This window comes from Megalobrama amblycephala, linkage group LG15 (assembly GCF_018812025.1).
Source record: "Megalobrama amblycephala isolate DHTTF-2021 linkage group LG15, ASM1881202v1, whole genome shotgun sequence".
Taxonomy (NCBI): Eukaryota; Metazoa; Chordata; class Actinopteri; order Cypriniformes; family Xenocyprididae; genus Megalobrama; species Megalobrama amblycephala.
The window spans coordinates 3,342,506-3,590,977 of record NC_063058.1 but is presented as its reverse complement, the minus strand read 5'-3'; the positions used below and the strand labels follow the sequence as shown (position 1 = coordinate 3,590,977).

The 248,472-nt window shown below is 38.0% G+C and overlaps 15 protein-coding genes, 3 long non-coding RNA genes and 1 pseudogene across 20 annotated transcripts; 11 read left to right on the top strand and 8 right to left on the bottom strand.

Annotated features, from left to right (window-relative positions):
* Positions 1 to 15,236: 15,236 nt before the first annotated feature.
* LOC125246687 lies at positions 15,237 to 17,604 on the bottom strand. The gene is made up of 2 exons (XR_007179942.1): positions 16,352 to 17,604; positions 15,237 to 15,945 (listed from the first exon to the last, which is right to left on the bottom strand). It is a non-coding gene; the product is annotated as an uncharacterized LOC125246687 (long non-coding RNA).
* A 1,344-nt stretch (positions 17,605 to 18,948) lies between these two features.
* Positions 18,949 to 20,562, bottom strand: LOC125246671. Its single transcript, XR_007179916.1, has 2 exons — positions 20,159 to 20,562; positions 18,949 to 19,130 (listed from the first exon to the last, which is right to left on the bottom strand). It is a non-coding gene; the product is annotated as an uncharacterized LOC125246671 (long non-coding RNA).
* A 4,100-nt stretch (positions 20,563 to 24,662) lies between these two features.
* LOC125247981 (piggyBac transposable element-derived protein 4-like) lies at positions 24,663 to 27,479 on the top strand. The gene is made up of 2 exons (XM_048159534.1): positions 24,663 to 24,808; positions 25,904 to 27,479. Exons 1-2 carry the CDS (start codon positions 24,663 to 24,665, stop codon positions 27,477 to 27,479), a joined length of 1,722 nt encoding a protein of 573 aa, XP_048015491.1.
* Positions 27,480 to 30,948: 3,469 nt separating this feature from the next.
* Positions 30,949 to 31,755, top strand: LOC125246585 (histone H1-like). Its single transcript, XM_048157559.1, has one exon. The coding sequence runs from the start codon at positions 31,064 to 31,066 to the stop codon at positions 31,715 to 31,717; it is 654 nt and encodes a 217-aa protein (XP_048013516.1). The 5' UTR covers positions 30,949 to 31,063; the 3' UTR covers positions 31,718 to 31,755.
* A 501-nt stretch (positions 31,756 to 32,256) lies between these two features.
* Positions 32,257 to 32,733, top strand: LOC125246611 (histone H2A-like). The gene has a single exon (XM_048157588.1). It carries the CDS (start codon positions 32,296 to 32,298, stop codon positions 32,680 to 32,682), a length of 387 nt encoding a protein of 128 aa, XP_048013545.1. The 5' UTR covers positions 32,257 to 32,295; the 3' UTR covers positions 32,683 to 32,733.
* Positions 32,734 to 33,450: 717 nt separating this feature from the next.
* On the top strand, positions 33,451 to 33,996 carry LOC125246598 (histone H3). The gene has a single exon (XM_048157575.1). The coding sequence runs from the start codon at positions 33,492 to 33,494 to the stop codon at positions 33,900 to 33,902; it is 411 nt and encodes a 136-aa protein (XP_048013532.1). The 5' UTR covers positions 33,451 to 33,491; the 3' UTR covers positions 33,903 to 33,996.
* A 3,961-nt stretch (positions 33,997 to 37,957) lies between these two features.
* LOC125246660 lies at positions 37,958 to 71,336 on the top strand. Its single transcript, XM_048157636.1, has 4 exons — positions 37,958 to 38,284; positions 53,706 to 53,732; positions 60,387 to 60,732; positions 70,954 to 71,336. Exons 1-4 carry the CDS (start codon positions 37,999 to 38,001, stop codon positions 71,276 to 71,278), a joined length of 984 nt encoding a protein of 327 aa, XP_048013593.1. The 5' UTR covers positions 37,958 to 37,998; the 3' UTR covers positions 71,279 to 71,336.
* LOC125246632 (histone H2B-like) lies at positions 39,063 to 40,171 on the top strand. Its single transcript, XM_048157611.1, is given in 2 exon segments — positions 39,063 to 39,424; positions 39,426 to 40,171. Coding segments are annotated over 2 exon segments (375 nt in total). The 5' UTR covers positions 39,063 to 39,127; the 3' UTR covers positions 39,504 to 40,171.
* LOC125246580 (catechol O-methyltransferase-like) lies at positions 44,015 to 45,812 on the bottom strand. Its single transcript, XM_048157552.1, has 3 exons — positions 45,366 to 45,812; positions 45,078 to 45,274; positions 44,015 to 44,634 (listed from the first exon to the last, which is right to left on the bottom strand). The coding sequence occupies exons 1-3, from the start codon at positions 45,619 to 45,621 to the stop codon at positions 44,323 to 44,325; spliced, it is 765 nt and encodes a 254-aa protein (XP_048013509.1). The 5' UTR covers positions 45,622 to 45,812; the 3' UTR covers positions 44,015 to 44,322.
* LOC125246651 (histone H1-like) lies at positions 49,771 to 50,472 on the top strand. Its single transcript, XM_048157629.1, has one exon. It carries the CDS (start codon positions 49,788 to 49,790, stop codon positions 50,406 to 50,408), a length of 621 nt encoding a protein of 206 aa, XP_048013586.1. The 5' UTR covers positions 49,771 to 49,787; the 3' UTR covers positions 50,409 to 50,472.
* Positions 59,157 to 59,656, top strand: LOC125246618 (histone H2A-like). Its single transcript, XM_048157596.1, has one exon. It carries the CDS (start codon positions 59,208 to 59,210, stop codon positions 59,592 to 59,594), a length of 387 nt encoding a protein of 128 aa, XP_048013553.1. The 5' UTR covers positions 59,157 to 59,207; the 3' UTR covers positions 59,595 to 59,656.
* LOC125246676 lies at positions 61,163 to 65,073 on the top strand. The gene is made up of 5 exons (XR_007179928.1): positions 61,163 to 61,970; positions 62,631 to 62,663; positions 62,750 to 62,787; positions 63,387 to 63,489; positions 64,247 to 65,073. It is a non-coding gene; the product is annotated as an uncharacterized LOC125246676 (long non-coding RNA).
* Positions 71,337 to 72,056: 720 nt separating the features above from the next.
* Positions 72,057 to 72,621, top strand: LOC125246629 (histone H2B). Its single transcript, XM_048157607.1, has one exon. It carries the CDS (start codon positions 72,098 to 72,100, stop codon positions 72,470 to 72,472), a length of 375 nt encoding a protein of 124 aa, XP_048013564.1. The 5' UTR covers positions 72,057 to 72,097; the 3' UTR covers positions 72,473 to 72,621.
* A 12,030-nt stretch (positions 72,622 to 84,651) lies between these two features.
* LOC125246622 (histone H2B) lies at positions 84,652 to 85,135 on the bottom strand. The gene has a single exon (XM_048157599.1). The coding sequence runs from the start codon at positions 85,091 to 85,093 to the stop codon at positions 84,719 to 84,721; it is 375 nt and encodes a 124-aa protein (XP_048013556.1). The 5' UTR covers positions 85,094 to 85,135; the 3' UTR covers positions 84,652 to 84,718.
* Positions 85,136 to 85,823: 688 nt separating this feature from the next.
* On the bottom strand, positions 85,824 to 100,245 carry LOC125246658 (annotated as a pseudogene).
* LOC125246608 (histone H2A-like) lies at positions 88,967 to 89,441 on the bottom strand. Its single transcript, XM_048157584.1, has one exon. The coding sequence runs from the start codon at positions 89,401 to 89,403 to the stop codon at positions 89,017 to 89,019; it is 387 nt and encodes a 128-aa protein (XP_048013541.1). The 5' UTR covers positions 89,404 to 89,441; the 3' UTR covers positions 88,967 to 89,016.
* Positions 90,059 to 91,362, bottom strand: LOC125246592 (histone H1-like). Its single transcript, XM_048157568.1, has one exon. It carries the CDS (start codon positions 91,321 to 91,323, stop codon positions 90,703 to 90,705), a length of 621 nt encoding a protein of 206 aa, XP_048013525.1. The 5' UTR covers positions 91,324 to 91,362; the 3' UTR covers positions 90,059 to 90,702.
* On the bottom strand, positions 97,968 to 98,470 carry LOC125246626 (histone H2B). Its single transcript, XM_048157604.1, has one exon. The coding sequence runs from the start codon at positions 98,419 to 98,421 to the stop codon at positions 98,047 to 98,049; it is 375 nt and encodes a 124-aa protein (XP_048013561.1). The 5' UTR covers positions 98,422 to 98,470; the 3' UTR covers positions 97,968 to 98,046.
* A 13,051-nt stretch (positions 100,246 to 113,296) lies between the features above and the next one.
* On the top strand, positions 113,297 to 163,750 carry ankrd27 (ankyrin repeat domain 27 (VPS9 domain)). 3 transcript variants are annotated; one of them, XM_048158075.1, is made up of 30 exons: positions 113,316 to 113,450; positions 120,126 to 120,215; positions 121,778 to 121,900; positions 131,543 to 131,653; positions 131,784 to 131,940; positions 132,480 to 132,634; positions 132,936 to 132,995; positions 133,072 to 133,125; positions 133,221 to 133,286; positions 133,487 to 133,563; positions 133,779 to 133,906; positions 139,005 to 139,086; positions 139,212 to 139,344; positions 140,230 to 140,310; positions 140,649 to 140,773; positions 144,680 to 144,762; positions 144,925 to 145,040; positions 145,234 to 145,326; positions 145,498 to 145,695; positions 147,655 to 147,714; positions 148,503 to 148,622; positions 152,205 to 152,249; positions 152,359 to 152,478; positions 155,221 to 155,418; positions 155,835 to 155,954; positions 156,378 to 156,551; positions 158,779 to 158,875; positions 159,392 to 159,470; positions 160,556 to 160,607; positions 162,067 to 163,750. In XM_048158075.1, exons 3-30 carry the CDS (start codon positions 121,799 to 121,801, stop codon positions 162,373 to 162,375), a joined length of 3,195 nt encoding a protein of 1,064 aa, XP_048014032.1. In that variant the 5' UTR covers positions 113,316 to 113,450; positions 120,126 to 120,215; positions 121,778 to 121,798; the 3' UTR covers positions 162,376 to 163,750. The 3 variants fall into 3 exon arrangements, 2 of the variants coding, with proteins under 2 accessions (XP_048014031.1, XP_048014032.1); XR_007179996.1 differs by lacking the exon at positions 120,126 to 120,215 and having other exon boundaries at positions 113,297 to 113,450; positions 160,526 to 160,607; positions 162,067 to 162,104; XM_048158074.1 differs by lacking the exon at positions 120,126 to 120,215 and having other exon boundaries at positions 113,297 to 113,450.
* The last annotated feature ends 84,722 nt before the right edge of the window (positions 163,751 to 248,472 follow it).

Genomic DNA, 248,472 nt, shown 5'->3' with positions numbered 1-248,472 from the left:
AATGGAGTCCTGACTGTAAACATGGGAAATCTCACAAAATCTCTCACATCAAATGTGACTTTAGACTAAACAAATATGGTGGACAACCGGCAACAAGAAATGCCAATACTAGTTGGTACTGCTTTTTATGGAAAATTTGCAGAAAAAAGGGGATAATGTTTGGATGAAGCTGTGGAGATGGTGTGAACATGTATTTCAGATGTTACAGATGGAGGTGGGTCTTCCGTTAACTCTCTTTTATCGTTTTATTTCACGTGATAATCTACAGACCGTGTGCGCATTTGTTCTCGGTTCTCCCACACAACATGATTTCTGATCGTACATTTTCAAAATGTTAAATATTTACGATTCACAATCAGGGCGGCTCTGACAATCTTACGAACAGATTCAGTCACTCTTAACACATCTCAGGAAAATCTGAAAAAGTAATCTGTAGAAACATCAAGACAATCAGGACTTTACTTAGGATTGTCATCTATATTTACATATTTATTTTTCTGTCAGCAAGACAGTCAGCATCATCATTCTGTAAGTCTAGTGTATATTAGTTTGTCTGTTGTAAATCCTGCCCACTTGTTTGCATTGTGACACATGCTTCAGTGCTCTGAGAGTGTTTATAGTGCTGTGAGTTTAACACTTCATGACTGAGAGCAGAACAGAACACAATCTTCATCATCACACAAGACAAAAGAACAACAATGAACACAATCACCTTCTTCATCTGGACTCTGATCTGTATATCAGGTATACAGTGAAACTCTGACTTCCTTATAACTAAACAAATAAAGTTTGTTTATGTTATGAATATTACATCTATTTATAATATGACACATCATGTTTCTATTGCCTTGTTATACTTTACATTTGAATCCTATTCATTTCTCTTCAGGCTCCTCCTGTAGTTCATACAGTCACACCAGGAGAAACTGTTGTGATGAGATGCACCGCCAGCACTCCTTTAACAGGCTGTAGCACACCCTGTCTGTCCTGGTACTTACAGAAACCTGGAGAAACTCCTAAACTCCTCATATATAAGCACTCGCCAGTCAGGAACTCCATCTAGATTCAGTGGCAGTGGATCTGGCAGTGATTTCACTCTGACCATCAGTGGAGTCCAGACTGAAGATACAGGAGATTATTACTGTCAGAGTTACCACTGGATCAACAGTAAAGCAGTGTTCACACAGTGATAAAGAGTGGTACAAAAACCTCGGTCAGTCAGACGTCACAGTGATGCACTGATACAGCTGAGAGATACTGCAGCTGCTGGTGGAGGATCACAAACAACACAATGACAATGTTTAGCAAAGTTTCTTTAAAAAACATAATTATTAATATAGTTAATATAACTTTATATATAGTCATTTATTTTTGTATTAAATAACCGTTAGTACTGATGATAATTATGGCAGCACTGGGATGTTTTATTGTTTGTGTTTCAGATCACAGTATGAGAGCGATGTGGAGTGAAGCAGAAATAGCAGTTGTTTTTAATGTGTTTTCTCTCACTCCAGGATTGAAAGAAGTGGTTTCTTTCACCAGTAGTCATGGAAAAAAATGCATACTAACTAATCAGATTTAGTCTGAAAGGTAAGTTAGAAAGTTCTTGCTTGTAGAAGTGTTATATAAAAGTAATGTGACATTCACAGTCGTGCTGCTCTTCATGTCTATGGTAGAATCACAGCTGTGCTTGATATTCAGTATAACTGCACTCTTGATCATGTGAAACAGATTTAATGTGGCAAGATGAAAGAACAGCACAACACCTTAAATTTTTTAAACACAACTTCAGCAAGGGCGTGTAACACTAATAAAAATATGGCAGTGTCTATTTGTGTCGCAACGCTGTGTTGTTAACACACATGAGCATGAAGAGAAACAGGCAGTTTTTAATAAATCCATAGGAATATCATCAACCAGAGAACAGCAATCCAACAAAACCGAACCCTAGACAAGACCCAACATCAATGAACAGAAACAAAGGAACTAAAGTACACCGGCAAACGAGGATAATTAACGACATACATGAACTGAATGATGAATCAAATTAACAATCATGACAACAAACTCAACAGGTGGAAATTGGAAACTGAAACAAAGTCCCAACTAAGTGAGTTTGTGACAGTACGCCCCCTCCTGGACAGGTGCGACCTCGCGCCAACATATGGACAGAGGAGTCTTCAATGGAGGATGGAGATCCGGGAGAGGGATGAACAAACAGAAAGTCCAGGGTGGTGGAGGTGGTGGAACTGACCAGGGGATGGCCTTGAACAAGAACAGGCAGATGGTGACCCAGACCACAACCAGGACATTTCAGATGGAGCCCAACCCACCTCGTAGCCAAATTTTGACAATACCAAGAATATCAAAGTCTAATAATGAAGGATAACTTATATTGTAATCATTATAATCACAAGTTGCAATTGCTGCCGAATCACAAACATGTTTGTTGTGTTTCCTCAACTGAGTACATGACATTAACTAACCTCATATATTATATATGAGGTATATACAGCTATAATATATATATATATATATATATATATATATATATATATATATATATATATATATATATATATATATATATATATATATATATATATATTATAGCTGTATATCACTGTCATATGGACATTACTTTGACACACTCATCTCTGACTGACAGGGGCGTAGTTTGCGGGGGGGATGGGGGGGAGGTAACCCCCCCAATATTCAAATCCATCAGTTACAACCCCCCCAATATTTCAACATGAAAATCACAGTAGATCTATACTAACATATGTATAATTCATTTATTTTGTAACAATAATATTGTTTCTAATCGAATATGAGTTTGTCATAATAAATTAGTCAAAAAAGTACCCCCCTTCCATTGAACCGATTGGTAACGCCCAACCAATGCGCATCGCACTTTTACCAAAACAACGCGAGTGGTGCTCTACTATTTGAATAGAGAGCACGGGTAGCACCAAAAAATTAAGAGAACCGCTGCCCAGCCGACTATATTAAACTTCTGTTCAAAGAGGGACGTTAAAAAGAATAAAGCATGTACTGAGAAGGAGGTATGAAAACATTGTAATAGCTAAGTAAGTACACTCCACATATATTTTAGCTAGCTAATCGGTTCCATTGCAATTTAGCCACAACTATCAGTGTAACTGTAACCAGTTACCAAAACAGCCGTCTGTTTTGAACGAATTGGCTTGAATGAACGATTTAAGTAGCTCACTCATTAAAACGTCGAATCGCTGCCACCTACTGGCGGTTTCAATATTTAACAATTTCTTTCTTTTTAGAATCACTCTGTTATGTTAGAATTTGATGAATGCTTATAGATAAATTCCATAGAGTTATGATAGATAGATAGATAGATAGATAGATAGATAGATAGATAGATAGATAGATAGATAGATAGATAGATAGATAGATAGATAGAGAAGAAATAAATTATCCAATAACGCTACACATAAAACAGATTTTTTTTTTTTTTTTTTTTTTTAATTAAAAAAAAATAATAACAGGCAGCATACCAACGCTCAACCCCCCCAATGTTGAAACCAAATCTACGCCCTTGCTGACTGATAACTGAATATTGCCGAAATTTAAACATTGGAATGTTGTGATTGAAACACTCGTGATGTTGTTTTATCTTGCTGCTATGACAGCGATTAGTTGCATGGGCGCGGGAACTTGAGCGGGCCCAGTGCTTACAAACACATTGTCTCCAGCACCCAGAACTGAACGGGGTGTTAGGCTGTTGAACTGAACTGTTAGATGGTCCATTACTGTCAATGCAGTTCCTCACAGTAGAAGAGCACAGTGTGTTTTAATGCTGCTGGAGCTCATGGATGTTGTTCATTACCAGAGAACTGAGAAATCTTCTACCCTGAACACTGATATTGTGTCATTCAGAAACACAATGAAACCAAAGAGCTGCTGCTGTTTATTACATGAACTAATAATGAGCCCAGAACAGTGTAGAATGAATGATAGAAAGTGTTCAGTGACCTTACAAAATATTAATAATGACCAAATCAATAACATACATGATTCTGTCAATAAATGTGTTTGACATGTTTCACAGCATGAGGAAGTTGTTGGAAAATGTGTTTGTGACTGATCTAGAGTCTTCAGGATAATGATCTAAATAGAGAGAGTGACTTTGCATTGTGACACATGCTTCAGTGCTCTGAGAGTGTTTATAGTGCTGTGAGTTTAACACTTCATGACTGAGAGCAGAACAGAACACAATCTTCATCATCACACAAGACAAAAGAACAACAATGAACACAATCACCTTCTTCATCTGGACTCTGACTGTCTGTATTCAAGGTAAATATCTTCTATAAATATCTTGCAAAATAAACAACAACATCTCATTTACAGTCCAATAACCATTAATGAGTAAAATATGTTAATTTCAGAGAGCTGGGGACAAGTGACAGTGACTCAAGATCCTGCAATAAAATCGATCAAACAAGGAGAAACTGTTACAATCAGCTGTAAAACCAGTCAGCCAATTTCTGGCTGTAGTAACTGTGTGTCTTGGTATCAGCAGAAACTTGGAGAAGCTCCTAAACTCCTGATTTATTACATAAGAAGCCTTCAGTCAGGAACTCCATCTAGATTCAGTGGCAGTGGATCTGGCAGTGATTTCACTCTGACCATCAGTGGAGTCCAGACTGGAGATACAGGAGATTATTACTGTCAGAGTTTACACAGCATCAACAGTAAATGGGTGTTCACACAGTGATAAAGAGTGGTACAAAAACCTCGGTCAGTCAGACGTCACAGTGATGCACTGATACAGCTGAGAGATACTGCAGCTGCTGATGGAGGATCACAAACAACACAATGCTGTATCAAACCTTTCAGAGACTTTATTTATTATGATGTGTTTAGTAAATATGTAACATACATTCCTATATCCCTTAGTAAACTGGACTAAAATGTGGTGAAAATATGAATGATGCTTGTCCCTGCAAAACCTTCCCCTACAATATTATCTGTATTATTTACTGAAAAAGTCAATCCCTTTAATTGCACTTCCATACTTCACCACTAGAGGGTCACACATCTTTTACATAACTGAGATCTACACACGTTTCCTTTAAGACTGCAGTCACATGTGACTGCATCCGAAATCACATTCTTCCCTACTATATAGTAGGTCAAAAACAGTATGAGACAAAAGAAGTGTTTCTGAATTCACAGTATTAATAACTGGATCACAGTAAAATAACAGGATAAAAGTACCGGATGATCTACTACTTCCGGTGAGATTCTGAACGTGTGAATCTCATGGGCCGTTTCTCAATATGCGTACTTGTCTGTACTTGTGCTCTCGTGGACTTGTGAAACGTCATCAGTCGCTGTCCAAGTACTGTTCCAATTCAAAGTTCACATCTAGCCAAGTTCAGTTCAAATTCCCGGATGTGTTCTTGATCCGCCCCTTTTATCGAGGATGCATCGAGAGGTAACTTGTGCAGACTTGAGACAGCCAGGTATCCCAGAATGCATCTCGCACTAACCAGCAAGCGTCAATAGTAAAGGAGAAACCCCGCATAATTTAAACATATTACTGTTTTTATGTCATGATATGTAGTTTTAAGAGTTTTTCAGGCGAGAATGTGTTGGTTTAAAGCTCAAATTTGTGTTTTATTGATACAGATTGCGCCTTTCTGACAATTTGATCTGACGTTGTCGGAGTTGTGAGATCCAGGCGATCACCGGACGCTCAGCGCTCATGTACCCAGCCGAGAGCAGCCTTATCTCGGCTTGTCCTTCTGACGTTTGCCGCTGGCTCCGTTTTGGCTGAGGGCAACGTGACGTTTGTTCATAACTTTATATATGGCTATTTAACTTTTGTATCCTACTAAAGCGCTGATTTTGTACGCTTGACTGAATTGTTTGCTTTATTTCTTATTGTATATTCTTACCTTTTATATTGATCATTAAAACTGACATAAAACAAAGAGACATGGTTTTGTTTTATGTTATAGCCTATTTCATTTTATTACAGTGAAGTTAATCAGAGTAAGCACAGATAGTACATTTAATATTTTTGAAATATATACGAAAAGAGGCAGGGTTGTTTAATATTTCGTTTTGTTATAAATATATGCACATTGCAGATAATCAATCACTGGTTGTCTGAGACTATTAATATGTTTTTGTTTGTTTTTTTTTAAATAAAACGAAAAGAGGCAGAGTGGTGTTTTATAACAAATTTCGTTTTATTGTTGGCTAAAATATACATAAAGAGATAACCGGAGAAGCCAGAGCGAGCTGAGTGACGTTATCAAGAACGCTGCTGTTCCATTTGCAGAATCACCGGACTTGTGTTCTCCCGTCCACGGGAGTTCGTTCTCCTGAGTCGAACTTGCCAAGTCCTAACTACCAAGGATGCGAGTCCGAAGTTTGCAAACTTGGTTTTGAGAAACGGCCATGGACACTTTACTATCCCATGAGGCCACAGGAGAGGATTTGTGAAAGTGAAGCGACACAACTGAAGATCACATGATAATGACATCATGATAAATGTAGTATGTCCAGATTACATTCATACACACACTCACACACACATACTATACAGAAGATACTTTTTTAGCGGTCGTGAAGTAATTACTTGTTCAAAATAATTACCTACTGAAGAGAGTATGTGATTTCAGACGCAGTGCATGTGTTTGATACTCCATTCACTTTATTGATATATTAATGTCTAACTGTTAATCTGTTACCAGATCAAGATTACTTTGTCACACATGATATTTGTGGAAGTGTCAGTGCATTTCACATGATGGCTGATCGTTTATTATTCATTTGTTTATGATGGGAAAGGTTTAATATCTGTAACAGTTTAACAGAAGGATTGTTCATATTTGTGTCTAATTTTCATAATTTGTCTTTGTTTCAGACCACACTCACCCTCATACATTCACACAAACACAACTGCTCACAGACGTGACCTGTTTTCTGAATCCAGCGGATCATTAATAGTTTTGTGGATTGAACTCTTGGAGCTCTTACTCTCTAACCGAGTCAAGGACGATCTCAGCAGTCCAGAGGCTTCAGACACTGACAGTGTTTCATTATAAACTGATGAACATGAACAAACCTCATCTCTCCATTAGTCCAACTCTTCTGACTCATTTCAGAGAATAAAGTGTGGACAGTGAAACTCATGTTTGATCATCAGGTGATTCTGTTCCTCTCAGAATAGAGCAGCTCCATCAGCAGATGTTCAGCGTCCTCACAGGAGCTTCATGTGACTGCAATCCACTGCTTCTCGTTTCTGGTTACAAACTATAAGGCCCGGTTTCACAGACAGGGCTTTGCTTAAACAGGAATAGGCCTTAGTTCAGTACTTTTATATTAACTAGGAAAAAAAAATAATAATAAAAAATACTGGTGTACATCTTGAGACAAAACAACAGCACTGGCAAATTTTAAGATATGTCAGTCAGTACAAGTTACTTTCAGTTAAAACAGCTCAAAAAATGCATTTTAGTCTAGGACTAGCTTAAGCCTTGTCTGTGAAACTGGGGGTAAAAGTCTAATGTTTCTGTCATGGAAATTACATTTTTAGTATTTTTGGAATAAAATTCCTCCTCCTCGGTTCTGCCAAGGCTAATTTCTCCTAATATTTTAAACACACAAATTATATGTTTATACTTTTTTTTCCACACAGCTTAATTGTAAATGCTGCATAAATATTCTGATAATTATTTACTTTGACTTTCCTTTATTTCCTTCACTCATCAGATTTGATCTCGAGCATCTTCACTGTTGTCTTCTTGTAATTGTTCGGTGTGATGGAAATATTATATACTTTAATATCCTAAAGTCTCTTTCATTGGACAAGGACAAAATTATTAAATCTCTGCATAAAAAAGCATTTAAAAAGTTCAAATGGGACCTTGTTGTTACTAAAAGGGGAAAAATGATGTTGAAGAAACAGCCGTGTATGACACATAATTACTCACGATCAGAATAATCACTGAAGATCAGGTTATAAATGGAGGTGAAGCAGTCGCAGGTCTAGAGTTTGTTAACAGCGGGGTTTGTCGCCCTCTGCTGGTTTGCCCTTAAAGAGCCTCTTGAGGAAGCAGAGCTGCAGGTATCCAGCGGTGATGATGAAGAGACTCTGAACAGCAGTCCAGATGTTCACATAAGTGGAGTTGGACTGAAGCAGGTAGAAATCAGAAATCAGCTCCTCGTCTCATTCGCTCGTAGTTGTAGTGACGCCACATGAGGAAGACAAACTTCTGCAGTCTGATGCTGCTCTGCTGTGTGCAGGTCAAGTTTATTCAGTTGAGTAGTGGGGGGAAAAAATATATGTGAAATACAAGAAGTCTCTTTTTTTTCTGTCAAAAAGAACAAAATATAGGCAATGATGTTATAATAATTAAGAGCAAATCACGTCACAGTAAGGATGTGTTTGTTGTTTATTACCTCAATCTTCATCTGTTTCATGTCCTCTTCTTTCTTTTCTTTTCTTCTTCCTTTTGTTTCTCGATGTTCTCTTGTCCCTCGTAATACACACCAAAGTTCAGGTCAGGAAAACCTGCATGATCCCAAAGCGACTGTGGAAATTACTGAAACACATCTGATGAAAACCTGCTGAGATACAGAAGATTATTGATTGATTTTTTTTTTTTTTTTTTTTTTTTTTTTATTATTATTTGTTACTTTTGCAGTATACACGTTTTACTGTAGTACTTTGATGTTTATTAATTGAGTATATAATTAATAATTTTAATAATTAGTTAATATTAATAATATTAATGATTTATATTTATAATTATAATTTAACACACAATTGGAACAACATGAATTTTTAAATCCTGTGTCTGGAGTTCACTGAATGGTCCGCATGATGTACTGAAACACGCATCAAGGTGTTGTACTGATGAGTGTCACTAGGGGTCACTAATGCTTTAGTAATGCAAGTGCAGCTGTTCAAGTGAATAAAGGCAGGAACTGTGAACTATTGGTGACGAAAGCAGACTGCGGGGTTGGCTCATGTCGGCAGCGTCTGGGTCCAAAGCCAGCCTGCGTCACACAGGTCTGAGCAGCACGGAAAATGATGTTCAAATTCATGTAGATTGGGGTCGTGAGCCAGATATCTGTGTCAAAACAAGTGGGTTGAGTTTGCAGACGCAACAGCAAGTGACAACATATTACATATTACATGAAGTCATTTGTAAACTCTACTCATGGAGATGAGAAGCTATCAAGCCCATATCAGCATTTAGGAGATGAGTTTCTTTGAAGGAGCGCCTAAAAGGAAGTAGGATTACGGTCACTTTAGTTGGTGACAATGAACCTAAATTCAGTGGGTTGACATTCAAAGAGTTTTCAAAGCAATATGGATTCGGGCACATAACATCAAGTCCATATTACCCAGAGTCATTATGGGTTAGCCGAAAAAGCAGTGCAGATTATGAAAAGTCTGCTGAAGAAAGCAGCTGAAGCTGGGGATGATCCTCATCTTGAGATCCTGAACTACAGGTTCACCTTTAGAAGGTGGGAAATCTCCAGCAGAACTTCTGATGGGTAGGAAGTTGAGGACAAAGCTACCCTCAGCTGAACATTTGCTACAAAGCAAAGACCAATTTGAACCAAGGAAATGCAGCTCTAATGTTACAACAGAAATGCAAAAGCTTTACGCCCTCTGGAATGTAAAGATTTGGTGCAAGTAAGATGTGATGGTAAACGGGGACCAAAAGCAAAGGTTCTGAAAGAGATCATGCCCAGATCTTATGAAATACTCACAAGTATGGTAATACTCTTCGCAGAAACAGGAGGTATTTGTTGGAGGCATTCAGTGAGGATGTTGAGATCAGTTGTAATTTGGATCCAAAAGAACACCGCAATGAGAGTGATGTTGGGCAAAAGAGTTTTAATTTGCATTTTAGACTCATTTATTTGTTCATATCTGAGTGTACCTTCACCACTTGATAAGACCTGTGTGGAAATTGCTGCGTTGTGGCTGGGGACATTTAAATTGTCCAAAACAATCCGCACCCGGTTGAAGCCCTGTTATAAAACACATAAACGTATTTAATTTAACATGAATAATTAGTATGTTACTACCTTGAAAGTCGAAACAAATAACTATGTTTCTTTTGATAATTGATGATAATGGCGCTCTAAATGCAGAACTGCAGAACCATACGTCATGACAGTCTGAGGACGACAGCGCCAGACTAACAGCCTGAGGGCGGAAGTGGGCGGAGCAAATTTATCTTCGTAGGCACTGCTCCATTTGGAGCTTTTTAAAGTTTAAAACCACGTTAATGTCAAATATTGTATTAAAACGATCGAACTGAAACGATGGACAGATATATAGATACAGTAGGTGGCCATCCAAAACGGTGTTTCTACCGTCGCGCGTGCCGCCGCGTCGCAAAGTGCATTTGCAGACCTACGAATTTATTATCGAACTATTTTTTTTCTTTTTAGGTACAATTATTCGCTGAGTTTAAGTTCATTTTTGAGACGTTTCTCGCAGAGAGACAGCTAAAAGCTCACCCTGTTTTTTATTTATTTTATTTTACTAAAGCACAAGGTTTTGTTGTTATTGTGAGCGTACACAAATAAAAGTAGACCATTTGTAGTCTTTCATCAATCTGTAGGCTATCGCCAAAATGACGGAAGGCCTGTTTAGCTGTCATGAGGAGAAAATCCATCAGAACGCGCCGGCGCTGGCCAGAGGGATACAAAAGTAATCAATTTAGTTTCATATTTATATTTAAATATTGGGCTATAACCTAATATTTTTTTTTTTTAAGATGTCACCAATGTTGATTATGAAAAGTGAATAGCATGACGGATGCGCAATGTCGGGAGACATGCAGCGGGTCAGACATAAGTTTGGCCACTTCATTAAGTTTTGTTTTATAGTAGCCTAAGTCTTTCTTTAAAGTGAATTTCGTTTTGTAGAAATTGTATCTTAATTTCAATCAATGTTTCATCAACCAATTGCCTATATTTAATAAATAGGAATAAAACCATGAACGTCGGGTGTGGAATGAAGTGTGTAACAAACGAACTCATGTTTCCGCGGCCTTTGAATAAGGCTGAAGCAATAGACGTCTTTCTGTTTTTATTAAATTTATTAAATACATGTCTTTATTACTTAATTAATTGATAAGATGTTTTGTTCTAACAATATATTTTAGCAGGTCTAAATTCGAAGTTAGACACAAATTTGCCTATAGGCTAGGCTATTTAAGGTTCCCTTGACAAGCGTAAATTGCTGTTTCGGCCGCAAATTTTCAGTAATTTCGATCGGTGCATCAAATGATATAGGCCTAAACTAAATTCATGTATTTACAGTAAAAGAATAAAGAAATAGCCTAACTCTAGACTTATTGGCTATGATATTTACGTTTGGACAATATAATAATAATAATAATAATCTCAGCAAAGAATTAACATATTTATTTGTCTCGGCACACGACCGCTAACAGTAACACAGTAACATAGCGCATCAAAGCTTGCTGTTCTCTTGGCTACCTTACAAACGGCGATGGAAACAACAGTGAATTGTTCCCCCTTTTGTGGTAATTTAGCACTATTTTCTATGGTATTCTGCTTGCATTTTTGGGCTTTAGTTTGATGCTTTATTTTTATCTTTATAGTCAATTGAGTTTAGTTCAAAAAAAGCAAAAGCTAGTAAATGGGGCTGAGGGGGTGTCCCGAACGCGCCCATGATGTAATGGTAACACATTGCTTACAAAGGGTTCATGTTAACTACTGTATGATTATCAGACGATTTTAATGTGTTAATGTTTCAACCATATCGTGCAATTATAGCTATGCAACAATCTGATAAACTGCAATTGTGCAGTTTGTATCCATTAACACGTTCATAAACATTACAAAAAGAAATGTCATGCCATAAGCTACACAATTACGAAAAAAAAAAAAAAAATTGATATCCTAATAATCAACATTTTGTTATTCAAGAAGTGCTAGGCTAAGATAAAAAGTTTCTGCTATAGATAGTTTCGCGCGTGCCGCCGCTGCATCGCAAAGTGCATTTGCAGCTTTTGAGCGCTGAGTGGCGCTTTAACCACAAGTTATCCAACAAATCCATCAAAGCACATTTATCTTTATGCAAAATGTCAATTTTCTCACATATTAGGCCTATATTTATCACAAATAAATGTTTTATTTATAATTTAAACTCCTTTAATAAAACAGCATGGATTTTTGACACGCACATTCTTTGTTATTCGTTACCTGTCCTTTATTTGACAGATAACTACTTAGGAAAAATATAGCCTATCTGTTTGGACACTGATTAAGAAATTGTTGCGTGTTTCATGAATTATATCCTTTATTTTAGTAAAACGTGAGTCACCGAATAATTTCGCTCCCATTATTAAGGCACGATTTAGCTAAATAATTGAAACTAAAAAGAATATCCGTGATTAATAAAACGTTGTAAAAACAACTGCAACTCCTGCAGCCGCATTTGAATGCAGGAGTGTATTCTATTCCTTAAAATGTCAAATATCAAATTCTGAAACAACACATTCCAGCGGATAGATCGCCTCTTATTTAACACAGACCTACGAATTTATTATCGAACTATTTTTTTCTTTTTAGGTACAATTATTCGCTGAGTTTAAGTTCATTTTTGAGACGTTTCTCGCAGAGAGACAGCTAAAAGCTCACCCTGTTTTTTATTTATTTTATTTTACTAAAGCACAAGGTTTTGTTGTTATTGTGAGCGTACACAAATAAAAGTAGACCATTTGTAGTCTTGCATCAATCTGTAGGCTATCGCCAAAAATGACGGAAGGCCTGTTTAGCTGTCATGAGGAGAAAATCCATCAGAACGCGCCAGCGCTTTCGTCGGCCAGAGGGATAAAAATGTAATCAATTTAGTTTCATATTTATATTTAAATATTGGGCTATAACCTAATATATATATATATATATATATATATATATATATATATATATATATATATATATATATATATATATATATATTTTTTTTTTTTTTTAAGATGTCACCAATGTTGATTATGAAAAGTGAATAGCATGACGGATGCGCAATGTCGGGAGACATGCAGCTGGTCAGACATAAGTTTGGCCACTTCATTAAGTTTTGTTTTATAGTAGCCTAAGTCTTTCTTTAAAGTGAATTTCGTTTTGTAGAAATTGTATCTTAATTTCAATCAATGTTTCATCAACCAATTGCCTATATTTAATAAATAGGAATAAAACCATGAACGTCGGGTGTGGAATGAAGTGTGTAACAAATGAACTCATGTTTCCGCGGCCTTTGAATAAGGCTGAAGCAATAGACGTCTTTCTGTTTTTATTAAATTTATTAAATACATGTCTTTATTACTTAATTAATTGATAAGATGTTTTGGTCTAACAATATATTTTAGCAGGTCTAAATTCGAAGTTAGACACAAATTTGCCTATAGGCTAGGCTATTTAAGGTTCCCTTGACAAGCGTAAATTGCTGTTTCGGCCACAAATTTTCAGTAATTTCGATCGGTGCATCAAATGATATAGGCCTAAACTAAATTCATGTATTTACAGTAAAAGAATAAAGAAATAGCCTAACTCTAGACTTATTGGCTATGATGGACAATATAATAATAATAATAATAATAATAATAATATCTCAGCAAAGAATTAACATATTTATTTGTCTCAGCACACGACCGCTAACAGTAACACAGTAACATAGCGCATCAAAGCTTGCTGTTGTCTTGGCTACCTTACAAACGGCGATGGAAACAACAGTGAAATTTTCCCCCTTTTGTGGTAATTTAGCACTATTTTCTATGGTATTCTGCTTGCATTTTTGGGCTTCAGTTTGATGCTTTATTTTTATCTTTATAGTCAATTGAGTTTAGTTCAAAAAAAGCAAAAGCTAGTAAATAATCTGCGACGGGGCCCATCATAGGGTGGGGGCTGAGGGGGTGTCCCGAACGCGCCCATGATGTAATGGTAACACATCGCTTTCAAAGGGTTCATGTTAACTACTGTATGATTATCAGACGATTGAATGTGTCAATGTTTCAACCATATCGTGCAATTATAGCTATGCAACAATCTGATAAACTGCAATTGTGCAGTTTGTATCCATTAACACGCTCATAAACATTACAAAAAGAAATGTCATGCCATAAGCTACACAATTACGAGAAAAAAAAAAAAAAAAAAAATGTTGATATCCCAATAATCAACATTTTGTTATTCAAGAAGTGCTAGGCTAAGATAAAAAGTTTCTGCTATAGATAGTTTGCGCCTAATCTGACTCTCCACAATGGGCTACTCAATGCATATGAATATTTTATAGGCCTATTTGTATTTTGACTGCAGTTAGAGCAAAATGACGAGAACATGTTTAACATTGGAAGTTTAAGATTCTTTATTAAATATTCTAACTTTATGCAAAACATATGGCATATGTACATTGTACCTCTATAACATCATAACATAAATTATTAAATTATAGTTCAAATGAACCGTACAAACCCAATCTTGGTTTTTGCTATTATTTAGGCCTATTTATTTATATCAGCAGATCTGTGTTGATTCAGTTCATTTCAATAATGTTGCAAACTGTGGTTAAGCTGTAAAGCAGCTCGAAAGAATTGACCAAGATATGTAACATTATGGCTCCGTATTATTAGAACAATAACTTTACATAATCTTTACTGCCATCCAATGTTCCTTAAAGACAAAGAAATAAAATAAAAATGTTAAAGAAAAACAAACAAAAACAACAAACCGATTGTGTTCCATTTATATATCAATGTATAATATTTACATTATCTTGTGTGTATAAAAAGCACTCACCCAACCTAACAGTGCTTGCTCTGCAACACTTGACAAGTTCGAGATAGGGGGAAGGGCGCTTTGTTTAAAATGTTTGTCACCAAAGCATGACAGACCTTTTTGCAATCTTGGTGCTTTTTGTTAATTTTAACATCCTGATCTGAAATACACAATTATTAGTGTAACGCGGTCCTACTAGTGTGTAGCACTCCTCTGACTAACTCTAGGTCACTGCATAAAACACTTGTGGAACACGTTAACCGCTGGGGATTCCTTTGGACCAGAATCAGAAGATAAGGATCGTCTCACAGGAGCAAAGGTAAGTAATAAGTATAATAGTATAATCTAGTAATAGTCTGTAATCAATTAATCACACAGAATAAAGTAGAATAAAGAATAAAGTCAATCAATATGGAAGAGAATGTAGTATATTGTTTTGATTGATTATTTTTTGTCTTCAATCCTTCTCTTTAAATTGCAATGAAATAACAAGTGAATTGAATAATAAAACCCAAAATAACAAAAGGGTATACAAATTCAAAAACCCAAATCAAGGTTCAGATTCAGAATAAAAATAAACAAAACAGTAAAATAATAAATTTCACACACAATTTCAAAATCAGTGTCTCAGTTTTGAGACGTTCAGATTTGAAATATTTTTGAAATCTGTTTCACAATGAGCTTCAGTTTTTGCATTCAACTCAGTCTAAATGTCCAGTTGAGTTTAAGTTCAGTGTCTCAATTTCAAATTCAAGAGTATAAAGCAATGTTCATCAAAAAGTGGAAGAAAAAATGTAATCCAGGAGAGAGAAAAAACAATGTTTCTATCCACCGAAGATCCAGATAGAAAAAACTCGGGAGAAATAACAGAAAAATCAAAGCAAAAATAGTTTGATCCTACCAGTTCGGCAGGCTTCACGCTCTTTTGTTTGATCCTACCAGTTCGGCAGACTTCGCGCTCTTTTGTTTGATCCTACCAGTTCGGCAGACTTCACGCTCTTTTCTCTGTTTCCAGGTACGAGAGGATGGAATGGCTCGCCAGTCCCGACCGGAATGCGAATATTCAGCAAGGACAGGATTCAGGAACACAATTCTCACAAAGAAAAAAAAAAAACCAGCCTTGTAACAACAAAGCCAAAATGAAACATTAATGTCATTGTCCAAATAAATCATTTCAAATTAAATCAAACTCTCTGTATAAATCATTTGCACATACATGAGAACATACATGCTAATTCACCATGTGCTCAATCCAACACTAGGGCCTATGCACAGTGTTAGCAACCTAGCACCGCATGGCGCGCATTTCACGTTAAGAAATTCCTTCCGTCTAACACGTAAAACATCTTATAAACCTTTAAACACGACTATATACAATCATATATCATATTGACACACTTTTAAAGCATTTTTGAAAACTTTTACATCACTTTTTACCCGTTATAATTCCTTTTTCACATTACAATTCACAGTACTCACAATCAAAATAACTAAATACACTTTTTATAACGAAGTTTGTACTCACCAAGGAGAAGTATAAATCAGAAAACAAAAATAAAGTTGTTTCTCCCCGGAAAAGATGTATATTATATCTTATTGCGTCAGTCTCATCATGTCCGGTTCAAACGTCGTCACACAATACTATTCTCAAACAGTCGAGTTTCTAAAAGTTATATAATCACAGATATAAATTCAACTTGTTAATAATCTATCGCTGGATTATTAAACAAAGGATTTTAATCACAATTTGTGCAACTGCGTCTTCTCTCGTTCAAGTTCACTCTCGTTCTGCCTGCTTGTCCGCTAACTTTCGGCAAGGGGCGGGACTAACTTTTCACCTCACCAATGAGCAATCGGCTCAAGAGCATTTCTAAATTTAATTTATAAAGCAATTTTACTGCATTTTTCTTCTTTCTTTTTTTATATATTTATATATTTTATGACAATAATAGTTATATAAAATTGCAAATAAATGCTAGTGACCTAGGTTAATGACCTGGGTTACATTAGACTCTGTTATGAGTATTTGCAGTAAGTTTCTTTATTTGTTTGTGTTATGGGGATTTGCAGAAGTTCCGAATGGGATCAACCCTCCCCCCGCGTGTTTGCCAGCGTCTGCTGCTGCCGAGCAGAGTATGTGCGAAGTTTTGACTGGAGCAAGGAAGGATTTTTAAAAGTCGGCGTCGTGTTTTTTTTTTTTTTTTTTTTTTTTTTTTTTAATCTGCAAGAAATGTTATGAGTTTGGCATGTGGTAGGAAAAAAAAAAAACGTTTGCACAATAAGCCACTACACAAATTTGTGTCTAACTAGACCAGCTAAAATATATTGTTCGACCAAAAACATCTTATCAATTATTTAAGTAATAAAGACAAAGTAATACATTTAATTAAAACAGAAAGACATATATTGATTCAGCCTTATTTAAAGGCCACGGAAACATGAGTTCGTTTGTTACGCAATCCATACCACACCCGACGTTCATGGTTTTCTTCCTAATTATTAAATATAGGCAATTGGTTGATGAAACATTGATTGAAATTAAGATACAATTTCTACAAAACGAAATTCACTTTAAAGAAAGACTTACTATAAAACTAAACTTAATGAAGTGGTCGAACTCATGTCTGACCCGCTGCATGTCTCCCAACATTGCGCATCATGCTATTCCTAATGAACATAGGTGAAATTTAAAATAATAATAATAATAATAATAATAATAATAATAATAGGCAATAGCCCAATATTTAAATATAAATATGAAACTAAATTGGCTACATTTTTATCCCTCTGGCCGCCGAAAGCGCCGGCGCGTTCTGATGGATTTTCTCCTCATGACAGCTGAAACAACTTAAAACAGGCCTTCCGTCATTTTTGGCGATAGCCTACAGATTAGTGCAAGACTACAAATGGTCTACTTTTATTTGTGTAAGCTCACAATAACAACACAACCTTGTACTTTTGAAAAATAAAAATACAATAAAATAAAATAAAATAAAAATAAAAACAGGGTGAGCTTTCAGCTGTCTCTCTGCGAGAATCTGAAACGTCTCAAAAATGAATTTAAACTCAGTGAATAATTGTACCTAAAAAGAAAGAAATATCTCAATTCGATAAGATATAGGTCTGTGTTAAATAAGAGGCGATCTATCCGCCTAGTATTGGCTGTTTAATGACAATAGCATGCAGTAAGACTTTGTGTAAAGGTCTTTCTTTTAATTTTGATGCATAGACTGTAGCCTAAGACTATCCCACGTTTTGAAATTAACTCTCACTTTAAATTTTCTAATGGTTTTTAAGGATGTTAAAATGTTATATTATAACGTTATTGTTGTTTTACTTCGTCCTTTCATCTCCGTTTACAAACCGACATTTTATTATTACAGTCACTTTCCAATCCGTCCCTTTGCGCCACCTGGCGGTAGTTTTTTACACGCGACTGAATTTCAGTTAACGCAACGGCCCTGCGGCGGCGGTATGCGCGGCGGTAATACCCATTTTGGTTGTCCACCTACTGTATACTCGCATTGTGTTAATAGCTTAATCATATACACACAAACACATAAGTTACGATATAGATAGATAGCCTATGTGTGTGTATTAAAGCCCACTTGTAACCTTTTAAATATTTTAAAAGTTCATCAATTTGTTTTATGTCTTAAATAATTAACTGAATATAATTTGAACATAAAGCTTAAACATTACAAATGATAAAGATTTATTAATTTGTCATAAAATGTATATTTTACACAAGCATTTCAGAATGAACCATTGTTTTTCATAATATATAATACGCATTACACGGTTGTACACTAGATTGCATGAATTAAGCAAATTCAGATCCATCAAACCCAAAAACAAAACACAAAAGTTATTTATTTAATTTTAATAAAATGTACTTTTCCCCCTAAGTAGCAAAAGCATTATATAGCTATAATATATATATATATATAGCTTGAAGCTGTGCTTCAAACCAAAGAGTGTAAATTGAACAGCAGGTACATGATGACAAATTAAATCTTAAAAAAAAAAAAAAAAAAAATCTCCATAAACATGCAATTAATTACAAGACTCTTTTTGTCCAGACACTCATTAAGAAAAATGTCCATATCATCCTTAATTTGTAAGCAAAACACTAAAGGCTCTTTGGCCAGTTGTCTGTCATCATCCATTTCAGCCAGTGAAAGTTGAAGAAGGTCTTTTTCCTGGTCTTCCTCTTTCAATATCAGAAAGCACAGCTCTTCCACTAAACCCTTAAAGACTTTTGGTTGTTGTGCAGGGCAAAGGTCTTCTGTAATCCATGGCTCCTTCAAGAGAGAAGGGTACAAACAAATGGGATGAAATGTTAGAGGTGTATTTAACAATACTTTGTGTTGTAGTCAGGATGCAGCACAGCATGTATAACAAAGTTCTGACATTCTGTTTTTCTCATGTTTATAAACTGAATACATAAATCATACCCTGTTACTATAATGAAATTAATCAATTATGTTCAGTTTAATTTATTTTTATTATTATTTTTTTTTTTTTAAAGGCAAGCAATTCACATGGCTTTACACGCTGCACTTAACCCCGAGTTATCGTCGTCCTAAACACCACTTTTAACCGTGGGTAAAGTAACGCTCCACATATTGCTTGTATATTTACATGCTTTTGACAGTCACAGAAACACTGTGCATTGTATATAAATAGAAAATTCAGCATTGAAAAGAAAAAAAACAAATGCTGACAGAAAATGCAACAATTGCAGTACAGAAAATACTGTTTCATTCTTTTATAATCTGAAATGTCCATTCAGGATAAACTTGATAGTGAAGTTGACTATATGTAATGAGGATGTGCAATGCCTGAGCATTTATGTAAACATATTGTGTGCTTTGTTCATCCAATCGGTGACACTGGCACTGCAAATATGCAAATAAGGATGTTAACCCAGGGTTTAGTAATGTACAGTGTGAAACGCTGCGTATGAATACTCAGAATTAATTGTTAAACTCAGGTAAATGATGATCAGTGTGAAACGTGAATCAAGATGACCCAGGATTCTGTTTACCTGGGGTTTACAAACACCCAGGGTTAACTATTTAAAGTATGAAAAGCCCTCATATTTGTTTTTCATTCTAATGAAAAGAGAAGTTCATACATTTTTAAAGACTTTTAACTTTCTCTTCTTTTTCTTATCATTAACAAGATCCCACAGTCAGTAGAGTCGGTTAACTGTTGTGGAACATTCTAAAACAATACAATATTATCAAGTTATTCCTGAAAAGATTTGACAGATATAACAACACACCATCTGTAGCTTATGTGTTTATGAAAGTCTTATGAAACTAACCTTGTTTTTGATCAGCTTCCCTTGTCCTGGGGTGATTCTGCTTGTCAATTTACTGCATTGCAAAATCAAAACAGAAAAACTTAAATATGTAACCATAACAATTGCATAAAAGATACAAGTTTTGTTGTTCTAAAGTCAAAATTACTACTTACTGCATTGCAAAAACAACATTTTAAATTCAGAATACAAAAGAAACGTTCATACATCCATAGACAACAGCCTTTTTGAAGTGAATTTGAAGGTTGAAACTTGTGAAAGTGAAACATGTGCCGTCTGGTCGGTTTAAAGGGCACCTATTATGCCCCTTTTTACAAGATGTAATATTGGTCTTGGGTGTCCCCAGAATGTATTTGTGAAGTTTCAGCACAAAATACCCCACAGTTAATTTATTATAACCATTTGAAAATGTCATTTTTGGGGCCTGTTTTAAAAAGAGCTGTTTTGGTGTGTACCACCTTAAATATAAATGAGCTGCATATCCCCGCCCTGCCTTTGGATGAGGGCGTAACTTGCATACCTATGGCAATAAACAGTCGGTAGAAACAGAATGGCTGAGAGTGAGAGACCCGCTGTTTTGTATGGCATTCAGCCGTACATGTTTGAACCGGAATCAGACCCAGATGATAAAGAGACTCCGGCAGAAGAAACACAATTGAGAATGGAGCAGGACGTCTCTGAATGGTTATTTGATACATTTATGTACTTATAGAGTTTTAATCGCGTCCCCTTTGCAATTATGGATGTGCAACACACACACACACACACTGTGATAACGTTCGCGCAATTTTTTGAAACTACAAACACAAATACTGTGATAACGTTTGCTAAGTACAAACGAAATTATATTTATGCGAGGGAACGGTTGCGTCATGTTGACATTACTTGTCGTACAGGTGCTTATGTGGCAAATGTGAGAAGATGGCTACAGAACCAGAAAATATATGCTGCAGGGAGATAGAACAGGTATTAATTTATTTACATTTGTAATTGTTGCAAAAAATAATACATGACATAAAACTGTCTGACCCTATTTGTTGTATCAAAGGTTACAAGACGGATGAAACAACTTCAAGTCACTCCATTATGTATGGTAGACCATCCCGGAAAACATACAGTTTTTAATACAATATCTTAAAAAAAAAAAAAAAAAAAATATATATATATATATATATATATATATATATATATATATATATATATATATATATATATATATATATATACGTGTGGATACACACTATACAAACAAGGTTTAAAATATATACACAGACATTCTACTACGACAACAACAACTTTAGACGCATTTGTTATTGAACTGGCTGACATCGACTGAAATGACTATTTGCTCAAAAAACATTAAATACACTTACTTCTTCTGGAGGTGACGTTGGATCGCGAACAGTAGGCAACGATCCACACTTGAGGATTAACTTTGAAGCAAGACCTGCTTTGAATTGACCCTCGTTCTCAAAACAGTCAGTCAAAAAATGATTCGCGCAAAAATCATTCCACAAAGCTTTCCTTCGTAAATAAAATCCATCCACTGCGTTTTCAGTGGCTCTGATGTCGGAAGTGAAAACTACTATGTTCATTATTACATCCCACAACAGAACACTTATGTTTCTTAGGAGACATTACCGGCTGTCGTTGAAACAATGGAGGATGGTTGACAGATCACCGAGGGCGGGTCTATGCCAGGGTCTATGCCAAAACCAGATTGTCAATCAAACCACGTGGGTGGGGCTTAGCGCAATTCTACGTCACAGTGAGAGCAATCTTAGAACAGGGCGTTCTGAGACAGTGCTTATGAATTATTGAGATTGTAAAAAAAAAACACTGGGTGGATTTTTCTCATTCTAGGGTGGTTTTGCTCACACACTGCCAACACACATTTATGGTCAAACACCATGTAAAAGTGAATTTTGCAGAATAGGTGCCCTTTAAGAGCACTGGACAGTGGAAATTGTTGCAGCACGATTTGCATCGCTGTAAATGAAGTAAAGCAGAACATCTCCCAAAACTAATATGCCTCTAAAAATCCACAAAAACATTGGTCAGTATTGTAAAATGTAACCAATTAAATAAAATACAGCACCAACAACAAGGTAAAATCACAAACCATGAATATGTAACCACCCAGGTGAAAAGTGTTTTTGAACCATACTATAGTATTTTTTTTTTTATACTGTATAGTAGTTACAACACTAATGAATGCTACAGAATACTATAGTATTAACTACAGTGAACTGATAAACTGTTATAAATACTGTAGTATACTTTATTTTTTACTACAGTAGTGTATATTATAGTATAATATACCCTAAAATTGTAGAAAACTTAGTACAATATTGGGTAAAGTTTTTTTTTTTTTTTTATATTACTATAGTTACTTAGGTAATTCTATAGTTGCTACTTAATTCAAGTATTTATAGTACTATAGCATGGCTCAAAAACACTATAGCATTTACTACAAATTACCATAGTATTTTTTCACCGGGGCGCAAGCAACGTGAGACGATTTGTAAAATATCAAAAGACGCGATAAAGTGACTTTGAAGCCCATTTATAAAATATTTGAGTCATGTTAAGTCTTAACGATCGAATAAATACACATAAACGTGATCGATTAAAAACACAACACAAAGAAACTTTTTACCGTCTTTTCTTTGAGGTCTTTTCTTTCTTCTTCTTCTTCTTCTTCTTCTTCTTCTTTGGGTTTTTACGGCAGCTGGCATCCAGTTTGTTGCATTACTGCCACCTACTGTACTAAATTCCCTTTATACTATATTATCTTCTCCAATCCAGTTTCTTTTAAAAAATCTAATAAATATTTCCTGCCTTTTTGTTTCTCTGCACACTCTAAAATATCTTTAACACTTGCCTCTACCCTTCCTAAACTCTGTAGCTGGGTCATCATTTCTTGCCTCTCTTGATTAAACCTTCCACAAGATATTAAAACATGCTCAACTGTCTCATACTTCTGACATTGTGTGCACATTCCTGTTGGGTGCTTTCCCATAATATGTAAAGTGCCATTAAGATTGCTATGCCCCATTCTTATTCTACTTAAAATGACTTGTTCTCTCCTACTCGTACCTTTATCTCTTGACACACCCACTCTGTTTCGTATTGAATATAAATGTCTCCTTTTTGTTTCATTCTGCCACTGTTGCTGCCACTTGTCCATTATTTCTTTCCACACTATGCTCTTTCTAACTCTGTTCTCCCAGAGTTAATTGAATGTTCACAATATCAAGTAAGAACATTGCGGATTTTTTGTCAATTTAAAATACTTTATTGGCGTGCTTGTGATCTGCATTGACATCTTTTGTGTGGGAAAGTTAGACAGAAGAGTCACTGGTGGTTCTGGTGATGGGAAGGATTCAAATTTTGACCTTTTCAATTGGCAGATGTGTCTCTATAGCCAGCCAATTTCTGACCAATGAAAACAGGCAATCCAGCCCTCTGAAATTAGCATAAACTGTGCGCGCTTTAAATAGCCACCCATGTTTTTGTAATTTTCTTGAATTGTTATATGCACATCAACACACGCATTCAGAGATTGCATTAATTTAATTACCTTTAGAGCTGAAACATGTTGCGAAATAAATAACCGTTTCTGTAAATACTAAATTTCCATCACTGATAAAAATGTTTTTTATGCCTCCAAAGTTGATGTCCAAGGGTCAAGTTGGTGAAACTTTGTGGGAAACTGCACTTCTTGCCACACCCAAAATGTGGGAAAGTTCAATGAACCTGAAACTTGTAGGGGAGGGGTGATTCAGGGGTGCTTATTTACCAGAGAAACAAGCGCGCCGCCATCTTTAGAATATTGTCTTTGAACTTCCGTTTTTGTGGTAGCTCTGTATATTTCTATGGCATCGCTGTTGAAGAATAATTTGCTGGTGAAGTGGATTTACCTGTTGTAGAGTTAATGAAAGTTATCATGAGCATTGTTATGTTTAAAGCAGATGTCTTAACAAATGTCAGTAGACCGGGAAGATTTTAAAATGAGCAGTTCTTTCATAAATACTGTGGAAATACAAGCCGGAAGTCAAAAGACATCGAGCGCAGCGCTGAAAATGGGCGGGGCTACATAAGGTCTATGGGAGCGCCTTTTCTACCCAATGAAATACCTTCCAAACATTCGTTGCCTGAGCACAGCCAATCAGAGAGAGAACATCCAGCCATGTGAAATTACCATGAGCTTCAAAACATATCCAGTGCAAATCTCTGTTTATGCTGAACACTGACATTCCTGAACCAGTGAAATATGTTCTTAAAGAAGGATCAAGAAAAGTATGGAATCCAGCAAAAACACAAAGTTTAAGGGGTTTTCCTGTTCTAGTTTTTTTTAGCGCTGGTCTGGCCACACCCACCCGCAGAGCGCTTTATTCATATGCTAATCACCTGAAATAAGACAGAGAAATGTGGTAAACGCCCCCTATCGATACGATAAAATTAGCAGCAAACATTAGTTTGGCTTTATTGACCTTTCATCACGATGGCTCGTCACGCACCCCAGGAAGATCTCCTGATGACTGTAGACAGCGAGGAAGAGTTCAGTTCTTCATCAGAAGATGATGAAGACATTGATGATGAAGGCCTGCACTTTGAGGAGGGCTTTGATCCAGACACATTTTCTGATGAGTAAGACATTTATTCTTCATTTAGTTATTAGAGTCGCTTACACATGTAGCGCTTTCAGTCCCATATGGCCAGACAGAAATCTACCAGTTTGTAATATTGTGAATTGTGTTGTCCTGTGGACTTTTCATTACATTTAAATGTCTTACGAAACGAGCATTTTTATTCTCTATAATGTGGCAGGGGAAATGTTTAGACTATATTCTAATGGTCTAGTTTGGGTTTGCTGTAAAATGCTGCTTCATCAACAGAGCTTAAAGGGATACTTCAGTCAAAAATTAAAATGATTACATGATTTATTCCCCCTCAAACCATCCTGTGCATGACAATCTTCTTTCAGACGAACACAATCACAGATATATTTAAAAATGGCCTTAGTCATCCAAGGTTTACAATGGTTGTGAATGGTATAAAAATATTTTTTTTTTTTTTTTTTTTTTTTTTTTTTATGGATGTATGCATTTTTCTGTCTTCAGAATTTGGGGAACCATTCACAACCAATAGCCTATAAACTTTGGAGGACTAAGGATATTTAAATTTATCTCTGATTGTGTTCACCTGAAAGGATATAGTCATTTACACCTATGATGGTTTGAGGGTGATTAAATCATGGACTAATTTTCATTTTTGGCTGAACTATCCCTTTAACTGTGTTCTCCATTGTCTGCTTAGGTGTAAATGTTTTGAACTTGCATGACATAAGGTTGTTGATGCTCCATCAACACATATAAAGCGTGTGACCATATCCATTAATTGTCAATCACTTATGCATGCACTGGTATGCCACCTTGGACAATCTAAGCTGAGAAATGTTTACTAACATTTACCTTTTCTTTTCTTAGGCATGTGATTCCTTCACGTGCACCTCATACAGGAGCGGCACACAAGCATCATTCAGTTTTCAATGCAGTTGAGAATCTTAATGAGTAAGTGCGTTTTTACCCCTCATGTTACAGATGACAGTTTCATTTTGTTTACATACTGTGAAATAATACACACAAAGTATATGTTTGTAATGAGTGGGCAATATATCAGTTTTAGTAATTGATAATGTGATCCTGTTGTCAGCATGCTCACTTTTGTCTTCTCCCCCCACAGATGTGAGAATGACAGCGAACAGATACCTGTTGCAAAGAGAGCCAGAAATTCGTCATGGAAAGCAGAAACTGATGTCGACATTAATCCAGAGACTCTGAGATTTCTGCCTGCGCGGAAACCTGGGCCACAGTTGAGTCTCACTGACTCTCACTCCCCTATGAGTCTTTTCAAACTGTTTTTCTCAGAGAGCGCCGTGTCAAATCTGTGCCACAACACAAACGCTCAGGCTGCCAGGGCACTTGCAAAGGGTCGCAAATACAGTTGGACAGATGTCAGCGTTGGCGAGATGTACCGCTACATTGGACTCGTTTTCTACATGGCCACAGTGAAGATGAGCTCCATCGCTGACTACTGGCGGCAGGACAGTCTTTTCTCTTTGCCACTTCCTGCCACAGTTATGTCAAGGGACAGATACCGCACCATTTCATGGAATTTGCACATGAGTCACCCAGATGCAGACAAGGAAAATGACAAAAAGAGGGGCACAGCTGAACATGACCAACTTTTCAGGATCAGACCCCTCTTGGACACCATCCGTCTTGCGTGCAAAACCTTCTATCATCCTAAAAGAAATTTAGCTGTGAAAGAAAGACTGGTGGCATGCAGAGCAAATGCAGGAATGACACGGTTCACGAAACCAAAGCCAACAAAGCTGGGCTTCAAGTTTTTTGTCCTTGCTGACACATCAAATGAATATACTGTGGACTTCTCTGTGTACACGGGCAAGAACAGCTTTCCTACAGGCCATGGGATTTCATACAATGCTGTGATGTCTCTTCTGGACAAGAAAGTTTTGGGCTCTGGGTACCATGTTTACATGGATTATTTCTTTACAAGTCCAAAGCTCTTAACAGACCTGCTTGCTATGAAGTTTGGTGCTTGTGGGACTTACAGAGACTACAGGAGGGGCTTCCCACAGAGCGCATCTAATTCGCTGACCAAAAAGTCCACCAGGGGATCCATCAGGTGGATTCGGGATGGGCCTCTTGTGTGTGTGAAGTGGATGGACAAAAAAGAGGTGTCTGTTTGTTCCACCATCCATGCTGCCTATACAGGAGACCGTGTGCAAAGAAAAGTGAAAGCACAAGATACATGGAGGACAAAGACTTTTCCGTGTCCCTCACCTGTGACTGCGTACAACCACCACATGGCAGGTGCCGACCTGTCCGATCAGCTGTTGGAGTACTACACTGCGCAGCACAAAACCATGAAATGGTACAGAAAAGTCTTTCTACACTTCTTGGACATTGCTGCCACCAACGCTTTCATATTGCACAAGGAGCTACACGGCAACATGACGCACAAGGAGTTTATGGAGCAGCTTGTTGCAGAGCTCTGTGGTGTGTCTCAGAAAGAAGCACCGAAACAGACCAGTATTGACCACGTGCCGGTTCCAGGAGCTGAGCTGACCTCGGATGTCAGAAAAATTGCCACTTCCGGTCGCCGCATATGTGCGCATTGCAAAGCAGTGTTTGGCAAGAAGCAACAGACACCTTGGAAATGTCAGGCATGTGATGTTCACTTGTGTCTTCAGTTGAACAGGAACTGTTTCCAGGAATGGCACAAAAATGTGTGAGTGAATTCAAAATGTGCCTTTAATCACACACCCCTTTTTATTTGATTTCATTGAGTATATTGTGCACTATGTTTGTAAATAAACTAAAAAAAAAAAAAAAAAAATTCTCATTCATTTTTAATTTTCATATTAATAGACCCATTAGGGAATGAACCAATAGGGAACGGGGTGTTAAAGGCACCATATTTATGACCACTGGCACTGTCTTGCATACTGCCTTTCTAAAACAAGAAAGTCTATGTATCATATAATTGCACTACAATCTGTGCTGAATACAGTGTAGTGAGATGTTTGCCTTACAGTATAAATAGCTGAAATAAGCTCAAATATAGAGAATGTCCAACTTTTCAGGATCCAGATGAACACCTCATGTTGTATGATGGGAGATTTTAGACCTCCATGTACTATTCTGAGAAATTCAGAACAGGCAACATCTACATGTTTTCTCTTAAAGAGTTTTCCCAAAAACGGCCTTTGCTTTTGCCAGCATAATCCACTAAAAATCTTCCCGTCGTTCTCTGTGGCACATTTACTGAATAATTGGTTGTTCTAGGAGGCAATGACATAGAAATTCAAACATTGTGCAGTAAAAAGTACAAGCTAGAACAAGGAGGGAAATAAGAAACAGTGATACAAATAAGTTGTATTTTAAGGAGAATTTTAATAAGGAGAAATAAGACGATTTACAATTTCATTTAGTAATGGTGTACATCAGCTAATGAAAACGTATTTAAGTTAAAACATTTATACTTGCGTGATCAGACTTAGGCTACATATTTAGTAATTTATTATTATTATTATTATTATTATGGAGAGATGATCTGCCAGACAGGACCCAGCAAGCAATTTTATGTCTATTAGACGTCTAATAGCCGTCAAAACATAGCCCGGCCGTCTAGGCTAAAACAAGGCAAAATTTGGGCTGTCAGTGAAAATCTAATAGACGTCTAACCATAACCCAAAAATAGACTAGTCATCAATTAGACGATTATTAGACGACTACATATATATGTCTAATAGACGGTGAATATGGGTCTAGGCTAAAATAAGGCTGAATTTGGGCTGTCAGTGAAAATCTAATAGACGTCTAACCATAACCCAAGAGTAGACTAGTCATCAATTAGACGATTATTAGACAATTACATATTTATGTCTAATAGACGGTTAATACGGGTCTAGGCTAAAATAAGGCTGAATTTGGGCTGTCAGTGAAAATCTAATAGACGTCTAACCATAACCTAAAAATAGACTAGTCATCAATTACACTACTAATGAATGATTACATCTATACATGCAATAGACAACAAAATAATGGCTAAAGGATTCTTTTCACTTAAATATAACAGGTTCTCATAAATTACAATCCGTCCAAACAAATTAAATATAAAAGGTTTTATTTAGAAACAGAACTCAAGATAATACACAATGATAAAAAAATAATAAATTACATTTTACAAATACAATACAAATAAACATTACAAGAAAATTACAAAGTGTAACATAATAAAAATATAAAACATTGACAAAAAAAAAAGTTAAATAAAAAATGTTAACAATATTTTTTTTTATTAATTTTTAGTTCCATAAATTCCATGTCTTATGTAAAGCACTTTGAATTACCTTGAACATTGTTGTTGAAATGTGCTAGCTATACAAAATAAACTTGCCTTGCCAAATCAAAAACTCATATTTTTATGCCATAATGATCAAAAGATTAAAAGATATACAAGGCTTCCATAACAAATAATAGTAGGGTGCACAGGTTTCATGTTTACCCCCTTGTATTTAGATAATTACAGAGTTTTAGGGCACAAGGAAACACTACAGTACATGTGCATGTATGTTAATCTAACCACGTTTTACTGTCTGCACTGTTACCCGCTAAAATGTCACGGTTCCTACACATAATGTACATAAATAATAAACACATGTCAAAATGAAAAACACAGATACTTACATGACCAAAAGCAGTAAAGAATTTGCTTTAACATTTGCTGTTGCTTGCTCTCCGTCTCCAACGGTTGTAAAATGCGGAAATGTTTATCGCGAGATCTGGCAACAGTGATCGAGAGCTAACGTTCAAGTCTCGCGTTGCCAGTGGTCATGTCTCAGTAGAGCCACAGTTGCCATCTAGCGGTTGAAAATTGTAAATTTTTAATTAACTTAAAATTAAATACAGTCATATATGTGTGTGGTATATAATTATAATTAAATTATGGTTTGGCTATACCCTGATATATATATATATATATATATATATATATATATATATATATATATATATATATATATATATATATATATATATATATATATATATATATATATATATATATATAATATGATATCGTAGAATGTAGGATTGTGTGACAGCAAAAATATGCTGTTTCAAATATATACTTGCATATAAATGTATATTATACTTGCATATAAATGTATAAATGCAAGTATATCAAGAATCCCACAAGCTTTGTGGTCGAAAATGACTTAACACTATTTTGGTTACACTCATTGCTGGTCTGAATCAGGGCTATAGCCAAGCCGTAAAAACTAGACTATAAATTGCCTCGATTTCGCCGGGTGGACTAAAAGCAGACTACACATAGCCTATCCAATTCAGAGCTAAATCGTGACTACATATAGACCATGTCATGAAATGCCACTTAAATCTTGTAGAAATCATTGACATTGCGAACACGATGAGATATCAACCATCTCAAGCACTTCCTGTCCAAAAACTACAATAAATCAGGATTGACTATAGGTGGGCTACAAATAGCCGGTCTGACTACGAGCTAAATTGTGGCTACGCACAGCCTACACAATATAACATGTCAAAGATGTGAAACCAAACACCTTGTAATCACTGTTGACTTCACTTACATGATGCAATATCATACAACTCGCAAGTTATTTTGGCAAAAACGACATGTAACCAAATGAAAGATTATTTTGGCTAAAAGTGGGTTACACATAGCCGGACTATATCGGGTCTATAGTTAACCGAGACGGTGAAATGACGGCTATTGCTTGCTGGGGAGAGTCACAAACAGACTCGGATCCTCCAGATGATGTTCGTGTGCTTCAAGCTGCCCAAAACAACAGCTGTATGAAAGCGTCCTCACGCCCCTCACTAATGCTGATTTCATTAAAGTCGCTTTCAGACTGTTTTCTGAACACACAGAGGACGCGTTCAGGCTTTTATCAACTTTTCCATTAAAACTATCCATCAAATTTACACGCAGCTTTTCCCCGTGGCTGATCCTCGACTTGGATTTGATCTGACGGAGGCAAAAGAAACATTTCCTCTCCGCGTATTTTAGTCTCCAGTGAAAGTTCAGAACCTCTGCTCGGTGCTCACTTTGTTTTTACTGCGACAAACTATTTTACCGCTTCAGTTTTACCCCAAATGTAAGAGAAGAAAACACAATCGTGAGGGGCTCGTGGAGGTGCACAGACACCGAGCAGGGCGGGTTGAGTCTATAAGGTTCTCATGTGTTATTTAAGAGCGCAGCGGCGCTCGAGCGCTTCATTACTGAAACCAGACAGCGTTTGAAAGACTATAGATCCGATCCGAGAGAGAGATGGCAGAAACTGCTCCAGCCCCGGCTGCTGCCGCCCCGGCCAAAGCGCCCAAGAAGAAGTCAGCTGCGAAAGCCAAGAAAGCAGGTCCAGGTGTCGGTGAGCTCATCGTCAAAGCTGTGTCCGCATCTAAGGAGAGGAGCGGCGTGTCCCTCGCCGCCCTGAAGAAAGCCATCGCCGCCAGCGGCTACGATGTGGAGAAGAACAACTCTCGCGTCAAGATCGCCATCAAGAGCCTGGTGACTAAAGGCACCCTGGTGCAGGTCAAAGGGACCGGTGCTTCGGGCTCATTCAAGCTCAACAAGCAGAAAGCCGAGACCAAGAAGAAGCCGGCCAAGAAAGCGGCTCCTAAAGCGAAGAAGCCCGCGGCCAAGAAACCCGCTGCTGCCAAGAAGCCCAAGAGCGCAGCGGCAAAGAAGCCCGCCGCGAAGAAATCCCCAAGAAGGCCAAGAAACCCGCCGCCACAGCCGCTAAGAAGGCGACGAAGAGCCCCAAGAAGGCAAAGAAGCCAGCAGCCGCTAAGAAAGCAGCCAAGAGCCCCAAAAAGGCCAAGGCGGCTAAACCTAAGGCGGCAAAGCCTAAAGCCGCCAAGCCTAAAAAGGCAGCGCCCAAAAAGAAATAAAGTCTTTACTGTTTCTCCTCAACGGCTCTTTTAAGAGCCACCCACCAACTCTGAATAAAGAGCAAAACTCGTGTATCTTATAGCGTTTAAAGTAAAAAGTCAAGATATGATCTGTTAGACTGCATTCAGAACAGACAAGCTCTGAAAATAAACTCAATCCATTTTTATAAGATACTGATACAGACCAAATGAGATGTTGTAGAACAAAGTAACTTACAGACAGAATATTTACACACAACACTGCTGGGGAATTGTGTCAATACAAACAACAGTGGAAACACTCCAATATTACAACAAGAACATGATAATGTACAGTGTCAGATTTTGGTTAAAAGAGCGTACGATATCCATTTGTGTAATATTTTCTAATATATATATATATATATATATATATATATGGTTTAATGTTCATGCCTTCTGTCTTAGTCAGAAATATGTGTGCATACATAAAAAGGGGGTTGGGCTTTGGAGCGAAGTTCAATGATTGGTTTACATCTTTACAGACTCTAAACCAATGAGCGACTGACACTCTAGATTAAAGACAGTATGTGGAGCAAAGAAATCTCATTCTGTTCTTTCTGTCTGCGAGAGTTACAGTAACTTGAATTAACAATGAGTGGAAGAGGCAAAACCGGAGGAAAAGCAAGAGCAAAGGCCAAGACTCGCTCATCCAGGGCAGGACTGCAGTTCCCCGTCGGCCGTGTTCACAGGCTTCTCCGCAAAGGAAACTACGCCGAGCGCGTCGGTGCTGGTGCTCCTGTTTATCTGGCGGCTGTGCTCGAGTATCTTACCGCTGAGATCCTGGAGTTGGCTGGAAATGCCGCTCGGGACAACAAGAAGACCCGCATCATCCCCCGTCATCTGCAGCTGGCGGTGCGCAACGACGAAGAGTTGAACAAACTTCTGGGCGGAGTGACCATCGCTCAGGGCGGTGTGCTGCCCAACATCCAGGCTGTGCTGCTGCCCAAGAAGACCGAGAAACCCGCCAAATCTAAGTAAAGCTATTAAAGATTGTTTTACTGACCCAAAGGCTCTTTTAAGAGCCACCCATTTTATCTGATGAAGAGTGCTTTTCTTTGTTAATATTTAAAATAATCATAAACTTTTTAGGTTGAGAAGAGAACAAAATAAAGCCCATCAATCCAATAAAATGTACGAGGTGTGTATCCTTATAAACACATGAAGATCCCCTGATGTGTCTGTAGAGATCGTTCTTTAGGAGGCGTGTAGGATCACTAACTGACCCATCTCCACTATAAAATAGTTATTTGTCTGCTTTGATGATGTATTGAATATTTTGATAGATTATCTGAAATAGAAACCAATACACATATCGGCGTTGGGATAACAGAAATAGGTCACTGTTACTCTGGGTGTTTTGTTTTTTATTACCACGGCCGCACGTTGCTTCATATGTTTTAGACTTTATACTGCTTTTATACAGACTATAATGTGTTTTTGTTCCAATTCTTAATCTGCACAACCACTGGGAATTAAGGAGTAAAGAGTATTTCAGAATAAATAAATATAACAATGTGAGTATGAAGCTCATGGAGGTCTCATCTGAGTCAACCGATCGAAGCACATTGAGCGGGAAACCCTCTGCTTGTTTGAAAAAGAGGAAACGCGCAGTCATTGGCTAGCAGTCATAAGCACACGTCACGGATTAGCCATTCTAGCCAATCACAAGCCTCGGCACCCTCCCGACACTATGAGCTCATGGCCTCGCAATGCCTTAAAAGCAGGCGTGTAACACAGAGCAGCATTTCCAGCTCAAGCAGGATAGAAAATTAAAGTCGACTGCAGCAATGGCAAGAACCAAGCAGACCGCTCGTAAATCCACCGGTGGCAAAGCCCCGAGGAAGCAGCTCGCTACCAAAGCCGCCCGTAAGAGCGCTCCGGCCACCGGCGGCGTCAAGAAGCCCCATCGTTACAGGCCCGGGACCGTGGCTCTCCGAGAGATCCGCCGTTATCAGAAGTCCACCGAGCTGCTGATCCGCAAACTGCCCTTCCAGCGGCTGGTCCGAGAAATCGCTCAGGACTTCAAGACGGATCTGCGCTTCCAGAGCTCCGCTGTCATGGCCCTGCAGGAGGCCAGCGAGGCTTATTTGGTCGGTCTGTTTGAGGACACCAACCTGTGCGCCATCCACGCCAAGAGGGTCACTATCATGCCCAAAGACATTCAGCTGGCCCGCCGTATCCGCGGAGAGCGCGCCTAAACCCGCATCAGCCACATCAAACCCCAAAGGCTCTTTTAAGAGCCACCAAAATTGCACTGAACGAGACCATTTCCAGTTTAATGCTTACTGTCAGTCGAAAGTTGTATTAACACTAGCTGGTACACCTCAAACTACAATTTGTATTTCTCAAAGCCAAAAAAAAAAAAAAAAAAAAAAAAAAATATATATATACTATGTATTTAAAAGAATACATTTTGTACAAATTGTAACTAATAGTGTGAACACATTCTTTAGTCTTTCACAATTGCAAATACATTTCTTGAAACCTTTGTCTATTTTCTCACAGCATTAAACAAAAAAACAAATCTTTATTAACAAAACCCCTGACATTCAGAGCATCTAGTTACAATTTTGAAAAACAAAATATTTATTGTATACAGTAAACAAAATTTGTATTTATGTAAAAGTATATTAACTAGGTTGAATATATTGTACACCATATGCACTTCAAGTTTAGTATTGTATTGAATGTCTGTATATTCAGCACTTGCATACTGTAAAAATACTGCAAAATTCATTCTGCCTCAGCATCACATCTGTGTTGGGTTCAGCCAGAGAACTTTGTCCTGTGCAGATCCAGCCTTGACAACACTCTCCACACCATCCTCTTCCTCCTCTCTATCTTCTTCCTCCTCTCACACATACTCTTCCTCGTCTATATCCTCTTCCTCTCGGATTGTTTCCATCCATTGCTCGTATCATCATTCAATGCACCTGTGCACTCTGAGCTGCTTTATATTTCCCACAGCTGGTTTGATCACATCATTTTTCATCTCTTGTTTGTAAACAATGACGACTGTGTTGTAGTTTTGTTTAATTTTGTCACTTGCGTTTACTGTTGTCCAACACAAGTGCATCACAGTGCAATGTGTGTTTTAAAGTTTTGAAGTAAAAATAGTGTATAGAATTTGCAAACGGTTTGTAACTGCCTAAACTTGTTTAAGGTTTTACAGAAAGACTGATTTATTCAATAAACGGGTCCCGGCCAGTGACCATTTGATTCAGAGAATGAAGTTTAGTGTTTTAGCAGTTGTGAAAAACTCTCATTTTATACAGTTTTTAACCAGTGACCTTTTATCCAGGTGTTTGTCACTTCTTTTTATCTTCAGAAAGTCTGCCAAAAAACATACAGTTGGGTATTTTCCAACTATTTTTTTATTAGGTCATCCACAGATTTATCAGATTTTCTAGCTACTCTCTAATAGCAGCATGGTCTGTTTTGAAACTTTTAGCACATGTTGAAGGCCAGAGAAGAGATTAATGTTTATGCAGGTGCAGATTCAGCTAAGAGACCTACAGTTTATATCCCAGAGGCCTGAAATCATTTATATTCTGCAAATGGGTCATTCTACAGAAACGTCCACTTTTCTGTCCCTAGACTTTACAGAAATATTACACTTGAAAAACACTTTAGGATTACAATTTTTTTTATTTTTTTATATATATATATATATATATATAATATGAAATAATATATTATTTGAACAATTAAACCTTCTTGAGCCATCATTGTGGCAATATTTTTTTTTTTTTTAATTAATAATAAAATTTCCAAACACCACAGAAGTGCTCGTCCCCACAGTCATGTACAGAGGGAAAGTGCTTTATTTTGAGCTCACAAACAGGATTTTCTACCATTTTAAATACAATAATGTATGCATAACTATCAAATATATAATGTAAATGACATAAAAAAAAACAAATGCCAAATAAATATTATAAAATATATAATGAATGTAGTGTCCCCTGGTGTTGTGACACTGGTGTTACCTTTAACAAAAATCTCTTATTTTGAAATAAAAAATCACACTGATGACATCACTTGACTTCCTTCTTCCTATTTCCTGAAGATCCATGAAGAAAGGCCGATGGAAAGTCCACTGTCTCTTTTCAGTTATCAGAAATTTTAATTAGAAAATCATAATTTCATATGAAGCTTTTAGTTGAAGTCATTGGTGTGACTTACTTTACTTTTAGGGAATTATAAAAAAAAACTAGAATACAAACGGATTAAATTACTTGATTTAGTGAATATCCCACGATTGACAACATGTGGATTGATACCTTGCAGCAGCCATTTTGTAAAATGCATTTTTCATGAAAACTGTCACTGGTGTTACCCGTGAAGGAGTGGATTCTGGAATCCACTGCCGCTTCAATATATATCTTTTTTATTTTGTTATTCATCAACATATATCTTTCTGTTAAATTATTTGAATGACTTCTTCAACGTGTGTTAAAGCATTTATTTTCCTTTTTCAAACACTAGAAAATAATTTTGAATATTGTCTGTACCTCTCACTGAGAGAAAAGAAATTGTTATCAGTATGTTTTGGGAAAGTTTCCTGCTCAGAGCAGAGCTCAGATCAACTTCAGCCTTGAAGAAGCTGTGAATCGTGTATGTGTGTATGTGTGCTAAGTTCTGTGCAGGTCCTTTGTTCTGGACAACTGGCATTCTGCTTGAGACCAGCAGACGCCATGTCATGACCCCAAAAGGACATCCGGTACCTAAATCCAGGGTCACCGTGACGAAGGGAGACATGCTTCTGACTATCTGTCCATGTGTGGAAGATTACCAAATTTGTCTATTTTCCTTAGCCAATCAGAATCATCCAACCTGAAGTAATGATATAGTTAGTTGACTCTGTTAGAGTATAATTGTTATGGAAATGTGAATGTACGCAGAGCGGCCTACGAACTCCTTGTGAGACCTGAAGCTGGATTCTGCTGATGAAACTGCAAACTATTCTTCATTCAATTTTTCTTCAATTTATTACATTTTAAAACTTTGACTCCGGGTCTTTATTCAACATATCTGGTCTCAAGGGTCCTAAACTGTTTATCCCTAACACCCGTTTATAGATAAACTTTATTCAAAGCTATTCATTTAGTTATTTTCATAAAATAGCACTAAGATTACATGGTTATAACTTTTCTGTCTCATTGTTAATCCTCCTTTGGGCAGATATGGCTAAATTCAGTGCAGCGACTTCACAGACAGCATATTTTACAGACAGTTTTAAAATGTTGTTTATGATCATTTACTGACTGCTTTCACTAAGTGACAATGATAAGTCTTTGATTGTACACCAAATGTAAAAATTTAGTCGCATCTACTTAATTATAGTTGAAGAATAAGGATCTTTGGTCTTATGTATACGTCACTGGTGATTCATTGTGTCACTGGTGTTACTGTTTTTTGTCTGTCACATTAAATAAAATGTGTCATATGTGACATGATAATAATTTTACATCCATTGAATTCTGCTATACTCAAGAATTAAGATGTAAAGGATTGCATCATTACTTGTTTATAACTGTTTTTCAAATATTTTCATTGTTATAGCAAATACATGGTTGTGCAATGCAATTAACATCATTCAATCACATTTTTAACTAACCTGATTAAAATAAAAAAAACACATAATCTCCTTATTTTTTGCATTATCATTATTATTCTGTAACTCTGACTGCATGTACTGAAAAAAAATTGAGAAATAACATTTCATAAAAACGTTTAAAAATACCAGAGAAGTATGGTAACACCAGTGATAACAAAAAGGTACATGCGATATTTAAATAAATGCACAAAAAAATTAAAAATCATTAAGCTGTCATTTATGTGTATTCATAAAGTCAAAGTGTAATATAATAATGTGGTCTAAGTTTAAATGTTAGAAAAAGAAATACATTTTAAGACATTTTGTCATACCAAAAATGAACGTTTGTAGAATGACCCAAATATATCTGAACTGTCTAATAAATATACTAAACTGTCACATTTCATTGTCATTCACTATCTCTGTATATGATATGACAATGTTATAATATTATCTTTGTCAAATAAATCTTATAAAACTTAATTTTTCATACAAAACAAAGCACAGGCCTCGTTAGATCAGTGTTAGGGTGAAATCACAGTGTTTTGTGCTCGAACTATATTGAGGGGAGGGGCGTGTTGCGCCTTGTGACGCGGTGCTGGTTTCTCTCAGGTCCTGTAAGCAACTGTAAAAGGCCTCCTAGTAACACACTCATCTATCATTCTTTATCATCGTTTGATAGAGTTGTGTTAAACATGTCTGGAAGAGGCAAAGGCGGTAAAGGACTCGGAAAAGGAGGCGCCAAGCGTCACCGTAAAGTTCTGCGCGATAACATCCAGGGAATCACCAAACCCGCCATCCGTCGTCTCGCTCGCCGTGGCGGTGTCAAGCGCATCTCCGGTCTGATCTACGAGGAGACCCGCGGAGTGTTGAAGGTGTTTCTGGAGAACGTCATCCGCGATGCCGTCACCTACACCGAGCACGCCAAGAGAAAGACCGTGACCGCCATGGATGTTGTGTACGCGCTGAAGCGACAGGGACGCACTCTGTACGGCTTCGGAGGATAAACTTCTGAAACCAGGAACAACTACACCAACCCAACGGCTCTTTTAAGAGCCACCCACTCTCTCACACAAAGAGCCATATACAAATGTAGTTGATAAAACGCTTTGATTCAGAATAAATGTTACTAAATATAAACTGTTTCTCAATAAAATATCGGGACTAGCAGTATCTTTTCTTTTAGTTCTCTTTAATGATGATACCCAGAATATGTTTGTTTAAGTGGCGCACAAAAGACCTTTTGTAATATTACACAATGTTTAAAGATATAACTAACTTTAAATTAGATCAGAATGGGACTAGTTTGCAGTTCAAAATACATAAAACATTAACGAAACTGGTATTTGTTTTACACAAATGGGCTTTTTTTTATTCGTGTAGTTTCAACAGTTTCATGAATCAATGAAGTCTCGAGGAAAAACTGTTTTTAAAGGATGTTTGACTTATAATGGTCTCTTTCCTCCAACACTCCCTCAATGGGTCTAAAGGGTTTTTAAAATCACACGATGTTTCACAATATTTGTCTAGAACCGCTTATTTTCTCAAACTAATAATAAAAAGAGCAGGAGATGAAACAAAGGAAACAGTCAGGGTGTAGTTCAAACATTGAGCGGTTGACGGCGGCGCATGTGATTGGCTCTCATTCCGCTCGTGATGCTTTGAGTTGACCAATGAAATACGACTTTATGGGTTTGGTCCATTAAAAGAGGCAATCATAGAGTTCCTGTATCTCTTTGAAAATTAGCATAGGGCGGTGAATAAATATCTCTGTGTCGCTTCTGACCTCACATTGCTTTGTGAAGTTTGTGTTCAAAAAGCATCATGCCTGAACCAGCAAAGTCCGCGCCTAAGAAGGGCTCCAAGAAGGCCGTCACGAAGACCGCCGGTAAGGGAGGAAAGAAGCGCAAGAGGTCCAGGAAGGAGAGCTACGCTATCTACGTCTACAAAGTCCTGAAGCAGGTTCATCCTGACACCGGCATCTCTTCCAAGGCGATGGGCATCATGAACTCTTTCGTCAACGACATCTTCGAGCGCATCGCCGGTGAGTCGTCTCGTCTCGCTCACTACAACAAGCGCTCCACCATCACTTCTAGAGAGATCCAGACCGCCGTGCGTCTGCCTGCTGCCCGGAGAGCTGGCCAAACACGCCGTGTCCGAGGGCACCAAGGCCGTCACCAAGTACACCAGCTCCAAGTAGAGATTCAACCGAGACTCTCAGCGACCCAAAGGCTCTTTTAAGAGCCACCCAACTTCTCCTTAAAGAGCTTCTGTTGTTTGTAAAACTACATATTTTTCGGAAAAAATTACTTTGAAATAAAGTGGATTTTCTAAAGTGTCTAATGAAACTTGATCCGAGTCTAATACAAGGCCATAGTTTTCGTCGTTGTTCAGCGACAATAACTTTTTTTTTTTTTTTTTTTTTTTTTTTTTGTTCTTGGGAAAAAAAGTAAATCCAGGTAAACTAAGGGGTTTGGAATGATGTGGAAAGGTTTTCAGTTTTGGACAAATTATTAATTTAAATACACACAAGTGAAATCTCAACTTTAGCTCTCAAATGTTCTTTTATTGCTGTTAAAACATTTCAAAACTTCCGCATATTAATGGGGATCAAGTTTACTTTATGCATTTACAAAGCATGTGATTATAAGGTTCGTTAGTATAGACAGGAGCATTTGGGCCTAGTTAAGTTGACTGATTCATTTTAATAGTCTACCCTAATAAAACAGTTTAGTATAATTCACTTGCCAGGAGGGTGTTTTTACAATAAAGTCTGATCTTTCAGTCTTTGTATTTCTCATTGTCAGCTTATTATGGACTAATGCCCTGCAGCTGTCTGAAAATGTTTATTAAAAAAGTATCTTTCAAGTGATCTGTCAAATGATGGTGACTGAAGCATATGAGACCGAAGGACAATAATGAGAACTGAATATTACTGGATCAGCTATTATGATGCTTAATGAAAGACATTAAGTTGTCAAATATTTGTGACAATATGGCATATAGAGAGGTTTATGAGCAATTTTATGTAGGCCATTTCTGACCTGCAACACAAGTGTGACTTTGTGCCATTTTGTACCAAATAAAATAATTTCAAAACAAGTTACACATTAAAGCACACTAGTGTGAACAATTGTAAAGAATATATTAAAATGTAATTAAATTTTGCCAAAATTACCCTTAAATGTTTTTTTCTGTCAACAATTGAGGTGCATAAGTTCAGTTCATAAGTTCATAAGTTCCTGTGCTATCGAAAGAAAACAAGCTGACAAAAAAGATTGAATCCAATATTTAGAGATAATAAAGTGAACTGAGAGACATACAAGCAATTTTAAAAGGTCATCATTTTTGACCCGAACACCAAATTAGGCAAAGGGTTTTGATCACCGCACAAGAGTTAAAGAGGTTGATCATGGATGAGATGGAGCAGATAGAGAAAGAAAATCAAGTGTCCAGCACACATGAGAACGGTTTAACCAAACTGAAAGACCGCATGCATGCTGGACACTTGATGATGTTTTTCTTTTACTATCTGCTCCATCTCATCCACAAGAAAATCCATTAAAATTAAAATAAAAAATGTTTGTAAAGAAGTTCAAATGTAGTAATAACTTATGGCAGCAGATGAGGATCGCGGTACAGATCCAGACACACTGGACACATCCCCAGATAAAAAAGGTATTTTTTCCAAACGTTCGGTTTTGGTTGTGGGAACGGTGATTTGAAATGTTCTAAAACGTGGAAATGTCCAGTTTGCTTAACATTTCTGGGACGTTATCTTAAGGTTAGCATAACGTTCCTGCAATGTTTTTTGACCTTAATTTTATTAATAATACAACATTCTATGAATGTTGATTTGTAACGGTCCAAGAACAGTAAAATGTTTTTTTTTTTTTTTCATAAATGTTAACAAAACATTATTTTAAGTTTATTACACGGCTGGAATACTTGATTCTGATTGGTCAATTGCGCCATCCAGAGGTATGTTATTCCCTGATAACAACCACTGAAAACAGATAACACAGGCTCATCCGGGTTACTGAAGTCAGCAGCGCTGGCTGGGAACATTTTTGTTTTTTTTTCCTCGTCAAAGTTTTGTTTGGTGCGGTAATAAAATATTAAAACTCAGTCAAATCAATATTTTGTGTACAGTTATTTAATTGTCATCCAGTATCGCTGACCTGCTTTCTCTTGTTTCATACAAATGCAGCTGCTGCCATTTTGCGACTATTGTTTTGTACAGTTGGATTATAAGATAGCAGGTACAGTTTTAAAAGAGTTTCATCTCATATCAATATCTCTTATCCCCATAATTATTTAAGTGGCAAAATGCCATTTAATAAGTGGTGTGTTGTATCCCTGAAATGTTCGTCTAGTTTGAACTTGGCCGCTAGCAACTGCTCTCTCCGCAGAAGCTTTGCGTTCAAAAAGCTGATAAAATATTTCAACTCGGATCAATATTCCGTGTCTCATTATTTACTTATGTGGCAAGTAGCCGTATAATAAGAGGGATAATGTACATCCAGCTGGTTGTTATCTGTTAATGAACCCCTTCAGGCTGATGGAACCTCCGCTTGGAGTCAGGGTCCTAATCACCCTGTCAGGGTTTATTCTGAGATAACAACACAACATTCAAAGAACGTTTATTTGGAACATTCCAAGAATGTTAAAATGTCCACATTCATTAATGTTAAATGTTATTTTATGGTTAGAATAATGTTCCTGCACTAGGGGTGTAACAAGATTTCTCGTCAAGTTGCTTGAGTTGTAAAACTATTGTAAACATCTGCTCAATATCAAGCACAAGCTGATATCATTTGACTGTGCTATTTTGAGACACCATGAATTTGAACTAAAATGTGCTTTTAACATAATATCTCTGTATTTAAAAAAAAAAAAAAAAAAAATTAGTTACCACTTGTAGTACACTTGAACCCATCTTTCAACCCGTGATAAATATATACAAAATGTATTCGTAATGTTGTAGGCAATAAATTATAAATACATTTTGTATATATTCATTATATATTAATCTTATATTGAAATACATCATAAGTCTATTTTAAAAGTGTTTGAAAGATGGGTTCAAGTGTACTACAAGTGGTAACTAAATACATTTTTTTTTTTCATACAGAGATAGTATGTTAAAAGCACATTTTAGTTCAAATTCATGATGTCTCAAAATAGCACAGTTGAGTACACTTAGATGTTCTTAAGATTATATGAAGAAGTACTAAAGTACAGCTTTTAGTATATTAAGTACAAAACAAGTGCACGGAAATAGAGCACTTTAAGTACATTATGGAAGTGTACTGTGTACTAAAATAAAGTGTATTTTATTGCACTTTTTTTTCACCTGGGTAGACACTTCGACACTTTCCGTTTGCATTAAGATTATTTTTATTGCCACACTGGCAGATATTGATAATTTTACTTAAGTAAAATGCACTTAATTTAGATCCCCTCAGGAAACACTACATATCTTATATAATTTTCTTATATAGAAAATCCATATTGATTTAGGAATTTTTAGATATTTGCACTTGAAATAGGATGAAAAATACTCATTATGAAAAACATTTTTGCAATGTGAATGAATAAGTGAACTGCAGTATTTAAACATCACTTGCACTTTAAAAAGGAGGAGGAGACCGAAGGAAACTCTGGGTTTACCAAAGAAAACCTGCTCCTGACCAGGTTAGGTTCACAGAGTAAGTTACCATGGTAACTGACTCTGAGTATAAGTTACCTCTCTTTCAGAAACAGGCTTGACTTAACCTGCTTTCTCGTGTTTGACAAACCTCCCATTCTGAAACAGAAAACCCAAAGTTTCCCTCATTTCAGGGTTAACATAGTTTTCACTTAACCTCCTTTCTGAAACAGGCCCCAGACGAGTCTGTCAGCAGAAATCTTCAGTATCAGCCCTACAAATAATATAATATAATATAATATAATATAATATAATATAATATAATATAATATAATATAATATAAATATACAGTTAAGAACAACTATTTTTGTTTGGAAAGTTCACTTTATTGAAGCGACATAAGCAGATGCCGAGAGATTCTCCTGCTGATCCCTCATGTACTGTTGTGGGTCAGTTTGACCCGTTTTAATCTTTGATTTGTAGGAAAATGAGCTTTTCCCACTTATTTCAATTCTGAAAAATATTTAGTCGGTGAAAATTAATTATCATTACTTTTTTTCAATTGTACAATCTGAAATACTAACTTATGGAAGAGGATTAGGGCCAAGCAATAATAAAAAATAAAAATAAAACCATCTTGAGATTCATCATTATGATGTGAGATTAAACTCTTCTCAAGAAAAAAGCTGAAATGCAATGTTGAGAATAAACTCATTAAATTTTGAGAGTCATATTTTGAGAAATAAACCCTGTTAAAATTATAGAAAAAAAGTTGAAATGTTGAGTATAAACACATTGGATCAGTGTCCATTGCGTACTGATAAGAGAACATGACAGATCACTTCGTCAAGCTATATTTTACTCTTTCTTTCAATAACAAAGAAATACTATCAGCTTTTGCTAATTATAACTGAATAATAATTAGTATATGAACATTAAATAGAATTTGCGAGCTGCTGGGTCTTTTTAGAAGAAGAAAAAAACCAGTCCAATTTGTGCAATCAATGTTCTCGCTTAATAACAACCAGTGGACAAGAAAAAAGACAGGAAAAAATGGGACTTTCTAAAACACTTTACATGGAAAAGCTCTTAACGTGGCTTAATGTACGAAGACAGTGATATTAAAAGACTAACCTCAGTAAACACCATACTAATAAAGTAAAGACAACTGCAAGATCATATCAGAAGACAAAATTAAACAAGCATATAAAAGTAAATGAGTAGAGTTTTCCTGTTTGACATGTTTAACGTAGATTAAAACCTGAAAATATCTTGAACTTGTGTTAACCACACATTTAACCAAAATGGGATTTAACCAAAAACCCACTGACTTTGTGTCGATGAAACCAGAGGTGCTATAATGCGAACTCAGTTCTGGGGTTTAGGACTCATTCCTGTATGGCAGCGTATCTCCATCAGTCCATGGAGTTGTCTGCCCACGCTGAAGCTCTGCGGTCTGGCTGTCACGTGCTCCAGAAGGTCTCGAGCTCCAGGCGTCAGAGCTCTGTTGATCAACACAACACAGGAGGTAGAGAGCAGATTCCCTCTCTGTAAGGCCAGCAGGTCTTGAAGGTAAAGCTCAGGGTCATGATCCATTAGAACCAGATCCAGACCATCATTCCCAGTGTGAGAGCGTAAAGAAGAGATGGCCTCAGCCGAGGAGCATGTCAGCACCTGAAACTGAGCAAAGACATGATGATTTTAAGATTTTGGGCCTCGTTTACTGAAATCATGTGACTTTGGAAAGTCTAGTTTGAAACACGCTCTGAACCAATGATTCAAAATAAAAGATTTGTAAAAGTTTCGATCACTAGTGTTTGGTGGCTGTTTGAATATTGGACACATCACTGTGAGCGTTGGAATATCTTTTTGGGACAGACTTTTTTATGTGTTCAGAGATATTTGCTTCAGTTGATATTGGAGAGACTATGGGATCAGACTCTGTTCATCCTGCATTTATCGTCGGTGTGTGAAGGGGTTTGGATTATGTGATTGATTGAACACACTAAGTTTGCACATGAAGGTGGTTGAACCGTATTTATTAGTTTTTTGAGTAATCTCAACAATATTGGGAGTCGTTACAAAGCAACTAATGATGAAAATCGAAAGCGATGATGTAATACCTGCTGGTTTTTGAAGCCTGCCACTAGTATGATCTCCTCCCCTCGATCTGCTGTCAGAGGATCCAGCTCTACAGTCAGCAGTTTTCCAGACGGATGGAGCAGACGCAGAATCCTGACTGAAGCGTAGCCACAGTGTGTCCCCAACTCCAAGACCCTCAGCGGAGCTTCACGCGCCACAATCTCATCCAGAAACGCTCCTACAACGACAAGAGGACGTGTTACTACAGAGCAGAAGATTAGAGGAATATTATCTGTTAAATAAAGCATCAACAGACTCCAGTGTCTGACCTTTCTGAGGGCCGATGTTGGAGGAGGCGTGTGTGGTGGAATACAGGTCAAAGGTCAGCAGAACACTCTGAGCCTGTCCGTGGGTGCAGTTGGAGAAGACAAAGGCGTGAGTGGAGCTGACACAGACCTTCCTGTGCGAAAGCTTCAGTATGCCAGTATACACCTGACGGCACAGGGCCGACAGCGGTGAGCGGGAAAGAGCCTTCATCACGGCCACAACCAGGAGCAGAGGCACGGAGAACACCAGCAGAGACATCACTGACCATCAGTGACCTAACAGGAACAGAGGAGCGAAACCTTACAGTCATGATCAGATGGAAGAAGTGACAGAGACAGACACTGCTGCTGCTTCTGATTGATTCAGAGGGAAAATCTGCCCATAACTGCTGGTCTAGGATCAGTTTTCTCTGTAATAATAACATACTGGTGAAACAGATTTGGCAAATGATCCAGTGCATATCTGTGTTTTCTCGCTGGAGAACGTCAAAGGTTTCTATTTACAACGTGTTTTGCAGCATTGAGCAATGTAGCCAATCACAGACATATTTTGATTTCTTCAAAATGTAACAGCCAATCAGAGGTGTTTAAGTTAGGACTGAACAAAAACACTCAAAAATCCTCTCGTTATAACAAACAGTTCTGTAAATAAGAGATTCATTGTGCCGTCAGCTTCATTGATTATAACAGAACTTTGTGAGATCATGATGATGACAGATTTTTATTGATTATAAAGGGAGCGCTCTTTTTTACTGCCGTGCCAAATCCCTCATACAGTAAGCTTGATTTTCTGAAAAAAATTAAGAGTGGTTTGTGAATGTAAATAATTTAATAAGAAATAACTGATCAGGAGTGTTTATGCTGGGATGTGTAGGTTGTCATTTAATTTGAAACTATTTAATAAAAATCTATGTAAATGTGTTTTTAAAGGGGAAACACGTCTCTTACCCTGGAGCTGGTTCACCCTCCGTCTATGATCAGAAAATTCATATTTCATGGTGACTTTAATTGGACTAAATGATTGGAGAAGTCCTGCATACGTCACCAGAGAGAAGTGTGTCAACTCACCAAGATTCAGTTACAGCATTTTAAACCAATATTACGAGGTCAAATTATAATTATTATTTTTTTATTACTGAACAAACACATGCAGAAATTGTTAACAAGCATGTATTTTATTTTAATTGCATATGAATAATTTATTTCATGCTGAATTTAATGTTCTAAAATCAAGATTTAGCACTTCCAGGTTTAGTTAAAGGGACAGTTCACCCAAAATATGTGATTATTTATTTATTTATCGATCTAAACCTTTCTTTTAGCCACAAGACATAAACAATATACATGTCAACATGATTTTAGAGTGAATAAAGCTAGCTAGTAATCGTTTAGTAACCATTTCTCTACAAAGTAATAGTCTTGCAATGACAAACATAAAATCTAATTGTTTTGTATCATAAACGTGTAAAAAATAAAATGGCAAATAGGTGCAGAACTTACCAGTGACATGAACACGAAGCTCTCGCTGTGTGTGTGTGTGTGTGTGTGTGTGTGTGTGTGTGTGTGTGTGTGTGTGTGTGAAGATAAAGAGAGGCTGACACTCACACCTGTTACTATCGGACTCACCTGACACACCAAACAAGAGGATCAGGCCTGTTTATCACGGAAGTGTATGAGCAACCTTAAAGGTACAGGGCACTCATTCAGCAATTCTTATTCACTCAGTAGTTCTCTAAGCCACTCATTTAGTTTTTTTTTTTGTTATATAAATGTTTTGTTTATTAAGTTAAACAAAAGTTTATTCTGAAGCTTAAGTTTTAGTCATCCCACTTGCATCAGCCACTAATTATGAGAATATTTTGTGATTAAAGGTGCCCTAGATTCAAAAATTGAATTTACCTTGGCATAGTTAAATAACAAGAGTTTAGTACATGGAAATGACATACAGTGAGTCTCAAACTCCCTTGTTTCCTGTTTCCTCCTTCTTATGTAAATCTCATTTGTTTAAAAGACCTCAGAAGAACAGGCGACTCTCAACATAACACCGACTGTTACGTAACAGTCGGGATCATTAATATGTACGCCCCCAATATTTGCATATGCCAGCCCATGTTCCCAACATTATGAAAGGCATTAGACAATAGCAGCCAGTATTAAAGTCTGGATGTGCACAGCCGAATCAACAGACTAGGTAAGCAAGCAAGAACAATAGCAAAAAATGGCAGATGGAGCAATAATAACTGACATGATTCATGATAACATGATATTTTTAGTGATATTTGTAAATTGTCTTTGTAAATGTTTCGTTAGCATGTTGCTAATGTACTGTTAAATGTGGTTAAAGTTACCATCGTTTCTTACTGTATTCATGGAGACAAGAGAGCCGTCGCTATTTTCATTATTAAACACTTGCAGTCTGTATAATTCATAAACACAACTTCATTCTTTATAAATCTCTCCAACAGTGTAGCATTAGCCGTTAGCCACGGAGCATAGCCTCAAACTCATTCAGAATCAATGTAAACATCAAACACTGTACTGACGCGATTAGACACGTTGCATGATGAACACTTCATAAAGATCCATTTTGAGGGTTATATTAGCTGTTTGAACTTTTTTTATGTTGTTTAAGGCAAGCGCGAGCTCTTGGGGCGTGGAGCACCAGATTTAAAGGGCCACACACCCTGAATCGGCTCATTTCTAATGATGCCCCAAAATAGGCAGTTAAAAACATTAATTAAAAAAAATATATGGGGTATTTTGAGCTGAAACTTCACAGACACATTCAGGGGACACCTTAGACTTATATTACATCTTTTTAAAAAAAGTTCTAGGGCACCTTTAAAGTGTCTTTTGTTTTTCAAAGTTTTAATAAAGCATGTTTTGAAGTTACACTGCATTGTGTTAAATTTTTAATGTTTCAAAGGCTATATTTGTACATTGTATTAAAACATGGTTTTATAGCAAGACTTCTAAGGGGTAATTCAAAAATGGACATAATAACATATTTGTAGTTTACAGTTAAAAAGGTGCAAGTAAATATTAACTAACTGTTTATGCTTTTTTGACAGTAATTTACTGCTAATGTAGAAAATAACAGCTTACAGTAGCAGCTAACAGCAACACTGCTAATTTAACAGTAACTTGCTAGCAACCATGCTGCCAGTTACTTACTGTTTTTTTTTAACGGGACAACAATCATAAAAGAGTAGGTGAGAAGTTCCCGGATGGCCTGCTTGCTTCCTGCTTGAGTCCACACTTTGCTGACGACATGTAGTGCAGACCTTAGGGACCCTTAACACGAGTCCACAAGGATACACCAGAGTCGTATTTTGGGACAGACTCAAGCGTCACGCCGGAAATAGGAAGTAGATTTAAATAATTTAAAAGAATTAAAAGATTTTTGAATTTCTCATCTTGCCGCACCATATTTGTCACTGACCCATATAATATAAATATATATATAACTACAGTAAGTGATCTGTGCTTTACTGTTTACATTTATTAATTTTATCATGTGATTTTATTGGAATACAATCTTATGGAGGCAATGACATAGAAATGCTAGCATTGCATTACAAAGGTTTAAACATTCTCCAGAAAAGTACAAGCTAGAACAAGGAGGGAAACAAGAAACAGTGATACAAATAAGTTGTATTTTAAGGAGAAGTTTAATAAGGAGAAACAGATATGACGATTTACATTTTTATTTAGTAATATGGTGTACATCAGCTAATGAAAATGTATTTAAGTTAAAACATTAATACTTGCGTGATCAGACTCAGGCTACATATTTAGTTATTATTATTATTATTATTACTATTATTATTATTATTAAATGGAGAGATGATCTGCTGGCCGAAGATGAGGGTCAGACAGGAGAGTCACAAACAGACTCGGATCCTCTGGATGATGTTCGTGTGCTTCAAGCTGCCCAAAACAACAGCTGTATGAAAGCCTCCTCACGCCCCTCACTGCTGGTTTCATTAAAGCTGCATTCACACTGTTTCACACTGAACACACAGAGGACGCGTTCAGGCTTTTATCAACTTTTCCATTAAAACTATTCATCAAATTTACACGCAGCTTTTCCCCGTGTCTGATGCTCGACTTGGATTTTATCTGATGGAGGCAAAAGAAAAATTTCCTCTTCGCGTATTTTAGTCTCCAGTGAAAGTTCAGAACCTCTGCTCGGTGCTCACTTTGTTTTTACTGCGACAAACTATTTTACCGCTTCAGTTTTGCCCCAAATGTAAGAGAAGAAAACACAATCGTGAGGGGCTCGTGGAGGCGCACAGACACCGAGCAGGGCGGGTTGAGTCTATAAGGTTCTCATGTGTTATTTAAGAGCGCAGCGGCGCTCGAGCGCTTCATTACTGAAACCAGACAGCGTTTGAAAGACTGTAGATCCGATCCGAGAGAGAGATGGCAGAAACCGCTCCAGCCCCGGCTGCTGCCGCCCCGGCCAAAGCGCCCAAGAAGAAGTCAGCTGCGAAAGCCAAGAAAGCAGGTCCAGGCGTCGGTGAACTCATCGTCAAAGCTGTGTCCGCATCCAAGGAGAGGAGCGGCGTGTCCCTCGCCGCCCTGAAGAAAGCCATCGCCGCCAGCGGCTACGACGTGGAGAAGAACAACTCCCGCGTCAAGATCGCCATCAAGAGCCTGGTGACTAAAGGCACCCTGGTGCAGGTCAAAGGGACCGGCGCTTCGGGCTCATTCAAGCTCAACAAGCAGAAAGCCGAGACCAAGAAGACGCCGGCCAAGAAAGCGGCTCCTAAAGCGAAGAAGCCCGCGGCCAAGAAACCCGCTGCTGCCAAGAAGCCCAAGAAAGCAGCGGCAAAGAAGCCCGCAGCAAAGAAGTCACCCAAGAAGGCCAAGAAACCCGCCGCCACAGCCGCTAAGAAGGCGACGAAGAGCCCCAAGAAGGCAAAGAAGCCAGCAGCCGCTAAGAAAGCAGCCAAGAGCCCCAAAAAGGCCAAGGCGGCTAAACCTAAGGCGGCAAAGCCTAAAGCCGCCAAGCCTAAAAAGGCAGCGCCCAAAAAGAAATAAAATCTTTACTGTTTCTCCTCAACGGCTCTTTTAAGAGCCATCCACTAACTCTGAATAAAGAGCAAAACTATATTATAGTATATTATAGCGTCTGTATGATTTTAGACCTCTTATTGTAAAGTGTTACCATATATTTTATAACCAATAATCCTAGGTGAAACCTAATACTTCCCAGTTGGTAACCATAATAAAGCATGTAAATGTACCTAAATATATACCTACTTTTTAATGCAAACACTGAAATATATTTTATCACTTAAACTGACTGGGAAATTGCCATCTGTCTGAAACTAGAATTAAATACAAATAAATAAGAATGTAATACATCAGCCTGAATGTTTGACATATCAATCAAATTGTGAATGATTTGTAATTATACAAATAAGTACCTTTAGATAATCTTTTAAAACAAGATGTAGGGCTTCACAAGCCTCTGCAACAATCTTGGATACAGTGCTGGCCCCCATCCTGAACTGGAAACTGAGGGACTTATATGTTTCACCTTTAAAAAGATAACAATAATCCATACAAACATATATTCAAAAAGTTAAATGGTCCTAAAGCAAATCAAACGCATACAAACATATTACTGCCTTATCCAGAGATGGCATCTGCTCGTCGCCCTGTTCTTACCAGTTGCCAAGAAGCGCAGAGTTACAGCAAGCCTATCCTTTACAGTGATTGCTAGCCTTAGTCTGGTGTCCTGACGTTAAATGTGAGGCTCCACTTTTTCCAAGAGTAGATTGAAGTCATTCATTCTCATTCTGAACATATTCCTGAACCCTTCATGGTCCTCCATCTGTTATTAGATAGCATGTGATAATAGTGAGCATGATGATACACTGTTTTTACGTTAATGTTTATTAACTGTTGTACCAGTTGTCATGGATGTTAGTTTAGCGCTGGCTAGTAAGACAGGCAGGGATAGCTGCATACTGTAATGGGCGTGTCGAAAGGTGAAATGCTACAATTGTAAAGACCTTATGTCACGTTCATCATCATAACAATCTGCAGATAACGTTACTTGTCTTTGCTGAAACTAAGTTTGTTGGACATGAAATGGCACTTCTGTGGTAATTTAATAGTTTGTACAGTGCCCTTTCAAGTCGAATAAGCTTCATTGAGGATCCCCGCTTATCGTTGCTTAACAACGGCCGACACCACCGCAGTGCAAGCTCTAAAAATAGATTAATTTAACAAAGTTTACGTTTCTCACCTCAAATTCTCTCTGTAGAGAACAAAGTCCATGTTGCCTCTCCAGCCAGGACCTCACCCATATCCTGCGCATTTTTCCTTTTCATTTTTGTTTTTTTTTTCCCGCACAAATATAGCTGCAGATGAAGAGCGCCAGCTGTTTGTTTACATCCATTTTCAAGATCCCGCGCACAGTGTGTTGCTTAGCAGCGGTCTCAATCGTAAATGTTTGTGTTCTTCTCCGACTGTCAACGATTAAAATCGGCTCCAGTCGAAGGAAACAATCGGTATGTGTGTTCAGTTCAGTCTTAGAATGTTTCAGCTAATCGTTAGGTGTGTCCCCGGCATTAGACGCATTCAGAACAGACAAGCCACACAGTTCTGAAAATAAACACAATTCTTTTAAGCCGGGGACACACCTAACGATTAGCTGAAACATTCTAAGACTGAACAGAACACACATACCGATTGTTTCCTTCAACTGGAGCCGATTTTAATCGTTGACAGTCGGAGAAGAACACAAACGTTTACGATTGAGACCGCTGCTAAGCAACACACTGTGCGCGGGATCTTGAAAATGGATGTAAACAAACAGCTGGCGCTCTTCATCTGCAGCTATATTTGTGCGGAAAATAACAAAAAAAAAAAAAAAGAGGAAAACGCGCACTTTGTTTTCAACAGAGAGAATTTGAGGTGAGTAAACTTTGGTAAATTAATCTATTTTTAGAGCTTGCACTCCGGTGGTGTCGCCGTTGTTAAGCAACGATAAGCTGCGATCCTCAATGAAGCTTGTTCGACTTGAAACGGCACTGTACAGACCATTAAATTACCACAGAAGTAAATTATACTACCACAATGCGACCTCAAAGGACACTTTAACTTTCGCGATCAAAGGGGCAGGGCTCTTTATATTCTCTCTGTATATATTGTATCATTAACTGTTAATTTTGTATCCGTATCTTTCCAGATAAATAATATATATACAAAACATGATAAAAAAAAAAGTCTAACGTTAGTCATTATCTTTATCACTTGTTGCCCCCCTATTGGCTGGTGCCCCAGGACACTCGCCCAATCCCGTCTATGGATAATCCGGTCCTGTACCTGATACGTTCAAAGCTTCCGCAATAGCAGCCCAGCTTCTTTCCTTATCACTTCTATTATGATACGTTATTCCTTCGAAGATATGTTGTATTCGTACTCTTGCCAGAGTTCAACCAGTTTTTCTTCCATACCGGTTGTCCAATGTGTATTTATGTTGCAAACGTTTTTTGACGCCATTTCGCCGCTTGTTTACAATAGCCTGACACAGTCTCCAAGGAAACAGAGACGTCATCGGTCGCAAATATTATGCTGCCTTCACGTGCTCTCAGCGCTATTGTAAAAATGACTTTCCTTTCGAAACTTGAATGCGATTTGCTCGTAATCACTACTTCAGAAGTGGGAATTATCAAATTTGAGAAGAATCTTTGTGAGGAGGACTGGCAATGACTGTTTCTAAAAATTCTAAGACTAGAATCGTTAGACGCAGCACACTGCACGATTTTAAGCACCAACTGTAAACACCGACTGAACGCAACTGGCTCTGACTCGGCGCGATTGGACATGATCAGTCGTAAGTAGTGTTGTCAAAAGTACCGGTACTTCGGTACCAAGTCGGTACTGACATTTTGAAAATGTGACGATACCAGCATTTCTGTAGTACCGGTAGTACCGAGAATCCGGGTATATTCGGTACCCACTGATAGGGCTGTGCCAGTATTTACGTGAATATGACACGAGTGAAGCACAAAGCTTTGTTTACATAAGAAATAATAGGTTAGCAATTAAATGTGACATCGCAGCCATGGAAATATTTTGGTTAATGCCGAATGAGAGAGGTGCGTGAGTCCATACATTTAAGCTTCGTATTCTGTTTTCCGAATCGCGATCTGGTCACCTGATTAGCAGAGAATTTAACAATATTCCATTAGTTATTCCACTGAACATGGAATCTGTTTCTTTTCCCAAATCTTCACTCACGCAGGGGATTATAACGTTTCTTTCGTTCGCATTCGGCTATTCGCATTATTTACTGTGGTAAAGTAGAAAAAAACACCGTAGGACAGAAACCTTTTTGCTTGCACGCCAGTTTCTATTTAACAGAGTTTGTGCTTGTTATTAGACTTTATAAAGCGCGTCAAGTTTATTTGTATAGCGCGTTTCACACACCAGTGATTTTTACTTTCCTTTTCTCTGGCAGCGCTAAATCAAACATAGCCTGAATGTCTTGCCCCTGCGGAGGATAAAACACACTCTTCAGACCTTTTACAACAAGTGTCAGTTGTTTGTAACATCAGGAGATAACGAAGACATTATTAAAGAGAAATGGTCTCATTCCTGCTCGTGTCCCACATCCCTCTCAAAGCGCAAAGCGGCTATATCAAAGTAATAACGGGACTTTGGCTATATGACGCGTCTTTGTGTGGAAATAAAAAACGAATGCTTTTTGAAATAATATTTAACTTTCTTATTATTTAGGTTACCATTATTTACCGATATTTATTTCATAGTTTTACAGGCTGTAGTGTGTTGTTTCTCTGACGGAATAGCTAAAATAAACACGTCTGTTACCCCTGTTGAAAAAACGAGCATATGCTGGTAAAGTAGGTTTTGAAGCTGGTATGCTGGTTTGAGCTGGTTTATGCTGGTCCAGGACCAGCTTAGGACTAGTATGGACCAGCAGGACCAGTTTAGGACCAGCATTTGACCAGCATACAGCTTCAAAACCTACCTTACCTTTTGAGCATTTAATTATTTATTTATTTATTTTTATATTTCAAAATGTATTTCATTGAGGTAGCCTATATATACACACACAAACACACACACTCCAAATCATATTTAATGTTTTTAAAATAGGCTATATAAAATAGTAAAATAGTTCCAATAGATTTTACTGTGGTACCGAAATTGGTACCGAGAACCGTAAAATTGTCATGGTATCGGTACCGACTACTGGAATTTTGGTACCGTGACAACACTAGTCGTAAGTATCAAATTACACTCATAATCGGCCTTACAATCGTTAGGTGTGTCCCCGGCTTTATATATAAGATATTGATTAAAAGCTCACGAGGGTTCAGACAAGTGATCACAGTCCAAATAGGATGTTGTAGAACAAAGTACAGACAGAATATTTACACACAACACTACGCTGGAAAATTGTGACAATACAAACAACTCCAATATTACAACAGGAACATAATACTGTATCAGATTTTGGTTAAAAAAGCGTAAGATATCCATTTGTGTACTCTTTTCTATAACACGCATATATATATGGGTCAGTGACGTGATGCTCATTTTTTTGTGTCCTTATAGTTTTAGTTAAATTTAAAAGGGTAAAAATTGCAAAATAAATTAGCAAATTACTTACATACATTCTCTTTTTTTGAGGACCAAGTCTAAAATTTCTGGTTTTAATAAATTGAGAAAATATTTGGGGATTGATTGCAAAAATTTCAATGTGGTTTAACCGTAAAAACTTAGTACCAGATAATTGATCTTGTTTAAAAAAGGTGAAATTCTCAATAAAACACCATATAAGTTAGTTTGGCATAATCTTACATTAGAACAATTTAATAGTTTTAAAAATAAATTTAAAACCATTGTTCTGAATATTATAAATAATTTGGGGAATCATAGGAGTCAGGTCAAATTCCTGAAGTGTCAAGGTGGTGTAACCACCATTCAAGGAGCCATTTTGTTAATATTGTGCAAGAAAACCATATGACAGGAAATTATATCACAAAGAGGGACCCCTGCTGACACTAAATGCTGCATGCAAATGTTAGTAACTGTCTTTAAAATATGAGATATTTTGACATTTTTAGGGTATAGTTAGGTATTCTTAGGTATACATGTCAAATGGTATGACCCCATGAATACATTGATAATTCATCATTATTATAAAAATGTTCATTAACTTTAAAAACTTTAAAAATTACATTTGAAATATTTCTACCAAGGCCATGTGCTTACATAGGTGTCCATGATAATACCTGTCAAAACCGGTTACACCATTTGACTTCTATTACAAGCCTTTCTGTTAGGGGCAAATTAAGTCAAAATCACTAGTTTATGGTGCTGATTAAAGATATAAAGATGCAATATAAACTAAACTACTATTTGGGACTATTTTCAAATGTGCAATGTTTTATTTTTTTGAGAAAGTGGTGCTTTATCCATAACTTTATTATTAAAGCTCTGTAATTCAGTAAAATAATATATAATTATGTTGCACAACATTAATGTTTAGAACATATAATGCTACTCTGTGCGTTCGCTCGGCAGCTGCTATGAGACTTGTTGCACACTGCAGTCAACTAGATCCATATTAGGCATGGTAAAACATGGTACTCACAGTAAATCAAGAAAACAAGATTTAACCCTTAAATGCATACCTCAGGTCTTTAGTGACCCGGGACATCATTCACTACCCTCCTCCTCATTCATTTTTTAAAGTTAGACTTCAACCTTCTTGGTATTCCTCAATCAATTCATTAGAAAGAATATAACAAGAAAAAAAAATCATAAAACTATAAAAGAATGCCTATTTTTGAATTCATTTTTTCTAAAAATTGTATAGGGTCGCTAATGACCCGAGGTGTGTATCAGTGTACGTATATTTTTTTTCTGCACAACAATAATTGAATTTTAGATGACTGAATAAGTGTAATTCACCTTTCTGATACACAACGATGAAGTGACGATTAATTCAGACAGAAAACAAAAGAATAAGCAAAACATGAAATGGCTCAGCGATTTACTGCAGAGCAAGTACTGAAAGCAATCAAATATGACTGTAACTGTCACTGGATTGATCTGGTGAAGCTGTTAGCGATCAAAATATTGATTTTGAAGATGTTGAAAATTATATCGTTTTGAGAATATGTTTGAGATCGCGAATGGGCTCATATTCGCGACCTCAAACATAAAACTAGCCTATTATTTGCTGAATTTACTGGGAAATGAGCTCTGATGAGGACAGTGGTGATGGCATAAAACATCTGCTCAAACGGAGCCCTTTCAAGCTCCAAAAGGTAACAAAATATAATTTATTTTATTCTTCTGTAATTGTTACTCTAATATCAGAGGAGTTTTATATTATCACGACAGGTAGAGATCCTTCCGTGTTAGATATAGATCCGGGTCGATAAAGACCCGAATATGTAAGAATGATTGGCGAAACAGTCATGCATTTAAGGGTTAAACAATAAGACAAAACGTGTTTAGCTATATAATATGATTAGATTTCTGTCGACGAATGTATCCAAACAGTTGCTCACCTGTCTAATAAAACACATAATATATTAAAGCGTTTTTGGTGTTTCTGTGGTTTCGACAAAATAAAACCGTAAACCGAGGTTAACGTGGGTATGATGTCATTGATAGGCGACGCACGGACACGGCTCGTGTCCTGGTTATTATTTCTCTAGGTTTAAACAGTCTTGGAAACATCTGGCATAATATAAGTACACAAGTCAACAAAATATATAACATTGTTCAAGTGGTTTTTGGATATTTTAATCCAAAAGTCTTACATATTGTGCATTTAACCAAAGACTACAATTTACATCTATAAAATACAATTCATTAAATTTCTAATATTTTATAATTAAAACGACATAACAGAGCCCCTTTTCCCCCAATAGATAAATTGGTATAGTTTCAAGCAAGGAAACAGTGGCTCATCACAGAGCACCAGTGAATTCTGATCCTACTATCAGATATTTTTTTCTTAAGAAATCATCACTTTGGTGATTTCTTGTTATCAGATATTGTTCCTTAAAGGGGTAGTTCACCCAAAATTTAAATTTCTGTCATTTATTACTCAACCTCATGTCGTTCCAAACATGTGAGACCTTCGTTCATCTTCAGAACACAAATTAAGATATTTTTTGATGAAATCTGAGAGCTTTTTTTATATCTCCCATAGAAAGCAACGAAATGACCACATTCAAGGTCCAGAAAGGTTGTAGAGCCATTGTTAAAACAGTCAATGTGACTGCAGTGTTTCAACCTTAATGTTGTGAAGAGATAATACTTTTTGTGTGCAAAAACAAAACACAAATAATTACTTTATTCAACAATCTCTTCTCTTCCCTGTCATTATCCTCACACAGCTGACGCATTAAGCACAGTGAAGGCTTCCTTGTTTATGTCCGAATGCCAGCTCAGTATTGGCCAAAGCTGATCACGTGATCAGCACAGCGCATGCATGTGAGACTTATGCAAGACCCGGCCAATAATGAGCTGGTGTTCTGACATAAAACTTGGAGTTTCTGCACTGTGTTTCCCATGTCAACAGCATAGAAGAATGACAGGGAAGAGACAAAACAGTTTAATAAAGTTGCTATTTTTGTTTTGTTTTTGCACACAAAATGTATTCTGGTCTCTTCATAACATTAAGGTTGAAACACTGCAGTCACATCGACTGTTTTAACGATGTCTTTAGTACCTTTCTGGACCTTGAAAGGGGTAATTTCATGGCTTTCTATGGGAGATAAAATTATCTTAATTTGTGTTCTGAAGATAAACGAAGGTCTTATGGGTGTGGAACGACAAGAGGGTGAGTAATTAATAACAGAAATTTCATTTTTGGGTGAACTAACCCTTTAACTAAAATATATGAGACAAGATTTCACTGTTCATTACTATGATTATTTCTTGTTGCCAAATGTTGTTTTTCATCACTGAAACCACTTAACTTGCTGACTGTCATGCTTGATTTTCAAGTGTCAATTTGTTCAACAAACAATGGCCTTTGGCTGTAGAAGCAACATGGTCAGGTGGTGTAACTGGTTTGTGTCAATTGGCGTAACCAGTATTTTTCGTAAAAAATATAATTACAGATAATTAATATAATACAGAAAAATTAATGTGGAATAAAATGTAATCAACTAGTTTAGTGTAATAACATGATTTTAAACAATTTTAACATAATTTGTCAAAGATTATTTAGAAAACAGATGTGTTTTCAGCATGTGTCCCACCAAATATTGCAAAAACACATTAAAATTTACATGTAGAGATAACTCTAATAAAATTATTTTTCATTTGATATTTTAAATTGAAATATATATTTCTATAATTGAGCTTACATGCCATATAGGTGGATAAAATATTTAATATTTCTCATTATTTGGCGGTTACACCATTTGACATTTTTAGGTACATTTATTCTTAACTTTAGTACAAAATTGTGCAAATGTCATTTTAATCAACATAAAATCAACTTAGACACAGTATATATATATATATATATATATATATATATATATATATATATATATATATATATATATATATATACTGTGTATATATATCAATTGTTAAATGGGTTCATGTCTTCTGTCTTAAATAGTCAGAAATATGTGTGCATACATAACTATTCCGGCAGAAAGGGGGTTGGGCTTTGGAGGGAAGTTTAGTGATTGGTTTGAATCTTTACAGACTCTAAACCAATGAGCGACTGACACTCTAGATTAAAGACAGTATGTGGAGGTCAGAAATCTCATTCTGTTCTTTCTGTCTACGAGAGTTACAGTAACTGAATTAACAATGAGTGGAAGAGGTAAAACCGGAGGAAAAGCAAGAGCGAAGGCTAAGACTCGCTCATCCAGGGCAGGACTGCAGTTCCCCGTCGGCCGTGTTCACAGGCTTCTCCGCAAAGGCAACTACGCTGAGCGCGTCGGTGCTGGTGCTCCTGTTTATCTGGCGGCTGTGCTCGAGTATCTTACCGCTGAGATCCTGGAGTTGGCTGGAAATGCCGCTCGGGACAACAAGAAGACCCGCATCATCCCCCGACATCTACAGCTGGCGGTGCGCAACGACGAAGAGTTGAACAAACTTCTGGGCGGAGTGACCATCGCTCAGGGCGGTGTGCTGCCCAACATCCAGGCTGTGCTGCTGCCCAAGAAGACCGAGAAACCCGCCAAATCCAAATAAGCGGACTTAATCGGTCTCATTGAAACCCAAAGGCTCTTTTAAGAGCCACACATTTTATCTGATTAAGAGCACCTTTCTTAATATTCAAACGCATCATAAACTCTTTCGGTTGAGACGAGGGAAAATAAGATCCATCAATCCAGTCAAATGTTCGAGGTGTGTATTTTTATAAACACATGGAGATCCCCAGATGTGTCTAGAGATGGTTGTTTAGGAAGCGTGTAGGATCGCCAACTAACTCATCTCCCCTAATATTAGCATACATTTGTCTTATTTGATGTATTGAATATTATTTTGATAGATTACCCAAAATAAAAACCAATAGACATATCGGCGTCAGGGTAACAGAAACTAGTCATCAATGTTACTCTGGGAATTTTGTTTTTTATTATCACGGCCGCACGCTGCTTTATATATTTTAGACTCTATATTGCTTGTATACAGACTATAATGTGTTTTTGTTCTAATCCAAAATCTGCACAACCACTGGGAATTAAGGAGTAAAGAGTATTTCAGAATAAATAAATATAACAATGTGAGTATGAAGCTCATGGAGGTGTCAATCATGTACACTGAGTTAACCGAACAAAGCACATTGAGCGGGAAACATTATTTGAAAAAGAGGAAACGCGCAGTCATTGGCTAGCAGTCATTAAGCACACGTCACGGATTAGCCATTCTAGCCAATCACAAGCCTCGGCACCCTCCCGACACTATGAGCTCATGGCCTCGCAATGCCTTAAAAGCAGGCGTGTAACACAGAGCAGCATTTCCAGCGCAAGGAGAAGAGAGAAAAGTCGACTGCAGCAATGGCAAGAACCAAGCAGACCGCTCGTAAATCCACCGGTGGTAAAGCCCCGAGGAAGCAGCTCGCTACCAAAGCCGCCCGTAAGAGCGCTCCGGCCACCGGCGGCGTCAAGAAGCCCCATCGTTACAGGCCCGGGACCGTGGCTCTCCGAGAGATCCGCCGTTATCAGAAGTCCACCGAGCTGCTGATCCGCAAACTGCCCTTCCAGCGGCTGGTCCGAGAAATCGCTCAGGACTTCAAGACGGATCTGCGCTTCCAGAGCTCCGCTGTCATGGCCCTGCAGGAGGCCAGCGAGGCTTATTTGGTCGGTCTGTTTGAGGACACCAATCTGTGCGCCATCCACGCCAAGAGGGTCACTATCATGCCCAAAGACATTCAGTTGGCCCGCCGTATCCGCGGAGAGCGCGCCTAAACCCGCATCAGCCACATCAAACCCCAAAGGCTCTTTTAAGAGCCACCAAAATTACACTGAACGAGACCATTTCCAGTTTAACGCTTAATAGGAGTTAATACATCTTTTGACACTAGCTAGTACACGTCAAAAATGACCAATAATAAAATGTATGCATAAATATTTGTTTTCGAGAAATACAGATTACTATGTATTTAAATAAATATGAATTGTAATATTGTAAACGCACATCCTTTAGTTTTTCACAAGTGCGAAAACATTTCTTGAAACCTTTGCCCATTTTCTCACGGCATTAAACACAAAACCAAATCTTTATTAACAAACCTCTGACATCCAGAGCATGTAGTTACACAATCTTTATTGTATACAGTAAACAAAATTTCCCATCATGCCACAATCAGTTTGTCGAGGCTTTTGGCAATTGTGTCCGTTATTATGGACTGCTTTGAAATTCGTATTGAAAGAGCATCAAATCTCAAAGCTAGAGCACAGACATTTTCCCACTACAAACACCATCACACCTTAAAGTATCTAACTGGCATTACACCACGAGGATCTATATCTTTAATTTCCAAAGGGTGGGGAGGTCGTGTCAGTGACGAGCTTGTGACGGAGAATAGTGGCCTTCTTAATCAACTGTTACCTGGGGACTTGGTGCTGGCAGATCGTGGGTTTGAAGTCAGAGACAGTGTTGGACTCGTGTGCAGAAGTGAAAACACCTGCTTTCTCAAGAGGATGCAGCCGGCTGGATGCAAAAGATGTGGAGGAAACATGCCGGATAGCTCACCTCAGGGTGCATGTGGAGAGGGTGATTGGATGTGTACACTCAAAAAAATGATTCAGGCCCTTCATAGATATGACACATTTAAATTTAATTCAACTTTACTTAAACATATCTAATTAGGAGTAATACGTATTTATATTTAATGAGTCTAACATAAAATATTTAAATAGTTTAATCTATGAAATTTATTTAAATTTGACCAACTAAATTTAATTACATTTGGGAAATGGGAGTGCCTTCTGCGCATGCGCGAGACACGCTCAGACAACGCACTCGTGTGACCGCCGGCGCCATTTTCTCATGCTGGTGAAAGGACCGTCTCGGCTGAGTCTCTGCTTTTGGATACTCGTTGCTTTTGGATATTCGTTGCTGGTAAGTACTAGTTGTTTTGTGGTTAAATAATGATCTCAATGCCAAGGAATGTGTATATCATAATATTGAGTGAAATACAGCGTTAAAATAATTAATCGAGGTGAATTGTTTTAACAACTGGATACAAACGCACCTTCGCTTAAATTCAGACTCACGTAATGTGCAAAATAGCACTGACAGTGAGCAAGACCAGCGTACAGTCCAGAATATGACTATAGCTAACTGGCTTTATTTCATTCATTGAATACGTTGGCTTGCGATCGACTAACGTACGTTACTCAATTCAAATCAAGTTTGCTAGCCCAGGGAACAAAGTGATGCAAATTAATTTATGGCTAGCAATATTTCCAAATATAATTATGCATGCTTCATACTTTTTTCCAGCTTGAACGTCGCGCTCATCAGTCACTGCTGCACACGTTAGTTCTGTGGCATTCCCGCCATTTTATAACATCGCAAACCCAACATATCTAGATTTTTTGTTTTTTGTTAAAATGATGGATCTGTGTCTCTGATGATGAGTCTTGTGTATTTTTTAAATTTTCTGTGTAATGTCAGCATCAGAGTTTGTTGGGACTCTGTATAAAATTGAACCGTGTAATCAAAAGCGTCTGTTTTCATACGTTAACGTTATTCAAATAAAATGTACATCTTTTTCAGTTTGAACATCATTGTGACTACATCCTAGAGATGGTAAGTCATATTTCCTCAAATAATCAGATTTTTACATGTAATTTGTTAAATATGGTGTGTAATAATACTTTTATTCTTATTTTCAGGATTGTGAATGTGGCAGACACACCCCTCCACACAAAAAGTATGTTTTTTTTTCTATTACTAGACTGATTATATATATATATATATATATATATATATATATATATATATATATATATATGTATATGTGTGTGTCAGTCGGAAATATCAGTTCATTCATTTTTCCTTTTAATTGTAGTAATCCAGTTAAATTTTTTGTATGCACAAGGAGTCTGACAACAGCCAGTATGATCTGATCTCACCATCATCGAGTCTGCGATTACATGAAGAAACACAAAAGATCTGAGACAGACTAAATCCAGAGGAACCACAGCAAGGTTTCTGAAAGTGTCTTGGAGGCGTTGCTGCAGTTCTTCTGGATTTAGTCTATCTCAGTTATTTCTGTTTATTCATGTAATCACAGGTGGACTTGATGATGGTGAGATCAGATCATACCGGCTGTTATGCTCCTTGTGCATATAAAAAATCTCAATGGATTATTACAATTAATGGCAAAATTAATATTTGAAAATGTAAATTTCCTACTGACACACAACAGCAAAAGATTGTGAAGGTTGTGAAAATACTTAGACTTTTTCACAGTACTGTATGTATGATATATATAATATATTTATTTTATTTTTTCCCATCTTTCCACAGACTGGCGCAACTGTATTGACACCATTAGCCATCAATTACTTTTATCCACGCTCTCATCGCAGGGCATCATAGGAACTGTACATTGCTGGTGTGAATCTCACAGGTAGGTCTTTCAATCAAGCACTAGTCACAGGAATACCTGAAGGGTCAGTTCTGGGACCCTTCCCTTCTCTATATATTCATATACAATACCGGTCAAAAGTTTAGATGCATTACTATTTTTAATGTTTTTGAAAGAAGAATCTTATGCTGATCAAGGCTACCATTATTTATTATTATAAAAATACAGAAAAAACAGTAATATTGTGAAATATTACAATTTAAAATAACGGTTTTCTATTTTAATATACTTTAGAATATAATTTATTCCTGTGATCAAAGCTGAATTTTCAGCATCACTACTCCAGTCTTCAGTGTCACATGATCCTTCAGAAATCATTCTGATATGATTTATTATCAATATTTGAAATGCTTAATGTCTTTATAACCTATGATAATTTTTGATGAAAAAAAAAACAGCTTTTATTCAAAATAGAAATCTTTTTCTAACAATATAAATCTTTATCACTTTTTATCAATTTAGCACATATTTGCTGAATAAAAGTATTAATTTCTTAAAAAAAAAAAAAAAAAAAGGAAAAAATTACTGACCCCAAACTTTATAAAATATTTATTTTAAATAAATGCTGTTATTTAACTTTTGTTTATCAAAGAATCCTGAAAAAAGTATAACAGGTTATAAAAAAAAATATTAAGCAGCACAGTTGTTTCAAACCGTTGACCAGTACTGTATACTAATGGTACATGGATTCTCCTACCATTGCTATGCTGATGACACACTGCTTTACTTTTCATTTCAGGCTGATGATCTGACAGTAGCTGCACGGATCTTGGACTGCCTGGTGGACATCTCGGCATAGATACAAGAACATCACCTGCAACTCAATCTGGCAAAGACAGAACTTTTCATCTTCCCAGCCACTCTGATGATTCAGCATGATTTCACCATCCAGCTAGGCTCATCAACTGTAATTCCTTGTGGTAATCTGTGATGACCAGCTGACGTTCAGAGACCACATTACAAAGACAACTTGGTCATTTAAGTTTGCACTGCACTATACCAGGAAGATCAGGCCCTTCCTAATGGAGCGTCCAACACAACTTCTCATCCAGGCCCTTGTCATTTCTAGACTGGATTATTGCAATGCTCTTCGAACATCTGCAATCTCTCTAACCCTAACTGGACAGCTGAATCCCTGACAATATTCAAGAAACAACTGAAAACTCATCTCTTCTGTGAACACTTAATGGCATCCTGCTGACTCTTAAAAAACACTATGCTTTCACTATTAAATTCCTCACTGTTCTAGTTTGTACTATTCTGAATAATGTTTGAATCTTTGTATTTTTTAGCACTTCTTGTGTTTATTGCCTCCTTAAGATGAATTGTTCCTTATTTCTAAGTTGCTATGGATAAAAACGTTGGCTAAATGAATGTTTAAATGGTATATATTTTAAAGTTATGAATGTAATAATTCATTACTAAACAGCAAATGTTTATTTTTAATATTGATCACTGACAGCTAGTGCATATTTCCATTGTTTTTAATATTGTGATACTTTAACAGTAAATAACTGTTTTATACCTGCTTTTATGACTTTTAAATAAAAACGAACTAAAACTAAATTTTGTGTCAAACTAAATGATTTATTTTGAGTTGGACAAGCATAAATAAAATTCTTTTTATAAATGAATCAATTTCATTTAAACTGTATTTGATAAAATTAAGTTGGACCAACTCAATTACATTTCATTGGATGAATTTGTCTTTTTTGAGTTGGGGCCACACATATTTATTGGATGGAAAACATGCCATCAATTAAATTGGGTTCATCCAATGAGTTATTTTTTTGAGTGTACGCACAAAGTACACCATACTGAATGAAATCGTTACAATCAACATGACACTCCCATGTAGAGATGAGGACATGACACTCCTGGACAAGATTGTGTCTGTATGCTGTGCTTTGACTAATATGTGCCCCAGCGCTGTTATGAAACCATAAACTAAGAAATTAATGCTGTCAAATCGATTGCTCTCAAGGAATGACATCCAAAAAATCAGAATGCGTTCTTGTCTTAGGACAACTTTAACTTTTTTGATCCACTTCAAAAGGATATATATATACACACACATAGATATTACACTACACATGTCTGTGTACTTATACATACACACGAACATGTTAATGTTAAATGTTATTTTACATATGATTTGAACTTTTGAATGTTTTACACTGACTATTTTAACATGAAATACTGCATTCATTGAAAAGTAATATAAAAATATATATATTTTTTATTTTTCAATGGGCAGAATTTGATTGTAACAATTACATATTAATTAGTGCCTTGAAATTCTCACAATACAAAATAAAAAAGATGTTATTGAACAAAAATATATTCCATTGATTTTACTGGGGCGAAAAAAAAAGTTACATTTTAGGTGCTCGGTCACTTTTGACTGAAGATCACAAGTGTGACTCCCAAATAAAGAGTATCAGAGGCTTAAATGGTCAGTCTATCCTTAACACAACAAGGCAAAGTATCAAAGACAAGCAAGGCAGTAAGTTAAATAAAATAATTTAATTGAAAAGTTCAGTTCTACTGTAGTGCAAATACAACAGGTGTGTAAGATGTAACAGTGCTGTAAACTTCAAGTCCAACTGATAGATAGATAGATAGATAGATAGATAGATAGATAGATAGATAGATAGATAGATAGATAGATAGATAGATAGATAGATAGATAGATAGATAGATAGATAGATAGATAGAACAGGTGTATGGTGTAACAGCAGTGTAAACTTCAAGTATCAAGAACATGGTCAACAATGCAATAAGTAAAAAACAAGTAGTGAATTAATTAACTAAAATACAAAAACACACTTGGGCTCCAATGTTTCTAGATGTACAGGAGGTGCAAAGCCATGGCTCACTTTCTGATGGTGCCTGCTTCAGTCCCACACAACTGAGGTGGAACCACTGAAGGGCACAGCTGTCATTGTCACAAGCCACCATGTCATCCAGGTCTTCAGCGCCTCTACAAAGGCCTTTATGCCTTTTCTTTATGTCTTTCTCTGTTGTCTTGTGCCTGTGTTCCTGCTCTTTTTGTGTGAGATGGCTGCAGCTCTGATGAATTAGGTGTCTTTGTGGAGGCTTGTTGAATGTAGCAACAAGACACAAGCTCAGGTAGTGAAACCTTGTGGAAGAAGTCATGTGCTTTCTTTAGATCTGTTCTCCAGTATTGTGTATCCGGAAAGACCCGAACCACAGCACAGTCTTTCGCTGTCCATAACAAAATCACAAAAGTTTGATCCAGTAACAAAGATCTGTGTTTGAACTTGACTGTAGTACTTGTGTGTGATTTTTAAGTGTAACCTCCAATCAATTACCTGGAGACAGAAAGTGCTGTCATCTGCACAAGCCTGCAGGATGGAGCTGTTGCGGTGCTTAAATGTGCATTTGATTTCTAAACAGCCTTTCCCACAACACGCACAGTTAATGAGGCCGTCAGGTGATGCCCTGACCTCAGGAAACAATAGATTTATAATAAATCCACATTGCTGCACTTTTAGGTTCGTATGCTGGGGTGCTGTCAGTGACACATAGGTCTGCCTTGCTGTTTCTTCATTTTCTATCCCCCGTCTGATGGTATTTGAGGTTGCTGTTTTTTTGGGATAGCACACTCTTGACACGGTTGATATAGCTGGAGTTTGAACACTAGTGGACAGAACTGCATGCATATTAGAAGCTGTTATTCTTCCTGCTCTTGATGTGTACCAGACAGGTGATCGATGCTGCAGTCTTGTCCGAGCTTCCACTGCAGCTGCCGGTGTCTCTGTCACTGCTTCCAGGTGTGAGAGGGTGTTGCAATGCTGGAGCAGGTCATGTGGGTGGCATTCATCCATTCCTGGGTCATAAAGGTGCTGTAGGCATTTTGGCACTACATGTGGCTTCACAGGATTGATATAATGATGGTAGTTCTCCTCCATCTCAGAAAGATAATCAGCCTTGGTTTGAGTAAGCATAATTTGAAGCAACGGTGAGAGGTCTGAAAGGGTGGGTTCATGTGAACAAGAACTCACAGAGACAGAACGAGTACGTATCCCTGACATCCCTCTCTCCCCACTAATGCACTTGTCAAGTTCAACCCTCTTAGCTGCACCAGAGGTGTAGTCAATCTTGTAGCCCACCTCAGCTTGGAGTTTCTCGACATTTGCGGGCATAATCCAGTAGGCTGGAACATCAGTGACAGTCTTGGTCCCCCGTATCCGGACTGCTGCTTCAATTTTAAACAGGACAGCCCCGACGTGTGTGCAAGACTCTGCTATGCCAGCCATGCATGTGCAGTGCGCACACTCCACTTGGCCACTAGCGCTGAGGATCACCCATGGCTTGAGCGGAGGTTCGTTATGGTGTTGAGAGTGCAAAACCTAAGAAATACATAATCAAATAATCAAATAAAGGTATCAAATTAATAATACACTAATGCAGGTATATAGGAAAATATTTCAAGAGATAGATAGATCCGCAACACATATGCAACACAATACATAATCCGTATGCTTGTACGGATCGAGTCCGTTGATTATTTTAAGTTTTTCTAAATACCTCAGCTTTGACACTTCATTATGCTTTTCTCGGTATGGAAGATTTTGCTTTTCCTTGGATCGGTGCATTGTTTTTTCTTTTCAATATAGAGTCCAGGAACGTTTGTAATAATGGCGGATGACTGACGACTGTGACCTAAAATATGGCGGCGACTACCCATAATTCAACACACAGTGACGTAGTTTGCCAAGTTCTATAGTAATTTATAGTAAATACTATAGTGTTTTTGAACCATACTATAGTAAAGTACTTGAATTAATTTGTTGTGGCAATTCTATAGTTGCTGTGGTAATAGAACAACTTTAGTAATATAAACAAGTTACTTTACCCAATACTTTACCAAGTCTTCTACAACTATAGTATATTATACTACAATACTACAGTTTACTGTAGTAAAAACTCAAGGTAAACTTTATTGTCCCACAAGGGGAAATTCATATGGTCATTCATTCATTACGCGCCCTTATCACAACATATTCTTCAAAAACAAAAACAAAAAAACACAACACATAATACACAAACAGTCTATAAAAAGAACAATAAAGACAAAAGGAAGTAATACTACAAAAAATGAAAAATTACAATCCAAAATACAAAATTACAAATACAGAATTACAATCCAACATTTAACATTAAAATATATAATATTAACAGGTAACTAAAACTATAATAACTTACGATGCACTTGATCATTATACAATCTGATCGCTATGGGGACAAATGATTTATTATACCTTTCTGTTCTAATTCTCTGTTGTAAAATTCTACCAGTTGACCTATTACTTCTCATGAATTTATGATATAGAGGGTGAGTAGGGTCATTAAGAATTTGGTCAGTCTTTTTTGAAAACTAAAGTATACTATAGTATTACAGTTTATCAGTTCACTGTAGTTAATACTACAGTATTCTGTAGCATTCATTAACAAAGTGTTGCAAATACTATAATATATACAGTATACTACAATTTACTATAGTATGGTTCAAAAACACTATAGTATTTACTATAAATTACTATAGTATTTTTTCACCTGGCCTACAGTGACCTACAGTTTAAATCCCAGAGGACTGAAATCATTTATAACCCTAACCCTAACATATATCTGAACTGTCTAATAAATATACTAAACTGTCACCTTTCATTGTCATTCAGTATCTCTGTATATGATATGACAATCTTATAATATTCTCTTTATCAAATGATTCAGTAACACTTTAGTAAAGGGAACACAAACTATTAACTATATCTTTTTTCCTCAATAAACTCCTAATTTACTGCTTATTAATAGTTAGTAAGGTAGTTGTTAAGTTTAGGATTAAGAATGTATAATAAATTCATGCAGAATAAGACATTAATATGTGCTTAATAAGTACTAATAAACAGTCAATAGTCTAGTAATATGCATGATAATAAGAAACTAGTTAAAAGACCCTAAAATAAAGTGTTACCAATGAATCTTATAAAACTTGATTTTAATAAACAAAAAAACAAATAAAGGTTGTGTTTTCTTGTTTCTGCTTATTTAATTTCAAATTAGAAAACAAAGTATCAAAATGTACATGGACCATGCTTTAATGTTTAACCCTCTATGGTACTCAATATTATATCAATGAGGAAAAAATTATGTGTGTTGTTTTTTTTTTCTGCTTAAAATTGGACACTTTAACAATATCAATAAACATTTCCATAAATTTTTAATTAATTTATTTTTTATAAATTTGTTGCCTCGAGGCAACATTGTACCAAAATGTAAAATTTTTAAAATTTGGCATTTTCATGTAGAAAAAAGAAATATATTTATTGAAAACATCAATTTCTTTAATTAGACACTTGAACAAACAAATGTATCTATTGAACAAACAAATGTATCTAGTTTTTAATGTATTAAAAGTTTTAAATTTAATAAAAAGTAACATTTTATATCCAGCTGTTGCCCTCAGGCAACATTGTACCATAGTGGAACACAAATATTACCAAATATTTTTATGTTATTATATCAAGTTAGCATATCCATATTCATCCTCATCTCCATCTTCTCTCTCACCCTCACTCTCTCCCTGACAGATTGTCACTATGATTTCATCTTCCTCATCACAGTATGACCCCTGATCATCATCACCCTCATCAACTGCCAGTGCTACTTTTGTTTTATAGCTTTCTGAAGTGCTATAGAAAATGTGCAGATCATAACATATGCAGATATAGTATGTGAATTAGTATTCTTATAAGTGCATTACAAAATCATGTGAAAATGGAAATATATTTAGATAATTCTCACTCTTTTCCTTACAAATGCAATACATTTGCATTCAAACCTATTGTGCCTGTATGGCTTTATGCGATCCCATTATGGTACAATGTTGCCTTGAGGCAACATACAGTTTTTTTTTTTTTTTTTGTTATTTTCTCTAAAACATTTGATGATATATAATGTAAATTACTTAAAAATACTTCTTTACTTGCCAGTGAAGGTGATTCATACTTTTTGTGGGTGATTAAATGGATACAAACAAGTGAAAAAAGCACTTTTCAATGGAGAAAATATGGAGTCATGGACATGCACATGTGCTGAAACAGGACACAAAATGGACCCTGTTGGTCATGTTATGGTCTTTTTTGCACTTTTATTGATTAGTATTTGAGTTATTCTGTCCTGAGATAAACTAAAATAGACCATGTTGCCTGGAGGCAACACCGTACCTTAGATGGTTAAAGCACAGGCCTCGTTAGATCAGTGTTAGGGTGAAATCACAGTGTTTTGTGCTCGAAATATATTGAGGGGAGGGGCGTATTGCGCCTTCTGACGCGATGCTGGTTTCTCTCAGGTCCTGTAAGCAAATGTATAAGGCCTCCTAGTAACACTCGTCTATAATTCTTTATCATCGCTAGATAGAGTTGTGTTAAACATGTCTGGAAGAGGCAAAGGCGGTAAAGGACTCGGAAAAGGAGGCGCCAAGCGTCACCGTAAAGTTCTGCGCGATAACATCCAGGGAATCACCAAACCCGCCATCCGTCGTCTCGCTCGCCGTGGCGGTGTCAAGCGCATCTCCGGTCTGATCTACGAGGAGACCCGCGGAGTGTTGAAGGTGTTTCTGGAGAACGTCATCCGCGATGCCGTCACCTACACCGAGCACGCCAAGAGAAAGACCGTGACCGCCATGGATGTTGTGTACGCGCTGAAGCGACAGGGACGCACTCTGTACGGCTTCGGAGGATAAACTTCTGAAACCAGGAACAACTACACCAACCCAACGGCTCTTTTAAGAGCCACCCACTCTCTCACATTAAGAGCCATATAGAAATGTAGTTGTTGAAACGATTTGTTTTTTTGATTTGGAGAACATGTTATTAGGTTAAACGACGTTTCACAGTAAAGTATCGAGACTAGCAGTATCTTTTCTTTTAGTTCTCTTTAATGATGATATGAATATGTTGGTTTTAGTGGTGCACGAAGACCTTTTGTAGTATATTATACTATTTAAAGATTTAACTTTAAATTAGACCAGAATGGGACCAAAGTTATCAAGAGATGAAAATGCAGAAAACATTAACGAAAGTAGTGTTTGTTTCACACAAATGGGCTTTTATTATTCGTGTAGTTTCAACAGTTTCATGAATCAATGAAGTCTCGAGGAAAAACTGCTTTTAAAGTATGTTTGACTGATAATGGTCTCTTTCCTCCAACACTCCCTCAATGGGTCTAAAGGGTTTTTAAAATCACACGATGTTTCACAATATTTGTCTAGAATCGCCTATTTTCTCAAACTAATAAAAAGAGCGGGAAACGAAACAAAGGAAACAGTCAGGGTGTAGTTCAAACTTTGAGCGGTTGACGGCGGCGCATGTGATTGGCTCTCATTCCGCTCGTGATGCTTAGAGTTGTCCAATGAAATACGAGTTTATGGGTTTGGCCTATTAAAAGAGGCAATCATAGAGTTCCTGTATCTCTTTGAAAATTAGCATAGGGCGGTGAATAAATACCTCTGTGTCGCCTCTGACTTCATATTGCTTTGAGAAGTTTGTGTTCAAAAAGCATCATGCCTGAACCAGCAAAGTCCGCGCCTAAGAAGGGCTCCAAGAAGGCCGTCACGAAGACCGCCGGTAAGGGAGGAAAGAAGCGCAAGAGGTCCAGGAAGGAGAGCTACGCTATCTACGTCTACAAAGTCCTGAAGCAGGTTCATCCTGACACCGGCATCTCTTCCAAGGCGATGGGCATCATGAACTCTTTCGTCAACGACATCTTCGAGCGCATCGCCGGTGAGTCGTCTCGTCTCGCTCACTACAACAAGCGCTCCACCATCACTTCTAGAGAGATCCAGACCGCCGTGCGTCTGCTGCTGCCCGGAGAGCTGGCCAAACACGCCGTGTCCGAGGGCACCAAGGCCGTCACCAAGTACACCAGCTCCAAGTAGAGATTCAACCGAGACTCTCTGCGACCCAAAGGCTCTTTTAAGAGCCACCCAACTTCTCCTTAAAGAGCTTCTGTTTGTAGAACTAAATATCATTTATCGAGAAATTTGCTTTGAAATAAGTGGATTTTCTAAAGTGTTTAATGAAATTTGATCAGAGTCTAATACAAGGCTATAATTTTCATCGTTATTGAGCGACAGCAACTCAGATTTGTTTTTGTTTTTTTTTGTTTTTTTTGTTTTTTTAAATCCAGGTAAACTTTGGGGTTTAAAATGACCTTGAAAGGCTTTTAGTTTTGGACAAATTATTAATTTAAATACACACAGGTATAATCTCAATTTTGGCTCTCAAATGTTTTTAAGTTACGAATCATGTACTTTTATTGCTGTTAAAACACTACAATACTTGAGCTCATTAGTACTGTTGCTCCATGATAAATCTGCATATTAATGGGGATCAAGTTTACTATATGCCTTTACAAAGCATGTGATTATAAGGTTCATTACTGTAGACAGGAACATTTGGGCCTAGTTAAGTTGACTTCTTATTCATTTTAGTCTACGCTAATAAAACAGTTTAGTGAAATTCTCTTGCCAGGAGGGTGTTTTTACACTAGTCTAATATTTCAGTCTTTTGATTTCTCATTGTCAGTTTATTATGGACTAATGCCCTGCAGCTGTCTGAAGATGTTTATTAAAAAAGTATCTTTCAAGTGATCTGTCAAATGATGGTGACTGAAGCATCTGAGACTGAAGGACAATAATGAGAACTCTGAATATTACTGGAGCAGCTATTATGATGCTTAATGAAAGAAATTAAGTTTCTTAATATTGGTGAAAATATGGCATATTGAGAGGTTTATGAGCAATTTTATGTAGGCTGGTCATCTTTGACCAGCAACACCACAAGTGTGATTTTGTGCCATTTTGTACCAAATAAAATAATTTCAAAACAAGTTACACATTAAAGCACACTAGTGTGAACAATTGTAAAGAATATATTAAAATTTAATTCAATTTTGCCAAAATTACCCTTAAATGTTTTTTTTCTGTCAACAATTGAGGTGCAAAAGTTCAGAGTAATGAGGCCTGCAATCAGCCAGATCCAAAAAGAAATACAAAACCTGTGCTATCGAAAGAAAACAAGCTGACAAAAAAAGATTGATTCCAATATTTAGAGATAATAAAGTGAACTGAGAGACATACAAGCAATTTTAAAAGGTCATCATTTTTGACCCGAACACCAAATTAGGCAAAGGGTTTTGATCACCGCACAAGAGTTAAAGAGGTTGTTCATGGATGAGATGCAGCAGATAGAGAAAGAAAATCAAGTGTCCAGCACACATGAGAACGGTTTAACCAAACTGAAAGACCGCATGCATGCTGGACACTTGATGATGTTTTTCTTTTACTATCTGCTCCATCTCATCCACAAGAAAATCCATTAAAAAAAAATAAAAAATGTTTGTAAAGAAGTTCATATGTAGTAATAACTTATGGCAGCAGGTGAGGATCGCGGTACAGATCCAGACACACTGGACACATCCCCAGATAACTAAGTTATGTTTCCAAACGTTCGGTTTTGGTTGTGGGAACGGTGATTTGAAATGTTCTAAAACGTGGACATGTCCAGTTTGCTTAACATTGCTGGAACGTTATCTTAAGGTTAGCATAATGTTCTTACAATGTTCTTTTGACCTTCATTTTATTAATATTACAACATTCTATGAATGTTGATTGGTAACGGTCCAAAAACTGTAAAATGTCCAGTTTTTTTAAATGTTAACAAAGATATTATTTTAAGTTTATTATCTGATTGGTCAATTGCACCATCTAGAGGTATGTTATTCCCCGAAAACAACCACTGAAAACAGATAACACAGGCTCATCCAGGTTACTGAAGTCAGCACCACTTGCTAAGAACTTTTTTTCTTTTTTTTTTCTTTTTTTTGTTGTCGTCAAAGTTTTGTGTTTGGTGAGCTAATAAAATAATAAAACTCAGTCAAATCAATATTTTGTGTACAGTTATTTAATTGTCATCCAGTATCGTTGACCTGCTTTCTCTTGTTTCATACAAATGCAGCTGCTGCCATTTTGCGACTATTGTTTTGTACACTGTTGGATTATAAGATAACAGGTACAGTTTTAATACAATAACATAAAAATATGATGGTTTGGTAATACTTGCGTTCCACTATGGTACAATGTTGCCTGAGGGCAACAGCTGGATATAAAATGTTACTTTTTATTAAATATGAAACTTTTAATACATTAAAAACTAGATAAATATGTTTGTTTAAGTGTCTAATTAAAAGAAATGAATGTTTTCAATAAATATATTTCTTTTTTCTACATGAAAATGCCAAATGTTTAAATTTTTCCATTGTGGTACAATGTTGCCTTGAGGCAACAAACTTATAAAAATTAAATAAATTAAAAAATTATGAAAATGTTTATTGATATTGTTAAAGTGTCCAATTTTAAGCAGGAAAAACAACACAAATATTTTTTTTTTCCTCATTGATATAATATTGCGTACCATAGAGGGTTAAGTTATCATATCCATCTTCATCCTCATCTCCATCTTCTCACTCACCCTCACTCTCTCCCTGATGGATTGTCACTATGATTTCAATTTCCTCATTACAGTATAACCCCTCATTAACTCCTCATCATCACCCTCATCAACCGCCAATGCTACCTGTGTTTTATACCTTTCTGAAGCTATAGAAAATGTGCAGATCATAATATATGCAGATATAGTATGTGAATTAGTATTCTTCTAAGTACATTACGAAATCATGTGAAAATGCCAACATATTTAGATAATTCTAACTCTTTTCCTTACAAATATGATCCATTTGTATTTAAACCTATTACGGCTGTATGGCCTTATGCGATCCCATTATGGTACAATGTTGCCTTGAGGCAACACACAGTTTTTTGATATTTTCTCTAAAACATTTGATGATATATAATGTAAATTACTTAAAAATACTTCTTTACTTGCCAGTGAAGGTGACTCATATTTTTTGTGGGTGTTTAAATGGTTACAAACAAGTGAAAAAAGCACTTTTCAATGGAGAAAATATGGAGCCATGTGATATGTGCACATGTGCTGAAACCGGACACAAAATGGACCCTTTTGGTCATGTTATGGTCTTTTTTGCACTTTTATTGATTAGTATTTGAGTTATTCTGTCCTGAGATATGCTTGATCAATCAATTTGTGCTTTATTTTATTAAAAACAAACTAAAATAGACCATGTTGCCTGGAGGCAACACCGTACCATAGAGGGTTAAAAGAGTTTCTCAGATCAATATCTCTTATTCCCATAATTATTTAAGTGGCGTTTAATAAGTGGTGTGACTGTGGCGTATCCCTGAAATGTCTATCCATCTAGTTTGAACTTGGCCGCTACCAACTGCTCTCTCCGCAGAAGCTTTGCGTTCAAAGAGCTGAAAAAAAAAATATTTCAACTCGGATCAATATTTTGTGTCTAATTATTTACTTATGTGGCAAGTAACTGTGTAATAAGCGGGATAATGTAAATCCAGCCGGTTGTTATCCTAGAATAAACCCCTTCAGGCTGATGGAACCTCCCTTTAAAGGTGATTACCCTTGAACCAAGCAATTACCAAACAGCCCAAATGAATATGTATATGCAAACATACTACAACACATTCGCACTAGACACACACAAACAAACCAACTGGACAGTCTTAAATAACGGAAACATCTGTCAACTAAAATGGTGTGTTTGATCAGGGTTGGAGTTAAACTCTGCAGGACAGTAGCCCTCCAGCCGCAGGGTTGGACACCCCTGTTCTACCATAAAATGAGCTGTGTGAATCTCTGCAAGAAAATATCTAGTTAAAATTGCAAAGATGTTGTCAACTAAACATAATAATATCAGTTTTACAAATAAATATTAACATATTTATTTACTATTGTTATTTATTGTTATATATTATTATTATTTATTATTGAGCACATTTATTTATTAATGACCAGTACAGGGAGCCCAGTTTACATTGAGACACCATTCATTGTCAATACTGTGGATAATCCTTATTTTATACCCATGTCTCAGGAGATACAACTCATAAAATCCAAAGTACATCAAATATTTCAAAAATTCCTTTGGATATGTTTTAAATCCAGAAAATATAAAAATGACAATCATTTTCTTGCATGTTTAAGGGTTAAAGAATGCGGACATTTTACCGTTCTTGGAACATTACAAATCAACATTCCTAGAATGTTGTATTGTTAATAAAATGTAGGTCAAAAGAACATTGTAAGAACGTTATGCTAACCTTAAAAAACATTCCAGCAATGTTAAGCAAACTGGAATTTCCACATTTTTAGAACATTTCAAATCACCGTTCCCACAACCAAAACAGAACGTTTGGAAACATAACTTTGATATCTGGGGATGTGTCCAGTGTGTCTGGGTCTGTACCGCGATCCTCACCTGCTGCCCTGCGGTCATAACTGTCTGCTGTGTCTGCACAGACTCAAGAGCCACTCAGACCACGACCGTTTGAGATGTTCTGAGTGCTGACAGTATTTCAATGTTAAAACAAACAACAAATGAATGGAAGATACCCTGATTCCTGATTCCTTATTTCAAATTCATCCCATGTCCAAAACTCAGGATGTTGTCTAAAACAAAAGTAGGCTAGGGGTAGTTGTGTGCAAAGTAAATTAATTTTTTATGAGAAAGAGATGAAATGTAGTTGCAATAAATGTGTTAAGAATCCGTACAGATGTAGAGCGAGGGACTTTTATTCTGTTGAGATGAACAACTAATGATGACATGGTTTGATGTCTGGTTGACCAATCAGCGGAAAGAGGCGTTTCATTCCTGCCCACATGTAGAGATTGAATATTCAACCTGATTATTCGTTTTCAATCCAAGAATTCAGCTTGATTTTTCTTTTTTGGTTCACGGGTATACCTTCAAATTTAGTTTTCCACATGTGGGCGGTCATGAGACGCCCCTTTCTGCCGATTGGTCAAGCAAATCTGAGCCTGTGACGTCATCAGTCATTGCTCAGGTCTGTTTAACAAAATAATAGTCCTCTAGCTCCGCTGCTATAGCAGTACCGCGTCTTAAACTGTACAGGGCAGGTCCTAGATTGGGCTTTCTTACATGCAACTTAACGTGTTTCACAGAAATTTTTATATCAGAAATATTAAATATTAATCTGCACCCAGCCTCTGTTTTATTTAGCTGTGTGCAGTTAAATCTGTGTGGTGAATCTGCACTAGACAGCGCCAAGCGGGTGAAGCACAGACCAATGGGGCGTCTCATGACTGCCGACATGTGGAAAATGAATTTTGAAGACATTTATCCATTTTTTACCTGTGAACCAAAAAAACAAAAAAAAACAAAAACAAAAATCAAGCCGAAATCTTGTCTTTTTGTTAAAAAACAAAACAAAAACAAAAATGAAAAAATAAATAAAGGTTGTGTTTTCTTGTTTCTGCTTATTTAATTTCAAATTAGAAAACAAAGTATCAAAATGTACATGGACCATGCTTTAATGTTTAACTAGGGTCCGTGTACGTTTTGATAGTTTGTTTTCCAATTTGAAATGAAATACGCAGAAACGAGAAAACGGTCGTTTCATGTTTTTTCGTTTGTTAAAAAAAACGGAAAAACGAGATTTTGACTCGATTTTCGTTTTTTTCGGGTCACGGATAGAAAACGGAAACACGACTTCAAAACTCGTTTTCCACATGTGGGTGGTCATTACACGCCCCTTTCAGCCGATTGGTCAATCAAATCTGAGCCAGTGACGTCATCTTCAGTTCGTTCAACAAAATAATAGTCCTCTGCCGCTACATCAGTAGATGTCATAAATCGGCTTTCTTCTTTGCAACCTAACGCGTATTTCACAGAAATATGTTTGCACAGATAAAAAAAAAAGTAAAAAAAAAAAAAACCTACAGTAAATTTAATTAAGTCTGTTTTTAAGCTGTCATTGTGTTTTTAAAATGTAAAATGTAAATGCCTCTACATGTTACCTAGCGCATGACATCCTTTGGGCTACTACCACCGATCAATAGGCTATACATAATGATAGACTATTCTCTGTTATAGATCAGTGGCTAGTGCACTCATTATTTTTTTTCTTATTTTAATGTTTTGTTTACATTTTATACATTTAAATTCAATCATTTAGCAGACGCATTCCTTGCAGTAGACTATGCAGTCATATTAGAAAATAGGCACTAGGTGGCAACACCTAATAACGGTATCACCATCGGGGGACTTTTTAGTTTTCCTTAGCTTATAAATGGCCATACAGAGTTTATCTCTTAAATTAAACACTTTTATGAACACAGTGAACATTATTATATGTCACAGTTTACTTGCTATCCTCACTTTTTCTGTCTTTCCTTCGCTTTTGAATGAATTAGCTATAAATGGCCCTGAACATTTTACTTTCAATTTCGATTTAACGGCTATTGGCGATTCTGCGTCAATTGCTTTAGTGGACAACAGCAAAACAAAAAAACTCGTATATTAAACATAGAACTTTTATTATCTTTGTAATTATTTTATTATCTTCTATCATCTTTGTAATTATTTTATTTTGTAAATATTCGTGGCTTAAACAGCGGGAAAATTTACTGTATGCAGTTCTGTGGATGTTTTGAAAAACTTAAACTAAACGAAAATTATTGCTGCTTTGTCAAAATAATTTCTGTTTTTTCCCCCTGACTTTCAACTGATGCGATCATCGTTTCATTAACCGACAAGATTATATTAAATTAGAATTAAACGAAATTTGATAAATGTCTGTGAATCATTAAAAAATTCCAGGGGTTTAGTTTTAGCCTATGAACAAATAGCAGAATAAACAACAGAACATAAGGATTCATCATCATCACGCACCTGCAGCGCTTCTGTGAACGGAAGATTCTACAAAGGATTCTATTAGGCCTATATAAAAGGAATAAATAAATAAAAATATTTCACTTAAGTAATTAACATATTACCAAAATGAAAGGGGAAAAAATGCGACAATATGAGTGTCGGTTCATTTTTGAGAAGTTCACAGAAAGGAAACGAGACGGCAGAAAATTTCTTTGTTTATTTTACGAGCAATGTTTTGTTTTTATTGTGAGTGTACAAAAATAATAGGCCTTTTTAACCATTCACAGATTCGAATGGTGTTACATATATTTGACCATAAATGTCTGAGTATTTTAAGTTGTTTCCGCTTTTATGAGAAAATTCAAGTGAACGCGTCGGCGCCTCACGCACACACAACATCAGTTTTAGTAACTTGACATAACAGCCTGTTAACTGTCAAAATAACATACATTCAACCAAATATATAAAAAGTTATACTGCTCATTTTAAGTAGTCTGTGTAGGCTACAATAAAAGCGTTTAAATAATAAATATAGTTTAGCCTCCAAATCGTGAATATTGAAACATTTGGATTTGTGTCAAATTAGAGAGGTAGTTATAACGCCGGTTTCTGTTTCAGTTCAGCTTTAAATTAATTCGTTTTAACATTTATATATTATTTTTGTCATAACTAAAATAGCTATGTAGCTGTAATTTTGATCTTCAATGTTTGATCTTTACATATTCCCTCAATCTTTTAACCAAAGGGTTATTAACATTAGCCTATATTCAGCAGGCAATGTTAGGCTATATAAAATAAATAAATAAAGAGAGATGAGCTATTGTTCGTTTTTCAAAATTGCTTACACTACTTATTTATTGTGATTTATTCTATTTATTCAAAATAGAATAAAAAAAAACCTGTAGTTTTTTTTTTTTTGAGCTTTTCATCCGCTCCTCTGTGTGGGTAGTGCAGTTTCAAATATGCATATTCACTATGCATATTAAACTACAAACAGCATTACAACAGTCTGTGTGCTGATTATCATTTCTGAAATAAATATTTCTGTGAAATACGCGTTAGGTTGCACAGAAGGAAGCCGATTTATGACAGCTACTGATATAGCGGCAGAGGACTGTTATTTTGTTGAACGAACTGAAGATGACGTCACTGGCTCAGATTTGATTGACCAATCGGCTGAAAGGGGCGTGTAATGACCGCCCACATGTGGAAAACGAGTTTTGAAGTCGTTTCCATTTTCTATCCATGACCCGAAAAAACGAAAATCGAGTCAAAATATCGTTTTTCCGGTTTTTTTAACAAACGAAAAAACGGGAAACGACCATTTTCTCGTTTCTGCGTATTTCATTTCAAATTGGAAAACAAACTATCAAAACGTACACGGACCAACTAGGAAACTTGTTTTGAAATGCTTTTATTTTGTACAAAATGAATCAGGGTATCTTCCGTTCATTCATGTTTTGATTTGATATTGAAATCAGAAAAATGAGAAAACCGCACATTTTTTCGTTTTTCATTTTTAAAAAACAAAAAACTGGCTTGATTTTTCTTTTTTGCGTTCTGGGGTTGGAAACAAATAAGCAGTTTGAAAATTCGATCTCTACATGTGGGCGGGAATGAAACGCCTCTTTCCGCTGATTGGTCAAGGAGACGTCAAACCATGTCGTCATCAGTTGTTCATCGGTTCAGCTCAACAGAATAAAAGTCCCTCGCTCTACAGCTGTACGGATTCTTAACGCGTTTATTCTACATTTAATGTCTTTCTCATCAAATAGCCAGACTAGTGAATGGCTTGACACAAATCGTTCGAGTCGGGGCTTAATTCTGTGTAGACATTAATTCATCATGAGAAATATTAGTTTATCTCATAAATATTAATTTACTTTGCAGCCTCACACAACTAGCCTACCCCCAGCCTACATCTTTGAAACATTGAGTGTAAAAATGTCTTTTGTTTTAGACAACATGGGATGGATATGAAATGATAGATAGGCTATGAATATTATGCCAATTCTATTTTGTTTCTATTTTTTTTTTTTTTTTTTTTTTTTCATAGAGAAGTGTAGGACATGTCAAATGTCAAATATTCAGTTATCCTTGTGTATCATATATATATATATATATATATATATATATATATATATATATATATATATATATATATATATATATATATATATATATATATATATATATATATATAGGCAACATGCTATTTTTTTTCCTTTTCTTAAAGTTATAACTTTTGTTTAAGGCAATATTCTGAGTTTATTTCATTATTCATTAATATTGAGTATTAATGAATGTCACACAAACCGGTGTTTTAATTTCTCTGCCGACTAAACTTTAATTCCTACACATATACTGCCCTCTCTGAGCAATCTAACAACTCGTAAATCTAAAAGCAACTTCAGGTGGTGCTTCTTTGACACCTCTGCAAGCCTTTGGTTGATACTGATTTAACTGGTAACAACCTATAGCGTCATATTATTCTAATTTAATTGACTAAATTTAAGAACTTAACATAAAAGAAAGCATACATATTTAATAAGATTAGGAAAAAATCCCAAAATCCCCTGAAAATCAATTAAATCAATTACAGTTAATTTCTGACACAGACAGATGACAATAAATAGGCTATAAAAATACTCTTTATCTCATTACTGTTAGTGTTATTTCAGGGTTTTGATATATAGCCTAATATTGATAAAGTATAATTGATATCTTCTTAAGAGAGCACTATAATGGTTATTTTTTAACACTGTTTTAACATTTTTCCCTTTATTTATTTTACTTTTTTTAAATGTGTGATAGCCTATTTCAAATTGGCATAAACGAGTTCACCTCCGTCATCAAATCATCCAATTCGCATTTTACGCCCATCTCTCTATAGCACCGCTTTGATGAACTAATAGCATGTAATATATTTTCATATCTGTCATATTTCAAATTCATCCCATGTCCAAAACTCAGGGTGTTGTCTAAAACAAAAGTTATGACTGCTGCATATTTTCATCGGCTACTGATTTGCACTTTTTAATTCAATGTATGCCTATACATTCGCTGACCATGCGTTGAGCAGCTTCGCTAGATTTTTATAGTTGGTCACTTCAGTAAAACAGGCAGTGTGCTAACGTTGTAGAATGGGGGTAATTGTGTGCAGCAGCAAAGTAAATTAATATTTCAATAGAACGAGATTAAATGTAGAATAAACGCGTTAAGAATCCGTACAGCTGTAGAGCGAGGGACTTTTATTCTGTTGAGCTGAACCGATGAACAACTGACGAAGACATGGTTTGACGTCTCCGTGACCAATCAGCGGAAAGAGGCGTTTCATTCCCGCCCACATGTAGAGATCGAATTTTAAAACTGCTTATTTGTTTTCAACCCCAGAACGAAAAAAGAAAAATCAAGCCAGTTTTTTGTTTTTTCGTTTTCATTTTAAAAATGAAAAACGAAAAAATGTGCGGTTTTCTCATTTTTCTGATTTCAATATCAAATCAAAACATGAATGAACGGAAGATACCCTGACTAAAATGGCACTAAGTCACACTTGTGGTGTTTGAGGTCAAAAATGACCGGCTTTCTCAAAATGTTTATAAACCTCTCAATATGCTATATTATCACCAACGTTTGTCAACTTGATTTCTTTCATTAAGCATCATAATAGCTGCTCCAATAATATTCAGAGTTCTCATTATTGTCCTTCAGTCTTAAGGCAGGAACACACCAAGCCAACGGTGACGAACTAGTGCCGATGAAAGCAGACTGAGGGGTGGGCTCACGTCAGCAGCGTCTGTGTCCAAAGTTGGCCTGACACACCAAACCAACGCTAGACAGCCGACGGCCAAGTAGCTCGTCCATTCTGCGCCTGCGTAAGATGAAATGCCTTTCCATACCAGCAGGTGGCAGTAGCTGAACAGCCAATCAGAATGATCAGATGGCCCGATGGACCGACGAGCTCCAACGCCGATTCAACATTTCAAATTCGAATCGGCCGAAAAAAAAGCTGACGATGTGGAACACACTGAGAAAACTTAGTCGGTCGCCGAACAAAAACTGCCCGACAGCCGACCGTCGGCTTGGTGTGTTTCTGCCTTTAGATGCTTCAGTCGTCATCATTTGACAGGTTAGTTGGAAGATATTTCATTAAAAAAAAAACATTTTCAGACAGCTGCAGGGCATTAGTCCATAATAAGCTGACAATGAGAAATCCAAAGACTGAAAGATTTATCAGACTTTATTGTAAAAACACCCTCCTGGCGAGAGAATTTCACTAAAATAATAACTATTACTATGAATCAGAATTCAACTTAACTAGGCCCAAATGTTCCTGTCTACAGTAATGAACCTTATAATCACATGCTTCAAAATTCCCTTGCCTCTTCACTATATATATATGTGAATCTGTGTGCTAATATTCTGTGCAGGTCCTGACAATTGGCAGTTCGGCTGGAGACTGAGAGACGCCACCTCATGACCCCAGAAGGAACATTTAGTCCCTAAATCCAGGGTCCCCTCGTCAGCATCCTGATGCATGGATATACGCTTCTGACTATCTGTCCATGTGTAGAAGATTTCTAATCTTGTCTATCTTCTCTTAGCCAATCGGAATCATTTTTACCTTAATAATGACATAGTTAGTAGACACAGTTAGAGTATAATTGTTGTGGAAATGTGAATGTATGCAGAGCGGCCTACAAACTCCTTGTGAGACCTGAAGCTGACTTCTGCTGATGAAACTGCAAACTATTCTTCAGTAAAATTTCTTCAATTGATCGCATCTCTGACTTCCGGTCTTTCATTTGACATATCTGGTCAAGGGTCCTAAACTGTTTATGCCCAACAGCATATAGTAAACTTGATCTCCACTAATATGCAGATTTCTCATGATGGAGCAACAGTTACTAGTGAGCTTAAAATTTTAAGTGTTTTAACAATAAAAAAAGTACATGATTTGTAACAACATTTCAGGGCTAAAATTGAGATTTCAACCTGTGTGTACTTTAATTTGTCCAAAACTGAAAACCTTTTTTCTTCATCCATGTCATTCCAAACCCCATAGTTTACCTAAACGCAATAAATAATAAATTCAACAGGTTTAATATAATTAAAAAATAATAACTATAAAGTTCTTAAAATAGTTATTTTGCCGAACAGGTCTCTGAACAATGACAAAAACTAACTTTGGATTAGACACGGATGAAATTAGTCACGAGAGTTTAGAAAGCCCACTCATTTCAAGTTAAATTTTTCGATACATCTCACATTTAGTCCTACAAACAGAAGCTCTTTAAGGAGAAGTTGGGTGGCTCTTAAAAGAGCCTTTGGGTCGCTGAGAGTCTCGGTTGAATCTCTACTTGGAGCTGGTGTACTTGGTGACGGCCTTGGTGCCCTCGGACACGGCGTGTTTGGCCAGCTCTCCGGGCAGCAGCAGACGCACGGCGGTCTGGATCTCTCTAGAAGTGATGGTGGAGCGCTTGTTGTAGTGAGCGAGACGAGACGACTCACCGGCGATGCGCTCGAAGATGTCGTTGACGAAAGAGTTCATGATGCCCATCGCCTTGGAAGAGATGCCGGTGTCAGGATGAACCTGCTTCAGGACTTTGTAGACGTAGATAGCGTAGCTCTCCTTCCTGGACCTCTTGCGCTTCTTTCCTCCCTTACCGGCGGTCTTCGTGACGGCCTTCTTGGAGCCCTTCTTAGGCGCGGACTTTGCTGGTTCAGGCATGATGCTTTTTGAACACAAACTTCACAAAGCATTGTGAAAACAGAAGCGACACAGAGGTATTTATTCACCGCCCTATGCTAATTTTCAAAGAGATACAGAAATTCTCTGATTGCCTCTTTTAATAGGCCAAACCCATAAACTCGTATTTCATTGGACAACACAAAGCATCACGAGCGGAATGAGAGCCAATCACATGCGCCGCCGCCAACCGCTCAAAGTTTTTTTTTTTATTAGTTTGAAAAAAATAAGCGATTCTTAAATATTGTGAACCATCGTGTGATTTTAAAAGCCCTTTAGACCCATTGAGGGAGTGTTGGAGGAAAGAGACCATTATCAGTCAGACATCCTTTAAAAACATTTTTCCTCGAGACTTCATTGATTCATGAAACTGTTGAACTACACGAATAATAAATATAAGCTCATGTGTAAAACAAACACTAGTTTTGTTAATGTTTTCTGTATTTTGAACTCTGCAAACTTTAGTCCCATTCTGATCTAATTTAAAGTTAGTTATATCTTTATACATTGTGTAATACTACAAAAGGTCTTTATGCGCCACTTAAACGAACATATTCTGGGTATCATCATTAAAGAGAACTAAAAGAAAAAACACTAATAATCCCAATATTTTACTGTGAAACAGTTTATATTTAGTAACATTTTCGCTGAATCCAGGAAATAAAGCGTTTTATCAATTAAATTCCTATATGGCTCTTCATGTGAGAGAGTGTGTGGCTCTTAAAAGAGCCGTTGGGTTGGTGTAGTTGTTTCTGGTTTCAGAAGTTTATCCTCCGAAGCCGTACAGAGTGCGTCCCTGTCGCTTCAGCGCGTACACAACATCCATGGCGGTCACGGTCTTTCTCTTGGCGTGCTCGGTGTAGGTGACGGCATCGCGGATGACGTTCTCCAGAAACACCTTCAACACTCCGCGGGTCTCCTCGTAGATCAGACCGGAGATGCGCTTGACACCGCCACGGCGAGCGAGACGACGGATGGCGGGTTTGGTGATTCCCTGGATGTTATCGCGCAGAACTTTACGGTGACGCTTGGCGCCTCCTTTTCCGAGTCCCTTACCGCCTTTGCCTCTTCCAGACATGTTTAACACAACTCTATCAAACGATGATAAAGAATGATGGACAAGTTTTACTAGGAGGACTTTTACATTTGCTTACAGGACCTGAGAGAAACCAGCACCGCGTCACAAGGCGCAACACGCCCCTCCCCTCAATATAGTTCGAGCACAAAACACTGTGATTTCACCCTAACGCTGATCTAATGAGGCCTGTGCTTTAATATTAAAAATCAAGTTTTATAAGATTCTTTGGTAACACTTTATTTTAGGGTCTTTTAACTAGTTTCTTATTATCACACATATTACTAGACTATTGACTGTTTATTAGTACTTATTAAACACATATTAATGTCTTATTCTGCATGAATTTATTCTACATTCTTAATCCTAAACTTAACAACTACCTTACTAACTATTAATAAGCAGTAAATTGTGAGTTTATTGAGGAAAAAAAGATATAGTTAATAGTTTGTTCCCTTTACTAAAGTGTTACTGAATCATTTGATAAAGAGAATATTATAAGATTGTCATATCATATACAGAGATACTGAATGACAATGAAAGGTGACAGTTTAGTATATTTATTAGACAGTTTAGATATATGTGCAGAATATAAATGATTTCAGTCCTCTGGGATTTAAACTGTAGGTCACTGTAGGCCAGGTGAAAAAATACTATAGTAATTTATAGTAAATACTAGTGTTTTTGAACCATACTATAGTGAATTGTAGTATACAGTATATATTATAGTATTTACAACACTTTGTTAATTAATGCTACAGAATACTGTAGTATTAACTATAGTGAGCTGATAAACTGTAATAAATACTGTAGTATACTTTAGTTTTTACTACAGTAAACTAGTATTGTAGTATAATACACTATAGTTGTAGAAAGCTTAGTACAGTAGGCTATTGGGTAAAGTAATTTATATACTAGTTATATGTTACAACAGCAAATATAGAATTACCACAATAAATTAATTCAAGTACTTTACCATAGTATGGTTTAATAACAGCATTTACTATAAATTACTATAGAGCTTGGCAAACTACGTCACCGCGCGTTGAATTTAAATACATTGTACACTGCATTTCTCTAAAACAAAAAACAAGTAATATTTATGCATAATTTTATTATTATTAAATAGTAATTATAGTTTTTGAGGTGCACCAGCTAGTGTTAATACAACTTTCGATTGATATCAAGTGCTAAACTGGAAGTGGTCTCGTTCAGTGTAATTTTGGTGGCTCTTAAAAGAGCCTTTGGGGTTTGATGTGGCTGATGCGGGTTTAGGCGCGCTCTCCGCGGATACGGCGGGCCAGCTGAATGTCTTTGGGCATGATGGTGACCCTCTTGGCGTGGATGGCGCACAGGTTGGTGTCCTCAAACAGACCGACCAAATAAGCCTCACTGGCCTCCTGCAGGGCCATGACAGCGGAACTCTGGAAGCGCAGATCCGTCTTGAAGTCCTGAGCGATTTCTCGACCAGCCGCTGGAAGGGCAGTTTGCGGATCAGCAGCTCGGTGGACTTCTGATAACGGCGGATCTCTCGGAGAGCCACGGTCCCGGGCCTGTAACGATGGGGCTTCTTGACGCCGCCGGTGGCCGGAGCGCTCTTACGGGCGGCTTTGGTAGCGAGCTGCTTCCTCGGGGCTTTGCCACCGGTGGATTTACGAGCGGTCTGCTTGGTTCTTGCCATTGCTGAAGTGAACTTCTCTGTTCTCCTTGCGCTGGAAATGCTGCTCTGTGTTACACGCCTGCTTTTAAAGCTTTGCCAGGCCATGAGCTCATAGTGTCGGGAGGGTACCGAGGCTTGTGATTGGCTAATGTGTGACGTATGCTTATGACTGCTAGCCAATGACTGCGCGTTTCCTCTTTTTCAAACAAGCAGAGGGTTTCCCGCTCAATGTGCTTTGTTCTTGGTGTAACACAAAAAAAAAAACACAAAAAAAAACATATTCATATTATTTTATAATTTATTCTTTATATATTGTTTTCCATTATATGTTATTAATTTCCTTAATCATTCATATATTTTCTACCATATGCTCTGATATGTTTGAATATTTCCAAATGTAAGATCTTTGGTGTCTCCTCTGTGCTGTAAGATCGAGGATAACGTTCCTTTATAATTAATTATGTAATGTACATTTGTATCAAAATGTGCCTGTTTCCATCTCTGCAGACATGAGATAATGCAAGATCTCCAATTTTCTCTTAAAGGTCTCAAAAAACATCCTTGATGTTTGACCAGTCACTATGACATAATGTATAAGTCTGCTTGACCTTTTCTTATTAGACCAAAACATAAGTTTAAGAGTTTCATGTATATATCGTCACAGCTTTTATTTGATCTTCACTTTATTTCTACCCTTCTACTTTTTGCTACTCATTATGCAAATATCTTTTGATCTTCCTTTCTCTGTACTCTGGTCTTCACTCTTCATTGGTTAATACAATACTCTGGATTTTATTATAAACTATTTACTTAATTTATTTCTATAATTTTTATAATTCTATTATTCTATAATTATTCCTTATTCAAACTTGATCTGACATAATCATTGTTGGACTGCATTGATTGTTTCTGCACTAGCTCTGTTTACGATTTCATCTAACAGTGTAACAGATTATATATATATATATATATATATATATATATATATATATATATTTATTTATTTATTTTTTTTTTTTTTTTTTTTTTAAATGGGTCACTTGCTGATTTTATTTTTAAATCAATCTACTGCAGTAATGTTATTAAACTGTTATAGAAAAGCGCTCTCTATCAGATAAAATGGGTGGCTCTTAAAAGAGCCTTTGGGATTCAATGAAACAGACAATCTGCTTATTTGGATTTGGCGGGTTTCTCGGTCTTCTTGGGCAGCAGCACAGCCTGGATGTTGGGCAGCACACCGCCCTGAGCGATGGTCACTCCGCCCAGAAGTTTGTTCAACTCTTCGTCGTTGCGCACCGCCAGCTGCAGATGACGGGGGATGATGCGGGTCTTCTTGTTGTCCCGAGCGGCATTTCCAGCCAACTCCAGGATCTCAGCGGTAAGATACTCGAGCACAGCCGCCAGATAAACAGGAGCACCAGCACCGACGCGCTCGGCGTAGTTGCCTTTGCGGAGAAGCCTGTGAACACGGCCGACGGGGAACTGCAGTCCTGCCCTGGATGAGCGAGTCTTAGCCTTGGCTCTGACTTTACCTCCGGTTTTGCCTCTTCCACTCATTTTCACTTTAAGCAATTATTCTTTCAAAACAACGATGAGAGAATGAAAAAATAAGTTTTCGAGTCACTGTCTTTAAGCGAACGTTCTAGTCGCCCATTGGTTGACAGTCTGATAAGATTTTAAGCCAATCCCTGAACTTCCCTCCAACACACACCCTCTTTTGGTGATTGGGTTATGCAGTATAGACTTTAGACAAAGAAAGAAAGGAAACAATTAAAAAATTACATTCCTATGTGTACATATATAATATCCATCCATGTCCACATCTACTCATATTCTCATAGTCTCAACATTTAAAATTCTAACGGCATGTTGGCACAAACGACATCTAGTTCACATTTTTACTCGCTGGAGGTTGTCTAAAATCTCTCCTTGATGGTAACGACTGAAATTGACAATGTAAGGGATGAGAAGATTCCTCTAATAACAACCAATGCTCCCAATAACTGAGTGGTATTTGATATTTTATGTACTGGAATAATATTGGATCATTTACATGAACTAGGAAATTATTATTATTATTATTATTATATCAGGAGCTGAGCAAAAACACATGTAAACCTCAATAAAGTAAGTTTAATCATTTATTAAGGTTATTGATATAAATAAATATTAATAACCTCTGTCATAGTTTATGGCATTTCTAAGTATACAGCCAGCATGTGTAAAACATTTTCAGTCAAACTAAAGTGGTGAAACCATATTTTAACATAAGTTTTACAAATAATTTACTTTAATATAGATATACAAGATATAGGCCTGGTTTCACTGACAGGGCTTATATTTGGCCTTGGTTCTATTAGGACATTTATATGTGGCTTTTATAAAAGTACCTTAGAAAAAAAAACAACAAAAAAAAAAGCATCACTTTTGTGCATCTTAAGACAAAACAATGGTGCTTACATACTTTAAGATATGTCAGTGCAAATTACTTTTACTTTAAACAGCTCAAACATGCATTTTAGTCTAGGACTAGCTAAAGCCTTTTCTGTGAAACTGGGATCAAATCGGTTGCAGCAATCACTGAATTACTAACCACTGCATACTGAATTTCAACTTTTAAAACCAGTAAATACATGAGGCAATTAAAAAATATATATTGTAGAATGTTTCTTTGCTGTTTTGTGATTTAAATGTTGCGTCCAGAAAACGCATGTTAACAAATTTTAAGCTTTTACAAAAACTTACTTCCACAACTATTAAAATTGTTGATCAAATCATTAACATCAGAGTTTTGCTCTTTATTCAGAGTTGGTGGGTGGCTCTTAAAAGAGCCGTTGAGGAGAAACAGTAAAGATTTTATTTCTTTTTGGGCGCTGCCTTTTTAGGCTTGGCGGCTTTAGGCTTTGCCGCCTTAGGTTTAGCCGCCTTGGCCTTTTTGGGGCTCTTGGCTGCTTTCTTAGCGGCTGCTGGTTTCTTTGCCTTCTTGGGGCTCTTCGTCGCCTTCTTAGCGGCTGTGGCGGCGGGTTTCTTGGCCTTCTTGGGCGATTTCTTGGCGGCGGGCTTCTTTGCCGCTGCTTTCTTGGGCTTCTTGGCAGCAGCGGGTTTCTTGGCCGCGGGCTTCTTCACTTTAGGAGCCGCTTTCTTGGCCGGCTTCTTCTTGGTCTCGGCTTTCTGCTTGTTGAGCTTGAATGAGCCGGAAGCGCCGGTCCCTTTGACCTGCACCAGAGTGCCTTTAGTCACCAGGCTCTTGATGGCGATCTTGACGCGGGAGTTGTTCTTCTCCACATCGTAGCCGCTGGCGGCGATTGCTTTCTTCAGGGCGGCGAGGGACACGCCGCTCCTCTCCTTGGATGCGGACACAGCTTTGACGATGAGCTCACCGACACCTGGACCTACTTTCTTGGCTTTCGCAGCTGACTTCTTCTTGGGCGCTTTGGCCGGGGCGGCAGCAGCCGGGGCTGGAGCGGTTTCTGCCATCTCTCTCTCGAATCGGATCTACAGTCTTTCAAACGCTGTCTGATTTCAGCAATGATCAGCGCTCGAGCGCCGCTGCGCTCTTAAATAACACATGAGAACCTTATAGACTCAACCACCCTGCTCGGTGTCTCTGCGCCTCCACGAGCCCCTCACGATTGTGTTTTCTTCTCTTACATTTGGGACAAAACTGGAGCGGTAAAATAGTTTGTCGCAGTAAAAACAAAGTGAGCACCGAGCAGAGGTTCTGAACTTTCACTGGAGACTAAAATACGCGAAGAAGAAATGTTTATTTTGTCTCCGTCAGACCAAATCCAAGGCGAGCATCAGCCACGGGGAAAAGCTGCGTGTACATTTGATGAATAGTTTTAATGGAAAAGTTGATAAAAGCCTGAACGCGTCCTCTGTGTGTTCAGAAAACAGTCTGAAAGCGACTTTAATGAAATCAGCATTAGTGAGGGGCGTGAGGAGGCTTTCATACAGCTGTTGTTTTGGGCAGCTTGAAGCACACGAACATCATCCGGAGGATCCGAGTCTGTTTGTGACTCTCCTGTCTGACCCTCATCTTCGGCCAGCAGATCATCTCTCCATTTAATAATAATAAATATATACGTTTCATCACTCAAGTGTTAATATTTTAACTTGTATACGTTTTCATAAGCTGATGTACACCATGAAAATATAAATCGTCATCTTTGTTTCTCTTTATTAAATATCTTCTTAAAATATCACTGTTTCTTATTTCTCTTCTTGTTCTAGCTTGAACTTTTCTGGACCATGTTTGAAACTTTTGTATTGCAACGCTAGCATTTGAAGAAGAATATTGTGGTCAATTTTTTTTTTTTTATTGAACCAAAGAGAAACATTGAGCAAACATACACCATCTGTCTTTAACCCTGATCCAAAACTGATATAAGTTTGCGGCCTAAAACTACAACTACTCTGGACATTGCTGAACTTAAATAAATATAATGTTGCTCTTAAAACTGATTGAACAATGATAGTTATTTTACTCATGAACTAACAGTATCAGGGTTTCCATCTTTGTTTGGCTGGTTGGAGTGAGATTTTGAGGACATTGTGGATTTTAAGGATCCAACAATTAATTTTTAATTTTGTTTTAATAATGCAAATTACCAAATTACTCAAGCCTAATGCTGAACTTGATTCACCTTTTAGAAACTGTCCATGTTAACTTTGCTAATATTAACAGTCAGTCAGATTTCTAACTGACTGACTAGTTTATTTAAAACAAAAATAAAAAATACATTTATTTTTGTATGATCTTTTGTGTGGCAAAAGGTGCAGTGTGTGTATATTTATTTACTGCATATATACTTTCATATATTTATATATAATAAGTATAAGTGAAGGCACAATCTGAATGCAAACAGGTCAGAGGCAAAAAGTTCTATAAGAAAACAGAGCTTTGGGTGTTTGGGTATGAAAGATCAACCAAAGGCTCAGTCTTTGCAAGCAAAGATGGGTCATGGCTCACACTTTGTGCCAAATTGCATGAGATAATTGTCAAACAATTAAAAAAATCACATTTATCAAATGCAAGATTGCAAAGTATTTATGTCTTTCACCATCTGCCATATCTAATATTGTGAAAAGATTCAGAGAATCCAGAGAAATCTCAGGCTGTGTAGGACAAGGCAGGAGACCACTGAAATTGTGTGACCTTTGAGCGCTCAGACGGCATTACATGAGAAACTGTCATGCTACTGTGATAAAAATAGACACATGCTCAGGAGTACTTTGGAAAACTGTTGTCACTTAATAAAGTCTGCCACTGCATCAAGAAATTCAACCTGAATCTCTGTTACACAAGGAAAATCTATCTGTTCTATGCAGAGATGCTGCATCTTCTGGGTCGGGGTCATCTTAGATGGTACAAAAAAACAGTGGAAATGTGTGCTGTTGTTGGAAATCCAGTTCTCAGTCCCAAAGACAAAAAACCCTTCAGTTTAAATCTGGCAGCAACTGGGAGTCAGTGGAGTGAGAACAGGTTAAATTTAGAGAATAGCCATTTTAATGTGTGAGAAAAAAAGTTTACAGCGCTTCAGTGGCAGTACATTAAACTACTATATGGGACATTCTGCAGAATTGGTTCAAAGTCAGAGTTGGAAACGTCTTAAAAAAGTATTTTTCCACATGCAAATTGTATCATATCCAAGGTACACATTTCTAGTATTTGTACAGTTAATCCTCTCCCCAAATTTGTCACTATACCGAAACACAATAAATAATTTAATAAGAAGGGTTTCATTGACCTATTATGATTTTGTTTGCATACCTTGCAAATATATATATATATATATAGCTTTTTTTCACAGCTAAATCAATAACAATTACAATTTTAACAATATTTCAAGTGTAATTTGATATTTGTTGTATTCTTTAAAGTTGAAACTTTACTTTTGAGAAAACATCCCATGTTTTTGGTAGTGACAGTAATCACATTATAACCACCACATCACATTACAGAATTTTAACACACATACTAAAATTGTGTTTATTTCCCCCAAATAAACGATTACGCATTCCCTTTTGTCACTACCAAAACAATGGTGTCAGTTCTGAAACGGTCACAAACGAAACGTGGTGAAGTTTTGGTTGTGACAATTTTACATACTTTTGAGCCTATAGCTCAAAAATGATAATCAGCACATGGTTAGCTAGCACAGTTCTGAACCGTTACACACACATACAAAATAAATTTTATCGAATAGCCCCCAAAAAACAATGATGTTGTTTCAGTTGTGACTGTTTCTGTAGAGACAATTTTAGATGCTTTTGAGCTCAAAGATGATAATCAGCACATTGTTACCTTGCACAGTTCTGAACCGTTACACACACACAAAAATAATTTTTATCGAATAACCCCTCAAAAACAATGATGTCATTTCGTTTGTTAGCTAGCACAGTTCTGAACTGTTGTACACAATATAAAAACTACATTTTATGAAATAACACCCAAAAAAGTTTTTGCAGAAAACAGGTGTCTGGTAGTGGCGTTCCTTAAAATTACACACATATTTTCAGACGTTTGAACACATTTAACTCAAAATGATGGTACCTATCTACTATGAAAGAGAGGCTATGAGAGGGAGAGACACACAATTTAGAAGTATGGTTAAAATCAGTCTCAACCAATGGACTAAAACATACACTGTTTCAGTAGTGACACGAAAATGCGGGACACACTTTACGAAAAGTTTCATGATTTTTTTTTTTTTTTTTTTTTTTTTTTTTACTTAAACATCAATGGAAAAAAATGCAAAAATTATTTCAATATAATTTTCACAAATTGAAATTTAGGGGTTAGGGTTTGGGACAGCCACCTCCCAACTGAAAGTACCCAATAAATTATGATTTTATACATTTATATGTTCCAAATTTGTTTAAACTTTCTATATATATACATGCATAATTAAAATGTAAGAACTCTGATAAAAAGAGTATAAAAATCGAGTGACTCTAGACCGTTTAATCTGTATTAAACACAGCTCATTATTTCCATCCGGGACGAAACATAGGATTGGCTTAGGCGGCTGTCACTCTCTCGCAACCATGGCAACCACCCTTTTGCCACACATGACCTGCCCACTTGCGCGCGCACGTTTGATTTGGGGAATCCAAGAGGCATGGATCCTAGGAATACCAAAACAATGGCAGAGAAACAGCAAGCTAAATTCACAGTATCGGCCTATGCAGTTAGTGAAGGCAAACCAGGCAAAAAAAGGAAGACAGTAACAGTACAAGAAAAGGCAATGAACAAAAAGTCTTTGGATAAACAAAGAAATAAAACGCGAGTTAATATCGGCGTGGCTTTCCAGCGATGGCGAGAACTGAGGGAACTCAAGGGGCTGAAAGTGACTCCTTGATGGCTTTATTTCTGCTGGACAGGTAAATCTTTCTTTTTGTATTTTGATCATACATATTTTTTTGTTTATTTTTTCATGAAGCATGTGTCATTAGCACACGTAGCTGCGTAATATAGCTAACATAACATTACTTAGCGAGCCGTAGTAGAGACGATAAATAATGATAGCTATAGTGTTGAATTGTGCATAATTTTACCCTCTGTCTAACTCTTTTACCATGTTCACCTGTAAGTTTACCTGCACGTTTTTTTTTCGCCTTTGTTTTGTTTTTATATTCTCTACCTATGTTTACTGATGTCTTTATCTTGTATCTGTGTGTGTCGTACACACTTTGTTGTATGTGTGTGTTATTATTTTGTGTCTGCAATGCAGTTGTGAGTTGATATTTGAGTGTATGTTACTCTGTTGATCTGTAGAACAACGTATATGTTATGAATCTTACACGAAATTCATCTTCATCACAGTGTAAATGATGGTAATGGAAAAACGTGTATCATGCAACCTGTTTTTAGCTTTGCCTTATAGATAACTAGCTCGTTAGCGAATCAAAAAATATATATTTTAAACTTTACCAATATCAATATGCTAGCTTGATAGTGAGTACTAAAATACATCTTGTTTGTTTATCTTCATAATTATAAAGTTATTTTTATTACATGTGATTCTGACATGATGTCACTACATGCACTGTGCTCCTTCCTCTCCGCTCGTCTCAGGTAAATAATGCGTCTTCCAGCTCAGTGGTCGGAGTCACACGTTCATGCGTTTTGGGGGCGTGGCTTTGGAAGGAGCCCAGAAGGGAGGGGGTGGAGTGAATGGAAATAATGAGCTGTCTTTAAAACAGTCGTGAGAGGTCTACAGACACTCGATTTTTATACTTTCTTTTTCAGAGTACTTACATTTTAATTATGTATTGATATATAAATAAAGTTTAAACAAATTTTGAAAAAAAGTTTTTTATACATTTTTTTGCCTACCCTGCCTTTAAGCTTACTGATATTTTAAATATTATTGTGGGATTTTGACCCATCAAATTATAGCCAAAACACAAATACTGCGCTAGGAAGTGAGATTTATATTAATTGATTTATTCATATATTTATTTTTTTTTTTTGGCTGCATTTTCAAAATAAACAAAAAAATGTTTCAATCAACTGTAAGTTGTTAAGTATTTAAATAAAAAAAAATATTATTAAAAGTTATTATTAACAAAAACAACTCACCCCTGCAGTGCTGTGGTGATTCTTGAGTCTGGGGGTTGAATTGTTGGGTGTGTCTGAAGTTAGATGGCTGAACTTTGGCAGGCCATGAGACTGAGCTGGAAACATGGCCAGGATGCATGGATCACCTATAGCAGGGGTTCCCAAACACATTCCTGGAGCATCCCCAACAATACTCATTTTGCATGTGTCCTTTGTCTGACACACCCATTTCAGGTCTTGGAGTCTCTATTGAACTGATGATCTGAATCAGGTGTGTTTGATCAAGGAGACATGGTAAACATGCAGTGTTGGGGAGGCTCCAGGAAAGTGTTTGGGAACCCCTGCCCTTCAGCAAGAAGATACAGTTAACTCTTTCTGAAGAAAAATGCAAGAAGTGCTTGTCGGTGCAATAACCCACTACCACACTAGGATTGTGTGTGTTTGTCAGCCCATTACAAATGTGTTCTGAGCATAGGCGTAATTTGCAGGTGGGACGGCTTGTGTTAATAATATCTCGGGTTGAAATCCCATCAACGAATGCTCTTGCTCTTTGCATTTTATACCAACGAGATCTCATCAAACTTTACTCTTCATAGGCAAGAGCATTTCACTCAGATTTATAGATTTATACTTAGATTTTTGATTAACATATTTAGATTGGGTTAAGATTTTACTAAACTTTTAAGATTTTTGCTAACATTTTTATTTGATATTTGTATTTTGGACTTCAATATTTCAGATATATTGGAAGTTCATTGATAACGGTTTGTATTATTCGGTCATGATAATTTTCATTTATTAAATTTACATTTTTTATCATTCAAAATCAATCTATCATTTATTTTCTGATTATATTTCATTAAGCAATAAAATAAGTTTAATAAATCTGACCTTTGAATCTCTTAAATGCATCAAAAACAAACAAGCTTCTTCCCAGATTAGTAACATCACAAACCCTAATATTATATATATATATATATATATATATATATATATATATATATATATATATATATATATATATATATATATATATATATATATATATGCAAAAAAAAAAAAAAAAACACTTTGTAATAATTGCACATCTTATTCTGAGTAATCTAGACAAAGCTTTGTAAAAATGTGCATTTTCAGCATACTATTTAAGTAACATTTACTTACAATATTTACTGATTTGACTGATGCAATGAACCCTTTTCACAAAGTGACAACGTATTTTTTTATTATAACAGCGTTGTCTACAACAGGCGTGAGTGACCATTATAATATTAAGGTACAACCACTACTCATATGAATGGATTTAAATGTTTTTAGTACTTGTATGGATTTTGAACGAGAAATTAAAGTTACCGTCTATGCAGGCCTCACTGAGCCATTGGATTTTATCTAATCTCTTAATTGGTGTTCCAAGCTTTGTTATACTAACGTACACCACCATACTTTTTAGAAAACAGGTCGCTGGATAACAAACTAGCTTTGGATTAGACTCGGATCAAACTACAGAAACTATTTCCAACTCGATTCTTCACATTTACTTAGCAACAGATTCTACAAACAACAGAAGCTCTTTAAGGAGAAGTTGGGTGGCTCTTAAAAGAGCCTTTGGGTCGCTGAGAGTCTCGGTTGAATCTCTACTTGGAGCTGGTGTACTTGGTGACGGCCTTGGTGCCCTCGGACACGGCGTGTTTGGCCAGCTCTCCGGGCAGCAGCAGACGCACGGCGGTCTGGATCTCTCTAGAAGTGATGGTGGAGCGCTTGTTGTAGTGAGCGAGACGAGACGACTCACCGGCGATGCGCTCGAAGATGTCGTTGACGAAAGAGTTCATGATGCCCATCGCCTTGGAAGAGATGCCGGTGTCAGGATGAACCTGCTTCAGGACTTTGTAGACGTAGATAGCGTAGCTCTCCTTCCTGGACCTCTTGCGCTTCTTTCCTCCCTTACCGGCGGTCTTCGTGACGGCCTTCTTGGAGCCCTTCTTAGGCGCGGACTTTGCTGGTTCAGGCATGATGCTTTTTGAATACAAACTTCACAAAGCAATGTGAGGTCAGAAGCGACACAGAGGCATTTATTCACCGCCCTATGCTAATTTTCAAAGACATACGGAACCTATCTAATTGCCTCTTTTAATAGGCCAAACCCATAAACTCGTATTTCATTGGACAACTCAAAGCATCACGAGCGGAATGAGAGCCAATCACATGCGCCGCCGCCAACCGCTCAAAGTTTGAACTACACCCTGACTGTGTCCTTTGTTTCATTTCCCGCTTTTTATTATTAGTTTGAGAAAATAAGCGATTCTAGACAAATATTGTGTGAACCATCGTGTGATTTTAAAAGCCCTTTAGCCCCATTGAGGGAGTGTTGGAGGAAAGAGACCATTATCAGTCAAACATCCTTTAAAAGAAGTTTTTCCTCGGGACTTCATTGATTCATGAAACTGTTGAAACTACACGAATAATAAACTAGATGAGTAAAGTTCGTAGACAAACTTTAAGTTGGCTTGAAAAAGCCTAGCCAGAAGGTTTGGATTAATTCTAAAAGCTTGAAGTTTGAAGCTCTTTAGTTTGAAATAGTTGAAGTTTTAGTTTAGTAGTTTAAAAGCTAGATAATGTATGAGTAAGTAAGTGTGAGTGAGTGAGTGAGTGAGTGTGTGTAGATAGATATAGTTAGATAGATAGTTAGTTAGATGGTTAGTAAGTTAGTTAGATAGTTAGAAAGTTAGTTTATGAGTTTGAGTGAGTTTGAATGGCTTAGTAATAGTACATTGAATGGAAGCTTCATTGAGTTTAATGGGCTTCAGTTTGTTTTGAATTTTAACAGTTTGTTTTAATTTTAACATTTGATGGAATGTTCAGATTTTCAATGCAAGTCAATGGGAGTTTTTTCCAGTTTTAATCAGCATTTTTAGGAAAACCGTAAGTCGGATCAGTCTGAAAAGATATAGCAACTCGAGTCAGAACAGTTTGAAGGTCTGGGCCGAGTTTGGTGGTTGTAGCTTTAAAGCTCTAGGAGGAGATGCAGTCTAAAATTTGGCTCAGAAGAAGACGGAATAATAATAAGTTTATATAGCAGATCAGTAAGTTGGCTTTTTCAAGCCAACTTAATAAAAGCCCATTTGTGTAAAACAAATACTAGTTTCGTTAATGTTTTCTGCATTTTGAACTCTGCAAACTTTGGTCCCATTCTGGTCTAATTTAAAGTTAAATCGTTAAATAGTGTAATATTACAAAAGGCCTCTGTGTGCCACTAAAACCAACATATTCTGGGTATCATCATTAAAGAGAACTAAAAGAAAAGATACTGCTAGTCTCGATACTTTACTGTGAAACGTCGTTTATAAACTAATAACATTTTCCCTGAATCAAAGAAACAAAGCGTTTTATCAAGTACATTTCTATATGGCTCTTTAAGTGAGAGAGTGGGTGGCTCTTAAAAGAGCCGTTGGGTTGGTGTAGTTTTTCCTGATTTCAGAAGTTTATCCTCCGAAGCCGTACAGAGTGCGTCCCTGTCGCTTCAGCGCGTACACAACATCCATGGCGGTCACGGTCTTTCTCTTGGCGTGCTCGGTGTAGGTGACGGCATCGCGGATGACGTTCTCCAGAAACACCTTCAACACTCCGCGGGTCTCCTCGTAGATCAGACCGGAGATGCGCTTGACACCGCCACGGCGAGCGAGACGACGGATGGCGGGTTTGGTGATTCCCTGGATGTTATCGCGTAGAACTTTACGGTGACGCTTGGCGCCTCCTTTTCCGAGCCCTTTACCGCCTTTGCCTCTTCCAGACATTGCTGCAACAAGGTTTATTCGTACTGGACGTGAATGCCAGTAGGGCGTGCAAGAAGAGCTTTTACAGTCGCTTACAGGACCTTGTTGAAACATGCAAAGGCGGTGCTATACAACGTCATAAGATACCCGTCATCCCATGTATGAGGAGGCTGCAGATAAAAAAAAAAAAAAATGAGGCTGCAGATCTGGAGCAGGCAGATTACCAGGCAGTTTATGCTTCTGTTGTTCCTGATGCGGACAGTAGAGGATATAAAAACATCATTAAATCGACGCTCCCGTCTATAGACGATGATTTATTGCATTTTTTTATTTATTTATTTTATTTAATATAAACGTTACATTAAGATATCAGATAGTAGGCCTATAATGATCTGCACTACGGATTAAATATCTTTAAATAATTCACTGTTGGTCTTCATGCATAGGCAGACAATTGAACTGCATTTGATTGTGTTTTTGTGAAATGAAAAGTTTCAACAGATAGTTGGATCAGATGGACAATGTAATGATATATGATATACTGTAGCCTAGTTATATTCTAAGAAGTTTTTCATGCAGGAGATATGTGATATATATGTTGTTGTTGTGAATTTATATAAAGTTACATTCAAGTATAACCATATTTTAGCCATACGGTGTAATCATATGGACCCTCGATGAAATATCTGCTGTAGTATTCACTATTGGTTGTCATACAGCTACAGAACAGTAGTGTCCTATATTGCGTTTCATGAAGACAAACACAATACACGCCTTTCTAAAATTTCAAGGGCGGTTTAGCCGTCTGAGCAGAAAAGGACATCTATATGGGCCATTCTACAGAATTGGTGCAAACTGCTGTCCCACATTTAAAAATCAATTAAGTATTCAAATTTTAGATATTTACTAAGATATTTAAAATATCTGTAATCTTAATATATACAAAATCATAATTTATTGAGTACTTTCAATTGGGAGGTGGCTGTCCCGAAGCCTAACACACACATATAAAATTATAGTGTGTGTGTGTGTGTGTGTGTGTGTGTGTGTGTGTGAGATGGGTCTCATCATTTTGAGTTAAATGTGTTCAAAAGTCTAAAAATCTGTGTGTAACTTTAAGGAACATCACTTCCAAACACTTTTTTATGCAATTAAAGGATTAGTTCACTTTAAAATAAAAATTAGCCCAAGCTTTACTCACCCTCAAGCAATCCTAGGTGTATATGACTTTCTTCTTTCTGATGAACACAATCAGAGTTATATTAATAAATATCCAGATGCATCTGAGCTTTATAATGGCAGTGAACGGGACCAACGAGTATGAAGCTCAAGAAAGTGTCTCCATCCACATCCATCCATCATAAACGTACTCCACACTGTCACAGTACAGAGGATTACAGACAGGTAAGTAGACTAAAAACCAATTATTAAACAGGGTTGTTAAAAATTGTTAATTATTATTTTAGGGGCTGCTTAAATGACACCTTTCCAACTGGAAAACTGAATACCTTTAATGCATTCTTGCCATTCATTAGCATGTTTAGTCTAAAGGTTTGCGTGTTTGAGTGTGTATGTGCGCAAGAAGCTTGGTATTTTTATTTTTAAAAAAGCAAAATTACTTGTCTGGTCCGCATATGCTATGTCCTACACCTTCAACTTATTTAACTTACGGGAAAAAAAAAAAAAAAAATGTAACCGATGCAACATCAGTTACGCTTTCTTCCTAAGTTGAATGTGGAAGGCAGTCTGGCAGAAGCTAAATATTTTTTCCAGAAGCTATGGATATTCTGGATATGCATATCCAGAAGCTATGGATATTTTACTCCATAATGTGTTAAATATGGATATTTTTCTTACACAAATGCATCGCTTCGCTTCAGAACCCCCCGGAGCCGTGTGGAGTAGCCTGCATTGGATTGATGTACTTTCTTGAGCTTTATATTGTTGGTCCTGTTCACTGCCATTGTAAAGCTTAGTTGTTATTTATTCAGGATATTTATTAATATAATAACCTATTATAACCTATTGCGTTCATCAGAAAGAAGAATGTCATATACACCTAGAATGGCTTGAAGTTGGGTAAACTTTGGGGTAATTTTAATTTTAAAGAGAACTAATCATTTAAGCAAACTTTTTGGGGTATTATTCCATAAAACTTAGTTGTTGTGTGTGTATAACTGTTCAGAACTACGTAACTATGTGCTGATTAGCATCTTTGAGCTATGCTGAAAAGTATCTAAAATTGTCACTACTGAAATTTACGACCGGTCCGAAACGGTTTCGGTTGTGACATCATTGATCGCTACCAAAACAAACCGTCACTACCAGAAATGTGCAGTCACGCCCGAAACAAGGGATGTTTTGTCAAAAATAAAGTATATTGAATTATCAGCAAAGATGTTATTATATGTGTTTGGTTAGATGCCCCCCCCCCCCCCCCCCCCCCCCCCTCTTTAGACAATTCTAAAGATTTCATTGGGCATGTCAATCACAGTGTGGATTTCCTACGCTGCAACAAATTCTAACCCCTAAATCTACCCTACACACTTAACGTAACCAGTGAAATTGATAGCAAGGTGGAGTTTGCACGGAATAGTGTGATAAACAAAATGGCAGTTCAGGAGAGAAGCAGTTAATAAGATTGTGCGATACAAGATTGCTGAGCCGGGTCGTCTAACTTCCCAACCAGACATTGGCATATTTTTAGTTTAAATACATTTGTTTAGCTGACCACCATAAGTGACCATTTGTTTATTCTAAAACCACTCCAAACAACGGAGTGCTCGAGACTCTTTAGCTTCGCCCATGGCATGCCTCCAGGAGCTTGACTGTTTTCGGAAAAACACGGTACCACTGTATCTGTCTTTTATAAATCTGATAAAACTAAAGAATATTCGGAGATATAAAGGATGCAATACTACTTAAGATTAATATGAGATTAGCAGAAACTGTGTGTTATGTCCCCTTTTATGTTTGAAAATAAAGACTGACATATTTTAAGATATGTCAGTGCAAGTTGATTTCAGTTAAATCAGCTCAAACATGCAATTTAGTCTAGGAAATTTAGTCTTACTCTATAGCTTAAGCTTTGTCTGTGAAACTGGAGGGTGACACTATCAGTCTGGTGCAGAGAAAAGGAAAGTGAGCAAGATAAGTTTAAATGATGAATTTCAAAAAATGCTGCATTGGTTCATTGGTTTAATTCAGCATTTGTAAGTGCTTTGAAAACACTTTGCCAATGTAACAACGGTATCAGTGTCATGCATGGTATTGTTATCGTGGACACTTCAACATACTTAATTTATTATATAAATTATTTAATAATTATTTAATAACTTAATAATTATAGATACCTTATTATAGCATTGTTTAGATTTTTAGAACACATGTGAGCTTCTTTTCCATCGACCAGTTACATTTTACAATAATGCGTATGTAGTCCCCTACCCTCTTAGGATTTACAACGCCCAAGTTCTGTTAGGGTGGAGCACCAGGTTCTGGTAATATGACAAGTTTTTAAATTATTACACACCTCTGATATTAATAATAGTTATAAGCTAAGCCTTAAGCTTTTCCCTTTTTTTTGTAGCCAGATAGATGCTGTAAAAACACCTAGGTTAAAGGACTTAACAATACAGGCAAGTATAACCAGGTAAGTATGGGTAAGTATAACAAACTACAATGTTGTATTATCACAGAAAGTGGATCAATAAATACTCAAGATGTCAATAAATAGATTAAATAAAATAAGATCATAAATAAATCAATAAATAAATAATGAATAAAGAATAATACAGTTATACAGTAAAGAGTCTAATATCACTTGTATAATAACACCCCTAATAAAGTACTCAGTTCACATGGTTTCTTCCAAATATAACTATTGTAAAATAATCTTAGTATCTGCGGATGACTGAACCGGATGTAACGAAAACGCACCAATCTATAACCATATATAGACACGGAAATGATGACGGGCTATTGTACTGCTAGTTGAAGGCTTAACTAGACAGTAACCATAGCAATAATAAACATTCAGACAACAAACACATATAAACTACATATTTGTGGGCCCACACACACAAATGCATTTACAAACACCACCGTTGCAGGCCCGAGTCGTTGCTTGAGTGCGTTGTGGCCTAATAAAACACAAACTGGCCTCTTCACTCCAATGAGCAAAATAAACAACACTGAGTAAGTTACCTCGATCCAGGTGTAGTGGCGCAATCAACCACGACAAGCGGTCCGCTCGGTCTCTCACTCACTCCGCCGCCGGCCACCAAAGTCCTCCGTAATGCAGTGCACTATCCAGCGGTGCCAGAGGAACTCTGAATCATGCGGGGACTCAGAGCGCTATCTGGGGTTGCGACCACTCTCTTTCGGAACCAGAGGAGCTCGCAGTGTAAAGCCGATCAGAGCTTGTATCGTTCGTATGTCCTTCAACAATGTCTTGTCCCAATGATACACTGTTACTCCCAATAACTGTCTTGTCCGAACGTAAACAGTGTTATTCGCGTGATGCGTAGTCCATTAAACTCACTTAGAATACTCAAATAAGATAGCGAACTATATAAAAACACTGACAGAGTAGATTCTTGTCGAAAAAAACTCCCACTTTACAAACAAAACAATCTTAAAACTGCAACCTCCAACGGAGGAAAATAACCTGCGTGTCACTCTCTTCAATCATTTAACTGTTCTCCCCACTGAATCATAACCCACCAATCAGAATACACCTGCCAGTAAAAGGGGTGGGACCATAACTTACACAAGCCAATCCAAACAGACGACTTTACTTAACCAAATTTGCATACACAGATTATAAATATCTTAAAAATAAACAAAGTAAGGACTCAACCTTAAATGTGTACATTTAAAAGGCACAAGGATTAAACCCAGGTTACACGTACATTTGCTGCATGAAAATGTGGTCTTGTTTTCACATTGATCTGAACAAAAGCAGCAGACAGGCTGAATAAAAATGCAAATTCACTCTCTGACAAGGAGGTGGCACTTACGGAACAGCAGAAATACAGCGGTTACCATGGTTACTCCTGTACACAAAGCAGCACCGCGCAAGTGCAACTTTCTGCGTAGATATGTATGTGTATATGCCTCATTCCACCACTCCAGACACGGGTGTCGTCACTCACATTAAGAATCAATGATGGCACAACATTGCGCTGCTTCTGGTTGTGAAACCACCGAGATTTAAACTCCCAAAGTAATGGGATAAGAGTCATTCTACGAAACGGGTGCCATTTCCACTTTGCATTTTTCAAAATTTTCATTATGAACAAACTTTTTTTAAACAAACCTACAAATTGAAAGATATGTTAATCCTTCAAAAAACATATTTTCCCACCTCAGGCACAAAATCTTTATTAACATTATCCTTTTAATTAAGGCAAGGAAGCCATTCTTGTACCATTGTATGCCATTGGAGTAGTAAAACAAGAAATAGATTTTTAAAATCTAATGTTTTCCTAATAGAAAAATGTCCCTTTTGTGGAAACCAATAGAAAGTCTGTAATTTAATATATATATTAACATGAAAATATATAAAATATATTAACATGAAACATGAATTTGACCTTTCAATGGCCTCATTGTTTGTACTGAAAAAATGAATTTACTTAAAAAATACAAATAAAGTTACATTTATCTGATCAGTCCACACAATAAGAACATCATTCAACATTAATTTATTTAATATTTCATTTTCTTTCCATAAACCTTTAACAATATGGGTGGTAACTGTGACAGGGTGGTAACTGATGTGACGGGGTGGTGTGGAAGTGTTTCTCTATATGATCTGCTGGTTTTAAACTTTAAAAATTGAGACCTTCAAATTGACTAAAAAGTGTGTGAGTGAGTGAATTAGTGAATTAATAAACCAAACAGTGTTGTCAAGTCTGCATTTTTCCTGAGAAATTGGGCTAGGCTACTTTTACATTGTTGCCGCAGGTTGTTTTTCATGTCCATGGGTTGAAGCGAGCCCAAATAATGCACATTTTACCAAGGGAACCCTGCCAAAAAAAAAGTTTTACCCCCCAAAATGTGATTTTTTTTAAATCAGGGGACATTTTGGGATAAAATTTACCACCCCGTCACATACCACCCCGTCACATTTTTGTGACGGGGTGGTAGAATTTCATCCCAAAATGTCCGCAAATCTCCCATGTGGTCAAGTTTCTCAACTAGCATACATGCATTCAATTTGAAATATAATTATCTTTGTATTAATAATGTAAAAAAATTAATAAAAAACAGTTTTCCCTATCTATTTTGCGTGACAGGGTGGTAAGTTTAAGCCTGACGGGCCCTACCTAACATGAAAAAGCAACAAATAAACAATGAAAAAAAAAAAAAATGTACATAGTTGCCTGCTTTTGTTCTTGGTGGCTGTAAGGCTCAAATGATGTCACTTAGGCTTTGTGATGTCATTTAAAGGAACAGTGCATTATTTATAGATAAAATAAGTTAGTGTGACGGGGGTGGTAAGTCAAACTGAGGGACGTGCACAAATCATAAAATATGTACAAAAAAAAAAAAAAATGTTTATTGTGAATAATTATATTTTGTGTAAACAGGGACACACATATAATCCTGAAAATAGTATATGTTTGAAAAAATATATAACTTATTTGGTGATATTTTAGATGCAAGTGGTCATGTTGGTTAAAGGCAGGAACACACCAAGCCGACGGTCGGCCGTCGGGCAGTTTTTCTTCGTCGGCCGACTAAGTTTCCTCGGTGTGTTCCGCACCATTGGCTGAAGTTGGTCCTCGTCGGCTTTGTTTCGGCCGATTCGACATGTTGAATCGGCGTTGGACCTCGTCGGGCCGTCGGGCCATCTGATCATTCTGATTGGCTGTTCAGCTACTGCCGCCTGCTGTTTCGGAAAGGCATTTCATCTCACACAGGCGCAGAACTGATGTGCTGCTTGGCCGTCGGCTGTTTAGCATCGGTTTGGTGTGGCAGCGCAACTTTGGACACAGACGGTGCCGAAGTGAGCAAACCCCGCAGTCTGCTTTCGTCGCCACTAGTTCGGCGTCCGTCGGCTTGGTGTGTTCTGGCCTTAACACGGACATGTGAAATTGGCTATGTAATAATGAAAAATGATTAAAAATAGTATGCTTAATCTTCAAAAACACTTGAATTAATAACTTTAAGCTTTGGAAACAGACTTTGGGACATTTTTTGTGCCTTATGCATCTGATCAAATGTTGCGGACCCAAATGGCACCCGTTTCGTAGAATGACTCATAACCTTTCACAAGTGAGAATGTGTTGGTTTACTCAATATTACGTTTTTACTATAGTACTTTTAATGTTTTTACTTGTACTATGGTAACGTTTTAATGTCCTGTTAGGTGCCAATGAGGCATCTATGTATCTATCTATGCCTGCTTGTAACGGACAGGGGAAAAAGTAACCAGCATTTACATGTTTTCAAACAGCCATTCATATTTTTGTATGAACAACTCCAAATATTTAAATACCTTAAAATATACTTTTCCAGCCCGGAAAAGTATTTATTCTCTATTATTCTGTTTTATAATTACTAATATTATTATTAGCAATATACTATTCTCTTTTGTAATTTTCATAACCCACTGGAAGATGTTTGTGCTCTTTTAAAGCATTAATTCACTAAATTGTGATAATTTTAACTGAAAGCAATCGTTAAACTCTATTAAAATTATATGGCAGAGTTATGTTATCTTATGGAAAGATAAACGGTTGTTTCCTCAAACTAATAAGGTGAAGAATCTTATTATACATCAAACAAATAAATGATAGATTAGAACTATCATCAGCTATCTCACATATAATATAAATTAGAAAATCATACCTTGATAATATACAGCAATTACATACAAGGTCTCTGGAAAGAGGTTTGGCAAAATGATATTTACGTTCCACGTACTTGAGCAGTCCGATGGCAGTGACGTCTGGTTGCTGCATAAGAATGAAGTGGGGAAAATCAATTTCAGCAGCCTTGAACACGAAGCTCTGTGGGATGCTGATCTCCTGGAGCACCAAAGGGTCCTAAAATTTGGAACACACCGAATGAGGCCCCGAAGTAGGTGCAGAAGGTCCTTAACGATCTGGAACATGCAGACAAAGGAACCTTGAAGAGAAAGATTTGCTCTCCTGAGCTTAACCTTGTTGCAGATGTGTCTGTGTGTCTTCTGCCTCTCTCAAAATGGGAAAAGATTGAGTTGTCATGCATTCATGTACATTAACAGCTGAATTTGTGTAAGATGTTGCATTTGTCAGCAGATTGACGGGGAACACAGAGGTAAGTGATATAAACAACAGCAGGTTTATTGAACAGAGATGATCAACAACACAGCAGTGATTACAGTCCAGGTAAGCAGGCTGGGAGAGGGAATGTCTTAGTGTAGCTTATCTGTGGGTGATGCAGTCTTGTGTTTCTTTCTCAGGAGATCCAGTGGGGCTGGAGAGCGTAGAGACAACAAAGAGCAGGAGCTGAGGAGAACTAGGACGGCCAGTAGGGACGGCCAGTAGGGACGGCCAGTAGGGACGGCCAGTAGGGACGGCCAGTAGGGACGGCCAGTAGGGACGGCCAGTAGGGACGGCCAGTAGGGACGGCCAGTAGGGACGGCCAGTAGGGACGGCCAGTAGGGACGGCCAGTAGGGACGGCCAGTAGGGACGGCCAGTAGGGACGGCAGGTAAGTGTAGCGCAGGTAAGGTTGAGACCAGACAGTGAACGAACGGGTGCAGTGCAGTATATGTGGAGCTGGTAGCTGATTGCCGGCAGGTGAAAGGAATCAGTGGTCGGGTGATTGGGATCTGGTGAATGTAGTGAGTGGTGACGGTGGTGACTGAGTTGACTCCCTGACAGCATTACAGATAGCTGTCACTGAGAATACTCATTTCTCTGAATGAGTATGAAGTGGATGAAGTGTAGTTTTCATCAGTTTGAGGTTTCCAAACATAGTTATGAATGGATTTGGATGAATAATTGTGGCCGCTCTTTGTTTCACCCACTAATGCTGAGGTCCTGAGGAATTTGTATTGTGGTCACAGGCCAAAACCTTTAGGAGTTAGTTTGTAGATGGGTGAATGACAGAAACTGCATGAGAAGTCCTGTCCTTCCTGAGCTTGGTACCAGAGGTCTTCTTCTTGCCCTCTAAGAGGTGACTGGGTATTGTCCTATAGCATATTTATCTCATGGCGTTGGACAGTTTGTTTGTGTTAGTCCACCAAGATCCGATCAAAATGAAAAAAACCACTGTTACAGACAGAGATGGGCCTGATCATAAACTGGGCCCTGAAATGTGTTGTTCACCACAACAGGCAACCTTCTTCCATTGCTCCATGGTCCAGTTTTAAAGCTCACATGACCATTGTAGGCACTTTCAGTGGTGGACAGGGGTCATCATGGGCACCCTGACCTGTCTGTGGCTACGTAGCCCTATATGCAGCAAACTGCGATGCACTGTGTGTTCTGACACCTTTCTATCATGTGCAGCATTTTTTGTTTGTTTGTTTGTTTGTTTGTTTGTTTGTTTGTTTGTTTGTTTGTTTGTTTTTAGCAGTTTGAGCTACAGTAGCTCTGGTCCAGAGAGAATAGCCTTCGCTCCCCACATGCATCAATGAGTCTTCAGCGTCCATGACCCTGATGCTGGTTCACCAGTTGTCCTTCCTTGCACCACTTTTGTTAGGTACGAATCACTGCATACCGGCAACACCCCACAAGACTTGCCATTTAAGAGAGGCTCTGAACTAATCATCTAGCCCTTGAACTAAATCACTATTTGGCCCTTGTCACTATTTTTTGCTTGCCCATTTTTCCTGCTTCCAGCACATGAAATTCAAGAATGGGCTATTTAATTGTTGCTTAATATATCCCATTCCTTGACAGGTGTTACAGCAGGGCAGACAAGGAAGAGGAGATACAAATCTAATAGCAGCAGTAGTAGTTTATTAAACAAAACTAAAATAAAGAAGGTAGTCCACAGGTGAGAAAACAATGTGATAAAGACAATACCAGAAAAAGAACTAAGGAAACTGAAGGCATATAAATACACAGGTGAATACGAAACTAAACAAGACACAGGTGAAAACCATAAGTAACCACGGAAGGCCGAGGTGGAGCCGGAAGGATGGAGAACCCCGGTGGAACCGAAGGGGAAGAAGACTCAGGAACAACCAAAGGCTCAGTAATTTGTGGTGGAGCCAAGGGGTTGACAGACCAAGGCAGAGTGGGAGGGATAACAGACCACTGTGTAACGGACCACTATGTGGCCAAGGGGGAGACAAGCCACAGTGGAGCCAATGAGGTGGAGCAATGACCTCTGTAGACTGCAGCATAGTCAGATATTCTTAAAGGGTTAGTTCACCCAAATATGAAATGTCTGTCATTAAGTACTCATGTTGTTCCAATTAAACCCATAAGACCTTCGTTCAACTTCAAAACACAAAGGGTTAGTTCACCCAAAAATGAAAAATCTGTCATTTATTACTCACCCTCATGTCGTTCCACACCCATAAGACCTTTGTTAATCTTCGGAACACAAATTAAGATATTTTTGATGAAATCCGATGGCTCAGTGAGGCCTGCATAGCCAGCAATGACATTTCCTCTCTCAAGATCCATTAATGTACTAAAAACATATTTAAATCAGTTCATGTGAACTGGCTCAATATTAATATTATAAAGCGACAAGAATATTTTGGTGCACCAAAACAAACAGAATAACTACTTATTTAGTGATGGGCGATTTCAAAACACTGCTTCATGAAGCTTCAGAGCATAAATGAATCAGTGTGTCGATTCATGATTCGGATCGCGTGTCAAACTGCCAACGGCTGAAATCACGTGACTTTGGCGCTCCAAACAGCAGATTCGACACACTGATTCAAAACGCTCCGAAGCTTCCTGAAGCAGTGTTTTGAAATCGGCCATCACTAAATAAGTAGTTATTCTGTTTGTTTTTTTTGGCTCACCAAAAATATTTTCGTCACTTTATAATATTAATATTGAACCACTGTACTCACATGAACTGATTTAAATATATTTTTAGTATATTAATGGATCTTGAGAGAGGAAATGTCATTGCTGGCTATGCAGGCCTCATGGAGCCATCGGATTTCATCTAAAATATCTTAATTTGTGTTCTGAAGATGTACGAAGGTCTTACGGGTGTGGAACGGCATGAGGGTAAGTAATAAATAACAGAATTTTCATTTTTGCGTGAACTAACCCTTTAAGATATTTTTGATGAAATCTGAGGATATCTGAAACACACAGAGGCAGCAACGTCATTGCATCTTGTGAGGTCCAGAGAGGTAGTAAAAACATTGTTAAAATAGTCAATGGGACAACAGTGGTTCAACCTTAATATTAATGAAGCATTGAGATTACTTTTTGCACGCAAAAACAAAACAAAGAACACATTTATTTAACAAATTTGTCTCTCCCCTGTCAGACTCGTACGGTATTTTCATTGCCGCGCTTCCGTGTTTATGTCCGAACGCCGACTCAATATTGGCCGGCTCCTGCGTCAGCATCACACACATGCATCATGCTGCTCACGTGAACAGGCATCGGCAATACTGAGCCGGCGTTCTGATGTAGAACCTGGAAGCTCTGCAATGAACATAGTATACGAGTCTGACAGGTGAGAAACACATTTTTTTAATAAAGTTATAATTTTTGTTTTGTTTTTACACACAAAAATTCTCGTCGCTTCATAACTTTTTTTTTTCAAATGATTTTTTTTAATTACCTTTAATAAAAACTTTATCATTTCAAATTTAATATTGCTTGCACTAGGCCTATTTCTGAATTCTCTCTATCAAATAAACCTGAGACATTCTTTCAAACACAGACTAGACATGAACACATTCAAATATCATCGCTATATCACTATCTCACTGTAAACATCAGTGTGCCAAGCTTGTAGCATCATACCCAAAAAGACTTGAGGTTGCAATTGGTGCCAAAAGTGCTTCAACAAAGTTATTGAGCAAAGGCTGTGAAATGTTTATTTATTTATTTATTTATTTATTTTTAAATACATATATATATATATATATATATATATATATATATATATATATATATATATATATATATATATATATATATATTTGCAAAGATTTCAAACAAACTTCTTTCACATTGTCATTATGGGGTGTTGTTTGTGGAATTTTAAGGAAAATGATCAATTTAATCCCTTTTGGAATAAGGCTGTAACATAACATAATGTGGAAAAAGTGAAGCGCTGTGAATATTTTCCGGATACACTGTAACATAGACTTGGCTTGGCTTGGCATGGTGTGGCAAACACATGAACAAAACATAAAACTCACCAACAATTTGGTTTTCACCTGATCTCTGATTAGACGTTTTAATGAGACATTTGTATAATTAAATAGAATAATACTGAAAGTGACGTGACATGTAAACAATAGTGTCACATTCTAGAAATGTGTGTGCACACACACAACGGTGAATATTGAACACACACACACACACACACACAAACAAACACACAAAGCAGTGGACAGCCATTTAGTTAGTCTCTTATTGGCCTGTTTAGCTGAGCCATAGAACAAACAAAACAAGCCCTATAAAATGATAAAATGAACATATATTTTACAGACCCTTAATATTTAATGATATTAGTTGATTACATTTTATTACATGATTGCATTTGGTGGATTATACTTTCAATAAAACATTTGCAATGGGTTTGTAAAAGCTGTGTTTATGCATGTTTCTCCATTTACACTGTTCTGACCAGCAGGGGTCAGCAGCGTGTGATGATCCGAACGCTTCGAAACAGTGAATCATTGCTCAATTGATTCGAATCTTTGAAAAGCTTCGTATCTCGCATCACTATACTTTTCCACTAGAGCACGCTGTTGTCTAGGTTCATGCCAGGTAACGTTAATTCATTAAAAAAATCCCAGTTATTTTATTTTATTATTATTATTGACTGCAAAATTCAGTAATATTATATTTGCGCACCTGTTCCCAAATGTAAATAATTTAACGAAGATTTTGCCCAGCCAACAAGACGCTTCCTTGTGTCACGACGGCAAACTGAAAGACGCTTTGTGATTGGCTAAGGCTTCATCGAGTACAGCTCTGATTGGTGTGTATCGTGTCAATGTAATCATCAGTTACTGACGATAGCTGTCTGAAATGCTCCTGCGTTCGTTGCCAAACTCCAGTAAATGTTCTGTTTACCACTTTACCATCTTGTACACAATCATATGAGGTAAGATTAACCTCCTTCCTCCTTCAGAACGGCTTCATAGTTATTTCTTCTGTGTTTTTGCTCTATTGTTTTAAAGCTGTTAGCAATAGCAAGTCTGAGAGACTGACAGAAAACGAGCACTAATATTAGCATTCATATTGTCATCATTTATATACCGCATCAACGAAACATGCATTTATACACACACCATTGCAGCGAATCAAATACGACCCCTGACCAACCGACTGACCCCTGCGGTTTGTGTTTTTGGGGTTCGCATATGGCTAGTTAGCTTCGGTTGCTATTAGTCATGAAAAACAGATCATGTTTGTTTTCTTGTTTTAGTTCTCATAGTGTTGAATGTAAACTTATGTGTGATCTGAATCAGATGCGGATTCCAGACTGAACCCATGATTAACCATGCATACGAGCACTAAACGTTGTTGTTTTGAGTCTGCTGTTATTTTTCTTACTTTTATCAAATGTTATCAGCCTTTTATTCTAGTGCCTTCATTTATTTTAACGAGCATAAGTGTTTACAGTAAATACAGTGCTCATGATTGTGAAACATGAACATAACTGATGTCATTCTCATTGATTTGTAGTGAGGCACGTGATCATGTTTTGAACTGAAACTTCATAATTGTCTGCTGTTTTCTTTTTATTATTTACTGAATTACTGCTGAGCAAAATTATTTTTTAGAAAGAAAGAAACCTTTAAAAACATTCAGCAGGGAGTTAGGTTGAGTTGTTGGCAATTTACATTGGCGTGCACTTTTCCAACATCAACATTTTGTAGTCTTTGACAACATTTTTAAGAATTCACTGTAGATTGAACATTTAAATTGATTTTGTGAATCCTCCGCACATTTAAATAATTGTTAACAAAATAATATTGATTTTGTTTACATTGTTGGGCTATGCAACCATTTAAAAATAAAATTATGCAGTTTGCATCATAAGAAGTGGAGTCCATGGGACTGTAGTTGCTTGATAATTGAGCTAGGTAGATTTGAGTTTCATCTGCTTTTAACATTATTGCCATTATTTGACCTAGTGGGAGATTGAATAGGAGAGGTCCGAGGATAGATCCCTGGAGCACTCCACAAGTCACTGAGCTCCTCTCATAATTGGGTCACTGACGAATACGGTTTTTAAAAGTGGAAAAAAAACAAAATGGAGGTATAATTAATCTTGAAGTTTTATTAAGTGTTAACAATGAGATTATGGTTTTTATAATCAATTAACACTGTTTTTGTCATTTTTTTTTTTTACAAGATGGACAAAATTTGTCACCAAAAAAGTAATTTGGTTTAACCAAAATTTGGGTTATACCGAATGACGATATTTTCAAACAATGCTAACATGCTGATATCTAGCTAGCTAGCAAAAGGACAATCAAACTTTTTATGTTTAGTACAAGTTTTTAAAATATTACAACATTTTCCATGTTTTATAGCGGTTGTACCGAATGACCTGATGTTTCAGGACATGCGTATGAGCAAGTGAAAACATGAATTTTTCAAATAGTTAAAAGAGAGTTAGTTACTTTGCTTCATGACCATGTGGTCCTTTTCAGGTGTCAAAATGATGTCACATCCTGTCACATGATATTGACCGCATGACTTGATCCAAAATGGTCCTTTTATATTGGTTACTCCTAATGACATCAATGAAATTAATTTTTCCGGACATTCTTTCTCAAAACAAAGCAACGACTTCTACACATAATGTTAATAGCATTTTACACTATGTTTATATATGATGATATAAAATCATGCCAGAATAAAAAATATATACATTTATTACTTTTTAAGATACTTTAATCACAAATGAAATGGCTGAATTGGCCTTTGGACGGTTAAACCGAATGACCTTTTGACACTTCAACATCTTTAAAATATCTTTATATGCAAAATATAATTAAAACCTTTTGGATTCAATAAAAAAGATTTAGTTGTTCTACCTTACATACTTTGGATGACATATCTTTATTTGTTATTATTATTAAGGCCTTTGGACAAAAAAAAAAAAAGACCTGTCATGTCATTGACCCAATTAAAGCTATATAATGCAATTAAATTCAAATGGTATCAGGTCACGTTCAGGTCGTAAATTTTAGCATGGGACTCCGAGTATTGCACATAATTTTAAGCTTTCTTTCAAGTTTGGTGCTTATAATACAGGAAGTTCCCCCAAAATACGTTCATTATAGTGATGTGGGTTGAATTAGTAAATTAATATACACAGATGAACAGATCAAAACAATAATTTCTGTTAGACTGTAATTTCACAAAGAGTGAGAGTGAATCAGCACCACTGTAATCGAGCTCAAGCTGCAGTACAACACTTTCACTTGTGTTTAGAATCATTGATGTGTTTAACAGGAACCAGAGCAGCAGTCAAATGTGTCTAATGCTAGAGGGATATTGCTATGAGGAATGATTTTTTTTTTTTTTTTACGATTAAAAGTTAGAAACATTTTGAACAAACTTACTTGATAACAACATTTAAAGTCTAGCAAATAAAACAGCCTTGAATAATGTGCAGTCGCCTATAAGAGCTGAAAAAAAAAAAAAGTCAAAATTCTGTATCAGTGCTTTAAAATTGCACAGGCAGCAGCATACACCACACGCCACACACAAAGAAGATGGTATAGCTTTTATTTGATAGGTAATTACCCAGTTGCACAACATACATTGTTTGTAAGTATAGAAAATTTTAATATTAGGGATGCTTCGATCAGGATTTTTTCAGTTGATACCAACTACCAATTTCGATCCAGGGCTTGACATTAATGCTTATCTGCTTTTTGACCAGACCAGTAGCCTGATTAAAACCTCAGCCACAAAAAATTACTATGGAAGCATCGAAACGCAAGAATGATTCTGGTTTCATTAAATTCACTGCCTGTCTCTTTGTGAGAGACTTTAGGAGAAATCAAAACAAATGAGCGTTTATTTTTTTTTTTTTTTTATAACATATAATTTAGTTAAAGGTGCTGTAGAACGTCTTCTTAAAAGATGTAATATAAGTCTAAGGTGTCCCCTGAATGTGTCTGTGAAGTTTCAGCTCAAAATACCCCATAGATTTTTTTTTTTTTATTAATTTTTTTAACTGCCTATTTTGGGGCATCATTAAATATGAGCCGATTTAGGCTGCGGCCCCTTTAAATCTCGTGCTCCCCGCCCCCGGAGCTCGCGCTTGTCTTAAACAACATAAAAAGAGTTCACACAGCTAATATAACCCTCAAAATGGATCTTTACAAAGTGTTTGTCATGCAGCATGTCTAATCGCGTAAGTATGGTATTTATTTGGATGTTTACATCTGAATGAGTTTGAGGCTATGCTCCGTGGCTAAAGCTAACATTACAAACTGTTGGAGAGATTTATAAAGAATGAAGTTGTGTTTATGAATTATACAGACTGAAAGTGTTTAATTATGAAAATAGCGATGGCTCTTGTCTCCGTGAATACAGTAAGAAACGATGGTAACTTTAACCACATTTAACAGTACTTTAGCAACATGCTAACGAAACATTTAGAAAGACAGTTTACAAATATCACTAAAAATATCATGATATCATGGATCATGTCAGTTATTATTGCTCCATCTGCCATTTTTCACTGTTGTTCGTGCTTGCTTACCTAGTCTGATGATTCAGCTGTGCACATCCAGACGTCCTGCCCTTGTCTAATGCTTGAACATGGGCTGGCATATGCAAATATTGGGGCGTACATATTAATGATCTCGACTGTTACGTAACAGTCTGTGTTATGTTGAGATTCGCCTGTTCTTCAGAGGTCTTTTTAACAAATGAGATTTATATAAGAAGGAGGAAACAATAGAGTTTGAGACTCACTGTATGTCATTTCCATGTACTGAACTCTTGTTATTTAACTATGCCAAGATAAATTCAATTTTTAATTCTTGGGCACCTTTAAGTAACTTACCTCGACCAAGGGAACTGTTTTGCTGAATATTATCATGATTGCAATGTTAAATTTATTTTATAGTTCAATAAACAAGTAGTTAATATTAAGTTAACTAATATTTACTTCTTTACTCAGACAAGTGAATAACTGATTAACTTGTCCTATGGACAAGCACATGACAAGGCTTAATGTTGAGCCCTGTGATCATTCATGTTTTGTGTCTTAGAAATGCACATTTGGCTCTAGTAGTGGCTTGAGAATAGTAAAACAGTAACATCTGTAAAAAATTGTAACAACCTCATTTTTATATGGTAAAATGTAAATATATTAAAAAAAAAATTAAGTCTGACTTTGAGACTTTGAGAAAATTAAGTCTGACTTTGAGATTGAGATTTAATAAGTTAACCATTGGTCATCCATAGTAGCATACATTTAGATCATGATGACCACAGTTAAAACCACACATAAACATGGTAAATGTAGCTATGGTATTTCTATGAAAAAACTTTAGCCTAAATACATTTAGTATAAATGCACAAATGTTATAGCTTACACACACAAATAATAATGATAATAATAATTAATTAATTATATTCCATTACTCCTTTAATACATTTAATACATGTCTACATTAAAGCTGCAGTCCATAACTTTTTTCGGTTAAAAATTATCCAAAATCAATTTTTGAGCAAATATAACCAGCCAATGTTCAAAACTATCTTGTTACCTTAGCCCGATTCACAATGGTAAGCTTGTAATAATCTTTCCTAATTCAAATGGTACCGGTGGGTTTCTGCGGGAAATTCGAGCATGCCGCCATTCGTCTTTGCATCAATATTAGTTATTCTATGCCGCACAGTAAATCAAGACCTAAACAATCGATCCAATCCAAGCACGCTCCAGCTATAAAACAGGCTCTGACTGGTCTCGAGATCGAGTTTCCATTAGTTGAACTTTCAAATGACAATTGAAAAAACTGCATTATGATTGCAACTTGATCAGATCCCCAAAGTCCAATAGCTTTAGCCAAGCAGCATGTCATGTTAGTCCATGAGGATTTTTTCAAGATCTACGCATCATGTTATTTTGTGTGTAGGCTTGTTTGAATCTGCTCTAAATAAAGCCGTTTACTAATGTTTCACAAAGTTACAAAGCAGAACGTGGCACAAAAGCCTCATATGTATACTGCTTACATGAGCACCAGTTTTACGCCAATAAATTGCAACTGGTTCGTGAGATTGGCCAAATATTGTGACTACCGATCGAGTCATAGAATGTGATTATTGACCGATACCAATCTGTGGCTGATAGATTGGAGAATCTCTAAATAAGAATGGTAATAATAATACATTTAAGACATGTTCAGTAGTTTTGGACAATATCTGTGTTTGTTGCACACAAATTACATTCCCATTTTTGTTTCGCCTATTTAAAGTAAATAAATCATTCTGCTTGATTCATTTGAGGCCTGGTGTTGGGTCAAGCTAAAAGTTTATTGTGAAATAATTTTATATGGAAAGGCATGCCCCATTTCCAGTGATTGGATATCTGGGAGGCATGGCTCAATTTAATGTCAACCGGAAAACACGCTCCATGAAATCCCTGTAAGGATCACAGGAATTGTGGTTCCCCTTCAGCCCAGTTTGTTATGGCCTAAAGGAGCAGATCACATGGCAGATTTCACATTCTTGAGGGTTTCAGCAGACAGTCATCCAGACAATCTTCCTATGATGCCCAGAATGAGGGGTGGTGGCCTGACTCTTGAATATTATCAGGCTTTTGGACTTGACCTCTCAGAACAGCCATGTGATTCTTTAATCTTCGCCTGGACACCCTGAGCCTCTTCATCTTCATGGCTTTCCTCTTCCTTATCCGTCATTTGAAGGGTTTGAAGATGAAATTATTAATGGTGTCGCAAACTCTCTTTAACCATCATAAATATGTGAGTAAATCTTTAGCAGAATCGTTCAAACGTTAGCTGTTTTTACATGTTTCTGGATGGAACTTGAAGCTAAGAGTTCTAGACTGAGGGTGTTCATAGTAAAACAAAAGCTTCATGGCCTTGAAGTTCTTCCAACTAATTGTAAAGCGAATATCATCTTTCATGGTTGAATAATAGGGTGGAACCTATTTTTTTTTTTTTTTTATCATACTGTACACATTGCAGTAAATCAATGGTGTTTGAGTGTAAATGCAATACAGAAACACTACTATGATGCAACAACAATTAAAATAATAATAAGTAAATGCAAAATAATTGAGCAAATTGTGTGTAGTTGTCATGAAAATAATGTCACAATGCAAAAAAAATCGCATTGGTCTTAAAAACATTAATTTTCTTAAGTGCAGTTTCTTAAAATGTTCTATTAATTTTGGGTTACAATATGTTTTGGACATGTTCTTAAGATGTTTTGTTACATTCAACCAATGAGGTCTACAGTCTTACAGGTCAGAATTCAAACACACATTTTAAGGAAGTGAGCAGAATAGACTGTGTATCTATTTCCCACTCTGAACATGTAGGGGATTTCCTGCAGTGAGATACTCAACCAAGACTGGCTCAAAAATACAACTGTGGGTGGAAATGTCTAGATGAAATTAAGATATCTTTTCCTCAGATAAATGAATTTCTTCTTCATCAGTCAGTCAGAGGAAAGTTTCTTGTTAATTGCTTTGCCTCCTCACAGTCTGCCTCTGTTTACTTGGATACGGTCATGTTTACTGTACATTGGAGTGTCTTGAATTTAATTTCATTTTCAGGATTCCTTAATGAGTTCAGCTGAATTTTTCAACTGATTGGACAAAGAGTGAAAGAAGAAGAAAGGCTTTTTTTGTCTGTCTGTGTGAGTGGTGAGTGAATGTGAATGGCATTTACCTGTGTAAAGTGGTGCTTGTATCTGAAAAAAAACTCACCAACACAATGGTGTGGGCATTGATATACAGTTGTTAAGACATTCAGAGAGTTTTTGAGGCATTGCTATGCAGTTACCAAGGTGGTTGCAAAGTGGCTGCATAGTAACTCATGTCAAAAGTAATGACCTCAAGTCTCTGATATACCTCAGGACCCTCTTCAGTGTAAATCTGATCACTTAGAAAAGTTCCTCATCAAGCTGCACTATCGGAAGTATCATTCATGTCACTCTGTGGGATGGGTTGCACATCAAGGTTTAAAGGCCTGTTCACATCAGTACAAATGCTTGTGATTTTTCTGTTAAGACCAATGCATTAAAAAAACAAAAACAAAAAAAAAACAGCAGAAGGACCTGGTGTGGTGATTATATTAAAGCAGAAATACAGCGGTTACCCTGGTTAATATATGCAGCACTGCTCAGTTTTCTGTTTCTAAGCTAATTGTGACAGAAGGATGTAAATCAAACAGTATTTACATGTTTTCAAACACCTGTTCAGATATTTGTATTCACTATGGTGTTTATTAAATAACACCAAATACAAGAGTACAGTGACAAGAGAAACGGTTCTGGATTCTTCCTCTGCTATTCACTCTTGCTTAGCAAAGCAGTCTGTTTGTGAGCACCACCAAGTCACCGGTTTATGTAACGGCAGCAGCTCCGGGCATGTGACTAAATGCGAGAATCATATTGGTTGGCCAGTTTTCTTCTCAGTGAGATGGAAATGAGATAAGATCATTTCTCTGTTAAAGTAAATAAAATAAAGTCTGTTGCATTGACAGCATGCAAATGTTTGTGCTGGTGTGAACAGACACATTAACTACCACTCATTCAAAGTAAAACATTTATTGCACCGAATTTTCACACCGAAGAAGTACAATAATTATAATGATAAAGATAGTGTTTTTAAAATCATTTTAAATGTAAAAGAATAGCAGAATCCACACCACAACTATAATGATAACAGCACAGAGGAACGATATCGCTGGAATCACTGTAATAATTAGATTTTCCAGCTGATGAACGAAAAAAAACATTGACAGCCAATCAGAATCCATCCTGCTTTAAAGCACTCAATCATTTTTAAGCTGGAGATGACAAAAACTGCAGCTCGCTTATAACGAACAAGACGTTATCATGCGTTGGATGTGGACGCTAATATAGTTATTGTTATAGTGATCTTTAGGTATAATTCTTGGTGAGAACAGGCCTTCAATGCTTAGGAATTGGGGTTTGTTCAAATCACTAATCTTTTGGCAAAATTGGCAAAATGCCACTACAAATTAGGTCTATAATGAAATAAATACAGCTTTGCAAAGTTCAAAATATAATCAAGAGAGAAAATGTAAGCTGAGCAAAAGTAGTTATTAATGCTAATCCTGTTTAGTTCAACCCCCACGTCCTTTGACATTTCTAAAATTCCTTTTCTCCGTATGTTCCCACTTTTCATGTCATTCTTTCTCTTTATCTGTTTCTTTTTGCCCCCTCCTGCCTCTCTCCTAGGAAGTGGAGTTTGGGACACATATGGCTGTGTATGATGAGAATATCCTAAAGAACCCTTTTTACCTGGCCCTGGAAAAACACCGACCGGACCTGTGCAGCAGGGTGGCAGAACTTCATGGCATTGTGAGTCACCCACTTCCACATTTCTCAGGATTGTATGCGTTTTATCGGTAATGCTGTTTAAGCATTTTACTCATAGAAACAGCCTTGAAACAGAGCAAGTGAACGTTGTTTGTGTGTCGATGACTGAAACGATGAACGGATTTATTTGTGGAACAGAATTAGTCATGTATTCGTTCATGTGACTGTGGTCAGTTCACATGCGGCCAGAAAGAGGTTCTGTGTGTATGAACTGATTCTTTTATGTTGGAGATGTTAGAAGTTCTGCTAATCAGATGAAATGACAGTGCTCTATGCTGTCTTGAGGTCATTCATCAGTGCTTAAATGAATTCTCCTAAAAATGATTAAGTGAGCTGTGTTTTAAATGCTGATAAAATGCTGATAAATGTGAACATGTGATGCACATTCTTTTGTATCATGTTGTTCTGCTGTGCTGGGTATCAGCTCATCTGTGATTTCATTTTGGCTGCAGCCTTATGTGTGTGACCAGATCGCAGCTGTGCTGATATTTAGACCAACAACACAATTACTAGTTAGGGCTCGAGCACCTATGGTGTGAGGACTCTATTGTAATTGCTGTCAATTATTATTCTTCTCCGAAATGAATCGCATTTTTGAGGGCCTAAACATGCTCGAAAACTCATGAAACTTTGCACACGCGTCAGAATTGGTGAAAATGTGCGTCTGATATGGGTGTGGCAAAATGGCTCGATAGCGCCACCTACAAAATTTCACGCTACGTTTCACGTACAGGTATGAAATTTGGTAGACGGATATAACAGCCCAATACCTACAACAAAAAAAAAAGTCCCTGGTGCAAAATCTGAAAACCCAACAGGAAGTGAGATATTTTGAATTTTCTCTGCAAAATTTTTGTGGTTTTTGCTATTTCCAGACGTTGTACTTTAAGGAACTTCTCCTAGAGCTTTAATCAGATCAACATCAAATTTGGTCAGTCTAATCTAAAGGCCTTTGCAATGTTAAATTGCAAGTTCCCTTGGCCGTTTTCATTGAACAGTGTGTCCGTGGCGGCCTGACAAAGTCTGATGTTTCGCCATGAAACAGGAAGTTGTTGTAACTTGGGCATACAATGTCCGATCTGCCCCAAACTTAACATGTTTGATAAGAGTCCTGGCCTGAAGACATCTACATGGCAATATTCAGTTACAGTCATAGCGCCACCTGTGGGCAACAGGAAATGACATATTTTGCACTGTGATTAACTCACAGAAACACATTTAAACATGCCATGAAGTACCAAACATGCTAGAAACACGTTAAATCATGCAACCCTTGGCTGAGTGCTAAAGTATGTGATTAACGCCACAAAACAGGAAGTTGTTGTAACTCAGGCATACAATGTCCGATCTGCTCCAAACTTCACTTTTTTGATAATAGTCCTGACCTGAAGACATCTACATGGCAATATTCAGTTATAGTCAAAGTGCCACCTGTTGGCAGCAGGAAGTGTGGCACGTCAAAATGACTTTGCCATATTTCCCTCGTATTTACTCTCTTACATGCATGACTCCCACTGTTCACTGTTTTCCTAAGGTCACCGGGTGGCGGTGGCCCCGGGTGCGAGGGCCCTTTCATCGCTGCTTGCAGCTTTAATGTGATATTGCTTTTTTTACCACTGTTCAATAATTAGGAAGTTAATATTTAGTTACTTAAAGTTGGCCTACTTTCTCTATTTTTGCTCCGCCAATGGAAAAGTTTATGCACAACTTTTATGAATTTTGAAACCTAATATTTTATGGGTAGAATAAAACGTGCCAATATATTGAGCTTGTGTTTACTTAAGCTTGTATTATTTATATAATTGAACCAAAACCCATTTAAAATAAAAACAACAAAAAAAAAAAAACACGAACTTTGGCTTAATGGAACTGGGTATGCAAAAATGTGAACTATTTTCTGAGTTTTAGGACTCTTTCCGGTAACACTCTGTGATAATATTTCCAAACAAAGCCAAAACAGGATCAACCGTTGTGTAGAGTGACGGTGAAATGTCCCAGTCAGGCCTCCAGACAAACATTTCAGAGCAGTAGCACCGGTGCCACTAAGTTCTACAGATGGGGAATTTTAATCATAAAGTTAATTTAATTCAGTCAGGACCTCTTAAATTTTTTTATTGCCATATTTTGCTAAAGTTACATTTGGCGCTATGGCTCTGTTCTAAATTCCCGTCCTTTTCATGAGCTCCATGAAAGCTAAGACCGGGAACAGCAGCAGCATCTGGGGACAACCTCCCACTTTTTTAACTGGGAGAACAGCACAAAATCCCCCTATTGAGAACAGAGCATGCATCAATGGCAACAGAATGACATTTAAGTTAAACACAAGTTTAAGGAGGAGCTGGGGAGGAGCAGGGTTGCAAGCAGCGTGCAGTGGAAGCAGCCAAGCAGGCAGAGAGACGAAAGCTGCGTTTAAGTAATGCGCCTTATTTGAGGGTTGCCAATTGAGTCCATAGAAATCGGATCAGCTGATATGAGTGGGGTTGGAATTTGTGAATCAGCTGATAGAGGAGCTTGACCATGAGGCCTGCCTGAACTAATGCAGAATTCTTGATTAATTAAAAAAAAAACTAATGTTTTGCCTTAAGTACAGTTATTAATAATAGTACATGTTTGTTTATTGGGAATTTGACAGTAAAGCACTGAGATTGAACTGAGATGCAGATAAAATGAACTTTTATTATCAACAGTAGAATGCAAAAACCTAATTTTTATAGGGAAAATTTAAATATTCTCCTCTTATTAAATGCACCATTGTTTTTCTAGCATCATTCTGAACTGACCAACAGCTTCATTGATTATAAAAAGAGTGCTCTTTGCTTGCTTTCTGTGTAATTCAGTCCCAATTTGAAGAAAAGTTTTTGTTTTTCATGAGACTTTGTGACTTCCTACTTTTTCCATATATTAGGGAGTGAAAATGGCTAATAAGTCAATAAGCACCCCTCTTCCGCTTTTTGTTTTTCTTAAATAAAAGTGTTCATTTGCCACAAAGTGTTAGTTCCTTTTCGATACTTCACTCGTACTGCGTATGGGGAAAAGTCTCCCTTTTTCCCCGTCACTGAAGCCTTTTTCAATAACGCAGTGTAACTGCATCGTCATTGGTTCACTCATAGACAAGTTGTTGAACCAATGACGGCGCTGCATAGCTGCGCGACCTATGGCGAGAGAGCGCGCGAACTTTCCCGCCGAAATGGGCGGGGTAAAGGGCTATATAAGCAGGCGTTTCGCCATAGGATTTCAGTCCTTTCTCCTTCAGCGACGACAACGCATCTCCTCGCTGATCTCCGCCTGAAGCCTGAGGAAGCTCGCCGCCTTCGAGAAGCTCCCGCCGCCGTCTGAAGAGGCCCCGCAGCGGACCCAGCTGAACTCGCCGGTCGGAGACAGCGCCGGCGCCCTCGCTGACTGCCGCCCCGAGCGCCGTCCTCGAGACGCCCGCCTCCCGCTCCCGCTTCCGGCCGCCTTCTCAGCGTGTCTCCTGCCGCCATCCGGTGCGCCCCTTGAGAGCTTTCCCGCGGCTTATTGCCGCTCTAAAAGAGCGTTTCCTCAGCGGTTCTACCGCTCTAAAAGAGCTTCCGCGGCCCTCGCCGCTCTAAAAAGAGCCCCCCAATCGCCGTTATAATGGCGGCGGCGTTGCTACAAATGCCGCGCCACTCTTGTGGCACGTGCAGAGCCCCTCTGCACGATGATGACGGACACAGCGAGTGTGTCGCGTGCCTGGGCAAGTCCCACGCCGACGGCGCGCTCGCTGGAGCCTCATGCCCGCACTGCGAGAGCATGAGCCTCGGTTCTCTGCGCTCACGGGTCGCCTTCTTCACTGAAGGCGATCTCGCCGCTCGCGCCCTCCCGTCTCCTTCCTCCCGCGAGCCGGCCAGGAAGAGACAGCGGGGTAGAGCGACTCAGTGCCCGGAGTTGTGCGAGCTCACGTCGGCCCAGCCCCCGCGTGCCTCGCCTTCTCCCCCGAGAGAACGTTCTCCCGTCATGTTCTCCCGACCAGAGCAGCATCCCTCTGCAGATGCGAGCGACCTCGTCTCGTTTGGAGGATCTGACGAAGAGCCGGATGACTCCATGTCTCTTGCGGCTTCTGAAGCGGAAGGATGGGCTGGCGAGCCGGACGACCCTGCTCCCCCGCCTCCTCTGGAGCCCATTGATCACGGCCAGGGTATGGATGCCGAGCTCTTCCGCATCCTATCCAGAGCAGTGGAAGAGCTAGACCTCGACTGGGCCCCTCCGGAGGAGCCATCACGTAGCCGCCTGGATGAGTGGTTCCTGCCAGGCCACCGCCAAGCCCCTCGCCAGCGTTCCGCTCCATTTTTTCCTGAGGTGCACGAGGAGCTTACGAAGTCGTGGCGCGCTCCGTACTCCGCCCGCCTCCACACAACACACCATTCTGCCCTCACTGCTGTCGACGGCGCAGAAGAGAAGGGCTATGAGCATTTGCCGCCCCTGGATGAAGCGGTGGCAGCTCACCTCTGTCCTCCCGTGGCTGTGGGATGGAAGACCAAAAGATCCCTGCCTTCCAAGCCCTGCAGAACCACCTCTACTCTGGCTGGAAGAGCCTACACCTCTGCAGGCCAAGCTGCTTCGGCGCTTCACACCATGGCGATCTTCCAGGTGTTCCAGGCCAAACTCCTCCGCTCTTTGGACGAGTCCGGCATTGATGCACCTACCTTCAAGGATCTCCGCAGCGCCACCGATCTAGCCCTGCGGGCCACGAAGGCCACTGCCCAGGCCATCGGTCGTTCCATGGCCAGCCTGGTTGTGCTTGAGCGCCATCTTTGGCTCAACCTCACGGAAATCAAGGACCTGGATAAGACGTCCTTTCTGGACGCCCCGGTCTCCCCTTCCGGTCTTTTTGGGCCAGCGGTGGATGGTTTCACCGAGCGCTTCACAGCAGCGTAGAAGTCGTCTCAGGCCATGAGACTCTTTCTGCCCAAGCGCTCCAGCTCTGCGTCTGCTCCTAGCCGCCCCAGGACTGCGCCGGCTCAGCAGACCAAACCTGCCCCATCCACCTCTCAAGCAGCGCCGCCTAAGGAGCATCGTCAGCGCCCTCGCCCTGCTAAGCGCCAATCCTCCTTCCCGAGACGCCAGGGACCCCGGCCCAAGATTGTGCTGGACCCGGTGACTCCGAAGACGTCCTGATCCAGCAGGAAGGAAGAGGGTTGGGGAATCTCGCGTTGCGACCGGACCACCCCAAAAGCTCCCTCGTGCAGTCTCCCCTCCGCCTCGTTTAATTCCGGGCGTGGGAGAAATGCTCTGTGTTGTAGCTGGGCCCACACATGTTGCGCCCAAACAAAACGCCGTTTTCACGGCGAACACTATTTTACTTCCTCTAAAAGAGAGCATATTTCCTCTTCCACCTCCTTCGGTGTACGGCCCCCTACCCAGCGGCCTGTCATCCGACATCATTCAACCCCTTGTCACTCGGGCCGAGGCCTGGCAGGCCATCCCCGACGTGTCAAGCTGGATCCTCGGGATCATAAAGCAGGGCTACTCGCTCCAGTTTGCACAACGGCCCCCTCGCTTCGGAGGGGTGCTTCAAACCTTGGTGAACCCGGACGACGCTCCCGTCCTCCGGGCCGAGGTCATGACCTTACTGAAGAAAGGGGCTATAGAAATAGTTCCCCCTTCAGAGAGCGAGTCAGGCTTTTACAGCCGTTACTTTCTGGTCCCCAAAAAGGATGGCGGCCTCAGGCCCATCCTAGATCTCAGACTTTTGAATCGCTCCCTCATGAGACGGAAATTCAAAATGCTGACGCTGAAGCAGATCCTCGCACAAATTTGTCAAGAGGACTGGTTCTGCTTGCTGGATCTGAAAGATGCATATTTTCACATCCAGATAGCCCCCCTTCACAGACGATTCTTGAGATTCGCGTTCGAGGGGGTGGCATACCAATATACAGTCCTGCCCTTCGGGCTGTCCCTGGCTCCTCGCACTTTTACCAAGTGCATGAACGCAGCGCTTTCCCCTCTGAGACAGATGGGAATCCGGGTTCTGAATTACCTCGACGATTGGCTCATTTTGGCCCATTCGCGAGTCGAGCTGGAACACCACAGATCTGTGCTCCTCAGCCATCTCCAATGCCTGGGTCTCAGGGTCAACCTAGCCAAGAGCTCACTGCTCCCCAGCCAACACATTTCGTTTCTGGGGGCAGTTTTCGACTCAGTCCGCATGACGGCAGTAGTCTCGCCAGAGCGCGCCCTGGCGATTCAGTAGCTCGCGGCTTCCGTCAGGAACAAAGCCTATCTTCCTCTGAAGCTCTTCCAGAGGCTCTTAGGGCTGATGGCTTCCGCCTCCCCAGTTCTGCAGCTTGGCCTTCTTCGGATGCGGCCGCTACAGTTCTGGCTGAAATCCCGGGTCCCCCCACATGCCTGGCGGCACGGCCGCTTATGTCTCAAGGTCAATCGGGCCTGTCTTTTAGCCCTGAAACCTTGGATGAACCCTGCTTGGTTCAGTCTTGGGGTACCTCTACAGGCGGTGTCACGAAGGACGGTGCTCTCGACGGACGCATCCAACTAAGGTTGGGGGGCTCTGTGCGAGGGCAGACCGGCCTTCGGTTCGTGGTCCCACGAAGAGAGCCTTCTCCATATCAACTGCCTCGAAATGTTGGCAGTGATGAAAGCCCTGCAAGCGTTTCAGGTTCACTTGACGGGACGCCACGTCTTAGTCCAATCGGACAGCATGACAGTCATACATAAATCACCAGGGCGGTCTTTCGTCCAGCCGTCTATGCGCTCTGGGGAAACGTCTTCTGGAGTGGGCAATACCAAGGCTTCGGTCGCTCAGGGCGACTCATATACCTGGCAAAACCAACCTGGGTGCAGACATGCTATCACGGAGCAACGTCCCCTCAGACGAGTGGATGCTCCATCCCCAGATGGTTTTCAAGATTTGGGAGCTCTTCGGGAGAGCAGAGATAGACCTCTTCACCTCAGAAGACAACTCTCATTGCCCAACATATTTCTCAAAGGAAGTCGATGCGCTGGCCCACACCTGGCCCAGCACACTCCTTTACGCATTTCCCCCGATCGCACTGATCCCGCAGGTCATCAGGCGAGTCAGGGAAGACAGACACAGAGTCCTTCTAGTGGCCCCGCTCTGGAGGAGCCAGACTTGGTCCTCAGAGCTGTTCAGGCTCTCCACGGAAGCCCCGTGGCCCATTCCCCTGAGACGGGACCTCCTCTCTCAGGCGAACAGAACAATCTGGCACCCCCAGCCAGAGCTCTGGGCTCTACACCTCTGGTCCCTCGATGGGAGCCGACTGACCTTCCCAGGGACGTACTAGAGACCATATCTCAGGCGAGAGCCCCGTCCACGAGACGCCTCTACGCCCAGAAATGGTCGGTCTTTGTTGATTGGTGTTCCACACGCAACATAGACCCCGTGGAGTGTGACGTATCACCGATACTGTCCTTCCTCCAAGAGCGTTTGGATCTGGGGCGCGCCCCTTCAACGCTCAAAGTATACGTAGCAGCCATCTCAGCGTTTCATGCTCCTATCGCTGGCCAGTCAGTGGGTCGGAACAACCTTGTGGTTCGTTTCTTAAGGGGTTCGAGGCGATTAAATCCTCCTTGTCCCCTTACTGTTCCCACTTGGGACCTTTCTTTGGTCCTTAGGGCTCTCAAAGGAAACCCCTTCGAGCCGCTGAGTTCAGCTGACCTCAGGCCTTTAACCCTGAAAACCGCTCTGCTACTTGCACTAGCATCGGTTAAGCGTGTTGCCGATTTGCAGGCCCTCTCTTTGAGCCCTGCGTGCCTCGAATTTGGGCCTAATGACTCTAAGGTCGTGCTGAAACCTAGACATGGCTACGTCCCCAAGGTGCTCTCTACTCCGTTTAGAGCTCAGGTCATTTCGCTCTCTGCTCTTCCTCCCTCCGCGGATGAACAGGAGCTGAAGTTACTCTGCCCTGTCAGGGCATTGAGGACCTATGTAGAGCGATCACAGCCTTTCAGGCAATCAGATCAGCTCTTTGTCTGTTTTGGTGGCCGCACCAAAGGGTCTTCGGTCTCAAAGCAACGTCTCTCGCGTTGGATAGTCGACGCGATTAATCTCTGTTACTCCTCCCTGGACATTCAATGCCCCTTAGGAGTTAGGGCCCATTCCACTAGAGGAATGGCTTCCTCCTGGGCCTGGTCTAATGGAGTTTCCATTAAAGACATCTGTGAGGCGGCCGGCTGGTCCTCGCCGTCCACTTTTGTCAGATTTTATCATCTGGACGTTCCGGCCTTACAAGCCCGGGTCCTCTCGGTGTAACCAAGCGGCCTCTTCGAGTTCCGCCTCTCGCCGATCAGGAGTCATCTCCTCTTGTAGTGTAACAAGGGTTTACGACGGCTTTGCCTTCTTACTTGCTCTCTTGGTCCCCTCTCGGTGTCCAAAACAAGTTATGTCGTTCCCTGCCGTGGCACGGCGCGGTTGAATTCGTTCCCCATACGCAGTACGAGTGAAGTATCGAAAGGGAACGTACTCGGTTACTAACGTAACCTCGGTTCCCTGAGATACGGAACGAGTACTGCGTTACTTGCCGTGCCACGAGGCTGCGGCTTCAGTGTCGTCGCTTCAGTCGATTGGCCTGAAATCCTATGGCGAAACGCCTGCTTATATAGCCCTTTACCCCGCCCATTTCGGCGGGAAAGTTCGCGCGCTCTCTCGCCATAGGTCGCGCAGCTATGCCGCGCCGTCATTGGTTCAACAACTTGTCTATGAGTGAACCAATGACGATGCAGTTACACTGCGTTATTGAAAAAGGCTTCAGTGACGGGGAAGAAGGGAGACTTTTCCCCATACGCAGTACTCGTTCCGTATCTCAGGGAACCGAGGTTACGTTAGTAACCGAGTACGTTTTCCTACATCTTTAAAGTTTCAATTTTACAAATCATCACATTAAAAATAACAATAAAATTTGATAATATTTTCGATTAGTTTCGATTGCAGCTTGATGTTTCTCATATGGCAGCTCTTATCATTTGGGCAAAGTGGTGGCGGCACAAGTGCGACCTCACAAATATATAGGCATGAAAAAAGGTCACAAAATGTGACCATTTGGTCACAGTCTGGAGCCCTGCCAGTGCTGTTGGACTGAATAGCACTCTTGGAACATTGCTCGACCAATCAGAACCGAGGATCAGAACTAACTGTATAATACTGTCCAATTGAAGTTTCTGTGTTGCCTGACAGCAATAAACCGCTTCCAGTTAGACTAATGAACGATATTACTCAGCGGGAGAATTGTTGATTTGATTATAGACCTTAGTCAGGCTGTATTTTTTGCAAATGAAAACGAGGCTGAAGGATAGGCATACAGTCTAAGTTACAATGACATGCACTGTATAAAGATCCTTTTCAAAACAAAGTGGTAAAAACACTGTTATCCACATGGTTAATTGCTTTATTATTTTGACATTATTTACTCACCCTCATGTTTTTCTTAACCCATATGACTTTCTTTCTTTTATGAACTCAAAAGAAGCATATAGTGGCAATATATCAAGCTCAAAGAGGACAAAACACACCATAAAAGTAGTCCATATGACTTGTGTGCTGTTTTCCAAGGCTCCTGAAGCCATAGTAAAGCTTATTATGAGTTTGTTTGTGCTTGATCAATTCAATATATACATCCCTCTTTATTTTAGATCCTGGTACCGTGTTGTGGAAGTTTACCAACGGGCTCTTTTACAGCAGCTCAGTTTGACGAATACGTACTTCAGCCTGCTGAACAGGGTTACAAGACGCTAGATGGAAAGGTGTGTAAAATCCCACATGTAATCTTGCAGAAGTCCCACATATATATATATATATCTCATTCAGAGATGAATTTCAGGATGCTGACTGTAACTGATTGACTGCAGCTGTTTTGTGTGACGTGTCTTTTAGGAAGTGTTTATAGACAATAACCAGGTCCGTCTGGGGGAAGGGTTTCCCAATCCCACCTCTGTCCCCATCCTGTTTGAGGAGACTTTCTACAATGACAAAGAGCAGGCCTACAGCATATTATGCATCACAAGACCCTTCAATTCTGACCACAGCCCTGGTAATTTGATTGTAATAGGTTCGAGCTAAAGGTGTAGTTATATTAGCCAAGAAGATTTAGATTGATAATGCAGTGACTTTGCGTGAAAAGTTCCACAAACTTAAATCCGAATGGAATCTCTGTGGATTATTTCAATAAACTACATTTTGCCTGCTGAATTTCACCAATGTGACCACACTTCATCCTAACTAGATGCAATGCGTCAAGTATTTCTCTTTCCTTGCTAAAAGCAAAATGTTGCTTGAAACTATGAAATTGCCAAACACAAGAAAAACTTTACAAAAATGAAATCCATGATGCAACTGATAAAATGTCTCTACACGCAATAACTGATTTAGACGAAGAATGTAGATTAACATTTAGAGATCTAGTGATTTATTGCTTGACATCTTGTCTGAACATACCTGGTTAGGATGAAGCAAACCATTACAGATGCCAGTGTTGTATTCATGTAAATGGATTGTTTGGTGGACTGATTCATTTCATTTGATCAACTGTTCAGAATGTATGAAGTTGGTGATTTTCTTTTTCTTTCACAGAGGAGCTGAGTTCTGTTTCTGCTCTGTACTGTCTGAAGAATATTGAGGAAGTAAGGGAATTCTTGGGCCGCCATGCTGAAAAACTGGACAAGTTTGTGGCAACCTTCTGTCAGTCCTTCAAAGAACAAGAGAGGAAGGGCCTACGACATCACATAGTGAGTCTGTCGGGTAAAACAAGAGCTTATTGATGCAGTTCAGTCAGTCTGCTATTTTATTCCAATATTTTCCGTAAATATTTCATTTATACTTAGAGTTACTCTTCAACTAAATGTAATGGTACGCAAAAATATGTAGCAGTGCGTAAGTCATTACTTATGTACTGTATGTCAAATCTAGGCTAAGTTGTGACTTAAGGTGTAACCAGCCCCTGGTCTAAAGTAACAATATCATGGATTTAACCACAATCCCTTTTAGATGTTGTTTATTTATTTATTTATTTTTCACCCAATCCTTTAGGACTCTGTAAATACCCTTTACACAAAATGTCTTCAGTGGCTGTTGAGGGACTCTCGTCTGGTAAGCTGTTTAAGAACGGATCATTCTAATACAGACTTTCTTGTGATGCTGATTGGGTAAAATGTCTTGATTTCAGAGGCTTTTGGCGAGACAGGAGATACAGATGACTCTACTCAAACAAGCAGTGGAGGTCAGTTAAAAACCAACCATTTTGTTGCTCTCTGCCTTTTAAACTTGTAACCTTGAGTTAAGAATTAATTTGTCATTTCTTTCCTCCGTTTTCAGATGTACATCCATCATGGCATCCATGATCTACTCTTTAGTTATGTGGGGACTCTTGAAGCAAGTCGGGTACTGATTAACCATCCCATTAATTACCTCAGCTTCAACTTAATGTGTTTGTTTGTTTGTTACTATCAGGAAAAAAGACTATCAGAAAATAATGACATGGCTTTAAATGAAGAAAAAAGAAAAAAATAAAGTTTTAAAAGTTGGTCATCGCTGAAGCTGCATTTTATTTTCTGTTATTAAATTGATATTTGTCTTGACAGGATGCAGCTTTCAACAAAACAACACGATCCTTACAGGATCTGCAGCAGAAAGAACTTGGTGTGAAGTCAGAATTCAGGTAAATTATTATATCTCTGTATGTCTTTTCATTTAGTGTTTTCAGCCAAATTACTGTAGTTTGATATTTTGAGTGTTCACACAGCTGAAATATCCTGTAGAGTAAATTTAAGGACCTGAGGCATTTTTTAGAGACTAGAATATCATAGAGACAGGCAAAATTGTGAAAAATAAATTACTGTGAAAAATGAAACATGTCACTTCTCTCTCTTGTAGTATAAATATTCCTCGGGCTAAGCGGGAATTGAGTCAGCTGAACATCTGTACATCTCCTCTGCAGAAACTGCTCTGCATAAGGAAAGTTATTTTAACCATCATGCAGTCAACCAGACGCCGAGATACAGGTGTTGTGACCACAACCGTTACTTTCTATCAAAACATTCTGTATTTACTTCATGGTATTACCATGGTACTTTCAATTTTGCAACTGTTTAGGAATACCATGGAAATACCATGGTAAATTAATCTTGTAATTATTCAGCACCATGATGAACTTTGCCCATCATGGTGTTTGTGTGTGTGTGTGTGAAGGTTTGTCTAAATTTCCTCTTGCAAACAGCTCCTTCTGCATGGCTCTTGTAACCGGATTATCCAGCTTGCGCTCATTCTTAAACAGTTAGTCCTCTGTTTCAACTTAGTTTTCATGCAGCAGAGCCCTGGCAGAGCAGCAACACTTCCAGTATGTGTAAACTAGAGGAATGCTCTCCTAATGTCTGTTTGTCAAACAGCTTGTTTAGTAATTTTCCCAATTTTGCCATAACAGAGCACTGAAGGCAGACAGAAAAACAGGCACAGGCGGTTCTTTCCATTTTTATACATATGTTCAATGCTGCTTTTGATTCAGGAAAGATTTTATTTAGAACTGTATTATGCCTTGTTATTTTTATGTTATTGAGATTGATAACAATATATATATTGTGATATACTTCTTTTTGTTATTTTATCTTAGTTGTTAATAGTAAGAACATAGATGCAAGTAACAAAAAATAGGACAAATACAATAAAACAGACACAAATGAAATAAACAATGCTATTAAGTCTTTCAGGTACAGGTCTATTTAGCAGTAGCATTCAAGTAAGAAATAATACAGAAGTTGAATAAAGTAATCAAAATAGTAAAATGAAGCACTGCACAGTCTTCAGTGTATGAATTAAATACACTTTGATCCTTATAGCTACTGTAATTATTCAGTCAATTTTGTATTTCTTTTGTTGTTTGATTAACATTATAGATACAGACAGCAGCAGGCATATTAGGCTGCTGTCACTTTACAGTTTTTCTCCATTGGTTTGGCTCATTTCTTGAAACAGAAATTACATTCTCAAAACTCTAAGATCATTTGGCAAAACAGTCTTACAGTTCAGCACAACACTATAGCTCACTTGCAAAAGTTCATATCTCTCCCAAAACTGTTCACTCATGCTTCAAAACTAAATTCCTTTCCCATATATAGAGTCAGTGCCACGGAAATGGCAAAGATCCTTCTCAATTGCTTTGGCTCATTTCTTGACCGGACATTCTCAACACTCTTGGTGCTTTTGCCAAAGTAACGTGGATGGTTCGGCACAACACCATGGTTCACCTGCAAAAGCTCATACCTCTCCCAAAAGAGTTCACTCATGTGTCAAAACTAAATTTCCTCACCATTTAAACAGTCAGTGCCCCCAAAATGCTTCGTCCTTTGGCATTGTGTAAGCACTGCAAGTCAAAATGTTTAGATGTTTTGTCACTATGGCAGAGGACCAGTGAAATATCCCTCATGTCCACCTTTCAGTCGTAGCCCAGTCCTTCATTGACAATGGTTACTGTACTGTTTTTTGTCTAGCTAACACAATACAATTGTGTATAAAACTATTAGAAAAAAAAAAAAATAATAGGATTTTAAGGTTAAGAGTAGCCTCCGAGGTTTGACATCACACGTTGCACTCATACTGCCAAGGAAATTGTAACCATTATCATTCACACACATAAAGTAACTTCCATACATCAGAGTAAAAAGAAAATGTATACAGCATAATTTACTGTTATATAAACACACAAACAAAAAACACTGAATATTATATGCAGCCTACAGTGCTGTAAATAAAGCTGGAGTTTCACAACTAACAGTTCTTCACTGGTCGCTCGTTTCCTTTCAATGCCATTATTCTCTACAATAGTGTAAAAAAAGAAAACATCAAATCAGTCATACAGAAGCGTCGTACACTACATTACAGACAATTCTCCACAAGTTCAATTCTCCACAAGTTCAATATACTACTGGCCACTACTCCAGTGGTTCAAACCTGGGGTACATGTACCTCTATGCAGAGGTACTACAGGGGGTATTTGACAGAAAGGGGAGGGGGAAAATTATCAATGACTAGACTTACTGAAATGTTACATTAAGACCCACAGTATTAGATAGATTTACATGGGAGGCACTAATTGCAGCTCTTTGACCATTTTTCTTATTGTATGTTATATTCTTCAAAATCAGGATTATAATTATAATTGCATCATACAGTAAGCTACAGTTTTTAGGCAAAATGTTGAAGTCAGATAAATCAAATACTTTCATACCTGGATTACCTGGATACACAAATCAGGTAAAGTGGGTACTGAAGCCAAACAAGTTTGGGAACCACTGCTTAATTGTAAAAAGTTTATAATGATGGACAACCAGTAACTGACTTACATGTTACATGTTAGTCAAGTTCTAGTTTCACCTGATGCTGTAATAAATTTATCAAATGTTTCAAGGATTCATATATGGTATTCATGGTATTATGTTCTTGACTAATTTTGACAGTTGGACAGACAATTGTGCATGTGATGACTTATACAATGAAATGACGCTGACACGTTTTGGAGCGAACAACCATTAGACTGAGAATCAACAATCAGTTTAGATCAACAAGATCTATTCACTTGGAAATTGTGCTAAATGTAGGCTAACCTGTACTTAATCATTTGCAAAGATGTACTGAGACATTGAGACATGTACTTAGACATTTGCAGTTTGATGAAATGAATGAGAAATTCAATTCTGTTGTGAACAATTGCCAAGTGGTTTGGAGGTTTGTCCATGTTGTTTTGAGAATGTAATTTCTGTTTCAAGAAATGAGCCAAACCAATGGAGAAAAACTAATACCTAGTGCACAGATTCTGTTGACACACATCTGATTTTCTCCCAACCGTTTACATTCACTTAATTCATAACCGGCTGTGTTTATATAAAGGCTTTCCAAGACGGAAATTTTTGGGGCTTTTCCACTGCATGGTATGGCTTGCTACGGACCGATACTAAATGTGATGTGTAAACACTGCAGATCACTGATTGGACAGAGAGAATTGTCACTACCAGCGTCATTGGATTTAAAACACAAGACACCAAACCTGCTAGATTTAAGTAGTTAGTAACAGCCACCACAGTATCATTTGTTCATGAAAATGACCGTCGCACGCAGCTTGAAAAAAGAAATGGCTGTATTGCCGCTCTGCGGCTACCTCTCGTTGATAGCCGAGGAGCGGATCCATGGCAGTAGAGGTGGCGCAACTATACGATCAGTCTATAATCCCACCCACTTTGAAGCGGTAATATACTGCAGTGGAAAAGCAAACCAAAAGTAAAGCGAGCTGAGCCATGTTGTGCCGAACCAAGTCATAAAACACAGTGGAAAAGCTCCATTTGACATTTCTGTGTGCGCACTTCAGGTGTGTGATAGCGTGTGAGTACTGCATTGAGTTCTTTTTTGAGCCTTATTGCGCTTAACTCTTTTTAAAATCAAGCATGTCCTGCGCTGTGTGGATATATAAAGTTTGGCACGTCCAGTGTGCCTGCTGGGAGTGGAAGCATTCATCACAGCAGTTTCAGGACAGCAGCTCCAGACCAGCAGTCTCAGACCGGAAGTTTGGGTGGAGATTAAAGCATCATTAAGGTTAGGTTTATTGATGGGGTGAGGTTGGACGTTTGCCATGGTGGAGCTTATAGTTATAGTGAAGTTAGGGTTAGTGGTTGGGGTGGGTTAGGTGATTGTCAGCTCCACCCTAACTTCCATTCTGAGGCTGTTGGCCTGGTGCTGTTGTCCCGAAACTGCTGTCATGTATAGCACTGAGGTTCTGCAGTTAGGCCCTGTCCCAAATGGCATATTTCATATGCACTTACAGTCTTGTGGACTTACAATGACTGCTGCATATGCGTGTCCGTTAAGTCTACGAGACCATAGGGTGTCTCATTTGTTATTTTAGATTTCAAAAGGGTGCACATGAGCGCCACCTTTGCGGTCGATAGCTGAAGCAAGCTCCGCAGCAGACAGTCAAAGTGGTGTTACGTCACGAAAGTGCAGACTCGTAGGAAGACCGCGAGTGTTTAGGGTGATTAGACATATCTCTTTGCCACATGGCGGCACAACTCAGGAAATATGACTGTTATTGAAACCCTGTCATTATTAAAGTACTGGTACTTGTAAAATGAGGAAACATACAGTTTTTAAAGGCAGGGTGTTGTGATACCTTTGTAGTACCGGTACATCGTGCAACACTAATTGGCAGTGACATAAATTTTGTTTTGCTAAATGTTCTGCTTCAGTTGTTGTGGTGTTGATTCACATTGTTTGTAGATCAGATGCATTTTAAATAATTGCAGAAAACAAAAAACAAAACAAAAACAAATGTCACTTTTTTTGGCCCTGGAAAAATGACCAGCTAACATAATTTCTTTAATCATTTCATCAGCACATGATGACTTTCATGTGAACAAGTACTAGTCAGGTGAAATCACTCTATCATTCTGAGTGGATCATAAGAGCAGACTGATTGCTATTAAAGGAGGGAAGAAGTGCTTCCAATCATTGTGTTCTTGTGTTAGCATTGGTTACCTCCAAAGAAAGACGTGCAGCCATCATCGCTTTGCATCAAAATGGCCTCACATGCAAGGAAATTGCTGCAAAGAGTATTGTACCTGAAGGAACCATTTACCGGATCATCAAGAACTTCATGGAGAGTGGTTGAACTGTGGTGAAGAAGGCTTCAGGACATCCACAAGTGTCCAGCAAACACCAGGACTGTCTCCTCCTGAAGAATCAGCTACTGAATCACCACCAGTGCAGAACTGCTTAATATTGAAAGCAGGCTGGTGTGAGAGAGTCTGAATGCACAGTGAGGCCAAGACTTTTGGATAATGGCCTGGTGTCAAGAAGTGCAGCAAAGAAGCCACTTATCTCCAATAAAAACATTTAGGGCCAAGAAAAACATTTATCACCTACAAAAACTGAAGCAACAAATTTTATGGAACACAAAATGTATGTCATTGCCAATACTTTTGACCTGAGAAACACTTATTGTAGCAATCTGGTGGACTAAACATCTCTGTAGAGTAAGATAGGATAATCTTGAAAAGCTCTGAAAAGTATGCATCAGGAGTTTTGTGATGACCTGATTTGATTGTCTGTCTCTTTCAGCGGTGAGCATTGAGGCCATGTGTGCTGATGATCTTCTGTTAGTCATTCTCTATCTGCTAATCAAAACAGAAATTCCTAACTGGTGAGTGTTATATTCTCTGCATCATAGTCTCAAGGAAAGTGATTGTATTGTTAACTGAATGTTTTAACAATCTGTTGATTGCATTCATTATATATAGAGTGTTGATATTCTGACTTTTTCTTCAGGATGGCAAATCTGAGTTATATGAAGAACTTCCGCTTCCGTAACTCCAGTAAGGATGATCTGAGTTACTGTCTTACCTCGTTTGAGGCTGCTGTGGAGTACATCAGCCAGGGGAACCTCACCCAGATCACTCTGGTAAGAGCCTCAGTGCTAACATAATGCTTGTGAAAGTCAAATTTTGGTTCAGTTTCTTATAGTGACGATGATCTAACATCTGATGGGCTGCTGAGATCAAAGTTCTCTTCATAATGCAGCAACAAGGGGTTGAAGGAACAACCCACCCAAAAATTCAGAAAGCTTACACTGCTCTATTCCACATAATACAAGTGGGGTGGGCGATAAACCAGTAGAAATTTGTGAACCTATAGAGATTTTGGATTATGTTTTAGTGCTTAGCCCTCACAAAGATTTATTATTTACATACACTTTGGTCTTGTGATTTAAAAAACAAGCGATTTTTAAACCGTTTAAGCGCAATAAGCCATGAAAAAGAATTTAGTTCAGTACTCTCATGCTGTCTGAGAGGAATTTTGTGCATGCACACAAACCATATTTTCTGCAGTATTTCTTATTTCTCATAAATATACCTACCTGAAAATACTGATTTATCCAATTGAATTGATTCCCATTTTCATGAAAAGATATTGATTTTTAAATCCCAACATTATTTGTAGAGTGCATGCCATCCAAAATCGCAATAGTCTTGGCTTTCAAATTCTGTCAATTTTATAACAAAATTCAAACAAATACCATTTTGGCAGTCTTTAATGTGGCATGAACCAATCAACCGTGGCACGGAGAGACATAAATTCAAGCAAAAATAACTTTAAAGTGATATACAGTTGTTATCGTGAAATAAAATTACTCATATTGTGTTCATTGTGGTTATATCGCCAAGCTCTAAATGCAAGTGAATGGGGAATGCGGTCAAGCTACAAAAATAGTGTTGCAAAATAGTGAAGAACTTTTTAAGTTATTATTCATTTAAAAAGCAAGATTTTGCTGTGCTGTGGTCCACAGGGGTCAGGAGATAGACTGTCCTTCAGACAGAAGGTGGACCTGCTGTCCCAGAATGCTACGCCTATAGATCAACTGTTTGAGGTGAGCACCACTATTTATGCCATGCCTTTGGCTGTATCAACTTTACCCCCAACCCCCATGTTAAGTAATATTACATTTAGTTCTCATAGTAAGAGCTTTCACGAAAAGCCAAAAACTGTTTCTCATAATTCACCTGCACACCTAAAGCAGATGGTGTCAAATAGTGGCATAAGCCTTATTTTTGGCTGGATCGAGAACAGGAAGTAAAACCTTACACTAGTTTAGATGCAAAACAAGACGAGTGTCTCAAATTGGTTTTTGATGGAATAAATATATGATTTACGAGAACATTAGCAGTGATGCATTGATACTAAGTGTGTGTGTGTTTGTATGGGCAGCACATTGTGAGCGGAAATGAGGCAGAGGTTCAGCGTTTGCTGAGTGAAAGCGAGAGTGAAGAGGACGGGAGGAAGTTATGTCACCCACTCTGTTCCTGTGACGCCTGTGACCTCCACATCTCAGGGTCAGTACTGACAGACTAGCAAACATATTTATCATCCACAGAATAAATGCATTTTGAAGTGATCTGAAATTTTGCATAAATGCCTTTTAAACACCAATTACCTGATCTGTGTAGTATGTAGTTTCTGCGACACTAGTGGCATCTAGCGGAATTACAAAAATACAGCCTATCTTGTAAACGTCCCTTTCGTGTGCCTCTCCCAACTCAAAGATCACAAACACAGCTCTTACTGGTGCTTGTGAAGGTCTCAACAGGTAAAAGAAGGTTCATTCAATTAAAGGTCCAACATATTAGGAATATTTTAGCTGTGTTCCTGTCTGTCATGAGTTAGCAATTAAGTAGGCCTAGCTAGCAACTCTCAATAAACCCATCCGAAGTATCTGCACATTTTGACATGATTCGCCACAACTATTTGAGGCTGTTCACACTGGACACACCAAAGTAAACTGGAACATTTGTCTTTCTGAAAGGGTGCATGAGGATACTGTGTGGTATTGAAGTGTCAATTGTAGCACATTGTATTGCAGTGCCTCGTTCTCTTTGACATGTCCATAACCATGACCTTTGAAGGTCTAAGGGGCCGTTTACATGACACCTTTTTCAGCTAAAAATGGAAAACTTTTTATGCGTTTTGGCCATTTATTTACACGACAATAGCGTTTTGGAGGCCTGAAAATGCAAACTTTTGAAAACGGGTTTGGAAGTGCAAGTTTTTGAAAACAATATCGTTGTTGTCTCCGTGTAAAGGCAAATTTGTCAAAATGGTGACGTCATGTGAATGCGTAGCATGTGTTCAGTCTATACAAAGTGACGCATAACCTGATATTGCTGAGTTCAACATGTTCCTGGGTCAACATTTTTGTTGATCCTGGAACAACATTCAAATCAACAAATCAGATTTGAGGGACAAGTTTACAGATTATGTCAAGTTTAGGCTTAAAATCATGAATTGGTGCTTCTACATCAGTGTTATTCATCTATCATTTCCCTCTGATTTTTGGGATAACTTATGGGTAAGGTTAGGTTTAGGGGTAGGAATAGGGTTAAGACTAAATTTTCAGACTAGAATGTTGTTCCAGGATCAACAAAATATGTTGACCCAGGAACGCATCTAACTCAGCAATATCAGGACGTACACAAAGTGACATCGCCAACTACTGGCCTGACCTGAATAATACAGCGTTTTTATCGGTGTTGTGTAAACGTACTCTTAATGCAGCGAAATGTATCTTGCAGTCCTGTACCTGAAGCTGAATGTCTTTTCCTATGTAATGTATCAGTCATGATCCTACAGCAGCTAAACACCCTCTGGCTCCACCTGCTAGAGTAGCCATGCCCCAACACTGGGGAGATGCTGCTGAGAATGACGATTATATGAATATGTAAATATGTGCTGCATGTTTTCCTCTCAAAACAAAATAAGCACAACAAAAATGACAGTGGTGAGAAAGCAGCAGTTGAGAAAGCATCTGATCATAGCGATTGTGATATGTTTGAAACGTCTCTGCTGTTCACCTGCAGGTGAGGTAATTAAATTTACACTGTTATGATAGTTGCATTATAAAGTATATTTGAGACTAGACACTATACAGATCTGTTAGATTTTGGTGTATTTAAGGCTTATATTTGGCTGAGCAGATGTTTGGGTGGCTTGCCAATATATTAGATTTCTCTAATACATAAAATAAGTAAGCTTGACCAGAGTTCTTGTGGGGAGAAGAGTTTATTGAAGGTAGTAGTGTAGCACAGTTCTTCAGCAGCGATGTCGGCCTTCAAAGAACCGTAACCCAAAGTTATGTCTGTGGGACAGAGCTTTATACATGAAGACAAAGGGCTACAAACAATAGAACACTGTTAGGACCTCCCACAGGAGATCGATCTACCCTGCAATCTATTCTGAGCAATGCTGTTTCTTTGTCATTCACACCCATCAGTTTCTGTCAGTGTGGGCCATTTGGTTCACACCTTTACAGACACAGATAGAGTTGATTGCATCTGAGGCACAGTCACAATGTAAATGCATCTGACTAAAGTTGACTGAAAATACACACAATCTTTCAGATCTGGCTATGTGAGAATATAGTTTGTTGAATCATATAGTTTATAGTTTAATATAGTTTAATTAATCCCTTTTCTTTGCATGACACATTGAGATTACAGTACAGAATGGCTCTTTTGACTTTATTTTTTAAGTGAAGTGACATGTAGCCAAGTATGGTGTCCCATACTCTGAATTTGTGCTCTGCATTTCACCCGTCCAAGTGCACACACACACACAGCAGTGAGTATTGAAAACACACACACACCGTAAATACAGTGAACAGTGGCCATACGTTTTTGCTGTGGCGCCCGGCGAGTGATTGGGGGTTAGGTGCCTTGCTCAAGGGCACCTCAGTTGTGGGTAATGAGAGTGGAAAAGAGCGTTTCGGGTTACATGTCTGACTCTCTAACCCAGGGCTCGTCATCTGGTGGCCAAATCCGGCCCGCCAATCATCTTCATCCGGGCCAAGGGCACCCCAACCTCCCTCCTCCTCTTTTCTTGGCGGTGCGGCTAAATTTGGTTAGATACGTGGCCGCAGTGGCACCTGCAACCGTACAGCTATATACGCACTGTTCTCACCATATGCACGCTCCTCCGACTGACCTGAGAAAGGTTTTCCGTGCGAATATTCCAGCAGTTATTATGTGTGTCCCATATTTCTGTCGACTGAACCAGCAATACCAATCATTTATGAATTAATCATTCTTTTGTCTCGATAATTTCTATTCCGTGAATTGGCCAAACGTGCTTGCATAACGATCTGAAATGATTTGGATTCGTTCGGACCGCTCTGTCACTGAATCATCTGAAGTTGTTTCTCGGTCAGTAACAACAACAGAACAAATAGCGCTGTTTTCATGTTTCACTAGTTTACTTTGATCTACGCAGCACGCCCCAGTGGATAACCTCTCAGTTACAAACGACAAATCACTTGATGATTAAACTAGTTTTAAACCGGATGAAACAGGAAAACAGGAGAAATGTGCCATGAATGAAGATAGAAGACTTTTAAATCCCAAATTCACCACCCTTATAAACATTTACCATGAATGAGCTGTAGTAAATTACCATGGTTTGTGGAAATGTGGAATATTCATATTGAAAAGTATATTATAGCCATTTATATTGCAATATATTTATTAGGTGGGTAGGGGAATATATAATTCATGTATTTTTTTTCACCTGTGTTTAGGTGTTTTTTATAGGTCTATATAACATATCATAATATAATATCATTTGACAGTGGTAGTGATTAGCCATATATGGTTTTACCTGAGTTTACCAAGTCTCACTGTGAGAATATTTTAAATAAAGCTTAATAATTATAAATTAAATAATTCTCACCAATAAGACCATCCCCCACCCCACCCCAGGCCCACCTCAACTTTTTGATTTGATAATCTGGCCCTCACATGAAACTACTTGAAGAGCCCTGCTCTAACCATTAGGCCATAACTGCCCTTACATGTTAGATTATCCTATTTCATGTGTCACACAATGGAAAAGAGAAACGAAAACATCACATCCTTTTGATTTTCCTGGCAAAAACATCCCGAGTCCTTCACATATAAATCAGTCTACAGGCTTTCATAAACAAACTAGGAAGTAGTGGAAGGTCTCGTTTCCCTAGTTTCATTAGTACTTGTTCACACATTGGCAATAAAAACATGATTAATACATGGAAATTATTACATATAGCCCCTTTAACACTGCAATCTTTCATTATCAAATACATTTTTACACAGAAATGACAATATGTTGGGCTGATGACCACCACAAAGTGATGAATAGATTCAAAGTACATTCTCCTCAAGAAATGTTAAAGTATTGTATTGCTTGTCTTTCTTGTCACTTTCTTGGTTCAGGAGATTAAACGACCCGTCCATAGTCACTCCATTCTCTCGGGACGACAGAGGCTATACTCCTCTACATGTTGCTGCTATTTGTGGTGAGGGTTGTCTTTGTTGTTTTTGTTTTAGATTTGTTTTCACATGATTGATCTGGTATTTTATAATGGGGTACATTTTTGTTGTTGCATTTTTGTCATTTTTATTTGAAATGTTGCCACATGAATCTGTAGATTTCACACAGATGTTGTGCTTTTAACCAGGTCAGTCCCTGCTGATTGATTTGCTGGTGTCAAAGGGAGCTGTGGTGAATGCCACCGATTACCATGCACTCACACCGCTACACTTCTCCTGCCAGAAGGGCTACCAGGGGGTCACGGTCAGAGCTTAATCTAGCTTGTGTCAATAATTATGTTGTAGATGTGTAGCTCTGCTGATGAGAGTTACAGAACACTGGTTCAGTCTGCGGTATTTCTTCTCACATAATAAAATAAGTCTCATCACATTTGATAAAACTCCTGTACATTGTCCTATATTTGTTGTTTCATTGGTCTTCCCGTGTGCTCTTGTAGCTGCTGCTCTTGGATTATAAGGCAAACACAGATGCTCAGGATAACAATGGAAATACCCCTCTACACCTGGCCTGCATGTACGGACACGAAGATGTAAGACAGTACATAGCAGTTTTTTATCTTTTAATCATGATCATATTAAAATGTGCCTTTTAAGCTGTAATAGAATAAATTATTTTAAAATAACTACATTTGTGAACATTTAGTTTTAGAACTGCGATATGTAATGTAGTATTTCATTCTTGATGTAAATGTGTGTCTCAGTGTGTGAAGGCACTGGTGTACTTCGACCTGCACTCCTGTCGACTGAACGTTCAGAATGATAAGGGAGACACGCCGCTCCACATCGCCGCTCGCTGGGGTTACGAGGGCATCATGGAAGTGCTTCTGGAGAATGGAGCATCAACACTCATCCATAACAAAGCCAAGGAGACTCCTTTACACTGTGCCCTCAACTCCAAGGTTAGAATTATGTACAGTCTAGGGCAGATCGTTGTAGCCAATCACAAACATATCCGACGAGCGCGTTAACACAGTGGCCAATCAGAGGTGTTTACAAATCTGCTCAACAGCACTCAAAGCTTTACATTTTTAAAATGTCAGTACCGATTGGTACCAAAGTCGGTACTTTTGACAACTCTGTTATGAACACTGCTAAAAACCAATCCATCTTCCTGAGCCTGAAAAACCAGAGTTTGCTCAAACTAATCTTGAACTTATTTGGGTAGCAACTAAAACCACAGTAAAGTGGCTCTCCAGGAGCAGGATTGGACTCCCCAGTCCAGATTCTGTGCCTTGGTTTTAATGGCATCTCATGGTGCGTTCACACCAGATGTGAATGAAGCATTAAAGGAACACTCCACTTTTTTTGAAAATAGGCTCATTTTCCAACTCCCCTAGAGTTAAACAGTTGAGTTTTACCGTTTTCGAATCCATTCAGCCGATCTCCGGTTCTGGCAGTACCACTTTTAGCATAGCTTAGCATAGTTCATTGAATCTGATTAGACCGTTAGCATCGCGCTTGAAAATGACCAAAGAGTTTAGATATTTTTCCTATTTAAAACTTGACTCTTCTGTAGTTAAATCGTGTACTAAGACCGACTGAAAATAAAAAGTTGTGATTTTCTAGGCTGATATGGCTAGGAACTATACTCTCATTCTGGCGTAATAATCAAGGAACTTTGCTGCCGTTCCATGGCTGCAGCAGTGCAATGATATTACGCAGCGCCCGTGAGCCCCTGCTTGCACAGGGAACGTGCCTTGTAACCATGGAGACGTTTGTGAGAGACGCTGCATAATATCATTGCGCCTGCTGCAGCCATGATACGGCAGCAAAGTTCCTTGATTATTACGCCAGAATGAGAGTATAGTTCCTAGCCATATCAGCCTAGAAAATCGCAACTTTTCATTTTCCGTCGGTCTTAGTACACGATTTAACTACAGAAGAGTCAAGTTTTAAATAGGAAAAATATCGAAACTCTTTGGTGATTTTTAAGCGCGATGCTAACGGTCTAATCAGATTCAATGAACTATGCTAAGCTATGCTAAAAGTGGTACCGCCAGAACCGGAGATCGGCTGAATGGATTCGAAAACCGTAAAACTCAACTGTTTAACTCTAGGGGAGTTGGAAAATGAGCCTATTTTCAAAAAAAGTGGAGTGTTCCTTTAAGCACAAGTGATTTACATGTTAAGTCAATGCAAAGATGTGAATAGACATCCTGCGGTGCGAATTGAGCATTTCGGGCTTTTGCTGCGCAGAACTTTGGCGAATATTCGCGCCGTGTTAACCAGTCAGGAGCTTGCTGAGTAGCTTCCTAGTAGTGACGTGATTACGACGTAGCGAGCGGAAGCAGAAATCTGAAACAACAATGGTGGACAAAATCATCGTTGCTGTACGATACATCTTCGTACTTTTATAGAAACAGGAATAAAAAGGATCTTGCTTGGAAGAAAGGAGGTCGGACAATCTGGTAAGTTGTAAAAAACGGTCTTTACTCAATTTGAGCTATATATATACATATTAAGACTACAAGCTAGCTAAAGCCGGCAACTACTTTCCCGCTGAGTTGATGTGTTTATTCAGAGGAAGTTTGCAGAAACGAGACTGGAGCCGCCTGGCAGCAGCCCCTCTCATGACACGAATTTGCGTCTGTTGTGAAAGTGAATTTCATGCGCGAATGAAGCGAGTAAACTCAAAATGTTCAAGCGTCCAATTACGCGCAAATAGCGTGATTTATTCGTGCAAGTCGCGTCTGGTGTGAATGCCCCATCATATCTGCAAACATAAAGGTGTATAGAAGAATAAAGGTGTTTGTGATCATCAGTTTGTAACTAGATTTGGTTTTGTAGGTTAACAGAATTAGGTTGTTTTACTTTCGGCAGAGAATTTTGTAAATTATGCTGTATTATCTATGTTGTAGATTCTGTCATTGTTGGAGCGCAAACACAATGACTCCAGTAAAAGGGAAAGTGGATTTGAGGTGAGCTTTAAATTGAAACTAATTGTTTAAATGTGTAGTAAAGTTAGTTCTTGTCAGTTGGACGTTTTTCTCTATTCCCAAACATTTCCCAAACACATTTGCATGTTCACTTTGTAGTTGACTCAAATCTCTCCTCAGTTGCGATATCTCAGTTTACGTCACATTCACACTGCTGTTTTAGGAACCCAATCAAATTGAATTATTATTATTATTATTATTATTATTATTATTATTATTATTATTAATATTAATTATTTATTACTATTGTAAGGCTAATTATATTTTAAGTCTGATTATTAAATTTAAGACCAAAATATATTGCTGATGCAAATTACAATTGTACTGTAAAATAAAATAAATTAATATTTGAAAATTATAATAATTTAATTTTATACTATAAGTTACAATAGTAATATTTATGTCTTAAATTCTTGATTTTTCTTAAACCCTTGAGCTTTTAACATTTCAAATCCTCAAGCTTTTATTTTGGTAGAATACTGGTAAAATGCTATAATCACAATTATCGTGCAGCCTTTAAATGATTTATATTTCATTCAAAATAATGAATTCTTAGCTTTTCATCATCACAGAAATCCCTCACAAACCCCTTTGAGAAACCCCGTTCTAGACGTTTCACCACTCATCCATGTCTCAACCGAGGAACCCATTCTGACAGGTTTCATAATGTCTTGAGCAACAGAGAAAGATGTCCAGTTGACTTGAGTAACAAGGGAAAGTCTTTTAGCAGCAGACGTGTTGATCAAACTGTAGTATCTTTCTGTCCGCAGTCTCCGAGTCGCTCTCCTCAGCCGTCTGATTGCAGCAGTAGACGTTCGTCAATGTCCAGCACTTCATCATGGAGTGTTGAGGTCACACCGCCAGAGACCGAGCGCACCCGACACAAAGAGGTACTGGCATCGCCATCTGGAGGACACATCTTAGCATTACACTCATTTTAATGTTCCTAGGGGCCAGTTGTTCAAAATTCAGATTGGATCAAATCTTGAAAATGGGTTGATCAGAAGGAAAGATTAGATCACAAAATCCAATCTTTTGGATTTTTGATCTGGATGAAATCATCAGTTTGAGTTGTTCAAAACTTGTTTGTAAGATTGGGATACCTTTGATCCAAAACATCTGGATTATACTGATCCCATCAGAAGGGCGGATTCCAGGAACAAAAATGTAATAACTTTAAAACTGGTCAAAAAATACAAATTTTTTATCTTGTAATACACATACACACACATACTTTTTTTTTTTTATTTTGCTCTTGATTAGTTTAACTGTTAAAATAATAAATTAGAAGTAGACATTAGGCTACATAATTAGCCTTTCGGTATCCTACTGTAAAGTAAAAAAGAGTGCCATTTTGGTGCCATAAATATCAAACAAACATCTTATATTTAATTCAGTGTTTTTTTTATCACTGTTTGCAAACTACATAATCACAGTCATAAGAGATGAACCAGTCAAAGGTTATTTGTGAGCGAACGCAAAGTTTCGCGGGTGAACGCGACGTGGAACTTTTCTGAGAACGCAAAAAGATTGTTTTTGTTTGTTTTTTCTCTCCCCCATCTCATATTCTTTCTATCGCCATGTCCCTTTAGGGGCTCCGTAGAGCACTAGTCATCTAGATTTGGTAATCTGAAAAAGTGTGTTTCTGGATCAGGGTGATCCAATCCAATTTTGCTTTGAAAAACCAGCACAAAAGTAAGATGATTACCTGATCCTGGATAGCAAAACATGGGATTTCCAAATCCAGATCATTCTGATCCAGATTAGACTTTCTGAACAGCTGGCCCTTGATGATCACTTACGGTACTCGACATAAATGAGCTCACCCCATCTGAAACAGAGATAGTTTTCTGTTTCTTAATGATCACTATTACAATTCATGGAAAGATGGCAAAATTGAAACTTATTAAACATTTATACTTAATAAAAACTGAGGAAAATATCAGTCAATTTTGTTTTAATGAAAGGTTGCAAAAATGAGCACGCCCTTGATTATATTCAACACACATGTAATATTCTAGTACACAGTATGTTCTCCATAACATTAAATATACTGCTCTGACCTTCTTGGCATTGAGTGTACAAGTTCACAACAGATTTTCACATCTCTTCTGTTGAACTGGAGTGTGACCAGGGGATAAAGAGAAGGGAGCATATTTGTGCAAAGATTTTGTATTACATCACAAAATGAATTTATGACAGCATTGATAAAGCACAACTCCCACTCCTTCGCACCTATATAAGAACTTCGCTACCACTGATGCTGTTAGATCCAAAATGAATGACTTTGGTCTCATGAGACCAGAGTATGGATTATCAGAAGTATATATTTTGCTAATATGGGCCTTGGCAAAGACTAAGTGAGTTTCTTGGCAGAAGCACATCACCATTGATTGTACGGCTCGCACCAGGACCCTGGTTTAGGCACGGAGTGACCTAGGTCACAGATATGCGTTTGTGGGCGCCAGTTCATCCACCTCTCCAATACAGATATGTAACAAAAATATTAGCGCACATACACGGATACTTAGCTTCTTCAAGGTTGAAGTTGGCAGAACAGAATACTTCCCCAAAATATACTGATAACATGTTCTCAACACTCATCATCATTCAATCATTTAATATTTGGAAGGATAAATATTGATTAATAACTTGATCATAAATCACTCAAAAGAAGTGAATTCCAGAATCTCCCCCTTCACTACAATTCTACAATATATTACAATCTTAAAGTGAAGCTCTGATTGTTTCAGGTCCACTCTTTGAGTTTCTGCGTTACTTTCTGTTACGGTCTGTTGCATGCAAGTATGGGTTTTGAAAATATTATCCATATGCATAGTTTTCACGTGACGTCAGGCCCACCTGGAGGGCAAAACAAGGCTTTCCTCCATTGCCCGCCAGTCATTTTTACCAGGTTTGTAGTAAGTAATAATGAAGTAAGATAGTGATATTAAAAGCCCAAATTCAATATATACGCTATTAATGATGCATACTATGTACAGGCAAGCAGATGAACCCAGAATATGAACATGATGTGCAGTTTCTTGTTAAGCGTAAATTCCATAAAAAAATAAATAAAAAAAAACATTAAAAAAAGAGAAAACAACCATTTAGCATGTTGCATTCATATTCTGGGCGCATCTCGCCTTTATATAGTATGCATTTGAATTTGATCTTTAAATATGACTGTTGTGGCATGTGGTGACAGGTGACTGAACGCAGCTACTGAAAGCCAGTGGGCGGGGCATATGGTGCGATGAAGTAAAATATTCGTCGACGTCTTTCTCTTTCTTTCTCGACGTCATATGCAAATATATGTGCCTGTGTGACATCTAGACTTGTGCCGATATTCGGTAATGCGATAAATCGCGATAATGAATATGCACGATATTGTAATCGTGGGCACTTCAGAATACCGTAAATAACAATTTATTACCAATTATTATTTTTTTTATAAGGCAATTAAGAATACTTTACCCATCAATCATATAAAATGCACAACATGGCGGAACGAGTGAAGGAGACGCGCTGAATGAAAGTGCACGTTCACTCTCTGACAGCAGAGGGCGCTGATGGAACAGCAGAGTGCAGCGGTTACCACGGAAACCGTGCAAACAAAGTAACTGCGCTAGTGAAGTTTTTAAAATGCTTCAAACAGCCATTCATTTTTTTGTAATCTCAGTGTTGTTCATCACAGCACCAAATACTGAATACTTAAAAAAGACTTAAAATGATATTTATTTTCAAACCTAAACATTTTTATATTTTAATCTGGACTACAACATGCCCTAATGATTAGAAATGTTCTGATTATTGTTCAGTAAAACTTTGAAAACATACAGCTTCATTAGTTAACATGTTAATTCATTATCACTAAACTGACAATAAAAATACTTATAAAGTATTAATTATTCTTAGTTAATGTTAATTTCTTAGTTACTGTTTAATAACATTACTAAAATCAAAATAACTTATTTAATGGACCTGAGATAAAACTAACAATGATCAGTTGTGTTTCTAAACTAACATTAACAAAAAATAATACTTTCTGTAACAAATGTAGCTATTGCTCAATCTTAGTTAATGCATTAAATAGAGTAAAGTGTTATATGTTGTTCTTTATAGCCTAATTCTTTTGCATTTTAATCAATGAAAATTTGAAAATTTCAGTCAGTTGTTTTTGTTTTATTACAAAAAGAGTTCTGAAACCTGTTAAACTATGACAAAAAATTGTTTTGCAACTTATTTTAATATCGTGATAATACCGTATACCGTGATAAAAGCTTAATCAATTAATCGCAACATGAAAATTTGATACCGTCACATGCCTAGTGACATCACAAATCCCACAATATCCAAACGAGCCATTTTTGGAGCTTGTATGAATAAATTCTCGGTTTGTACTGAGGAAAATCTTTTTGTAAATTTTACTCATGCTATTATGCCTTTTCTTTCTTGTTTTTGATGAACAGGTGGAGAAGTTGTTGAGAGCTGTGGCTGATGGAGATGTGGAGATGGTGAGCTCATTTCGGGTCACATAAACCTTGTCAAAGTGGATTCTTGCTTTATTAATGATAATAACAGTTCAGCACAGAATGGCAGTAGTGTCTGTGTTTTGTGTATTAGGTGCGTTATCTTTTGGAATGGTTGGATGAGGAGCCGGAGGAAGAGGAAGTTACAGTGCCAGTTAAGACAGAGCTGTGCCATCCTCTGTGCCAGTGCTCCAGCTGTGAACCTACACAGAAGGTCTGGACACACACTCATTCACCCGCACATCAGACAAATACAAGCTCTTTTGTTGAGACTCAAGTTCTCAACAAAATAAATGTAAAACTTTATATTACAAAACTTTTACCTTTTGCATATGGATCCCTACTATGTACTAACATTTAAATGAATCATTTGATACAATCCACACTTATCATGTAAATGCAGTTTTTTTATAGTAGCTAAAGACAACTAATATAAAGTGTGACCCCTTGTTTTAGCATCACACCGTTTTCAGATGCGAGCAGCGCGACACACAGATCCCATTATAATCAGTGAGACTTAGGATCTACACTGTGTACAGAATTATTAGGCAAGTTGATTTTCTGATCATATTTTTTTTTCCAAGCACATTTTACCAATTCCAATCCACATCAATCTTAATAACTACTATTAATATTGTTTTTAATCATTTATAAGTGATATATAATTGTTCATGAAGGCTGGAAATGAAAAATGCCTTATATTCAGGTGTGCAGAATTATTAGGCAGGTTTTCTTTTACAGGCAAAATGAGCCAAAAAAGAGATTTAACTCAGACTGAAAAGTCAAAAATTATTAAATACTCATGAGAAGGATGCAATACTAATGCAATACTAGAAATTGCAAAGTTAAAGCATGACCAAGGGAAAGCAAAATGCTCATGGGGTCAGCGGGGTCAGACAAAAACAGGTGGAAAAGAAAAGACACACGTTAACTGCAAAATAATTAAGAATTAAGGTGAAGAATTAAGTGTGAAACCATCAGGAACCCTTTAGTCTCCAGCGCCACCATTTTCCAGAACTGCAACCTACCTGGAGTCTCCAGAAGTGCAAGGTCTCAGGATCTCAGAGACTTAGGCTAGCTAAAGAATCCTAAAAAATGACCCGCACTTGATAAGAATCACAAGCTGAAGTGTTATAAAATACACGAAGACTGGGTTTTTATAGGCTTTATAGACAGACAGCTTGAGAGTGACTCCTGAAGGACCAGCACCACATCCTCTTGTACCACTGTTTGAAGAATTTATCTTCCAGAATCTGGCAGTAAGTTTTGGAAGATCATTTTTAGTCCATCTCTGCAAGACAGACATTTCAGGATAAGAGATGGACTAAAAGTGAACTCCCACACCTTACTGCCAGATTCTGGATAAATTCTTCAAACAGTGGTACAAGAGGATGTGGTGCTGGTCCTTCAGGAGTCACTCTCAAGCTGTCTGTCTATAAAGCCTATAAAAACCCAGTCTTCGTGTATTTTATAACACTTCAGCTTGTGATTCTTATCAAGTGCGGGTCATTTTTTAGGATTCTTTAGCTAGCCTAAGTCTCTGAGATCCTGAGACCTTGCACTTCTGGAGACTCCAGGTAGGTTGCAGTTCTGGAAAATGGTGGCGCTGGAGACTAAAGGGTTCCTGATGGTTTCACACTTAATTCTTCACCTTAATTCTTAATTATTTTGCAGTTAACGTGTGTCTTTTCTTTTCCACCTGTTTTTGTCTGACCCCGCTGACCCAATGAGCATTTTGCTTTCCCTTGGTCATGCTTTAACTTTGCAATTTCTAGTATTGCATTAGTATTGCATCCTTCTCATGAGTATTTAATAATTTTTGACTTTTCAGTCTGAGTTAAATCTCTTTTTTGGCTCATTTTGCCTGTAAAAGAAAACCTGCCTAATAATTCTGCACACCTGAATATAAGGCATTTTTCATTTCCAGCCTTCATGAACAATTATATATCACTTATAAATGATTAAAAACATTATTAATAGTAGTTATTAAGATTGATGTGGATTGGAATTGGTAAAATGTGCTTGGAAAAAAATATGATCAGAAAATCAACTTGCCTAATAATTCTGCACACACTGTATTGAAGAGAACTTATGCAATGCAGAAACTCTTACAAAGCTAAAAACACACTAATTTTATCTCTGACTATATGTGATATCACAGTTTGAAGCGTCTGTCAGAGGAAATCAGAGCATGCTGTCGTGAATAATTCAGTGAGACATCTTCTCATAGGATAAGGACACGCAGTCTTAATTATGACTCTGATTAGTCAGTGATGCCGAATTTAAACCCGGACGATGAAAATACCACAAAAAAAGCTTGAAATTAACTAGTTTTGTCCTACAATTAAAACTAACGGATGGTAACATTGTCTTCTGTGCATCACACGTATCTCTGTTAAAATCTCTCTTAAATGACCCTTTAAAGGGTTAGTTCACCCAAAAATGGAAATTCTGTCATTAATGAAGAACAAATGAAGATCCTTTTAATGAAATCTGAGATCTTTCTGTTACTCCATTGACAGTCTGCACAACTATCACTTTCAAGCCCTGGAAAGGTAGTAAAGACATCATTAAAGTGTGACTCCAGTGGGTTAATCTCAATTTTATTTTGACATGAGTGATTTGCGCCATGGTGCTCTCGTGAACATGGGTTTGAGATTAATATTTTGTAAAAAAAGCCCCAAAAAAAAATTGTGGGACAGAAAGCTCTCAGATTATTTCATTAAAAATATCTTAATTTGTGTTCCGAAGATGAACGAAAGTGTTACAGGTTTGGAACGACATGAGGGTGAGTAATAAATGATAAAAATTTCATTTTTGGATAAACTAAACCTTTAAGCTTAGTACCCAGGCAGTCAATTTCTGATATAAACAAAAGTAGGTTACTATTGTAAGACAATGTAATGAACTGAGAAACACTGTGTGCTAACTGAACCTGGAGTCTGTGTGTGTTCAGAAAGCAGCCCATCTGCAGCCGGTTGGTCTCGGTGTGAACAGCAGCAGTGCCGACGGCTTTACGCCGCTCCATGTGGCAGCGCTGCACGGGCACACAGCTCTAGTGTCTCTCTTCACACGCCACGGTGCCAACATCAACGCCCGCAACAACCAGAGCGCCACTCCACTTCACCTGGCCTGCCAGAACAGCCACATACAGGTGAGCTCATCCTGACCAATCACAGATCACCTCTCATACAGATCAACAGTACTGCTCTGAATAGTGTCGCTAAACAGTTTGGATTTAAGTTTTTGTGTATGCATGCCATTTTGCAGTGTAAATGATTAAAAGGATTAGTTCAGTTCAGAATGAAAATTTCCTGATAATTTGCTCACCCTCATGTCATCCAAGATGTTCATGTCTTTCTTTCATCATTCAAAAAGAAATGAAGGTTTTTGAGGAAAACATTCCAGGATTTTTCTCCATATAGTGGACTTCACTGGGGTCCAAATGTCAGTTTCAGTGCAGCTTCAAAGAGCTCTACATGATCCCAGACGGGACTTTTATAAACTTTTTACTGTTCATTTTACGCTAGTAAACATCAGTAGTTTGAGCGTGTTTGTGTGTTGTTCCAGGTGGTGTCTGCTCTTTTGGAGTGTAATGCCAAACTGAATAAGAAGGATCATTATGGAAATACAGCGCTGATTCATGCTTGTCTAAAGGGAAATCTGGAGATAGCCGCTGTCTTGCTGGAGGTACTCTATTCATATTTATATATGTATTCTGAGATTCTCTATTCATATATTTGATTCTGATTCTGAGCTTAGTTTTTAACAGCAGATGGTGCTCTAGGCTAGTTTTTAACCGCACACTCAAATGCTCATGAAGAAGAGCGCTCGTGCGTTCGGCTGAGTCTGAGAATGTACTTGTATCATGTATCGAAAATTGATGTATTGTCCCAATACACCTAATATACTGTATATAGTCACAATTATATTATATTATATTATATTATATTATATTATATTATATTATATTATTATATCACTAATAATATGGGTCAAATCTACAGAAATGATGTATTTTTTTTTATTATTATTATTATTAGTAATATAACTAATGAATTGTTGTTGTACTCTGCGAACGAATGCTTCTTGAACACCCTTGCTGTCGATCAGAGCGGTGCGCTGGTGAATCTGGCTAATAACCACGGTAACACTGGGCTGCATGAGGCGGTGAGAGGGGGACACGTCCAGCTGGTGGAGCTGCTTCTGCACAGGGGGGCTTTGGTGCACCTGCGCAACAAGAGACAGAGGACCGCCCTCGACTGCGCTCATGAGACCGCCGGAAAGGTGATGTAATTACCTCAGTAATTTAGATCATTTAAATCAGGTGCACACACATGATGTTTAACAGTATATACAAACATATGTAACATTTGTACTAACATTATGATACATACATCATACATATATGAAGACTTCAGATGCAAAAGCCTCTAAGTGCCATCTGAAATTTTCTTCTAAAATGAGCATTTTTATCAAGCTTGTATGTTTAGGTTCAGTAACTTCACTTTAATGGCAATTAATAGGTCCTTTTCATTGCCATTAAAGTGAAATAACTGAACATAAACATATAAGCTTGATAAAAATGCTCATTTTAGAAGAAAATTTCAGATGGCACTTAGAGGCTTTTGCATTTGAAGTCTTTATAGATATAGATATAGATATAGATATAGATATAGATATATAGATTTTTTTTCCCCCATCTATTTAAAAGATGGACTGAATTAATTAAAAGATGCACTACATTTTGAAAGAAAAAAGTTTTTAGGGGCAAATATTAGTAAATTCAATTATTATTATTATTATTATTATTATTATTATTATTATTATTATTATTATTATTATTATCATGGTTGATAATTGCTTTGGTCTCCTGGACGGAGTGATATTTTGATGACATTTGAGGTTGTGAAGATGCAACAACTCATTTTTTAATTTCATCTTAAATTGCTCTATTATGCTATTTTAAAGTTTCTTAATTCTGTTTAGAGTCTGCTACAATAGATGCATTAAAGTTCAAAAAACACTTTAATTTTCTCATAATATACATTGCAGCATCACCTTATTACTCAAAGAGTCTGAAAACAGTTAATCTGTTGTGATTGGTCAGATGGTCTAGTCTGTTGTGATTGGTCTACACCAGTGGTTCTCAAACTGGGGTATGTGAGGTGACAAAAGGGGGTACGCGAACAAAATGTGGAGTAGTTAATTTAACTCTACCATACCTTAAAATAATATTAAAACTGAGCATGTATTTCTAACTGGCTGACTTATGCCGTAAATCCATTACATTTAATCAAATAACCTCATCATTTGCAGTCAAAATTGACTGTATCCACACAAGCAGCATGCATATGATAGATTGCGTCTGCTGCTGCCTTAAATCATGCTAAATTACTGTCGTTCTCGACAATGCACCTTATTAAAAGTGAGGATTTAGCACTTACTCGCATGAAGAACAAATATAGACACTAGTAGTAGATTGATTTAAGACTCAAACTTTCTTCGATACAAAAACATACCTTGTATGAGTTAATGTATTTAATGATGATAACGAGCAAGAATGCAATTGTTCCCAAATATCCACATTACTGCAAAAGTGACATACAGGTCAAAAAATAAAACGTACATTTTAAACACAGTACTGTCAGTATTTACTCTATTTTACAACAAAAAATTTGTTCTAACGAAAACCACAGCAGAACTACAACACACAAATTCTGTGGCTTTGAACGAATCGTGAGAGTCAATGATTCAATGATTCATTCACAGCCACTTGTTTCGTTACTGAATGAATGACTCGATGACTCACTCATAAAAACAGTGACTTGCTGCCACCTGCTGGCAGATTTAGTTTAATATTTAAAAGTTTTACTTAGTTTTAGCATCATTGCATATTTCTCTATTGAACATTTTTTATTTAAAACATTATTTTATAAAGTTATTCATAAAGGTAAAAATATGCACTGGAAAATAAATTTAGGGGGCAAATATTGTCCCTTAATGGAAAAGGTGTGGTGGAAGAGAGGGGGTACGCAGAAGGATGGTAGTCCCTTCAGGGGGTACTCCACTAAAAAAAGTTTGAGAACCACTGCTCTACTCTGCTCTGATTGATATCTGATGGTCCAGTCTGTTGTGATTGGTGATTTCAGTGTTTTCTTTAAAAAGAGACCAATATTAGGTCTGTATTCGAAAGCATTAAGGAATTACAACCATTTAAGTTCAGATCTATGAACCAAAACACTGCTGACAGTTAACAGGTTCAGGCTATTGTCACACAAGACACACTTTTTTGGAAACGTCTTCAAATGCATGCTGTTTACTACCTAATATTACCTGGGGTACCAGCAAGTCATGTGGGTGAGAGCGTGAGACAGAGCCTAAATGTGTGATTGTTGGCAGCCCTGTTATTATTATACACTGATAGCCCTATTTTAGATATTTCTTTCTTTCACACAATGCAGACGGTGTCACTGGAAATGAATGTTTCATCAGTATGTGTATGATTCTGCAGAATACAGAGATTCAGAGACTCCTGCAGAAAGCCTGTGCTGATGCCCCGGACGTCCGTCCGTTCAAACCACACTCCAGAGGACCAGAGGGCATTGTGGGTAAGAATCTGAGAATTATATTTCTACTGTTTTATTTAATCTCCAGAAATGCTTTGTAGGCTGTGATGTACAAAAGGGCTGGGACAATAAATTGATGCATTGCAAATCAAGAAATGATTCTGGATCAATTTTGAGATTTTCGGAAATCCGAATGCATTGCAATTCTCTCTCGAATCGATTCTGTGCTTAGTTTTCAACAGTAGATGGTACAGCGTGCTTTAGAAACAGCATAAAGTTCGAAAAGGTTGAAGTGAATTACAAGGGTGTTTGCAATGGGCTGTTAACATTAATCTTGCGCCATCTGCTGTTAAAAACTAAGCTCAGAATCGATTCGACAGAAAATCGCGATGCATTCAGAAAATCTCAGAATCAAGCAATGAATCAAGATGCACTGATTTATTGTACCAGCCCTAATGTGTAATATAGTAAGTGTTAATACATGAAGTTCAGTTTAATTACATCATTTGAATTCATAATGTATCTCATCATCATCATCATCATCATCAACTCCAACAGGACACTCAATAGTGCAAAGAGTGAAACAACATGAGAGTCCCAACAGTGGCAGACGAGACATAGACCACACCAAACAAAGGTACATTTGCTATCAATTAATGGCTTGTGTAGACATAACACTGTGAAATATCCTGTTCAAATTTTGTGGTCTGTAATATTTTTAAATATTTTTGAAAGAAGTCTCTTCTGATCATCAAGGCTTCATCAATTTGATCAAAAATACAGCAAAAATCTATAATATTGTGAAATAGCTGATTTCTATGTCAATATACAGTAAAGTGTAATTTATTCCTGTGATCAAAGCTGAATTTTCAGCATCATTATTCCAGTCTTCAGTGTCACATGATCCTTCAGAAATCATTCTAATATCTTATATTCTTTTAAAGGGTTAGTTCAGCCAAAAATGAAAATAATGTCATTAATTACTCACCCTCATGTCGTTCCACACCCGTAACACCTTCATTCATCTTCGGAACACAAATTAAGATATTTTTGATGAAATCCGATGGCTCAGCGAGGCCTGCATAGACAGCAATGACATTTCCTCTCTCAACGACTTTTTACCAATATCTAGTGATGGCCGATTTCAAAACACTGCTTCAGGAAGCTTCGGAGTGTTATGAATCAGAGTATCGAATCATGATTCGGATTGCGTGTCAAACCGCCAAACTGCTGAAATCACGTGACTTTGGCGCTCCGAACTGCTGATTCGATTCGTAAAGCTCTGAAGCTTCATGAAGCAGTGTTTTGAAATCGGCCATCTCTAGATATTGTTAAAAAGTCAATGAGAGAGGAAGTACCATTGCTGGATATGCCTCGCTGAGAAATCGGATTTCATCAAAAATATCTTAATTTGTGTTATGAAGATGAATGAGGGTCTTACGGGTGTGGAACGACATGAGGGTGAGTAATTAATGACATTATTTTCATTTTTGGGTGAACTAACCATGTAAGGATTCTTTGAGGAATAGAACGGTTAAAAAACAGCATTTATTTTAAATATAAATCTTTTGTAAACTCATAATTGTCTTTACTGTCACTGAATGAAAGGATTCATTTCTTAAAAATCTCAAAAGATCCCCAATGTGATTATTCACTTGCTGACAAGATTAAATTCTCCTCTATCATTTCAAGCTGTTTATGAGAAGCTTTTGCTCTTGACAGGAGTCAGAAGAGGATTGATAGAGCAGCAACCACCTCAGCAGTGGCAGACCAGGTACTGTTCTCCTCATTCACACAAATTACTCTTCACACTGTCTTCAGTAAAATGATCTTCTATTCTACCTTGCAGAAGAAGATAATAGTCATCATGCATTTTTAGATATTATAATTATTATTATTCACCAAGCCATAATCATTTATATAATAAAATGTGTGTAAAATGATTAAATATTTCATACATTCATACACCCGACGCAATGCCATTCCAGGTGCGACGCAAGTGTTTTTTGCTAGTTTCAGCCTGACGCAGTTATCATTTTCACATCTAGCGCCACGTTATTTAAATAGCAAATGCACTCGTACCCATCTGTTCGCCCATGGGTGTGCTGGTCTGAAAACGAGGTGTGTTCAGGTGCGTTGTTGGCGTGTTGCTATTTTGAGGACTGAAAACAACTGCGCCATTGACCAACTGAAACCTGCTCTGAAGTCAATGGCAAACCAATTTTTTTTTGGTTTGTATTTTGTTTTTTGTTATTTAAAGGGCACCTTAGTAATATGCGCCTATAGGCGGGTGCACAACGTACGTACACTGCTTATTACACACACAGAGACGTACAGCAGCACAAAAAAACATGCCAAATATTAAAAATAAAAGCATTCTTCTCTGGAGAAGCATTCAGTCTGCCATGTAAATAGCGAATCCACCATGGCACGAGCGCAACAGGCTTTTAAAGGGAATGGGAGATGATTGGTTTATTGCACGTTACGCCCAAAACACTCCCATTACTCATTAAGAGACTAGGTACAACCCTTTTAGACCATGTGCCTGGAGCGCCGACCATTTTTCTTGTCGTTAAACTAGCAAAAGTGGATTCGGACACGCCCTAAATGCACCTGCGTGTCTGAAACTGTTTGATCAAGGATTCGGTCTATCTAAACCCCTTCTTTCCGAGAGCTTGCTCTGCTCTGATTGGTCAGACGGCCCAGCCTGTTGTGATTGGTCAACCGTTTACAGCTCGTGTCGGAAACCAAACGCTCATTACATATCTGAATTTCAGCTCTTCCTCAGCTCTTGATACACAGCGATACGAACAGTAACGATGGCGTCGGTTTTACTGTATCAATCTCATTAAATTGGATTTGCTTTGACAGCAGAAAACAGCGTCTTCTCCACATGAACATGAACCAAACTCTTCCAGTCTCACATACAACTACAGTGTTTGAGGGCGGGGCAAAGACGACACTGTTCAGCCAATGAAGACCATAGGCAGGCATTATGCAAATTTAGTTACAAACCTACATAGTTTTGAGCAGGAAGTGAGACTGGAATGACTCCTTTCAGACAGTTCAGAATTGCTTCTTTGTTTTGGGAGACAATAACTTTATTTATCTGCACTTTGATCTTTGAAACTTTGCAGACATTTTACATTCACAAACTGCTCTATTAAGGTTGTGTTGGTCTTTTTTTTTTATTTTACTGCTAACATGACTCCTGATTCAACGGTTCTTCATAGACTCCAGACAGTCAGAGTGACAGACGGAGACTGACAAGAGGAGAAACGGTGGACAGCAGCGGCCCGTTCTGCCACCCGCAGTCACCCCACAGCCAGACCAGGAGCCTGACCCGCTGCCACACCATCAGCCAGGACCTGACCCAACACTCGCTGCACACCCCGCAGGACCCCGAACCCTCAGCCAGCCCTCCACAGGTCAACGGGGACTCTGCGGTGGCAATGGATGTGGAGGTGGAGGAAGACGCCCAGTCCAGAGGAAATGGAATGGATATTTCTGCTGCCACAGAAATGGACAGTGTTGTGTTGTGATGCCCCTGATGTCAAACAACTGCTTTATAGACTAAATATAAATCGCTCACAGTAAATCTGTTCCGCCACCCCATCCTGGTCTTTATTGTGCTTGAGTGCTGAAGTAACTGACAATGCAACAACTGTGGTTTCCAAGGTGAACATGTTTCCTCATGCCTTTGGTTCATGAGATGGTTAAAAAAAACTGTTTTAGAGGTTTTAAGAGTCTGTATGTGGAAAACAGAAAGTGCTCCATAGCAAGAAGAGGAAGCTGCTTTTTTAATTCCACTTACAAATGTTGCTCTTAAATCATAATATATGAGAACGGTGTTTTGCATGTGTCAACACTGATGGGTGAAATGACAAAAACTGCAATGAAAAGTATAAGGCAGGAACCAGCTTTTGTGAATATTTCGGATGTGTGAAGAAACGTTAGTATTTTATAACATGTAGGTTAAAGGGAGACATTTAGAATAACCTGTACAGAAAAAATGTGGAAGGCTTTTTTTTTCTTAATTTCTTTTTTTTAAACTAGCACTAAATTTTCTTTCAGAATGTCACAATATAAAAGGGATAATTAAGGATAAAATTATGTAGCAAGATTTTAGTTTGTTCTTTACAAAACTGAAGTGTTTCTTTTTCTTTAATCATATTTACATTTGCTAAACATCTGTTTGTAGGTGACTTTACTAGTCATGATGACTTTCACAGGATTAGATACTGTTCTAATGGGTAGTTAATAGTGTTTTTTTCCCTTTTCTTTTAAAGTCTTCCCTTTTTTTCCTGTTTTGATAAGTAATCATTGGTCTTTTATGAATCTCCTCTATAAACTCTGTCCCTCAAACAAAACAATTCATTACCCTGTTATTAAAGCTGATAAATCACTTTTAATAATATTGCAGAGGAATTATATTTAGTTTGAGGATTTTTTTTTTTTGTTTTGTTTGTTTTTTCTTATCACAGGGTGGGATTGTTGCATTTGTACAGGGGCAGTATTATGGACCACGCCCCTATTTAAATCATGCACTTTATTCCCTTGTGAGGTTACTGTGTTTGTTTGGTTTACCAATATGACTTTGCAGTTTACTAACAACACATTACATTTTGAGTGGCGGGTGTAAGTGCATTTTCTGCTGAAAGAGTGTGTGTTGGCAGGGTTAGGATTAATGCTGGACAGGAAGTAATTAAATATCTTCACACAAATTGACCATGAAATAAAAACAGCTGGTTTGTGATCAAATGTCACTTGTCTTTGAATGTAAGGGTTCTTTGTGGCAATATGAAGAACTAGAGAGCAATTATTTTTGTATGATTTTTTTTCTGTAACAATGCAGTAAATGTGCCTTATTTAATTTGTGCCAACATAATGTAATTAAACCATATAACAAAAACAAAAGAATTTTGTTAATTTATTGGTGATGTTAATGGAATCTGCATACACTTAACAGCCTATAATAAATAATATATATATATATATATATATATATATATATATATATATATATATATATATATATATATATATATATATATATATATATATATATATATATAAGCTTTGGGCAGAATGAGGCAGAAGTACAGTGTGTCACATTTTATTATTGACTGTTTCAACACAATGTTTTACCAACTAAGAAGTACAGCACTTTTAGAGTTTCATCCCTCTGCCTAATGAGAGCAGAAGTATTGGGGTGGTTTAATTTAAACGTGCAGTATGTAATAATTTTGTCTACTAGAGGCCTATTCAAAACAAAGGCATAACTTGATGATGGCAAGTTTAAACGCGAAATCTTCACATAAACGGATGGTGCAAAATAATCGGGATTGGACTCGGGAAGAAATCATGTTCATGGATGTGATTATTAACGTTACTGTAGTATGAAGCAGAGCAGGAGTGAGTGTTGTGGAGCTGAACGAGGAGCTGGAGCGATTGATCAACACACGCCTCACGAGCAGCGGGACTTTTATTATGACACAGTCGCCAGCGCCGCTTCCGCTTTTCCGGTCGTGAGTATGAGGTAACGCAGCGATGTTTATCATATTAGATACATTTGAGAGTGTTGAAAATGATGTTATAACATTACTCTGTGCGTTCGCTCGGCGGCTGCTGTGAGACACTGTTACACACTGCAGTAAGATAGATCGATTTTACAATATCATATTAAATGCTGGATGGCTTGTGTTGATAAATGGCATGCAATTAATTTTAAAACGTATTGTATGATGGAGAAAATTATGTATTACTGTTACTAAAAATAAAGCTGCATCTGATTATGCTATGTTAGCTACTTCACAAAATAGTGTTTTTCTCTGAGGCGTGGTAAAGCATGGTACTGGCAAAAAAAATCAAGAAAATTAGATTTATTCAATAAGAGTAAAGGTGTTGAGCTATATAACAATAATTAGTTTTCTGTCTATAAATATATCAAAACAGTTGTTTCCTTGTCTATTAAAACATGTAAATATTAAAGTGTCTTTGGTGTTTCCATGGTTTCTACAAAATAAAACCATAACCGAGGGTAACGCGGGTATGACGCAATTGAGAGGCGACTCCTCACACATCCCGGAGCCTTGGTTAAAACTGCAATCTCACTATTTAGAAACAGTTGCAAACATTTTGACTCAAGTGAACAAAATATATAACACTGGCCTAGTGGTTTTTGGATATTTTACTGCAAAAATATTACATATTGCACCTTTAAAGTTAATGTAAAAGTGTAAAGGCTAATATTTAATTGTGAATCCCTTGCAAGCAATCACAGGAGTGAGTCTGTGACCCAAACACATCACCAGACTCTTGCTTTCACACTTTGAAATGCTTTTCCAGGCCTTTAACACAGCCATTTTCAACGGTTGCTTGTTTTGGGGAGTTTCTGCCTTTAGTCTCCTCTTCAGCTGGTGAAATGCTTGTTCAATAGTATTTAAATATGGAGATTGACTAGGAATGTCCAGTTTGGAATGTCCTGAAAAAGACAGATACCACTGGCAAGCTTCAGCAACCGACACCGACCAGGTCAGCTGAGAAAATCAACAGCAGTTGATGACAGACAAATGACAACGGCCATGAAAAAAGCTCTAAAATAGCAGTCATAAAAATCACCAGCAACCTCCAGAAAGCTGGGGTGATGGTCTCACAATCTGCTGTTCATAGAATTACAGAGGATACACAGCAAGATCAAACATCTGATCAGTACCAAAAATAGGAAAGCCTATTAGAATTTGCAAAAACACACAGAGATGAGTTAAAATAGAGTTTCATGGACAGATAAGACACATACTAACCTTTATCAAAGTGGGAAAATAAAAGTGTATAGAAAAAGAGAAACTGCAAATGATTCATAAGCTCATCTGGAAAGCATGGTGGAGGTAGTGTCATGTCATGGGCATGCATGTCTGCCTCTGGAACAGACTCACTCATCTTTATTGATGACTTATTCAATGATGGCAGCAGAAGAATGAATTCAGAAGTGTACAAATGAATCTTGCCTACCAGTGTTCAAGTGCTTCATATGGCAACAGGACAATGACCCAAAACACTAGTACTGCCAACTCAATCAAGATTATCATGGTAAAGAAAGTTTGGGGTCTTAGATTGACCAAGTCAGTCTCCAGATTTAAAATCTACTGAACAAGCATTTCACCAGCTGAAGAGGAGACTAAAGCCAGAAACTCCCCGAAACAAGCAACCGTTGAAAAAGCCTTTCAAAGTGTGAAAGCAAGAGTCTGGTGATGTGTTTGGGTCACAGACTCACTCCTGTGATTGCTTGCAAGGGATTTATAATTAAATATTATCTTACATTCGCTTTGAGTTAAACCACCCCAATACTTCTGCTCTCATTAGGCAGAGGGATGAAACTCTAAAAGTGCTGTACTTCTCAGCTGGTAAAGCATTTTGTGTTGAAACAGTCAATAATAAAATGTGACATTCTGTTCTTCTGCCTCATATTAATCTTTTAATCATATTTATAGATGTCTTGACACCATAGCTAACAAAGCAATTTTGTCTTTACTGTTACAATACAATACTTATGGAATTATATGGAATTATAATATATATAGATGGTCATAAAATCTACACTGTAGCTCACATTCACACTCCACTTCTCCTGTGAGCTCAAAAGGGTCATGGGAGTTTATGATATTGATGACATAACCACAGATCTTTTCTGACTTTCCCGTCTTACAACACTCCCCGGTCTCCCTCTATACATACTGCAGAATTACAATTATTAACAATCATAAGCTGTTCTGCTCATGTTAAAATCTGAATACATCCTACAACCAGCAGGACTTTAGAGGAATTGCCATAATAACAGTTTTATGTTATGTGTTAACTCTAAAGTCATACATCTTCTTTTGGGTTCTGATCTAACTCTTGGGATGACAGTATTCCTGTTTGCAGCAGTAATGGATTGCTCCTTTACACATATAAAACTTTCGTCTCGTGCCAAAATGGCACCTAGTGTGTCTGGGCTCGCGCGGCGCTGATAGCTGCAGGGATTGATGGCCGGAGCCGGACAGATGTGAAAACTTACAGCCCGCTTGATTTAATGAAAGAGATGTAGGGAAATATAGTCATTACCATTATTAAGCACGGAGCGGTTTCACAGGCAGCCATGCATCAAGACCACAGAGAGATATTAAAGCACTTACACTAAACGGACAGAAAAGAGAGCGCCTGCATATAAAAGTGCATTAAATGATTAGAAGATTTTCCAGAAATATTTCGCCTTGAGGATCGTGGTGGTTCAGGTGTGCTTGAGATGGAGGTCCAGTGTACAGTAAACGTTCATGGAAAGCAGAATGGCTCATCAATCAACACATTAAGCAAATATCAGGGTGAAATGTGGCACTCAGAACAGAAACAGGAAACGTCCTGTGTGTCAGCTTTTTCTTTTAGTCTTGTTTTATATTTCACTTTCTGTATTTTCTGTTTTATTTTACTGTAATATCATAGTTTCCATTTGTGATAAATTATCTCTATCTATCTATCTATCTATCTATCTATCTATCTATCTATCTATCTATCTATCTATCTATCTATCTATCTATCTATCTATCTATCTATCTATCTATCTATCTATCTATCTATCTATCTAACAATCTATCCATCCATCCAAAGTAACATTGTAAAGAGCCCAAAACTAACATGCACTAACATGGAAACTGTATATGGTAACAAACCAAATAATTATTTTGAGTGTTAGAATTTACAGTGTACTACTACTAATAATAATAATAATAACAATTGTTTATGGACACATTATTGGTCTGAGTAGGACAAACTTAAATTATTTCAGTCAAATTAACTTTCCTCTTCTTTCAAGCTCACAGAACTGATATAATTTAAGTAAACTGAACTGTTTCATTGTTTTGAGTTTTATGAACTTATATCTTTTAATTTAGATGAACTTAAGTTTAACTGAAACTGGGCTGGGATTTCTGTTTCCCAGCATGCTTTGCCCATGGCACTCGAAAGAGAGAGTAAATGCTAAAATTGTGTTATAAAGTTTTTTTTTTTTTTTTTTTTTTTTTTTTTTTTTTGCAAGATTAATGGTAAGCGAGATTTAGTAGTGATTAATGTTTTGTTATGCTAATTTAGAAGAGTTTCTGTTAATGTGGGTTTTTAGAGAGTTGCTATTATGTGGCTTGGTTTGAGAGCAAGTATGAAATGTTTTATATTGCTGTACTCATTCAGCAAATGCTAAACCATGTTATTGTTAACATGTTAGCAAATTAGCAAGTTAGCATTTTCTGTATTAGCTTACTATCAATTTTACACTAATAAAATCTTTACATTGAGGTTACATGATCATTTTAAGTTAAATTTATGAATTAGTGTACTCAAATACACTATATTGCCAAAAGTTTTGGGGCGACGGCTTTTATATGCACGTGAACTTTAATGACATCCCATTTTTAATCCGTAGGGTTTAATATGGAGTTGGCCCACCGTTTGCAGCTATAACAGCTTCAACTCTTCTGGGAAGGCTTTCCACAAGGTTTAGGAAGGTGTTTATGGGAATTTTTGACCATTCTTCTAGAAGTGCATTTGTGAGGTCAGGCAGTGATGATGAACTAGAAGGTCTGGCTCGCAGTCTCCGCTCTAATTCATCCCAAAGGTGTTCTATCGGGTTGAGGTCAGGACTCTGTGCAGGCCAGTCAAGTTCCTCCACACCAAACTCACTCATCCATGTCTTTATGGACCTTGCTTTGTGCACTGGTGCGCAGTCATGTTGTAACAGGAAGGGGCCATCCGCAAACTGTTCCCACAAAGTTGGGAGCATGAAATTGTCCAAAATGTCTTGGTATGCTGAAGCATTAAGAGTTCCTTTCACTGGAACTAAGGGGCCAAGCCATAGACTGTAAAAAAATATGGACGTAGTGTCCGTGACGTCACCCATAGAGTTCTGAACAGCAGTTTTGAAGTGAAAATGAGGCCGCTGCCATCTTAGCAGCACGTGACCGCACTTCACTCCCGGATAACTGAAAATGGGCAAAGAGGCGGGACGTGGTTGGAGCCCATGTGACTGGTTGCTGAAACCACGCCCACCTAGCTCGACGTGACCAAGTTAGCGGGAGCTATTTATCTTACTATCTAAAATATTAATAAAGATAACAAGCTATATTAGAAAATTCTAAAGGTTTACTGTCAATCTACGGTGTTTTTATTTTATTTTTTTCTTTTATAAGATATAGATGCTCCAACACCAGTAATTAATTTGTGTGGGGTGTGCAAATAACACAAAAAATCAAACGGAACTTCATACCTTTATAGAGATCGTGAGATGAATCCAATCCGTGGCACTTGGGTAAAATGTCCATTGCAAAACAAAACACAGTACTTTTTTGTCCACGAAAGCGTTAAATCCATGAAATATTGATATATTATCCATTGTTTGCATCACATTTCTTCTGAATGATCTGCTCTCCATCATCATTCTTCAAGAAATAATGCAATATGAGCAGCCTTTATGTGGTAAAACTGTCTGTGATCGTATATATCTCACAAACAAATGAGCTTGTGTCCAAAGTATAGTTTTTCAAAATAGTGCAGCAGTTTTAATTATAATATCCAAGCAGTGCTGTCGGAGTTTTATATCCTCCTGATATTGTCTTTGTAGTAAATCTCAGGAACTTTTAGCCAATGCCAAGACGATCCAACAACGTGTGTTCTCTTCCGCATGCAAGCACATGTACACAGACGCACATCAGTCTCGACTATTAATGCAGCAAGCCATATTTTATAATTGTATTTAAAAAGAGAGAGAGAGAGAAAAAGCACAAACACAGCTGAGATGCCAAATTCAGCGGCTGGAATTAGCTGAGGTAAAGTGACGGCTCACAGACAGCAGCGGCATCTACCTGTCACTCAAGTGACCACGCCCTTAATTATGCAGAACTTTAAGGCTTAGTATAATTTAAACGGTTGAGTTATAAAAAAATTCACCCTCCTCAGAGTTGTCATGAAGGGCAAAATTAGCAGTATAGACCAAAACCACAATTTGAACCAGAGTGTAAACATGTTTTTTTCTGCTGTAAACTTGGCCATTTTAAAGGTGCCCAAGAACGTTCTTTCACAAGATGTAATATAAGTCTAAGGTGTCTCCTGAATGTGTCTGTGAAGTTTCAGCTCAAAATACCCCATAGATTTTTTTAAATAAATTTTTTTAACTGCCTATTTTGGGGCATCATTAACAATGCACTGATTTACACTCTGCGCCGCCCCCTTAAATCGCGTGCTCCCTGCCACACCAGCTGTCCACTATATTACAGCGCATTTACAAAGTTCACACAGCTAATATAACCCTCAAATGGATCTTTACAAGATGTTCGTCATGCATGCTGTATGCATGCTTCGAATTATGTGAGTAAAGTATTTATTTGGATGTTAAAGTTTTATTCTGAGTGAATTTGAGGCTGTCCTCCGTGGCTAACGGCTAATGCTACACTGTTGGAGAGATTTATAAAGAATGAAGTTGTGCATTATACAGACTGCAAGTGTTTAAAAAATGAAAATAGCGACAATCTTGTCTCCGTGAATACAGTAAGAAACGATGGTAACTTTAACCACATTTACCAGTACATTAGCAACATGCTAACAAAACTTTTAGAAAGACAATTTACAAATATCAGTAAAAATATCATGTTATCATGGATCATGTCAGTTATTATTGCTCCATCTGCCATTTTTCGCTGTTGTTCTTGCTTACCTAGTCTGATGATTCGGCTGTGTGCAGCTCCAGACGTTAACAGGCTGCCCTTGTCTAATGCCTTTTATAATGTTGGGAACATGGGCTGGCATTATGCAAATATTGGGGCGTACACCCCAACTGTTACGTAACAGTCAGTGTTATGTTGAGATTCGCCTGTTCTTCGGAGGTCGTTTAAACAAATGAGATTTATATAAGGAGGAAACAATGGTGTTTGAGACTCACTGTATGTCTTTTCCATGTACTGAACTCTTGTTATTTAACTATGCCGAGGTAAATTCAATTTTTGAATCAAGGGCACCTTTAACATGGGACTCAATGAGATTCTGCTCTCTTCTGCAGCCTGTCCCTAGCGGCCAGTCGATGATTCGCAGTTTAAGTCACTTCCGTACTGGCTTCACAAGAAACTGGGGGAGGTTGCCGCTTGGTTCACATCATAATCCCCCTCACCAAACTTTACACTTGGCACAATACAGCCAGGCAAGTACCGTTCTCCTGGCAACTGCCAAACCCAGACTCGTCCATCGGATTGCCAGACAGAGAAGTGTGATTGTCACTCTAGAGAACACATCTCCACTGCTCTAGAGTCCAGTGGCGGCGTGCTTTACACCACTGCATCCGACGCTTTGCATTGCACTTGGTGATATAAGGCTTGGATGCAGCTGCTCGTCCATGGAAATTCATTCCATGAAGCTCTACGCATGTTCTTGAGCTAATCTGGCCACATGAAGTTTGGAGGTCTGTAGCTATTGACTCTGCAGAAAGTTGGTGACTTCTGCGCACTGTGCGCCTCAGCATGCGCTGACCCCGCTCTGTGATTTTACATGGCCTACCACTTCATGACTGAGTTGCTGTTGTTCCCAATTGCTTCCACTTTGTTATGATACCACTAACAGTTGACCGTGGAATATTTAGTAGTGAGGAAATTTCACGAATGGACTTATTGCACAGGTGGCAACCTATCACGGTACCACGCTTGAATTCACTGAGCTCCTGAGAGCAACCCATTCTTTCACAAATGTTTGTAGAAGCAGTCTGCTTGCCTAGGTGCTTGATTTTATAACCTGTGGCCATGGGAGCAATTGGAACACCTGAATTCAATGATTTGGAGGAGTGTCCCAATACTTTTGGCAATATAGTGTATTTCAATTTAAGAACAATTAAAATGAACGAGTACAAAATAAAAATCTGCCAGTGCTGCTTACTTTGAATTTCTTAACTTAAATTTTTTGAGGCATCTGATTGCCTAAATTTTTTTGAGTTTTGCCAATCTATTCGATTTACAGTGTAGTAGTAATAGTAGTAGTATATTTAACATCAAGATTTTAGATTTAAATGTATATGAATCTATAGAGAAAATGTACATCTTAGGTCCTGTAAGTCACTATTTCCTTATTCACAGTTATAATTATATTTTTGGATTCACATATTTTTTAGGAATTTAAATGGTAATATGGTGTGAAAAATTAAAACATGGCTTAACATTACATTATAATTATTCAGTAATTAAAAATACCTAGAATTATGCTGTAAGTTATATGTCATACTGCTGCTTTCTCCATATTTTTTTCCTTCAGATCTTGTTCTGAACAGTATAAATAGGTGGACAGACTTTATTTCCTCGTTTGTTCATCAGTGTGTGAAAGCAGACACTGGGGGGCAGTATTACATTACAGCAGCACAACAACACACACATTCAGTGACGCTGGAGAGCCTTGAACTGTAGTCTGTTGACTAAAGGAGCTACCTGAAAAACTTACACAGCCATGACAGCATATTCAGGATAAATTAATAACACTATCAAAAAGATACAGACAAATGTTAATATTTCTTTAAATACCACAACATGTTATGTAAATCAATATATTTAAAAAATGTCATTTATATAAATAGATTTTAAATAAATACTTCTTTTACTTCTTATATGAAGAGGATGTGCAGCAATACTGCGTTTCAGAAGCAACAAAGAAGAAGAATTACGTGACAATGAGCAGAGCATGTCAACATGCCCCGTATTGACAACATCTCAGTGTGGAGACACGAGTCTCTGTCACATGACCAGAGTATTGGCAGCTCGTCCCGTCTCCAGGCATATGTCCCATCCGTGTTTACCCCAACAAACATGACAGACACACATAGATCCACCCGGAAGAATCCCATTAAAGTTTATCGGGTTTAGCTCAGCTACAATAGGTTAAAGTTTGAAACCCTGAGGGAGCTAAAGTGTGATGTCTAGAAATTCTAGTATGTAAAAAACATTGTATTATTATGATATGTTCATTAAGTGCTGCATGTTGTGTGTTGAGGAACTCTGAGAAGACGGATAGAGGAATTTCAATTATACACCTCATGTAAAAGTCACAGTGTGTTATGCTTGACGTTATGGTAATTTCAACAGTTAAATGTCAAATTCATCTCAGGCTTTGGAAAATCCGTCGTAGACTTTTGCAGAATTCCATATCAGTTCAGTATGAATTTAAATGTTCTCAGTTCAGTTGTGGACTGTAAGCATATGAGCTATACAGCTGTAGTTTCATTTCATATCTGTTCTAACAAATAATCCAAATTCATTCTTTAAGGAAAGATCCAGTTTCATTGCAGTTAATCTCTATCGACAGCATTCGTGCCATACTGTTGATTACCAGAGAAAATTATTATAGCTTTTAACTCTTGTTCTGTTCTGTGTGTGAGTGTGTGTGTGTGTGTGTGCAGTTAATTGTGTTTACAATATGGAACAGTCCTTCAATTTCTTTCAATAGTAGTAATTTAAACAAATTCACAGAGCAAATGGTTAACTGTCATGCTCGACCCATTTACATCTACTATCCAAATGATTTTCTGTGGTGACTGACATTATGCCAGAAACACAGTAATTGAGTTCACTTCAACCTAAAATTAAAACTGTTGTTTTTACTCACCCTCATGTCCTTCAAAGCATTTATAACTTTCTTTCTTCTGTAGAACACAACATGAGATATTGTGAATAATGTGCTGGTTGTTCTTGTCAATGCAGTTACAATAAATGTGTACACTGAGAAAAAAAAATGATTTTGAAACAATTTTCATTCAGGAGCTGATAATCTTTTGACAGGGGACAAATAACAATTTGTCCCAGGATTTGTTTTTCTCCCCAGACCTGTTGCTGTCTGCGTTTCCATCGCGATCTAAAATACCATGAAGATTAAGCAAGGCGGTAATGTAGGACTGTGCATGACATTCCAGTTCCCGCTGGATTTCGTCCTCCACATAAAGCTTAATAAAGCCTGAACCTCCATCGGTCGTATTTTTTAAACTCCATTGTTGATTCTAATAGCAAACAACTATTACTGCACACACCGCAACAGACTTTTAAAAATAGTGGTTTAGGGTTGCCAGGTTTTTGCAAAAAAAAAAAAAAAAAAACACCCAATTGCTACTCAAAACTAGCCTAATCGTGTTTCGGGGCGTTCCCCTGTAAAAATCGTGCTCCGGGGGGTTAAATCTGCTTTTTGGTGGATTACCCTGGTAAAATTCGCATTCCATGGGATAAATATCATGTTATTTGGGGTCGCTTAAACTCGCGGAAACAGGGTTGGAAAACCACAGACTTGGCAACACTGGTTGAAATAAAATGCTGCGTGGAGTCAACCAATCAAAAAGCTGCGTGAACTCAACCAATCAGCATGTCCAGCAACCAAGTACTGCCCCCGAAACTTCCTGAACTTTGAAAAAGTACTACCTCGTGAGCAGGGACTTTCTGAGAGAGGAATTTTTACGCGGAACTTCATTTAGACCCTTGTTCCTGCAGTTGAAACACACCGAGTACCATCCCAAAGTCCCTAGTTCCTGAGCAAAGTTCCTGCGGTGGAAACAAATTACGCAGAAGACACTTAAAGGGCCAGTATAGTTAGAAATTAAAATTCAGTCATCATTTACTCTCCCTCATGTCGCTCCAAAAATGAGTAACCTTCTTTCTTCTGTGGTACATAAAAGAAGAGAAACGGAAGTCAATGGCCACCAAAACTGGTTACCAACATTCTTTGAAATTTGTGGTCCACGGAAGAAAGAAAGTCATACAGGTTCGGAAAGACACAATGACAGAATTTTAATTTCTGGGTGAACTGTCCCTTTAAGTCATTATTCACTAATAATCTTCCAGTCAATCCTTCCATGCAGCAAAAGTGCTGTCTTTTGTGTTCAACAGAAGGTTTGGGATGGTATGAGAATTCAATTTTGGGTGAACCTGTCTCAAAACTTACCTTCATGTTGAAGGTTGAGTTTATTTCACATTCATACACTGTTAGTCCCAGTCTTGAACTTTTCTGAGAATGTAAGGAATATCTTGAGGGAAGGAGGAAATGTCATTTTGTCCGTTTATCTTTAGAGGAGAGATGTGTGGATTTAACACCCCCTGATGAAACAGTAGTTCATTATTTGCAACAGATTAGCCTTGTAACCTAAAGCCTCCTCGGCATAAACATTTGACCACTGAAGCCATCAACAAAAAAACTGTGTGTGTGTGTGTGTGTCTCCGTGATCGGCTACCTCTCCGTGCCGCTGTGAGCATGTGGCTTGACAGTCATTGCCGGGGGGCGAGGCTTGCACTGACAGCAGCAGAGACGCTCATTTGAGGGGGAGCCGTCAGAAATGTCACACACTCCGGCGCTGCCTCCCCCTCCCTCCGCACATCCGTCACTGGAAGCACGCGGCCCCTCACGACCGGCTGACGGACTGACGAAAGTTTTGGCGGACGGAGAGAAAACTTTCTCTGACAAGGTGACAGTTCTTGATGCATCCAGCTGTCCAGTCTGGGGGCGTCTCTGGAGAGGGAGGGACGCGGAGGAGAGGGTCCCTAATCACTAATTTAGTGCCAGCCATGGCATTGTGCCGGGGGGCACATACACAGGAATGCAAGGCTGTGTACACACTTATGAGGGCGGACAGGACAGGATGAACCTCTGCTCGGCTCTGCAGCCTGGCTCGTGTCTTTTAGTGTCAGGGTCGAATCAAAACAATTACTAACTTCCTGGGCTTGTTTCACATCTAAAAATGGGGGCTATGTGGCATTTGCTTTGGGTAGTAACTGATTACATGTAATCTGGATTACGTATCAGATTCCTAAAATTAGGTACTTGTACTTAGAATATATTACATTTTAAAATACTCGTAATCAGACTACAGTTACTTTTTTATTGATTACATGTTATTCCCACAATGGCAGTAAATTATTCATAATTCATTGATTCTCACCAAACATCTCTTTTGTTTATCTCTCTTTTTTTTCTTTCTAAAAGAGTCTACTGCTTATATACGTTCAGAAGCTCTTCCAGGTTTGTGACAAGCCACCAGTCATGTCTATCACTGAAAACTGAGCAAAACACAGCATTTGATCACTGGATTTACAGAAATCATTTCACTTTTAAAAAGTGTTTTCTCAACATTGCAGCACTGCATATCTAATCATCTTCTGACAAACACATTAATTATAATTTGAATTATCACTCACTCAGTCATTTAACCATGTATAATTGTTGTTTGTCTTTCAAACACATTAAAATGTACAAATTCACATAATTTCATATTAACATGCAATGCAGGGGTTCTCCTTGTCAGCTGAACCTCCTGAGATTTTAAGTTAATAATTAGACCAATTATATAATGAAATTAATTTCACAGTTCTCTGATGTGAGTTAATGGTCACATGACATGCAGGTAATCAAATAAAATGTATATATATTTTTATATTTTTTAAGTATTTATATTTTAATTTTAAAATTATTTATTTTAAATGTTACATTTGTATGACTTAATTACGTAATAGCGTTTCATTAAACTCACAAACCCCAGTCTGGGAAACCCTGGATTAATGTAATATTTAATGTACTTAATTTTGTTGATTACAAAAAGTGGAATGTATTTTCTTTCTCTTTGTATGTTTATGTTACTATAGTTCAAGATTATCCTATTCAAATCAATGTGATGAATGAGTTTAGTCAGAAGTAATCAAAAAGTAGTCAGATTACATTACCATAAATGTGTAATGTAATGGGTTACGTTACTATCTACAATTTTTGTTATGTAATTTGGAATCAGTAACTGATTACGTTTAAGTACACCCAGCTCTGCCACTAAGAGACCACAACAGACATTTGTGGAAAAGCTAAATAAAAATATAAATAAATAAATAATTTCTCACCATCATGCTGTTCAAACACACACTTCTTTTTTCTGTAGAACACAAACGGAGAGGTTTAGCGGAATGTTCCTGCTGCTCTTTTCCATATACAAAGCATAATGACCAGGGGTTGTCAAGCTCCAAAAGAGTCCAGAAAGCACCATAAAATTTTCATAAACTGGTCCGTATAAGACCATTGAAACCAATGCAGTTTGCAAATGTGGCAGAAGTCTGAATGTATGTGGTGTTTTTAATATGTTTTAAGACAAACCATGTGCAAATTCATGTCAACACCATTGCTGAGTATTTTCTCCTTAAAACTGCAGTGATCTAAACACAGTTTCAAAAATCGCTGGTGTTTCTGACGTCACAAACTACCTTGTAACCAATCACGTCAACGTACCGGCGGGCTTTAGCATATCATTAACAGCGAACTAGCAGGGGAGTCTCGAGAGGCCAGGTTATCCCGGTGTATTTTTCAGTTAATATAAAAAATGTAGCAATATGGCGGGTGTTTGATGTATATTTGATGTTGCGATTAACTATTTGTCTTTCTCCACTGATGTTCTGAGCTGTTCAAAGCATTTGTAAGGATATGATTGTTAGAAGGCAGCTGTCTGACATGGTTTGTGTAACATTAGCAACACATTATTAGCTGTTTGATAACATAGTCAAGCAAAACTCTAATCATATTGTGGCGAGCAGGGCGGGCGAGAGCCGTGAGGGAACGGAGCGAGGCCGGTGACGCGAGAGATAATGAGCTCCACCTGCGAGGCGCACCGGCCTTGAGTCTCTCACGGAGGAGCTCCGGAAGCATAAAAGGAGGAGCGACGACAGTGAAGAACGAGAGAGGACCAGGCCTGGACTTTATTTTATGTTTTATTATGTTGGTGTGGCCGGCAGACGTCCGCGAGGGTCTGCCGGCATTACTTTCGTTTTGTTCTTTGTTTATTTTATTAAAGATTATTGTTTTAAGGTTCGCCGGTTCCTGCCTCCTTCTTCCTTATCTACGAACTGTGTTACACATATTAATTACCTTTATGTGTCTGATGTTGTAAGAAAAAAAAAAAGTGTTTACAGCGTTGTGCAATGTTTACCTCAGTAAGTTGACCGAGTGGATCTCTGAGCTGGCGAGAGCGAGTGGAGGCGGGACTAATTTGCATATTCATAGATCCACGTATAATAAATGAAGCAAAGGTGTAGAGTTTCAGTCGACCTATAAGGCAGGAAGAAATTTTTTTCACAGGAAAAAATGTTTAAATATGTCATTTTGGTGATCAAAGATGAGTTTTAAGGGATACATTTATTGACTAAAGGAGGACTTACAGTAAAGATTTTTATAATAATCTATTTCAAATAAATGCTGTTCTTTTGAAATTTCTATTAATCGAAGAATCCTGGCTTCATGGTTTTTACAAAAATATGAATCAATGATTTCAACATAAATGTGACACTGAAGACTGGAGTAATGATGCTGAAAATTCAGCTTTGATCACAGGAATAAATTATATTTTACTATATATTCACATAGAAAACAGCTATTTTAAATTGTAATAATATTTCACAATATTTATGTTTTATGAAATGTAGCCTTGGTGAGCAGAAGAGACTTTCAAAAACATTTCAAAATCTTACTGATCACAAACTTTTGAATGGTAGTGTCGATATTTTTACATAAATATATGAAGTGTACGGATGATTTTTATTCTGCTTTTATGCTGTTTTTTAAGTCCTTTTCAAAAAAGATCTGCTCGAACACAGAAGTCAGTCAGTCATGTGTGTTTTGTTATGACGTGTGGGTGAGTAAATGATTTCTTTAACAGGGAGATGTATGTGTCTGAACTTGTACAGCTGCATGTGAAGCCCTTTGGCATGAAGGTTGAAGCGTCACACAGAGGTCCAGGAAATCATATCATGTCATTTCCCGACACACCAAACACACAGATGTCTCCATGCGCACACGTAACCACCACCGCACCACTACAGCCTGAAAACACAGGGAGATTTCCCGCACACCGCCGGTGGACCGCGGCATTGTTTTGTTAGTTAATTGGTCCTGACCCTTTTTTTCCAGGCTCTTCGTCTCTTTAGCGAGATGGCTGTGTAGATCACCGCTCGGCTTATCTAATTTCATTAATGTGATCTCCTGTCCATTGGCTGACAGCTTAATGGTCATTATTTGTGGTTCCCTTCAAATAAAGCTCAGACTGTAAATTGCAGTCTGTGGCAATTGGGATCTAAGTGCCACCCTGCATTACTATATAATATCTATTCCTTTAATTAACTGAAAGCCACACTGACATTTATTGGATTGCAAGTTACTTGTTAATGGCAATAAATTGCATAGAGGAAAAAAATATCATTGCTTATTTTACATCAATAATTTGTGGACCTTTAGGTAATGATTATTCATTATTCTCTCTACATGGCTGTCATGTTTGTTAAAGTGTTCGGAGGTTTACTTCACAATGCTGGAGAGAGACTGCAAACATGTCACAAAATATGCTGGGAAATTCAAATGAGGTGTCAGTCATTAGTGTAATGGTAAAACTAATTCATATCACCTATAAGACTGATGAAAATATATGATTGCAAATAAATGTGTTAATTATTCAGGAAAAGTTTCTCCGGTGTGTAATGTTAAATAAGGCCGGTTGGCAGCTGAGACAGGTTTGGCTACACCTGAATTAAATTATGTTGCCGGCTGAATTTAATTACTGTAATGATGTAGTGTGAAGGTATAAGGAATTCAAAAAGTGATAAAGTGCATAAAAACTATAAAGACATCGTTTAAAAAAAAACTACTAAAAAACAAAATTACTACAAGTAAAAATAGGTAAAAAGAGGTATAATTAATTTTGAAGTTTTATGAAGTTTTAACAATGAGATTGTGGTTTTTATAATCAATTAACACTACTTTTGTCTTTTTTTTTTTTTTTTTTTTTACAAGATGGACAAATTTTGTCACCAAAAAGTCATTCAGTTTAACCAAAATTTCGGTTTTACTGAATGACGATATTTTCAAACAGTGCTAACAGGCTGATATCTAGCTAGCTAGCAAAAGGACAATCAAACTTTTTATATTCAGTACAAGTTTTTAAAATATTACAACATTTTCCATGTTTTATAGCGGTTGCACCGAATGACCTCATGTTTCAGGACATACGTATAAGCAAGAGAAGACATGAATTTATCAAATAGTTAAAAGAGAGTTAGTTTGCTTCATGACCATGTGGTCCTTTCCAGGTGTCTGAATGATGTCACATCCTGTCACATGATATTTATCACGTGACTTGATCCAAAATGGTTCCATTATATTGGTTACTCCGAATGACATCAATCAAATTAATTTTTCCGGACATTCTTTCTCATAACAAAGCAACGACTTCTACACATAATTTTAACACCATTTTACACTATGTTGATATATGATGTTATAAAACCCCTGATCTAAATTTAAATGCTACAAAACATATAAATTATAACCCCCCCCCCCCCCCCCCAATATTGTGTTGGGAAGTTGGGAACCACTGATTTAAGTGACTTAACACGAACCATAGATATATTTATGCACTTGTATTAAAACGAAAGGCCACTTAAATGTTCAAATGCGTAACTATATGATTGATTTGACTCGAACACAAAAGATATTTTGCAGTAAATCTGAGGTATTTTCTCATACTCTTCTCAAAGCGCCTGTCCTCCAGCAGCGATCCTCACGCGATGATGCCTCTTGAAGTCTCAGTCACTCAGTTGCCACCAGCTTGCCAATTGTGTGAACATATTCCCTGTCAGTGCGGCACAGTCGGCTCTCGCTGTCTCTTTGCCTGCCATGGCGGTGATCAGACCTCCGGCCCTCCGTGATCTGACAGGCCTGCCACTCTGATGACTTCCTCAGCCTGAGACCCGCGACGCTTGTGAAAGCGTCACTCCAGCCGCTCCAAAGTCAAAAAAGAGCAGTCAGGCGCGCCCCGTCCACCCCCCGCTGTCTTGTCCGATCATGACACGGTAGCGGCGGCATACAAACTTTGAGGAAGAGAACATCAGGCAGGCAGAGGAGCACATTCGGTACAAAGCATGATGGGTAACGAGCGACAGCACCAGCCGGGGTCTTGACCTTATGAACCTACGCGGGCGCCCTGCAGGGAGAGGCGTGTTGTGATGCGTCAAACCCAGCCAGTCACGGCTGATCGAGCGCGGCAGACGGACGATCGTCCACGATTGTGTGGGAGATTATGAGAACAGGAGACAAGGGACGGGCTTTAAAGTGAGCAGTTACTGTCCACTCCACCTATCATCAATGACTCTGAGTCACTGCCCGAAAACTCCAGAAGTGAGCAGCAATGACAAAACACCGGCCGATGTGAAAGACACGGATGAGCAAAACTCAAGCGCATGACATGCTGGTCATTTTAAGTGTTGTTTGCTGTAAGTCAAGTATTAATCATATGTAGGATGTGAACAAACCCCTAATCCAAAGTAGTATTGTTTTTGGTGTATATTGTAACTCCTCCTGCACTGCTTGTGTTACATCACAAAAAAATGTTGTCATGTAACCTAAAAAATGTGTCATGTTGTAATATCTATATTCACTTGTCAAAACATTATTTAAATATGACTGAATCAATCTTTATGCCAACAAAAGTGTTGTTTAAAGTTTTCATGGTAGACCAAAAGCTGCACGATTTGGGGGAAAATCGAATTGCAATTTTTCTGATAAAAATTGTGATTTTAAAACAATCCATGTTTGCTGTGCTTGTTTGTTTGTAGGGCTGCACAATTTGGCCAAACTTTTGTGATTATATATCAGTATGATATTATTAGTATTATTATTATCATTACTTCAAATATAGTCCCAGAACACTTTGTAACCATGCTAAAACCGCTCAGATCACCCTAGCAACGCCATAGCAACACACTTGCAACCACCCTCAACCCCACAACTGTTAGGGGAATGTTTAGTTCTGTTGATTTTGACATTCAGTTTTGCTTCCTTTGGTTCCTGTTTCTCTTCTTTGTTTAGTTCCAGTTTCCTATGTTACCTATTATGCCCCTGTTTGTTTTCACCGGTGTCTTTTAGTTTCCTTTGCATACCCTTGAATATTTAGCCCTACATTTTCTGTTTAGGATTGCAGTTCTTATCAGTGTTTAGGTTTATGTAAAAGAGTGGTTTGCTTTAACTATTCCTGTCTAATGCTTTCTGTTTGTTTTTTTGAAACTCCTCCGTATTTGAGTGTGCTGCTAACCACCGTAAAACTAACATTTTGGCTGAGAATTTTGCACAGGCTTCATTAATGCAAAGATATACGTACACCAAAAAGGCATAACATTATGAGCACTGACAGGTGAAGTGAATAACACTGATTCTCTCTTCATCACAGCACCTGTTTATGGGGGGGATATATTAGGCAGCAAGTGAACATTGTGTCCTCAAAGTTGATGTGTTTGAAGCAGGAAAAATGGGCAAGAGTAAGGATTTGAGCGAGTTTGACAAGGGCCAAATTGTGATGGCTAGACGACTGGATCTGCAGCTCTTGTGGGGTGTTACTGGTCTGCAGTGGTCAGTATCTATCAAAAGTGCTCCAAGGAAGGAACAGTGGTGAATCGGCGACAGGGTCATGGGCGGCCAAGGCTAATTGATGCACATGTGGTCCGATCAAACAGACGAGCTACTGTAGCTCAAACTGCTCAAGAAGTTAATGCTGGTTCTGATAGAGAGGTGTCAGAATACACAGTGCATCACAGTTTGTTGTGTATGGGGCTGCATAGCCATAGACCAGTCAGGGTGCCCATGCTGACCCCTGTCCACCGCCGAAAGAGCCAACAGTGGACACGAGAGCATCAGAACTGGACCATGGAGCAATGGAAGAAGGTGGTTTTATGAATCACGTTTTCTTTTACATCACGTGGATGGCCAGGTGCGTGTGCATCGCTTACCTGAGGAACACATGGCACCAGGATGCACTATGGGAAGAAGGCAAGCCGGCGGAGGCAGTGTGATGCTTTGGGCAATGTTCTGCTGGGAAACGTTGAGTCCTGCCATCCATGTGGATGTTACTTTGACACGTACCACCTACCTAAGCATTGTTGAGACCATGTACACCCTTTCATGGAAACGGTATTCCCTGGTGGCTGTGGCCTCTTTCAGCAGGATAATGCTCCTGCCACAAAGCAAAAATGGTTCAGGAATGGTTTGAGGAGCACAACAACGAGTTTGAGGTGTTGACTTGGCCTCCAAATTCCCAGATCTCAATCCAATCGAGCATCTGTGGGATGTGCTGAACAAACAAGTCCGGTCCATGGATGCTCCACCTCACAACTTACAGGACTTAAAGGATCTGCTGCTAACATCTTGGTGCAGATACCACAGCACACCTTCAGGGGTCTAGAGGAGTCCATGCCTTGACGGGTCAGGGCTGTTGTTTACATATTTATTTTGTACTCACACATTTAACTTAAAATTATCATGTATGCCAAATGCAAACATTTTTATTTGTGTAAAATTAGCTAGGTATTAGGGATGTCCAGATCCGATCACGTGATGGGAAATCGGGCCCGATCACGTGGTTTCAGACTTTGTTGCAGAGACACTATTGGTTAAATGCCGGCAAAGTAGAACACGGAAGCAGCTTGAAGCGGAAAGCACGAGTATGTCTGTGGTCTGGAGGTATTATAGTTGATGACAACAACATTGCCATAGCAAACTGTGAGATATGTAAACTTGGGATTGCAAGAGGTGGAAAGGAAAAGGCTACATTTAACACAACAAATCTGATACAGCACCTCAAAATTTAATTTAATCTATTTTAAGTTGAGGTGCTATTTGTTTTTATATTAGACTTTTTTTTTTATATTTACTGTTTCACTAAAGTCCAAAAGTGAAGAATTTATGTTATTTATTACTTGATTGTTCAAGCTACCTCACAGAAGTGCTCTGTTTGTTAACAGAGTTGTTGAATGTTAAAAAAAGGTGAATTAAATAAAAAATAAGGAACATCCTGGATCAGTTTTTTCGCTCTTCTTTATTCTTTTTTTATGTATTATAGAAGTATCGGATCGGGACTCGGTATCGGTAGATACTCAAAATCAAATGACTCGTACTCGGGGGCAAAAAAACCTGATCGGGACATCCCTACTAGGTATAACAAGCTAACTCAGAAAATGCTAACTTGTTAATTTGCTAACATGTTAATAATAGCATGGTATAGCATTTGCTGAATGAGTACAGCAATATAAAACATTTAACATACTTGCTCTCAAACCAAGCCGCATGCTCCACTTGTCACCATGATGGTAACTCTCCAAAAATCCACATTAACAGAAACTCTTCTAAATTAGCATAACAAAACATTAATCACTACTAAATCTCCCATTTAATATTAATCTTGCACAAAAAATGGTATATAACACTTCATTTTTGCATTTACTCTCTCTTTCGAGTTCCATGGGTAAAGGATGCTGGGAAACAGAAATCCCAGCCTAGTTTCAGTTAAACTTAAGTTCATCTAAATTAAAAGAAATGAGTTCATAAAACTTAAAGCAATGAAACAGCTCAATTTACTTAAAATATATCAGTTCTGTGAACTTGAAAGAGAAAGAAAGTGCTAAAAGTTAATTTGACTGAACTAATTTGTTTAATTTAAGTTTGTCCTACTCAAATCAATTAAATTTTGAGTGTTAGGGTTTACATGTTATTTCCAACATCAATTTGCAAAACTTAGCTTAAATAGTGCAGTATGGTCAGTGTGTGATTTGGAATGCAAGGGTCAAAGTTCAGCCCTCTGCTTTAATTAATGCTTATCAACTGTTGTTTCCTGCTGGGTGATTGGGCAATAGTTGTGCTTTTGTAGAGATTGACTCGATGTCATCAAATGGTGACATGAGTATTTGTAAGGTCATTGTAATATAAAGTTCATTAAGTGCTATTTTTTTATAAAAATATTTTATAATATTTAAAAATATATATTTATTTATTTAATAATTTCTAAAGGTTTATCATTGAAAAGTTTATAATCTTTTCTTACGTGACTAAATTAGATTGTACTAATTGCCACCAGCTCTGTGAACATATTCTCTAGAGCTATCACACTATTCACTATACATTTGAAATCTGGTTAAGCTAAACCCGCTAAGTCTGTGTAGTGCTACTTCAGGGTCAGTATGGTCAGTTTGTGATGTGGAATGTGAGGTCAGAGGTCAGCCTCGTGCTTGAGTGAATGCTTATTAACTGTGCTGTTTCCTGCTGGCTGATTTGGCAATGATCTGGCTTCCTGTAGAGATTGGCAGGCCGTTGTCAGGCAGTGAAAGCCATGTCATACCGACCCTAACGGCGCCAAATATTGGCTTAATTGTCAGTTTGAATGTGTGTTGTTTATTTAATTAGATCTAGAAGAATTCCAGTGAGTCTGTCAGTCCTGCTGTTTCCTGCTGTGCTTATTGAAGAGACAGCAATCGTACTTATGAAGAATGTATCAGTATATGACTATATTTGTCTTGAATTTAATGAAGTTTGTAGCACTAAACATTTTTTTTTTCTTTTTACTGTTACTAATTTTATTCAATTCACTATATATATATATATATATATATATATATATAGATAGATAGATATACACTGTATATATTGTGACACCTGGAACGCTGCATTGACCAATCAGCATCTAGAATATTCAGAAGATTCCTTGAGGTACGATTCACGTCAAGGTGTTTCTCATTTCTGGTTTCTTCGATAAACAGCTTTGGCTGATCTTGTCAGCTAAAGGCGATTCTTGCGTGAAAATCAGCTTTGCGGATTCTGTTATTCTAAATAACCAAGCGTCATCCCTTACCTTTAGATAATATTTGCTTTGCCTTTTTCCATAACCAAATCTTATTAGCCATCTGGGATCCGTTTTTACACCACAATCAATTTCAATGAGCGGAAATTAGATGAGAGCTTTATGTATTTGACAAATAGATAATTGGCCTTACTTAACCCTGACCTTAAAGTGCCACTTTGTCAGAGTATAATCTGCTCAGAATTATTGAAGCATTCAATTAACCAGATTAAATGACACAAGCCTGCAAACAGACAGCATGTCTCTCTCTCCGTCTCTCTCTCCCTCTCGCTTTAATTATCTGATGGTGTTTGTTGTGGAGATGTTTAATGGGACTTTGCTGTATTGTATGGATCAACCCCTCCACTGACTGCATGGCTCTGTTCCAAAATCTGAATTTAAGTGCTCTACAAAGGCAGCAACTTTGTGTGTCATATATGTAACGCTCCTCACATGAAGCACATGAGATTTGACTCACTAGAGATTTCAATACAGTTTGCCATTAGCATGTTGTTAAGATAACAATAGAAATAATACAGATGAATATGATCAATTAGAGTGTTATTTTAATATCACTGATGTACTATTTTTGTTAATCTTTGGAATTAAATTGTATTTTTATATTTTCTGTTTTCATTTAAATTTTAGTAAAAATTTTAGTATTTTTTGTTCATTTTTATGTATATTTTTTAAACGTCTACATTGTTTTTTGTTGTTGTTTGTTTTTTTTTATTAAGTTTTTGTTTTTATTTTTAATTAATTTAGTTTTAGTTATTTTGGTACTTCAAATTAGTTTAACTTTTGTATTTTCATTTTCATTTTTATAACTTATTTCAGTTTTTTTTTTTTTTTTTCAAGTAATGAAATGCTTTTCAGTATGAAATGGCTCATATTTATAATCAACAGTTGGTCCCACTTTTTTGCTATTTTTTTTCTAAGTTTTCACAGCTAAATCAATAACAATTTTAACAATATTTCAAGTGTAATTTGAGATTTGTTGTATTTTGAATCCAATCTTTCTTTTCAAAAGGCATAAAGTTTATCAAACTGATACACCCCAAAAAAAGTTTGCTTAATTGTAGTAAAAGGGTGTTTGGTAGTGACGTTCTTTAAAGTTACACACAGATTTTCAGACTTTTGAACACATTTAACTCAAAATGATGGATCTATCTACTATAAAAGATAGGCTATGAGAGGGAGGGACACAGGAATATTACCTGATCAGAAATGTAGAAGTGTGTTAAAATCAGCCAATGGACTAAAACATACACTGTCTCAGTAGTGACATGAAAATGCGAACACAAGTTCCATGATTTAAAAATAAAACATTTGTTTGTTTTTTTTACCTTCAAAAAAAAAAGTAATTATATATATATATATATATATATATATATATATATATATATATATATATATATATATATAAAACTTATTATTAATTAATATATAAAAATTAATTAATATATATAAAAAATTAATTAATTATATATATATATATATATATATATTTTTTTTTTTTTTTTTTTTTTTTTTTTTTTAAACAACAATAGAAAGAATTGCAAAAATTATTTCAATATCATTTTCTCAAGTTGAAATTTTTGGGTTAGGGTTTGGGACAGCCACCTCCCAATTGAAAGTACCCAATAAATTATGATTTTGTATATATTAAGCTTACTGATATTTTAAATATTTTTGTGGGATTCAACAGATAATAGAAGGATCTTAGTAAACATGTAAAGTGTAGATACTTAAATGCTTTTTAAATGTGTTTTTTTTTTTGGTTGTGGGACAGCAGTTTGCACCAATTCTAGAATGGTTTATATATATGTGTGTGTGTGTGTAAGTGAATATAATAAATATTATAAATTATAAAATATTGTAACTTGAAGCTTATCATTTTATAACTGCAAACGCAATTAAATATGCAAAGATATGTTGCGGCCTACAGTTGGAAACATTCATCATGTTGTGAGCACGCTTATGATGCCTTTAAGGTTGCCTACATAGGCAGCTTACTAAGATTTGGAAGAGTTTCTGTGTGAGTGTGTCTCAACCTGAAGAGTCAGATCTTAATGAAGTGCCCTGGTGAGCCATATCAAAAGGGCTTTCCCACCACACACACACACACACACACTCACGCGCGAGCGGAGTATCATGCTGATAAGTGGTGACGCGGATGGGATCAACGCGGGGGCTGATGTGATTTGACAGATGGGCTCTCTGATGCCTGTGTATTGAGGTCTCTCTAATCGATTAGTTTTAGTTAAGTGCACTCTCAGACGATTGTGTCGTGTCTTTATCGTTCCCCTCCGCAACACCGACAGCCTCCTCCGTGCCAGCCTCCACCTGTTTGTGCAGGGGAAATCTATTATCCGAAATGATCAAATCTCAGCGGCACTTATTCTGTCTCTCTACAGTGTATGACATTCACTTCAATTACAGGACAGAGAATCCAGTAGGCAGTGTGTTTTGGGCACAGCACTTTTCTAGAGGATGCTGTTTGTAGGAGAATGAGAAAAGAGACTTGGTTATTACTCGTGTGCTTTCTCTCCCTCAGCGTTCCCAGGGGCAGTTATTATGGTCAGGACCTGTGGGCATGGCTGGTTTGTGGCACGGACTGTCTTGCTCTCCAGGGCTCATTATTACAGCATGGCCGGTAGCCCCAGGAGGGGGATTGGCCTCTCTCGCTCTCTTCTCTGGACTCTGGATAGACACAGCTCCCTACGGTAGCAGCAATGGTACCCTTAAACTTCCACCGGACTGTTCGGGCCCTGCAGAAATGTGCTCATTCCCCATAATCCTCTGCTTTCCAACTCGGACAAACGTATAATGCTTTATTTAAAGGTGATGTGTGCAATTTTTCAATGTTAAAATACTTTCTCCTACCCCAGCTTAAAATGCAGAGAAATGTATGTAAGCCATTTGTAGGTTGATTTCCCCTGAAAAAGTAAACACTAGGATTGTGTGGTGCTTTCAAATCGTTGCAGTTGGTTTGAGCGGCCACAGTTTGGAGCAGGACCAGCTGTTTTTCCAAACAGAAAAGAGGAAGAATGTTTGGAAAACTAATTTGGAGATTGTTTTTAACAAGATCACAATACACTCAAACAAAAATGGTGTATGATTTACTTTGAAACAAATTTCACTCAAAAATTGCAGGTAACTGTCAGGGTCGGAGAAGATGTATGCACTTTTCCTTGTCAGATTACTGCAGGTTTTTGGAAATCTAAGCTATTCTTGCAGCTCGCCATTCCAAATGAAAGGATTTGGATGATGACTGGTGATCTTTATGTAAATTACATTAATTAGGTGTCGTTTACAATGCGGAGAACTGAAACCATTCAGCTGAGCGCAAGTTCAAGATTATTTGTGATTTATAGATTTCACACCTGAAATAGAGGTGTGCGATTGTTTTCTGTGTGTACGTTCATTCTATGAATCACACGTAAGCACATCTGAGAAATGATCGTAAGATCAAATTTAGGACGGTTTCTGCGCACCATTTTATGAATGAGGCCCCTGGTCTTACTCATCCTCTAGGCATGTTATTTCAAATAAAGGTTGTGTCTGTAAATATCTAGTTCAGTCATGAAACTCAAGATGGCACAGGCTGATAGGTCCTTTACATGCAATCTGATAGCAATGCCATAATTTCCTACATGGCACAAGCTGACTGGCTTCTACTAATCCTGAAGCTAACAAGATTGCTTGAACACTCTGGTTCAGCGGTCCTGGTTCCTCTGAACCCCTCCAGCTCCACCTGTCTAGATCTGCCATGGGATTTATGTATGTCTATTTATGCAGCAGCAACATATCTTACATGCTCACAGCAGCAGTTTGTGTAGCAGATAGTCTGAAAGGCCAAATGCATTAACATCATCATATCGATTAGCATGCTAAAACTATTCAGAGAGTCTTGATGGTTGAAATATAATTGACCGTTCGCAAAGACCCGCCTCCTTTAGTTACTGTTGCTATGTCCGACAAGCCATGCCTTTCTCACACCACACATCATTTTCTCATGCAGTGAAAAATACATCACGGAGCAAAGAGGACACTGACAACGCATCGACAGACAAAACAGAGCAGGTTACTTTTGATATGAAAGTCTCAAATTTCAAATTTTGTCATTTTTAAAGAAAATTAAACAATAAATACCATTTTGTGGCTCTTTAATGTGTTGTGACAGATCGCTGTGGCTCATGAACCGATCATCTCTATACTAGTTCATTTATAGCATCAAATAAACATGAATGAACATCAGAAGGTATGTTGTTTCAACCGCGGAAAGACGTCAGTACACACTATTTTTCAAGTTCAAGTCCACCGACCTTAATCTACTAACTCCCCTGACTGCTTTGTCGACATTATGATTGGTTAGATCGCCTGTCAATCAAACTCCCGGCGAAGGGTCAATTACTTGTTCTGCCTCTGACTATTACTATTCCTATTTTTTTATTAGATTTTGGCTTTTTTCGTCTTTATTGAGAGGAGTTACAGTGGAAAGGAAGTAATGCTGGGATTCAAACTCCAGTCACCCAAAGTGCAACCCCACAGTGTGTCGGTTTTCTGCACATTAGCCTATTGGCTCCGACAAGCGCTCCTATTTTTAACCCTTTGTCTCCAAAAACTTGTCATAACCACCTTATTCTTAATGTAAGATTGTGGGCGGCCATTTTTGCAGCTATATGTGCAAGGTTTCAGGTGTCAGCCAACACAGGCTCATTGGAAACACAAGCTTGTGGTGACATTTCTGCAAAAATATTACTTTGCTTCTTGCATGTTTCATGAAGTTTTATCTGAAACAGATGAACATCAGTGTCACAATGTTTTATTATGTTGACATAATTTGACAATTAAATGTCCAGTTTGTAGTGCTAAAATGTTAATGCTCACATTTGAAAATACCGTACCACCTACAACACCCATACCATAAACCTAATTGATAGTGTTAACAAAAGCAAACGTGAGATAAAAATGCATTTTTTGAGGAAACAATGCCATTTTAGCTTCTACAATTCTATTGTGACTGAGCAAATAAAACATATTTTAGTAGTTTACAAATCATGCGCTATGGCAAGAGTGTTTTGAGGTCACAACAAAGTATTGTGCAAGTAACCACACAAAAATATGTCTTTATTAATCAATAGTCTGCCCTTATAACCATATTTTGTGTGAAAAAGAATATAAGTTGTTGGTGTTTTACTGCCACTAGTTTTCATATGAGGAGACTGTAGAGAGTCACCTATTGCAACTTTAAGGCAGGCATCTCCCCCTACCCTAAAGTCTCAGTCAGTGCAATGACTTGAGGAAGCAGGGATGGATTCTGTGGGGAAATAGAATCTTACATGAAACGATTAATATGTTACTTTACTTCTGATAAATAATTATAAGAGGGGTGCCATTTTTTTTTCTTCACTTGATCACTCAAAATGTCTGTGCATGGCTCTGATTGTAGTTATTTCTTCAGTTTTACCATGTGCAGACTCTGACCTGTGAGTTCTGCCTTACTCCATGATGCTGGGTGCTTAAGGAGAGGATGGATGACTGGAATATATTAAAGAAAACAAGGGATCAATAACCTGTTTTCTGCTGTATTAATGGGCAGTGATTGGATTGAGCCACTCTTTGGATGGGCTCAAAGGAATACGTATTTTTAATTGAGTAAAATCCACTATATATTAGATATTTACTGAACAGTATGCACCGCTTGAAACTGGTTAACCAAGCACAATAATGGCTCTTATTAACTTGACTAACTAAATTTTAGTATCTTTTCATACCTTTTTATGAATTATCCAAATGTTCCTGGTTGGCTGCTGGTATCCTTGTAGGAACTCATAACTGTAGCTGCTGTTTGTTTGAGAACAGTCCATTAAATGAACCATGGAGGGCTTTCCTGAGTGGGGTGTGCATTAGGAATGAGCAAAACCAGGTGGTAAACTTCTCTAGCTTTAATTAAAATCCCTTAATTCCAGCGTTTGAACCCCAGGCTGTATTTCACAGGCGAGAGGGAGGCAGTCCGGAAGCTTCTTTGCTTGGCTCTGATGCATGGCCCCCTGTTGACACGCACTAATTTTGATATATACGAGCGGATGAATCTCTAATTACATTTTGGCATGGACTCTGAAGTTACTTAGCATTGCACTTAATTATTTTTATACTGACACTTTAACAGTAAAGTACTGTGGTGTAAATTAGGTTAATCCTCACTGTTTTTTTCCCCTCATTGAAACCCATTGATAAAATTTTTGCTCTATTTAATATATATATATTCCATTTTCTTAAAAATGTCTGTCCGCTTCCCCATTCATTATGTGCTTACAGGACTTGAGAAATATACTTTCTTAATTATCATATTCTTAGTTATTTAATGGTTATCTATAGGCCAATAAAGTTTTAACGGCAGAGCTGATTGGTCCTCATGCCGTGAGGGTCCCCTGACAGGTCAGTGGAGTCCAGGTGTCGTGTCATTTCCTGTGTAAATGAACTCACACTGCACTCTTGTCGCTCGTCAACACAAACACACAAACAAACACACACCCACACAGCTCTATAGCTCACCTGAGATGCAGCTTAATTGTTCCTAATTAAAGTTGTACATGAATTGCCTGTAATTAAACATGTGCACAGTTCATTAGTGCTCCCTAAAACAAAAGGGTTTCATTTTTATGTGTGTATAATTGTCATGCAAATGAATCTCTGTTGCTCTATAGGGTATCTGTCTTTCCCTAAGGCCTTAGTTAGAGAGGTGTACCTGGTCTGCACTGTAATATCTCTGTTCTTATTACAATGAATTGCAATTTATATATTTTTCTTTTTTTAATTTAATTTTTAAATAGTAGCCTATGCAAGATTGTGGTATTCTGCTGCTTTTACAAAGCATGTACAAATAAATGGTTGTCAGCCAGTTCAGTTCCTCACTCGGTTATGACTTAGATTTACATTAAAGAATTAGTTCACTTTCAAATAAAAATTTCCTGATAATTTACTCACCCCCATGTCATCCAAGATGTTCATGTCTTTCTTTCTTCAGTCGAAAAGAAATTAAGGTCTTCGATGAAAACATTCCAGGATTTTTCTCCTTATAGTGGACTTCAATGGGCACCAAACGGTTGAAGGTCAAAATTACAGTTTCAGTGCAGCATCAAAGAGCTTTAAACGATACCAGACGAGGAATAAGAGTCTTTATCTAGAGAAACGATCATTCATTTTCTAAAAATATACAACTGTATATGCTTTATATAAACAAATGAACGCTTTGCACATGTTTCCGCTTTCCGTATTCTTCAGAAAGCTTATGCTGTATGTCATACGCCTTCTCTATTCTACTTACGGAAAAAATTGAACTATAATACATATAACAAAATATCATAATTTTACCAGCATGTCCAATTATATTGTAAATTACCATATTAGAAGATGTAATACAAGATAATTATTGTTTACTGTAAAAAGAACAATGGCTAATATAATTTAAATGGATAAAAATGTGTGTAAGAAGATCTGTAAAATGGTGGCATGGATCAAGTCAATAAAGGACAATTGATTTTCACACTAATGAAACCTCAAAGGGCTTTTTAAAGATAACCAATTAAGCAGAATAGGTGCCAATGAAAAAGAATCATATCCAGCCATCTCTGTTGTTTTAAAGAACAGCTCAGAAAATGGAAAAGCCTGGGAAAACTGCTTACTGCCATCTTGCAGAAAATTACGCACAAAGAAAGGGTAGACTCTCTGAAGGATTAACACTTAATTACGGCTTAATTAGCATAATTATGCATGCTAATAGCATCTCAAATGGATAGCGGTTGTCGAGAGGATTGAACCATCTGTAATTGTAGGGGATTAATACATCATTTTTTATTTCCAGCATCATTGTAACTCTCTTCCTCCTGCAAGTGCCTCTCATTAATCAATTTCACTTATATTGCGTTTAAATTTTGGTGCCTTTTTTTTTCAGAATACATCATTAGGGTCATCCCTGCGCAGCTATGAGACAAGACTAATGAGATCTCAGAAGGATCCTTATAACTGAACAAAAGCAAAGAACAGGTGAACCCTCTTCAGAGTGAATTTAGATGTGATTTGAGCTGAACATGTTTGGGATGAACTGGGAGTGGAAGAATTAACCAGGAGTATAGAGATCAACTGGGAGTTTTAATGGTTTACTGGGAGTGTACTGTAGACATCATCTGGGAGTGTTGAGGGTAAACTGGCAGTTTAGACATTAACTGAGTGCAGAATGTGCAAACAGTGAAATGAGAGTGTAAGGAATAACCGGGAGCGTGGGCATCAACTGGGAGTCTTGAGGTTGAACTTGAGGTTGAACACCCCCAGTGTCTATACGGGGGTGCATCTCAAAAGCATCGTTAGCCAACTAACATCGCAAGTTCCGTCGTTACTAACATAGTTCAACAATTTGGTGCTTTCCGAAACCATCATTCAAACAAACATTTGCAAACTGCATCGCAAACTTGTGTGGTTGGAAAGACAGATCTTGAGCTGTGGTTGGAACCATAGTTTGACTTAATGTTGACTTAATAAATGTATATCTTCTATTTCAAATATATACAAATGTCATTTACATATTTGAGTTTGTCAAGAGATTTTAAGCACCGTTTTTGAAGAGTGCTCATGTGCATACGTGTAAGAAGAGCCTATGATTGAATCTGGAAATAAAGCAAAATAAATAAGAAAAATGAGAATGAGTCAATTTTTAGACAGCCGCAAGCAGTTGCAGCACGACATAATACCAGAGTGTTTGTATCCGATGTAGGCACTGTGTAAGGGTGAACTTGGAGCATGGAGATTAAAAGTCTCAACATATTTTAAGCAAAATTTAAGAATAAACAGGTGTGATGTAATTGCAAACAAAATCTGGTCAAAATTAAGATGTTTTGGAGTTCTGAAGTTTCAAAACAGTTATCCAGTGCAAATATTCCAGACAATGTTGTGCCGGCTGTTTAAGACCTTCACACTACCATTGTTTCTTGACAATTAGTGTACATTACTGCTCTTTTGTGACGACTCATACATAAATACTCTTCTTAGAACCACTGCTAGCAGCAGACGACCTTGTATGTTCACAAGTAGTGGTGCACAACTATTTATTTATTTAGCAACTTCTGGTTACCCCGAATAACTGTATAAGTGAAGAATGAAGAAGAACTTTGCCAAGAATATATTGAGACCTTAAGTGGGAGTGTAGAGAGTAAAGCGGCAGTAAAGAGATTAAATAAAATATCGGGGTAAATTGGGGATATATAGATTAACTGGCAGTAGGAGACTGAATTTGGAGAATAAAGATTAACTTGTGGAGGGTGAGTTGTGAGATTAACTATGTAAAGTTAATAGAATGTAGAATGTAAAGTAAAGATTATCTGGGACTGTAGTAACTAAACTTAAAATGAACCATAGAACATAAACTGGGAATGTACAGATTAACTTGAACCAAAGAAAATAAACTGGTAATGTATAGTGTTACAACAGCTTTTCCAAAGGGAAGTAACAAAAAGGGGCACACATGACCATAATTGAGCTCAAAAAGGAAAAAGCTTTATTGAATCAAATTAGTTCACAAAACAAGGAAATAAAATAAAATAAAATAAAAATGTTTCTGTAAACATCAGTTTTGTCAGTGCATGAGGCAAGGTGTCTGGATGAATTGTCTGTATTGTGCTGTTGTGGTGTTAAAAGATGTAAAAGCAAAGACAACATAGGGAATCAAAGCAAGACCAAATGACAAAGCAAAGAAAAAGAAAAAAGAAGGAGAACTCAAAAAAAACTTGCAAAAACCAAATTCCCGTACTAGCACTGCCAACAGTCTTTTTTAAAGCAGCGCCACAGCAGCAACCGCAGGTGCAGCCAATGACCACATTTCCCAAACGACAGTGATGGGATCGTCACAACAGATTAACTAGAATCACAGAAAAATAAACTGGGAATGTACATATTAACTAAAAGCATAGAAAATAAACTGGGAGTCTACAGATTAACTGGAAGTGTAGAAGATAAACTGGGAGTATACAGATTATCTAGAAATTTAGAAGATTATCTGGGAATGTATAGATTAATTGGAAGTGCAGAAGATAAACTGGGAATGTAAAGATTAACTAGAAGCACAGGAGATAAATTGGGAATGTACAGATTAGCTAGAAGTGCAGAAGATAACCTGGGAATGTATAGATTAATTGGAAGTGTAGAATATAAACTGGGAATGTACAGATTAACTAGAAGCACAGAAAATAAACTGGAAAAAGTACAGATTAATTGAAAGTGTAGAAGATAAACTGGGAATGTAGAGATTAACTAGAAGCCTAGAAGATAAACTGGGAATGTACAGAATAATTGGAAGTATAGAAGATAAACTGGGTGTACAGATTATTTGGATGTGTAGAAGATAAACGGGGTTTACAGATTAACTGAGATTGTAGAAGGTAAACTGAGAATGTAGGGATTAACTAGGAGTATAGAGGGAGAACAGGCTGTAAAAAGATTAACTGAGAATAGATGGTGAATAAAGAGTACAGAGATTAACTAGCAAATGCAGATGGTAAACAAAGATTGTAGAGATTGACAGAGTGAGGAGATTAACTGAGAGAGAGATGGGGTGTGTTGGGCAAATTTGAAACTGGGTTTGGACAGATTAACTGAGACTCTGAAGGGTGAACTGGTGGGTGAAGTAGGATTGTAGAGATTGACAAGGATGTAGATAATGAATTATGATGGTTTAACTGGGAGTTTAGAAATGAACTGTGTGAATACAAAGTGTCTGAAATCACCCCCTATACCCTACAGCCATTTGTAGTGGTGTTTTGGACATTATCGAGTGCACTCATTCAATCCCATGATGCGCCACAATAATGGATGTATAACCAATACTCAACGGCTAGCTATTGGAGAATACCCATGCACTGTGAGGATCGTGCAAAGAAATTTCTGCGTCGCATCAGAATATGGCGTCTGAATTCTCTCACTCGTTTTCATGTACTCCTTTAAAGGGGTCATATCATGAAAATCTGACTTTTCCCATGTTTAAGTGCTCGGGTCTCTGGTGCATCTACCAGAAAAAGGACAACCCAATAACTTTGTTTTGGTAAGCCTTTTTCTACAAGCATTTGAAAAATCAAGCCATTCTAGTTTCGCTCCCCTTGTGACGTAGGGAGGGGATCTTATTATATTATTACCGCCCCCTGAATCTGTATGTTTCCACCCACGGGGCCGCCATTGTTTTCAAATCCGCCTGCGTAACACTGGTCCTGGAGTGCAGCAGCAGCAGCAGCAGCAGCTGTCCAGCAGTTTAGCTACAACCCTGATCAAACACACTTGAATGTGTTCAGGATTACTAAAGCTATGTGAAGGAAGGTGAGTTGTGTCAGAGCAAAACTCTGCAGGACAGCAGCCCTCAAGAATGACTGTCCCTGAGCTCATGATATGTCTCGCATAACCTGATATTGCTGAGTTCAACATGTTCCTGGGTCAACATTTTTGTTGATCCTGGAACAACATTCAAATCAACCAATCAGATTTGAGGGACAAGTTTACAGATTATGTCAAGTTTAGGCTTAAAATCATGAATTGGTTCTTCTACATCAGTGTTATTCATCTATCATTTCCCTCTGATTTTTGGGATAACTTATGGGTAGGGTTAGGTTTAGGGTTAGGAATAGGGTTAAAACTAAATTTTCAGACTAGAATGTTGTTCCAGGATCAACAAAATATGTTGACCCAGGAACGCATCTAACTCAGCAATAGGACGTGCAATATGTCTCAGCTAACATTATCACTGATCTGTTAACGGCTATAATAGCAAACATATGAGTCTCCATAAACTCCCTTGCATCTGAGCCACTAAGGACGCAGTGGTGTAATTTTATTTATGAAGGAAATGTGTCCAGATAAATTCATAAACCAGTATATGTGTAAGTCATTAACACTAGAATGCTGCACACAATCGTCAGTAAAACACAGAATTTGCACAGAAGTTGATTCTCAAAGATGGATTGATACCAACTGATCCAATTTCATATATATTTATTTCGTGATTTTTGCAAATTGTCTTCCTGAATGTGTTTAGTTAGCACGTTGCTAATGTACTATTAAATGTGGCTAAAGTTACCATTGTTTCTTAAGGAGACCAGAGCCATTTCGTTATTTTCATTTTTAACCCAAAAACACGTGTAGTCTGTATAATTCATAAACGCATCTTCATTCTTATTGAGTTTCTCCAACAGTGTGTAGCTTTAGCCACGTTAGCCGTGTAGCACACTATCAAAATCATTCAGAATCGAATGTTAGCAAACATCCACAAAATACATGCCATACCTATGTTATATGCTGCATCAAGAACAGTTTAATGATACATTTTGCGAGTTATATTTGCTGTGTTAGCTGTATTATGTATGCCTCATTATATCTGAATGACGAGCGAGCTTGGGGGAGGGGAGCAAGAGCTCATTTGCACTTAAAGCAACCCACCCACAAAAACGGCTTGATTTTGCTCACACCCAAATTGGGGCAAATTTGACACGTTATAATAAATGGGGTATTTTGAGCTGAAACTTCACAGACACATTCTGGGGACACCAGAGACTGATATTACATCTTGTGAAAATGGGCATTATAGGTCCCCTTTAAGTGAACTATGTTGGTGGAATAATGTACAAAACAGAAAATGAGGGTATTGGGGGGGGGGGTGGCAATTTGGGGTGGACATGATGATCATAAAATGATTGTGCAAAACATCTTTCTCTTGATTTGGAAACATCAAGACGCATTGTAACATTATCTGAAAATAAACCTTAAAGCAAACCTTCGTGCAATTATGGTAGAGTCAAATGAACATTCTAAGTCAAAAGCATAAGCCCATGTAATTAAGGAATCTCATCTATCAACAGTCTCTAGATATAAAAAAGATGGTAAAAAGTTCTTGATAACGGGTGTCATCGTTATCTACTCCATGACTTTAAACCATCATTGACATTTTCCAAAAGCCATTGAGAATCTTCTGCATGTCTTGTTCAGACACGGCGATCAATAACGTTTTCTGCAGGGACTGGATCGGCCAGCAGAACTGAAGATGATATGAGAAAAGGGGAAGGAGGGAGAGGAAGGGCTAATCAATGAGGAGTCTTGAACTTGGGAAACCCTTTTCATGTTTGGTATTAAGCTGCGATCTTGCCTGTCGCTCAGACTCAAGAACAAACTGAGATGATAGGCGGTGGTGTGATAACATGAGGGAATGTGAGGTGATGCAGTAACTCACTCATGCCAGTATGAGGCTCTAGGAAACTTCTAATACCGCATCATTGCTTATATGAGTGAAACCAGGGGTTGTTATTAACATTTGTAAGTGTAATTTTATAACATTTAAAGCACAAGTAACAACTTTGCTCATTAAAAATGTGTAAAGTTTGTGAGAACCTGACATTTATATTTATTAGATTCCAAGTTATACTGGCATCTCTGGGCTCAAAACGTGTGCTTGAAAGCAGTCTTTTTTGTGAGCTCTGTCTGGACTCTGTCTAGCTAATGGATCATTTGCATTATCGATGAGGTAACCCTGTCACCTCCAACATGGACTTTTAAAAAGAGAATAATTTTATGTTAATTAGATATTGATGCCATAATGATTAATTGGCTCCTGAGTGTTGTTAATATGCAGTAGTTGTCGTGTAATGTGCATTTCTAATGACTTTGTATCAGTTTGTTCAAACAAGGGGGAGGATTCGACCCCAGCGAAACCTTTTTAGCAGAGAGACTGATGTTTGTCCGGTGACGTCATTACCTCTTTTGAGAATACTGTTGAAACATCTCTGAATCATGTCGGACGCACTGAGGTATGATGTTTATTTGGCATTTTAAAATGTATAGGATTTGTTTGTGAAGTTAAGTGAGTTGAAACACCAGGCGAACGCAGTAACACTCTGTAGTGCGGTAGACCAACAGACTGCTCATCCATCTTCCTCTCTGACAGCCTAAAGTGGCTGCTTTTGCCCTTTTGATTCACAGATGGGGTGAATGTGGCAGTCGTTTTAATTTTAAATGAAGTAGAGCCCGTAAGTCTCAGGAAGCTGTTGTTGAGAAATCATACTAGCATCTGCCCATCAGCACAGCACCAGCATATAAGCACCCGCCCATCAGCATCCACCCATAAGCAGCCATTAGCACATTGCAAAGAGCTTCCAGCGGTCTGTGTGTGTATAGCCCTTATTCAATAAAAGTGCCCAAATTTCCACAGGATTGATCACAAGAAATAAAATCTTTCCACTTCTTCTTCTTCGGATCATAATTCAGCCAGAGAAGTAACATTTAAATGTACAATAGCGCTGACTAATCGTATAAAGTATCCTATTTTCATGTAATGGCTTTGTATGGACTAAAATCTGAGGGTGAATGCTCAGAAAACCCTACTGCAGTATTTACTCCTTGTTAATGCTTGCCAAGGCATCAATATTACTATTGGCCACTGACCACGCTTAAGTGATGAAAAAAAACATAGATTTTGACATTGAAATTAAGCCAAATCACTAAGCAACCTGCTATCTTCACTGCAACACCCATTAGATGACAACCAAAAAGCACCACTCACATTTTCTCCAGAAAAAGTAAATATTTTGGCTGCATCTGAAATTGTATACTACTTTTTTTTTGAATAAGTAATTACTTCATGACCGCTAAAAAGGTATGTTTTATATAGTGTTAGTCAGTGTGCCCTTTTATCTCTTTTTATTAATCAGGTAGGGTAAGGTTAGTCAAATCTAGCTTAAACCATAAAGTACTCACCCGCCAGCAGGTTGAAGTCTTTCAGGAATGACGTTGAAGACTCCCTTGTGGTTGTACTTTTATCAGGCTAAGTTTGTAGTTATAAGTAAAGTCTCATGGAAGGCAATCGTAACAATAAAAATACTTATTTTATTGGTTACAATACAAAGCAGTTAATGCAAAATAAAATAAAACTTAAAAAATCAGCTTAAGCTAAAAAAAGCTCTACAATCTAGCTTTATCTAGTAATATTGGAGATGCAGTTTTAGGGTCCCTCATTAGGGTATCAGGTGTCCTTGTTCGCTTAAAGGATTAGTTCACTTCAGAATTCAAATTTCCTGATAATTTACTCACCCCCATGTCATCCAAGATGTTCATGTCTTTCTTTCGTCAGTCAAAAGAAATTAAGGTTTATGAGGAAAACATTCCAGGATTTTTCTCCATATAGTGGACTTCACTGGGGTTCAACGGGTTGAAGGTCCAAATGTCAGTTTCAGTGCAGCTTCAAAGAGCTCTACATGATCCCAGACGAGGAATAAGAGTCTGATCTAGAGAAACCATTGCTCATTTTCTAAAACAAATAAAAATATTCCACATGGCGTAATCACGTTGGAAAGGTCATGCATGGCGTAATGTGCAAAGACAAAGTCAAACACCCTTTACAAAAAAACGTAATACAGCAATGTTGGATGATTTTGAAGTTGGAGGAGAAAATGAATTTTTTCACCCTACTGCGGTACTTCCGCCCAGCTTTCCAACATGATTACGTCGTGTGTGGAGCTTCGCAGAGCAGTGCAAGATGAGCATTTGTGCTTTAAAAAGTATATACATTTTGTTTTTTTGTTTTTTTTTTTAAAATGACAGATGGTTTCTCTAGATAAGACTCTTATTCCTCGTCTGGGATCATTTAAAGCTCTTTGAAGCTGCACTGAAACTGACATTTGGACCTTCAACCCATTGAAGTCCACAAGGAGAAAAATCCTTGAATGTTTTCCTCAAAAACAGTGAAGTGTCCCTCAAATGCACACTTCAGAATCTCACCGGAAATAGTAGGTCATCCAGGTACTTTTTGCCTGTTCTTTTCTGAGAACTGTGAATACTTTTGTCACATACTGTTTTTCACCTACTATTTGGTAGGAAAGTATGCCATTTCAGATGCAGCCATTGTATCTTGCTCTTGTGGAATACACTGTGTTTAGATACAGTATGTTTAGTGCATTTTTAAGGTTTTATAATTTTGCTCCTGAAGTAAACTGTAATTTTACTGGAAAGCAAGACAAAACGAAGATAGATTTTTGCAGTTTATGTTTACATTTTTGCATTTTTTTTGGTGCCTGCTGTGGTCACGGCTGGCTTTCTGTGTTGCAGTTCTCTGGGCAAACTAAGTGCTGGGCCAAAACATGTGAGAGTCAGAGCAGAAGTGACACAATGACTGTTCTGCTCACTGATTGGCCTGACACTTTCACTCATTTTGAGAGACAGCGGCCTGTCTGTCTGTCTGTCAGCAATGTCAGAGAGACAGAGTGAGTGACTGACAGCCCGGCGCAGCACCTGACACCTGTGACAACGACATTGTCGTGACACTACGGTGCTGTACCGACCAGTGTGTGTGTGTGTGTGTGTGTGTGAGTATCCACTCTTGTGGCTGACCATTTATCAGTGGTATTTTTCCACCATTTAAACCTGTCATGTCACCACGATACACTAATTTGACACGTGAACTAAACTGCTTCAAATTGGAGGTTAGTGAGGTCTCATGCACTCGTGTGAGGCTGAAAACAGACTGCTGTGTACTTATAGACATTACAGACATTACCTACACACATCACAGTACAGTATGTGAAACAGTACGCTTCAACTGTTTCACTAATAGTTAATAGTCTTATGCTACATTGTTGTCATATATGTCAAGGTGAAAATAAAACAGTTATTTAGCATTATATATATATATGCATATTTATATGTATATTAACAATAGTCCATGTACTTACTGCACATTTTAGTAAATGTAATAGCCATCTGGGTATTTCATGCATACAGTAATCTGTGCACTGTATACATACTACATATAACAGAAGAACATGTTAGTGTGTTATTCCAAACACAACCTTACATGAATGTTTTTGCAAGTACAAGCTGTATGTTGAAAACGTGTGACAGACAGACATTATGTTCTTGCCTCATTAATGGCTAAAGATAAAAAAATCTAAACACTTAGAAAGAACACGCACAAAGACAATGTCTATTATGTTTCATGTCATTGCGCATCTGTCTTTGCGTTGTCACTGAGATCTCAAACAGATAAACTCCCTTTTTCCTGTGGGATTGTGGGATGACACAGGCAGCCAATTTCCAGCCCTTGATTTGATTGATAAATCCTCAGTGACAAGACAGAATAAAAGAGCCCTATTTGCTTTGATACATATAAATAGGAAATTAAGCAGCAGTATTGTCAGGGTTAATTAGTCGACAGTGAGGCGGGATGTCTGGCCTGTTTGACATACTGAAATTCCAGTAAGCGCTACACACACACACACACACACACACACACACACTAGGGAGTAGTTACTCTAATGGCTAATCGCTCTCTTCTGCTGTTCAAGTTCCTGCTGTTCTGGTCTCTGAAATAGAGCAATTCTCCTCACTGGTATGATTACAACATGAAACTATTATTTGTGTGCCTTTGTTTCATAAATAATGACAATCACTATTTTGCCGACATATAATTTGAAGATGTGGAAGGTTTTTTTTTCTTACAATGCTTTCTCCTAAAGTTTAAAGTCAACGTGAAACAGCATTTGCAACACACTGCAAAGAGTTTGTATATTTTTGTCTTGTTTTTTGAAACAAATATCTCAACAACCTTTAAAGTCAGCATGAACTGAATTTTTTTTATTTTCTAAATGCATGTTATTGATCTTAATGTAAAAAAATCATTGATATATATTTTTTTCTTTTCTCTCTGCTGATGTACGCTGAACTTCTCCAATCATTTAGTCTGCTTAAACTCAGCCCCTTTATTACGATCGACTGTAAGCTCGCATTCAGATCTGCCTCCATCAACAACTGATGCACAGAACCAAGTCCCTGCCCTACTAATATATATATATATATATATATATATATATATATATATTTTTTTTTTTTTTTTTATATCCATATACATATATATTTTCATCCATATATATATATGGATGAAAATATATATGTATATGGATATAAAAAAAAAATATATATATATATATATATATATATATATATATATATATATATCAGTGGTGTGCGGTGGTGTTTTAAAATGAGGAGGCAATGTCCTCATTTATGTCCCTTTTACAAAATTTTCCTGGTTACGTTAACATTACATAAAAAGAGAGACCAAATACAATTCTATTTTGTATTTTTACATTATGTTCTATTTATTAAAATTCACATTGAAGCAATCACATCCATTCGTAACCGATCATATCCAGTCATAGCGCAATGGAGGCACTGCCTCCTCTCACGTGATTTTCTCCCATTCATTCTCTATTACCCCCCACTAAACCCACCGCGCGCTTAGGGGGCTCTGCTTTGTTTCTATGAGCTGAAGGGAGGCACAGAGACGCGGACTCCCTGCTGTAACTTTACCTGCGGGTGTCGCTGTTTGACAGTGTTTCTTTAGAAAAACAAGTGACTTTTACATTTTTTAATGTCAAATTTTGTAACATTTGCATTGTTTTATATAGCCCTTATATATACCGATATCGATTCTTAAATCCCAAGAATCGATTAGTCTAGTCTGTTTTCAGTTGATGAATGAGCAGAATATGTAGCGCCTCCCATCCAATAAATCGAAATAATCTTTGTGCTTTGTTACTTTTGATATGAATCAAAGTCTCAGATTTCAAATGACGTCCATCTTATTATGAGATTCAAAAAATAAACACCGTTTTGGCGCCGTTTAATGTGGCGTGACGGATCGCTTTAGCGCCTCAGTTAAAGCCAGGGACACACCTAACGATTAGCTGAAACATTCTAAGACTGAACTAAACACACATACCGATTGTTTCCTTCGACGGGAGCCGATTTATATACTCACACATGGAATTTGAACACCGACTGTAATCGCAGACTGAACGTAACTGGCTCTGACTGGACGCGTTTGAGCGCGATCAGTCATAAGTATCAATTTACATTCATAATCGGCCTTACTATCGTTAAGTGTGTGCGCGGCTTAAAGAGAAGCATGTGATCATCCTTTCCTCCGCTTTAATACCAGTTACAACGTGAAATAAACATGCATGAACATCTGAAGGTATGTTAAAATATACAGTACAACTTACTGAAATCCGTATCATGTCTCGTGTAATCGCTCAATCAGTGTTTCAAGACTCAAAACAGCTTGTAAACAATGTCACGTAACGTCACATTTACCTCAGAAAAACATATTCAGTGACCATAAACTCATTAGTCAGCTAGAAGAGTGACTCTAGAAAGCAACATTCTGATAAATATAGCTATGCACCGTTACATATTCATTATCATTTTTAATGTTCTTCAATATTCAATGCATGTTTGAATAAATCAGTTCTGACAGCCACGATTTAAATGTTTATATTTCAAAAAAACGAATTGGAGTAGAAATATGATTATGTAATTCTAAACTTTATTTATAATAAAAACATCATTGAGTGTAATTTAAGTGTTTGTATATAAATAAGTTAATATAACCTTCAATATTATTATAGTACTAACTGACTTACATGTGTAGTTTACAGCATTAGTTGAGAGATTTTTTTCCTCTAGAAAATTTGCCATGTGCTGTAACTGATATATATATATATATATTACTCACCCTCATGTCAAGCTTTGATCATCTTATGAACACAAATTAAGATATTTTTGATGAAATCCAAGAGGTTTCTGAAGTTCCAGAAAGGTACTAAAAACAGCAGTTAACGTCGCACTTCAGTGACTGCAGTGGTTCAACCTTAATGTTATGAAGCGATGAGAATACTGTTTGTGCGTAAAAACAAAACAAAAATAATTACTTCATTCAACAATTTCCTCTCTTATCTGTCAGTCTCCTACGCAGTTAACGTTGTAAACAAAGTGGTAACTTGAAAGTGGTAATTAAATTGCTGTCTATGAACGAGTCATATACCTCTCGGAATTCATCAAAAATATCTTCATTTGTGTTCTGGAGATGAATGAAGGTCTTAGGGGTGTGGAACGACATGAGAGTGAGCAATTAATGACAGAACTTTTCCTGTTGCATTCTACAAGTGTTCACTTCTTCTTGAGTCTCTCCATCATTGTCAATTTTAAAATTGTTTTTAAACAAACAAGCAAACAAAATTTAGTGAGGTTTATGCTTAAAATAAAATAAACAAAATAAGAATAAATAAGAAAAAATGCATAGTTCTGTCTTTGCAATCTGATTGGATGAGCCACATTACAAGCAGCCGTAAAATATCCTATACACAGACGTGACTGAATGTTAATAAATCTCCTTATTAATGCAACAACTATAACATCTACAGTCAGTTTAATTAATTAAGCCTATATTACCTGGAAGACTAATTGTGTATTGTGATTATTGTTATTAATAACAGCTAAACACAGACAGGTGATTAGTTTACCTCATGGTGTAATTCTCTACACTAATATCTGAATAGCATGTTACTTGCATTAATTTTATCCTTGTACTCGATTTACTATAGTGTCAATAAACTGAACTTTGATGCTAAGTGTGTGTACAGGAAGTCCACAGTATGAAACTCTCATTAAACACATGGTGACATTGAGTGTAGGACTGTGAGTTTAACCTCAAAATCACCCAATCTAACGCTAGAGCTCAAATGATTCCCTTGACATTGAACTCGCACTTGTTACCAACATGTGTGCAGAAATGACAGAGAAAGAGAGAGAGGACGCGAGGGAGAGCTGTAAGTCATTACCCGCTGGAAATAGCGCACCATTGAAAAGATAAGCGCAACAATGACTTCCCATCCCATGATACATCTCAGGACTTGCCATGTTATTTCCACCCTCTTATATATGGTTCCTGTTATTGAATTTAGTGCTGGATAAATAGAGCAAGATGGTCAGACCTGCTCACAGGGGTTCCGTCACATTATCTCACGCTACTGATAACATCCAGGAGTGTGTGTGTGTGTTTGTGTGTAATTGCGTGCGTGTGTGTGTGTGCGTGCGTGTGTGTGTGTGTGTGTGTGTGTGTGTGTGTGTGTGTGTGTGGCAATTAGCCAAAACACAGTATAATTTTAGCTGAAGTTTTGCATAGGCAAATATCACTCACATTTTCTTTAAAAGAGGCAAACATATAAAAATAATTTCTATTCTAATTAGCCAGAATATTATCATATCATAAGTGTTTTCGAGCTCTAGTTAAACATCCCCTGGCTACTCCTCAATCACACGTCACAAAGTTATATTTTTAGTGATTTAATTAAACACATCATCAAATAATACAAATTAAATGTTTCGGGTTTTTTTCTTTCGCTGTCTGCATTCAAGAACCAGCACACGAAAAAGGACTCCTGTCAGAACTTCTGGTGATCACTACGTTTGATTAAAACGAAATCTTTAATTGTATGCTAATGTATGTATAAGGGTAGAATTGATTTGGGAGTGGAAGGGATGTGATGTAAATGGGAAAGGAGAGGGAAATGTGACCTATTGAAGAGACACTCGATCCTGTGTCACTTTAGGACCAGACCTCATCACTTAGTGCCGTGCGATAACCTCATAGAACCATCTCTTTAATTTAAAGTCAGCAGCAGACATGGCCCGGGCCACAGCCGTAACCAGCTACAGGCTCAGAGATATGTAAAGACTGTCATAACAGTAATTATAAAGATAAAAGCTTCTTTTGATTGGTGTAAGTCAGCCCAAAAATGTGTCCATATTGATACTCATGAATACTTTCAACCAACCCTCAAATCAACCCTTGAAGGCACAGTATAAAATTACCCATGGCAATTGAAATGACAATATTTAGTGGTCATAATTATTTTAGAAATATATATATACATACATACATACATAATATAAATAAAATGTAACCGAGATGTTTCCTTTGAACACTGCATCATTGTATAGATGCTATGGGAGCATAATACCCACTATGGCATACTCAACAAATGCCTGCTCACTGACCTGTGAAATTACCCAGCGAGCTAAGCTGTAGCCAGAAAAACCCTGCTATACAGTGTGCATTGTGACCCGGAACTAAATAGCCTGAAGTGTGATGTTTGCAGCAAAATACCGCCCATATTTCCTGGTCAGGAACTGACTTGGGGACAGAAATGGCTAGACTCACTGCGTCTGCCAAACAATAAGGTGGGGCAGACAGACAAAAGCACTGCTACATGGACCCTTGGCCATCAGCTCCAAAGGGGCAACCTACTCCAAGACAGCAAAGTATTCAGCATCCTGTCCTAAGGACCGGAAGAGGCCTCAGGAAAGAACCCTTTTCTGAGAACTGCCGGCTCTACCTAAGGAACATGGCAACATTTTTCAGGAGACCTGGCGAGAGAGCATTTTGGTGGAGCTCTCTATCAGCTATCATTACTAGGGCGTGACTGCCCAACCTCTTTTGAGGCTGAAAAACTTTGCCATCGAACCTTTAAGGAAGTGCTCTACCCAATAAACAGTTCTCCTAGGCAATTTGTTGATGTACAACTGTCCGACTACTACTTCCAGTATGAACCCGAGGGGCTACTAAGAGAGTGGAGTGCCATAGCACTCTGATACTACTCCTTACCAAGTAGCCCTTATCAGCTGATGGTTGCCCATTCCTACAGTTCAAGTGAACAACAGAGAGTGGGTCACTAACGCATAACCTGATATTGCTGAGTACAACATGTTCCTGGGTCAACATTTTTGCTGATCCTGGAACAACGTTCAAATCAACCAATCAGATTTCAGGGACAAGTTTACAGATTATGTCAAGTTTAGGCTTAAAATCATGAATTGGTGCTTCTATATCAGTGTTATTCATCTATCATTTCCCTCTGATTTTTGGGATAACTTATGGGTAGGGTTAAGTTAAGGGGTAGGAATAGGGTTAAGACTAAATTTTCAGACTAGAATGTTGTTCCAGGATCAACAAAATATGTTGACCCAGGAATGCATCTAACTCAGCAATAGGACGTGCAATATGTCTCAGCTAACATTATCACTGATCTGTTAACGGCTATAATAGCAAACATATGAGTCTCCATAAACTCCCTTGCATCTGAGCCACTAAGGACGCAGTGGTGTAATTTTATTTATGAAGGAAATGTGTCCAGATAAATTCACTAACTGCGATTAAGTCTACCTTTATGCTCTGTCCCAATAATCCTCTCGAACCGTTAGGAAAGGTGTTAACATAGTCCCTCACTTTGTCCACACTATCACCTCTAGGTGTAGACTGGAGGGGCAACAAATGAAGGCGTGAGATGCAGAAGTGGAAAGCTCATTCACCTTGCCATTCTGTCCATCCATATAAAGCTGTGTTCATACTACCAGTGACATGTTGTAGACAACTAATCAGTTTTCTTGTCAATACAAACAAACATTTCTAAATATAAATGGAATCAGTACATAACGTGCCTAATATTAAAGATGAATAAGAAACAGCAAGTGCTCTTTGCATCGTGGCTATTTATCTGCAGTAAAAGGGCAAATGGCGTTCTATCAGGGCTTACCAAACCATTCAGTCTTGGAGTCAGCATGGCAAGTACCACAGTATGTAGATATAGACATATCATAAATTATAGGACAGTTGCTAACTGCTAAAACGTCACTGGACATGCCTACATTCTGTAGATAATGGTCACTGTCACCACAGCCAAAAATGAATGTAGCTTTAGGAAAGAGACTGATGCAGCCTCCTACTAGGAGGGGGCTTAAGATAACTGCCCCTTCCCTTCCCAAAAGAAGTGCCAATATGTTATTTCCAATATGAATGTGATTCAACGAAAAGCATTTTGATTCTTCTCCAAGCCCCATGCCTAGAAGGCAATAGATAGGAAGTGGGATGCTAATGCGCTATTGCCCACTCTTCATGTCCTGTCTAGCCTATTCGACACGTGATCACACAAGGAGCACATTGCTAACACCTCTGTACTCCTGGTACCAGAGGGGGAAGGGTGACCAATGAGAAAGTGGGATGCAACTTGGGGTATTGCCCATTATCCTCTTTTATCACAGCCCAACTGGTATAGAAGGAGCATATTGTTACTACCTCTAAACTCCCGGCACCGGAAATAACAGACAGATAAGGGTGTGGGCACAAGCAGCGGAAGTGCCCATCTTTCCTTTTTCTGTCTATATGAAATATGAAGGATATTGAAACTGCCTCTATACCCAGTTTACTGGAGGGTACCAGATGACAGAATGGGACGCAATAACATGAAATATCCAATCTCTTCATCCATTTCCGCTATTTTGTGCCACCAGGGAGGCACATCAATATCGATTCCGACAGATGAAAAGTGAAATGCAATCTGTCATATTCACTTCATCACTGTATCGCCCATCCTGAAGTGGGACTCAATAGCGTTAGAGCCCAAACTCTACACCTGCAACACCCAATACTCAAGGGAAGCATGTCCATATCATCTCCATAGCGCAAGCTTTTGGAGAGACAATTATTGATTCTTACATCAGAATGAATCAATACTGAATTTACTTAAGCTGGACAATGACACCATTTCTTTAAGAGCTGCTGTGCAGCCAAAATTATTTGCCTGTTATCACTGTAAAGCTGCTTTGACACAATCTGCATTGTAAAAAGCGCTATATAGGTGACTTGACTTGACTTGCAACAGACTTACTGAATTTCCACATCCATTTCTGGAGGGGTGAAATATGTACATGGGAGGGAGTAAAAACTTGACCTCAACCATCGTTTCACTTGACTGTGGTGGGGGATATACAGCTGACTTGAAGCTTGTAGCACCAATATAATGTGCAAAGCTCCACTGGCATGGCCCATCGCCACATAAGCCTTGCCAACGAGCCGTGAACAACACTGTGAAGTGGTCACAGTGAGTACAATCATTCCCCTAAAGGGCTGACTGAGTGTGCTCCGCTCCAAGACATATAACACACAGATCATGAGAATCAGCTGGTGATATATGGTGTGACACGTCTCCTAAATGTGCTAGACAGTTTTTCTTTCACCACAAACACACAGAGAATCATACTGCACAGACAAACAAATGGCTTCCTGAAGAGGGTTCCCATATCGTCAACTCCATGACGCAGTGTTGAGTTGCACTTCAAAAGGGAACAAAATTGTTTATTTATTTATTTGTTTTTAGTCTAGCACAGACATCAGATGACAGAAATATAAAAAGACAAAAATAATAATAAGAGCTGAAATTCAGCACACTACCACTCTCATGCCTGAATTCATTTGACATTCAGACAGGACAAATAGAAATAAACTGTACAATACTCAATCTGTTAGATATGTCTTGTAGTAACTGATGATAAAGCCTGATGATAAATCCTCCAGCATTACAGTACTTATGCAGGAGTGAAATACAATGGGTTATTTGAGTGTTTCTGCAACGTTAGCTTAACGCTAGTGTGTGCTGATGTGAATTGACAGCTCACACACCCCTCACATAGTGTGATTTTCACAACCATTATTGGGAATGACGGAGCAGATTAAATGTGTAATTCCCTCAGAGCGGTTGAGGAATCCATCTGCATCTCTGCTTAATTGATATGCTAATTAATGGAATCGTTAAGTAACACAATATCTTAATTTTGGATTGCCAGCTATGGATTAAGACAACATTTATGATAGGAGATTGATTGTTGTTGTGTTTTATAGAGCAGCTTGTCGGAAAACTGAAAGTTTGTTGTAGGCTATTTGTTTATGCTAATGCAACCGTCTGCACCATATCTGTATGACATAGATTTAGCATCCAAGTTACACCCTTTGGAGTTTTTGGGACACCCAGACATCATCATTATACCTCAAACATCTCTGCAAAACGTGTTTCAGAGATGTTGGAAACAGTGATACTATTTTGTGTTTACTTCCTCTTGTTCTCGTGGAGACTCTGAATTACATGCGGTCTTTGATCTGTGCTCTAATTAGTTCCTTTCCCCCTAAAGTATTTCTTATTGTATTTTCATTAATAACAAAACAAAAAAAGAAGCATGTTTGCCCTATGCCTTTTGTCAGCATTTTTCTGAAAGTGAAGTTCTCAAAAATACATTTTAATACAGTAACATGGTAGCTTATGTAAAACTGCGACCCCCTTTTCATCTGCTTTACTAGAGCCCAACTCCACATTAATTCCAAAGTGCTCTATATTCCAAATATGCCTTTTTTTATAATCATTTTGTCTTTCTATGCCTACAGCTTGATCATGTAGCTACCTGAGATTTTTGGAAAATAAAGCAGCACGTCACAAGAGATGTTAGTGATTTTACCACAGTTTGGGGTTGAAGCCTCCTTAGCTGTGAAAACAAACAAACGAACAAAAAAACCATGGTCACGTGTAATACACGGTCTTGATTGGCTTATTGCTTTTCCACCAAAGCCTTTTTCCGAGCTGATAGCGTACGTTTTTAATTGTTTTCAATGGGAACGCCACGTTTTTTAAACGCTAGGAGCGTAACGAGGCGCTGAGCGTCTTTTTCACGTTCAAGCGCTGAGAGCTCGGCATTTTTTACTGGTCGCCTCGAGTTTCAACTTTGAGTAAAACGCTGCGCTCATCACTGTCACTTTTTAGCCAGCCGTCCAATCAGAATGGAGGAGGGGCGGGACAAATACAACACCGACCAGCTATTACAACATTCTTGATGTACAACAACATCAACAAGCAGAGATGAGAAATTAATATTGCTGGTCTCCGAACATACATAGCAAGTACTTTACATTGTGTCTGCATTTTTAGTCTGAAACAAATTACCTGCAAAATCAGTTATAAGTAACAGTGCCACGGATATTCCGTATCATAGTAACAAAGCGTCTCAACTGAAAAAAAAAAACCGCTGCGCAGCTGAAGCGTTCTCATGCGCTCACAGATAGGCGTTTTAAGCAGAGCGCCTAGCGTTTTCAGCTGGCTAAAAATGCTTTGGTGGACACACGGCCTAAGAATGGCAACAACAGCAATATAACAAAAGATAGTTTTCATCTGGAGAACGTCAAATAAATAAATAAAAATCTTATAGACTGCATTCATGTAGGGGTCCAGTCCTCTAGGCTTTTTTGATTCTTTCTGTTAAATAAACACCTTGAGACAACCACATGGTAACAAGGTCCCATAAAGGCAAGTTAGTACATTCGGTGGCCAGTTCACTGACTCGAGCCAGCGACAGCTGGGACTGGGGGCATGCTAAGCTTTTGAGGCTTGGGGAGTGAGGTTTACCTCAATTACCTGCTCAGCTCAAACCAGCTGGCCTCTGTAAGACTCGCACTCTTGGCTCTTTTAACTGAAAGCCGAGACTTCCATTCCTACAGCCGCCATATTCATTTTCCAACGGTTTCCACCACCTTATACCGTCTCTGGTATCACTCAAAAGATAAGAAAAAGTGAATATCTTCTATTTCATTGACATAATATCGCTTCACTTCTCCTTTTTGTTTTTAATGACGCATGGATATATTTAGCATAATTTGACTTTGAATTGTAATTTTCTGTTTTCCATTCTCAAAGCGTTTCTTTAAAACAAAGTGTCTCAAGACAGCAGTCACAGAAACAAGAGAAGAGAAGCTCTAAATGTAGACAGAGCCTAATATGAGAGAACCTTCATTCTGACAGTGATGCTCGATGCAAAACCCTGTCATTAGAGCTCTTCAATTAGATCACTGTCTCTCTCCCATCCAAGTGTTCAGCGGTGCACTGGAGAGCACTGAAAGTTTAGGATCTATGGTGAAGTGATGTGCTGGTGAGAGGTGGGCTGGGGGGGCATTTGCAGAACATGACAGCAGCGGTTCGAGATAAGCCCCGCTGTCAGCCGGTACAGGCACCAAACCCCACAATTTCCAGCACCCCCCTACTGATAACAATTAGATGTAATTGGACAGTCCGGTGAAGCTGAGCAATTTGACTACAGGCGTGGGGTTCAGGCTCTTAAGACCGCCGCAGAGAGGGATGACAGCTGATTGGACGAAGATGACGATTAGTTAGACACTCTGGTGAAGGGTCCACTCTCGCTTTCACATAGGAGATTTACCATCAAAAGGCTGTCACTGATTTGAGTATCCTGGCACACCAACTGCACTGCAAAGCACTACCTTTACCTGCCTCTTCCTCCTTATTTCAGAATTACCATAATACTGATATTCAGGAGCTATTATGCTATTACTTGTGTGTCTTTACCTTTCTCGAACTTACTTGAAACCATTCATGTACATTTATCTTTACGTTGTTTGCTTTCAATCTAATGTTGCATCTGGTTGGTTTGGTTTAAGGCTTAGAACTCTTAATTGAAGAAGTTGTTGAAATGCTGGATGGGAAAAACCCTTCTGGTGTCACGCAAGAGGCAGTCATGATAGAATCTTACCCCGCTTTAGGATGAGTTCACACTTGTATTTCGGTTCTTTTGGTTCATAAAAACAGGGAAAATTATTATTCCTGGTTCGCTTAGCATTTATACTGTCATTTTTAACTGAAACTAAAGATACAAAAACAAACAAAAAAACCCCAGAACTGAACTTGCAAAACACTTCTATGTTCTGCGCTCGTTGTATGTGCGTACACATGATGTACTCATGGACTCATGAAGAGTTTATACAATGTGTAAAGGAGTTAAAACAGTGGCAGGAATTCCTCCGTCACGCACAAACAAAAATATGCTGCAATGAAAAAGCATTTCTGATGCCTGTACTGAACTGTAATGGGCAACATAGCAGTTATGACGAGAAGAACCAGGTATGTTTTAGCATTTATCATCTAATGACATCACGTCCTGTTTTGGTTCATTTAGATGTATTTGGTCCGAGTTGCATTTATATTTCAGTCAAACTTCACCAGAATTCATTTGGAAGTGGACGAGACCAACTGAAAATGTCTGTAATGCCTGATCAGAAGTGTCTGTCAGGATTTCCTGTTGTAGCTAATAGCATGAATACAGTATTAATCAAACGGTATTTTAATACAGGAAAAAGCTGTAACTGGGGACCAGCTGTCCTCCCAGCTAAACCCACTGACCACAAGCTTGGTGACCAATTTAAACCAGCAAATCAGCTTAGACTGGTTTAAGATGTTTTCTTTTTCAGAAGAGTTAACATGATTACCCTCTAAAAAATGCTGGGTTGTTTCAACCCATGTTTGGGTCAAATGTGGACAAATCCAACCATTGGTTAAAATTTTCAAATTAATGGTTGGGTTTTTCCATATTTGACCCAAACATGGGTTGAAACAACACAGCATTTTTTTTAGAGTGTACGTAATTTAGATTAACTCGTATTTAACATGTTAGCATAGATAATATATAAATATATAATTTTACATTAAATAGATGAATTCACATTTTGATGAACTGCATACATTTGCATAAAAATTATTTTGAGGATTGCATAAATCATCAAGAAATGTTATTGGATGTCCGATTTTGTGCAACGCCGTCTCACGACAATTCGTAACGATTTTAAATTGAATTCTAAATCTGCTTTCATCCCAGTGACGGGTGTGGTTATGGAACCAGCTTCGTAATTTTTACACACATACTTACTGTTATTAACATTAAGCATGGGGCTTTTTTGTAATTTCGTAATTCATGTCTTTAACTATCATTTTATTGACCATATTGAGAGGAAAACAGAACGTCTAGAAAAGTGAGAAACTGCCGCCCACATGAGCAGCACAGCACAATCTATTATCCACTAGTCTATACCTGCAAAAGTCATGTGCTATTCAACGGGGGTTCCTATTGCTGTGTGGGAAATAAAATGTTTGTGAAAAGCACAAGCTTAGAAAATATCGTAGAGAATTCAATCCAGGTATTTTTTTTTCTGTCCTCATGCCATATAATCTAAAACTAGATACAGCCAAGCGCTCATGTCAAAGAGTTCAGCCGGAGAGGTTTACAGAAGAAAATGTTCTTTAAGGTTGTGTGCGTCTCTGCAAACAAGGGCAAATGCAAGTCGCAACATTTCACTCTGACACAAATTCCCAGGCAGAACTATGAGACTTTCTGCTGGTTTCCAAAACAGACTGCTGTCTGGACGTTCACAGCGAGCTCTCTTGGTTTACACACATCTGGTAGCATTTTATGAATAAGAATTGGACTTACAGCAATCGACTCATTCTGTATACATGTTTGTGAATAAACTACCCTCATAAAGTTGCCATATTAAATGCGTAGTTGAGTCAGATTAGGTTAGTTGTCTATGTAGTGGGGGTGAAATGAATAGGCACGGGGGGTGTTTTATTTTTCATTGTAACGACACCCACATACACCTAAATCAGTGCTGTGGGAATGGGGCGATAATATTAGCCTAACTGCAGGGGATTAAATATAGTGATGTGACTCTGTGCTCGCCCGAGAAAAAAACGGATTTGTATTGTACTGATGACAGCTCATTAAAGCCAGTGAGAAACCTATTGAACAGTGCTCCATAACACTAAATTATATTTAATCTAATTACACTCAGCCGTAGAGCTCTCTCTCTCCCTCTCTTGGCCATAATCACTGGATATTTTATTCAATGAGAAACTCTACACCCATTCTTTGCTGCAATTAAAGACGCTAATTTTACACTTTAGTATAGCATTATTCATCAAAGTTAACAAAAATACAACACCGTGATAAATAAATAAATCAATAAAATAGAACAAATAATAAAAAAAACTTCAAACATACAAATTGAAGAAAAAGGGAAAAAATACACTTGCAAGTATTTGGACACTTAAAGTCCACTTGAAACAGCATCGCAACACAATTTATTTCTGTAATGTTGTTATGTTGTTTTACAGTGTCTTTGTTACACATGTTAGATGTAGTTATTCTAGCAATAACTATAAATTATGCATAATTACATTCAACTAAACCAAACCCTGATCCTAACCCTAACCCTATAGTAAGTATACACTGTAACACAGACACCTTAAAATAAATAAAGTGTAACCAACTATTATAACCTTTATTTCATTGATGTTAACCAATATTATTGTGTGTTAACTATTGGCAAGATTGTAGAAAGGCTGCATTAACATCATCCAATAGTCTGTGTGTACTAATCTAGAGGGTTCAAACTGCAGTCCAAAGGGAAAACAAAATAAAAGTAGATATTTTCCAGATAATAATTTAATGATATATTTTAGCTGTAGTGGAAAATAATTGCAATTGTAAAGCCAATTATTTAGTTTCGGAAACAACTTGTCCTTATATTTACACACTTAATATTTTCATGATACAGTATAAATAGGTTTCTATGCATTAAATCCCAAAGGACGTGCGCACATACGCACTCAAACATGCAAACCTATAGACTAAACACGTAAATGAACGGCAAGAATGCATTAAAGGTATTCACTTTTCAGTAGGAAAAATATTTAACAAGTTTTAGAGTAAAATAACTAGCTTCCGCCAGACCGCCTTCCATATTCAACTTACAAAGAAAGTGTAAAACTCTCGCAGTTTAAAATGCTTACACTACGTCCTACACCTTCCCTGTTCAACTTACGAAGCAAGCGCGTCAGTTACACTTTTTCCGTAAGTTGAATACAGTGTCACATTATCACCTTCACATGGACTTTCAGTTTGTTTATTTTCATTTGTCACATGTTCCTTTTTTTCCCGCCACATTCAGTTACCATGGACACTTATCGGACCACGCCCCCTTGTTAACTTGTTAAGCTTGTTTGTGTCAGTGTATTTAAAGGTGCTCTAAGTGATCCTGGGTGGAGTAACTTCCTGTTGACATTCGAAGTGTTGTCAAACAAAACAGAGGCTAACTAGTCCCTCCCTCCTCCTCCTCCTCCCCCTCCCCCTTCCCCTCCCCTCCGTGCTTCCTGAAACAGTCATGAACGCGCATTTAAAATCATTCTTGTCGGTTATTGGCTGGAGCATGTTTATTATGTTTCGTGGTCTAGGCTGCACCAGTTTGTTTTTATTGCCATTTTCGGAGCTTGTGGCGACTACAGAGACCGTGTTTTTTTACAGTGTGTTCAGGGGACAAGCAGCTAGCGGATAGTGAGGAGATGTTTGCTGTATGTGACAAAAAATGTTTTGGCCTAAAAACATGTGACATCACTTAGAGCACCTTTAAGTTCCTGTCTGTGTTCAGTTGTTTGTCGGGTCTCGTTTGTACAAGTAATGTGTCGCTGAGGGAGTCTTGGTGAAGTTCGACGGGATGGAAGTTAGCCCCGCCCAATCCCCACCACTGACAGTGAGTGTTCGGCCACCGCACTGGAGAGAATTTTTGTTGATGATGGAGAGGTTTTGTTATCCCCTGAGTCAGTCTGTCATGTTTCGAACTGTTGGTTTTCATCCAGCCCTGAACTGTCCGTCTCCCCACTGGTCCCGTCCAACCCTGTGTTCCATCCCAACCTCCCTCATTCACTACCTCTCCAACACACCTTGGACTCTGTTTTGTGTTTTGGACTGTCCTCTGCTCCACAGTGTTTGTCCCAGTCCCCAGCTATTCCTGTCACCCCATCATCGATGCCTCCCATCAGTCCCTCAGTGCCTCCTGTCAGTGGTGAGGCTACACCTCGGGCACTCTGGGAGTCATCTCGTCACGGCTGTGAGAAGCCCTTGGCTCCGCCCTCTGCCTCTGCATGCTCCAGTCCTCCTCGATCTGACATCCCAACTCCTGCACCTACGCTCCTTCCTCCCTCGATGCCGGCAGAGACCATCAGACTTTTAGCCTCGCAGGACTCCCTCAGTACATCGGATCAACCTGGGTCGGGCATCGCTACGCCACGGACTTACGGGCCGGTCGCTACAGGCTCCACCTCCGTCCTCGGTCGCTCCTGCTTGACTTCAGCCCTCCGGATTTCTACCATCATCTCAGGGGGGTCGTCACTACGGCTACGTCATGGCCGCCTAGATCTTCGGAGTCCCTCCACTACATCGGCTCTCTGGCTTCACGGTGGGCTTCATCATCGATATCTCCTTCGCCTCCGGTCGTCCCCATGGCGGCTCCAGTGTTCATCGCTCCATGGCTCCTCCCTCCTGCGTCGCCGCCATTGGGGCACAGTCTCAGCTGTGGCCTGGGTCAGCTCACAACATCTGCCTCTGCTCAAGGCTCCACTCTGGATCACTCCACCATCATCTCCACCCTGGACTTTTGGTTCCTGCCTCCTCCCGGTAGGCCAGCTACATCGTCTTCTGCATCCTGTCTTCATCTTCTCCATCTCCTCTCCACGGCGCGAGGATGCGCCTTTCCGGGAGGGGGCGATATGTCACATTATCATGTTCACATGGACTTTCAGTTTGTTTATTTTCATTTGTCACATGTTCCTTTTTTTTCCTGCCACATTCAGTTACCATGGACACTCATTGGACCACGCCCCCTTGTTAACTTGTTAAGCTTGTTTGTGTCAGTGTATTTAAGTTCCTGTCTGTGTTCAGTTGTTTGTCGGGTTTCATTTGTACAAGTAATGTGTTGGTGTATGTTCTGCTCTGAATTCTGTGTTTCTCCCTGTGGATTATCAAGTAAAGACTTATTTTACTTTACCTCGTCGTGCGTTTGCTCTACCAGCATTACGTAACATACAGAAGGCGGTCTGGCAGAAGCTAGATATTTTACTTTATAACTTGATAAATATGGATTTTTTTTACACAAACGCATCGCTTCACTTCAGAAGGCCTTTATTAACCCCCTGGAGCCATGTGGAGTACGTTTATGATGGATGGATGGATGGATGGATGGATGGATGGATGGATGGATGGAGACACTTTCTTCAGCTCATACTTGTTGATCCTGATCACTGCCATTATAAAACTCAGATGCGTCAGGATATTTATTAATGTAAATTCGATTGTGTTCATCAGAAAGAAGAAAATCATATACACCTAGGATGGCTTGAGGGTGAGTAAAGCTTGGGGTAATTTTCATTTGAAAGTGAACTAATCCTTTAACATGATGAACTACACCTGTTGTTACTCTACTAGGACATCTGTGTGAATTGTGAAAAATCATTAAATCACCAGCTGATTAAAAGACACTGAGCAGTTAGTTTTGAGGATAAACTCTAGCAGCATTAATTTGAAGATGTAACTTGCTTTGATATTTAACTAAAGCAATGACATTTAGACATTTTTAAGTGAGGCTTAAGTGGGCTTTTTGAGGGGGGACTGTAAAACATGAAAAAACAAGAGTGGTTAGGTGAGTTGGGGATGAAAAAGACAAAGAACTTATCTGAGCTCCAGAAATCATGGCTTTCGTAATTGTATGACATGTGGAATGCAGTAATGTCGTGATGTCTGTAAATCACTGACATGCTGGCCTCTAGGCAAACACGTGCCTGTGATACTGTGTGCCACATGTTCAAGTTTCCACACGTTTACTGGTGTCAATATTTCACCTCATGGCTAAATCTCATGAAGAAGGGTCTGGGTCATGTTTCACCCCAAAATCAAGAGGGAAAAAAAGACATTAAATTGTGCATTAAGAAAATTAAAGCCTACACTGTAAATGCTGGATTGTTTCAACCCAAATTTGGGTCAAAAATGAACAAAACAAACCATTAGGTTGAATTTTTAAATTACATTTTTAGCCCAACGGTTGGGTTTTTTCCAAATATGACCCACATTTGGGTTGAAACAACTAATTTTTTAAGTCAAGTCAAGTCATCTTCATTTATATAGCGCTTTTCACAATGAATACTGTTTCAAAGCAGCTTCACAGTGACAATAGGAAAATTGTTATCGAGCTAAAGTTGTTTTTTGATTGAATCACTTCCGTTATAAAAATTGTTAATTATTACTTTAGGGGCCGCCTAAATGACACCTTTCCTACTGAAAAGTGAATACCTTTAATGCATTCTTGCCGTTCATTTACGTGTTTAGTCTATAGGTTTGCATGTTTGAGTGCGTATGTGCGCAGAAGCTTGGTAATTTTAAAAAAGTGATATTTGCCAAATTATTTGTCTGGTCCGCATAATACAGAAAAATTTGTCATGTCTGCGGATCTATACGAACTGGAATAATTTGTTAATGTTTTATCTATACATAGTGAAAGGAAAGGGAAGGAGGCCTTCGCAGCGGATAGTTTAGTTGAAACGTCAGGGCTGCGTTATCGTCATGTCTAGATGCAGGTCCTTCATCTCATCTGGATACGGCCTGGATCTGGCTGACTGCAGCAAACCTTGGGATAAACAGAGAGAGACTAATATTAGCGTAGATGCAATTCTTCTTATGATGAAGCGAGTTTTTCAGAGTGTAGTTTTAGCATCATTAGCTTTTATTGCATTATTTTCGTGACAATTTACTACATATTTACGGTCCAAATATTTTAACTTCCACTTCCTTTAAAGAATCTCTTGAAATCTCTACTTACTTACAAACTAAACATTTTTTTTTCTTTCTTTCTTTTTTAATATCCCAAACATGTTCTTGACAGATTTTGTAACATTCACCCTCATGTAGCTGTACTGCCCGAAGATGCGAACATATTCGGCTCTGATATATACGGGAGAGCGCAACATTTAAAAACGGCAGTGCTGAAGCGTTGTGTGTCTCACTGGTATAGTTGTTTGTATATCTGCCAAACTGCTATAAATGTACTTTTTTTTATTTATTTTAGCCTTAACTGAGGCTTGAGTGTGTTTGTCATTAGTCTCATGGCGTGAGCTAGTCTAGAGGCACAGATGGGACATGAATTCAAAATTTATGATATGTGTGTAGTACCCTCCTTCAACGCGCTTATCTACAGGAAATGCTACAAGCACTTTTGTTGTTATTTCTGACAGAGTCAAACCGAGCAGTTGCCCGTGTCACCAGGGGGTTGAGCGCTACCAAAAAACACGGCTCTAATGAAGCACCTTTCCGCACGGCTGTCCGTACGCGCGTCTGTGTGTGCGCTTGTACTGAAGGCCATGTCTGAGAGAAATAAAGTGAAGTTTGCTTCCTCACACATAGCTACTCCCCAGGTACATCTGCAGAAGTCCCCCAGCCCCGTGTCATTTCCTGCGTGAGCATGTGTGTTCAAGAGACACTCGCTGCTAGACGCTCCTTGATGTTTCCTTCCAGTCAATAAATTAAGCTTCGGCCCTTATTTTGCTGGGCGACAGCGCGGTGTTCCCATTGCTGGAGACCTGTTACAACACCTCAGCCCTGCGTTTTTAACTTTAATAATCTCCAGCTGTCAGGGACAACCTTCCCTGCCACTTCTGGTTAAAACTTGTCTCCTAGGCATGAAATAATTAAAGGTGCCAGGTAGAAACCGAAGCACAGCAGCAGGTAGAGGTGAGCAGAGACAGAGTCAGGGACTTTATTAGATAAATAGCCCTTGAAATGGAAAGTGTGAACAAAGATAGAAGTGCGATTTTCCGGGGCCCGCACCCTGTCCTTCTCACTGAGGGTCCCTAGGTAGTGCTAAAGGGGACAGATTGGAAGACCTTGTCTGTCAATTGTTCTGACAAGGGAAAAATATCCAGCACCTACTTTCCTCAAATGCGACCTACGCTGAGTTTGTGGATAAGGGTTTGGAGAGCTGAGAAAAACTAGTAGTGTATTGCACAATTTTTCTCTTTTAATTGTTTTGTGTTTGGACAAAGACACTGAGAAAGTCAGGGATTTAGGTTACTGCCTTTGACAAGTTGAGACAACTTGGTATAATTTGTTATTAAAACCAACAGACAAAAGGGCGGATGGGTGTCGCTTTACATTTGGTTATTAGTCATTCACAGATGCTTTTATCCAATGTGAATTACAATACACTGAATGCAGGCGTACCCCCCCCTGGAGCAAGCTGAGGTTAAGTGTCTTGCTCAAGGGTACAGTGCTAGGAAGTGAGTTTGAACCTATAATCGTTAAGTTAGGGCTGCGTGATAACGAGAAGTTCCCTGGTTTGAGTACAGGCTGAGCCAGGACATCTTCCTCTATGGAGTTTGCAAGTTCTCTCCTAGTTGATTTGGGTTTCCTTCAGGTGTTCTGGGTTCCCAACATGCAGGATGGATGAATTGGTGACACTAAAATTGTCTGTTGAACAAGTGGGGATGGATGGATCTTTGAGTTAACAGCCCAGATGTCAAATAATTGTACCAGCATCTGGCTTATTGAAAGATTGACTGCAATGGATTAAGGTAAGTCATATTACTTTTTATTAAACCAGAGAAAATGTTGCCGTGTAGAAGGAGCGTAGCACAAATGAGTAGAGTTTCAGCTTTGAGTTTATATTCTGCCGCACTAAGGGCCCTATTTTAACGATCTAAGCACATGGTCTAAAGTGCATGGCGCAGGTGCATTTAGGCCGTGTCCATATCCACTTTTGCTAGTTTAATGATGGAAAAAATGGTCGCACGCCAGGCGCATGGTCCAAAAGGGTTGTACCTAGTCTCTTAATGAGGAATAGGTGTGTTTTCTGGTGTAACGTGCAATAAACCAATCAGAATCTCACCTCCCATTCCCTTTAAAAGCCAGTTGTGCTTGCACCATGGCAGATTGTTGTTTACATGGCGGAATTTGTATGCAGAAAGACTGAACGCTTCTCCAGAGAGGTAAGGATAAAGCGTTGTAAACCTTTTATTTTTATTATTTGCTATGTTTGTGTGCTGCTGCGCATCCCTGTTTGTGTAACAAACTGTGGCGCTGTGCACCCGCCTATAGGCTCATAATACTAACACGCTTAAATAACAAAAAAAATACTGCACCATTGACTTCAGAGCAGGTTTTTGTTGGTCAATGGCGCCTGAGCACACCTCGTTTTCAGACCAGCGAACAGATGAGTAAGAGTACATTTGCTATTTAAACAATGTGGCGCTGGACGTGAAAATGATAACTGCGTCGGGCTAAAAACACTTGCGTCGCACTTGGTGTATGATAGGGCCCATTGTGTGCTTGAAGTTAAAATGCAGTAGAAATGTATTGGATGTATGGATGGACATGTATGGACACAACATTTCACAATATAGGCTTTTATGAAGCCATAAAATAATGAGATCACCTGCTCACTCAATGTTTAAAAACGACATCCATCTGGCTTGATGGTATTTTTTCATAATCTACACTTTCTATTCAGTAAATCTGAATCCAGACAAAAGCAGTTTGAAGCTACAGTTTGGGGTTTGATTTTAGTTCTGTGTGTATTACCATTTGGATGTCGGCCCTCAGCATGGAAATTACATTTCATGACAATCAAAGTTTGTAGTAATTCTAAAAATGACGCAGTAATGGAAATAATGTCGTTAATAGAACAGCAGCAACAGCAATATGATACAAGGTACCAATGGTCAAGAAATAGTGAGATTTTTAATAATTGTGCTAGCCTATGCAAAACTCACTATCAGAATGCAAGGGTTTGGGAGCCTCATGGGCAGCGCTCTGATGTGTGCTGAGGTTACACTTCGGGTGACCTGAGTTCAAGCCCCAGCTCGGGTACCTTTCCTGATCCTGTCCCCCTCTCTCTCTCCAACTTCACTACCTGTTAGTTCTCTGTACTGTCCTATCTCAGCAAAGGCAAAAAAAAATATTTTTTATTATTTAAATAAAAAGTATTTAAAGTCCTCCTGTAGTCAATCATTAATTTTATCCCTTAAAACTCATCTTTGATCACCAAAATGACATATTTAATCTTTTTTTTTATTTTTCAGTGAAAAAAAATTCTTCATGCCTTAAAATAGCATTAATGTAACTCTTGCTTCATTTAGTATGCATAGATCTATGAATATGATAATTAGCCCCGCCTCCACTCACACCAGCTCAGAGATCCACTCGGTCAACTTACTGAGGTAAATGCTGCACAATGGTATCACTTTTTACAACATCAGACACATAACGGTAATTAATTTGATTAGCCTTCTGCTTGACTACATTATTAAACAGCTAATAATGTGTTGTGCAAACCATGTTCCTGTTCACCATCTGAATCAGACAGCTGCCTTCTAACAATCTACATCCCTAGAAACACTTTGATCTTCATAGAACATCAGTGGAGAAAGTGGTTCATAACATCGTAATATACATCAAATACATCATACACCCGCTATATTGCTAAATGTACATGATTTTTCATATCAACAGAAAAATATACTTGGCTTCTCTTGAGACTCTTCTACTTCAGAGCGGCCATAGTTAATGATATGCTAAAGCCCGCCCACACATTGACGTGATTGGTTACAAGGTAGTTTGTGATGTAAGAAACACAGCCGATTTCAAACCGCGTTTTCGAAACTGTCTTTGGTTCAGGAGAAAATATTCAGCAATGGTGTTGACATATGAATCTGCACATGATTTGTCTGAAAGCATTAAAAACACCAAATATAAACAACATTAAAAACGTGATTTTCACCACCAATTTTGCAAATCTTTTGTACGTTTTTGTACAATCTGCTCACACTCTTCTGAGGGTTAGGCTTAGGGGTGGAACTTCATGTACAAACTGTACATTTTCATATGATTGATTGTACGAAATCACAGAAAATCGCCAACTCGTACAATACTTACAAATTCTCGTGAGATGAGACCAAAAACAACAGCAAAAAGGTGTGGAAACACTGCCTTAGAAATTCTTCTGCCAAGTAATATAGTTCATTAGGCTGCAGTAACTGTCTCTGTTTACCATTGCCATGCCCCAAGATCATTAGATGTGCATATAAATTCATTTCATAAATAGGCCACAACTCATAATTGGAACGAACCATCATATAGAATGTCTTCAACAATCCATTCATGATAGTGGCGTGACAATCCAGCACTAATTTCACTTCACGCTGTCAAGGTCAACAACCGAACGATTGTTTTGACATTAGGGTTGGGGTTCCAGCACTTTTAAATAATGTTGTGACATTATTATTTAGGCTCCTCCATGAAAGGTACTCAGAGCAAAAAGCCCTCAACATACAACACACCGACTTTTTCATTCAATTTTCGGAACGATTCTTGATTTATTCGTTGACACTCTCTTTCTTTCTCTCTCTGTCTCTCTCTCTCTAAATATTTACCACCCCCTAACCAAATTTACTGTTTAATTTGCAGCGTGCACTTCTTTATTGATTGGCAGAGCGGCTGATTACCGGAGCAGCCCGGCCCTTTTCCCCGCACGCTTCATTCTTCAAGCAGCGGGGCCTTCCCTGAGAATAACAATCCTGTCAAATTAACCACGGGCACCTAAATTATTCAAATACTGTAAATCCTCTTTCTATACCGCGCTGCCTGCTCATAATTTGTCTTTTCATTGTTGCCAATTTACTGGCAATACCATCAATTAATGATGCCAACTCGCTCTAAATGGCGCAGAGGAAAAAGTGTCAACACATGCGCTGGCTTGCAGGAGAGGAGTTGGCAGACTGTGGAATATCTCCGGCTGATTTAACGTTGGCTTTCATTCATTACTTTGACACACTCTCTCTCCTCCGTCTGCACTGGAAAAGTCCCATAATTACATTAGCTTTGTGTTTTACTGCGTGGCTCAGCGTGGAGCTTATGGTATGTGCTCAAAATTACCCATGAGCACCTCTGAGGTTTACTTTTATTTTTTTGAATTATACTGGTATTTGATTAAACGGCTTGACTTGTGACTTGGTACAAGATTTAACACTTGCCAAGCAAAATAAATGACTGATAGTGTGCAATAACCTACCATTGGTAACAATATATGGTTATATACTAAAAATACATATCTTATTGTTTTTGTTTTTTTTGATGCTCTATATTTACAACATTCTCGCCCCAATATAATTTAGGATGTTTTTGAATATGTATGATTCAAATCTTCAGTTTCACATTTTCTGTTAATTATTTTTCTGTGTACATTGCAGAAAGTGTTTTTATCGTCATGGAACATGGAAATGTGTGTTCATGTGTAGCAATGATGGAGGTTTGCTGAAGAAACTTTACTTGTCAATAAAAATGTCAGTGCTATCTCACATGAGGAATCCCATATGAAGAACTGGATTTAGCGTTTATAATCCCTCATCAAACAGACAATATTGTTATATCCTAATCCCTCACAATTCTAAGATTAGCGGCTTTCACCTGCTGCTGAAGCTGAACGTGATTGGCTGATGGCTGATCTCTCCTCTACCATGACCTCTAACACTCTATTAGCATCATTAGTGCTACTATTAGCCGATTCTGACCTATTGATGCATTTATTCAGAATGTGCTTAACTTTAATGGATATTATTGTCATATTTTTACAACGATAAGATTAAGAAATGAGATCCTGTGATGAAGAATTGTGCATGGCATGTTCATTAAACTATAAGCATTCAAAATATCTAAATAGGCCTTATTTTGTAGAATATTTTCCATAATTAGGTGTTATTTTTACAGCTATGGGCACTTTTAGCGTTTGGTTTTTCTTTGTTTTCTTCATATCGCATGTCTTGTGTTTCATTTTAAACATGGTCTTCACCTAAACTGTTATCTTCTTGCTAAGCAAGTACACTGAGTTTTGACAAAAACTTTATTAGGCGCTAAACTGTTGGTCGTGAGGGATCCACAAGACAAATTTATGCAAAAATGCAAAATTTATGCCAAAATATGTATGCAATATGACACCACAAGAGTAGTGAATTTAATTTTTACATGCACATATGTATCTTCATTTTGTGCACTGGTTCTGATTTTGATTTATGCAAAATTGCATATGATTTTATCACCATAAATATTGAAATGGTTTATGTTTATTTCACTGTTTGTCATTTTTATTAGTTAAGTATGATGATAAATAAATAAATAATTGTAATAAAAATCAATCACTGGGACATGAAGCTGTCTATAGTTGATGAAACACTCGATTATAGGCAATCTCAAATGCATCACCACAGTATTTGCGTATGAAAATTGTTTATTTATTTAAGATTAAAAATAAATAATTAGAGTTACGCTACAAAGATATACAGAGATAAAATGCAAATGTTAATGTGGGATTTCTGTAATTATAGTTTTTGTCCTCAAAGGACAGAGATCCTTAATGTGAAAGAAAAGAAACAATGGCTAAACCCTAGAGATACATATTCATAATTCAAAACATTTTAATACTCCTTTCATTGCGTTCTTGATAAATAATCTTCTTAATAAAAGTACACACACACACACTCACACACGCACACACATTGGGTTTTCATGTTTTATGAGGACATTCCATAGACATAATGATTTTTATACTGTACAAACTGTATAATATATCCCCCTACATTAACCCTACCCATCACAGAAAACTTTCTGCATTTTTACATTTTCAAAAAATCATTTGGAAATCACTGATTTCCTCATGGGGACCAACAAATGTCCCCGCAAGGTGAAGGATTTCGGATGTTACATCATGGGGACATTTTGTCCCCATAGGGTTTACCAGGACCACACGCACAAACACGCACACACACACAATTGATATTTTGCAAAGAAATAATAAAAAGCTACACTGTAAATATATTTAAGTTGGCTTCATGTAACATCTAAATTAACTGGTTTTATTCAAGTCAGATATAGTATTTAATATGACTGAATCATTATTACTACAATCAATGACATTTTAAATGTTAGATCAGGTAGAAATGTTTTCTCCACACAAGAAGTATACATTGTAACAAACAAAAAGTCATTCTATCGTACGACAAAAGAGGTGCAGGACAACATTGTGCTTCACCAAAAAAAGTCATTCATCTTTTAATTCACGTTACCATTGTCTGTGATGGCCGCGTCTTAATAGTTGATCTGTAAAGCTCTTATTGCAGATAGAAATCATAATCAGCTTTAAATGTGAGCATCTTTGAGCACTTAAATATGTTTGTCTTCGTGGAGAAGCTTAACTCTGTCTATCTGCTTGACTTTCTGAGTTTGTTCTGCAGAGACCTGATACAGAGACAGAAGGAGTCCAAAACTGCTGACATATTTCCTTTGCTAGCAGAGAGATTTTTTTTTTCTTAATAAATGCTGCACACAAATAGATAACAGCTCAGTGGGATGCAAAGGAACATGTTTGATAAATATGAAATAGAAACAGAGATGTGTCTTTATGAGTGGATTTATTCATGAAATGATTTTAACTCATATTTCACCTTAATTTCATCTTAAACTCTTCACTAAACTCTGATAAATTGAAATATTCGATTTTTTTTTTAATATAATTTTACATTTTAATTATAATATTGTATAAAATTTTGTCAAATCCTCCCAAAAGCATATGATCTCATTTATGTTATCCATATTCATTTTATATGAACTTCTATGGTACATCAATAATTGTCTGTTTTCCCATCTATTTTTATTTCACCTAAGGTGAAATAAAATTCGATTTGTGAAATAAAAATCATTTGAGACAAAGTTGATACCTAAGTGAAGAGCAACATGACATGAGCAATGTAGTTTATTCTTGTTCTAGTAGAAATCCTTATGTGGTGTTTACTAAGAGTAACAAAGTTATGTTTTTATTTTGATGAAAGAGCAAAACAATTTGATGACCATCACCTGAATTCAGCTACTAAGAGCAGTTTGTGAACATTGAAGTTAATTGTGAGTGAGGAATAAGCTGTTTTAATATGTCCCGGGGCTTAGTTAAGATTTTGCAGTGATGGACTGTCTGTCTGCTGGGATTATAGAGGTGGACTTGCACCCTCAGGCCTTCACTGAGACATTAGAAGTCGAGCAATGCTGAACAAAATAATGTCATAATGATTTCAAGCACTAGTAAGCAGTCAAAATGTGTGTAATATGAAAAACTACAGAGATTGCATCTTTAAAAGTAACATATACTGTACATATAAACACATCACAATTATAGGAGACAGGGGTTAGTTGTTCCTTTTAAACGTGATTTTATTTATTATATATGAATTAAATTTCTGGTGACCAAAACAATAGTTTAGTATTGTTGTATGTCACTATTGCTGTGTGACGGGTAGCAGGCAAAGGACGAGAAGATGTGGATCTAATTGCAGATTTATTCAAATCAAAGAAGATAATCCAATAAGGAGGAGAAAAATGTCTCAGGGTTAAACCTGGTTCCCTGAGAAAAGGAACAAGACACCATGTCATTGCGTTAACACTATGGGCATGCCTTCAGCTATATACATAACCCTAATATGTTCCCTTTCGAGGACCGTGTCATTTCGTTGACGCTATGGGAATGAGAATACCCATACTGATAGGATGCCTGCATTACAGGTTGTGAAAAGTAAATACAAGCACAAAACTGTAAATACAGCAAGGACTCAACCTGAAAGGACTTGGGATCCTGGAGAGGATCAACCCAATAGAACCTGATGAATGTGTGCAGAGAGAACCAGACTGCCACAGAACAAACATCTCTCGAAGATGCCCCTCATAGGCAAGAGAAAGTGCATCTGAAACACAGTGGGTTATAGTCTGCTTGGAAGCAGCAGAACCTCGGCTGCGCCCCCAAAAGCAGATGAAATGTTGATCGGATTTATGCCACTGCAGGGGCGGATCTATAGAAAATTATTTATAGGGTGGAAAAGGGGTGGCATGAGGTCTATGAGGGGTGGCAACACCAAAGCAAGCCCCTATGCATAGTTTTTGGAGATATACAAAGTTGTGTTCACAAACCTTGCATTACCACAAAGTAATCTATATACTGTTTAAAATTAAAAATAAATAAGATTTGAACATCCATCATGGCACCAAGTAAAGACACTATATGAAAAACATCAACAGATTCTAAATGAGTCTGAGCTTGAATCACTAAAGGAGATGAGCAGTTTTATTAATACTACCCAGGCTACTTCGATGGTATAAATCACATGTTTTAGTGCAAGTTAAAGAGCAACAAAAACTTGTTTTTTGCAAACAATTTTTGAGTTTCTGTTATTAACAGAGGTGGGACCCATGTGTTCACCCAGAACACCCCATCAACTACATACTCTAGCAAAACCCAAGCAACTGCATAGCAGGAGCCTAGCAACCACCCAGAATCTCCTAGCAACTACCTAGCAACACTTTAGCAATCACCCAGAACATCTATATTCTGGACCAAACTTTTTACATTTTTTTAAACAAGACTTTAAGTTGGCTTTATGACAAGCCAGCATACATTTGTCTTTCAAACTTTTCAGTCTTATTGTTTTTCTTGATTGCTAATGCACAATCCATAACACAATTTAACATTTTCTCACAAACCTCAAACTTCCAGGTCAAAATAAATAAAATGTTCTTAGTCAAAAACTTATTCTTGTTTGACAAAATCAAACTTTGGCATCAGATGACTGATGACACAAAACTTAACAAATACACAGACTACTGCACTGCCCAGTGAACACTAGTGAGATCAATTCATTTAACACTGTAACAAAAACCTCTTATTGGGATTCAGGAATTATTTTGCAGCTCAATGTCTACTACACTATACAAAAAATAAATGTACAGATGCAGATACAGTAAAATACAGTAATGAACTTTTGGAGGGATTTTTTTTTTTAAACGGAAAAACAATTTGTAAGTGAACTTGGCTACACTGTGTTTTTGACTCCCAAAGAACCGGTCCATAAGAGACATTTGTTAATGAAGCTGACTACACTGGACGCGCTGCGTGCGCGTGCAACCATCATGCAATTTATTGAAAGATGTGTTTTCTTGCCATTATTTTTTAGGTCATTACATTGAAGTGCCGTTGCTGAAAAGCAGTACTTGAAACACTGCTTAAATTTGTATTTTATTCTGTGATAAGTTTGGGGTGGCAGATGGGGTGGCAAAGCTTTTTCTTAGGGTGGCAGTTGCCACCCCATGCCACCCTGGTAGATCTGCCCCTGTGCCACAGAGTGGTGGACATAAATCCTGAGGGCCCGTACTGGAAATAACTTTTTCAGCCTCTCCTGCTCCTGATTTTCAAAAGGTGGAGGGGATCTCCAGTTGGGTGTAGAGACTTAGTGTAGAGACAGTCCCTGTCCCAAATGGCACCCTAAACTCTCGCGGTGTTCCTACGAGTCCGCACTTTTGTGAAGCAATGCCGCTTTGACTGTTGGGAAGAAGTCTGTTGCAGAGCTCGCTTCAGCATGGGCTCGGCAAAAGTGTGCATCAAGGGCGCATAACAGGGTTGTCATAACAGCTCATGAGCACCCTTCTGAAACCTAAAATGGCAATTGGGCCACCTTACGGTCTCATGGACTTAACGGCAGCCATTGTAAGTCCACAAGGCCAAAAGTGCACATGAGGTGTGCCATTTGGGACAGGGCCTAAGTCAGTAAACCATACTCGGGGCCCATCAGAACTGGGCTACTAGTTGTAGGAGACGACAGTGTGTTGACAGGCAAACAAGTCTACTTCCACTGGGCTGAACCTCTGCCATATGGACTCCACTACTGGATGGAGTTGCCAAATCTCTGGGCTTTAGCCCCTGCCTCGACAGGATACCTGCTCCCGTATTCGGGGAGAGCTGTTTGCCATCCGTCCAGAGCAGGATCTGCTGCACCAGCCTGAACAGGGGGCAAGCATGCACAATAGTAATCTCTCATTGAGAGGGGAATATTCTCTATGGCCCCCTTGTCTCCTGTGTAAGCAATGGAATCTGCTCTGGCTTCACCGTAGTGGGGAGCACAATGTTGAATCGTGGAGGATCTGAAATGAATCCTGTAACCTTTTTCTATAGTTTGAAGAACCCAAGGAGAGACATTTGGCAGAAGTCTCCACGTTACCAAACACTCTAAAAGAGGAACCAGTTTTACATTCTCGTTTGGAGGGGAGGGAAGAACCAACTTGGTGCCCTGAAACTGCTCATTGGCAGAAGCCAATGAATGGGAATTGTGTATGAACGGAGATGGTGTGGAAACCTCGCCAGGGACTGCCACTCCCCAAGACACTAGAGAAGGGAAGGGAATGGCAGAGAGAGGAGGCTTGATGAAAAACTACCTCCCTTTCTCCCACCTAAGGGGCACCTGATATTAGGACTTCTTTTTCTTGGCCACACGAGTGGCTGTGACTATCCTAAGGTCAGGTCTGCCCCCTGCAGGCTGGGAGTGGGTGCAGCACCCAGACCCGCAATCCTTATATGGGGGAGCAGGCAGTCACAATGGCCTTCTGTTCCTCCCTTACTGGAGCCGGGCACAGAACAGGAGGAGGAAGGCCCAGCCTGTTAGACCTGGCGAGGGAAGAACTGCTGGAACGCCTCTGATTGTTTCTTCACTGCCTGTAATCTATAGACTGTAAACTGTACAGAGCTTTCTCTCTTTTTAATCCATGATAGGTTAAGCCACAGGTGCCTCTCCATAGCTACCAAGGTAACCATGGAACAACTGATGACACGGCCAGTTTGCTTGGCCAGTGGCCCGAAGAGACAGATCTGTGGCTCTGCAGATTTCTTTAACAGTGTTGGGACTTAACCCCTCGCAAGTGTCCAGTTCTCTGAGCAGGTCAGCCTGGTAGGCGTGTAAAACCGCCATGGTGTGCACGGAACCACCAATCTGACATGCTGCCTCGTAGGCTTTCCAATCAGAGATGATGTTATTCTACAGGGCCTGGAAGGCAAGGCTGGACTCTTCAATGACGAAACCGATGCAGGAGAGAGATAGCCAGCAAGTGTCTCTTCTACTCAAGGCATCGACTTATACTCGTGCTCATTGATCCCCACGATAGTCGAGCAATTCAAAGTTGTGGGATTGTGAACATAGGCGGAATACGTTGATCATATGTTGATCATGTTGAGGTTGGGAAAGAAGGGGAGGTTTCTCTTCAGTGGCTGACAATAAACGCTGATGAGGAAGCATTCATCCAGCTTACTACGTGATGTAGTAAGCAAGTAACAAATCTAAATTTGCTCCTACTTCAGAGTAGGGTCTAACCCAGCACAATAGGAACTACCAGTGACGTAAGTGACATGTGGCCAAGTATGGTGACCCATACTCGGAATTTGTGCTCTGCATTTAACCCATCCAAGTGCACACACACAGCAGTGAACACACACATCGTGAACACACACCCGGAGCAGTGGGCAGCCATTGCTGCAGCGCCCGGGGAGCAGTTGGGGGTACGGTGCCTTGCTCAAGGGTCTCACCTCAGTCGTGGTATTGAGGATGGGGAGAGCGCTGGACATTCACTCCCCTCACCGACACCTGTCGGACCTGAGACTCGAACCCATGACCTTTAGGTTACAAGTCCGACTCTCTATCCATTAGGCCACGACTGCCCCAAAGTATACGTTGACTGGTTGAATGCATGCCATATGAAACAGAACCCACCATGTTTAAAGTGTTTAAAGTGTAAAGTGTTTTTAAGTGTTACAAGACATAACAGAAAGCTAATGTTAACGGCATTTACTTGTCGCCTTTGTCTGCGGCATTGTGTTCTTTTCTCAGCCTCAATGATATCTAGCACCACAAGTTGTCGTAGGAGATTTAGTCTCTTAGTCCTCCTTTTTGCTCTTGTATGACTTGTACGCCTACATTCCATCTCCGTGATCACAAATCCCATGACACACAACAAAAACACAGCTCTCATCATGGCTTCCCCCATTCTCCAGGTGTTGACATTGTTGAATGCCGCGCTGAAATGACGTCACTGTCGGCCGGCTTACGTCACTTCAGAGTTCCTACTTGCGGCATGAATGCAACCAGGAAAATAGTCCTAGGGGAACATTTAGTTCTCAGGGAACCGCCCTGGTGGCTAGTTCCTATAACTGAGTTCCTATAACTACCCAGTGCGAAAGCCCCTTAAGCCGATGTGCCACCTTGATGGACGCAGAACCCAAACTACGGGGTGCAGAGACAACGTTTTCTTCATCATCGAAGAAGGTGAGGTGGGAACAGAGCTTCCTCACTGTAAAACGCTCCCAGTGAGGACTCCCTTGAGAGCTGATTGAGCCTGATCCCCTCTCAAACAAAGAACACAAAACTTATGTCCATCGTTCCCAGGAGTAGATCAGGGGCATAGCAAAACATATCTACTAAACTTCTTTTATAACATTTTATCCAAACTCGTGCTCTAAAACAGAGACAGACAGCTTCACATTCAGACAGAGACAGACAGTTTTGCACACAATAACAAAGACAAGCGGATACTGAAGACAAGAAGCTGGTGATGCTCTTGCACAGATGTTAATTATAGAGTTGATCACGTACAATGTTGTGTCACCTGACTTCATCTCTGGCCAATGGCTTGGCATGTAATACATGTGACTCAGACACCGGCACATGCTGAAGGCATTCCCATATCGTCAATGAAATGACACTGCGTGACTCGGCGTGAGACTGATTCCAGGCTTGTCGCAACCAACTTTTTGCCCAAAAAATCCTCAATTGTGTGGTGTTATTATGATTATTTTACTGTTCCCGGTCGAGTCGGAGCCTCTCCGATCTCAAATCCCAAAAAATCATATTTGATATTTATGACTTAACATGAAAACTAGTATATGTGTGTGTGTGTGTGTGTATGAGTGTTTCTGGAGGTGTGTTGTTTTTGTCTCAATGAGATGTAACATGTGGCTCTCTCAGTATGTGGTCAGATCAGTTTCTGGAGTTCAGCCAGCCTCATTGCTCTGCATTATTGCTTTCTGCTGAACCATGGCCAGAAACACTCACAACCTGCCTGATATTAGTTATCAATATTTTACTGGCCCGTTTGAGAGCTAAAAGCATTGAAATTAAGCTGTGCACAAAGCTGGGGGAGACCTGACCCCCAACAGGAAGACCCAGTGTTCAGTGAGACAGCATTTTTTGGCCACTGTTTATACACTCAATTTATGTACAAAGCAAAAAAACTTATAGATAGGTAGGTCGCTAGTTTCTGACACAGCCTTTGTCATGTTGGGTATGATAGTAAAATCTGATGACTTACATGTATTTCACAGTGTGTTGTCTCTATGAGGATTTTAAGTGTTTGGTACATGGTTTTTATGGTGTTCTGGGTCATTTCTTACTGGCCACCCATAGGTGAAAGGTGTTTGTTTAAATCACTAAGTATGAGCAATAGCGATGGTAGCATTAGCAAGCACTTCTGAATACAAAAACCTCTCCATAAATCACTTGCAACCCTCACATTTCAAGCCGTTTCCAACCACTTTTGGTATTCTAGACATCCGTCGGTAGAACAATTAAGACATCCACTATGATTTACAGTAGAACTTGTCCTTGAAATTTGGTGAAAACGCCCGTTGACAGATGGTTTTAAGCCAGCATCAAACTGTTTAATGACACGTACAGCATATCACGCTCCCACTGTCGCCCACTTCACATTCCTTTAATGCCGTTACACTGCAGAGTCAAGCGCCACTGTTTTGATTGTCACATTTAGAGGCTCCAGTCACCAGGGTGTTGTGAAAAAGCACTGGTAATCTTGTCGTAAAAATCATAGACTAGCTTTTTTATTTGCCGCTGTAAACCTTGCACAGGGTGAATTAAAGACTCCATATGGTCTGTTGTATTTAATGTTATGTAAACACTGCTGCATCTCCATTTAAATGATGAGAACAGGACGTATCATATAGAGCATTTCACACCTCATATTGGATTTTGATTTGTGTTTGATGGTAAAATCAAAATGTAGATTAGTTATACTGAGTTAAATGCAGGAGACTATCATATACAGCATATTTATTGACGATTACCCAGCTATACATATCTGCGGTTTCTTCAGCGCAAAAATACAGTAAATAGTTTCTACTTTTATTTCACACCAATTTGGGGATTTCAAAAGATATGTCAAGGTTATGCTCATTAGGGAATGTCCTATTTGTCTTTACATTTCATTAATTTGACTGAACAAAAAAAGAATAAGCCACCCAGCTAAAAGTGATCATGAAAAATACACCAGCATTCGGCTGACCTATATAATCCATTATGTTGCTTGCTATTATAAAAAAGTGGCCTGCCTCCTGTGTGTGTTCAGCTCTAGGATTCATCCTTATAGTTCCAGAGTGAATATCATTTTGGCTGTTTTCAATGCTTATTCTCTTTTATTCACAATATTGACACACAGAGGCCCCCAAAAGTATTTGTATTACATTTATATTACAAAATATCAAATTAATGGCATTTATTAACATTTGGCTGCTCTGAAACTGACTCCAAACAAAATCAATGTTTATATAAATTGGATAGCAGTTACAGTTCTGAAAAGTGCATGGATACTGTGTGATATAATAAAAGGTTAAAGCTTTGATAATAAGGTCCATTTCAAAATGACTATTATTATGTTTTAAAAATACATCATGGGGTCTCCAAAAAATGTTGGATGAACGTCCAACAAAAACGTCTCCGAAAAAAACGATGTGTCCATGAACATTGTGTAATGTCTTTGTGCTAATGTTTTGAGAACATTATTAAAGATAACTTTGAATAAAACGTTAACATAACTGGAAAAAATGTTTGTTCATAACTTGCCAGAATGTTAGGGATGTTCTGAGAACGTTCCATGTTTGCTGGAACTGTACTGTTGTGACCTGTTTAAAATGTTCCATTCCTTTAAAGAATGGAGAAAAAAAATGAGCAGGACGTTTGCAAGTTATGGAGCTTGTAAGTTACATAAGTTGGGCTTTCTTTGAAATATACCCTACACTATAAACACAAAACTCACTGGAATACCCAGAATTCTCAGTAGATCTGGGGAAATCTTGGAAGCTCTCGTCACCTCTAATGATGTCAGCTGACGGAGAGATTGATGGCGTTAACATTAAGCAAAGTTTCCCCTCTGGTTTGCCCTTTATTCCAAGAAAACACACATATGTTCGCGGTGACTCCAACATGCATCCGCAGTCTGAAGCACATGCTATGAATAGGGCGAAGTGACAGTGAAATATGGCTCTGCTGTGGACTCTCTCATTTCTAATGAGAATATAGCGCTCTTGTCCTCTCCTCATTCTCAATGAGTTAATTTAACTGAGTCAGGGACAGCAGTGCACCTTTATTCACTCTCAGTTTGCTTTAACATTCAGTGTAAAGTGATGTCTTTTGATCCACACTGCTCCGCATGATTTACAGGCTGTGTGTTTTTGTAAACTCACTGCTGTCTTGTTCGTTCATGGTATTTTTAGTTGACTAATACATAAATAATATGTAGGACATACTGTATATCAGTATGTATACTCAGTATGTATACTCTCTAAAGTGACTATAACCTCAGTACTCATACATATTTTATTATTTAACTATGTATTTTTCTCTGATAAGGGATGCACCCCTTCCATTAATTATCTTCTTGAGCTTCATATTACCAGGTTTTCAAATTTCAGGTTTACAACTGGAATATCTGGTCAAGATTACTATATTTTACAGACTTGCATTATATGTGGCAATACAAGACAAAACAAGACATAGGTAAATGGTTGAAGTTAAAGGAAGAGTGTGGAGTTAGAGGTACTGGTAACATTAAAGGTAGAGTTAGAGGCAGTGATAAAGATAGAGGTATTGGTTGAGATAGAGGTTGAAGCAGTTGTATTGGTGGGTGTAGATGTATAGTACAGGTACTGGTAAAAGTAATGGTGAAGTTAAAGGTAGAAGAAGAGGTATTGGTTGAGGTAGTGATAGTAGTAGAGTTAAAAGTACTGGTAGAGTTAGCAGTAGAAGCAGATGTTTTGGTAGAGGTAGAGGTATTGGAAGCAGTAGTGATAGTGGTAAATAAATTGGTGGGGTAACATTATTAGTAGGGTTAAAGGTAGAGTTTAAATTACAGTTAGGCTGCGCTTTTAGCCAGCTGAAAACGCTAGGCACTGAAAACGCCTAGCTCTGAGCGCTCGAGATCGCTTCGGAAGTGCACTTTTTTTTCAGTTGAGATGCTTTGTTGCTATGATACGGAATATCACTGTTGCTTGTAACTGATTTCGCAGGCAATTTGTTTCAGACTAAAATGTAAAGTACTTGCTATGTATGTTCAGAGACCAGCAATATTAATTTCTCATCCATTTTGTTCCGTTCTCTGCTTGTTGATGTCGTTGTAGAGCAAAAATGTTGTGATAGTTGGTCGGTGTTGTATTTGTCCCGCCCCTCCTCCACTCTGATTGGACGGCTGGCTAAAAAGTGACAGCGATGAGCGTTTTACTCAAAGTTCAGCGTGAAAAAGGCGCTCAGCACCTCGTTACGCTCCTGCCGTTTTAAAAAATGTTAAAACAAGTAAAGGTACTGGAAGAGAAGGTGGTAGAAGTAGAGGTACTGGTTGAAGTAGTGAGAGTGGTAAAGTTAAAGGTATTGGCAGAGTTAGAAGTAAAAGCAAATGTATTGGTAAAGGTGTTGGTAGCGCTAAAGGTAGAGTTAGATGCAGTGGTAAAGTAGACATAGTGGTAGCGTTAAAAGATTAGTTCAATTTCCAATAAAATTTTCCAGATAATTTACTCACCCCCATGTCATCCAAGATGTCCATGTCCTTCTTTCTTCAGTCGAAAAGAAATTAAGGTTTTTGATGAAATCATTCCAGGATTATTCTCCTTATAGTGGACTTCAATGGGCACCAAACGGTTGAAGGTCAAAATCACAGTTTCAGTGCAGCTTCAAAGGGCTTTAAACGATACCAGGCGAGGAATAAGAGTCTTATCTAGTGAAACAATTGGTCATTTTCTAAAAAAATGCAAATGTATATGCTTTATATAAACAAATGATCACCTTCCAAGTGCTTCCGCCAAAGAATAGGGAAGGCTTAGGACATACCGCGTAAGCTTTTTGAAGAATATGAAAGTGCGCTTTTGGCGGAAGCACTTGGAAGGCGATAGAGATACACTCATTGTCAGGAAAAAATGTGCAAACATTGTACATTAAGCGGTTTGTGCAAACATTTATGCCTAAAAGGTATGCAGTAGTACTAATTAATACCTTTTAAGGGTAGATAAGATACAAGGTAATTTTTTCAGGTACAGATAGAGGTACATACAGACATAGGTGAGTTGTCAAATGATCAGCACTTTTGGACATGTCGCAACCACCACTGCCTCTTCCCTCAGATAGTACAACAAAGATACACTTCTGTTTTGTAGGCACCACTGGACTTTAACAACCTTTGCACCTCACACTTTACTCCATTTCACCTCTTTCAATATTTTATTCATAAAAAAGCTTCTCCAAGTCATGCCACTGCCGTTCCTGATGTGTCTGTCTTTGGCTCACGGCCAAATTTGATTTGTGTTTTCTATGGAAAATGCAAATACTCCATGGCACGACTTTTCATGCATAGTGCTCATATGCAAATCACACAGTTCAGTTCCATCAAATAATGTTAAAACCAAAAGTCTATAAAAGTAAGTAATTTAATGAAATTTTCAAGAATGCAAATCCAAGGCTGTATGGAGCGCAGTTTCTCTGCGAGCATTAAGCTGCGTTACGTCGGGCCCGTTTATCTTAATAGCTGATCTGAGAGCAGCGAGTGAGGGCCTCTCAGCCTAATCAAAGCTTTGCTTCCTGTACCGTGGCTTTCTGCAGTGACCAACTCAGAATTAACACTCCAGTGCACCCAAATATGACCGCTTCACCATTGATATGTGCAGTTAATTACATTCAAATGACTATTAAAGAACCTGCTCTCTCTTCCTCTTTTGGCTTCTATCACAATGCCAGCAGCCCATCTGAATAGTCTCTGGATTACAGCCCCTGTGTTCAGTAAAATATATGAAAATTCATCTGAATTTAAACACAGCCAAACTTCTGCAGATAAATCTACATTAAAGGACTTCAAGCAATTAATGGATGCAACAATTCAGTAATGTTGGTTTTGATTTATCACCCATATATAGGGAAATGATTTATGGCTTTATGGACAAACAAGGTATCAAGTGCGGCGTGTTCTTCTGCAGAGCTTTATGATCAACAATCTATCCTGATGAGAAAGGTTTTAAGGATCTCTGTGCGTATATTAGTCTTGATCTCTTTATGGTATATATTTGATCTCTTCTGGTAATATATTTGATTATATAGAGCAGTGAATACAGATGTGATCACACATAACTGAAATTATTCAGGGAAATAATGAAATAATTTTTTGAATTAATGATTTTATTGATTTATTTATTACTTAACCCTTAATCGTCCCTTAATTGGACTAGCGTTTTAGTCCCTTGGGGTCAGATACACCCCAAACTTTTACAGATTGCATAAGGAAATATAAATTTTTTATATGAAAAACTATATATCATTTTTTATTTACTTCTCAAATATGCATTTATGCTGTATTTTTGTGGATATTTGGTAGTTTTTTACCTATTTACTGCACAATTATTTAACCACGCCATAAACTGGCTTATGAAAAATTGATTTTTAATGAAAAAATCACTTAAATGACAAACTTAATTAAATCTAAATTGTATTTGGACATTGCTCTATGAGTTAGGGATAGAATACTGCCATCTACAGGTTTGTGGAAAAACTTTAGGAATTATAGTTAAAGAAAGAAAGTGCAATAACCACATATATCCAATAGAGGTCAATAGAAACTCATTTAATTTTCACTTCATTTTTCTTGACCCTTCAACTTCTCACAACTTTATGATATATATTTTGTGAACATGCTTATTCCATGTTGCCTTTGTGCTCAAGTATTAGTCCTTCATTTATGTGTTTCTACAAAAATGCGGTCTGTTGCAGTCACTGTTTATGTGTTTATGGTCAAGGACCAGACCTTTATTCAAATGTAGAAAGTTTCAGATTTATACTGGAATTATTCATTCTTTATTTTATTTTTTTTATTTTTTTATTTTTTGACAAATGAAATGATTCATTTTCAATGTGGGGTCTATCTGATGACCTTTAACAGTGATTTTTATTTTTTTTTATTTTTTTTTACACACCTTTTGAACAACCAAATCAAGCAAGTTTTTTTTTGTGCATGTTTAGATAGATTATTTAGGAAAAGTCTCATGCCCCTGAGATGAAGAGAACCCTTTTTAAAAATTAAGGAATCTTTCAATGGGGTTAGCTGGACCCCAAGGACCGATTAAGAGTTAAATGACGATGAATCAATAAGCTGAAAAAGTCATTATATTATTGATAGATTTATATTTCTTTTTTGGTTGTATTGTTTTTTTTGTATTTCTTGGGCAATTATTGTCTGTTTTGAGGTATGATCTCTGTCAAAACATAATCAAAACGAGAAAGAAAGAAATCATATTAATAGGTATGATTTAATGTAGCTGAGTAGATTTTCTCTCTTTTTTTGTCATTCTTCAGAGTGGGGTTAGAGGTAAATTGCAAAGTGGGTGTATAATTACATCATTTAAATGGACATTATTTTAGCCTGAGTTAAACAAGTCAGTGGAGCAGAAAATTGTCCGGTTTCCTCCAAATATGCCAAACACACACACACACACACACAATTCAAGAAATTCTTTGTAATGTAATTGTACTATTCTTTGAGGAAAGATTCCTCATTTCTACACAAGAAGTATTTCAAGTGCCTTGACCTTCCGTGGATGGATATATTCTATGTCCATTTACTTTTCTATTAATGTTTGCTTACTTTGAAACTCCTAGACAGAAAAATATACTCTAATTATCAACTGTAAATATCTCTTGAGCGGCATTTAAGTTGTAGTCATGAACCCACTGAGAAATGGAAATGATTAAGGATTAATTTGTTGTGTGTGTGTGTGTGTGTGTGTGTGTGTGTGTGTGTGTGTGTGTGTGTGTGTGTGTGTGTGTGTGTGTGTGTTAAAGCAAAGGGAAAGAGATAGCAGGGTATTGTGCTGCTCTACAGTCACCTTCCAGAATTTGGCCATGATCAGGGGTTTGGGTTAAGATGGAGGGATGTGTTATGGTTTGTGAAAAGGCTGTTGTGTTTGTTTAAGCCGACCTTGGTTTAGAGATCTCCAATGTCAGGTGTTTGTTTGTTTGTTTGTTTGTTTTTTCTGTGGTGAAAAAGTCCTGCAAAAAGAGCCGTGTGCTCCTTATAAGCTTTAAGTGGAGGTTTGGGTGAGTTAATATAATCTACAGTATGTTAAACTGCTCCCCATGTTGCAAGCTACTACTTAGTTAGCTATAAAACAACTGCCTACCTGAAAGAAGCTAATTACACTGAAGCTAAAATCTAACATTTTAATTATCTAAAAAGATTAAATCAATAAATGCTGCAATTCAAGTAGAATTTATCTGCACAAAACAATTAAGATGTCATTTATGGTGCCAACATTAAAATGGAACAGATTAATGTACACTAAATACACCTAAAAAAAAAAACAAAGAAAAAAACACCCTATTTTTATATAATGTCATAGCATGATGTACTGAATACATATAATTGAATTTTATAAAAAAAAAAAAAAAAATATATATATATATATATATATATATATATATATATATATATATGTATGTATTAACTTTAACTTTACACAATGACTAAATGATCAATACATTACTTATTTTAAAGAATTAAAACAATGAACTAAAATGCTTTGGACCAGTGCTATGAGTGAGACAAATCAGGAAAGTTGTTTTACAGTGTCCTTGTAACATGTTACATGTGCTGTACTTACTTTAGTAATAACAGTAAATAATGCGTAATTACATGCGACTAACACTAAACCAAACCTTAAACCTAACCATATAGTAAGTACATGTTAATTAATATTACTCATTACTTAAATGTATAACTACACTGTAACAAAGGCATCTTAAAATAAACTGTAACTCAAAACAATTGTGCTGTTATTGAGGTGGATACGGGTAAGGGTAGGGACTGGTTTGGTGGTATGGGTTGGTATAAGGGTGGGTTAAGGGGTAAGGGAAGATCAACAGTGTAATTATAAATGTGATTACAGCTGTAATTACATGCAGGTATTTTTAAGTATAAGTACAATGTAAAAACATGTATGTACACAATAAGTGCATTGTATCAAATTATTAATTTATATGTTAGTACATAGTTAAAGGATTAGTTCACTTCAGTATTAAACATTCCTGATAATTTACTCACCCTCATCTCATCCAAGATGTTCATGTCTTTCTTTCTTCAGTCGAAAATAAATTAAGGTTTTTGATGAAAACATTCCAGGATTTTTCTCCATATAGTGGACTTTAATGGGGTTCAACGGGTTGAAGGTCCAAATGTCAGTTTCAGTGCAGCTTCAAAGAGCTCTACATGATCCCAGACGAGGAATAAGAGTCTTATCTAGAGAAACTATCGGCCATTTTCTACAAAAAAAAAAAAAATACTTTTTAAGCACAAATGCTCGTCCTGCTCTGCAATGCGTCACGCATAGCGTAATCATGTTGGAAAGGTCACACTTCATCTCATTTTCTCCTTCAACTTCAAAATCGTCCAGCATTATTGTTTTACCTTTTCTTTTTTCTTTTTTGTCTTTGCATGTTCGCTTTGTAAACACTTGCTCGGCACTTCCGCCTATGTCACGCGTGACCTTTCCAATGTGATTACGTAATGCGTGGCGCATCACAGAGCAGTTTTTTTTTTTTTTTAGAAAATGACCAATGGTTTCTCTAGATAAGACTCTTATTCCTCGTCTGGGATCATGTAGAGCTCTTTGAAGCTGCACTGAAACTGTAATTTGGACCTTCAACCCGTTGAACCCCATTAGTGTTTTCATCAAAAACCTTCATTTCTTTTTGAATGAAGAAAGAAAGACATGAACATCTTGGATGACATGGGGTGAGTAAATTATCAGGAAATCATAATTCTGAAGTGAACTAATCCTTTAAAGACACTTAATATAAAGTGGGACAGTGATTCCTTCTAAGCAGATATTTATGATCATCTTCAGTCCCAGGTATTCAGCAGAAACAGAGCAGCTGAAGCTTTACTGCATGAAAACTTTCTCCAAAGACCTTCATGCTTCTCAGTCCAAGACAAATGACAGATTCCAAGGCATTTTAGTTCCAGAGGACTTCAGTGTGAGAAGCTGTCAAGCAACAATCAAAGCTCAATTCAAACTCAACACTCAAACCAATCAACGCAAGGTGACTTTCTGGTAATCCATAAGAGTATCAGGCAAGGATCTGCGCTCCATACTTTGATCAGGTTTCCAATACATTGTGCACCTGGGCGAGGATTGGCTTTGTTGGGACTGTCTTGAGAAGATGCCCATTGTCTAAATGACAGCAGACAAGTGCTATGACAAGCATCTCAGACTCACTGTACCTTTAACAGCTCAGACGGAGCAACTGTCAATTCCCCCTCGCGTCGACTCCCTTTGAGTGGGATGTATCCATCAAAGCCTGGAGGAGCTGGCGAACAGTGTATTGACCTTGAGTGGCTCGCATTGATTTCCGGTTCTGACACACAGATGAGGGGAGGAAAGCGTACAGTGGATGTGGAGGTGGGGGTTTCTTACATGGCTGCCAGCCTGTAGGTGTGATTGGGAACAGATTTCCCAAATTCCAATACGGCGCCACCTGCCTGAGATGATGGATCGCTCTCTGGTATCCCATCAATCCTCACCTGCAGGAGAGAGGGTGACACCTGTGAGAAATTTATCATCATATACGACACCGCTGCAACCGGCCAATCACAGGGAAGCTCTGTATAGTAAGCCCCGCCCCATAAGAAGTCCAGGAGGATTCTTTAAAACCAGATTTATAAGGTTGTGTGACATTGTATGTGTGTTGACGTGTATATACATTAACTTAATTTGTATCAATATATCAATATACTCAATTTCCCATATGCCCACAAAAGAAGAACACCGGTTTTTATCATCTTCATTTTTAATAAATTTATGTCTGTTAAAATGCTATTTACATAAAAAAAAATATTATGTGATGCATGATTATACTGTAATCAATAGTATGCATTTACATAAATTAAATTTATTACATTCCCTTATACACTAAAATGCAAAATTAGTGAAGTAAAATTAGGGAAGTTATAAAACTAATTCAATTATCTCTAAAGATTTTATGGATAGTTAAGAACCTTCTGCTATGTTTATGACTCTGGGAAATCAAGTGTACACAATCTCTCACTTCAATCATTGCCCTGCTACATCTACTTTTGGCCAACTGAAAATTAACATTCTTCAACAGGCTTCAACATGCAACCAGTCCTTCACATGAAGAACAAGTTAATTGTTTCTCAAGTAAGGGATTGAGTTTGTGACCAGTCTCTAGTCTTCCATGAGCACAAGCTCTCTGGTTAAAGCCTTCTACCTTCAGTCCGTGCCAAGAGAGCTGATTCACAATGCTGCATTGAGATTTCAGCTTTCCTCAGCTTCTGTAAGACTCGATGGCGACTGGCTGTTGTAATCCTCCTCCACCTCATTTCATTAGCCAAGAGGACTAAAGTGATTAACAACACACAGGCCAATCTGAAGAAGGAAGAAAAAACACACAAAATGCCTAAAAATACAAGGTGCTTTGAACACATACACTACTGTGCCTCGCTTTCGCTCTCTCGTCTCTGAACCGTCTTTTTGTCAAATCCCAGGATTAGGTGCCATCAAAGAGTGAGAAGTATTACAAATCGATTTTCATAATGAACTATTGTTCTCCTCCGAGTCAAACTTTGGAGCTGGACGCACCGTGCAGAAAAAATATGAGGGGCGATAAACTTTACATGCAAAGCAGTTGCTGCTGGCAGATCTATGTAGATGGCAGCTAATCAGTTAAAAAAATGCTGTTTTCTGGCTCTGTATTGCCGATAAGCCCTGATTCATCGACGTCTGATTAGCACTTAGCGTTATGATTTCAAACTTTTCCTAAATTGTCTCAGACTCTGTAAGTAGCTCTACTGATGCGGGTAAAAGGCTGTCGACAGAGCTGAAAAGCCTGGCGTTGTCGTTTTGGCAGGTTAGTTTTTAATATTACTGATCTGAATAATAGTGGATTCTGAACGCTTTTTTTACCACAGAGCCAATTGAGTTTAATGTAGTCAATCATAGATTAGCATAAGGCTTTTCTTTTTGCCCTTACATTTGTGAGTAGCGTAATAAAGCTTAAATATATCCGCTTGCTTCATTCATACATGGAGCTAATGAAACAACTCAGGAATTCTCCAGTCTTTAACCTTTGTATACATAAAGAAACACAATTTTTAGAATGAACCTGTGCCTACTTTCAACAGCAAAAGCTTTTTTGTGTTTATGCTCATGTGTACGGAAGGCCAAGGAGAAGAAGTGGCTACCATATTTCTTCATGAGAGCAAACACTTCCAGCTGAATCCAGCTCTGGAATGACCTGTCAAGGGAAATGAGGACGAATAGTTTGAGTTCAGTGTGGGACACAAATCCTTCAACCATCAACCTGCTCGCTAACCCCAAAGCTAGCCGTAACACATAGCCTTCACTTTGTACTTGTGAAATGGAGAACTGTTTCTACTTGCTCTTACCTTTCTAGACTGTTGATACTTCTTCATGCTTCACTTTGACGAAGAAATGTTGTAGTCAATTACATTATGCTAAGTATGTTTAGCATCATGAGCTAATGTAAATGTGAATGCTTTTCCTTATAAAAATAAAAAAACTGATCTCACAAGAAAACGTAACCATTTTATAAAGTGGCAATTTCATATGACTCATATGATGAGATTAGTATAGAAATGCAAGATTTTTAGAAAAGAAAAAAAAAAATCATAGATTTTTAAAGAAAATCAAAATGGCGGATAGCAAGCTTGGCCAACTATGACAACATTAGTATCTATGTTCTCAGCATGACCCAAGGAAGCTATTAAGACCAGTCTCATGACAATAGGTTAATTTAATCAAAAGCTATCAGCATTTAAAAAAAATCATTATAACACTTGACCACAAGGTGGCGCTGTCTCGAATCCTTTTGAGTACCTTCAGGGCAAGGTGCTGATGACACATACCGAGTTTCGTAATGGTGCACCAATGCATTTGTAAAGTGTAGCACTTTATACCATAATACTGCATTGTAGTTCATGGCAATTTCATGTTTTGTTCTATTATAGCACCACCAAGAGACACAACCCCACCATTTTTTATGTGTTCTCAGAGTGAGCCCAATCATGTGTGTCAAATTTGGTGAAAATTAATCTCATAATAAAATAATAAAAATCTAATTTCGTTTTTGAGTTATAGACATTTATATCTATGAGAACATAAAAAATAACCCATGGCCAACTTTCTTTGCATTTTTTTTGCCACTTAACTATCAACATTTTGCCATTTGGCCACTAGCATGTAGCCAAAAACCTATGTTTCGTAACGATATGCTAATGCATTCATAAAATACAGCATTTTAGTACAAAATTCAAAATGGCCGATCTGGGACAAATGGATATCATTCGACTCTGCATGACACCCCATATCTAATGAGATTATCTATGAGATTACCCCATATCTTTTATGATTTTTGGACAAAGTTATAAGCAAAAATATCAATTTTTTGGCTCATGTCTATTTTCGCACGGGCTACGTAAAATTAGTTTGTGTTTTTCGAAAACGGTTTGACGAATCAACTTGAATTTCATACATTTTTGTCGGCATGCTCTGAAGATGATCTAATTCAATTTTCGTGAAAATCAGACCAGCACCTCGGAGGAGTTCAAAAAAGTATGTTTTTCGGAAAATTAAAAATGGCGGAAAAGTATTCATGACTGAAAATGATGTCATAGGGTACAATCGAATCATCTTGTGTCACAATTCAAACTTCCCTCTAACAGTGTGCCAAATTTCACAACTTTTTTAACATACAGTTCTATGGGCTGCCATAGACTTCCAGAACGGAAACGGAAGAATAATAATAAGAAGAACGCCAATGATTACAATTGGTTACTTTCAGTGCTTGACCTTTAATTAAGCATGAAGATCCAGCCCTAAACTTAACCGTCAGTAGGGTTTAAGTATGCCAATGTACAAATCAGATGAATTAGCCACCAAAATGTAAAATAGTTAAGAATTGTTTTTGATGGTTTGCTGGTCTTAGCTGATCACTAGGAGACTTTCCACTAGTCAGGTTCATTTGGTTTGAAGATTGCATGCTGATTATTTCTACCTGTATTTTACCAATTGCTAATATCGCAACACAACATGACACATCACATCATAAAACACAGTTTTCACTAACAGTTATGTGCCACAAAATATATAAGCTAGAGACTAAAACTGCCTCCACTGAGATTATTCCAAAGATCTCCATTCTGTCAGCTTTTATAGCGGCCCTCATTGACAGAGGAGTAATTTGAACTCCATGTCCCAGGGGTCCACTCTTTTACTTCCTGCTCCAGGAATAAGCAGCGTATCGATTAGTTATCAGCCAGTAATTGGGCCACG

Coding starts and splice junctions, on each gene's coding strand:
- LOC125247981 (XM_048159534.1), top strand. CDS start 24,663: ATGGCTCGTCACGCACCCCAGGAAGATCTCCTGATGACTGTAGACAGC. Junction 24,809..25,903: donor CCAGACACATTTTCTGATGA/GTAAGACATTTA, acceptor CTCCCCCCACAG/ATGTGAGAATGACAGCGAAC.
- LOC125246585 (XM_048157559.1), top strand. CDS start 31,064: ATGGCAGAAACTGCTCCAGCCCCGGCTGCTGCCGCCCCGGCCAAAGCG.
- LOC125246611 (XM_048157588.1), top strand. CDS start 32,296: ATGAGTGGAAGAGGCAAAACCGGAGGAAAAGCAAGAGCAAAGGCCAAG.
- LOC125246598 (XM_048157575.1), top strand. CDS start 33,492: ATGGCAAGAACCAAGCAGACCGCTCGTAAATCCACCGGTGGCAAAGCC.
- LOC125246660 (XM_048157636.1), top strand. CDS start 37,999: ATGTCTGGAAGAGGCAAAGGCGGTAAAGGACTCGGAAAAGGAGGCGCC. Junction 38,285..53,705: donor CGCGCTGAAGCGACAGGGAC/GCACTCTGTACG, acceptor AAAACACCGTAG/GACAGAAACCTTTTTGCTTG. Junction 60,733..70,953: donor CTGTTTGAGGACACCAATCT/GTGCGCCATCCA, acceptor ATCGCTAGATAG/AGTTGTGTTAAACATGTCTG.
- LOC125246580 (XM_048157552.1), bottom strand. CDS start 45,621: ATGTCTCTGCTGGTGTTCTCCGTGCCTCTGCTCCTGGTTGTGGCCGTG. Junction 45,275..45,365: donor CAACATCGGCCCTCAGAAAG/GTCAGACACTGG, acceptor TTGTCGTTGTAG/GAGCGTTTCTGGATGAGATT. Junction 44,635..45,077: donor CAGGCTTCAAAAACCAGCAG/GTATTACATCAT, acceptor GTCTTTGCTCAG/TTTCAGGTGCTGACATGCTC.
- LOC125246651 (XM_048157629.1), top strand. CDS start 49,788: ATGGCAGAAACCGCTCCAGCCCCGGCTGCTGCCGCCCCGGCCAAAGCG.
- LOC125246618 (XM_048157596.1), top strand. CDS start 59,208: ATGAGTGGAAGAGGTAAAACCGGAGGAAAAGCAAGAGCGAAGGCTAAG.
- LOC125246629 (XM_048157607.1), top strand. CDS start 72,098: ATGCCTGAACCAGCAAAGTCCGCGCCTAAGAAGGGCTCCAAGAAGGCC.
- LOC125246622 (XM_048157599.1), bottom strand. CDS start 85,093: ATGCCTGAACCAGCAAAGTCCGCGCCTAAGAAGGGCTCCAAGAAGGCC.
- LOC125246608 (XM_048157584.1), bottom strand. CDS start 89,403: ATGAGTGGAAGAGGCAAAACCGGAGGTAAAGTCAGAGCCAAGGCTAAG.
- LOC125246592 (XM_048157568.1), bottom strand. CDS start 91,323: ATGGCAGAAACCGCTCCAGCCCCGGCTGCTGCCGCCCCGGCCAAAGCG.
- LOC125246626 (XM_048157604.1), bottom strand. CDS start 98,421: ATGCCTGAACCAGCAAAGTCCGCGCCTAAGAAGGGCTCCAAGAAGGCC.
- ankrd27 (XM_048158074.1), top strand. CDS start 121,799: ATGGCTGTGTATGATGAGAATATCCTAAAGAACCCTTTTTACCTGGCC. Junction 152,479..155,220: donor GCTGTGAACCTACACAGAAG/GTCTGGACACAC, acceptor GTGTGTGTTCAG/AAAGCAGCCCATCTGCAGCC. Junction 155,419..155,834: donor GCCAGAACAGCCACATACAG/GTGAGCTCATCC, acceptor GTGTTGTTCCAG/GTGGTGTCTGCTCTTTTGGA.